This window comes from Seriola aureovittata, chromosome 9 (assembly GCF_021018895.1).
Source record: "Seriola aureovittata isolate HTS-2021-v1 ecotype China chromosome 9, ASM2101889v1, whole genome shotgun sequence".
Taxonomy (NCBI): domain Eukaryota; kingdom Metazoa; phylum Chordata; class Actinopteri; order Carangiformes; family Carangidae; genus Seriola; species Seriola aureovittata.
In genome coordinates this window covers 15,177,428-15,406,670 of record NC_079372.1, presented here as the reverse complement: position 1 = coordinate 15,406,670, position 229,243 = coordinate 15,177,428, and the positions used below count along the sequence as shown (strand labels likewise).

The 229,243-nt window shown below is 44.0% G+C and overlaps 2 protein-coding genes and 1 long non-coding RNA gene across 3 annotated transcripts; all 3 read right to left on the bottom strand.

Moving 5' to 3' along the window:
* Positions 1 to 4,969: 4,969 nt before the first annotated feature.
* Positions 4,970 to 22,089, bottom strand: cd34 (CD34 molecule). Its single transcript, XM_056386031.1, has 8 exons — positions 21,855 to 22,089; positions 11,397 to 11,507; positions 10,902 to 11,164; positions 10,658 to 10,735; positions 8,738 to 8,849; positions 8,515 to 8,567; positions 8,070 to 8,216; positions 4,970 to 6,817 (listed from the first exon to the last, which is right to left on the bottom strand). Exons 1-8 carry the CDS (start codon positions 21,934 to 21,936, stop codon positions 6,626 to 6,628), a joined length of 1,038 nt encoding a protein of 345 aa, XP_056242006.1. The 5' UTR covers positions 21,937 to 22,089; the 3' UTR covers positions 4,970 to 6,625.
* A 1,020-nt stretch (positions 22,090 to 23,109) lies between these two features.
* Positions 23,110 to 37,495, bottom strand: LOC130175228 (uncharacterized). The gene is made up of 3 exons (XR_008828713.1): positions 36,925 to 37,495; positions 26,706 to 26,800; positions 23,110 to 23,279 (listed from the first exon to the last, which is right to left on the bottom strand). It is a non-coding gene; the product is annotated as an uncharacterized LOC130175228 (long non-coding RNA).
* Positions 37,496 to 38,341: 846 nt separating this feature from the next.
* plxna2 (plexin A2) lies at positions 38,342 to 218,858 on the bottom strand. Its single transcript, XM_056384398.1, has 32 exons — positions 218,201 to 218,858; positions 192,496 to 193,829; positions 187,657 to 187,839; positions 144,817 to 144,951; positions 120,615 to 120,715; positions 109,976 to 110,099; positions 106,418 to 106,571; positions 104,301 to 104,397; positions 101,407 to 101,521; positions 100,059 to 100,259; positions 99,192 to 99,288; positions 98,714 to 98,913; positions 90,001 to 90,152; positions 86,685 to 86,802; positions 84,299 to 84,435; positions 82,616 to 82,783; positions 80,741 to 80,834; positions 73,698 to 73,937; positions 73,151 to 73,294; positions 72,313 to 72,547; positions 70,339 to 70,481; positions 68,378 to 68,646; positions 61,123 to 61,189; positions 60,748 to 60,894; positions 59,261 to 59,420; positions 56,747 to 56,850; positions 50,653 to 50,752; positions 47,321 to 47,511; positions 46,491 to 46,660; positions 46,159 to 46,371; positions 45,672 to 45,822; positions 38,342 to 42,410 (listed from the first exon to the last, which is right to left on the bottom strand). Exons 2-32 carry the CDS (start codon positions 193,693 to 193,695, stop codon positions 42,315 to 42,317), a joined length of 5,706 nt encoding a protein of 1,901 aa, XP_056240373.1. The 5' UTR covers positions 193,696 to 193,829; positions 218,201 to 218,858; the 3' UTR covers positions 38,342 to 42,314.
* Positions 218,859 to 229,243: the final 10,385 nt, after the last annotated feature.

The window sequence follows — 229,243 nt, the reverse complement described above, 5'->3', positions numbered from 1 at the left end:
ATAATGTTTTTTTGAAATTTTATGCCATACTATACTGTGACGTTTTTTGATATTTTTATGCCATACTATAATATGATGTTTTTTTGCTTTTTATGCCTTACAATACTATTTCTATTGATGCATCACTGTACTATGACGTTTTTATGACCTTTTATGCTTTAATATACCATGATGTTATTTTGACGTTTTCATTTCATTCCTTACCATACTATGACGTTTTTATAACCTTTTATGCCTTAATATATTATGATGTTTTTTTTTAATTTTTATGCCTTACTATACTATGATGTTTTTTTGCTTTTTTATGCCTTACAATACTATTTCTATTGATGCATCACTGTACTATTACGTTTTTATGACCTTTTATGCCTTAATATACCATGATGTTTTTTTTTATTATTTTTATGCCATACTTTACAATGACATATTTTGATATTTTTATGCCATACTATAATATGATGTTTTTTGGCATTTTTATGCCCTACAATACTATTTCTATTGATGCATCACTGTACTATGACCTTTTTATGACCTTTTATGCCATAATCTACTATGATGTTTTTTTGACGTTTTATGTCATACTATACTATGACGTTAATTGGTATTTTGATGGCTTCATATACTATGTCGTTTCATTCCTTACCATACTATGACATTTTTATGACCTTTTTATGACCTTTTATGCCTTAATATACTATGATGTCTTTTTGAATTTTTATGCCATACTATACTATGACATTTTTTGATATTTTTATGCAATACTATACCATGATGTTTTTTTGGCATTTTTATGCCTTACAATACTATTTCTATCTATCCATCACTATACTATGACGTTTTTATGACCTTTTATGCCATAATATACTATGATGTTTTTTTGACGTTTTATGTCATACTATAACTATGACTTTTTAAAATATTTTTATGGCTTAATATACAGTGTTTTTTCATTCCTTACCATACTATGACGTTTTTATGACCTTTTATGCTTTAATATACCATGATGTAATTTTGACGTTTTATGCCATACTAGACTATGGCTTTTTTTTAATATTTTTATGCCATACTATACTATGATGTTTTTTTGCTTTTTTATGCCTTACAATACTATTTCTATTGATGCATCACTGTACTATTACGTTTTTATGACCTTTTATGCCTTAATATACCATGATGTTTTTTTTTATTATTTTTATGCCATACTTTACAATGACATATTTTGATATTTTCATGCCATACTATAATATGATGTTCTTTGGCATTTTTATGCCCTACAATACTATTTCTTTTGATGCATCACTGTACTATGACCTTTTTATGACCTTTTATGCCATAATCTACTATGATGTTTTTTTTGACGTTTTATGTCATACTATACTATGACGTTAATTGGTATTTTGATGGCTTCATATACTATGTCGTTTCATTCCTTACCATACTATGACGTTTTTATGAACTTTTATGTCTTAATATACTATGATGTCTTTTTGAATTTTTATGCCATACAATACTATGACATTTTTTGATATTTTTATGCAATACTATACCATGATGTTTTTTTGGCATTTTTATGCCTTACAATACTATTTCTATCTATCCATCACTATACTATGACGTTTTTATGACCTTTTATGCCATAATATACTATGATGTTTTTTTGACGTTTTATGTCATACTATAACTATGACTTTTTTTTATATTTTTATGGCTTAATATACTGTGTTTTTTCATTCCTTACCATACTATGACGTTTTTATGACCTTTTATGCTTTAATATACCATGATGTAATTTTGACGTTTTATGCCATACTAGACTATGGCTTTTTTTTATATTTTTATGCCATACTATACTTTCACGTTTTTTCGCTTTTTCACTATGATGTTTTTTGGAATTCTTATGCCTTACAATACTATTTCTATTGATTCCTTACCATACTATGACATTTTTATGACCTTTTATGCCTTAATATACTATGACGTTTTTTGATATGTTTATGCTTTTCTATAGTATGTGGTGTTATTCTTTACCATACTATGACGTTTTTATGACTTTTTATATCTTATATATATATATATATATATATATATATATATATATATCCCTATATCAAGAGTTAGGCTACCATATATGTCACATTTAAGAGGATATATAATTATCTTTTATATATATTATCTGGATATACGATGTTATACATGACATATAATGCAACTTTATTAACACAACATACTAATTCAAATTCTATAAGTTTGTATATGATTTTCTTAATAATTTCTTATTTGATTTAAATGAACATCTCTATCTTTTATATTTACATACATATTATGAACACATACTGACAGTCTTTGGGATGATATATATTTATGTAACATATGTTAATAATATAAACATACATACTAAATACACACTTCTATTAGCTAAATATATATGTCAATATATGATATTGTTCCAATTTCAAAAAGGTTTCATATGTCATTTTTACATATAAAGGCTATATTTTATAGACATGTATGATTTTACTTCATATGTACATATATTTCATATATGGAATTTCCATACATATAGTTACATTAAATTTGCGTATGGGCATTTCTGAATGTAAATTCAGGTCTTATGTGTATATAAACCGTTTGGCTGACATCAGTAAAAAGTCTGTTTCTTTGTTTTGGAGAGGTGGCAGGGTTGTTGCGTGCCTATCAATGTTGAGACTAAACCTACACCCCTAAATTTGCTGCTTTCTTTTTCATGCTTGATTGAAAAAAAATTGAATGAATTTAATGCACTTTTGTAGTTGGAGTATCTGTTAACCGATATTATCCTGTTATCGCCTAAGCTCCTGATAGGTTATGCTGTCTTATTCGCTGTTTCGCAGTCAGATAAACACCATGCATGATCTTCCAGAGAGGAAGGAAGTTGGTAAGCATTCCTTATTGTATTTTCTTCTAGAAAAGGAAACTCAGGAAGATTATGAAACAGTTATGAGGGGTTTGTTGAAAAATATTTATGTTGTTATTAGTGTTACCACAAAATTGTGACCTAATGTTTCAAATTATTTTTCATGCAAGATCAAAGACTTGATAGGATATCTTGCTAATAGCCTCTTGGTATTCTTCTAACCTTTTCATGAACCTGAAAGTTCATCAGCTTTTAATTTTCATCACAGACTGACTATGCAGACTACACCTCCTGACCTCAGGGTCTCGCTATGTCTCTTGAGTGCTCTTTTCTACCTCCCACCTTTCCATTCCACCCAATGTTATCTTACCATCAATGAGTTTAGAAGGGGTGTGCTTTGGCATGGAAAGGGAAAACATGACGTATTTGGCAGCTGTAACTACGCTGAGGGGGGAGCCTCCCCACAATAAAAACAACCAGCTGAGTTTTGTTCATAATCCCAGATTCCACTGCACATACACTACTCTTGGCTGGATGTAGGAGTAGAGGGGTGGAGAAACTAAGAGCTGGATGGGATGAAGGGTGGGAGGGGAGCAGACTGTAGCTGGAGCATTTATGTGACATTGAAGAAAAGCTGTAGAGAGGATTTGGAGTGATGTACTGTAGGGGTACAGGGGCCGATGGGTGGGAAATTGAAATAGTCCAAATTACAAATAATTTACTTCTAGTGGTTTCTGGCCATTCAGGCTGGCTCTGTCATTTCTGCTAGAAACCCCAATACAATGGAGTTAAATGGTGAAATGAAGGTTTAATAGTTTCATTTGTGGTGCTCATAAGAACTCACAAATTAAAAAAAAAAAGAATCAACATCATCTCTTTCCAGTAACAAAATATAGTACACAGCACTTTGTAAGCTATTTTCATAGGACTATTTCTTCATTAGAGATTGGTTCCAATGAAAGGTCTCTCAATAATCCAGACAGAAAAAGAGATGGTGCTGTTAATTTTTTTCAATGCTGCAGGGTGCACAAATTAAATTCTGTTCATCTTCATCATGATGATGAGGATGCATACCTCGAAAAGAGAGCACATAAATCTGCTATAGCTAGTCACTATTAGGGTGAGTGGGAATATATGGATGTTTTTGTGTCATTTGAGTGAAGCTATAGCCATAGGAATGAGTGAATGTGGAGCAGACAGTTACAAGAGAGGTGAACTCGATATTGCTACATGGCTGATGGTTTTATTCTGGACACTGTAAAGTAAGATGATCCTAGCTGAGTATTCACATTGCAGAGTTCAAGGTCTAATAGGCTGCAAATAACAGGCATGCATGAGTGTACATACAGTACAGTAGCCTACATACAGTAATGTCCATTTACACCTTTTAAATTTGAACAATGCAGCAATAGACCAGTCTCGGGTTGCAAATGTCAACATTTAACATAATTTATATACATTATGTCTATGGTATGTGTTTCTTTACGGTTGTGGCATATAGTGACAACAGGACTGTTTCACAGTGCCGCTAAATGGCCCTGAGGAAATATTTTCTGTGTAGGGCGTGGAAGAGGATAGGGCAGGGTAGAAATTCACATCGGGCTTGATCTTGTGATGAAAGAAGGGGTGTGAATGGATGGGAAGTAAACGAGTCACACTGTCCCTAGAGTGGATAGTGACAGAAACCGAATTAAAAATACATATATGAACATGATGATGGATAGTGAGTAGACCTTAGGCCGACATGGGACTCATCAGCATGTCCTAAACATTTAGAAAAGACAGCTGAGGGATGTTTTCACTGCCCCACCCAAACTGTGAAAGACAAAACAGTGTGAAGTGATGTCATTACTACTGCTTATGAAAACCAGCTGATGTGTGACCTTATGGGCTGTGCGGGTTTAAATTCCAAGTGTGTTAGAGCACAGACTGATGTATGTGTATGTGACATATCTGTAAGTGCCTGTGCATATGTGTTTGTATGTACTATACGGTTTCTGTGGTTAGAAACCCTACAAGTTGTTTCTTTCACTCTCACTCTCTCCAACAATGAGGCTGAAAACACGGCAATTCATAAAAAGTTGTTCATTTTCTTGCTTTTTATTTTTTTCATGTTAAATCCAATTTAAACTACGTACGTTGCTAGTAAAATTAAACAGTCACGCTGGAATGTTAGCAATGAAAAGATACAAAATTCACTGAAAGGACAAATCAATGTGAGACATCCCACTTATATAACAGAATTGTTTTCTTTGTTCCAGTTTGGCAAAAATAAAATACATTTTCCTTTTTTTTTTTTCCTCTGGTATGTCAGTAAAAACTGATGTCAGCTGAACTTACAGGCCACTGAACCCATCTTTCTAACAGTCATAGCCCTTGAGCATCTTCTGTATCGCATACGAACTGGATCAAACATTGTAAAGGTTCCACAAAGTACATATTTTAGTACAACATAAGATATGAAAGTCTTTGGCACATAAAATGAAAATAGCAGGAATAGATAAAAATGAGAGAAAAAAGTCACCATTCTATACACACTGCGCAATAGAATACTGATAGTAAAAAGAGTTTATACAGTATATTGAAAAGAGAATAACACTGACAAATGGATGGACAGAGATGATAGAGGCTGAGGCCTTGATGTATCCGTTGGTCAGATAAGTCAGTCTCATGATTTTCAGTAGCGACTATGGAGTCACTGTAAAGGGGCCTGCGAACTTTTGTGATGGATCACACTTTGGTTTTTGCAGTAGCAGAGAATTCCATCTTCCAAAAAAAAAAAAAAAATGGTGTGATTGAAACTTTACGATACTCTTTCCTCCTCATCGTCGTCACGGTGACCGTCTGTAATTCGGTGAGCCATCACTTTGTCAACTGGTTTTACAAAACTGTACACTTTTCATGGCTAATGTCACATGCACATTCAAACTCATTGTTCAACTCTTTCACTCCTCATCACACATGCACACAGTACATACAGTAAGCGAGAAAAGCTCAGATGCATGTATAGATATATACAGTCCATGCACAGTACAAATGCAAGTATATGTTAACACACACAAGCGGGATTTGACAGCAGCACACGCACACACACACACAATCGCACACCTACACAAGCAATAACTCAATCAAACAAGATGAGAGCCCAAGGGATTTCCTCTCTGACAAGTTTGTAAACAGATTTCAAGGCAGTGTGATTCTCTTCCTCTCTGTCTATCAACTTATGTGCTTATACTGTATTTTCGAGTGGACGATTTAAACCTGACGACAAGAAGAGACCCTGCTGGGTGTAGACAGCACATGGCTGCGACTCCAGAGGTTGCAGTCGTCATGGGAGCCAGTGCTGATTAATGCTAAAATACACTTTATCCCCACCCAAAACTGCCCATCTTCTGTGTCTCGCCTCCAGCCTGACTGCCGTCAACAACCCAGCGACTGAGCCTTCGTCGTCATCAACATAGATCATCACCCACCATCGTCGTCATCATCATCATCATCAGGCTAGTTTTCACCGATGTTTGTTGAGGCACGTAGCCAAAGGAGGAGGCAAGGGGACCATAACAAGAGGAGGTGTTGATGTAGGAGATTGTTCTAGTCCCTGGTGTCCACTTTGCTGTGTAGGCAGGGCAGGAGTGGATTCAGAAAAGGAGGTGAGTTTTCATAGGCATGTGTGTGGATTGGGTGTGTTTGTGGGGGTAGTTCCTGGGCTGCGACGGACTGGTATAGACTATTTCACAGCTCAGTGTCTGCTGTCTTGGTGGTGGAGTGGCCATTGGTGGGAGGGGGGGGCTGGGTCTTGGCTGCCTCGGGGGACTCTCCATTTACGCTGGGTTTCTCCTGAGTTTCTGGAGGGGGGTTGAGGGGGGCCACAGATACAAGAGTGTTCCCCTGGTTCTCCTGATCTACTGGATAGGCCTCCTCTGCCTACAAATACAGCACAAAGTAACAACTCATTATGGAAAAGGCAAGATGGAAAATACCTGGGTAACAAGACACTTATTGCTTGTGAGCAGAGTGAAGTAGCTGTGAAGCAGCTGTCACCTCTTTGTTATTTCAATGTTGCTTACGTTAAAAATGAATCATTTGATTTGATGATCAGATGCACATAAAAACACATTCAGACGGGTGACAAATTAAAAGAAAAACCAACATAAAGTGTCTTAATAAGGTGTTGGGCCACCGTTTGCTGCCAGAACAGCTTCAATGCTCCTTGGCATTGATTCTACAAGTCTGTGTAACTCTACTGGAGAGAAGGAACACACATTCTTCCAAAAGACATCCCCTCAATTTGTGTTCTGATGATGCTGGTGTTAAATTGGGTTGAGGTCTGGTGGCTGCGAAGGTCATAGCATACGATTAATTTTCATACTCATCAAACCATTCAGTGACCCTCGTGCCCTCTGGATGGGGGCGTTGTCATCCTGCTTTCCCACTCATTCTTCAAGTCGTTCCTTTAATTTGTCACCCGTCTGTATGTACACAGATGCACCCACTATCCCACTATTACTTAAACACACACAAACACACACACACACACACACACACACACACACACACACACACACACCCTCTAATGTGGTTCTGCATCACGTGATAGTGCGAGTGGTGCAGAGAAACAGCTGTGTTTGGTAACTAGATGAAACCTGATGAATAAGGCAGGGCGTGGGTCTTTGGATAAGGCACACTCTCTCTCTTTCTCTGTGTATTCCCTCTGATAGCTGGCCAGCCACATTCCCTAATTAAAACACTGGCTGCGACTCATTCATAAGTAAAAGGAACTCGACCTGTTTTGATTTCAGATGTAGTAAGACATGAACCTTGCCCAAAAAAAAGGAATGCATAGTGTTACTGAATCTATAATGACCGCAGCGACTGCAGACACCCACAATATATGTTGAAAAAATGACATATTTATGATAAAACACATCTGCAGGTCATATGTAAAGTCAATCCCAACAGTATTATAGTAGAAAGATTTCAAATGAACAAATTAGAACCACACACACACACTCATGACTAAGTGTCTATGCAATGATTTTCAATTCATGGGCTGAGTCTCCAATAATGTATCAACTCATGTAAAGGCAGAGAATAGGCGAATCAGGTCCATAGTGGCAACATATAGTGCAGTGTGTTGTACGTCCATTCTTCACAGAAAATGAGAAAACGTGCTTACCAGCCTCACTCCCTTGGGGTCAGGCCTGCGTTGGAATTTGAAGTAACCAGCAGTGATGCCGAGGGCAGCGAGCAGACCACAGACCAGTATTCCAACAAATACTGAGGAACCTGATGATGACGGGGTCTCTGTTTTTGTCACACCCAGCTGAAAACAAATTGAAGAGATGAGATTGTGGTCAAAAGGGGTCATGTTTGTGAGTTCAAGGCATCTGAAACAAAATCATTCTTTTCAAGTTGAGCCATGAAGCAGGCTGTCAATTTAGGTCCAGGGAATTGTTTAATTTGATTGGATTGAATTTGATTTGAATTTGTAGTAACCCGGGTTCAATTTTCACTCACAAGCCTTACAGCAAAGGACTTGCCTCACTTTTCTTAGTAGGTTTCAAGGTTATTGGACCTACACAATATCATAATCAAGCTGGCAGCAACTAGAGTTCTCTTACCTTGTCTTTCAAATGTTCACTCTGGAGTGCTGCAGCCAAAGATCCCAGCCCAGCTGCAGGGGCAATGAATATTACAAATATATCAGTACTTAATAAGAAAGGAATATATATTGTTTTGCTGCAAAACCATACAACAAGAATGTATTGTAACCTTAAGTGTCACAAATAAATGAAACTGGCATGTGCATATCATTATATATAAATATATGTTATCAACACCCACCCTCTTTGCTGGCCACCAGCACGTTGTTGCCATCTTGGAAGATATCGAGATTACAGTTTTCCGTGAGGCACCAGCTTGCAGGGTTTTCCTGAATAATGCGTTTAGTTGCCTCCTATAAGAAAGGATTTGTATGTCAGAGGGAAGTGTGGCAAAAGTCTGAAAAAAATTGCACATTTTCAGTGTTCAGCTTCCTTCATACACAGACCCATGAGGGCCAACAATCTAATGTGGTTCCTGAATTTTTCCCTGCTGACCATCAGCGCACGTAGGCCTTTGACTGTGCAATGGAGACCAAAAGCATTTGGACGGAAAACTTGCTGACCACTCCTTCTATTTTCCCACCTTAACCCCGAGCTATGATATCACCTCATTGCACAACTTTTAGGCTTTGTGACTGGGGAACACTCTTCATTTTCTGTAATGTGATCCAGACAGCTCCCAGTGTTCCCTGAGGACTACTATGAGAAAACCCTGAATCCTCAGTTAGTTGGGAGTGGGCCCACAGCTGGACTCTACTGTAACATCCAGATCTTTGAGGAAGGGTGGGAGACACTCAGGAAGGCTGAACTCGAATCACTCCAGGGGAACCTCTTCTCCATCTGTCTGTGTCACATGTTGCTTTCAGGAGTCTTACACTGTCTCATAACTTGCTCTGCTTGACCTTACATGGTGTGGCACCCGTGCCTGGAGTTCAGATGAAATACAGTAGGTTCACATTTGATGAAAAATATTTAACCAACACAAATGCCTCATTTGATGCTGAAATCATGTATAAAGAAGAACAGTATTATTTCATATTTTGTCATATTTGACACTTCCTCTTATATGGACTGATGACTTGGGGATTTACAAGGGTATGAAAAAGACCTTTTGTTGCTTTATCGAATTTGTTCCATTGATACAAGCTGTTCTTTTATCAAGGTCTTTCGTGCCATTCACTCACTCTTGCCTGCATTTTGAACCAATCATCAGCTGGCTAAGGCCTCTGGCACCGCAGTTCATGTTTAGTTTCAGGGTGAGTTGGACAGATGACTTCTGCAGCTGGTCCTGGCTCTGTGGATGTTACAGTAATGGACCCAAATAGAGGCTAACTAAAGTATGCGTACTGGAATCTGACCTGCTGCTTCAGCTCTTGTGCACCTGGACTGGCATATTGTACCGTGCAACAATCAGTTGTATTGGAACATGTCGTGTTTGTCGTGTTTTGACACATCATCTAACAACTGTTCACGCAAGTAGGATTTAGCAGTGTAAGAGTTGGCTCCAAATATGAAATTTTCTAGAGACATAGATATCTAACTTAATGTCTTCCGCTTGTGACAAAATCTGAAAAGCACCCCTTTTTTTAAATATATATAAAAAAATAAAAAAAACCCGCGAAATGAAGCCACACCCTTGCAAATCCTCCTTTTGCCATAAGGACCTCAGAGCGAGAGGAGGAACCACTAGCTGTCCTTTTCGTTTGTGTCCCGCCAGGAACACAGACTAAAGATTTACAACGCCTGAGGAATGTCTGAGAAAAGAGCTGCCTTTATCAGGGCCATATTTCCAACCGTAGCGCTTTAAAACACATTAATCTTCCTCTTCTTCTAAGCAGAGTAAGCCACTCCCACTGGACCCAAAGGTGTACAGGGCCAGAAAAAGGTCTTGGTTAAGAGAATGTGTCAATAGATGGTAAACTGATATCAGCTCTCTGCTTTTATTTCACTGTGGTCTTTAATGTTGCAAGTTAAAAAAAAATCTTAGCTGTTGGTAGCTGGATGCTGCCTGTGGTTGGCAGGGAGGAGATGAGGGTTATTGTTACAAGCAGGATGACATAAAGGTTGTGGTAGAATGTAGCGTCGGCGGTGGAGGATGGATATATCATGAGAATATCGTATTTCTACAGTAAAATTCATGTAATGATAAACTCGTACTCACACAGTCGTCTGTTACCACCACAGCCCTGACAGCATTGCTTTCTGGGATGTCCTCCTTTCCAACACACTGCACATTAGGCTGTGGAGACAATAAGCCAGGTCAGATAGACAAATGAGGTCAGAAAAAGACAGCACACCTTGCACATATGGTTGTGACCACAGCATCAGTCTATCTTTTACAGAAATAGTTTACATGTTGAGAAGTAGAAATGCACCATCTGAACATGGTACAGGCAGGTACTCACCACCACTCTAACAACGTGGGATTCATCTGGGACCTCAACGACTTCAGGCACATCACTGACTCTGGCAAGGGGGGCAGAGGTGGTCCCTGAGGTACCTGAAGTCTCTCCATCCTGGCTGTTATCAACCGCAATGTTTACAATAGTTGCAGGGACCAGGTTATCTCCAGTAACTGCAGAAGGAACAGAGTCTGCACCACCAGCAGCAGTGGCAGCGTCACCCACAGTGGGGGCAACAGTGGCATCCTGAGCTGCAGCATCTGGCCCTAAGAACAAAATACACGTACAATCCCATTACACACAGGCCACATACTGGTTGTGCATACGATTTATCTAATCAACTGAATGTGTCAAGGTGTTTGTCCCTTGTAATGTCACTATAGCATGATGGCCTCTCTCAGATGGGGATATAGAGAGAAATAACTTTGAAATAACTTCTCAAAAATCCCTGTCAGGTCCCCAATGCTAATCTTGATCATCATTTATTGAGGCTCCTACCAGCACTGACGTCTATAGCTGGATCGGATGCAGCTGGATCAGCTGCAGATGGATCAGCCGTAGATTGGGCTGGAGCATTTGTTGTTGCATCCTCTTGACATATCACTTTATCTGCAACGAATGGAGAGACATTGAGAGAGAGAGAGAGAGAGAGAGAGAGAGAGAGAGAGAGAGAGAGAGAGAGAGAGAGAGAGAGAGAGAATAAGTAAGTATGATTTCTAAACACATTTATTGACATTTATTTGCAATGGACATTGGTGGTAATGATATACAGTATACGTGTCATGTTTCTGTGTTCAGATTTGAGTGAATTATGACTCAAAGAAGAAGTACGAAAGTTGACGCAAATTGCAGCAACATTCACAGTTTGAAACCACTTGGTGTTGAATGTGGAAAAAAAAACAACAATCCTAAAATCAAAGCTAGTTCTTCCTGGCCATAATTAGATCCCACTGTTCTTACTGTATGTAAATATGTGTGGTATTTTGGGATGAAATTTCCAGCACACACTCAGTGGAATGAGTGAATGAGGTTAGGGCAGAGGATTGGTTTGAACAGCTTGGCCATGCCCAACCCAGAGATGCGCAAACTAATTTGGTACGTGTGCTCAGGGGCTCTAACTAATTGGTGGTCACATATGGGCTAATTCTCACCGTCTGCAGCCTAACCAAATAAACAGCTCAGTCAAAAGGTTGCGGCCTCTTGACTACAAATCCGTCCTCCGGGAGAAATCCTGTTTCTGTGATAATCTTGGGATTAAGTTGGGTGGTGTTCAAAAAACTTTCTGACATAGCATGGTTAAAAAACATAGGAAAGCATTTGCCAAATTCATAATCCATGTGAGTTTTTTTGAGTTTAATGGGTAGATGGCTGATCTAACAAAGTGGATTATGTTATTAGACTGTCTCTTTCAATTACAGAGCAAAAATTTTAACTTGTGATGTGTTGTCTCACACACACACACACACACACACACACACACACACACACACACACACACACACACTTTCTGGTACAACCAAGCCCATCACCTCTGCTCCCACTTCCACAGCCATGCATGATAACTGAAGAAGTATCAGTGAGTGTTCAGGCCCAATCAGGGATCGCACTGCCAATCAAAAAGAGAGGAATTTAGCTTTTCCAATATAATTCAGGACTTACAGCATTGTATATCAATTCCTCCTGCACCATCATTTCTAAACACGCCCCTCGGCATGGAAGGAAACCAGCATAGTGTGTAAGCAGTTTAACATCTAACCAAATCTATGCTGCAATCAGAGGGAAAATGTGTTTGGTGCACCACTGCCATTGTTTTGTTAAACAAAAAGTACATTTATATAAATGTGATGCATGTAGATGTTTTGTGTGCGTTTGCAATCCTATGAACATGACTGACTTTAACAAAGTCCTGCAGCTCCTCGTAGGAATATCAGCACCCAAACAAAAGGTAGTTTTACATCCCAAGCGGCCACCATGATAGTACGAGTCCAACATATGGTCCCCCCCTGCAGTGCCTTTTATCTCAACAGTGGCGTCAACTGGCTGAACATTGTCCAAAGCTGGTTATATGCTGCATTTTAACTGGTCCAACTAGGCACAGATCCTAATGTTTCATTGTGCTATTAGAGCCTTCGATTCATTCATTCAGCCTTCAGCTTGAGCTGCAATGTTTAATAGTGTAATAATGTTTAGCCTCCATGCCACTGAATTAACCTAGTGTCTCAGCTTATGCCTCATAGGCATAAAGATTTTCTTAGGACAAACAGTATCTATGGAATGTTTTTAAAGCACTTCATTGTATAACCAGTTAAGTATTCATTGCTGACTGGAATACGCCTGCTTATTTATGTTTTAAAGCTTTTACCTCCTCAGTTTCTTAAAAATATAAATCATTGTATTAATGGCTTCTCTTGTTTAAACACCCGTTACATGCACAGACTCTGCACAAATACAGATACTGGGCTGGATACAGGAGAGACACATACATACTCAAAAATCTACTTACTTTAAACTGTCACATGCTTAAACTCTGTGCACTGTGTTTTGAGAAGTTTATAGACACTTACACTCAACCGCTGTGGACACAGACGCTTAAGACAAATCTCACGGTGTTTCCAGCCAGGCCTCTCAGCATCAGCACGAAAGCCTTAGGACCTCTTGTCTCAACACAGAGGAACACATGCAACACTCCTAGTCCATAAACACAACCTTGGTCTCTCTCCAGAGAGTTTTTGATGGACTCAGAGAGCACACGGCCAAGGCTGCAGACTAAATAACCTCTGAGTTCAAGTAAATCTTGCTCTTCCCTCCTCTATTCACTACCGGGCTACGTCAAGTGGATTTCCTGCCCTGGCTGTCCTCCTTGAATCTTTCAGCCTGGGTGTTCCAGCCTTTGACGTGGTGTGTGGTGTGTAGCCACGCCAGATGTAAAGAACTAAATCACAGGTTAAAGAGGGGATATACGACACAGGCCCAGGATTGTGAGTGACAGTTCAAATGCTGCGTTTCTTTTTGCCTGTGGTTGGACAAAGCAACAGCAATTATAAAGCAGGACAAAGGCAGATATTTCACCAACAAATGACAACTGTAATTTGGTGGATGCTTAAAGCCTGCTTACATAATTAGTACACATAGCCAATGGCAAATGCTTTGTTCTGTGTGGGAAGATTTACACCACCGCAACAGTTATTGTTGACGTGCTGCTGGAATGTGTTGCAGCTACTGAGTTGAAGGTCCAACTGTATTTCATGTAGCTAATGTAGGCAACTCCTAAAAGTCAGTTACACTATAAACATATTAGATATCACATCCATAAATAAAGCAGCGCTAGGCCCCCTGGAAGATTGTCAAGAATTTCACAGCTGACTGTAGTGGATTATATATGGAGAGAAATGGATTAAGAAAGGTCATTACAGAATTGACAACCCTTTATTGCACATCATCACTCACTGCTTGGATTCCAGGATATAGTATGTGGTTGTCCACACTGAAAAATAAATCAAATGACAAGGCTGAGATAGACACAAACACATACAGATGTGAGGGCTCCTGAGGGTTTAGGTGGTAAACCATATATATACGAGGTATTCCAGACTATAGTGGACTCGGGGGGGAGATAAGGTGGAGGGGGAGACCGTTTCTTATCATCGATTTACATACTGACGTTGTTATGAAAGCCAGGTCCTATATTTGTTTTTTTACATTTGGTTCTGTTTCCTTCCAGACAACTTCCTCTCAACCCCCCCCCACCCCCCCACCCCCACACACACAAACACACACACACACACACACAGCAAGAGAGTGCATAAGTGTCTCTGGAGGGAGTGTAAAATGCTGATGCTATCATAGCACGCACACAGCTTGATTCTGACACTTCTCTACTGCTCAGTCGTTGCTTTCCTACCTCAGTCCACGGCACATGCTCCAGGGTAGCCGGAGATCACAAAAACAGAACTTCTTGATTCTATGATCATCTGACTGCTTGTGCTTCTTGTTCCTGTTGGGCTTGTTTGTAGTAACAGCAAAATAAATCTTTTTGTTTTTCTCTCAGTATGGCCTTTAACAGGATTTTTTGCACCAAAAATCAGCAAGATCGCCTTCAGCTGAAACAGAGGCATCCGCAAGCTGCATGAATGGATTGTTAACTGCAACACAATGCACAATGTTCTGCCTGTTTTTATCACCCTCCACTATGCCTCAGTTGCAAGCAGCTGCAGCAAAACAGGTTTTGTATGTGCGCTGAAGATATAAGGGTAGGTATATTTTTAATGGTGCTATCTTGTCCCACTCCCCGACTATGTCCCTGCCTCACTCATCTGTGACACTCATGGCCTTTCCCAGTCTAGCTGCCATTGTAATTGCAATCTTTTACCCTTCCTGGTATTCCAGCGCTCAGATTGAGGCTGGGTTATAGTGAGGACGTTGCAGTAAAAACAAACATCACCACACCTGATTAAACAGGTGCAGTCAGAGAGCACGAGCAGGGGACAGCAGTCCTTTACGTGTGATATTTGAGGATGAGGCCTGCTTCCTCTCTGGGGAGACTGGAGGAGGAGAAATGAAGAAGGGAAGAGTGGTGCAGCTGCTGTAAGTATCCTTAGGGAACTCCTTCCCTCCCTGCATATGTGCTGTACCGTCAGAGAGCTGTGAGATCGGTGACATCATGCGTAAGGAGGAAAACTTCAGCTCCAAGTCTTGGGACTCGCATTTGACCTCCACCCAGACCGCTGAGACAACACCTTGGCCGTAAAAAGCAGCCACACCCCGCTATCGTCACTCATCCGTGTCCACTGCTTAAAGATGTCCTCAGAAGACCTTAAAGTCTCCTCTCACTCCTTTCTTCTCATTCCCTATTAGGAGAAATGTCACCTCATCTTAGACTTCAGTCAGGAATTGTTCAGTCTTACAGATCCTTTATGGAATTCTGGGAATAAGAAATGGCCACCAAAGACGGAAAGATGAGATTCAATGCTTATTTTCATTATTGATTTATCTTTTGTAAAAAATTATCTTTCTTTATCAATCGTTTATTCTGTATGATGTCAAGAAAAAAACAATACATATTTTTCAAGAGCCCAAGGTAAAGTCAACCCCAAAAGGCATCTGTTTTATAATCTATTCTAAAAATAAATTTTCTGTCCATTAATCAAGTAATTGTTTCAGGACCAGATGATCCCATGTCTCTCTAAAGGCTAGAATACCAGTTTCTGCAATCACAGCAACACTATCCTGAAGGAACTAGTGTGGTCTCGTAGCTAACCATAAATATTACATTGTTGAATTTCTTCAACTGTATGAAATAATAAAAAGACAGACTGTACTGTTATAGAATATACCACCACATGAAGCTACACAAACACAGTCCACTTTCCTACTACTTGCTACTCCAGTGACCACCTGGAAAAAAAAAAATCCCATGAACACACCACACTGCTCAGGTCTCTGGGCAGAAACAAAAATAGTTCTCACGTTCAGAGGGGTGGCAAAAGTTGACTTTTTCCACCCTGCCCACATCCCTGGTGTTTTTAAACAAAACATGAGATAGAAAAAAAGAAAAACATAAGAGGAATTAGCAACAGATTTGGAATGTTATCCATGCACATCCTATAACAGGATGTGGCTATCACAGCACACGCAGTGACGTCTTCTGAATGCAAAGGTGAAATGCTGGGGGCTCCTGATAACACATGCACCAGCGCTGGAATACAGACACACCAATCAGGATACAGCAGAAGGACTGTCCTCGACATTCTAGAGGTTGATGTGATAATTTTACTCAAAATTTTATTCAAGTTTCCTTCATGTACTCTGTTATTGGGCCACTTTTAAAACCGGGGTCGATGAAAAGGGAAGAAATGATGAAAAGGTAACACGATGATTGATAGCAGCTACTCACCATTGTTTTTATTCTACCCCTAATTTACTCATTAAAATAGTTTCAGCAGGGCAGTGAAACTTAAAACCTGTGTTTCCAAAACAGTCCATCCATTTTGTTAGCGGATTAGAAAACTGGAAACACCAGCTGCTCTGAGAGGCTGGAGCTGCTCGCTGCTCCCCTCCCTGTGTCAGAACCAGGACCATGGGCTTCAAGCAGCAGATGTCCATGGACTGATTCCAGCTGCTGTTTTTACATGAGACTGTGTGGGGAGAGGTTGTAAAAAGATATCGAAACCTATAGCCCTAAACAATCTGGTTATGATATGATTCAGGCTAAGGAGCCAAAGTGGGGGGAAGAAGATTGAGAAATAATAGCAATAATCGGATAGCCTTCCAGATATGGCTACACAAAAGAAAAACCTGTACACTGTTTATACGTGCACACGCATACAGTACAAATGATTGTAGTTGTAGTTGTGTTTTCAGTTAAGCATGGCTTCAATGACATGGCTTATACTGAACATTAATTACCAGGAGCAATTACTCTGGAAGTCAAAAGGCCTCAGCAGTATACAGTATGAACAGTATACCCCTCCATAAAGACAGCCCTGCCTGGATACGCAACACACACTATGTGCTTCATGCGAATACTGGTGTTTGGCATGATATCACAAAAAAAAAAAAAAAAAAAGGAAAAGAAAAATTGGATCAATCAGTGTGAGGAACACTGAGCTGTTGCTGGAAATTCAGTTTTGAGCCAGTGTAAAAAATAAAACAAAACAGGGATGACACAAGACGCAGAGGTTGCCTCCAAGTTCTTGTTGTGGAATTCACACTATAATCCTGCGTGGCTGCTCATTAGCTAAACAGAGTGGGGTGATTTCAATCTGGGAACAGATTTATATCTGGAGTTTCTCTGCTTGTGCCGCCAAATTTTCTGAAACTGAAGGAGACACAGGAGGAGAAGTTGCCCCCCCCCCCCCCCCCCACACACACACACACACACACACACATCTACCCACTCCCCCCTGCTCCTTTTCGCTGGTAAAACTCAACAGCTGTAAAATTGCAGCAGGGTGCCAGGGGAACAAGGAACAATAAGCTCACCAGAAACAGCAGTAATTGGAAGAGGAAGATTTGAATGCGAGCGCAACGTCTGCTTTTCATTAAGATTGTTTCGCTAGGTAAATATTGTTGCTAGACAATCTATTTCTCCAAGTCAACTCCTTTTCCTGGATGATCATTTAGTTAGTGGCGACAGTGGTTTTCGTTTTCTTATCATTAACATGTTTTCCTTGGAACGGAGTCAGGTTCAAATGACGATAATTCATCAGAAAAGAGAAAACACATTTTTAAAAACATCCTTCCCTTTGTTATGGTTTTTATGCCGATGAGGGCTGGCAGATGAGGTAACAGAACGGACAGTGAGGACAGTGAGGACAGGCGTTGTTTTTAGAACGTTTGAATGATTTCATGTCGTAGACAGGCCTGGCTCTCTCGTGTGCGCAAATCACTGGAGCAAACTGGAAGTGTGACAGAACACAGGCTCCAGGTTTAATTACTCTGAGAGTTCACGTGGCACCTCAGCCGTAAGCTTTGGGCCCAAGTGGACACACACCCTTGCCTGACATAGGTCCACTATCTGCCAAGGCTTACATAAAAAAGACCCACACCCTCTGGCAGATGACGTGAATCAAACTGCAACATCACGACCGGTCAATAGCTGAGGGCCATGAGAAAGAGTGGCAATATTCTGTCCATGTTTACGTTGGCAGGGTTGATGCTGTCTGAGAAACAAAGCTTTGTACATTTGTATGCAGGGAGATATAGATGCTGAATTCTACTCTCTGTGAAGCATGTGTCTGTGGCCTTTTTCAAAAGGTTCAGTTACGACACTTTCTCTGACAGAATACAGGAGCATGTTTGTTCTTCGATCTCCTCGATCATCGCACATCGATGGCTTTGCGCATGTGCACACACAAACACATGCACACACAAACACATGCACACTAACTCTCTAATCTCCCAATCCAACCACAAGCAAATATCCTGGTTTAATGTGGTATATTCTAACAGCAAATGTCACAGGTCCTGAAGCCCTGACATAACAACAGAAACATTCATCATACACAACAAGCTGAAATGAGAGAGACAAGATGCCCCCCCCCCCCCCAAGAGCTGATATGAAGCTTGGGTTTTCCCCAAAAAATCTTGAGAGAGAGAGAGAGACAGCGAGAGAGAGCTTATAACATTCTCCAAGAGGCATTGAATGACATCATCCAACCCTGCAGTCCATGCCCATTTCAGTGCTACATATTTGCACGACTGCATAACTACTGACTGACAGCCATGGGAAATGGGAGCATAAACTAAATCTGTGTTTGTGAGAGGGAGAGTCGGGCTGATTGGCCTGCTTATGTATGACAAGGATGTTTGCTCTGATAAACACACAGTCAAACACATCCACAAATCAAGTGCGCCAAGGGCTGTCATCCTGTCTCACTTGCATCCTGCTTGCCATCAGCTCCTCCATTCTCTTGCTCTTGTTTGTCTGAATCAGTGTTTCTACACTACAAATCTAAACTAAGATGTTCTTCAGCTGCAGATGCTATCAGCTAAGCTGCAGACAGGCACAAACAGAATTATTCACACTTTTTGGTGATTTGCTGCAGCCATCCAATACTTAATGCATTGTATACTATACGACAACATAAATATACCTGTTTACGAGTAAGTGGTGAGTCCTGTTATGCAGTAGAAGTTCATACTACAAAGCCTGTTTACAACATAGACTGTAAATAAAGATGGACGTAGCCTCTGTGATGTCACCCACTGGTTTCTGAAGAGCAGTTTTGAAGCTAAGAGTGGGCTGCTGTTGCCATCTTGGCAGCGCCTGACTCCAGCTAACTGGCTAATCCAAAAATGGGCAAAGAGGCTGGGCGTGTCCGGAGCCAAGACTTCGGTGCATGCTAGTTTGTGGCTTGCATGACCTGTCACTCAAAGCGGCATGCCCTTAATTATGCATAACTTTAAGCTTTAATAAAAATGAAATGGGTGAGTTATATAAAAAAAATTAACCCCCGTGTACAGCTGTCATTAAGGGGGAAATTAGCTGTAGAGACCAAAACCATATTTTGTAACAGGCTGTGTACATATTTCTGCTGCAAAGTTGCAAATTTTTAACATGGGAGGCTATGGGGATTGTCTCGCTTCTGGAGCCAGCCTCAAGTGGTCATTCAAAGAACTGCAGTTTTTAACCTCCTAATCCACAGCGGTTCCACACTTAGAATAAGACACAACAACATGACATGAGCTATGCAGTGGCATGGCTCTGTGTTTATCAGGATAGAGTGACTCAACAGAGTCTTCTTTATTTGATCAAAACAGTCATAATGGAGCATGAAACATTAAAATTGTTAAAAAATTTCACTGACAGTGCCCATCCCCCTGCAAATATAGACTGCAATGCTACACAAATGTCAACAATGTTGCAGGACCATGTGATCAGAGGACTGCTGTTGGATGTGGTAAAGAACTGAGGATGGGTCAGCAGACTTGAGACAACACCCCTGTGATATTTTTAAAGTAGAAATCAGAAGCTGTTTGCTAAAAACCTACAACAGGGGCTCCAATGAAAGATCCTATTTAAAACAGGACTGTTTGTTCACATCAAAACGTGAAATCTCAGTGGGACTCCGACGTCAAAGATAGATTATGCCTGGTAGGCAATATGCAAATGTGACAAAAGGCAATATGGGCATGGTTGTAATAATATAATAATTGGAAATAGCTTAAAACAAAGTCCTAATTATAGAGCTAATAAGATAGTAGAATAGTTGTTTTGAAAGCAACAACAGTAATAAACAAAAAAAATAATAAAATACACAACTGATTATTAGATGTGTCTTAAATTGCTGTGCCTGTATCGAGGCTTTAATTTGTTGGAGGGGAGTGCCGGGAGTAATTAGATTTCCATGTAAATCTAATTACCATCTGTTAAGCTGCTGATGCAGATGGTATGTGGTGTGCCTTTTTATTGTGCGAACTACGAACATGTTCCGCCATCTCATGATCTTTTTCCCTTTTAAAGTAAACCCTTGGTTATTTTCATCAGTCTGGAGTACTCCTCCTAGTCCTCCCAAGGTCACTCCTAACATTTACCGCCCCCCCTCCGCCTCACGGCTCTGCAGAAGTCGTTATGCTGGCCTGAGCTAGGACTAGTCCTGCTTTACAACCAGCAAGGAAGAAACACCGTCCAAGCCATACATCACCCTGCAATTAGCATCAGGCCTCAGACTGATTTGAAGCGGACTGCCCAGAGAGTCCACACTCATCCACATCACACACACACACACACACACACATAGACACACACACACACACACACACACACACACACACACACACACACACACACACACACGCACGCACACACACACTTACTGTTTGCAGATCACTAACACAGTTGGGGGAACTATTTTTGCTCTCTGTTGATGTGTTGTGTGGTCACTTTGTTATATGCAGCTCACACACAGTCACATGTACTTGAAGTGTCTCATTAGATAGTCATATACAGAGTATCATGCAATATATGGGACCAATCTGATCCTATTTTCAAAAAGAAATACATTCATGTGTTTTGAGACTATGTGTGGATGTGTGTGTGTGTGTGGCTTTAGCCCCTTTTACAACTGTTCAAACACGTATTAGCTCCACCCAGATGCACTGCAGGATGTAAAGCATAATTATTCTCAACTGCAACTTTCCACTCCTGAGCAGACCCTTTGTGTCTGCAGCCGCACCATTGCTAACCACTCCTCTTTGCATCTGTGTACACCCTCATGGCAGAACACATCGTAGTACACCCCCCCCCCCCAACTAGTGTGTAAGAAGTCACTGCTGATGTACACATACTGCATTACGTGAAACTGAATTTTCTCCACTACAACGTTAGACGCCTTTTGAGACAAAAACACTGGAACAAAAAAAAAAAAACTCTTTGTGGAGAATAAAATAATACTAATAGAGAGAATCAAAGTTGTAAAAGAAGATGCTATAGTTAATAAATAGAAGTGTACTCACTGCTGAGCAATAGAGTGCAGAGCACAAGAACTCCGGCCATCCGTCTCAAGAGCCCATTCATTCTCCACATGGACGCAGCCATCCTCTCTGGTCAGATTCAGCGCAGCCGATGGGACTGTGTGTGAGAGCAAAAAAGTGCGGTGAGTGAAGGTGAGTGAGTGTGAGGGCTGGGGAGGGGGGTGGGAGTTAGGTGTTTCCTGTGAGGTCTGAGTGAGCGGGACAGACAAGCAGGATAAAGCCTGGCTTGTGTTCCGTTGCTCTTTATATGGCCCCACTCCTTCAGCCTCTCTCGCTGCTCTTTCCACACCCCTTTTCTAACTGCCTGCTGTTAACCCGTTTCCCCCAAAGCAACGGCCCCGGCTTCCTCCCTTTCCTTGTGTGCGTACACATGAGCAGCAAGCACCAGGATGAGAAAATGAGACGTAAGTGGTTGGAACTAGGCATCTGGTTGAGCCTCATCTTTGTTGTACGTTTGTTTCCTGGTGAAAAAAGTTGGCCCTCTTTCATAGAAGTTTGCACAGTTTGGGCACCAGCGGCACATCTGCTTCTGCAGTGTGGGGGGCTGTGGGTGCACAACAGGAAAGTTTCATGTGATGTTCTAGCAGACGCGGTACAAATATAAGCCGTTTGCACTGGTTTGTCTTTGAAAAGAAAGTACAATGGCTCAATAAAATCACAGAATCAGTATTCCCATGAGAATATGAGAATATAAAGTTGAAATAAAACAAAGCTAGATATCTAAAACAACACAACTTCAGCTTGAGGATTTGTAGAAAGGTGTTAAAGATGTTAAGTGTGTCCTATTTTTGAAGATGCACCTGGTAAACAGGAAGCACTCTTCCTGCCTCCTACATGTTGTGTACATAGCTTAGAGGCCTGTAAAAGCACATGGCGTCACACACAACGCTTGGCCGTAGTTTTTGTGTGTCCCTGGACAAATGACTAACAGCCTGTAGTGAAGTCATCCACTGAACCACACAAGCACGTTTACATGTACTGTACACGCCTTTTTCAAATGCTCTAACACACACACACACACACACACACACACACACACACACACTTACATCATAGACAAAACACACATGCTATTTCGTAATCGCACCACATCAGCAGAAAGTGACAAACTGTTGCACTGATGTGTGGTGTGTTGTAACAGTGTGATGTTGGGTGTTCACCGTTCTTGAGAGATGTGCCGTTCCAGACGTCCAGGCAGGCCACATCTGGAAGCACTGCAGTCCCACCGCTGGGTTTTTGAGGACTGCCTGGAGGTTTGCTTGTCAAACAGTTCAACCATATGAGACTGAACCAAGCCAAGATCAGGCTGGTGTCTGGGGCGGCTGCTCCTGCTGGTCACCTTGTATGTTTCAGTTCAGATCTGCTGAGGGCCACTTGAAATCCCATTGACGTTTAATGAAACCGACACTGTGGGTTTAAAGTATACGTTTTGAGTAAAGTAAGTTTTGACAATTGAGTAAACTTAGCTGTGGTTTAAAACGTTTCTTACACTGTTAAAACTATCTCCAGCTTTATTTCTGAAGAACAGGTGTGAAGAAAGCTGATATAATAATATTCAAATTAGGCCTGGTGGGAATTGAATCCAACTGCCTGTCTCTAATAATCTTCTCTCATTATCACACCATTAGAAAATCATTATGAAATGGTGAGACAGAGTCAAATAAAATCTGCCAAAAAAAAAAAAAAAAAAACCCTGTCCAAATACAAATAAATGAATATAATGTAATTCAACATGGTGGCACTTGATGCAGTAAAATCCTCATTAAAAGTAATAGGCCACTAAGCTGGACAGAATAATATGTGCATATATTCACTATGATTTCACACACAGTCTGGAAAACCGATTAATAACCATTACACAGCACTATAAACTCCGTAATTAACTCCTCTGCTACAAATCCCACCTCAATCCTTCCTGCTTTCAATATATTATAATCCTGATTTATTATATTATTTCTAATTATTTTGTAGCCACATGCAGTCCTGACTTGTTTTAAACATGCTATAGTTCAGCCACTCCTTAAGAAGCCTGGTCTTGCCTGGCTATTTCATATAATTATAGGTCAATTTCTAAGTTTTATCTCTTTTCATAGATTTTAGAAAATGTAATTTTGAATCGGTGCGTGTCCTCTTGAAACAAAAGCAATATGTTTGAGAAATTCAAGTCTGGGTCCTGTGAACACCACAGCATACAGACAGCTCTCCTAAGAGTGACAAATGACCTCCTCTGTGCTGCTCTATCTCAATTCTTCAAGATCTCAGTGCAGGTTTTGAAACTGTAAATTACATGATGCTCCTGGATTGCCTGAAACGCTCAGTCGGCATTTCAGGGCCCGCCCTTGATTGGTTCCATTCTTACATTTCAAACAGATGCTTCACTGTTTCCATTGGCAGCTCTTCCGCCGCACCTGCAAATATTTCACGTGGGGTTCCACAGGGTTCAGTTTTAGGTCCACTTCTTTTCTGTCTTTACATGCTACCACTCGGAAGAAGAATCAAACTCATAACATCTCTTTTCACTGCTACACAGATGATACTCAGATCTGACTCCCCCTCACTTCCCAACATATGTCTCCAACATATTAAAGACTGGTTGGTTCATAATTACCTTCAGTTAAAAAGAGGACAAGATAGAAATTCTACTCCATTCTAAAGATTTTAACACTGTTACTGCCCAGATCCTTACTCACCTTTCTGCCTCCATCAGGCCACATGCTAAGAACCTGGCTCTTATATCTGAGGGGGATCTAAGTTTCAACAGGTAGGTAAATTCTGTTGTCAGATCTAGCTTCTTCCAACTTAGAACCATCTTCAAAATGAGGCATTTCTTATAACCCAGGCTGGACTACTACCCTACACATCTCAAGCTATCCATCTTCTGTTTACAACTAATTAAAAAAAACTGCTTCCCAGTTATTAACAAAGAAACAAGACCACATCACCCCTATCCTTGCATCCTTACACTGGCTCCCTGTTCATTTCAGGATAAACCTTAAAATTCTTCTAATTGTCTAGAAATCTCTCTATGGTCTCACCCAAACATTTATCTCAGAACCTCTCACTCCTTACAGCAGCAAAAGACTACTCAGATTCTCCCACCGTGGCATGTTGGCTGTGCAGTGCTCATGGAAAGACAAGGCCAGTGACAGGGTTTTATCTGTAGCGGCTCCTTGGCTCTGGAGCCAGAGGCCACAGACAGTCTGCTGATGCTTCAGACCTTAAGACTCACTTTTATTCTCTGATTTTTAAACTGTGTTTAACATGTTTATTTTCATCTGATTCCTTGACTCTTCCTTAAACATCTGTTTTGCACATACATCTTTACACTTGTAAGTGTATATATATACTGTATGTTTGTCTTTCTGAAGCACTTTGGTGCAGAACCTGTTTGCTTTTTGAAGTGTTATATAAATGAAATACACTTAAAACCTAACTTTTTCAGATGACATCTTATCTAACTTCTCTCCTGGTGCGATTTACTTGTGGATGATTATCTTTGCATAGTATTGTTGACACTTATTTGAATGTGAAGCATGTGTCTGTTTACAGCTGAAGAATCCTGATTAGCTAAGTCTGACAGGGGGGTATTTCTGCGGGATATTGCTTATATCTCTTTTTTGCCCCTCCCTACCCATTTCTTTTAGTTACCCTCCCTATCTCACCATTTGACTTATTTTGGTTTACATGCACAAAGAATCTCTGTGCAGTGACGGGTGGGTGGGTGGGGGTGGGGGTGGGGGGTATTTGCCAGGACATCACGAGGATCAGCACATGGCAGCGCAGAATCTGACCCTCAGGGACCCATTTGGTTTTTTTTTTTTTCCCTTGAGGAGTTATTGCTGTTTTTGGAGTCTTTGAGCCAGCTGGATGCAGCCATCATAGAAGCATGACTGACATGTGACTAACAGGCTAACAGGCAGAAATATGGGGATAATATTGGTGACATTCAAAGCTCCACATTTTCATAAAATGCATGAATTCAAGAGCACTGCAAGAGTTGTTGCTGGTCCCAATAATAGTTCTGTTGGTGGCCTTAGTTTCCGTCTTCTGTCTCTCTGCCCAATGTGCTCCTTTATTCTGTATCCTTCTGTGCTGTGGCATGTCATAAAATATGCAGAATAATAAGGGATTGCTTTTTCTATAAAATGCATTAAAAAAAATAAGTGTTTTGTGAACCCTTCATTCATCTGTAGTCATTCTGCTTTGAATTTCCAAAGCTTTCTTTCATTCTTCGCTTTGCTAAAGTAGTTAATTCTTCATTGTTTTTAGCTGACAATCAAGAGGAAGCTCATGAGAATGTAATGACATTATGCCATTAAAAGTGAGGTCATCTGGGCATCTCTTCCACTATAATTATATCAGTTTGTTAAGATAAAAATGTCAATAAACATTCCTTGAAGTTGAGAGGCTTTCCTGCTTTCCTTTTCATTGGTGGGATACCGGTGTAGAACAGGAATCTAAGTGCAGAGGGACTCTGCTGGAGGGGACATCAGCGATGATTGACCAATAGAGTAGAGGAAATGATGCCATTCCTTCATCTCTGCTTGATGACACTGCTGTTGCTTCTCCATTCAGTCTGATGGGCTCTTCTCCTCCCACATCATCCTGTTGACCTACCCATCTATCACCAGTCCTGCATCTAAATTCCTCCTCTGTTTCCTGCCATTCACCTTGTGCATGATGTTTCCTAACAGCCGGGCATCCACCATAACCCTGGTGTGCAGAAGTGTGCAGACAGACTCGGTGATGACCCCCAAACCCATGAAAGATAAATATGGCAATGTATTTATACTCATCCTTAACACTGTAGCTCGTGCTAATTTGATGCCCTACCGTGTTACATAAGACCGTGTGAAACAGGACTTGGCCGAGCGTTTCCTTATCATAATGGCGGGACAGCACCAGAGTCAACTTTCTCACCAAAGGAGCTGTGTGGAAAGAGAAACACAGGAAAACATAATGGAAGCAGCAATATGGTGTAACACAGCAGTCAGACCTCTAGCAGATTACTCTGGGGAGTTGATCAAAGAGAAGAGCATACCCAACACTCTCAGGTCTTGGGGAACTCAAATGTGAGAACAATGCAGATATACCATATTGAGAGGAAATCTAATGGTCCCAGGTTCAGTTAGAGTAAAGAACCTGATCCCACTTCACCAACAAACCTGCAGCGCGTAAAGACAGCTTTCAGACATGATGTCACAAAAACGTTACCTTGACACCAGTGACAAGTCCTACTGTACAAAATAAGACTGTCAGAGGAGACAGAAGCAAACAGGAAATATGACAGAGGCCTCGAGCTCTTTTGTTATTACATCATGTTCTGGGAAACCCAAAGAATGTTTCTGTGTAAACACAATTTTCACACAAAATTCTTGCTGGATACGTTCTGCAGGAACAAATAAAGTGAATATTTGATACACAGTCTTGATAATCTTGTGTGGAGTCAAGAGGAATTTTCCCTCCCTCATTCATTTAGTTCTGATATGCATGACCTGCTCACGTTAATGATTGAGAGGTCTGCGTTGTACTTTCCACAACACAGAGCGCAGTGCCAAAATCCTCCCTTTCCCCTCTCCTCCCACCTTTAACTCGCCTTCATTCCCTCCGTTGCCTTGATCCCATACAGATGTTCTTCTTTAGCACTCCCCTCTGGTAGGAGCCTACTCCTATTGTTCATAAAAATCAGTCCCATGGTACCAGTCGACCCAGCCCAGTGCGCAAAGCACACACGTGCTGTGTGCAACAGCTTCGTGAGCATGACAGTCAAGCATACTTGGTCTTGGACACATATGATAAGATAAATATTACAAGGAAAAGGAAAGTTCGTCAATTTAGCAACACTTTTGTGGAAAATCCCAGCCAATGTCCTCTCTCACACTTCTATCTCTTCCACTGTCTCTCTTTCTGTCTCTCCTTTGAATCTCCTCTTCGTCCCCTGCTTCATCGTGTCCTTTCCCTCGTTTTTTTTTTTTTTTTTTTTGAAAAGGGCAAATTCTACAGGCCTGTAACTAGCCCTAATTGGCTCTGATTGGGTGGTTCAGTAGACATCTTGAAGTAATTTATGCTCAAGGTTGAGAGGGTTGTGAAGGTTAGGAGTGCTTTGGGTCTCAGAGATACTCAGTCACAACCCCAGGAGCTTTAAATCCCTGATCCAGATTTTCTTTCAGTGTGTTATGGGTCTATGCATATTGATGCAGTAGATGCATGAGAGAGCCCTCGCAGAGAATGAGACCAAAGCATTTAGTACTTCAAAAGGCATTTCACAGCTCATATTTCACTACCACCCATTTTTGATTTGTTACTCCACTTTTTTTGCAATTTTATTTCGCAATCACTTCTTAGTCCTTAATGTCCAAGTTATATAACAACTCTGATTTCTATTTGCTACAACAGAAAAAACAAAAACAAAGAGGGTACAGAAGGGGAAGAACAAGCAAGAATACCACCATATAATTTTCATCAACACTATTCCTGATTTGCAAAACAGTCCTTGTTTTGATGTGCAATAAATAACCTAACATTGAAACATGAGCTTTGAACTTGTTTGGTTAACTTTCACGGACTGTCCTTTCATCCATCACAACTAAGAGGAACCACAGAAAAACAAAACGCTGCTGTTTGCATGATGCCAGACGAGAGCACCCTCTCCCACTCCCACCCCCCACGCCATACTATTGGCATCCGGTGACTGTGTGTGTGTTCTGGCAGCACATGGCCAGATAAGCTCTGTGGGATTAATTCATTAAAGTGCTGGCTGCCCAGATAGCTCTCATTACATGTATCTGTTCGATTCATCTCTGGAGTACTTTCACATAAGTCAAACTGTCAGCAGTATAACAGTGGGCTTTCAGTGTAAAACCTGGTAATTCAAGACAGTTGTAAGATTTTTTTTATTTTTTTTGCCAAAGATTGGTATTGACTGATATTAAGGTCCCTTTGGATCCATTAAAATCTACATAAAGTTCAAATGTGTTGAAACAGATGTTCAACATTTTCTATCATTCATGATTTTTTTTTTTTTTTTTCCACAATTTGAATTTCTGACTTTTCTTAACATGGAATTACATTGCTCAAGCCACAATTAACAGTTGTCTGAACAGTTGCAAGTTCCTGTTTTAAGTGGTTTCAGACTTCAGTGGTGTGCTTCATTTTTTTCTAAGGAAATTTGACCACAAAGCTGCTTCACACATGAACCATGAGATGGCACTATAAGACCAAGGATTTAAAAACCATCTCATGCCAGTCACAGGGAACAGGAGATTTCTGAATGACTCAACCCTGCACTCTTGTGGCAACAGGAAAAACTAAAGACCTCCTTTAAGAGTGTTACATTTACTCCATTCTTGCCACAGAAAACATGTGGAACCAACTAATGCCATGCCGTGAACCTGTCAACATGTCATAAATTGGGGTAAAGATGAGACCCTGAGGAAAGTATGAGAGCATGACAGATGGATGCCATACAGGAAAAAAAAAACAGGGACCTTGAAGAAAACTGAACTAAGCCAAAGGGTTAAAGTAGATGGCAAATAAAAGAACAGTCTCAGACAAAATGCATCCAAGATCAGATCAGACAGCCTCCAGACTTTATGATGCAGGCTTTTTCATTCAATAACCCACTATAAAACATCTGGAATGTTTTTTTTTTGGTATGGTGATGAGTGGATGTGAGCCTGCATGCATGTGTGTATCTGTATGTTTTGAAGCAGAGAGCTACACACCTCACCCCAGTCGTTCTCTGAAGTGTTGCTCTGGGCTCGCCGGGAGACGCTCAGGTCCTGCACATCAAATATTAATGTCACAGAAACTCCTAAGCCTTAAATAATTCTCAAAGAAGTGTGCTGAAAGCGAAGGCTTGCTATCCCAGGCACGTTTCTATCTGGACAATGGGTTCAAGGGAGCACAAGGAGGGAGACAGAAAGTAGAGAGAGAGGGAGACGGTGAGTGGGAATTGGATCTATTGTATTGACCCCATAGCAGAAGGCTTGCTTTAAAAAGGTATAAACTGGATATACAGTGGGCGACAGGCAATGTTTAATGACAACAGATAATGGTTGAGGTAAAGAGTATTGTAAAAATGTAAACATTGCTTCGTAATGACAAATAAAGATGGAGGTCAGTGTGAAAACATCCCGATTAATAACCTTCTGGACATTTTAATAACCATGAAGGGTTTAGAATAAAACCATCATGACAATATAGGAAGGATATTATCTATTGATTTAGTGTACCAAGTCTTAATTTCAAGGTTGTTGAAAACCTTCTTTCATTCTTTCCGAGCAGGCCGGGCTCAGCGCCTTGTCAGTCTGTGTGATAACAACCATCACCTGATCTCATCTGATCTGACCCTGCTTCATCTAGACCTTTATTCCAACCACAATTACACCATACCGGATGGATGATCTCGCACTCATTACCCCTCCATATCTGAGACTCTGACTGAACGAATCTGTCCCCTCTGGTGAGTGTGTGGCAGGTGGTGGTGTCGACTTGGCCCCCGCCACAGTCCTCGGCCCTGGCGCGCTGATAAGAGCTCGGCGTGGAAAATCAGACAGCGGCGCTCTGGCCTTTCAGAAGCGAGTAGGAGAAAATGAGCCATGAAGGAAATCGGAGGTGATTATCTTTATTATCAGCCAGGGGAGTAACCGTGGAAACGGCGACCTGTGGGTGGGAGAGAGCGATGCACAAGCTGTTCCAGCAGCCTGCCGATTGGCCCATACAAGCTCCAGTGGTAATTAACATCTGCATATGCAAACGAGTGCTCCAGCTAGGGAAATTTGGCAGGCTTTTCTCACCTGCACCCGGCGCCTGAAAGCAAGCAGGGTAGTTGAGTTTGTGTCACTGTGTGAGCGTGGGTACACGGGGTGCACAGAAATACACACAAACTCAAATTATATGTGTTCTGTGACTTCATATTCATGACACCACTCGGCTCCTGGGTGCACATGTGTGTTTTAATGTCCCTGTGCATTTGCATAGCTAAAAAAAAAAAGAAATTTTACTTACGCCTGCACTTTTTGGAAGCACAGTTGGTATGGGTGGAGCGGGGGCACTGGGTCGAATGGACGCCACCACCCACCTCTTTGTTTTTGCTGTGCAGTGCTAAAAGAGATGAGGCCTCACAACAGGAGGCTGTCAGCGGGCCTGCTGGGAGAGCCTCATTACCATCTCAGGGAGCAGGGACAAGTCGCGTCTGGAGACAGACGCTGATCGTCAGCCTCGCCTGCTGATAGGGACAGTCACAGTGCTCAGGAAAGTGGAAGAACTTGTTGTCAGCAAATGTCAGTGGGAAACTTTTTATACGCCTATGCATGGGTGAAGCAGTTAATTAATATCTGTACTGTTTCCCTTTTCATATGAACCTGTATGTTTGCACAATTCCCAGGGCTTGTCCTGCTGATTATGCACCTGTTTGTTCATGTGTGTGCTGTTTTCAAACTTCATACTATTTACTGTATGTGTGACTTGTGTGTGAGGATAACACATGTTACTGAATGAATCTCTGACCTGTGAATTATGCAGAGCACCCACCGACGTGGCCAGCGTGTACTGTAGCTGTGGAGTTCTAATGAGAGAGGGGCTAGCGGGCGGCAGGCGAGACGGGCTGCAGAGCACACACAGAATGACAGCTCCAACAGTGGGAAGCCAGACTATAAATAGAGCCTGTGCTGAGAGCTTATGACACCTGGATTTACATTCGTTCACAATTTCCCTCAGACCAACTTCCACTACCACCCGCATCTTTTTCTTGTGTTCTCCTCAGCTGTGATGCTGCTTCTTGTATCTCAGTTAAAATGACAGTATCTCTTGTTACTTTCACTTTCTCCTGCTCAGATGGTCAAGAATCTTGGATTGAATCGCTCCTCTCTTCCTCCACCGGGTCTGCTTTCTCTTTTCCTTCCATTTCCGGTCACTCATTTCCTCTATAACTTCCAATCAGTTCAATTTAAACACCTGAAATTGACATTTTAAGCTAGCATTAATCATTTAAATCTCATTACATAGTTAGCATTTTACAACGGCATTAAATTGATATAAATACTCAGGATGGTCTCTTTTGAGGAGGAAATATACCTGCTTTCTAAAAGAGCTATTTGTAAGTTTTGTTATTGCTACATAGCTAACATTAGCATTAACAGCTGTTTACTCCCCAGTCTAGAAAAAAAGTTGCGAGCATCAAACTTCTTTCCTTTACTCTGCAAGATCTGTCTCCAGCAGTGGAAAGCAACGGCAGTGTTAACACTGGTCTTTATCACGTCTTTTCTTCTACTAAAGTTAGCACACTAACCAGCTAGCCACAGCCCATGTCATCACTTGCCGATAGCGATTCATTGTAGCCTCAAATCGGCCCTGAAGTCATAGCCCTGCTAAGAGTGCATATTATAACCTCTTGTCTTGTAAATGCAACAATGGCCGACGCTCTTGTCAAGCGACAATCACCACCAGCCGCTCCCAGCAAGAAACCATGTTTGGCGGTAAAGAAAACTTGCAAAATGCTCCTTTAAAATACAGTAAAGTTTAAGTTGAATCAAGTCTGATTTATGATCTCCAATCAGAGGGAATATCTACTACTTTTTACTGGCCAATACACTCTTGGTTACAACCAAATCCAAGCTTGATTTATGGTGATATAAGGTGTACTGTCATTACTATTTGTTATTTACAAGTATTTTATAGTATTCATAAAACCCCCCAAAACAAACAAACTTGCTGTCCAAAAACTACAGTCCTCATATTCATTATGATGAATATGGGTACTGGAGTTTATTTTAAGTCAATCACAAATACACTGTTCTGTAGTACTACAAATGTGTATTATTAATCTGTGGCTGAAAATAGCACCCAACAAACATACTATATACTCCTATTTACTGTTTTGAATGATTTATGTCTTTAGCAAGAATGCATGGATCTGGGGCGTCGTGTGGCGTGGTGGTCTGGGCAGGCACCCATGTGTGGAGGCTGCAGTCCTCGCTGCAGTTGGCCCCGGTTCGGGTCCCGCGTCGGACGGCCTTTGCTGCGTGTCATTCCCCCTCTCTCTGCCTCCCCATTTCCTGTCTCTCTACTGTGCTGTCGGATGAAGGCATGGGAAAGCCCAAAAAATATACTTAAAAAAAAAAAAAAGGAATGCATGAATCCGAGTGCCACAGACAGGCTGGGGAAGTCAGAAAGTATTGAGAGACTGACTAAAGCACAGTTAGATTAAATCCTTAGATCATGGGATTTTTTTTAAGGTAAGAAAAATATAGAATAAAGAATATCACAGTCTTTATGACAGAACTCATGACTTGCATGGTAAGATATAAATGATAAATGGAGTGCAGGTACAATGTGGTGTGAAGCACCTTACAAAGCCCCACATTCACCCCTGTACTCATCAGGAGCAGCTCGGGGTTTTTACTTGCAGACAATAGAACAATATAACCTATGAGTGCTTGTCAAATACAAATGTACAACTCCGCAAATGCCAGAACTGATGGTAATCCAAAACCTTTGTTTATAATCAAATACATGGTTACAAAGTGAAAGGTGTGAGTTACAAATCCCCGATGCAGTGGTTTGCCTCACTACAACTCAGGATGATCTCAAAAGGATGCAGAGGGAAAACAACAACCTTTAACAACCATCAGGATCAGAATAGATAGATACTTGAATGAGAGGCACTGAAGTCCAACAAGGTGTCAGGGATTGTTCGATTGTGAAATTAATACCCGACTATTCTTCGAAATGGGGTTGAAGTCACCCCTGGCATCCTCTTTTGCCAACTCACATTAATTATTTCAGAATTTGCCTTGTAATCCAGGCTGAGAATCCTACCCAGAACGAATGGGATGTCAGCTTTATGCAACTACTTGTAAAGGCATTACAGGGCGTTAAGTCCCACGTGGATTTGAATTGGTCCCAGCAGTACAGGATTAGAAGCAGCGGGGATTAGACGTTCCCTCGAGGAAATACTGGGGAAGGGAAGGCTAAGGGACTCGAGATATAGAATACATATTGCTTGATATACTGGTTGCACCAGGAAGTTGAGCAACATTGTTTCTACCTCAGTAAACTGTGTAAGACATATACATATTTTCATTAGTGTCATGTAGAATGACTGACCACTCCTTTCAATAACTGTATCAATAATAATTGTCTATTTAATACCTGGGCATAATACGGTCTGCGGGCTGGAACCGGCCTTCATGATGGTTCTACCTGGCCCAACAGGTATAAGACAAACCATTTTAATTATGAAGGTAAAAAAAATCCTTCTGGTTTTTAGCTCAGAAAACTACCAAAAGCAGCAAACCATTTTCTGATGGGGAATTTATCAGAGTGCCTGGTAGATGTGGCAATACTCTGCCCGGAGCCTTTTCAACAGCTGTCCCTCTGAAGGTGAATGGTTACAAGGTGGTTTGAGGACACTGTGGGAAATCAGGAGCTACAGCTGAAAGCAAGAGAGACAATTTCAACTTCTTTCTCCTTGGCCCTGGATGAGAGCTGTGATGAGCGGGACACAGCCCAGCTACTGATCTTCATAAAAGGAAGAACCAAAGACTTGGAAATAACATAGGACCTGCCTTCCATTCAATCAATGAAAGGGACAACAGCCGGTACCGATTTATCTGCTGAGGTAAATTCATGCATGAAAAAGGTAGGACCACAGTAGGAAAAGTCACAGCTGATGGGTGTCCTAATTTAACCAGGAGAAATGTTGGCCTTTTGAGGAGGATGCAGGACAAAGTTACTGAGATTAACCCTGAACAGAATCTATTATTTCTGCATTGCATTACTCATCAAGAGCTGCTAATCAATACTGAAAATAAACTGTGGTTGATGTTGTTACAAAAGTTGTAAACTTCATTAGGGCAAGAGCATTAAATCACAGGCAATTTGTTGCGCTGTTGGGGGAACATGAGACTGAACAGGCTGATCTGGGCTACCACACAGCTGTCAGGTGGCTCAGCCGGGGCACAATGCTCAAGAGAGTGTAGGCCCTGAAATCAGAGATCCAGGGGTTTTGTCAGATAAAGGGACAGAACATCCCTAGACAAACCAGTGCAGACTGGTTGGCTAGATGAACAGAATTCAAAATTGCAAGGACAGTGTCTCTCTGCACATAAGATATACAACCTATGAAAGGCCTTGATGAAAAAGCCGTTGCCCCTCTCTCCACGGGTGGAGTGCAACACATTCACACGCCTTCCCACACTAGAAGAAAAGACTCCCATCTGCTCATCAACCCAACAGATATGCAGCCATGTTTTAAGTGTAGCATGGTGAGTTTTCCAAGCAATTTGAAGACTTCAAAGCACTGGAAACTGAAATGTTCACAATCTCCTCTCCTTTCACATGTGATGTGGTCAGTGCCCCCAGTGATGTACGACTTGAACTCATAGACTAGCTGTCTGATGGACTGCTGGCATAGCACCTCAGATCAGTACCATTACTGATGTTTTACCCATCTCTCAAAGAGGAGAACTTCCCACATATGTGGAGTAGCCTATAGCTCAGAGGATGCTGCTTCTCTTTGGATCAACATACATTATGTGAAAACATTCCCAGTAATGAAATTCAACAAGTCAAGATACAGATTCTCTCTCTGTGATCATCATCTGTCAGCTGTGCTGCATAAAGAAACACCAGCAATTACACCTGACATTGTGTCAAGCCCATCAGAGAGTTGAGTCCTCCCACTGAGTAAGTTGGTCAAACTGAACAGTGCACATTTGCTAACAGTCCTTGTCAAAAATACAGGATACAGGAAGCTGACTGGTATAGTGTGTGCCTATGTTCCAGTAAATTAAACCATTCTAATAAGATGCTGTTTGGAGTGATTTTCGATATAATAAATTCTGAAGTAGGCACAGTACGTTTTTTATAATTTAATTTAATAACAACACTAGAATGGCACTCTGTAGAGCACATACTGTACCTCCACCTAGACCAAACACACTACACCACTACACGTCTGAGATCAGGAATATTATCTGAATCTACACTAAACGGTAGAAAGTCATAGATCACAACAATATAAGTAGGCTATGTCGGATTTTTTTTACATCAAGATCCATACATCATTCCCTGAGAAACTTACAAAAATGTCCTATCTCGCAATGTTAAGGAAATTGAAAAAAAAAGAATTCCTGGACCTTTAACCAGACCAGCACCAAAATGTTATGTTTTCTTCCCTGGCCAATGTCCTATCCCTCCTGTACTTTTTGCATAACACTGCTGATAAACAAACAAATGGACACTGGTGGAAACATAACCTCCTTGACAATGTGATGGCTATTAAAAAATAATCTGGTGGTGATGCAGTGTTTTGCTCAAGGAGTTTATTTGATGCTTTCATGGGCACCTGAACCTCCTTCCTACTTCTCTCTCTGCTCCCATCTGCTTCTTTCCATTGTTTACTTTCTAATTTAAAAAAAAAAAAAAAAAACAGGTGCATCCAAATAGTGGACACTTATTAAAAACTATGAGCTTGTGCTTCTGTGGTCATCCACAGTCGCCCTCTGTGGAATCACTGACCTCAGGGCCATTTCATTCCAGCTAAACACACCGACCCAAACCTCCATTAGCAACCATTGCAGCCCCTGTGGCGGTGTTAGAGAAGCTGAGCCCACTCTGAGCTAACAGACTTGCATGAAGACAAACGATTACAATTCAGCATGTTACAGCCGTGGGTTATTCTGTTAGCCGCTGGCCGGGAAAGTGAGTGGGAAAGAGAGGCTCTCAGGTTGAATTCTGAGGAACAAGGGGTGGGAGAGATATGACCTGCGTTTCCCTGGCGCCCACATACTGATGGAGTTTGGGGACAGTCGACTTCGGACAGAGGTTTTCTGAATGTGAGGCACACATTCGTGAAGCAAACATAAGGCGTCAGGTGAGAAGGACAGGTGTATCCAGGAAACTACAGGAAAGTAGCAGCTGTGGTGTGACGGAGCTCATGGTACTTCTAAAACCCTTAGCGCCCGTGCGTCAAAATCTTACTCCTTAACCAAGTCAAATCTGAACACACAGACATAATACATATATTTTTAGATTTAGTGTGACTTACATTTTCCGAGGATATCATTATCTCTCTTGTCCACCACGAATAAAAGTCCATGAATCCACTTAGAAAATCAGAGAACAGAAGACGCTTGATATTTCGCCTGAGAATCACCATGTTTTGAAGTTCTCTGCAGGGTTGAAGTATTCCAGTGATGGTTGGTTTGACATCCATGAGTACTTTGCAAACAGCAGCTACTAACCGCCGATTCGGCAATTCGCTTAATGGTGCCACTTTGCCATCATGTAAAAATATATTGGCTATAAACAGCATGCAGTCAAAAGTTGTTTTTTTTTTGTTTTTTTTTTTTTTTTTTTACTTAAGACTGTTCCTGAGTGAAGTGACCCGGAAGTATCTAAGAGGCAGCCATGACAAGAGAAAGTCTAATTCTCTAAATGATAAGGAAAGGAGATTCAATGCTTCCTATCTTATCTCCTTTAGCGTAAGAAACACTGAGAAAGCAAAGGAGAAATGCCGTCCCATAATTCATTGCCGCAGCGACATTTAAAGCGACTCAACATTGTAGTTTCACTTCGGCAGGCCCACGTGAAGGTACAAATAAAAGAGCACCTGTTTTATGCTTGTGACACAATGCAAAACTTATGGAAATCCTTGTCTGATCGACTGAAACCCAAATCCACAAATACAGATTTCTTATCTTTTAAATCTGTCCAGTTGAATTTCTAGTTAACAATATCATTATCATAACATACTATAGCCTACAGGATACATAAATGTCGTTTCACCAAATCCCCTCCCATTGTTGAATGTAGTCCTACAAAAAATGAATTTTCTCTACTTAACAATTCCTATGCCAGGAAAAGTTATGTCAGAATATTTATTCTGACATAACTTTCCTTATTTCTATTTAATTATTATTTTAATGGTCCTCTTTTCATATTTTTCTTTCATGTCGATTTTCTCAACATTTCAATCCCGTTTGCTTTGTTTTTGAAAGTTATTTAAATAAAAGAAGCCTTAGTGTTCAGATCTTTCCTTGACCTTATGACGTTTTCCATCAAGGTCAAGTAAAAGTGGTTAGGAAAGGAAATTATTTTGACGTTTTGATGGCAGCCCAGGACTCAAGTTGTAGCTCACAGTCTAACAGGAAGTGATGATCCGTGTCTTAGGAGAGAAAGGACAATCTAAAATGTGGACTGGTACTTGCCACCTGCTACAAGTTGTGGGTTTTAAAGGTCCCAGGGGGTCTCCTCTGATTGGCTGAGAGAGGAGATGTAAAACTACATTGAGATGGATTTTGGTTCTTAAAACCACAAATATATCTTCTTATTGATATCAGAACTTCAAATAAACACAGCAAAAATGTAAAATATGGGACCTTTAAGGACATTAAGACTTATGATTCTCTGCTCTCTTTTTGTCTAAACTGAGAGGTCTTGCAAAAAAAAGACGCAAATGCAGATTTCAGCTCTATGCAATTTTTAACCAGCAAAGTTTATTTATATATAACAACAGTACAAAGTGAATCCTTGGCTTGCAAAATAGGTGTGCTTCATATTTACAATAGGTACACAATAATATATTATCATAACAAAACCAAAGCAAATAAAAAAAACAAGAGAACAACCTTTTTTTAAATACTTTAAGTTTCTTACAATTTTCACAACACTTTTATAAAACAAGAACAGACAGCCATTATTATTATCATTATCATCATCATCATCGTCATCGTCATCATCATCATTGCCAGTAATTACTATTTTACAGAACTCCAGTGTCTACAAAGGGTTTGTTTACAATGTGTTTAAAATGGAAGGATACTCATTTTATACTTGGTGATATTTTGACTTGAGATTAATACATTGATCTGGATTTCAGTTCCTCTGTCTGATGCCATAACACAAACAAACAAAAAAAAAATGCTGATTAAATGCTTTGTTTTATATAAGGAATGACAACATGTGCCAGTCAAAACCACAACACCATCTCTTCGGCAACACATTACACCGAGAGCAAAAAAGAGAGCACAAAGCATCTTCAATTTGCAATCAGCTTGAGCTGAAATGAGGTTGTGTTTATGAGCATCTATCCATATCACAACTGGCAGTCAAATGGGATTCTGCGCTGCAGAAAGAGTAAACAAACTTCCCTCTTCTCAGTTCAAACTGAATTAAAAAGGTTCCCAGAATTGAGTGCACAGCATGGAAACAAGCTATTATTCAACATAAAAAAAAAATCTCTTTCACAAAAAAGAAAAAAAAAAGGTGCATTCAGCTGTAATTTAAGACGTGTACAAATGGGCTCTCAGGAAGAATTGCGGTTCGACTAATGACGGCGCAGATCAATATGGAATACCAGGCTGAACTAAAGCATGAATTAAAACGCATGCAAAAAATCTCACACAAGACAAAAGGAAACATCCTGATATAAATGATCTCTGAGAGAAAAATCAAAGCCACTCTCAACTTATCTGCGTGCCTCTGATTGCGTTTGTCATTGTTCTGAATACAGGGGGCGGGGAGCTCACCTACGAGTTGGAAGGACTAAACATACATTTCATCCCTCGGAAAAAGGAAAAGGCATTTAGGTCCTATTAAAATGATAAAAAGCATTACTCCATACAAGCAATGTGAGGTATGAGGAGGATACAATTCTATTCGCTGAAATTGGGAAGACACCTTAATCAAAAGGAAGAAGCTTTTATGTTTTGTGCATGTACTGTGTATGTGCGCCATTGTGTACCTATAGATGTTCATTACGGGGTTTGGGAGCGAGAAGGTGCTTTTTCAGATGAGGGAGCACATTACAGCTACTCTTACCCACCTCTGCCCCCACTGGCCAGACTCAGTAATAGCTTGTCAATCATCACCTCATCCTACATTTCTCCTTGCCTACTAGTTTGATGTTTTTTTTTTTTTTTTCTTTCCATCTCCTGATCACACTGTGCACACAACTGACTCAGATCAAAGAGCAGCTTCAAAGCCAGAGCAGGAAACTAGAGCTAAAGGGGTTCTCTCTCTTTCTACCTCTCCCTCTCTCCTCATTTCTCGACACTTCTCTTCAAACAGCTCAGGCAAACCGAGTGCTGAGCGAGGCAATGTCTGCCTGAGCCAGGCCTTACCCTCTTCACCTTTCCTTTTACTTTATCTCGCTAAGACAGTTCGCAGCAGAGTGCCTGGGCCAGGTATCACTGAAAAACCACTGGGCTCCGAAGCACTGAAAGGACTGTGCCTGAGTCGAGGACTAATATGATCAGGAACGGTACGCAGGTGGGTATCTAAGGCCACAGAGAAAAGAAGCACCTTTCACCCACTCCTGGTGTTTATGAAGCTCTAAGCGCACACAATTGCTGTTTACTGTACAAACCTTTAATACTACCTATTTTCAAGTACTTGATGTAAACAACAAGCAAATATATATCGGAAGAAAATGAAATCACCTATCCAGAGGACGGAGTCTACAGTTAGTTGTCATACAGCTAGAAGGTTGGAAGGTTATATATCAGCCTTTTAGCTTGTGACTGTTTGGTTTAAGTCAAGAGACGCATTCACGTAACATGAAACATTTTCTGTCTTACGTCTGTGTTTTTTAAATTCTTCCTCATCCCGAGATCTCTTTTCTCCCGTTTATGTTTCGTACCTTTCATGACTTTTTAAACCCACCATTCCAGTTATACAAGCTTCTCGCAACTTCAACCGGCTCTACACTCCAATATGAGAGCTTTGCTCTCTCTGTAAAGCATAAACCGATTTTTGACACAATAGAGAAGGATCTTTTGGCACTTGGTCAAACTAGACCCACACAGCTAGGCTTCTTATTGTTTTGTGAAGACATGGAGTGGTGGTGGTGGTGGTCGGGTAAGATCTCCCATCAGCTAACATCTCAAATGGCCAACTAGAACTGGCTTGACTCATTGGCACTTGATAAAAATCAAAGATGGACCCTTAAACACTTTTGATGTGTGATAGCATGCATGCAAAGTACACATAAAGTTTGATCAAGTTCCCAAAGAGATACAAACAGTGGATATATAATGGAGAGTTTTAGCCTACAGACACCAACTTGTCTCGCCTGGTGTCTACTAACTGCTAGCTGTGACAGCCACGATGCAGACGACACACACTCTCCTCTAGAAGAGAAGTGATTTAGAGTAAATAATGTTTGGGGAGTAGCTGGACGGCGGGCCGGGGGGGCCAGGACGGACAAATGGAGTTGTTCACTTGAAGAGCTGCTGAAAATATCCAAGGAGCTCAGTTCAACTGAGCCCCTCTCTGTTTGCAAAACTCAAATAGACATACAATCAAACAAACAAACAAACAAACAAATTTAAAAAAAACAAAACATTTTGTACATTCACATACACTGATTGGCAAGTATCGACCGGTACATACACAGATGACCTAACTGCTGAAGAAAAGCCTTGGACACCAAAGTGATGCTGATTTAAGGTCATCTCCTAAATACACTATAGACTTCATCTCTGTCATCCTCAGTTTAGGTGCAAGCATGCTGGCTGAACTGTGACCACCATGAGTGGAGTTCACTGGACTCTTCGATGATGAGCGCAGGCTCCATGATTTTCCTGTACACTTCTGATTGGATAAAGAGTAGACGTTCTGTCCGTTGTGGTGTGTGGAGCATCAGTCCCGAGGAGGCAAGGAGTGAGAGAAGACATGGACCATGGCCTGTTTTAATACCACACCACCTTGATGTAGCGTCACCCACTTAATGTCTTTATACAACAACACTTGTGGCATCCTGGGTGGATATTTCAACTGCAACTGATAATATTCAAATGTACAAGTACAAAAATAAAATCTGAGGAATCTGAACGCTAACTCAGCCGTCCGTCATGAGATCTGCTCCTGTGCTTCTTCTCGCCTTTTTTTTTTTTTTTTTTTTGTCTCCATTTCACACTCAGACGTGAGTTTCTGGCTGAGTAGAGAATAAATCTGCTTCTCCATTTGCTCTCACAGTCTTTGCAGGAGTCTTCTTTAGTACAACACAAACACACATTCATGCACACACACACACACACACACACACACACACACACACACACATCGTACAATTTCCTGTCGAACAGAGGAAATTTCCTTTGAGAAAAAGAAACAAACAAACAAAAGATAAATACAAGCCATGTTGTTGCCTTCTCCGCTGATGTTCCTTCCTTATGCCGTTATCAGCTCCAGCTGCAGGGGCCTCTGTCTCAGTCTGTGGCCCCTCAGCTGGTGCCATCATGAAAGGAAAGAGGGGAGTATTACAAGTTAATGCAGTTGTGTGTCTGTCCGGCTGTGGTTACAGAGATCCCAAGGTCTGGTTCGTGGTTGTAGCCCCACGGTGAGAGGTAAGTAATGCAGGACCATTTTGGGAGGTCCAGTAGAGATTGTGGTCCTATTTCTCTATCTCTCTCTCTTTTTCATTAGGGGTCACTCTCAGCTCTCGAGGGACATGGCAGAGATGAGCTGCTCCACCTTGTAGGCCAGCCTTTGCTTCCTTGCCTGTTCATCCTGCTCCAGAGCAGCTGTGATCTGTAGAGAATAAAAAAAAAAAAAAATAGGTCAGATACCAGCCATAAAAGACACACAGTGCGATTACATCCTTGTTGTTTATTATACATTTCCAGAATTAGATCTGATAACAATTAATACAGAATAAGGAGTGTCTGCTTAGATTCAAAACCGGCAATTATGAGCATGTTTTTTTTTTTTTTTTTTTATGCAGCAGAGCGTATATTCTTAGGTTTCTATATGGACATCACATGAAAGAATAAGAGAAGAATTACATCACTGCCTTTGTCTTTGACAACGCTCAGAATTATTTGTGTATTAGCTTTTCCCGTTTTATCTCCTGAGCCCCATCTTGTAAATTTGGCATTTGTCAAGTTGGGTTCAAAAGGGATCCAGACAGGCTCTCCTCTTCGCTCTCTCATCTACTGTCTGCCCTGTCAGGATGAATCTATGTCAGAGTGACACCAACATACATGGCAAGGGCCTTTAATATGAAAGTAAAACAGTAAAAAAAAAAATACTACAATACGTCTCCATCACCTTTGAAATGGGTCGCTGTATCCAATCGCTGCAGCCATTATTTCAACATACGACTATGCGACTGTGTGTCTGTTTGCTAAGGAAGATCAATTTCACATCAGATGACACTAGACTGGGATGCAGTGTTCGACTCAATAATTGATGATTCAAACAAAATAATTTATTGGCCCCTCTTATGCAATGTGTAATTTAAAATATTCTGAGGCAAGAGATTAAATAATGAAGGAATACGGGAGTAAAAGTGTCACCCATGTTTTAGATTATAAAAATGATTTTTTTGGTCACCTATTCACACTCAGGGTCACCGAGGGGCTGTGTCAGCAGAGGTAGGAAAATACATCAGTCATAGATATTAATAAAATATCTGGTTTGTAAAAGCAGTTTGTCAACTTAACTCTCTCTGCTGTAAAATAACACAGTGCTATATTTATTTCTGTGCTTTCAAGACATTTATACGGTGTATCTGATGGGAATGTCATTTTGGTGCCAAAGTCTTTCAACCAATCAGAACCACAATATTCATTTTCAGGAGTTTGGTTTTGGCAGGCTGTAAGCCTGATCACCTTTTATGCTTTTTGCCTGGAAAACATGTCAGCAACATTCTTGTTCTCTCTTCTTTCTTTTTTCGCACAGCATGGCAAACCTTTGTTTGCGGCCTGTCCTGTTGCAGAACATAGTATCTGCCTGCCCACCTACCATCTTCCACTCATCTGCTTAAGTGCTCTTAAAGGCTGGCAGCTACCGGCAGAGCGTTTCCTCCTCCTCCTCATCGGGCCAGATAGCAATCTATTATTAATCTGTGGCGCTGTATGCAGGTGCAGCTCCCACTGCCATCTCCCAAATCCATTTAAGTAGGCTGCAGCTCTGTCCTGGTTAGCCACACACACACAGCCCTTTGTGAAGCGGCTGAGTAAGAATGAACGGCCGTTAACTGTGCTAGATGATTTTCTTTTTTTTTTACGCACCGCACACTGAGAGACGGCGGATATTGCAGGAGTGGCAGGAGTGATGGGGTACATGTGTAGAGTGCATGTGTGCAAAAATGAGCGTGCTTTGCATGTGTCTCCATGCATGTGTGCGCCCGACAGCTACAACTGCAGAGGCAGCAAAAGGGAGCGTATGAGATTCATGGAGAGCAAAGGGGAAGCTGACTGGATAATGGGTAAAAAGAGAAGGACTGTACAGGAAGAAGGAGGGAGAGAGAGAGTAAGCGATAGAGAGAGAGAAAGAGAGAGAGAGAGATACCGTGGTCCAACGTAAAGGTCAGGCTAATGCTTCCCAGAGGAGGAGCTGACATTAGAAGCAGAATGTCTCCATGAATGCGCTCTCCTTCTCTTTCTTCCCTATCCTCCTCCCTCCGTTTTAATGTTTCCTGTGATCTGACAGTGTGTGTGCGTGTGTGTGTGTGTGTGTTGCCTATGATTCTGCTCATGTGAGCCCTATATAACAGATAGCCCACTCCGACTCAGCACAGGCGAAAGGACAGAGCGCCATGCTGAGAGCTTGTAGACATTCACTTTCTACTCCACAGATCAGACACACCGCCTTGTTAAGCTCAGGTCTCACTAGACCTCTGGGCTTTGGGGAAGTCTACTGAAGACTCTGAGCTGACCTCACTAACCTTTGCCAGTTATGAATAGTCTGGGAACACCAAGGGCAAGATATAGATATATATACGTACATTAAAGTGTGGGGGTAAATTTGCGACACGCCTTTCGTTCAATTTGCGCTCGCAATCTGCCTGTAATTAGCGGCTGATTTACTAAGGCAGCAGCTCGTTACGCAATCAGCGCCCGGGATTGGCCTCCAGGTAAAATCTTCAAGTGAAGCAGTATGTAGTTCAGAGGAAGAATTTGTCTGAGATCACCAAGCATTAGAAGAAATTATGGTGCACAGAAAATGTCCAAAACATTTAATAAAGGGCACAGGACATAATTCAACTGCACACAAACCTATTTGATCTGTAGGAATTTATATTGTTAATGGGTCGAGAGTTGTTACATGGTAAAGGCAGAGAGAAAGAAAGAGAGAGAGCAAGAGAGAGAGAGAGAGAGAGGGGGAGAATAGAGAAAGAGAGGTAACAGAGCAGAATGGAGCACCAGCAGATACAGGCTGGAGATGGTGTTTATATGGAGAATGTTCCAGAGGTAAATGTCTTATAAAATTTAATTATCAAAAACAACAATTTCCCATCCTGTCTGTACAAAATATGTTGTAAAGTAATCATATAAATTGTTCAATATTAGTCAGATGTTATCAATTCTACTCCACAGGTCACTAAAAGGCGGATCGTGGTCCAGATCCGGACCTGGACCCAGACGCCGTCCTGTCCGGACCTGGACATACAGCCTGTAAACCACTGAGAATTATTCAGTTTTGAGGGAGCATTTGTTTTTGAACCCGTGCAGCTTTTCTAGCCTTTTACAGCACTGGTCATGTGACGCTACGCAGCCAATCACTGAAACTGGAGTCAGTCTGTGAGATAGACACAAACGGTGTCGATGTTGGAGAAATAAAGGGGGAAATGGGATTGAAGGGGTGTGAGCACTTTTATTTATTGCATTTTGTAAAATGAAGGACTTTACTGTAATTTTTCAAATTTTGTTCTGAATTCCTGTTATTTTGTAAATTTTATTATGTATTATGATTATTACCCCCCACAGACACGCCCACACCTCCCCACCTGACCAATGTGTTGTGTGTGTGTGTCTGTGTGAGCAAATACATTCAAATGTTACTAACCTCCTCACTGTACTTGCTGATATAAGAGTAGATTTCATTGAGAGCACTGAGCATGTTGAACTCTGTGGAGTGGAGTCTGGCCTGTTCTGCCAAATAGGCATTCATGTCCTGGTCGCTAATGGCCGGCAGCCGGTTGATGTCGGCGTAGTACCTGGGGACAAGAGACAAGGGGCAACACTTGGCATCACTGATAGAGACTCACTGAGTTGGTGTAATCGCTCAACTGAGACCTACGTTTTTGTTTTTTTTTTTTTGTCAAATTTTTAAGCCGTTATATCACTTTCACTAACAGTACACGCCTGCTAACAGTCACTCAGAAAAGGCTTTTTACAGAATCTGGTTGAGAGGTGAAGGCAAGAAGAAAGAGAATTATGAATCAATTTTCCCAAAGATCACAGTTTTTATTTTAAGAGGATACAAAAAAAAAAAAAAAAGATGTGAGAGAAGGGATCAGAATGGTGTGTAAAGTGACTGCGGCGGCTCCTACCTCTCTACCCAGCTCTTGTAATTGGGGATATCTTTAGCGTAGAGCAGCTTATTGGATGGGGAGTCTTTGCCAAGACGGTGCTCTGAAGTGGAGCAGGAATCCATAAAGGTCTGAGCTACTACAGACAGACAAGCGTCCGTGATGCTGCTCTTATGGATGTCAAACACGAACTGCGGGTTCTTGATCACGTTCACCCAGAAACGCAACGGAAGGCTGGAAGATAGAGACGAATGGATGGAGACAAAGACAATAAGTAAGAGACAGAATACCGTCATGTTACATTAGAATAGTTATATCATGACATACCCCGACTTTAAAAAGGAGGTCCTTACCAGTTGCTTTTCCATGTGTGACGTACGTCTGTGTCATGAATGCCATGTTTGTCTGCCTGCTCATCCAGGAAGTCAAACATGTATTTGATGGCCAGCGGAAGAGTGCTCCCCCTGTGAACTGTACTGAACAACGTCTCAAATAGATCGTCCACAAATTTTTGTAGAGTACCCTAGGAGAAGGAGGAGAGCAAACTGAGATTATGGCAATTCATGGGCAATAAGAGACGACACATGCCAACTCCCAAAAAACACAGCCTGACTGCAGTGAAGTTGCAGTAAATTCACCCCTCCCATTGCAGGTAGTTTGCACTGTGGATTATTGATCATAACAAGGATGATATAGCTCTCTCTCCTGTATGTTCCACGATCATGACTAAAACTAAAAATGTGACAGAGCCTTTGAGGTTGCCGCTCCAAAATTATGGAGGCAGTTGTCATTAAGATATTAGATGTGCCCCCTCCATCTCTATTTTTAAATCTCGGGCTAAAGAGACATTTTTATTCACTGGCCTTTTTGGCTCATTAGCCTTTTAGTCTGTTGTCATGTTCATAATTGTGTATTTGCTCCTTGTTGTTTTCTTGTTTTTGTTAGTATTTTTATATATTACTGTATACAATATATTTACTATGCTTTCCTTGTGTTGTGCTTATTTTTTATATATATTTGCTTTACTTGCTTTTATGTATTTTGATGTTCTTTATAGAGCGCTTTGGTCAGCTCAAGCTGTGTTTAAATATTCTCTGTAGGTGTAAGATAACTGAGCATGTGCTAATAATAGACATAAAGATGTGTTGACACATAGAGAATGTATGGGAGGATATTCATGTACCTTGGTAGCTAGTAGCCTGGTCAGATAAATCTCAGAGACCATCTTGCTACCGCGGTCTCCTTCCTTCTGGTCTCCGTGTTCGTGGTTCTTCACCAGGTGCCACACCTTCACGCCGCTTTCTAGATCAGGGGTGATCATGGGAGCACGTGAACGCAGGCTGTCGGGGCTGCCCGTGTAGCGGAATGAAGAGTCTGAGACAGAGAGAGAGAGAGAGAGAGAGCGAGAGAGAGAGAGAGAGAGAGCGAGAGCGAGAGATACAGAGTTACTGCTAAGCCTAAATGACCATGATTACAAATGCTTCCCTTTGGTGCAGCATCATGTAAATTACGCATACACCTAAAACAGCACACTCACACTAGCAAAACGTATACACACGCGCACACACACAGTCCATCTTTCTTTTTTTTTTTTAAAGTATATTTTTTGGGGCTTTTATGCCTTTAATGGACAGCACAGTGGAGAGTGACAGGAAACAGGGAGGCAGAGAGAGGGGGAATGACATGCAGCGAAAGGCCGTCCGATGCGGGATTCGAACCGGGGCCAACTGCAGCGAGGACTGCAGCCTCCACACATGGGTGCCTGCCCAAAACCACTACGCTACACGACGCCCCTCACACAGTCCATCTTTCATTTACATCTCTCCTTTGTAACTCATTACGAAGCTGAATCCTCAGTGCACCTTCTGCTCTAAGCCATGCTGTGAAGGAAATTGCAGTGGTGGATAATTTCATAGAACAGCAAAGTAATGAAACTGAGGGGAAGTTGTTGTGGTCCGTGGCATTGCATTGATTATCGTTAGCCCTCTTGAAGCTGGAATCCTGGATGACAAACAAGACGAGTGAAAGCAGGACCTCCCCGCCTGTTTTTCTACATTAAGGAGTGTGCAGGACAAAGAAAGGGATTTACAAAATGGTATTTATTCTCTGCTTTATACCTGTCCTGAATTACTTGATAATCGTTTGCCTCTTTTCTCTTCTATACACTCTTTCATACTCTGCTACTTTTTCCCTTCTTATATAATCTCTACTTCACTGGCTGAGACATGGTCGTGTCTGGCTCCTCTTAAAAGCATTCATAATTGGCTCTTCCCTGCCACAGTGTGCCAACGCCTTGTTGAAAACGTCCCTGTCACACTCTAATCAATGCATCAAAAGATCCCTAATTTGTTAAGCACTGAAGCCACCTTCCTTCATCCATACATCCTCCTAGCGCTTGTGTTCCTGCCTCCTTGCTCTTCATTCAGTCGGAATGATGCCGGTTTCAGTTTCCCTAATTAGCCGGCATCCACTCCTGGCAGCTGGCTCTCTGGAGATTCAAGATCTGAGGATCTCACTGAGGAGCTTTCTCACCTGGCTTCAAAGGCCGAGCTCAACAACAAAGCTTTTTGCTGCCGTTACAGCCACTTACACCTTTCAAATAAGACCAACTCACGCCTCTGGAGTGGCCACAAGGGACCAGGGCCTGAGTAAGGGGGTTTGAATATATGTGACTTTGTGCAGGGTGGATTGAGGTCCCAAATCCCCATCTTAATCCAGTCACTGGTTTTTACTGCACTGCTATTCCCCCCCCCCCCCCCCCAACTTTCCCTGCTGCATCCTCTGCCTTTTTTGCAGCTCCCCCTAACACTAGGGCCCCGGCAGCCCTTTCCCTCTTTCGCTGCAGTCCCCAGCTCCTGGACACAGCCAGGCAGCAGGGGAGTGTGTTCAGGGTGATTTTAAGGCTAGAGGGGGGTGCTGGCGGTGTAAATTGAGTCAAGATGCTAAGTGTTGAACGTTAAATTGGTATGAATCCATCAGCAGGTGTCGAGGTGCAGCTGTGCCTGCTGTGCCAACCCATGATTGATGAGGGACGGGCTCATGCCAGCAGAGCTTCTGCTTTCTATGCCACGCACATCCGACTTCAGTGCCTGAGCAGCAGCAAAAAAAAAATCCAAAAAATCAAACCAAAAACAAAAAAGTAAGAGGAAAGTGCAACCACTTAGCAGCTCACTGCAATTTCATAACAGATTCAAATGTCCCTCGTGATTCCATCCAACCACCATCGAGGCCCAAAACTTCATATTAAGGCAAAGTAAGACAGGAAATTAAAATAACATAATAAGGTGCAGAGGGATTCTTCCACTTTGGTAGTTAAATCTGTCACCTTCCTGTCTCTCCCCAAAACCATTACAGTATTTTGTTTCAAAGAGAGTGAAACTGAGGGTCTGCCGCTGTCTAAAGCAGTGGTTCCCAACCCGTGGGCCGGGGCCCACTGGTGGGCCGCAAAGGTATTGCAAGTGGGCCGACAAACCATTTGCACAACAGTACAATTTAGGTTAAAAGATGGATTTATATAAAAAAATAAATAATGTTTTTAAATCTTTTGATCTTCCAAAACATAAAAATGTTGAAAATGTTTTTCTTGTATTAAGACCTATCATTGTGCATTTGACAGCACATATATTCACTGAATATCTTCAGGTGTCTACTGTTCCAACATTTGTAAATAAGACTCGTAACTGCTTGGAGCGAAAAGAATGCTGTTTTCTGTTTTCTCTCTAAAGGCAGTGTTCACTTTCTATCCCCGATTCTGATAATTGGCCACGCTCACTTATCTTATTCTGTTTGTGTGAAGTATCATTCACAGAGAATAATTAGCAATCACAAGTTGCCTGATGCTGACTGTGTGTGTGTGTGTGGCATTGGACTAAATTTGGCATCCAGCACAGCACAAAACTACAAGCACAAATATCTGAAGTACGCATGTATTTGCATGCATGTGTGTCTTGCACCGGTATTGCATGTGCTGTATGAATGCATCTTCATTATTATTATATCATGTTTGTTTGTTTTTTTTTAATGTCTCACTCGCCCTTCTTCTTCATTATCCTTTCTCTATTTTTGTACCATACAATAGAGCTCGGACCTGAAATGTAGCAAACTGCAGCACATACAGTTGGAGAGAGAGAGAAAGGCTGCAAACCCACCCACCGACCCCCCTACCTCTGCAGCAAAAAGCAGAGCACTGCCAAACAGAGCTGACCCTTTCTTTCGAGGGTGCACATTTGGCTTTGTTCAAAACTAAAACAACAACAAAAAAAAAAGGAAAAAAAAAAACATGATTGATGATCATGATTTGTTTGTGCAGCAACAAGAGCAACAAGACTACATTTGCATGGAATTAACTGTTGATTAACTGTTGAACAAGCTCGCAAGTCCATCCGTAATTGCCTAATATATGTGCCGTGTGGCATTTGGCAATCAGTGTAATCAATGTCAAAGCCACGAAAAGAGTTTGAAAAAAACCTAAAAAACAAAAAACAAAAACCAAAACAATCAGGGCTACCGACTCACCATATCTGCTGATGGAGGTGCGTGATATGCTGGCTGAGGAAGGGATGTTGTACGATGAGGTCTGTTTTGGCACCAAAGCCACAACGCAGCGGTCCGACACCTGTGTGAAGAGACGCACGGAAACGTGAGTGAATCTGCTGGTGTCATATTGTTTTTGATGATTTCCATATTATAATTAGAACAGAGTGCGTTTACTCTAAAACCTTTTTTTTTTTTCCTGAAAAATATTTGTGTCATAGTTAAGGGTAGACCTCAGGAGGGAATGTCAAGCCCTTAGCGAATAATCCCATGAACAAAACATATCCCACAACCCATCCCTCCCTGTCATATCTGCGCTCCCTGCTGTTCTCTACCACAGCCCCTTGGCTTTCTTTTTTTTTTTTCTTCAGCAGAGAGCAGAGTGCTGTGGCTGCATGATGGCTGTACTCAACATGACTGTTATTGTCATCCCCTTCACAAACATTAGAGACATGATGTAAGCTTTGGAGCTAGGATGAGATGCTAAGAGAGAGAGAGAGAGCGAGGGAGGGAGAGAGAGGAGAAGGGAAAGGGGAGACTGTCAGAAGGAGAGACTAGAATGCTGAATGTCTCGTCGCGTGTACACTTCACACCCTTAAAGAAAATGGGGTACGTAGGTATAATAATAGCATTAGAGCAGCACGGAGTCAAAGTCAAACAGAAAGACGAAGAGAGGAGGCTGTGTAAAAGATGGTGTGTCATGAATAAGAGGCACACACTGAGGTTCATCCTGTGCGGTTTATATTTGCAAAGGGTTCCCCGGCCTTATGATATGCTCCAGTCACTTCAGATGAGCTCAGAAAAATTGACGCAACCTAAATTAGAAAGGGTGCCCTTAAATCTATTTAATAAGAGGCTTGTTAACTGAGATTAATTAAGTATCGTGAAATAGCTATTTAATTAATTTTTAGCATTGTTAGTACACCAAAACATCACGTTTTAGAAAAAAAGAAGAAAAAAAGAGGAAAAAACACATAACACAGCAAACAAAAACTTGAGGTTCTTTTGTGAAAGCCAAAACAACAAACAGCTTGTTGGCTGGCATTTACAGCCCACCCCGAGGAGGGATTTCTGCTTCAGACCCAGCGAAGAGAAACTGACGAGCCTCCATTGGAGAAATAAACAAAAGGCAAATGCCAGGCTCCAAAAGGAATACCTCAAAGAATCTATAGCAAAAGAGAAAATTCTTCTTTTCATTTGCTTTAGCAGGAGCCCCCACCACCACCACCCACCCCCCGCCGATGATAAGCTGCTGGATGTTGGGATGGGCATTTAGAGAATTCCTCATTTCTCTTGAGAGTCATTCGCCTCTCATCCTCCCTCAGTCGTGTCCTCACCCCTTTCTCCCACTTTTCCCAAACTAATCTCGCCTGTGTTATTAGTTTGAGTTGCCATCTGGCCTCTACTGGCCACACTGGAGAGACACTTGAAACTGGGGATGAAATCTGGAGGAATCCTCTTAAAGATGCAGCTCCGGCTCCCAGACCTCTTGAAGAGAAATGAAAAATAATCTCCCTAACCCCTACCCCCACCCACAACTAAGGTCTTTGACCCTTCTCTCTCCTTCTCATTTTTCTCTGCTTTCCTAAACCTAATTTCTAGGGCCTCTCCATCCCATAGCCTGCTCTTGGCTGGCGATGCATGGATCAACTCTAATATACCAATGATGTGGACTTGCGTGAAAGTTTTCCACCGCTATTCCTCTGATACATTTTCCCTGGGGAGCATGAAATAGCTTCTCTGCCTCTCCCCCCTTTCTCTTTACGCATCCCTCCATCTCTCCCTCTCTTTCTCTCTGCTTTTTATGGCTGACAGAGAGGCTACAGCAGAGATGGGTCCTTGTGATAGAGTAAATGATTGAAGGCGTGCAGATTCGCCCTTCAGGGATAATCCAGTGTGGGGCTGATAGTGGGCAGGTGTGATAAGGGCTGTGGGCCCCGCCTGTGATAAGACCTTCCATTAGACAGTGCAGAGCCGACCAGACGGCAGAGAGTGGTCAGCCTCTATCTTTCTTTTCTCAGCCCTCTCCACACAAAACCCCACAGCCTTGGTCCTAGCCTGATTCCCCTTAGTGTCCCATCTCTTCTGGACTCATGCCCTCAGATCACGATGCTTATCACACCTGTCGACCGTGCCCAGCAGCTTGGAAACACACAACCTGTGCATATGAGCAGCTGTTGTCAGGAGTGACGAAATGTGTAATGGGCCATGACATGTGAATACTACTCTGTTACTACTCTACTACTGTTTGGCGTCACACAGTAAGCTGTGTCCCTAATTCAGGGGTAATCACATCTTTTGGCGGACGCGGTCAATGAAGGTGTAGACGGCGAAGGCCAAACTGAAATGTGACGGCCTGGTCTACGGAGGATATAGGTCCGCCCGTTGCGTCCAAAGCGAAAAAAGGTAAAGTTTTTAAGGCCCATGGTTTTAACTGTTGTAACGTTAGCTGTTCTACTGAGCTGAAACCCAATACTTGTATTTCGAAAGTTACATCCCTGAGCTTCCCGGCAGAGTTGTTTGCTTTCATTACCAGCTCACAATGAATGTTGGGATGAGTTGTGCCACACGAAAAGAAGGCTGCGTTTGAAGGAGCCTTCAAAAATGAGACAGCCTAGTCGCGCAGCTGTGACGCAATTGGTATTCGAATGCAGCCTCCGAAGGATGAAGCCCCTGAACTAGGACACATCTTTTGAAGATACGGTTGGGTTTTAATCAATGAGATGTGTCATTGAAGAGTGAGTTCCTACAAATACTACAGCTGTGCTATTGGAAATACGACTCAGCGGCAGCAGCAGTGCAGGATTAATCAAACACGTCTCTCCTCTTCAATGGAAAACAGTATTTCTTAAAGATATTTACTCAGGGAATATTTTTTTCTCCTAAAAAAAAAAAAAAAGCTTTCATATTTCCATCTGTCTGGGATGTGTATTTAGGTTTTACAATGTGGACCAGCGAGCCCAGACAGCAGCAGCATTAGATTAATGAACGGATACCAATGTAGTAGTATCCGTTGTGTCTGGGGCTGTTGAAAATAGCCCAAAAATGCCCCAAGTGATGTCTGCAAGGTGGGTAACAGGATACAGCATCTAGCTGGCAGGCTCTCCTGGTTTGGTCATCAGTGTCTGCTCTCCCTGTTCTTTCACCGCAGAGAAGAGGACAGACAGAGGTCACCGGGCAGCAGAGTGGATGGAAGATTCCAAACTGACTTTTAACTTTTCATTTTGGCGCAGTCTCAGCCAAAGTGAGAGAGGAAGAGCGGTCTGTCCTTTACTGTCACTTATCCGCACATTAGGAATAATATTGCAGACAAAACACACACACTGCCCATGTGCCCCCCCCACCCCCCACCCCCCACAATGGGATGTGGCGAACAAATATTAATATGCTGGAAAAGCCACAGTCCACCTGTAATAAATCAACGCTTTGTCAAACATCATCAATGCAATTACTCACACCCTGCTCCAGTGAATAAACTGCGGGTCTGTTTGCAATTTGAATCATCATAAATAACCTAAGCAAGCTGACAACATCAGTTCATGATAATGTCCTGGTCATGATAATTGTTAATGCTGCAATCTTCCCCAAAGGTGCCCTGAGTCTGTGAGATGTCTGATCCTGCTCCATCCCTGCTTACTGGCCGAAACACTATCCAGCAGCAGCAAAGTTAACACTAACATGTCTCAAGATGACAGAGACACGGGGGGTGGAGAAGAAAGAAGCTGCGGTGACTGGGAGGAAGATTAATCAGTAAAGAAAGATCCAAATCAGCAATCAGCCAAATAACTCTCCAGTCTCATAAATCTTTTATCTGAACTCCTGTGTTTGTCTGTGTATAAGCATGTGCAGTGTGGGTCTGTGTGTGTTTGTGTGTGTGTGTGTGTGTGTGTGTGTGTGCACATGCGTAGAGTGTGCTGTTGTCTTCTATCTTTATCTGTGCAAGAAAGACTGTTAAAAAAATATATATACCAAAATAGAGAGAGCGAGAGTGGGGTGGGAGGATGGGAGTTTAGTCCCCTGACTGTGAATGCAAAAGGTGTTGAATAAAGATACTGAACTCATTTTGAAATGTGTGTATTTATGTTTTTAATTTTAAAGTAGCAGGGAGTTGGGGGAAGGTGTGTATTTCCTTATCCAGGTTATGTAAACCGTTATTTCTCATGTGGCAGGGTAAATAGCCAATGGGATTTCTCGGGATGCGGAATTTTAATGCCTCTGTCTCTATTACGGGAGAATTAGCAAAGACTCAAGGTGATGCTCAGTCTCATTCTGCATATTTCGGACCCCTCTTTCAATATTTTCCACTTTACAACTTCACTTTTTTTTTTCACCAAGCTTCTCTCTCACTCTGAGGCCTAATGAGCTGCGCTCCCTTGTTGTGATAGTCAGCCAGATGTGCTGCCGGAGCTGCCAATGCAGTGGCACGGTATGCGACGCTAACACACACAGAGCTCCCTCTCATAGGGGCCATTGCCAGCTCATCAAAAACAGTAATGATGCTCAAGTGCTCAAATGTTGTCAACTGCCCTATTCCTTCACGCTTCTTCTCCTTCTCCGTCTCTTTCTTTTCCTCTCTCTTCCCCACAATGCCCTGCAGCCCGCCAGCGTCTCCTCTGAAGTCGCACACACTGTCGGGCCCTGCGTTCTGCGCAGGGTCCCTCAGATCCGTGATCAATAGCAGTCCTCAGATCTGCGATTGAGTGAGTGAATAAGTGAAGCGGCCACACGTGTGTGCCTGTTTGCCCTGTAGCGTCTCCCTTGGCTAACGATGGCAGACAGACTGCGACGCAACGAATTGCAAAAAAACAAAAAAACAACAGAGGAGCCCATTATGGTGTGGAAGCAAACACGCTGCACTGCTTCATCAAGGATTAAAGCTCTGCAGAGACCAGAGAAGAAGAGGTGCTCAGAGCAAGGCAGGAAGAAAGGGACAAGCGGAGGAAATGAAGCCAAGAGAGAAGGAAAAAAAAAATAAGAGAAAAAAGTAAACAAGGCAAAAATGTGAAGAGAAAGTGGGGACAATGAAGGTGAGGACAGGAAGGAGGGTTACCAGAGAGCAAAGACAAAGGGGAAAGAAGCTGCGTGGTGCCAAGTCCTGTGTGAAGGACACTATGGCAAGTCCCTTCTTCTAATGACTCCTACAGCTGTTAAATTATTCTGCTTGCTCTACTGGGCAGGAGTTCAGGCTGACCCCCCAATGTGAGGGCTTGAGCCTTGCCAGGCCTCATCCTCCTCGTTTTTCTGCATATAGATGGAGCCGCGTGTCCGACCCGGCTCTTACACCAGGTAGCCCAGGTTAAGCCTCATGCAGTCTTTAAGCAGATGGCTGACTAATGAGAGATGGCTGAGCATGAGCAGCAAAAGATACATGACCTGTTGAGATCACTGCCTTCTCTTTCTTTTTCTTTTCCTATTAATCCTCTGTATTACTTATCTCTGGCTACCTTTAGCTCCCTCTTGTCTCTTGGTTTCCATTTTTTTTGTCTTAATTTACAATTACAACAGCCATAAAGTCTTCTGAAAAATGCAGAACTCCTCTTGTTCTCAGTTTTCCTCCACTTTAGCTCTCCACATTTCTCTCTGTTTAACAGGGGGCAACAGGTGAGCCCTTGGTCCCTCAAATTGTGAGGTGTGAATCGAGGTTTTACATGTGAAGAGACAGAAGCAGACAGTCACGGCGAGACTAATTGTTTCCGGCGTAGAAAGTCAACCGGACAGAGAGAGAGAGATAGAACGAGAGAGATTCTGTCCTCCTGTTTTGAGCTGCTTCTTCTCTCCAGGGAGGGGGGAGAAGTGTCGGCTGAGATGTTAGGAGTTCATCTCCCCTGCCACCTGTACAGTAATTGTCCTCTATTCTGTGAGCCACTTGGATTACATGCAAATGAGCAGCTGAAAATTGGCTGCCTAAAAGTCAAGAGCAGGAAACATCAAAGTTTGGCAAGGTATGTGGTTCAATTTCCATAATAAAAGCTGCAGCAGAAGTAGAACTGAAATGAGCCTTTTCTTGGTTTAAAAAATGGTGAAGTTTGAGAGTTAATTAAGGAAAACATTTCACTGAAGCTTTGTGTGTATTTACCTGGTAGTGCATGAGAGTGTTGAGTCTCTTCCAGTCATTTTCTATCTTGGTGGTGATGTCTTCGTCTTGCAACACCACGCGGGCCATTCGCCCCTGGCGCCACTCTGAGGTCACACACACACACACAGACACACACTGTTAGACGCAACCGCACATCCAAAGTATACATCAAAGACTGCAGTTTGTCTTGGTGTGAGTGAAGAGGTTTGGTGATATGTATTTAATATATAAATCTGAAAACCATCATGTGTTCAAGATGTAAGTGTGCTCTGAATTAAAATGTAGGTAAAGCGTAATCCTCCTTCGGTGTAATGAAGCTCAGGGAAGGTTCAGTCAGGAAGACTATCTGTCACCTGTGTGTTCTCACTGGCTGCATATCTGCTGCATCGCTGCTACTTCTAGCTCTACCTCTCGACATGGAATTTTCAAGTTACTCAAATGTTGGATTTTTCTTCATTATAAATTACACAATAAAGTACCACTGTCTCCACATGCAGCTTATAAAATGATTAAAAAAAGATATATTTATATTTTTTCATTTCTGTGACACATTCAGATTCAGCCTAAACATAGACAACTGTAGTGGAAGGTATCAGTTTGATGTAATGTTGCTGGTATGATGTCAATATGATATCAACAGGTGATTTCCCTGTATATTTTTGCTGGGAGACGTGTGCTTCACGTGTGGAAAATAGGCGAGACATCTAATCTCTAAAACACACGACGCAGCCGTCACGCACTCGCCATATAGCCAGTTTGTTCCTGGCCTCAGTGCCACCAGCTCATTCTCCTCTTCATCCAATCACATCCCGACACAGTGGCCTTTATCCAATCACTCATAAGCTCTCGAACTTTAAAAGTTCTCTCTCTGCTATCATTCGCCATACGCCAAGATCTATTCCTTTTGTTCACAATAAATTCCATTTTATTGTTCCTCTTATTATTCCCGCCTTATTGAAATGCCTTTACAACCAGTTACCTTGCAGGTATCATGAACTGCGCTAAGATAAGCGCAACTTCTTTATGAAATAAAACAAACTACTAAAACCCTTTTCTTTCTAACATCATTTTGTCTTTCAGTTAGTGGGACGTCACCCTACACGGCTCCCATAGAGAGCTCTCCACACGCATTACCCAAATGAGTAGATATCAACAGCCGACTCTCCTGTACGGCTCTCGGTGTGTTGCACTCCCCTCACCGACTTGGGATTGACATGCATCTTAATTAAACATTACACACGAACAATTTCAAGATATATGCAGGCAGGGCCGCGCACTTTAATTGGTACTTGTGTCGTGGAGATGGCGCAGCATTAGCATACGCAGCAGTCTGCCCCGTCAGGGTCAGAAAAGAAGAGACGAGCAAAAGCAGACAAGACAGGATGAAAAGCGATCTATGAGAAAATCACCTCCTTTCAAATGAAAAAATAGGGAAACAGGTGGAAGCTATAAGCAGTGCTGGTGCAGGGCAGCGGCTGACGGCTTGTTGTGGGGTAATGAAATGATAATAAGGGTGCTGATGGGAAAGTGGACAGCCATTGTGGCTCTCATGCTGGGAGTGATCATTGATTTTCTTCTCTGTTGACTGGGTTTTATTACGTTTTGCCTTTGCCAGGTGACCGCATGATATCCCTGCTTGGCACAACATCCTCCAAAAACCGTCTAACCTACACTCAGCTCAGCAGAAAAACATCAAAACAAAAAATAATAATAATAATAAAAAAAAACAGACACACACAAAAAGGCAGTCTCTCACACAGATGCACACACTCAATTATTTTGAAGGCATCAGTGAAAGGGTGAGAAATGGGCAGAGGAGAACAAGAGAGAGGATAGTGGATGGACAGAGAGCCATATTGTGGAGTGATGGATGATGTGCTGATTTGCAGTAAGCAGAGGAGGGGAGGGGAGGGGAGGGGGGCGGGGGGCTTTTGTTCTCTCCGCCCATGTGAAGTGAGAGGAAATGAGAGGGACAGGGCACTGGGAGGCAAGGTACGGACAGGCGAAGGATGGAAGTGGCAGACTGCGTGGGAGTGGAGCCTGGCATGAGGCTGGTGAGCCCGTCTGTCAGCTCTTACCTGGGTCAGCCAGCCAGCCACGTCACAGACGCAAAAAACACACACACACACACACACACACACACACACATAAAGACGTGCACACTTCTCTGTCTTGATCTACTGTGTCTTATTGGCGCCACAATGCAGGGAAAAGCAGCCAGACGGAGGGATGCGCCACACACTGTCAGTCAGTCAGTTTGATAGAAGGCCTGGCAGCAGCACAGTGAGGCTGACTGTCTGGCTGGGCTGCTGGAACACAGCTTTTATCACACTAATGCACTGATAATCTGTACACATGGCTAGGTTTTCTCTCACTGATACATTAATCTGTGGGTATGAAGGACTTTACACCTGCCAACTGCATCTGTGAGCTTCTGGATCGCACATATGTGTGTGTGTGTGTGTGTGTGTGTGTGTGTGTGTGTGTGTGTGTGTGTGTGTGTGTGTGCCATACCGAGGTCCATGTCAACAGCCCGTGGCCGCTGAGAGTAGGGCATGTTCTTGTACACAGCATCTAGTATCTTCTCCTTCACTTGGGTGATGGTGTCACAGTTCAGCACCTTCACTGGAATCTCTGGACTGTTTTCATTGTCTGGGTTCACGCAGTTCAGGATCTAGATCGTGCAGTTAGGAAGAAAAGAGAGAGCAAGAGAGAAAAATCACTGACGGAAATGAGAGAACAGAGGAAAGCTGCTCGAGGTGTCCTGTTACTGCCCAAACTTGGGTACAGCTTGAAGCTTCGCCCTCATTAGAGTCTCCTTGGAGCATGGCGGGGGCTTTGAGAAACCATTTCCGCTTTCGCTGGCATCCCAAAATCTAATTTCACACCTTCGGCGGGACACCAATTTCCAGCTCTGCCGGGGTATTAGCACGTAATGAGCCAAATTCCCAGTCAGAGCAATCAGAGCATTGTCATGTCACATGCTGGCTGTGTGAGTGTTTTTTTTTCCTGTGTGTATGCGTGTGTGTGTGTGTGTGTGTGTGTGTACTTGTGTGTGTGTGTGTGTGTGTGTGTGTGTGTGTGTAGAGGGGTCTATTTGGTGTGTTCCAATCTCCACAGCCACCAACCCTGATGTTGGACCAACAGTGTGGCCTGTGGGAACATTAGTTAATTTCCTTCCCATGCAGCAAGGAATAAAACCCAGCACAGCAGACACAGCTACATGTATGTCATCTTAAAAATGGTATGAGGTGAAAAAGTAATAACAAAAAAGTAAAAATAGGAGATATGTTGTTAAAATTTACATATTTCACTGGCCCACAACTATAGCAATAAATAAAATCATTTTAACTCCATGAAGATATTTCCACATCCCAACTGTCTTATAGATGCAGCTGCGTTAGAAAGTGTCACTTCAGTGTTGTTGTATGTAATCATATTAACTATTGGTATCTTGAGTGTGCCATTGATAGAACATGACATGCAATGGGATCTCATCATTCACTCCTTTGGGGGGATAGCGTTTGCAAACTAAATGTCCGGTCTACTTCTCCTCTACTAAGATTCTCATCAATGTTACCACCTATCTCAGGTAGACTCACCTTTTCAATGCCCTGGAACCTAAATGATGAGATGTCATGTTTAAAGTCGTTAAAATGTACTGCTATTGGGTAATCTCTATCATTTCTCCTTATGGAGCTTTAGTGTTCACTTATTCCCTGTTTTAATGAACGTGATGTTTCTCCAACATAGGATAATGGATAATGTAATCATGTAGATTACATGTCCCCACACCTGAGCACACAAGATGGGTGGAGCATTATCATACAAGACTGTTGTTTTAAGAACTGTTTAAAATACTTCTGATGAAGGTAAAAGTGTGTCATTTTTGAGTCAAGAGCTCCCTGTGCCGTGTGTGTGGGTCCACGGGTCCACCAGTGTGTTTGTGTATATATTTATGTGTGTGAGCCTCTGTGCAAACTTCTTGGAGTGTGACGTACCAGGGTTTTGTACTCAATCTGCTGGCGGATGAGCTTGTCTTCACTCAGGGAGTAGCGGGCCTCTCCAGTGATGGCATCGATGGGCCCCTTTTCCATCTGCTGCTTGATGGCGCAGTATAGCATGAACAGAGGCTCCCCAGCACACTCCTGCAAACACAAACACAGACACACACACACACACACAGACATACAAACACAACAGATTCACATGAGAGAACATCATGGCATAAACAAAGTGAAAAACACCTATACGTTCACATACACTACATATCTAATAATGTGCAATCACACTTTCAATTTAGAAAGATACACAAGATACATTCATATTTGCACACTTAAACACACGCACACACAAGTGTTGCTTGGTGCACTAACCTTGAGGAATTTGTGAAGGAGGAAGGCAAACCAGTTTGTCAGCATCTTCTCCGCAACTGACTCTGTTCTGAAATTACATGAAAAAAAACAAAAAACAAAAAAATTTCACTCCATTCTTTTCTCTTGATACACCAAGAACTTTTAGATAATAGAGGTGTTCCATAATTCATGAGGTTATGAGCAAGACTTCAGGGAGGTTATCTTGGAATCCTGGGTGGGTGCATCTTGCCGCTGGTTTTGCTTGTGTACCGCCTGCAACACTGTGTGTCACAGTGAGTGAGCAGAGCAGAGCAGAGAGAGGGCATCTGCGTGGAGTGTGTGACTTGAGTATGCATGGATGTGAGCGTCAGCGAATGTGTGTGTGTGTGCATGTGTGTGCTTGTGTGTGCGTATTCACGTGTGGTTGAACACAGCGGGGCATCAGCAGCTGTGACAAGGCTCAGCTGTTGAGAGAGACGAGTGCTGTCACAGCCTGGTAATGCCTGATCACAGCCAAAACCCTCTCCTCTCCTCTCATTTCCTGTTGTCTTCCACCCCACCGCCCCACCGCACCCCCTCCTCACCTTCTCTCCCCTCCCCAGTCAATCACACGTGGAGGTACAGCTCGCTGCTGGGCTTGATTGGGCATGAAAACACACACAAGTGTGCAATGACCTCTTCACTATTTCTACCACAGAGCACACACGAGGACTGAGTGTGTGTGTGTGCAAGTCTGTGTGTAGACCTCCTTTATGATTCCTGCTCATATCTTTCTCTGAATGGCAGACAAACATCCTCCCATCTGCCTCATTAGCACCATCATGGAACACTAGAGAAACAGAAGTTGGACTTAAAAAAAAAGAAAAAAAAAAAAGAATACCAAACAGCCAGGTGGGAATAGTTAACAAGCATGAAACACAGATGAAAGGGTTAGTTCTGTGCAACTCGTGTGGACAAGCACCTGAGGTGAATAGCAAACAAGCTCCCTCATCTTGTAAAAACGCTCCTGCCCTGCTCTTTCACCTCCTCCGTTTGACTGCTGCACACGCCTGCCTGCGTGCAGACAGAATTAAAAAAAAAATAAAATGCTATTTGAAAAGTCACCAGTACCAAGCTACTTTGGATTTGGAAATGGATTTTTCCTCCTACCAGCCAGCTTTTGGTCCACACCATTATCACTGTCATTACTCCTGCTAGCTCTAACATAGCTCCCCACACTCGCTAATCACAAGTTAACATGCCATGGTAAAGTGCCCCACAGACTGCACTGCTGTTTGCAAGAGTGTGACAGCTTGTGATTGTCACCTGGCTGCAAATGATCACTCCCCTATCAGCTTGTACATGAGCGTTGCCAATTCAAATAGCAATGCATTGAAAAAATAAAATGACCCTCTTAATGTAGCAGGAAATTACTGTGATTACTCTGGTGGATATGATGGAGGGGCCTTACAACACACTGCGCCGAACCAGGGATTAGCAAGAATTGAAGCAGCCAGGTATTAAAGACAAGCTGGAAGGCTTCCGTCTCCTCAGAGCTAAATAGTGCTGGGGATGATTATACCTATTCAGGCTCTGAATGGACCTAAAGGGAGATTATGACTATTATGGAGATAATTGCGTTAAGTCGTGTTTGAGGGCTATAAGCAAGAGTCTGGGACTGAAGCAGCAAGTCCCAGAAGGATTGTATGAGCCAGGGGTGGTTACAACAGCTAACATTTTAGTCACTGAGACTAGGAAGAAAAAAAGTGTTTGTCACTCTTTCTGTCTCATTAAATCGAGATCTATAAGAGTGAGACTCCGCTCCTTTTCTCTTTCACATGCAAATAGAGAAACTGCAGCTGCAGGTCAGTGCAGCAGAGGTTAGATTTTGTTTTTTGTTTTTTTGAATGATGTGCGGCTGAGTTGTGATGTTGTCTGCAACACGCCCCTGGAGGCAATTCCTCCTTGAGCGAGACTGCTGGCCAGTCTATCGGTGGAGTACAGAGAGCTGGGTGACAGCCTATTGCAAGTGCGATGTGCCAGAAGGGGGGGGGGGGGTGGGTGGGTGGGTGGGTGTTTGGTTGAGGGGGGCTGTAGATTAGTTCACCCACTTTCAGCTACAGGATGAGAGAGAGTAAACATTGCTGAAAAGGGGAAAAGCTCCTGTGCGTATGTGTGACTACATCCTCTTTTGGTGACAAACACACACACACACACACACACACACACACACACACACACACACACACACACACACACACACACACACAAACACACACACACACACATACACACGCACTATGCCTTTCCCCCCTTATTTGTCATCCCGACATATACAAACACACAGGTGAGGGTATACATAATAAAAGAAAGGGAGATACACGTACAGCATTCACAAACTCAACCTTGCAATGCCGCACAACAAAAAGTCTTCAAAAACACAATAAGGGGCTACTATGAGTGCCTGAGGCTGTATTTTCACGCTGAATAAACCTAAATATATTGTGGTTTTTTTTGGACAATGCCCCAAATCCCCCTCCCCCCTTTATCTGCTTACCATGTGCCCCTCCCTGCTAGTATGAGACTTGAGTGTGTTAGAAGTTAATGGAACCTATTAAGCATTTTAATAAGCTCAGCAAGTCCCGAAGAAGGCAGTCAAATAAAGCCTTTTGTGCGGGGGCTGTGCTGACTCCCCCCCTTAATATCCCTCCTTTTGAATGGCGGGCGGGGGGGGGGTTTGAGACGCACTTTGTTCTCCTCTTTCTCCTTTTCCTTCTTGTCCTCCTCCTCATCTGCCTCCACTTCCTTCTTTCTATTAATTGAGTTTCATTAATGAACATCAGGATTTCATTATCCCACATAGTGTTTAAGAGGGGCCTTGCATCTCTCCCCTCCACCCCCGCCCCTCCCACTTCTGGTCTCCTAATGGCAGCTAGGGTGGAGGGGAGGCTATATTAGCAGGCGGCGGAATGTCTTTCAATGAAACTAATGCCAAACACAATACTCGCTCTCTTAATAACGCTGTACTCCATTGCTCTGCATGGGCGGAAATCTCATTACAAAAACGCTGAGGAGAAAAATAATACAAGATTGAAAAGTCTCAAGGTGATAGAAGCAATGTTCTGTGATTCCATTAAAAGAACATTATAAAGAGGAGAAACAGAAAGAAACTGGGTAAAGAGAGCGGCTGTGTGCAAAACTTAAGAAGACGATAGAGAGAATGGAGAATAGAGTTTAATGTGGTTAACTATTCTCGGATTTTCTGGTGGGGGGGGGGTCATCGAATGCCATGAGAGTTTCAGTAATAACAGACAGGCAGAAAGAGAGGAAGTGACCACAGACGTGAGGAAACGAGCGGCGGACAGGTAGAGCACAGTGGAATAAAAAAAAGTGAATGCAAGAGTGTTTTTGACTAATGGTGGGAAATACAATCCAAACAGCATGAGGCGCATCATCGGTTCCACTTAGCACATTGGAGAGTGAGGAAATCAGACGCATTGTCAAAGCTTACATATTGCTTTCAAAAAGCTTTTAGGAGAGTGTAAGTGTCTGCGAGCTAAAATCTTTCCCTTATCAAGACAAAGAAATTGGAAGGCTTCTCAAATCTTTAAATACCAAGGAAAGCAGAGTTTCTTTGAACAGTGCGCCTCAGAAGAGCACGAGTGCACCCTTCAAAACCCTGAATCCAGGATTTTAACTGACTGGGGATATTATTATTATTTTATCTCTGCTACATAAAGGCAGAAATACTCTACGTGCTATGATTTGTTTTCATTGGCGTTATGGTCTGTGGAATGGGATCTAGCTGAGCGTAATAGGAAAACGAGCAAACAGAACAACTACGGCATAACATATGCAAAACTGCTCCCTGGCATTCAAACACAAGCAGCCCATTAAACTCAGCCAATGAATGCCTCCTGCATGTGCTGTATTCTCAGTTAACCATTATGCAGGTAACTAGTTCCTCAAATAAATGACGCTGATTTGTTTCCCATCCTGTTTAATCTGCCATGAGGCTTCTCACATGCATTCGTTTTCATTCTGTGATATACCACTTCATCCCATTCAACTGATCAACTGATTTCAGGGGGAGGGAGCAGAAATTCAAATGAATGGAAATGTCATAGTACATTCCTGTTGCATATGAACAACTGTAAGCATATTAGGTGCAACGAATCAAATCCACTGTCAGCAAATGTACCCATCAGACCTTGGCATAACGTTGAGTGAAGAGGAGGAATGTTGTTTTAACAGCCATTTCACTGAGTCTACCTTTAGCCCTGCAAAACCAGGCGAGAGAGCCTCGCTCCTCGTTGCTTTTTATCAAAAATCGGAAATGACTGCAACCTTATCTATATTTAGGACTTTATATTGGGCTAAGAGTTTAGTGACAGTAGACTGATATAAGTTAATTTAATATTATCATTCCCCAATAAGGTACAGATAGCACATCAGCAATTAAACACTCAAATACGAAAAAAAAAAAAAAAACTATCAGGAGATAATCTGCCATGTGAGAGACAGAGAATGTGTGAGAGGAATACAAAAGAAAAAAGAACAGGTATGATGGGGGCAAACAGAGATGTTGAGAGGCAGGCAGAGACGCAGTGTTACAATGTTAATCAGAAGGAGTTTACATGCAGCAACTTGAACAAGCATTCGGGATCTCCCTTTAATCTGCCGAATTAAAATGTTTATCAGTAACTGCAATCCCATCGCTGAATCCTCTCTCACATTCTCAACCTTTTTTCTCGTCCTGCTGCTGGAAATACTCAAAAGAATAAAAAAATAGTCCCTAACAAATGGACTTTTTACTCCTGTTAGAGAAATGCTTGCCAAAAAACTACAGTACCCATGGGTTTTAGAGAGTTAAAATCAAAGTACATGTTTGTTAGTTCTGAGAAGTACAGAGAGATCGACTAATGCTTTGTTGGTTTTGGCATTTCCAAGGCTTTTGCTGACAGTGACAGACATGCAGAATGTGGCCAGCCCTATCCTTTACTAAGCTACCATTTGGTTCCGTTGTACGCATGAAACTTTGATTACTATTGCAGGTCACCGAGGGAACATGAGGATAACATGCTTAAAACACTATGACAGATGGAGCTATTTTTGTATCTTTGTCTATTGCGCTTGTGTGATTACGGTTTTCTGCTAAAAGGTCGAGCATGCTAGCTTGTGGACATGTTCCCCTCTCAAGAGAGCGGCATTCAATGACTGCAGAACGGTGAGAGAAGCAAAGCTCTTTACTCTCACTCAGACATGTCTCGAGGATGCACTTTCAACCCTCTGTAATATAAATGAGGACAGGAAGTGGGTTGGATGACCCGGAGGTCTTTCCTGTGTGTCGGGTCTCTCCTATAGCCATGTAAACTTTGCCCAGGGACTGGAGGCTTACTCATAATTCATTCAGAATTACATTCAGAGTGATCGCTACTTCTGCTAATCTACTGAGAGCACAGTGGATTCCACCACAGCCAACGCAGCTTTATTCACCGTGTCAGTTCATTAGTGTACCATTTCCTAACACACACACAATCACAGGCAATACCCAGACGGATACATTTGGACATCATAAAAAAAAAAAAAAAAAAGCACAAGGATCTGCTTACATGCTCACTGCAAGCAGTATTCATTAATACCAGAAAACAGAGGGGGGTCTTAGCTAACATAATAGCAAGCCTTTCACTATCCTATTATATGAGATAACAGACTGAGGAGAGCCAATAGAAAAAACAACGGAACGGGGAAAATGGCAACAAAGCACAGCCCAGCAGCCTCACTCTACGCCCTGCACAAACATCATCACAGACATGTGAGTGTGTGTGTGTGTGTGTGTGTGTGTGCATGTGTGTGTGAGTCAGCTGGCTGGCTTGACTGCCGGCTTTTCACTAAATAGGCGATGGGGAAGACAACAACGGCAAAGAGCCATGTCAAATCGTTAATCCCTTAAATTCTTCAGAAAAATGAGGAGTGAAATATAAAAACTATAGGACATTTAGCCCTCCAGGCTGCAACGGCAGGACCCGAGGATTACGTACCACTGTGCTCCTAATAGGAGAGGATAATGAAAACTAAGAGGTGACGTGGGGCCCTGCTGTCACACGAAATAACAGCTTAATCTAGGTCCATTTGACGCTGTCGCTTCAGTCCCCTTCTCCGTCTTTCAACCTCTTGCTCTGTTTGCTTCTGCGCCGCGCCGTCTTTTCTGTCTGGCAGTTATTTACCCTGACTATTAATGTGGGTTTTTCAAACACAGACACTAAGGAAACATTAACATCAGAATGAAGGTGGTGTTTGAAAGTGGAGCAGCTGCCTGCTCTCACTGTCTCTGCTTATTAGTTGTGTAAACATAATCAAAATCATGCACAGAGCAGTCAGCTTTTCAGAGAGCCTGTTCACAGTGACTGTGCTTTGTACATTCTGTACCTTTTTTGAGCTGAATATTTTCTTTAATTTTTTCAGTCCTTCAAACTGTTTCTATACATACAGAGCCACCAAAGCAGCTGAGGACACTTGGGCAAGGACTTAGCAGGTGTTTAAAGTTTTAACACATAATCCCAACTCCCCCGGAAAACAATGTACACTGGAGACACAGAGAGAAGGAGGGGAAAAAAAAAAAAAAAGTTAAGTTGAACCGCTTTTGAATGTTTTATAAGGTGCCTGAGCCTGGAGGATAAGTGAGACTGACATTGGCAATGAGAGAGGGGGAGGGAGAAGCAGGGGGAGAGACAGAGTGCGGGAGAGAACGAGGAATTATGCAGAGAACTCAGATGTTTGCTCCTGACGTGACGAGCGCACTGCGTTTATCTCAGCATACTGTAGATGTTACTGTAGCACTCATTATGAGCCTTATTCCGTGAAGCGTCTACAAGGGAGCACAGGGGAGAATCTGAATGCATCCACCCACAAGGAAAAAAAAAAAAAGGGGGGGGGGGGGGGCCTAAAGCTCTAAATGAATCCTCATCCATCTGTCTATATGTATCAACATCCTCCTACAGCCCTGTGCTTCTTTACACATTTTGAAATGAGAACTGTGTGTTCTCATTCTTTTTGACTGAACTTTAATCAAATCAAACATCTGGGACAGTTTTGTAAAGCACACAGCATTACTGAGGATTAAGGCGTTTTCTGTTTAGGAACATGTATAATATCAAAGACACTAATCTTTTTAGGTATGATATTCACCTTAAATCTAATTAATAAAGATTAATTAATAATTACTTTTCAATGTATTAGGTAACAGCTGACCCATGCCTTTTCATTGCTACAGGACATTACCGCCATGTTTTGTTACCTGCGCAGCAGCAGTTTCGGGTGGTTTTTGCTCTCCAGGTTGCGGTCGATGAGGTCCGACAGCAGGTGCTTAAGGACGTCGGTGGCGTACTCCAGCCGCCCCTGCAGGGCCGTCATGATAAGTGATGCCACGTTGCCGCGGTCCCTCATGGAAAAAGAGCGCTGCATCTCCAGCGTCCGGATGAAGGTGAGCAGGAACACTTTGTTGTTGATGAGCTGGCCAAACAGCTTCAAGGCCTTCTCCACGTTCTGCTGGCCATTACCCGACACCTGGACAGAGGAGGGAGGAAGCGTGTTAGTGTTAGTTTCTAATAATTAGAATAGTAACGAGCTGAATTGTGTTTCCATCCTGACCTTGTCTCACACAAAATAAAGATTTTTCCAAAGGCACCAAAAACCCTCACTCATGTTTCACTCGAGGCAGACAGAAGTTCCCACTCATGGTGAGTAACTGAGAAGATCTTAATCAATTATTGAACCAGGTCTGTTAAAAAGCATTGTACCCTGAGTTAGCTGCCATTTCACTTTCAAGTCAAATGTCACACAACTTGCCAGTGTAAGACAATCCTGAAGGGACAAAACTGACTGTCCTTGTTCCTGTTTGACTACATGTCACTGCTTTTCAGAAGTTTAGGTGTAAGGTCAGCGGGCTGTACAAACTGTAAAACCCCCCGTTGCAAACTGTGAAACTGGGTTGTATAAACCAAAGATACTCAATAACAAAGATGAGGCATTGGTTGTGATTTGCTTGTTCATGTCAAAACATAACAACAAAACAATATAAAACAATACAAGACAGGATACAGTATGAATTTGAGCCTAATTTTGCAGCTTGTTTTTATCTGCTAGCTTAATATCTGATCAACCCAGAACAAAATCATATCAATCTAATCATTTTGTCTTTTTTCCCTCCAAAAACAGTTAAATAATAATAGTAATAGTATTATTAAGCAAAGGAATACGTTTGATTTAAGTTTTAATTCATGGTTTCATGTATAAGTCCCTCGTAACTTCTGTTTATGCGATTGGAAGGCGATGTCAGTAACGCAGCACTGAAACTACATCGGAAACCAGCAGGAAGATCTGTGTGGCGAGATCTCGCGAGAGTTCGTTGCTGAGACAGAGACAGGTTTCTAACAAAGCTAATTTTTCTCCTGATCTGTGGGTTTGAAAAACGCCATTTTAGTGTCTGAATGTTCCTCCTTTCTCAACTGTCACTGTTTAAACTTTGCTTTAGACTTCTAGCATACAGTCTAGTCTACAGGCTAGTCTGATCTGAACCACAACCCTCTTTATCTCTAACCATCCCCAATAAAGCCATCGCATCCCGCCTCACACGCAATCACAATCCACAAATAGAAAGGTGCACCTCTATCACGATGAATGTCTTTATCCCGGACAGTGGACACCACTCTGTGTGTTCCACATAAAATAAACTCATTTCCCAGCACCACTCTGGCCCCATGAAGAGGAGCAAAAAGTGAGTGAACCTGCCAGTTTTTTTTTCCCACCCCCAACGGAGGGACCCACAGTCCTGCCTGAGGACAGGGAATTACTCAGTTCATTACTCCTCATACTGCAGCCACTGGTGGATGAAATAGCCATGTGCTGGGACCCTGTTTTCCATGAGGGAGCTTGCATGTTTGGTGGGCGCACATGTGTGTATGAGTGTATGAGTGTATGCTGCCCAGCATGATCGCCTGTGTGCATGCGTGTGAGACCAGAGGGCAGAGAGAGGATAAGTGGCACACTGGTATCCTTTCCCCCTCAAGCACTTTGCCGCTTATGGAGGTTCCCCTGCAGGGAGAGAGGGCCGGGAAAACAAACTCTACACACTCTCTCAATATCTCTCTCTTTTTTTTCCTTTTTTTTTTTTTTACCTCAGTTTGACTTTTCCCCTTGCCCTTTATTAACACATTTGCTGCTTATGTGTCTCAGTCACCAATCTTTGTGTCTCTCTACCTCCAGTTCTCTGAGGACAGGATGATCCTCTATGCCGGGGAAGAGGACCCTCATGGCGTACGTCCTGTAGTCGAGATGGGGGATACCAGCTCTGTCCAGGTCGCTTGTCAGCTCATTGATGTCTGTCTGCAGCTCGGCAAAGGCTGGGAGAGAAGGAAAGAAGAAGAGAGAAGAAAGAGAGACCAGTTTGAGCGACGTGCAGCACATAAATAAAAACCTTTCTTTAATCCCCATGAACCATATTTATGAATCCGTCTTATCTTCATGGTGTTTACTGCCATTATGATGAAGGTGACAGTTAAAGCCCAAGATAGTCTTCATGTTAGAGAAACTCAATGTTTCACATCTCTCCCCTAAAAAAAATAAAAAAAGCATGCGCACGCACACACACACACACACACACACACACACACACACACACACACACACACACACACACACAAACACACCCCACTTCTCACTCATTTTTATCTACCAGCCAGTAAATTGGCTGTACCTAAGGCCCCAAAGAGTCTGTGTCATCTCAGTGTGAGGCTGCAGGTGAGCACTAGTTAATTGGCTCCATCCTGACTGACTCCTGTTCAGGCTCGTGGCGCAGTTGCTCTGCTTGGCCGCCCTTGGGGGAGGCTCCCCGTCTGCAGCCTATCACAGGAGCAGCAGCAGTCCCCTAACACCCTCCTCAAGACTCCACCATCTCCAGCCAGTCTTATCCCTCACCTCCTGCCCCCCCCCTGTGACTGCTGGGTTTACACACTGACACATGGGCTTAAAGGCACACAAGGGGTGTATATACTCATAAGGAGGGACCCAGGTACCATCTAAATCTACCCCGCAGGGCAGTATACTCCTAGCCACTGCTAATGGTTAAAACATTAATCTTCTCCTTTTCCCAAGGCTGCCTGTGTATGACTGATTTCCCCTGTTTTCCCGCTCTGTCTATCTGTCAGCCTGTCTGTCTAACTGTCATCTGACCTCTCTGGAAGTTTGCTGCAGTAGGGTTTTTTTTTCTCCACTGCATTATAACACTAGAATAGCCACTCAGAAGTAGCTGGAGGGGATAAGTAATAAGGTCCTCTCCGGCTGATGAAATCCCCTGAACGGTGTCAAACACAAACCGCACTTTTGCTGTCGCAGTGATTGGCCTTAATGACCCCGATGATGACATCAGGGGCCAATCAGCAGTGTTTATTTGAAAAGCGTTCATATGGAGCAGAATGTTGCGACATGGAGGGGGTCTTGTCTCAGCGCAGTTCGGAGGTCAGCCTGGGGTTATCTGCGGTCCTCCCACAGGGTAAGATGTCCAAAGGTCAGATGGACTACCGTGCCCTCTTTTAAACCCGAGCCACGAGGGAGGTGTGTGTTTCACAGTAGCTATGTGTTAGATAACGTTGCAGGGGTAACAACACACACAGCTACACAGGTGCAGAAACGCACTAATCTCATAAAAACATAAACGAGGAATTACCCCTCCGGTTAAGACACGAATAAAAACGTACTGAACACAATGTGTCTCTCGCTGGGAGGAGGAGGTTGGGTTGACTCTAATGAGAAACTCTGTATTTATGTGTCAGCTTATGTGGGAGTCTGTACACAGCATGCAAACTAGAAAAGCAGTGAGAAGTGCAAGGATTCACTATGTGACCAGACGGGTCAAATGCAGGGGCTAACTGACTAAATCTGTGTGTTGTGGTATGTAACCAGGATGACTCACTGACCTAGATTTGGAGAAATTTTCACTGCATTATTTAACTCACACAGACAAGCAGTAATTTACTTACTGTTCTATATGTACAAATAGAAATATGTGCCTTTTGTGTGATTACAAGTGAAATGCATTCCCCAACCCTGTTCAACTACACGAGTGATAGAGCAGCCTCTCAAATTAATGGCTTTAAATGGATACTAAGACCTGTAATCATCCTCACTATACAATCTGAAAGCTGCACAGTTGTATGTCGGCTTCACTGTGCTAACCTTCTTTGCACTCGAGGGCGACCCGCGACTCCAGGTTGTCCATTTGCATCTGCAAGCGCTTGAGGGTGAGGTCATTTTCACGCGACTTCCGCTTGTAGGCGATGAGGACGAGGATGACGATGATCAGGAGGAGGCCTCCACCGGCGGCGATGCTAACGATGGCCGGGAGGGTCAGCAGGCTGTCCGACATGATGTGGACCGCTCCGGGAGAAACGTGGAGACCACCCACCTGGACCTGTGGAGAGACGCAAAACACACACGAAACATTACATTTTCTATATTACTTGAAGAGAAATTCCTGAAAGTTCTTTTCCAGAAATGGATCAGGCCTTGTGCCCAGCCCACCACAGCTGCTAGTGCTGTGGTGGGCAAGATGCATAATTTACACGTATTTCTATAAAATATGATCAGCGGTTTGCGAGATCAATCACACAATCATTGATATACAGCCACGCTTACGCCAAGTCTTCGAAAACTCTGCCAAAACATAGGTAAATATTGTCTGCTGAAACTGATACTGAGTGCAAACACATACGGCCACCTACACGCTGATGCTGAGAGGGAAATAGTCTGGGGCTTGCACTCAATAAGCGAGCAGGCAACTAAAAATAATTGCAGTGGATTCTGGCAAGACATTTTGACAGCTATAGCACACTCATGCTGTTCTCCCTTTGACCCCTTTCCTTCAGCTGAATGAACAATGATGAGAGCACGACTAATGGAGTTTAGAGGCCAACTATTATGAAGAAGAAATCACAAATACATACATAGGCGAGAAGCAGGGTGGGAGAGACATGTAGGAAGACGGACGGACTCGCATGTACGGACATATACTGACCATGACTTTGTATTGTCCTGTGAGGTTGGGCGGCTCACACAGCAGCTGGCTCTCGGACACAGTGACGGAGCAGGGAGTCTCTCCAATCAGTACCGTGTAGTTAAGCTTCACCCCTCCTGATGCCGGGGGAACCAGGTTTCTGCCCTGTGGGCATGTGGAGATGGATAGAGGGAGGGTGTGAAATTAGGAGGAAAAGACTCAAACACATGGCTCAATGGAAAACCCACAAAGCAAATATGTCACCTAAATACTCTGTAAATTACATCCCAAGGTTTGGGCACAGCTGGGGCCAAATATGATTCCAAACTGAGATCAAACAAGTTGATGTCCTCCAACTAGAAATCAGGATGAAAGAATATAAAAGAGTATAATCCTCAGTGAGCTCCTTCTTAAAACTAAATAATGAAAGAAAAAATATCTACAGTATATATTTAGCTTATGTTGGCACAAAAAGTATTTCCCAAGGACAATGTTGCGGTCTGTTGTGGTGGCGTGAGTTAGTAAATGTTCTGTAGATTAAATACATACAACTCAATATGTGCTTTACCTTAAGAATGATGGGCGATCCTGGTTTTTGCTCCAGGACACCAGAGGTGCTGAGAGGCTCAAAGTAAGGGTTCGGGTAGTAGAGGAGGTTGGTGTTGTTGTAGACCAGCAGGGCCTGGACGTTGTTGAAGATGAACCCAAACTCGTCGGCGTGTTTCACCGTGTCCAAACCCGGATGGTATTCTGCCATCAGGGAGGGGGCGAAGCAGCTCATACTGGTGGTGTTCAATACTTTACACACCTAAGGAGAGTGAAACAACAAGAGAAGAAAAAAAAGTGTGAAAAAAATCCACTTTTTGAGACGCTACTGGGGATGTGTTGCATTCAAACAGACACATCATGTTATGATAGCCCGAGCAGCCTGAAATGAAACAAGAAATGTGATTCAGTCATCCAGGATAAACCTCGACAGTTCAGCACAGCTAAGATGTTTGGTTTCCTTTTTCTCCGGCTCCGAAATAACACAGCGACTTTCGAGCCGATCTGTTGTGAATCCCTCTGTTTGTTATAACCTAAAGTGTGATCTTAACTGAAACACATTGGTAACAACATGAACCCTGCTGGCATCTCACCAGCCTAATAACTGGCATATAAAATCCTCATTCTGTTCACAGAAAAAGGATTTATCGTGTGTCATTAAATCCGTCTTTATTGGAGAGGAAGCCTCCATAAAATCGAAAATAAATTGCAGCTACTGCTTCACCGAAAAACACAGGAGAACACAAAGGATGGAGGCACTGCTCCTCTGTTTCCTCAGGTAGAGCTTGAGCTATGGCTCTTTTATTACTTCGCTCCAGTTTGCCCAGATGAGAGACCTGTCTTCCATCCATCCTCACCCAGCCCCGCTCTGGAGGGAAGAGGGAGAAAGGATTGATTGCTGCACAGCACTCTGCTCAGAGAGGTTTTTATCTCCTTTCACTCCCTCCCAGCTCTCTCTCTGGGGAAGAAACTTAATTAGAGGTAAATATCATCAAAGCTGCTGAACACTAGCGACTACCACACCTCCTACCTGTTGTCTGCCGCTGCGGAGAAAGCCAGGGAGATCGATGCAAACTCATTCTGTGTAGGCTACACCAATTGTGTTTCGCCAACATGGTGCAAGGCGAGCTGCGGGAGTGTGACTGTAGAAGGTGGAAGGAGGGAATGGTGTCCTGACTTACTTTGCTGCTGGATATAGATTATAAAGTTTTTGTGTGATTTCACCCTGTAGAGCACTGAATCTAAATGTGACAATGGATTCTGACGTGTGTAACGTGCACATGATTTTAGGCAGCAACTTTTAATTTAAATTGTCAATTCATCTGTTCATTATTATCATTCATTCACCATACCGCTTATCCTTTTAGGGCCTTACGGGCGCTGGAGCCAGTCCCAGCTGACATTAGGTGAGGCTGACATATAGAGATGGGCAATTCAGAGTCGCCAATTAACCTGACCTGCATGGACTGTGAGAGGAAGCCGGGCTACCAGGAGGAAACCCCCGCAGGTACGAGGAGAATATGAAAACTCCACACAGAAAGGCCCCAGCCGCTCCTGAGGTTCCGGGTTCAAACCACTGCACCATGATGCCGGCCATATCATATTATCATCATTATTTTCTCAATGAATCCTTTGTCCTGTGAAATGTCAGAAAGTTTCCTAAAGCCAAAGTTGACATCTTCCAGTGTCTTGAACAACAGCCCAAAACCCAAAGTTATTCAATGTACAATGATATAAGACGGAGAAGCAGCAAATCCTCATGTTTTGAGAAGCTAAAATAAGTGAGTGTAATTGGTGATTCATTTCCTGTCAATTGACTAATTGATTAATCAGCTCTATTTGACTTATCATCTGTCTGGAAATCAGTAAAAAAAAAAAGAAAAAAAAGAAAAAAGAAAGAAATTCAAACATTACAACTGCCACAGCAACATATGAAGCAATGCCGCTCTACCATTCTGTAGCTGCACTACAAGGCCTGAATGCTCCGCAGCAGCTTTCCCTTGGTCTTGTGACATTTTTTTTTCTTTAGAATTCACACTTTACAAGCTACAGTAGCAGCGCGTGACAAGAGCGAGACGATAAGCCCTTTTAAAAATAGATAGCACAACCAGATAGGACTCCTGACATACTTTCACCAAGTTTAGCTTGTGTGAATTCACATTAACCACTGAGAAGTTGCAAGAAGTGATGAGAGTTTCTAGAATTTTTTTTTTTCTTTTCCATAGGCTTCACAAAACATGGGCTCAGACTTCACTGTAAACCAGAAGATTTGCTCTAAAATTCAAATACCCATATTTACAAACCATACTCATAACAAAATAACAGCCTACTCACTGCTCTATAGAAGATTTCTGTTTCCCATAATGCATATACAGCAGTTAGGATCAGAGCACTTAAAAGTCATTTCACCCCTCTCACGCAACATGTTCCTCTGATCAGTACATGGGAATCAAAAGGTCTAATGGATGCATCAGTTCAAGTTAAGTTTGATGTGGCTGCTTTCTTACTGTTGGCATGGTGATATGTCATATAGACAGGCCCAGATGCTCCGGCAGAATCCCTGTGACTGTCACGTTGGAACGGCAAGGCATTTGCAAGTCAAGTACAGTTCTGACTACCATCTGCTCTGCCTGAGATGGATACTGTGAGGTTGTTTTTTTTTTTTTTCTACACTGTCCCTGCTTTCTCTCTTTTTTTTTTTTTTGGTTTAATAAATCCTTTCCTTCTTTGAATCCTGTCAGGATAGAAAGCTGCTGCTATCATGTAGGATGTTTTGCATGAGCAAGTAAATAGTGACTGGTAAATGGGACATTGTGGGATTTAGTAAGGAAAATGGGGTGTTTGGGTTCCACTCTATAGGTAGGGTAAGAAATGGCTATATTTCAAAACACTGTGACGCCCTTGCATGACTCCTGCCTTTCATAAATGTACACTAAGTACTTTTTTATTAATGTACACTTCATTCTATTGGCACTACAAAAGGATTTATTCTTTATTAAGGATTACAGGATTTTGAAATACTCTGCTAGCCCCTCCATCTACTTCTCAGCAGAGCTCTAGAATATGCAGTCATGACATTACACTACACAGATTCCAAACATCATTATCTATCTTCAATCTCTATATCTGGCACATCACAATAAAAACAAAATTCTGTATGTTGCCAATACCGACAATACAATAGTACATCCATTCCTCCGGGGCATGTGGGCACAACGAAGCTACACATTGTTCAGCATTGATAAAGTGAATTGAGGTCAACAGATAGAGAAAATAATTGGAATCTCGGCCTCATCTGTCTTCTCTCTCTCCAGTGTTGGATGGAGCCAGGGTGTTTTAAGGCAGTAACACTCCAACCCCTCTGGCTGAATACATTACCGTGATCTACTGTGCTGCTAAAGCCCACTCAACCATTCAAAGGTCTTTGGCCAGGGTAGTAGTGAGAGGGTGAGAGAGAGGGAGAGAGGGATAAGGGATAAGTTGGCCTGGCCGCGGAGATGTGCGTAGGAGAAACGCGAAGGGGTCACATAGTGAAAGGTCATCTGGAGGCTAGCGTTCGATAGCTAGTCACTGGCTGCTCTGCCGCTCTCCTACTTTGTTACACCTACACTTTTGTCTATTTTCCTTCCGTCCTGCCTGCCGTTCAGAACCAACTGCTAATACTGGCATTAACTCTAACTCCAGCTCTGATTCATCCACACAAGCTCTATTTTTCCTCTATGATGTTTGCGCCACGCTGGGAATGAAAAATAATATGCTTGTGATGAGGGTGTGACTAATTTCAGCCATCCTCTTCGAGTGCCGTTTCTTTTTCTTCTTTTAAAATCAATACCGAGAAACTACATAACAGAGATGTCAAAGAGGAAAACAACGCGAGCCCTTCAGACTACTCGAGATGCCCTGATGAGACTCGACGAGCCGCTGATGCTGTTAAGATGAGATGTATGGCATTTTAAGACGGATGCGTACGGTTTAGAATACAAAATCATTCGTGAAGTTTGGAGTGTCCATTATCATTGCTCATGAAACTGATCAGCCCCTTCCTCTGGTGCTCAGACAATCAGCCCCGATTGTCCTAGAAGTGACAGCAGCCTGGCACACCCAGTTGCTTGAACACCTTCTATGATAAGCAGCAGCTCAAAATGCGACTGATGTGCCAAGCCTGACACTCAGCCCAGGTGTCTTAACTGTGGCAAATGCTAGTAGATGAAATCTTCCTGGGACAGGAATATGCTCCGGTGCAGGAAAATAACCCTTTTAGCTTTAATCGAGATTATGATAAATGTTTCAATTGTGAATCTGGTGACAGATACAGAGCGCTCCACAAAGAAAATTGTCTTTTTTTTCCTTTTCTTTTTTTTTCCATTCCCGGTTTCTTTGTGAATCTGCGCAGGTGACACAAGGGAGGGAAAGAAGAGAAGCAATTTAGTGGGAGACAGGTGATCATTTGAAGGCTGGCTGACAGACAGCAGCTCTTATTGCTATAGGCTGCGCTGCTGTTTGCCTTCCTCCAGTGACAAAAGGGGGGAAAGGGGAAAGGGAAGGGAGATGGGATGAAGGATGGGTAATTGTAACCCTAGCATTTAACAGAAATTCATTCTCTGTGGCTGTGAGGGCAATCAAGACAGTGACACGGGTTCCTTTCTGCAGGGCGCTAGGTGGGGAGTTAGCGGAGACGAGGCAGGGTGGAGATGAACAGCTCTCTGTCAAAAGGAAACTGACAAATCAGACAGCGCTGCACCCCCCCCCCCCCCCCCACACACACACACACACACACAAGTCAAATGCCATTTCACCAGGTCTCCAGCAGTCTCTCAATCATCAAATGTTTTTTTTCTTTTTCTCCTCTCTTCTTTAAACAGAAAGCAGCAAAGATCTGTATTTTACTTGTAATTACCAGGCTTTCATAACTCACAAAGGTCTTTTAGGGAAACTGTGTCCTTACGTGGGGAAAACATTGTAGCATAAAATCCCCAGGGCAGAGTTATACATAATTTTAGCAGAGGAACATTCACTAAGCAAGTCATACACTTAAGGCCAGTTTTAGAATACTGATATCAAAGATGGGAAGTTGGACTGGGGACTGGGGTGTGTGTGTGTGTGTGTGTGTGTGTGTGTGTGTGTGTGTGTGTGTGTGTGTGTGTGTGTGTGTGTGTGTGTGTGTGTGTGTGTGAGTGTGTGTGTGTGTGTGGGGGGGGTGTTAGGACAAATCTGTTGAATTCGAAAAAGTGAGGGATGGCATTGAGGAAGTCTTCTGAGATTCTATAAATGAGACGTGAGATTCAGGCTTTTTATATACTCGAGTGTCATGTGCCAACCTGTGTGTTTCTCCGTTTTCAGTTCTACAGCACACAGGTGCATTCAGTGTGTGGAGTGTGTAAACGCAGTAGAGACTTGTAATGTTGTTTGATTTATCTTTAAAAAAATACAGCCTTTACCATACAGTAGAGCACAGTTGGAGGTCAGGACCCCCACATGAGGTCATACATAGATGTAACATGTCACAAGATGATTACCAGGGTTGTAATTAAGAAAGCTTAGTTTTAATTTTGTGCCCTGAGCTGTGGCTCAGGAGGTAGAGCGGCTCGTCCACTAATCACAAGGTTGTTGGTTGGATCCCTGGGCATGATGGGCAAGATACTGAACCCCACATTGCCTTTGTTCCATCAGTGTGTGTGTGTGTGTGTGTGTGTGTGTGTGTAGAAAGAAAGTGCTGTTATGAATCTGTGTGTGCTTTGAGTGGTCGATAAAACTAGAAAACTGCAGTCCATTTACCATTCATAAATCCATAAACACTTCATAAATGGTTTCCAACACACTATAATGCAGTTATAAACAGAGATTGTGTCAATGTGTAATGTGTCAATTTGTCAACAACTTTAACTCCTCCTGTGAAGCACGCATGACTGAATGTTGGCATATGAATAGGACTGACGAGTGACTGAGAATAAGGACTGATGATATAATATAACATCACACAGTTGTAATTATACTTCATGTCTTCAAGGATAGATGCTGACAAATACTGCGCATTAATACATACATACTTTACATGTGAGTTGGGAGATGTTATATTAGAATGTGTTTTATGCGGTGTTAGAACCGTGTGTGCGTGTGTGCGTGTGTGTGTGTGTGTGTGTGTGTGTGTGTGTGTGTGTGAATGCAGAATGTATCTTACACTAGATATGCAGTAGTGGGCACAAAGAGAGAGAGAGAGAGCCCTATTCTTTTTCCCTGTTCTCCTCTCGGATTCCTCTCACTCACCATCCTTGCCACTCCTCTTCAGTCCCCATCCATCTGCCCTCCCCACCTTTCCCCGGACCACAGAGAAGAAATCCCATCCTCTTAATTAAACAAGGACCCCCCCCCCCCGGACAGGGGCTCAAAAGCAATTTGTAACGATTTCCCACAGCCAAGACTTTGATTATACAAGGGCTCTTTATGCTGACCAAGGACTTCTGACCGTAGTTAATCTTCCATTGAAAGCCATTAGGAGTCTCCTTGCCCCTGATCATGCACACCTCTGACCTGCCACCCCCCCCCCCCCTCTCCAAACTCCACCGTCCTCCATTACTGCAAATCTCTACAGTTTGAAAATCTTACTTTTCCTTAAACAAGAAAAAAAAAAAAAATGTTGGATGCAGGATGACTACAGAGTGGCAGTAAAAGAACAACAGGGCTTAGCGGGTGGGGGCTGGGGTGTGGAGCTCAGATTTAGCCTGAAGAAACTTTACAGTAAACTCTTAATTAAATACTACAAGCAGTCCACTCTCACTGCCGGCTGCATTATTCAGATGGTAGCTGGAGCGCCTGAGACGACTGGGTTCAAGCGGAAGTTAGGGAAGCGTGGAGAGCTGGAGGGGCTGTTAGCAGAGATAGCACCTTTTTTTTTTTTTACCTAAGCTAAACATCACTTAGCTTGCTTGCATAGTAGGATTTAGTGAGTTAAGCGGGAGCTAGTTAGCAGACATTATCCCGCGTGTGTATGTAGCAGCTGTACTCGGAGCATTTTCTGGTGCACACACAGCACCAGCTCTGCGGTTAAGACAGTATATCGGTTCTTACATTAACAGACTCTCGGCCGGCGTATTTGACTCGGATCCTGGGCTCCTGAACCACGTCCAGATTGGTTCCTGTGACCATCAGAGGGGTGTGGCCACTTGAAAGAAAAAAAGGAAAAGACAAAGAAGAAGAGACAATTCACTCCATGGGTTTGATAATCATGTTTGTCAAATGCGTTCCCATTTCTCTAGGGAAGATGGAAGAAAAAAATAATAGGATCAGAAAGAGAGACAGAGAGAGAGAAAAAAAAGAGAGAACAACGTCCAAAAGCAATTCTCAACTAAACTTTCTAACATGCTCATGCACCTCGTGAAAATGTTTCACCATCACTCCCATCCTCACTTTCTTTTGGGAGATAATAAGCCTTTTGGAGTGGAGGGTGATTAAAGATGCCCCTTAACTGACTTCACTGGCCACAATCAGCTGGTGCAGATTTGTGTTTTGAAAATAACCAAGGCGTCTCGAGCATCATAGGGATGTGGCGGTGGTCCTGGGCCTCGCAACACAGCAGCAGCAGCAGCAGCAGCAGCAGCACAAACGAGGCACGCAAACAAAGCGAGGAGGGGGAAACTGCTGGATGTGCGGCTCGCCCTGCAGCTGTTTGGGTTGCTTGTTGATGTTTGTTGTTTTTGTTGTTGCGCCTGTCAATGTGACGCGCTGAATAAAGATGCCAGACGAGATTTGTTGCAATAATAAATGGTGGATGGGTGCGTGCTATTAGGCTGTGGGTTCACTATGGTACTTTGCAGAGTGAGTTACTGTAGATGGACCTTGTGCTGTCTATAGGCTCATTAAATTATATACTCAGCTCCTGCAGAGATACGACTTATAGAGAGACGGCTCTTCCTCTCTCTCTCTGTCGGAATACAATATCTGTCTGTCCGCCCACCTATCTATCTATCTATCTATCTATCTATCTATCTATCTATCTATCTATCTATCTATCTATTTATCTATCTAGATGATGTTGGACTAATGTCGAACACACATTGAATTTTGGTTGGAAATGGAAATCGGGGTTGACATCAAAACCCAACTTTAGCTAACTGATGTTGTGCCATTTAGCAGACGTTGGGGTTTTTGCTCACGACTACAATGCCAATAGTTTATATGTCAGGATGGCGTTGGCATGAGACATTTGGAAGACGCTGGAATTTTGGTAACTTTCCGACAAAACTTAAAACCGACGAAACATCAACATCAGCTCTCGTCTAGTCACGTGGCGTCGCAACCTACCTTCAAACAAATATCAACATTATTGGCCAGCTGTGTGCCAGCGGAGCCTTCATTCCCAGCCTCTCTTCCCTCCGTGTGCAGCCACACTTCTGCCGCAGTGTCCCCTGCACTCCGTCTCTAAGCCCACGCCATCTGCTGCGCACTCACACCTCTGATAACACATTGTTCTACTAAGCCGCTATTTCATTTTTCATCCCTCTCCTCCTTTTAATTAGTGGTGTATGGTGTATGTGTATCTATCTGCCAAAGACGTTCAACAGATGGATCAAAACTGTGTTTGATAGGAGAATCTCAGTCTCAATGGTGCCCATCCTCTCCAATCTGTGAGCTGTGGCAGTTCTATCAGATCCAGACTAATTGGAAGAGAACTGAACAGTAATTGAAAGTGCAATATTGACTTGTGTCTGCTTATTGCCACTGGCCTGGACAGGCTGGCTTTAAAGCTCTGGATGGAGAGAGGGAGGGAAGGGATATTGGGGGGGGGGGGGGGGGGGGGGGGGGGGGGGGGGCGCTGAAATCCGTGACAGAAGGCAGAGGGCAGGTCAGTGAAGACGTGGGTAAAATAATATCTAACATGTACAGCCTGTGGAGTGTGTATGATGGTGCTGTGTGTTACTAATACAACAACTGTTCTGACTTTACCTTGCAATGCTCCAGTCTGGTTCAATACGCTGGACTGTAGGATCCTCGATGTACTCGAAGGTGAGGCTCTCCCTGATTTGGGCGTGATCCACGCTCACGCTGATCTGCACCGGGCCGACACCAGACAGAGAGGGGGCAGAGTAGCAAACTATCTCCGTCATGGTCCGGCTACAAGTGAAAGCAGAATGCCAACATTAATGGAGTTATTTATCTGCATCAATACAGAGTAATGGGTGTATCTGAATGTTTTCATTATTTATTATATACACATCCTGAAACATGGAGTTTTTCAGACTTTTCTAAGAGTGCACACCAACGTCTGTGCACACAAACACAACACATGAACACTACCTCCACCACTGTCATATGTGCGTCTATGTTTTTCCCCCTCCCTCTCCACGGCTCCAGGTTTTACCTGCCCACCCCCTGTATTTGTCCCAATTCATTAGCGAGAGGTGAGCTTGTCGTAGCACAGACCCCCCCCCCCCCCCCCCCCCCCCCCCCCCCCCTTCTCCCTCACATGCCAGGAATACAGAGGAGAAACACAAGTCAGTAATTAGCCCCATATCTCATTAAAGCTGGCTTGACTCCTCAACCTTACAACATTACAGTCAGAGTACCGTGGCAGGGCTTAAAATAGATGCCTACAGGAGTGGAAGGAGCGAGAGGAGTGGAAGGAAGGCATACGGGAGCGAGGGAAGGAGGGACGGTGGAATGAAATGAAAGGAAACGGCGAGAGTGAGAGACGAGAGAATTGGAAAAACAAGGGGGTTAGAAACAGAAGAACAGATTGATGGAGAGAACGAGGAGGAAGGGGGTGGGGTGGGGTTGGGGGGGTGGGGGTGAAAAAGAAGAAAGATTCACTGGAGCACCAGGTTTTTCCGGAAGCTATTATTACAAGGTTTGATGCAGTAGGTCATCAAAACCTTATTAAGATTTACACAAGTTTCTGACAGAGGGAGAGAGCGAGGCTTTCCCCAGGGGGATTACTCAGTAATATCAAGGGAAAAAATACAAGAAAGCCGTGAAATATAGCAGCGTATTTAATGGGAATAATTCACATCATTTTGGGAACAAGAGCTCTTGTTTTTTTCCCCCCATTTGCTCACAACGTGCCATATATCTAATATTTTCTGACAGTGATGTATGTAGCAGCTCAAAAACAAACACTGAGCCAAAGATTTGTGATACTATCAGAATATATATGACTGTAAAGGCGTAAATGTTGTTGGTGTTGCAAAATGCAAATGCAAAAAAAAAAAATCTAATACATAAAGATATTAGGAAAAAGTGCAAGCATGACAAAACTATGAAATTCACCCGGCGCTTTTTGACTTTTTTGTTTTTACATTTTTTTAATCACTTAATGCAGGTGACGTCTTTCAACATCCACAGTGAGAGGATTAGCTTCCCTTCCTTACATCCACCTTATATACAGTAATGTTGGAACTGTGAACTGTGAAATTCAAATTTGTCTTTCATTTGCACTTCATTGAATATGAACATTTCACATTTCCACCTCATGTTAATATGCAAGTACAATAAAAAAAAAAGCCTCCATTCTCCATTAATATGCCATGTTAAACAAAAGCCAGATCATGCAGGCTGTTTTAGGAAATTAAATTTTATGAGCTACTAATAACACTTTTATGATATAAATGGGTGCAAGAGGAAAAGTCTCACCCAAAGAACTCGCATGTCTGGTTTCCAAACTGAACGTTGACACTGCTGCCGGCGCCGAGATTTTCTCCCATTATGGTTACTTTTGTGCCTCCAGACTCTGGACCTCTGCTCGGGGACAGACCAGTGACTGTGGGAGTCTGCAAAACAGAGAGATGCAGAGGAAGAGAGGTTGAGCTGTCAGAGTAAATTATAAAGGGAGGGTGAAGGAGAGGACAAAAGCAAACAGAGCCAATGGAAGACTAAAAGAAGGATATTTCCCGAAGTAAAAGGCCCAGCATCTCTGTGGTATCTCTGGAAAACCTCCACGCATTATCGCATATCCCAGGCAAATTACAGTTATTCATATTGCCAGGCCGATGGCAGTGGAGTGCAGTGGGTGAAAAGAGGATAAAACCAGGAGCTCTTAGAGTCCCTGAGAGATCCTCCTGTGTGTTGCTGGGTTGTGTCTGAGTGAGGCATTTTAAAGACAGTCTGAAAATAACTAGCGTTAACAGTGTCAGGCAGGGAGGCCGCCATCACACAGACGAATGGATAAATATCCAAGCGGACAGCCCGTCATACAGGGAAACACACAAGTACACCAACAAGCACACACACACACGCCTCTATGTGCACAAACATAAAACAACAATTTACAAAAAAAAAAAACTAAATGCACACTGCCCTTTTGCTGGTGATCCACTGTTGCAGGCTCATAGGGAGTGTATCTTGTTGGGAAAATTGAAGAACATTACTGTGATGGTGCATTTTCTATTTTTATTTATTTATTTATTTTTTTAGGTGGCCTCCAATACAGGGGACTTGCAAGTGGTGCCAATTCTCAGCTCTGTGAAATATTCTCTGGGGGAATACCACTGCTTCCCAGAGTAGCAGCTGTAACACTGGGGAGAAAAAGTAGCAGAAGATTTACTACAGGAGCCAAGAGCATCACTCTGACACAACTCAAAACTGTCAGCTAAGTGTGACTTCCAGGATGCAGGCTAAAGCAGGTAACTCGGAAGACAACGGTAGTAATTACTGGCTGCTGTTAATTGTTAAGGGAGCACTAATTGTGAAGGTGTGAGAAAGCGCAAATGGGGAAAGTAGATTATCTGTTAGCTGCAGGCTGGGCAGGCGGCAGATGACAGAGACAGGGAAATGCGCTGCGTGAATGGGAGCAGATAATGTTTACCTGAGTGCTGCATTTCATTTTAGCAATTTGTTTGTTAATCTGTCCTTCTTTCTGTCTCATGACCCTGACCAACCATCCAATCACGTTTGATCTATTATTTTAATTTCCATCTTTGTAAGAGCTACTGCTGAATTTGCTGCTGAAGGTCCCATACTTTACACTTTTCTGTTTTTTTTTATTTGAAGTGTGGATATCCATAAGAAGATATATTTATGGTTTTAAGTACCAAAAACCATCTAGTTTTCATCTCCTCTCTCAGACTTCTCTCTGGAGCTCTAGTAACAACGGTTTGGTGAGCCAATCAGAAGAGAGTGCTCTGAGCACTGTTTTCTGAGTGATCAAATAAAGGTATAGCAGATATCAGGAAAACACTCAGAGAAACCAAATCCTGCAAAGTTGGATGGTGGGTCTGGGTGGGCTAGGTTTTGGGTATTACTGAGGGGCATAACTGCTTCGTTGTCACATCACAAAGTTACGGAAGTTGCGGCGGCTTGTTTTAAAGCTCAGTTTCTGAATACAAGCTTTTTGCATTTCTCTGTGGACTGAGAATTTTGACACTTTCACAGTATCAGTATAGAATGTAGATCTGCTTTATAATCAAATATAACATGGGACTCTACCTTTATAAAATATGGGACCTTTACAAATACGTAAAACACTGTAAGAGCTCTCAAAAATGCAAAAACATAAATACCTCCAAGAAATCTATGAATATATTATTATTTCTGCCATCCACTGGGTGATGCTTAACTTACATAACGCAGCTCAGCTAGTGAGTTGTAAAGAGTACATTGATTTGCAGCACTAGGGAAAACACCATTAGTGAAAAAAAACAATGTTATATTAACTTAACTCCATAATCTTAATTCAACAAAGACAAATAGCATCTACAACGAGAGACCTGCGAAGATCAGTAATGAGGACTCCCTGAAAATCTTGTGCAGTTAATGGAAGAATGTTACATCCAAAATAACAACAAGCATACACAGAGCTGCTTAATTACACTGTTGGTAGGCATGGCAACTCACACATCATTATTTGCCTCTGGTGCAGAAACGATTACTTTGCATGCAAAGTACAAAATGACTTTTAACTGAACTAAATGTATATTCTGATTCAGTTTAATGCATCTCTTTTGTTTGTCTCATGTTGACAACAGCACACTTTATTATAGTTATATTATAAGATGATATGGAACAATATAGAGAATCATACCACAAAGGAGTAGAGCTGTGAGGAGCGAGCCCTGAGTTCTGGTCTGCACTCTCCAACACACAGCTGGACTGGACCGGGTCTACTGTCTGCAGGAGCTGCATCCATCTGACAGACAATCCTGCAAAACGACACAAAATGATTCTTAAAAATCACTCTACAAAACAAAGTTGAGCCAAGAGAATTCTATTTTTCATAAAAAATAACTTAAAGCTGAAAAAGTTGTCTGTATGTTTGAATGCTCGAGTGAAGTTGGGAGAAAGTAATCAAAACACTCCTCCGCTTGATATCGATTGATCTCCCACTTTAAATGCAATCCTCTTTTGTTGTCTCACTCATTTCATTACGGGACACATCCAGACATCGACCAGGACCCCCTCGATGACAGTCTTTAAATGAGAGCAACGCTCCTCCTCCCGCCTTGGCACTCCAACACACACAAACCCAGAGTGAAGTAAATTTCCCCACCAACAACCAGGCACCCGACAGCGCTGGTGCTGTGCCAGTGCGGCACGTCTAATGTAAATCACGCGGCGGGATCAATAGAGCTTTATCATACCGCGTGATCAGGTGTCACCCAGCGCTGCAGGTGACTAGATCAAATGACATAATAAAAATGGGGACGTCTATTGATTGGTGGTGCCAGGGATTAATAAAGTACAAGGAGCAGTCACGGGGGGGGGGGGACGGGGGGGGGACAGAGTATGTGGTGAGGCAGATGGCAGGGGCAGGTACGAAAGGAGCAGATGAAGCAGATGTGTTGTTTCTCCAGAGCTGATCACCTGAGCTACAACAGTCTACACCGGGAGCAGGGTTGGATGAACTATGTAGAGGAGAGAGGGAGATTTACTCACTGACAGAGCTGATATTTTCTGCTCATTCGCCCTCCAGAGAAACAGAGACCGACTTGCTCCCCCCACCTGATGCCCTGATGTGCTGGTTGTTTTGTGAAGCTGAATATTTATGGAAATATGTTTGGCTTTTCAAAACTGAATATTTTTGGGTCTCCATCAAGTGGCCTGCTCTGTCCATAAAACCTGAGGGTTACTTTTAACCTGAATTCTTACTCTTGATGAGGACTCAATTTGGCCTTTATAAAAAAAAAAAAAGAAGAAGCTTCAGAACAGAATCAGCCCTCGGAAAAAATGTGCTTTCTGTCTGCTGGAAAACACAAAAGTTGAGACTTGTTCTTCAAAGCAGGTGTGGCTTTCACACACTCCTCTGAAGTAGTAACATAAAAGACACATAAATATGTATGAATTTTTTTTTCCTTCCTTTTTTTTTGTCCAGTCCAGTCAAGTCCATCATTGGATGCCATGTGAGTGAATTAAGACTTGAAACAAACAGCTACAGTCAGATAAAGACATGCATATAATGAACACAGAGCCAATACATGACCCCAGAAGCACTCTGAATAAAAAGAGCACCTCAGAACAGCTCAGAAGACTCCAACTCCTTCGAAGTTAGACTAAAAAGGTCATAGGTTAGTTTTTTAATTTGGCTCAGTCTATTTTTTTTTTTACATGCCATATAAATGAATTCCCTAGCTTGTCCCCAATTGGATTAAAGTGCTGTCAGATCAGTGCACTGCTGACAAATTGTCCCCTACAGCCAAGCGGCACATAGTGAATTTTAATTACAACTGGCCAGTAAAGAGCAGTGAAGGAACCGCGGACGCTCTGTATGTCATTACACCACTGTATGCATGAGATATATGCTTTTCAAATACCACCAAAAGCTGGAAACAATGTGTAAAAATAACCAGTGAGTACGTTGCAATTGTGCCCGAAAGCACTTGAGTGTAAGAGAATATGTATGTGTGTGACATATGTGTCGTAACGGCACTGTAAGACTGAAAGTGTGCGTTGCAGCAATGGCGCAGTGCTGAGCTGTTCTCTTTCCGAGGGCAGAAGTAGGCCAAGGAAAGAATTAGGGTTAAAGGGTCCTCTGAGAGCCATGACTGTGATAGCCTGTGTCTCTGTGTGTGTGTGTGTGTGTGTGTGTGTGTGTGTGTGTGTGTGTGTGTGTGTGTGTGTGTGTGTGTGTGTGTGTGTGTGTGTGTGTGTGTGTCAGCTGTGCCTAAGTGCGCAGCTATACATTTAAAACTTTACACCACTCTCTAACTGACTCTAGGTCAGTGGGGAGAGGAGAATATCACACAACTGAGAGACAGGCCAATTATTTCAGAGCATTTGTCTTTCCTAAGTAAAAGAAAGACTCTAAAAATATTACAATGATATTTCTATAGGGAAATGTAATGTCTGTGGTACCCAGTAATGGGTTTAAGCTGTACTACAATTTTATACTTTTTTTTTTTTTTTTCCTCATAACATATTGATTTTCCATGGTGTAATTATTTAACCTATAGTTGCTACATAATGAGTATTTTTTGCACCGGCTGTATGGCACCATATGAAATTTATTACAGGATTAGTTTTTTTTTTCATAAAGAATTGCATTTTCTCCACCCAAAGGCAATCCAAGATAATCTTCATCCAAATATGCTAATATATATATATATTTAGGGTAAAGCATGTTTAGCAGTATTTGTGTGTGCATCCTTGCCTTTTCCCTTGTGGAACCTGAATCAACTGAGGAGGTTAAACAACCATAAGGCACTAGGTGTCTTACTCTACACATGTCTAGCCAGTGGGGGAGGGGGAGTTGGTCAAGTAGAGAAGCACAGGCCACGTTTCATTAGTTCAGGGTGAACGGGACAGGCTTTAGCGTGATGTATGCACAGCATGGGACAATTAGGGAGGTAAACAGAAGTAAACACACACAGCTGTTATGGGATTGTTGCTGACTAGATGAGCTGCAGAGAGAGGGAACCGGGCTGGTGTGCTGCGGGGCGGGGGGGAACGGCAATGTTAGGTTCCAGACTGTCTGGACCCGCTCCAGTTTTCATTAAGGCAGAGATGATGGGGAAAGCAGCTATTTGTTGCAATACATACATGTTTATAATGATCAGAGTTCGTTCAGTGTTATACCCCCATACATAACGTATCAGAACCAGACTCTACATACACAACGTTAGGAGTGTTGATTACTGATTTGCTGCATGTTCATTATCTTATACTGTAGCTCTGTATTGAGTTTACTATCAGGAGATTTGACTTGCAAGTTGTGTTGTTTACAAAACCGGATAATTGCCACGTATTATTCCCATGCTGCGTTGTGAACAATACATGGCAACTGCTTTCAGTTAACTCGAAGGAAGAATTAAGTCTTCAAAGAGTTTTCGATCCACATAATGACTAATAACAACAGTTTTAAAATAATAATAATGCTTAGTGTTTGTCCTGTTTGCGTGACTTACTGCTCAGCGATGATGTAGCCATCCTCTACAGGGGTGCACGTCACCCCTGCCACCTCCACGTTGCCCACCATGTCTGAAAAGGCCAGACCGAGGTTCGTGCCATGGATGGTCACCCGTGTGCCTCCCTCCGGGGGTCCGGCCACTGGGGTCACCTGTAGGACATCAACAGCCAAAGTCAGGGAGAAACCCGCAAATGTTTTGTGAAAAGTGACAATAAAGGATGTTTTTTTTTTCTCTCTCTCTCTCTCTTCAGTTATGGGCGTGTCTTATGGAAATCATTACTGTGCACAGGTTTCCACGGATGCTCAAGGGTAAATATGCTCTTTCGGTCCAGGTGGCTGTAAAAGCAATTAAGAGCACTCTCCACGCCTGCATCCACAGAATGTCAGAACACGCCATGAGTCATTGTGCCAAGAGTCTGCTCTAATCACAACAGCAGCTAATGGCACCGTGCTTTGCAGCTCTTTTCTCTTTGAATATGGCATCGCAACCACGCACACACTAACGCACATGAAGATCCCACTTTTTAACTTCCTGTAGACTATACAACAGTTAATCCAATAAAAGAAACTTCACACTTAAAGCAGTATGGGAGGCGTTATTAACATTCTGGATTCACCTGCACAGAATCTACTGCTGTTGCCATGGATGATAAATCTAACAAGGGGCCATATTAATGCTTAGTGCAGACCACCTACTCATAAAATACAATATGGCTGCCCAGCATGACCTTGGCACACAGTGGCACACTGCCTTCTGTGCTGCAGAACCCTGTTGAGGCTCCGACCTGGCCATCATCCAGCCCTTTAGACAAAAGAGGAGCACAGGAGGAGGAGGAGGAAGGAGGAGTGAGAGCAGAGAGAGGGAGAAAAAAGAGGAGGGAGATAAAGAAAGACAGAGAGAGTAGACGACGCTGTTTGGCGAGCAGGGAGATAGAGGAAGCTAAGAAAGAGGAGGGCAAAAGGGAGGAGATGACTGTCACTTTGCTGTGTGGAGCTGCTAGTGCTATGTAAACAATCAATAGGCTATTACTGGCCATGCAAGCAGAAGGGCTAAAACCAACAGCCAGTTGTGCCGCGCTTACTGAGCTGCAAAGCACAAACCTGACGACGAACTTTTCTAGAGGTGCTGCACAATCTTCCCTCCCCACACCCCCAACACCCACCGGGGCATTGCGGCTTCCCTGTGGGACGCCGGCATTGTAATCTAGATTCAGTGGACATTAATTGCTCTGGATGTAAAGTAAGTGTGTCACTGCACCGCCTGAGGGGTCTGAATACATGAATCTTTTAGCACTGCTTGGGCATGCAGGGTATGGGGGGGGGACACACACACGACATAATGGCTAAATATATCCATGTCAGGCAATGGCAGCAGCTATTCGAGTAGACTTAGTGATGGTTACATAAGCAATGTAAGGGCCTGAGAGAGAACAAGACTGAGAGGAGGGGAGACGGGGGGATTGGAGACTATAACCGAGTGAAAAAATAGAGAGCAGAGAAGAAAAAAAAAAAAAGAAAGGGAAGGGAAGAGGAGGAGAGAAAATGGGATGAGCAGCAGGGGGAATGTGGATGCCACTCTGCTCAGTCCTATCAGCCATGATAGATGACAGGTGAGGCAGGGATGGTGACAGGACAGCGGTGCCGTATCGTAGACGAGGCCTGCTAAAAGCTTGGGAGACCTCCTCCTTCTGCCCTTTAGAGATTGAACCCTTCCCACGGTGGACGAAGCACATGAAGACAGTCTAATCCATGCATGAAACCTATTTGACTGAGGCTCCCCATTGGCAGATAGAGCCCCGATTCATCAGTAGATCATAGGAAGAAAAAAAAAAAAAGAAAAAGCACCACTTCAAAGGCTCAAGCCACCGATGTCTGTTGGCTGAGAGGCGTTAGACAAGTGCCCGTCTTTGTCTCTGCATCTGTATTTCTTACACAAACAAGTGGACTAAATCTATAAAGGAGCCTCCTTGTACATAAGACTCCTGCCTATAAACCAGATCCTAATGACCTTTACAGACCGGAGGGAGCCTACTGCATTCATGTACTGTAGATAATCTTCGGAGGGGCGGAGTACGTCTTTATATTTCACTGCAACATCCTCCTCTTTGCATCTCTTTGCCTTCTTTTGCTTTCTGTCTTTCATCATCTCGTCTCCCTCAGGCTAGGTGACACATCCTCCTCCTCTAAGCACCAGCTTGCTTGTTTGTCTTACCACACAGACTTTCAGGGAGCGAAGAGGAAGAGGAAGGCTCATTGGACATGCACGCACACCCCGCCGCCCTTACACCCCCCTCCCCAACCCCCACCCCTCCCTCGTTCCCACCCAGTGCTGCCGTGCCATGCTCCCTGTGTAATCCTTTTAGGAGCAGTGCTGCTGCCCGGCTGGCATTGTCACACTGTCGATAGAGGGTAATTCCCAGCAAACAGCCAGTCAGCTTGCGCACTCTCCACGTCGCACTCTTTGCACTCTCTCTAGCATAATCTAGCTCTCTCTAACTTGGGGTGGGGGTGGGGTGAGGGGGGGGGGATCAGAGCATTGGCCATTCGCCACCACATTTTCCTTAGACATTCTGCAGGATTTGGCAACAACCATAGAAAGACTAAAGAGGGGTGAGATGACCTAAATTGAGGAAGAAGAGTCATTCTAATCCACGAGACAGAAACTTCCAGAGAAGAAAAGGGTCTCTTTTGAGAAGATAATCTACTAGACTGAGCAAAAGGAAATAAAAAAATAAAAAAACTGTGGCGATGGTTGGAGAGAAATGGCCCTCAACGTGAGCAGCCTGGGGATGTCTGTCAGTGTGGTGTTGACTTATTCAGCTGAAGTAATGGTGGGTAAAGTTGTGCTGATGCAGCCAAGGCTAAACTCAGTGCATACAGCAGAGCAGCAACACACCACCCCGGCTGCCTTCAGGCTATGCAAGCCTAGCATGTCACTCTAACTACTGCAGCTGACCGAGCTGAATGACATTCTCCAAGACAATTCAGCCATAATGTTTAATCACCTCATCTTCTATTAAAATATACAGTATCAGCATTTTTTCCCCCTGTATATTCTTTATCTTCAACCTTTAATATACACATTTATTTCAACAGGATTTTATCATCTTGACAGTCTAAAGAGATTCTCCCAGAATTACACTACGCAACGGCTGATAGATTTCCATTCTTTGCTCCAGAGCTGGATATTTTTCCTTTTGAAATGAAATAGCCCTTGATACAATTTAGGAGCTTGGAGCTAATCTCTTTGTCTTTGGGGCTCTGCTCAGACTAATTCGAGCATGTCACATTTAATTGTGAGTAGCATTTAATGGGCTTGATAAAAACCCCACTGATCACTTGTTCCAGAACAAACTACATCCTAAATACTTTATGGAGTCTTAAATGTCTTGTAGTCAGCCAAGAGATATGGGTCAGGATGAGAACCAGCTTTTTTTAGTGCATAAAAAGGGGAGAAAACAAGAGACGCAGTTATGGATTGAGGGGTGTTATTTGTGGATGACCGAATCTTCCCCACTGAGTATACTGATGCTGTGTGTTGGAACAGGCCACTTAAAGGTCCCATATTGTATAAAGTGAGATTTCCATGTGTTGTTTGATTATAAAGCAGATTTAGGTTCTATATTAATACTGTGAAATAGAGAAGCCTGAGAGAAGAGATGTAAAACTACATTGAGATGGTTTTTGGAACTTAAACCCACGAATATATCTCCTTTGGAGATCAAAACTTCAAATAAAACACCATAAAAGTGTCAAATATGTCACCTTTACAATTCTTACAACGTGGGTAATTAAAATAGTGGATCAAACGTGATTGGCTTATTGGTCAGGGTCATAAGACAGAAAGAAAGACATCAAAACTTCAAATAAAAAACACCGGAATAGTGTAAAATATGGGACCTTTCAACCTGTTGCAAGGTATACATGTGTATGTGGAGCCTGCGTCCCGACACACTTTACTGTGCAACGTTCTCTTTTCTTTAGGCATTGGTTTAATGAAGAGTATCACACATAATGTACAGCACCTCTCTCAGGGTTACAGCAGTGAGGAGAGTTCAGTTGCACTATGATGCTGACTGACAGGCCCACCATCCCTGTGGTGTTCAAAATATCAACAATAAGGATGCGTACACTGTCTGAGGGCAAGAGAGAGAGAGAGAGAGAGATAGAGAGAGAGAGAGAGAGAGAGAGAGAGAGAGAGAGAGAGAGAGAGAGAGAGAGAGAGGAATCCTGTGTTTTTTCTTTCCTAAGGCAACAGCTAGATCTTTATATTGGCTGTCACTGGGAGGCAGGGAAGCCTCTTTGCTATACTGTAAACCCATATACAAGCCACAGCCAAAGCCTATTGAGGAGATGCCTTTCATATGCCCATCCAACTCCCAGCTTCATTTGATGTTGTTCCCTCTGCTGTTAGCAGGGGCTTACATCTCTTCAATATTAATGCCCATGGTGGGAGGCACCATGGCACTTAATAGAAACATTAATTATTCAAAAGGCCTATCTTTTGGTAGGCACCTCTACTAATGTGCTAGTATGTATACAAATCAACTCATGATGGGGGCTTTGGTGCATACAATCAAAACCAAATTTATTAATAAATTCAGCCCACCAGGGGGATGCCTGCTCCTTAAAGAAACTGTAATCACTGAGAGACGAAGGGGGGTAGGGCGCGGCACACAAACGAATGCCGCCTTAACCCGGCGATGGGGAGGAGAAATACTGGCGCGTCTAGCGTCTATCTGAAGTGTGTGCTCATGTGAAGCGTCGAAATTAATGCAGAGTTGGTTTTGCCACCTACAGCTGTAAACAGACCCAGGTTCAGACAGCCCACAGGGGCTCCACTTCCCTTTCCTCCTTCACTCCCCCACCTCCTTTCGTTCTTCCCACCTTGTCATGGTTCAGCTCCTCTCCTCTGTCCTTTGTTCTCTCTGTTGCCTCACTTCACCCCACTCAAACCCTCCATATTCTCCATACGCTCCTTGCTCTAGTTCACAATATATTAATATTATCCATCTCTCACACTTTAAGGAAAGACTAACCATGCGACATCTGATTCTGTAATACATCACCAGTCACAGTTAACTGAAGCATTTCAGGAATTTCTAATAATTGCATTTGTGCATTTAGCTCTTGCCTTCAACTGACAATGTCTGCTTCTAAATCAGTATGAGCCGTTCTGTCTTTTGAAAGCTCCCCTGCAACATTAACTTGTTGCATCGATCTGTGGCTTACACAGTCTATCTAGTTATAAAGAGCTCTGGCAATAAGGGAACATCTCTACCTCAGAATACAAAGTCTTGCAGCTGCTGTAGGTGGACAAATTGGTATCTCTTTGCCTTCGATATGTAATGGACCAGATTGTTCAACATGGGCAAGTCTGTGAGCCCTTACTCTGATTCTGACAAACGGGCACATAAACCCACATAAACAAACTGTTCAAAATGTTTTTTTAAGGTATGATTTTGGCAGCTATAAAAAGGCCAGAAGTTATAATCAATACCCCATTGGACAACATATGGATACAATACCTCAAGGTATACTGCACCTATACTAACTATAATATACACCTATAATACCTGTGTTCGAGCCAAGGCACAAACCTCTCAGATGAAAATTAAATAATTTTGTGAGATATTGAAATCGAACATCGGCCTTTCCTCAAATGACAAAAAAAAAAGAAAAAAGAAAAGGAAAAACAACTACAACTGCCTTCAAATACCCTCCTCACTATGTTGAATTTTAAGGCTTTTCCTGAAAACCCTCCCTGTAAATCTCTCTATTTCTTGCCTCCTTAATGTTTGTAGAGTGGCAGATGAAGGTCTGGGCCGGTGGCAGCCTTGGCAATCACATACCGTGATCATAACACTAATAAAAGCAGTGAGGGGAATGAGGTATGTCCCACTGGATGGCAACGAGCATGTGCCATAAAATGACAAACTGAAAGCATAATGGAGTTACACGAGAGAGTAACTTAATTCACTGGGATGAGTCAGAGATAGTGACATACAGGGGCAAGCAAAGAGGAAAGAGGAATGGAAGGGAGAAGACAGACAGAGAGGGAGAGAGAGAGGGATGGATGGAGAGGCGGACTTAAAAGGAAGTAGAGGGCGACCGTCTTCTGCATCCTGCCTCTCTTTTTCCTGCCTTATCTGCATACAGTATAGCAAATCAATTAACCAAGTTGTTAACTTCACTTTTTAATTGGCTGGAGTTGGACTTGAGTATGTGGTGGAGGAATGAGAAGCCAAATGAATCGATGCGGAGGTGGGGGGGTGGGGGCGGGTGGGGGGTGGTGGTTGGGGGGTGTGGGGGGGTTTGGTGGGTTAGCCACAATGCACTGGTGCGTTACCGAGCCTAATTAAATAGTATGTCCTCCTGGCCTGACTCCCCTGTGACAGCCAACCCACCAGGCTGGATATGACTGTGGCCCTGAACAAGCACGAGGCCTATGGGGAAACAAATAAGCACTTCCAGGTCGTGACCCTGGCGTTGCTGAGCGGGGGGGGCATCCAGCTATGGGGGTTGAGGTGTTGCAACGTTTGGGAAGGCTCAGAGAGTGAGGGAAAGAGCAAGGGAGATACTATACATCAAAGGCGTAGGTTTGGTCTCAACATTGGTAGGGACACAATAATCCGTCCGCTCCTCCGAAACAAAGAGGACTTCTTAATGCTGTCAAGATATAAGATCTGTATTTATAGGCCACCAGTGTTGCAGTTCCCCCTTTCCTACTGATTTCACATTTAAAACCAGCTCCACCTTGACCAGCTACATAAGTAAAATAATGCCAATCCTGTGATGCATCTGCACATTATAAATCTTCAAGTTCAAAATTCAAAGTATCTTTATTTCCCCTTACAGGCAAATTGATTTGCAGCCAGGCTGTACATAAACACACATACAAATACACACATAGCACCAACACTTATGGACATCAACAGACAGTATGGCATAATGGCATAATGGCCAGAGTAAGAGTTCATTCATCAAGGCCAAAGTGTAGAAGTCAAGTATGTGCAAATAAGCGATCTCTAGACAACAACAGAATACTATCTGCCATTTAATAACAGGATAGCAGAGGGAACAAAGGAAAACTTATATCTCTCGGTTCTCATAACGGCCACTCTAAACCGACGACCTGAGGGTAACAGTTCAAACTCTGTTCAAACTGTGGCTACTGGCTGGGTGGTTTAATATCAATTACTGACACTCTGGGTGGTGAAAATGCGGCTGATGTCTTATTTACGTAGCATGATATCTACGAAGTGCAAAAGTGTTGGCATGGGTATAATGAAGTTATGTGTGCTGCAGTTCAGTCCAACAGAGGAAAGGGAGTCATCTGAAATACTACATTTTCACATGTTTGAGGTCTGGACTGACACTGATAACTTACCGCACACTGACCCGCTCTCGCCTCCTCCATGTCTGGCAGTAAGTGCGATATGTTTTACATGCCGCGAGCCTCCATATAGTCCCCGCCCTTCAGCCAATCAAATGATAGCAAGCCTAAATTGGTCATCTTGGAAACACGGCATCTGTGAGGGCACATGTCCCTACCGACCATATGCAAACCTACGCCCATGCTACACATACGCCTCCTTGTTGACTTTATGAGTAACAAGATATTAAATTCCTGGATTGCGGCAATAGGCATGGCTGCTTAATTATTTAAAGTGATTGCTTTTCTTTTGTTTGCGAGGTTATTTTATATGGTTCCCTTTTTAACATTTGCTGGTGCCAGAGTTACTTTCAAAGTGCTGGAGTAACCTTGTGAGAGGACAAAAGACATTAAAATCTATGAGCAGGCATCTGTGCACACTGCACCCACCCAGCCACAAAGAGGAGGCAGATGTCAAAGAGACAGGCCTTTAAAAGTGAATATCTCTGTACCCTGGGTGTGTGTGTGCGTGTGAGTGTGTGTCAGGGCCCCTGCCCTTGGATAATCCCTGAAGGTGAAAAGAGCTCACATGAATATGCACCTGTGAGAATAACACATACAGCCATACAGGTACATACTCTATCATACACATACATACACACTGTGGGGCATATACTTTTTTTTTTCTTTCAAAACCAAGATGAGCTCCCTCAACTACAGAAGGAGACAAAGAAAAAAAAAAAAAAACGAGATGAAAGACAGACAGAGAGAAAGCGAAAATTTACAGATCTGCATGCATTAGGTGGGGGCCAGCACCCTGGGGAGCCTCTTTAAGGCTCATTCTCATTCTCCCCGGGTCCAGAGGAAAACAGAGCAGAGTAGCATAGGTTCTTCTCATGCAATACCTCTCAATGCAAATCAGACATTTCATTGTCAAGAGTCTTGCCCGTCTCTTAAGACCTCTGCTATTACCATCACAAAATTTTGTATAAATGTTTCAAAAAAAAAAAAAAGGAAAAAAAAGAGAAGCATGCCAGGATCCAGTGTAATCCCGGTTTACTACGCTTTAGTGGCTATGATGTGCTTTAGAGAATACAGAGACGGTCTTTAACAATGTAACAGGATTGTCACTGTCATCAATGACAATGTCTTATTAAGCTGATACAAGCTGTTATGGCTGTTAGCTTTTGATTTAAAATATAGTCCCACAGACTGGTGTCAGCTGAGTGCCTCATGATACAAGCAGCTACGTGGCAGCTGATTATTGCACATTGATTGGAGGCCAGATATGTGTGGGCAGGCACGAAGGACAGCCAAGGGGATTATGGGTACCGACCTCGGTAATGCGTGGGTTGGTGCACTTGACATTCTTGCTGGACAGGTTCAGCCAGCGGGTGGTGTAAGGGTTGATGGGAGGGCAGTGGTGCCGCAGGGTGCACCGTCCCTCCCCACTGCACCAGCCGCACTGGAACTTCCTCTCCGCCTTGAGACACATGCCGCAGCTGTCCCGCTGGGCTGCGCATTTGTAAAGGTGCACTGTGGGACATAGGAAGCGGCGGGGATATACAGTGAACACACAACAATTGAAAAAGAGGGTTTTTATTTAAGGAAGACAGATCACAGCACTGCTGCGAGTGACATATCCCCACAGGCTGTCTCTTAATCTCCACCTGTGATTAACATACTAGCTATATAAATACATACACACACACTGCCTTGAACTCAGAAAGGCTTAAAATGATGGAGAGTGTCACATCTGTCCATCTTCATCCCGTTTACAGGCACATGTTGTCAGCGGCATCTCTTGTTCTTACCTTGGATATTCTCCGGGTTATCAATAATGAAGTTTCCGTTCCACACCACTGAGAAATCCACAGGCAGCTCACTGATTTTCATTCCCTCGTACAGATACTGGAGGACAAGGAAGGAAGGAGGAAGAGGGGATGAGACAGAGAGAGGGAGGGAGATGATGGTGGAAAGGGGACCAAAAAGAGAGGAGGGTTTCAATGGGAGGTTTGGGAATTTGAATCCCCATGAGTCCTTGTAGATGCGGCTCTACGTCCTTCCACTGTTACTCCAAACTTACATCATCTCATCATCAGAGAGCTGACACAGGGAGAAACCACAAGAAATGGGACGGCTGGGCAAGAAGCTTCAGTTTCCCTTGCTGTCCTTAACTGCCTCCTGTGCCCTTAATTCCAGGCTGACTTTCATTGTGTGAGTGTGCAACTGTATGTGTGTATGTGTGTGTGTGTGTGTGTGTGTGTGTCTGTGTAGGACAGAAATAGAGAGAGAGGCAAAGAGAGAGAGATGGAGAGTAAAATGTGCATGTATGTGGCTCCACTGGGAATGTACTGCAGAAGTCAGTGTGTGCTTGACTGGAGGGCAGAGCCGGGCTGCACTCTTCTCCAGTGTAATTACCACGGCAGCATCTACTGTGTCTCCACCGACTAAATTACACATATACACGTACACAAACGCACAAATACAAACACAAAGGCAAAGTGGTATGGCACTCGTCTCCTACAGACAGTACTATAACCGATGAAATTACCAATGTACAGTATGTACAGTAGTTTTTTTCTATATACTGAATGCACAATGTGCACTCAAATAAATAAACTACTAAAATAAAAATTCACATATATACCAATTTACACCTAATCTGCCACCAAACCTACCGAGCTGTTCTGACACTGCACGCTGGAGCTGTTGAAGCGGAGGGCGGTGACTCTGTGGCTGACCCCCTGGATGTGGAGGACGCACTCGTAGCCTCGCTGGCCAGACTGAGGCTGTGGCAGGTTCCTGGCCTTCAGGGTAATAGGCTTCACCTCCCCTGCTGGGATCAGAATCTCCTCGGAGCGCACCAGCTGGGGACAGTCCTAGAGGAAACAGGAACAGGGCAGAGAGCACACATGACAAATAAACACTTTTTTTTCTCTTTTTTTTTTGGTGTTCAGCTCCTTTGCAAGACGAGAGGAACCACAGTTGCACGGGAGAGTCGATGAACAGGAACGACACGAAGAAATCTGAAGCACACGATGTGTTTCAGCTGTAGATGAAATGACTCCTGTGACCTTGGAAATCTCTGAGCTGATGTCCGAGTGTTCAACAACTCATTATCAGGAGTGGAATTTTTGAAACTACTCAACTGGCGGAGACTGAAAATTATTATTATTATTTTTTTTTTTAAAGTGCTCAGTGGTTTAAAGCACAAGGCTATAATTTAGAGGTCAATTCTACTAGCAATATAATGTAAAAGCAACATTTGCATCAAGAAAACTATAACAACAGCATCACACACTGAAGATTTGGTCTTAGCTGCCTTTGTAGCATCCATATATCTTGAGTCCTGTCGGATAGATATCACATGAAGAAGTCTTTTCTAAGCTTTATCTTGAGCCTCATCCTATTGACGCAGCTGCTGCTGGTGCAGGCAGAGGCATATAAGTTAAAGTAATCTAAAAATAAAGATCTGTCAGTTCCATATCAAATATATAAATATGTAGATTCTTTATTACAAGTAAATTGGATTAGAGAGATAAAAATGCAATCAAATACACAAGTATTACATGTGTGCACAGCCAGAGACACATGGAGAGGGACACACGTGCGCATATTTCAAGCACTTTGTATCTGCTGCACATGATTGATTCGGTCAGAGTGATCCTGTGTCATTGTTAAGACACACTAAGCTCAGTAACTCCAGAGATAATAGACAGTTAATTGCCACTGCAGAGAACAAGAGCTCGGAAATAAAAAAATAAAAAAACGCCAATTCGGAAATAGAAGAGCTTTAGATGGCTGTCTTTCTGAAGACGTGCCCCGAGGCGTGACACAGAGCTGCAACACGCAGAGCAGGATGCACACTGGAGTAAATAGAGAGAGAGAGAGAGAGAGAGAGCGAGAGAGAGAGAGAGAGAGAGAGAGAGAGGGGCAATGTGCAACAGAGAGAGAAGAAGAAAGAGGGAAAGTTGCGCTTGCTTATGTACATGTGTGCGTTTTTGTGCACGAGTGTGTTCCACCAACCTCAGAGGCGTTGACTCGTCCCTCCTGGAAGGAACAGCTGGAGGGGTCATGGGTACATAAGTTGCGGTACTTGCACCAGTGGCAGCGGAAGGCACTGTTCACGCATGACAGGCACCTGCGTGGAGACACACAAACACACACACACACACACACAGGCAGGGTGAGAGTCAAGAAAAGGCAACGGAGTCAAGAAGGGGCAGCGAGTTTGCCAAAGTGGGGGAAGTGCCACAGCGGAAATGAGTTCAGATCCCAAGTGGGCACCTGCTGTTGTTGTGCCCTTGTGGTTGGCACGGTACCTAATAGCTGCTGGGCCAAGTTCTCCCTGCATATATTTTCCACCGCCATATATTAACATGGCGTGTCATGTGCGAACGTGAGGCTGCATATTAGCCCTTGTAACCAGAATCAGATGGAGAAAGAGAGCGAGGGAGAGAGACGGAGTGGAGGAACGTTGAGTAATGAGGACAAATAAGACATTGGCGCAGCTTGATCCTGCAATTACCATTAGCCCTGCATTGTTGGAGTGTCACTGTAATTACCAGCTGTTAGGTGTGTGTGTGTTTTTGCATGCACAATATGTAAGCGTGTGTGTTTTCGGTGTACGTGTCACCATTGTGGTACATACTGTTCTAATCCTTCACTAACGTTAGAGTATCGATAGCACTGTGTAAAGGTAGAACCGGTCGTCCACTAATTGGAAGGTCAGTGGTTCGATTCCCAGCTCCTCAACTGCACATGTCCTGCAAGTGTCCTTGGGCAAGATACTGAACTCCGAGTTGCCCCAGCTGTATCATTGGTGTGTGTGTGTGTGTGTGTATAGTAGAAAAAGTGCTATATGTGTTGAAGAAAGTGCCGTGTGAATGTGGCTTGTAATATAAAGTGCTTTGAGGAGTCGATAAGACTATATAAGTGCAGTCCATTTATTATTGGATTAATACTAATGTAGAGTGGTGCAGTGGTTAGCACTGTTGCCTCATAAAAAAGAAGGTTCTGAGTTCAATACTGCCGGCTGGCTTCGGCCTTCTCCTCCCACAGTCCAGAGACATGCAGGTTAAGTTAACTGGCGACTCTATAGGTCAGTCCTGTGATTAGATTATACTGGCGCCCTGGTAGCTCACCTGGTAGAGCGCACATGCTTTCCCTTAAGGGTGAGTCCTTGCAGTAGAAGCCCGGGTTCAGATCCAGCTCAGGCCCTTTGCTGCATGTCATATGTTCTCTCCACTCACTTTCCAGTCTCCCACTGTACCCCCCCCCCCCCCCCCCAAAAAAAAAAAAAAAATAAAAATAAAAATAAAAAAAAAAAAGCAAAAAAGACTCGCCCCATGTCAGCCGGGCCCCAAGACCTTAAAAGGATAATCAGTATAGCTAATGAATGAATATTGTAAAGTAATAGATTGACCATGTAGAGCTATTTCTAACTGTTTCATACACTTTCTTGCAGTTTAATTCACTATATCAACAACATGTTATATATTTATTATAGGTTTTTAAACGTTACCTGCAAAGCAAGTGCAGTATCTTCCCTGAAATGTAGAGGAGCAGCTTAGTGCACTACCCTCAGAAGTGTACAGCACTTGAGTAAATGCACTGTCTAACACTGTGTACAGGTCACATGGATGAATGGATGGAGAGATGAGCAAATGAAAAAGTGATAGCCTGAGGCTAAAAGACATAAAGCTCTCTGTATATTGCTGTAGCGGAGACAACATGCACTCTTAATTGATTGTGACGGCGTTTACTACAGTATGTATTCATGAACAGTTGTTCAGAGAACGTATTTTAGTCTCACTTGGCTCTCCCTCGCTCTTTCTCTCTCCGAATTAAGGCTGTGTTATGCATACTTGCTTATTGTGAAATATTCATCGGTGCAAAAGCAAAGGGAGGGATCTCTGGCAAGCACACTAATTCAGAACAATAGGGCTGATTCACCTTCAGGCAAATAGTGCGTACAGTATGTGTGGAGGAAGGAGGGAGGAGAGGGAGAGAGCAAGAGTTGGCATCAGAGAGTGTGAGGGAGAGCGTATGCCCTTTTCAAGTGTACGTATCCTTCTTTGTGTGCGTGTGAGTGTGTGTGTGTGTGTGTGTGTGTGTGTGTGTGAGAGCGTGTGTGTGGCTGCATAAGCAACTATGTTTGTCATCGCCGATTAACTGAGCTGATGTGAGAGCCGGTAATTGCTTTCTGTGCTACTCAGACAGGGTTCTCAGACAGCAGACAGCAATATGAAGCTATAGGGCAGTGTGTACTAGTGTGTATGTATCTGCTGACATGTTTGTCTATGTGTGAGCGAGGGAGGGGGGGGGGGGGGGGTGCAGAGATGCAGAAGAACACTGCCTGTTTTTTTTATCTGGCAGAGGAGACACATGGCTATAACGTTTTGTTTTAACATCGAAGGGATAGTGAAAGGATAATATGACAAGCAACAGCTCCTGCAGCTCCTGCTGTGATATCCTCACTCCCCCCCCCCCCCCCCACTGGAATGAAGCGAGTGATAGCAAAGGCACCGCAGATCTCCAATCCAAGGGATTCAATTCAACATCACTCAATCAGGGACAAACATGGCATGAAAACGAGCATGAAATCCCCACTGAAGACCTGTTGGGCAGAAAGCGGCGTGTTTTGCACTGCAGGATGTTTGAGAAGAAGGCTTCATTAGCGCGGCGGCACAGAAACTTCCTGTTGCGGTGCTCAGGGAGCAGCCGGTGATCAGCTTACATTAGTCTTTACAGGGGATATTTTTAGGGGGACTGGGGCTGGCCAAGGTTAAGGACAAATTGTAACAAATTCCCAGAGCATTGATCCAGCGGGTTTTTTTGGGCAGCAGATACGGGGGCATTGTTTTTTTTTTGTCTTTTTAAGGAAAAGAGAATGAATGGAGTCAGAAGGAGATACTCACAGTTGGTGGACGCTGCAGTTGTAAAACTTGACCTCTGTGCTGATAAGCATCTGACCAGTCTCCTTAGAATTGAGTCTCAGCTCAACGCCTGACCAATCTGAAAGAGAAAGAGACGTTTTTATTATACACTCGCACAGCAATCGATACACGCAAGCCAAACTCAAAGGAGCATTACTTGTGAAAATATGTGCAAATAAAATTAGCAATTTTCAGTCACACACAGAATCATTTAATCTGATCAAATTTAGTTTTCCTGCATTTTGCTGAACAGAGATCTGGCTGTGCTTCTGTTCTCTGTGAAAGCAGCCTCTTATCTCTCCCCACGAGAATACAGACTCCATAAATATGTGTGTGTGTGTGTACGCGCGCGTGTGCGTGTGTGTGTTTGTATACGTGTATGTGTAAGTGTAGAGCAGCCTGAATTTCAGATGACATTCAGTGTGTAGGAGGCTTGAATGACCCTCCGTGCCCCGTTCTCTCTGCAGCACCTGTTGGGAATCAGGCTCTGTTTCACACAAGTCTGTGTAGCAGGCTCATAGCTGACTTCTACCACTGCACATTTGTCTCACAGGATCTGGCAAACAAAGCGGTACAGAGTTCTAGTCCACACAAAACCTCCTCTAGGATTTTTGTTTTTCCTTAGTGGAGAAGAGTGGCAGCTATTTTCTTGGATTTGGAGCTCATCGTCAGCCCAGTGTCCTCACAGATTTATCCTTTGACCTTTTTCCTCCTTCTTCCGCTCCTTTGCTCTTGTTTTAATTCCTCCTCTCTCCTTAATTTCCCCTTCTTCTTCACCTTTAATCTTATTTCCTCCTCTCCCCTCTTCTCCTCAGATCACCTCACCTCTCCTCTCCTCTGGTCACCACCGCTGCACGATCAATGTCGATGTGCAGGAGATAGAAAGGTTTGCTAGGGGGACAGAAGATGGAGGAGTGTAGCGTGGGATGTCAGGAGGAAGTGGCCTCGGGGGGAATGAATGTGGAGTATAAATGGAAGTATAAACAGCTTGTGGGGTGGGGTGGGGTGGGTGGGGTGGGGGGGTGGATGGAGAGAAGAACGGTAGGATGGATGGGTAGCTAGATGGATGGAGGAAAGGGCTTACAGGGGGGATTGGCTGACATTTACCTGGGGGAGAACATTCATATTAGTGCCTGATGCACTTCTCCCCATGGGAGCTCTGGGCAAACAGGGCTGTCATTTACTCACAGGGAGGAGGATTACCAAACCCCCCAAAACACACAGTGATTTCCACACACTGCACATAATATATTATTCAGGGTGTTTGGTTTTGTCGCCCTGCGGCCATCTTGGTTTGCAAACAACAGGTATTTATTGTCAAACAACAGGTGTTTGTGCTCATAATGATGTATATGTGTGCAAATAAATTAATGCCAGAGTCAGTGTGGTATATGTGGAAATGTGCTGGAGGAATGTTTGAAAGGTCATGACATTTCTATAAACACTATATTTGAGGTGATTAGCATAGTTCTATACCTGGACCTAGAAGTTGCTTCAGGCAGTGTTTATATGTGTTCTACCCAACCAACAATACGTTGTACTCTAGACTTTATGAGCGGAGATTAAAAAATAACCTGACCTATGCTTGTATAAAATTAATTACCACCATTAATGATAATTATTATGTTTTTTTCTTGAGTATTTATCAGCTAGGACTTTATCAAACAACAGACCACCTCCTTGTGCCTTGGCTATGCAAACACACTAATCCACCACATCAACTTCCCTGTTGCCCCTCCAGCTAAATCGTCCCCCAGCTGATTTTAAACCTGCATGTTCGACCATCGCCTGTTAGCCCAGTACAAGGGCAGTAATGTGGAGAGCTGCAGCTCAGCCACAGGCCAGGAGACCTCAATCTGATCCTCCATCAGCTCTAATGGGGCCTGGCCTTGTGTGTAGCACACTTCGGAGCCACGGAACTGACCCTGGATCAGTGGGAGTTTGTTAAGTAGACGGTGACTGCTTAAGTTAGGAGCGTTGAATCAATAAAGATGTTTTAGAGCGTGCATGAGCAGTTAGCTCGGAGGGGTGCGGGGGTGGGGGGGGTAGTAAATGGGTATCCTACCATCTAACATCAGCCTGTTTGTCGTTGTATATACCTTGGTCAGTAGGGATGAGGGGGACATCCTTGGCAGCAGGAGACACACAGAGTATCTGGTTGCCATTGACCTGCCCGTCCACCTCCGTCAGGTTGCCAAAGGAGCAGGTGATGCCCGCAGAAAGGTCTGGAACATCGCTCACCTTCACCAGCAGCTGCACATGGGGTGGGAAGAACAAAACAATAGCTTGTTTTAACACAGCAGTTTGAACATGGATCAAAATGGGTAGCAGGGTTGATCATAATGTCAAATTTTCCTACACAGACCAGGGAACAGCCAAAATTCTTATTGCACGAACATTAGCATTTGCATCTTTGGTAAGATGAGACATGATAGACTGGGGAACATGCAGCAGTACAATAAGCTCCAAATAGAATGGAAAAAAGAACATACTGCTGCTGGCAAAGCCGTTCATCCACTTTGCCAAGAAATGTTGCTGTGTCTTAAAAATGTTATCAGCCCCATAATAAAACTGTGTTGAGATCTGAATCTTTTATTTGAGAGTAGAAGATATCCTTCCAGTGGAAGAGACAGACACTATGATTTAGTCAGTGGTCAAAATACAGTACGAAGCTGCACAAAAGGAAATTGGAAGGAATGGCTGCTTGGAAAATTCTATTTGTTTAAAAAAAACAAAAAAAAAAACACAAAAAAAAAAAAGCAAAGAAAAAAAACCTGCACTCACACACGATGTGCAGTACATATGCAATATACCACACACATAGAGGCGTTTGAAGTCGCTCTCTGGAGAGCTGGTGACACTGGGGCTGAAGCATTCAGCTGCTCTGCCTATAAATAAATGTATTCTGCGCACAGGGTGTGTGATCTGGCTCTCCAGCCAACTGAGGCAGCCTGGATAATTATCACCATGGCATTTCACAGCCTTGTTCCATTAGCTGTTATTTTTGGGCCATACCGTTTGAAGTTTCTCTTTGTTTTATCTGCCTCTCACTAAACACCGCAGGGCTACTGGGACAGGCAAGGCAGCTGAGCAGCTTAACTGTAGGCCTTTCAAGAGATGCTGACTGTCTCAGTAGCTGACTACACTGCCTCCCTCGTTAGTTGGCTTACTCTGGTACCCATTGAGAGGATGGATGATTTTTTTTTTTTTTTTGCGGCTGAGGACCTCTCGTCTTCCCCTGTTTTACTGTCACCGTGTTTGTGTTGCTTCACTCTGAGGTTTGTCAGAGAGATCCTTGATTACAGCAATCACAGCAATCAATGTCTTTTGTTCAATGTAGAATTCCCTGAGTAACCTCTCACATTAATTAGCTCTCATCGTTTTTAAGGCACACATATACAGATAAACACTTGACATTTGCACACTCACATGCACGCACACACACGCACACACACACACACACACACACACACACACACACACACACACACACACACACACACACACACACACACACACACACAGAGGTAGGCTGCTACAGAAAGTAGGCTTGTCTCCGAGTGTTAAGACTTTGCTCTTTTTGTTCTCCTGTCCTCCCTGATGATGATGATGATGATGATGCTTTTCTTTTTTTTTTTTTTGCAGCTTTTGCAGCAACAGCCGGTCTAATTGGTAGCAGAGTTTTAATAAATGTAATCTGAATGTTTTCTCTGTGTTTCTGTCGCTCTCGATGCCCACACGAAGAGACATGTGTTGTCATGGAGATAGCTGCCGGGCCCTGTGGAATTTGTGAACTGTGTGGATTTGTGAGTGTTTTTGTGGACGGCTTGCGGAGGTGACCCTGTTGCGGGTATGGCTGACATGGAAGCAAACATAACTGCTAACATGTTTGTAAACCGGACAATGGGGTTTGGTTTACTGAGGGCGAGCTCGAGGAAGAGATATCATGTGGTGCAGGGTGAGTCACTGCCAGGAACTGCTGGCACATTTATCAGATTTTTTTTTTTTTTTCAGTTTACCCAAAATACATGGAAAATCCTACTACTGTCAGCTAATTTATTAATTAATCCTAGTTATATCTGTCATCATCCTGTCACCACAGACCACAGCAGCACCATAGACAGTATATAAAGATGGACGTAACCCACAGGTTTTCACAGGTTTGGCTTCGGTGGCAAGCATATGCTCACACAACAGTCAAAGCGGTCACGCCTCCAGTTGTCATGAAGGAGGAAATCAGCTATAGAGGCCAAAAGTGTTTTTTGTACCAGGCTGTAAGCATGTTTATTTCTGCAGTGAAGCTGGGCATTTTAACATTGGAGTGTCTGGGGATCGACTCGCGTAGTAGAAAAATCATATTCTGCACTTTGTGTAACCTGGTTTGAGCTTTGTATGACCTAAAACACAAAGATGCAATGCAGCTGCTTCTCCTTGACAGTTTTGATGGCACCCAAAATTGTATACACACACACCCTGACTCTACCTCCCTCATTCCTTTCTCTATAAAGTGCATGCACATTCTTTGTTCGATATCAGTCTGCAATTGCACTTTGTGTGACTGTACACTGATCCTTTGAAAAGCTCTTATTAAAATACATAAAGACAACTTGATCATTTTGTCAACTTTTCATTTTCAGATTTCCATCACACTCGCTTTCAGAGCCAGCATCAAGTGGTCATTCGAAGGACTGCAGTTTTTGTCACTTTTGTGTTGGCTTCATGTTTGTGTTTTGAGTATCACTTTTTTTGCTGGACCATAGTGTGTCAAAATGCTACAAACTCCAAAGCAACACCTTTTGTCAGAAATCTTCACATTTTTGTGAGCAGTCTCTCCTGGAATTATGTTCTATGAAAGTGTGTTTCTGTCTCTCCAGACAGATTCCAAGGACACGTGTGATGACGCAAAAGCAGCTGTAGATACAGAGCACACAACGTACCTCAGCTGAGAACAACACTGAATTTTTAGACCCACACCTTCTCTTGTGATATCAAAAGTGTGCATGACTCAGCCATATAATTGAAATGAATGTTAAATAAGATAAACCAAATGATGAGTGTTTGGGTTTAAGACAGACCGAAGCAAAATCAATCTGGACAGATTGAAAAATGTATCTTTTCTTTTGTGTTTTGGACAAACTGATCCTTTAACAGTGTGGGTATGTAAGAAGCTAAAGTGTGTCCACACTTGCACATGTGCAGCATTCACAAGACCTTGGAGGTGCAGAGCCTTTAACTGATGCTCTATCTGACTTCTTTTTTTTTTTTTTTTTTTGCTTAGTCCATGTGGAAATACTGCACTGTACTCTTCTGCACTTGGACAACTTTAACACCTACACACCCACCCACTCAAACATGTCTTGGCACACATATTGACTGCTCTGTAACAAGTGAGCATATGCAAGCTGAAACACCCACATAGAGCTCTTATGAACCTTCCCATCTAATGTTTATGCATCAACCACAATCAAGACTGGGCGAAGCGCTATGTGGGATCATTTAAAATGTTCTACCTCTGTACGTGGGTAGGGAATATGTAGATGGGAGCTAATTTTTCATTGTGATGTGTGCAAGTTTGTGGTTTGAGATTGAAGGTGTTTGGCATTTTGTGTGTGTGTGTGTGTGTGTAGATACTAATGTGTGTGTCCGTGTAAACTTACAGGTACGCTGGGTTCTGACACTGCAATGCTGTCTGGGTACACTGTGGCCTTTACACACTGGTTGAGAGATGCGGCGAAGCGATATGGCTCATCTGCGCGCTCACACCGGTTCCTCTGAGAGCAGCTGAACACAGGGGAGATTCAGATAGAAAGAGGTTACTGACATCACTGAGAAACAACAAAGCAGACATGTTACCAATGTTATAATAGGAAGGAAAACAGAAGTAACACCATGAATGAATAAGAAAGACGTGCTGCCTAAAGTTAGAATAGAAAATAAAACATTAAAAATGAAAAGCGGAGGAAAGGTATGAAAACAATGAAACAGAAATGAATACTGATGTTACAATAAATGAAAACACTATGTGACAATTTAAGTTGGGGGTAAGAAAGACAAATTGCAAGTGTTGTGACAGAAATCCAAACCGTATACAACAACAGCAGGGAGGGGAGGAAAAGATGGGATTAAAAATGTGTCAAAAACACTAACGGTGAACACAGTCTAAGAAATGGAATATTAAACACTGTTGTAACAGGAATAAAAAAATATCAAGCAGTGGTGCTGTGAGAAGGAAAATGCCGTGTCTCCTTTACATGAGGTTAACAGCCCACTTTCCTCGACAGGATATGTGACAGGAATATTTTACTGGGCAGACTGGGCATAAAAATAGCATGATTGATTAGCCCTAACTGCTACCGGACATTGTATGGACACATGGTCCCATATCGTAGAAAGTGAGATGTCCATTAAGCAGGTCTAGGTTCTATATCAATACTGTGCAGATATCAAAGTGCACAATCCATGGACAAAATGCACATAGCCTGTATTGAAAAACTGTGACTTAAAACGAGCCGTCAGGACTTCCACAACTTTGTGATGTCACAACAAGACAGTCAACACAGTCAGCCATACCCCAAGCCCAGCCCACCCAGACCCAGCATCCAACATGGCACAATTTGGTTTTCTCTTCGTGTTTACCTGAAATCTGCTATATTTTTATTCAATCACTCAGAATACAGTCAACCATCAGGCTCTGAGCCTCTCTCCTGATTGGCTGACTGTATTCTGAGGAGAGGCTCAGTGCCTCTCTTCTGATTGGCTGATCCCACCTGCAGCTAGAACTCTAGAGAGAAGCCAGAGATAGGAGATGTAAAACTACACTGAGATGGTTTTTGGTACTAAAAACTACAAATATATCTTCTTATGGATATCAACACTTACAGTAAAACACCAGAAAAGTGTAAAATACGGGACCTTTAAGACATCTGGATCGGTCACTAACAGCCTTTGACACCAGATGCTTAGGACTTCCGAATTAGTCAGGCAGATTTGCATGTTTTGTGTTATTAATGTGACATGCTCTAAAGTCTAGATAAGTTATGCAGTTGTTTCCAGACTGTTCCTCTTTCTTAGTTTGCAGAACAGATGGCATATTGAAAACATAATGTGAAACAGTTTTTTGCTGTTTCATTGGATTGCTTAAAAACATCAATTACAAAATAGCTCGCCCTGGTAGTATATTTCATGACACACCCACCATCAATAACAGCTGGCTTCTGGGACTTGTAGCTGTAAAAGTTTTATAAAACTTGTAGGTGATCATGGCCTCCAGAAAGCTATGCATTCCCAGTAAACCACATGAAGACGCGGTGGCAACAGCAGTGGAACCACAGCCTCCAGTGGGCAATTTAATACACCATATTAACATTAACCATGAAGCCACAGCACTAAGCACTACACACCCCAAATTATATCTCTCAATCACTGTATAACTTTGGAGACGTAACTAGTGCAAATTATATGCAGTTCACTCATAAGAGATCTTAATGGTCAGACAGTGTATCAAGTACCACACAACACCCCCACAATCCGCCACATCCCTCATTAAAACTCAGCCGCCTCCTCCTTCTTATTAAAACTGTGTGTGCCCGCCACCCCATTAGACCACAGGCTCTCTATCCTCATCCAACCCAGCAGTCTAAGTGTCTGGCTAACTGGCTGTCTGGTCACAGCAGCTCTAATTGGACTCTGATGGGTCAGCCGCTGTCCATGGTGCTGATGTGCCACTACAAGCCCCGTCCATTCTCCCCTGGCTGCTGACTGTGTGTGTGTGTGTGTGTGTGTGTGTGTGTGTGTGTGTGTGTGTGTGTGTGTATGGCAGTGTGTGTGTGGCAGTGTGTGTCAGGGCCCATATCATGCCTCTTAACCACATACTCTCACACATACTGACTTGAAGCTACATCTTCATCCAAAGCCTGTGTGTGTAATTATGTTGTCAGAAGTTCAAGCCATATCCAGCAGACTCACATGAGGAGGCACAAGCACACCAGTGTTCGCACACACACGTGCAGACACACCAGGCGTGCACACATACAAACGCTCATATGCACAGCGCTCCCTAGGGATTTTAGAGAGCAGGAAAGTGTAGAATTAATGTAGTAGTGTGAGTCTCCCACTGGGAAAGGAGAGGTGGGGTGTGTGTGTGTGGGGGGCGGCACTGCAGCATGATTTTTTTTTCCCCCCAAAAATGATTACCTGGTTTTCTCTTTCACCTCTTCGGGAAGTGTATTTCTACATATTAAATGTGACAATTTTTTTTTTATCGTTACAATCAATTCTTTCGCCTCTTTGTTTTACACGTTTGACTCCATCACCACTACATTTGCCACATTTCTCTCTCTCTCTCTTTTTCTGGCCACAACTCTCTCTCTCCCTTTTGTCTTACTCTTTCACAAGTTGAAATTAGCTCTCCATTCTTAGGCAAGGTGTTACTCCGTCTGCAATTTGGAGCTTCTTCCATCCACAATATCAGCAGAAAATGATACTTAATGTGCTTTCAGGTGTGGGCTATGGCAAATGTTTTATGCATGTCTCCCAGCTGCACAGGTACAGATGCAAAAACCTGGGCGGTCATTAACTGACAAAAAGCCCTGCATTGATTTTCCTCCCTGTGATTTTTTTTTTTTTTTTTTATAAAATTCATTTCTGTGCGGTGAAGTAAGATGAGGGCGCAGCAAAGGGGTGAGGCAGCGGGGGTGGGAGGAGTACAGGACGGCTGCTGTTGCCATGGTTTCAGGAGATGGCCATTATCTCTGTGTAGTTAGAAGCTGACCCCTTGCCTCTCTCATTAGCTGAAGTGCATGCCACTGAGTGTTGACTAGAATCCTGCCTTCCTCATATTCCCCCTCCTGACCCCCCCCTCCCCTGTAGACACCCCCCACCCCCCCAACTCCCCTCCCCTTATCCTCCTGCCCCGCCATGGCCTGTCACTCAGTAGCTCCACCGATGCTTTTGTGTTCCATCACTCAAATTCCTGAGGGGGTGGGGGGCTCGCACAGAGAAATTAGGTGTTAGAGGAAGTGACACACAAATTGGATGTGTACTTGCTTACAAAAAAAAAAAAAAAAGAGGAAACACACACACATACATGTCTACATGCATATGCACAGACAGAAAGTACAAATGCATGCGACTCTTTCAGCCCGTCTCCTGTAATAAGCAGCTCGTAGGTGTTTTTCCCTCCAGCGGCTGCTGCAGGCAGTCAGCCTGGATGTTATGCTCTCTAAGCCCTGTCCATGGTGCTGAAATAGCTGCTTGCACTTCCATCATTACTCCTCTCTTGTCATGTACAACTCCACTGCGAGGTATGAGTGCAATTGTAAGTGGCAGTCACATCTCATGGAAGGTGAGTGGGAAAACAAAAACAAAACACACACACACATATAAAAATAAAAAAACAACAAAAAAACAAATGAGCGAATATTGTTTTCTCCTGCGGCAGTTTGTGTGGGCCACGCTGTTGAATATGCAGCTCTGAGCTGCAAATGAACTGAGACAGTAGATGTTATCTAATACAGTAACCTATATGTAATGTACAATGTAATTTGTGCTGTTGTGTGGCTGCAGAAGCACTTTCTATGGTGCGGGAGGATGAAGGTTGTAGAGGCAAGACCTCTGGGTCTCCTCCACCAATGCGTGCTTCTTCTTCTATTGCCCTAGACAGGCAATTACACTGTTGTCTCTGCTGTGCCGAGCTTTGACAGACACCCAGACATGGATACACGCTGACACACACAGATACATACCTATGCAAGGGACCATGGCCGGAGAAAAAAAAAAAGAAAAAAGAATGTACAGAGACAGAAATACATAATAACATACGGTCTCTTGCACTTAAACCACCACACATTCACACACACACACACACACACACACATGCTGGCCTTGACAGCAGAGCAGGAGAGGCAGGCGACAGGGAGAGATTTCTGTTCTGCTATCCCTCCTCCCCTTCCCTTACCACATCTTACGACTTCAGTGAAAGTGTGAAGGCCTGTCTGATTGCAGCTCTAGCTGTGAGCACCGTGTTTAAAAACAGGAGGGGAGAACAGAGGGAGCCATTTTAAAAATCACCTTCCTTCCCTCACCAGAGCCAGGCCACAAAACGCCGCACAGCAAAAAGAAAAAAGAAAAAAAAAATGAGGGCAGAGCGGAGATGCTTTTGTGGCACGGCAGGGGGGACAGGGAGGGAGGGGGTTGAAAAGGAGTAGGGTGGGAAGATGTAGGTACGGTAAAGGATGAACTAGATGTATATTGAATATTTGATGGTTCTTAACAAAGCTTTACTAGTCTTAAGTGGTAAGCCATTATGTTCGAGAATCACTGGTATGATTTGATTTGGTTGAATGGAACCCAGTGTGGGGACTCTGCATTGCGACAGAAACATGTTAATGTAAACATGTATGATGACTGACTGCACTGGGAGTTTGGTTTCCCCAACATGAAAAGACAAATCATTAGGTGAGCCGTGATGTGCAGGACTGTACTGCGCCTACACAAACACACACGCACGCACACACGCACGCACACACTGCCTCCTCCCCTCAGTGTTTTATCCTCATACTGAGTGATTCAGGGCATTTGTTTTCTTACTGCTGCATCCCTAAACTGTGAGAATATCCATTTAAATGCAGACCACAGGAGGTTCAAAGGGAAGTGAAGGAGGAATATAAAAAAAACCCCCAAAAAACACAAAGTTTTCAATTTCAAACCACCACACCACCTCAAGTTGCTGTGTGGGCTTGGGCTGACATGTGAGGGCCCAGTTTGAAACCCACAGTTCATGTCAGGGGTCAAATCCCCCAGTGCAACTCATAGTACGCCTCCTGTGGCGACTGATAATGTCACTGCAGGACAGACGCCTGCAGGACACATGCACAGCATGGCCACAACACATTCACTTCATCTTCTTAAAGATCCAGAAACTATTGTAGTGTAAACTCATAAAGACACAAAAAGTAAAACACAAACATATATAGTTTTGTACGCAAAAAGCCCCAGTGTGTGTCAGTCTCTGTTAAAGTTATTGGGTGAGGGTAGGGGGAGAGAGAGGGGAGATGAAGAGAGAGAAAAAAGGCTTTACAAAGAGACTATTCCTCGGTGCTCTGCATCAAGCTATAGCTTTACTTGTGTGGGCTGAGCAGAGAGAGAAAAAGCAAAAGAAAAAAAAGAAAAGAAAAGAAAAAAAAGACAGAGCATGCAGTGGAGGGATGGAGGCATTTCAAAAAGAAAATGTATGAGCAAGCAAGAGAGGCAGACCCACAGAGCTTTTAGATCAGCCACATTATTAAAACTAGTTGGTTTAGATGTATGGAACCTGCTCATTCATACTGTACAGACTGGCGCAGTATTTCAGCCATCACGTTGCCAACCTGTTCTAGCTCCATGTTGGAGAAATCTATGGAAATACTGATAGACCTGCATGTTCGTGATCGATATCTCATTAGGCACAATTGGGAAGATGGATGCAGCTTCCCTCTGACTGCTAACTGTGGCTGTGGCTGATGAGTCGGCCATTAGACACACAGTCTGACATCCACAATGGGCTGAAGCAGCCATTTTCATTGCTAGGCTAATTGTTGTTGCCACTGGTACATTAGAGGAGATTTTATGGTCGGTGTTCGACATCATCCATAGCACAGAGTCGAATGTGAATGGTTTAAAGGAACATGCTGTAATCTTAAAAATAGGACTTTTTTGGGATTTTTGGAGACAAGTAGAAGCAACATAAATGACCATTTCTTAAATTCCCACCTCCTTCATCTTAAAACCCTGGGTCACATTCCAAAATGAGACTCCTCTGTTAAAGAACTGGCCGTGTCCCAGAACCTGCCTCTTCCTGTCGACACAGTGCGCCCATATCATGAGCTCAAACCAGGATGCCGAACAAATCATTTGACAGCGTTTAAGCTGGTAACACCAATTTGCGAACAGTGGACAGCAGTGCCAGTCAGGCTGCCATGTGGGCTGTTACTGAAACAGATCTGAGCAGTTCAGCCACATGGAGACTGACAGTACAATACAACACAGTATCACAGTGTAGTAGTGATATGTTATTCTGCTCAGAGCAGCCCTGAAATGCTGACTCACTCTCTTTGCCTGGGCCTACTACACCAGTAGCCCTGAGCTGTCATCCACACAACAAACTATAGCGCTGATTTCGACACGCTAAACAGAATTTCTCGTGTACATATTACATAACTAAGAGCCATCGTCGTTTGCTGCTTCAGTGAAATTATAAAAGGTATAATAAATAACGCCGCTCAGAGGAAAGTCGCTATGCTGGTTAACTGCTGACCCTGGCACCGGATCACTCATCCAATCTCAACTCTTGGACAGAAGTCAGACTTTGTGACTAATCCTGACAAATCTCAACCAAAACCGCCAGTACTCTCCTGGAATGTGGGAGCGAGCCGCGGGGATAGAGGGAGAACAGAGCGATGTGGGGACATTTTGAGATGGAAAAGCCTCTTTTGGGCATGATTAGAGAGCTAATCTAACAACGATGAGTTGCAGGCTACGGGGGAGAGAGAGGGAGAGAGAGAGAGAGAGAGAGAGAGAGAGAGAGAGAGAGAGAGAGAGAGAGAGAAAGAGAGAGTGAGGGAGAGAGAGAGAGAAAGCATCACCATAACACCATGTTTTTGGATTGTGGTCAGACGAAAGCTGAACGACCCATTCACAGGACTGCGACTGAAGAGCGCTCGAGATGATGAGCTCCCTTTGAGCTGCAATCAAAATGCTGCTCGGTTTTGTGGGCCGACGAGTGTGTGCGGCATCAAACACTCTCTCTCTCTCCCTCTCTCTCTCTCATTCTCTTTCCCTCATTCTTATCCCCTCTCTCTCTCTCTATCTTTTTTTCTCCCCCTCTTCTCATTCTTCATGCATTCAGTAGCTGCCTAGCAGCTGCTGGTAATTAAAGGACTTTAGAGTCTCACAACACACTGAATCAGAGGAAGAAGAAAGAGAGTGGAAAGACAGGGGAGACAAGAGATGCTACTCCTGGCCAGCTCACCACCTCACTGCCTGTCTCACATTCTCTCCTTCTCCTCATCATCGCAAGGCAAGCTAATGCCCCTCTATGTTGCTAATTAGCCACCTTAGGGAGCTGCACTTCAGTGAGCATACACGCACAAACATAAAGAAAAAAAAAGGGGGGGGGGGGGGCACAACATTTGTACGAGAAAAAAAAAATTAAAAGAAGATGGATATTGTAGATGGCAGCTGTATACTAAAGGAGGGGAGGGGTTGATCAAAGTGAGGGGTGTTTATATGTGGCAAGCCAACCATCTCTGGAGTGTGGAGGAGCTGATTCCAGAGGGGAGAGCGTCTAAATGGGAGACGGCGCAGTGGTGAGCCGCGACGGGCTGAGAGGAGATGAGTGGCATAGCTTAGATGCTAGCTTTGCTGTGAGAGGAGTGAGGGAGGCGCACACAAACATGGGGAAAGAGGGGGGGGGGGGGGGGGGTAATTTTATAAAGTCAACAATGGCTTAGGGATGGATGATGGAGAAGTGGGGAAATGGAGGGAAAAGGGGTTGCAGAGGGAAGCGGTAGTAGTGGTGATCGCAGCTGCGGCTGGCACCACGGCTGGCAAGGAATTACATTTTGGGTGGGTGTGCGAGATGAGGGTGAGCTCTTCAGCAGAAGGGTGCAGCTGCTTTTCTCCAGCAGTGTTTGACAGATACTTCCTTCTACTCTTGGTTATATTGTGCGCTCATGCTGTCTCCATGATAACTAAACCCACGTCAGGTTTATTAGCCGTTATTAGTCGATCTAATTTTACTTTGCTGTGTCATAAATTATGTTTCCATTAAAATCCTGAACACATTTCTGAACTCGTGGGTAAATAAGAGCATGTTTCCATCAGCTATCTTGTAAGCAGCTCAAGACAATTTAACGAGATTACATAATTAATTGAGCACCTGTAATTCTTCACATTCAATTGCTGCTTCCCAAATAAGATGGCATTTGGTTTTTTTAATGAATGAGTTTGTCTATTTTTAGGGGGAGGACATGCAAAATAGGTCACTGTCTGGTTTTGAACAAGAGATATTGAAGGTTTTATGCATTATTTTGGGCAATTTTTCTGATGGAAAATGTTATTGTGAGTGGCAGCATGAGTGGCAGCATGGCATGACTGCTTTGTCTACAGTAGAAGAAGCTCAATCAGGCTCTGCGATGTGAAGGTGTATTACAAAAAAATCACTTTCTGACAGTCCTTTCTTTTCGATACGCCAACTTTTCCACCTCAGCCAAATGTTTGTTTTTTTAAAAAATTTTAATTCTGGCATATCCACTGTGTTTATTAGCCACAAACTAGTCTACAGCATTTTACAGGAGTAGCAGCAAGAGGAGATAACTATCAGTCCAGTAGTAACTCAGCCAGAGCTGACAGGGGTCCTGCCACACTCATCGCAGGGTTAAGACAGAGAAAGGGGGGATTAGGACTAGGGACAGGTGGCACGAGCGGTCTGCGGTGTTGGGAGAACAGATGGCTGATCTGACGTGAATCGGGGTGCTGACCTTTTCTCCCCACACAACAGTACAGCGGTTCACACAAATGTTTGTGCATGTACACAAAAATTGAACCCACGCGCACACACTGACACACACACACACGCACACAGACATACCCACTTTCAGACGCAGGCATTTAGACACCAAAACAGCTGTTTCCTCCTCACAGCTGCTTTTCGCCATAACAACTTTCAAGACCCATTCACCTTTTAGCATCAGGCCTCTTACATGCTATGGATTGGAATTCCTTGCAACGTTCATTATTCCATTCCCTACCACACCTACACAAAAGCGTATGATTAACAGCCTAGCACGCAGGCTAATGTTGTGGTAAATGATCCCTGTGTGAAGGCACGCAGACTGCAGAGAACACAGAGCTTTAGCCGGCCCCTCCCGCACCTCCTCGGGCGCATGTTGAATTACCTTGTCGCTAGGCAATTATTTGTCCTGTCCCAGCTTTGGAGTGATGTAAATTACTTTAAGTGCACTTTGCAGGGGCCGCCATCATGATAATGATGATTGCGGCAGTGCTCTGATACACACAAATATTCAGCTATACCTTTAAAGCGAGGGTCTGCATTTAAAGAGGGGGACGTAAGTGGGGAATTCAAGACGTAGCAGCCAAGAAAAAGCTGCGACCGATGAGAGAATATGTGTGTGTGCTTGAGAAACAAAAGATTGAGAGATGGAGACGGATCAGAATGTTTTAGCATTGTTGTATTCATCCTCTGTCCCCAGTATACCCTCGCCAACATTTCACTGAACTACCGTCACTTCAGTTCCATTTACAGATGAATTCAGCGATGAATAACTCATACTCAAATATATAATAAATATACATATTTTTTCAAGCACTTTCATATTTTTCTGTCTGTTTTTTTTCATACTGTCCATAGTTGCTGTTAGTTCTGCTGCAGTAACTATTCCTCTCCAGCAGGTGTCACTCATGGCTTCTATGCTTATTCTTATGGCTGCTGTTGTTACAGTAGGATGTAAATATCCCCTACCTTGCTCAGAACACACACAAGAATTAAATCATTAGACCAGTGGTTCTCAAAGTGGGGTCCGGGGACCTCCAGGGGTCCCTGAGAGGGTTCCTGGGGGTCTCCAGCAAAAGGGGGAATCATTTATTTTCACTACAATTCAATCCATTAGTAACACAATGGTGGAGCGTATGACTATTTTGGCCATGTGTTTCAAACACGTTGTGTAATAAAACATCTAAAAGCCAAAATCTTATCAGATGGGGGAACCCTTGGACGAAAATCTTATCAAATGAGAGTCCATGGTCTAATTTGTGTCAGTATAGGGGTCCTTGATTTAAAAAAGTACTAGAACCACTGTTTTAGACCATATTCATTAAACACATAAATGCCAAAGCATGTAAGACACTTTTATTTTAGGACTGCTGGTTAAATAATGAGTCTCTTAGGTCTGCTCTTGTCTGTCCTTTCAGATCCCACTAAGTCCTACGGTCTCATTTCCTGTTAAGATCAGCCGTGTCAGAGGAGCAGGGCAGCCGTCGCTATGACTGCAGCAAGTAGCTTTGAACCAGCTCTGCACCTCTGAGGTAATACCATCCATTTACAGTCAGACACTGTCTCCTCTCTTCAAACTCGTATTAAAGCTTTGAGATAAACATTAGGAAAAAATAAAAGCCCTGTCTGCCTTTGTGAGGTGAAATTGAGGGATAATTTTTTAGATTTTTATCATTTGTCTGATAAAAATCTGTCTGTAAAATATCTGTAAAGTGGCTGGATGATGATGAGGGATGAGGGATACTCACATGTTATGCAGGACACACCAGCCGCAGTGTGGGTCCCCAGAGCTCAGACACTCTCCGCAGGTCCCGTACTGCTCGCATGACTCGATGGGAACTTGGGTGACCTAGAAGCACATTAACAAGGGTCAGGGTCACAGCGTAGCCTGACAAACATCACAAGACGCATAACATGAAGCCTCTGGGTATGTATGTGTTTGTGTGTAGTGCACTAGAGGCAAGCTCACTCAGTCACACAGCAACAGGTGATTGATCAAGTATTAAATATATTAAAGAAAATCAACGAATTTAGATACGATGCCTCTATGTTATGAAATCGTTGACCTGATGGACAGAACGATGTGCCTCATACTGTTTGGGTGCAACTATACTACCCCCTGTATGTTGACGTGTGAGATGTCAACTGCACAGGCAACTGTTGCCTTCATCTTAAGCCAAAGAAACAGTAGTGAGCAGCTGGGATCAGTTGGCCAGTAAGAGCAGTTTCTCTGCCATCAATGGGCTTTTGTCTGTTGTAGCAGGGCATCTGTTCACCAAGGTAGAGCCTGTACAAACACACCTGTACACGGAGGAGTAGTGACAGCTGTTTTTCTCAGAAGCATGTGCAAAGTCCAGCTTCATTGCAAAAGTGAGAAATGAGTCAGGTAGGAAAGTCAGTATAAAGAATGACAGGGCAGTTTTTTGATCAGTTTCAACTTTATTCCAAAAGGGTAGCTGAAGTAGGAACTATAAAAAATTAGGCGTAACTCTCTGTGTCACCTTTTTTCCCCCAAGCTCACGTAAAGATCAACGTCACTAATCCATAATTTATCAAAGTTTTAAAAAAGTTAAATAGATATCTGAGGCATGATTGCGAAACCCGAAAGTTATAGATCATAAGTGTAAGTTGTTTTTAAAAATGTGAATGAATGGAGAGCAAAACATGTTGAAAGTGTCAACAGCGAAGAATTTGAATAAGCACTTCCAATGCAAAGCAAACACACTCCACACCCACGAATCCACACTAATCCACACAGGGCCGGTCGAAACTACAGTCATTTGAATAAAGAGCAAACACCCTTGTGCTTATGTGCTTATGCGATTCGCATTAAAACGTACACAGGGTGAAGAATTTACATGTGTGGACACAACACACCAGCAAAGCACAAGATTTAAAACACACACACAAACACATTTCCTCCTGGACAACTACTGAGTCTGCTGGGCCTGGGATCAGCTGCTACATAAAGTGCACTTCTGTCAGCTTGTATATGTATAAGAGACTGTGTGTGTGTGTATGTGTGTGTGTGTGTGTGTGTGTGTGTGTGTGTATATCTAGCTGTGTCTCTGTCCGTGTCTGTCTGTCTGCCAGGCAAGGTTCTGCTCAGCCACATGGCCCTCAGTCTGTTTGTGTCTGTGCGATCAGGAGGTCAGCGTGCATTCGTGCATGTGTGTGTATGTTTGTGTTTCTTTAAGCGTCCCACGGGGCGGCCTCCGCTCACACCTGCATCTCACTGTGTCAGTGGGAGTAAACGTACACACACTGACACAAAATGTAGCGCAAACATCATCGCCGCGCAGCAGACGAACAGAGGCGCATGAAAAGCGTAGGCTGGGGAAAAAAAAAAAAAAGTGAATCTCAAGAGTCTGACATGGATTCATTTTCAGTCCTGTCTGTCTTTCAATTTCCTGGCAATTGCCTTGTTGTATAATGACAGCAGACTCTGACAGTGTGTTCCCCGTTCGGCTTCAAACCTCAGGCTCAGATCAATGCCTAATAAGTGGCTCCCCTGCAAAATGTGGGGGAGTGAATGAAGGGTGCAAATAACACCTTTTAAGTGTTTTTCGAACCCTGTGCAAATCACCCACAACTGGGTGATATTAATTGCCGTTAGCACCACGGGGCTGGAATTAACTGTCAGACAGGAAGAGATAACAGCTGGGTGTCCATCAGTGGCTTTTCTTTATTACAATGCATCAAATATTTAAAAAAAAAACAAAAAACAAAAGAAAAACAGAAAAAAAACAGCTGACAGCACAATTTGTAACATGTGCCTGCTATTGCGTGGCCTATGAAAAGCTGTAGTGGGAAAACCTGTCAGCTGTTGCGTTTCAGCCTATATATTTTTTCTTTGTTTTGTCTTTGGCTACTCAAAAGCTCAATAACCCTCCACCTGTCTGCCTGGTCCTAAACCCTGCGGCAACAGAAAGATGGGCCCAGGGGACAAAGAGAGCCATTGACACGGTGGGACGTTGATAGTCCCTGCACTGTGTGGCAGCTCTGCCATGGACACTCCTGTTAGATTAACCCCCTGTCACCTCAACAAACTCTACTCATGTGTCTGTGTGTGTGTGTGTGTGTGTGTGTGCTTGCCTAGCTTCGGGACAAACAGGTGGCATGCTGTAATGAGCTGCAGACGGGGTCACATCAGCAGCAGAAGCCACAACCGATGACAAACAAGCCCACCAGGAACGAGACTTGGCTGAGGAAGCAGCAACTCTCAAGTCTGCGTATGTATGTCAAAGTCTCTGAACCCCCCCCCCCAAAAAAAAAAAAAGGAAAACAAAAAAAAAGCCTTCAGATCCTTCACAAAACATGTGCTTGTGGAGGCTGGTGAAACTTTAGAGTATAACTTTCACAGAGGCCCAGCGCCATGAAAGGGTTACAGTGTGGAGACAGCTGTCAGCGGGTGGGGGGAAAGTCAGGGAGGAGTGGGTGTCCCTTATGGAGCGGTGTCTAAAGACAGACATACACAGACTGCTGTCAGGTGATATAGACTGAAACACCAAAAAAAAAAGGTAAGGCAGGGGGTAATATGGAAGAAGAAGAGTGAGGTAAACAGGAAAACAAAAACCTGAGGACTGAAAAGGTGCAGAATAAGAGAGAAAGTGTGCTTATGTGCACTGTATGTACTGCGTGTGTGTGTGTGTGTGTGTGTATGTGTGTGTGTGTGTGTGTGTGTGACTGTATTGATGTGTGGACCAACATGGGCCAGTAGTGGAGATGAGGAGGGACAGTGTTGGGGAGTGGGAGGGGTGTGGGGTGGGGTGGGAGGGGGGTCACAGCAGCTGTTGCCCAGCACACGCTACAGTCACTCAACACAGCAGGGCAGCACAATGAAGCCCCTTCTCCTACTGTGTGTGCATGTGCGTGTGTGTATGTGCGCGCGTGGGTGTGTGTTTGTACGCACACATGCACGGCGCCATAACGGATGTCCAGATTGTTGTTCCTGTGTTTTCAGGGTAGACAAAGACGCGCTGCGTGTGCTCTGATATCGCCTCCAACTTTCTCTGCGCTCTTCCTCTCCCTCTCTCTGTTTCCCAAGAACACGTTCACAGCCACAGCTGACCCGAGGTAGACTCAGCATTGTCACTGAGAAGCACCACGCTCTGGCAAATGAATGCTAATAAAATTCCAGCTTAAGATGACCTTAGCAGGGGGTTATTCAACCGGAGAGGCTACAGTGGAGCCGCATACTGCAGCAACCTGGGTGACTGACTGACAGCCGAGGGTTAAAACAACAGCTTCCTCGCTTTCAAAGGCTCATGCTGAATAGGCTTCAGCTTCCATTATTATTATTATTGCCAAGCTTTCACTAATGCAGCGGTGTCGTGTCTGTTACTGAAACCTATAGCTAGAGATTTGGTCTCTAGTGTTAGTGCTCTGCCTTAATACATCAACAGGCTTTTATGCACAAATACAAACATTCTTATCAACCTAAAGTAAATCACAGAATTAAAGAACAGCTGCGACCTAACGCATTTGTGGGTAATTAAGTCTTCTAAACCTGGCATCTTTTGCTCCCATTTCTTTCATTGTGTAACTTCTATGAATAATTAAAGGTCCCATTATGTATAAACTGAGATTTCCATGTGTTGTTTGACCATAAAGCAGGTCCAGGTTCTAAATTTATACTGTGAAAGTATCAAAGCACTCAGTCCACACAGAAATGCACACAGCCTGTATTCAGAAACTGAGCTTTTAAATGAGCCGTCGGGACTTCTGTAATTTTGTGATGTCACAACAAAGCAGTCATGCCCCAAGCCCAGCCCACCCGCACCCACCATCCAGGCTTGAAGGATTTAGTTTCTTTGGAGTGTTTACCTGAAATCTGCTATATTTTCAGCCAATCAGAAGAGAGGCTCAGAACTCTAGTGTTAAATATGTGACCTTTAATTTAGCTTCGTTTTGTTGCAGTTGTTTCTCAAGAAAATAAAAAGCAGACAGGTGACAGTACTGTACATTGCATAATGAACGTGTTGATGCCTTCCTAGCATTTAAAGAAAAAAGGCCAGAGGATAAAATTTCCATCGCACATATTTTCCACTTTTATTTTCCGACCACCTGTTAAAACAGTCTGCTCTTCATTTTTAATATCATTTTGAACAGAGAGGAGCATAACAGAGGGCAGAGGCGTTTGGCTCTGGCACCCAAGAGATACTGACAATGTATGTGCATTAGAGAACAGCGGGAATGCTTTCATCTGGTCCTGCATCTCCGTGGCCGAAATTAAATGGTAGCTCCATTTCAGCTCCTCCCGCCCTGAGACCCAGCCAAACTCGCTTCACCTCTGTGATGGATGGGGGCAGAGTAGGAAGAGAAGACAGAAAAGAAAGATTGGAGGGAAAAAAAGGGATAAAGGAAGACAGAGCAGAGTGGAAACGGCCCATTGCTCTGTGCTGTGATGAGACCTAGTGTCTGTGGTGCCAGATGTGCCTCGCCATGCTGAGCGAGAGGGAAAGCAGCAGAAAGAGAAAAATCCCACCGTCACCAGTAATGCACAGGAAGCTGTATTTTGCAAGCTGTTGCCAGGGCAACAGGCCTGGCACTGACCTCAGGAACACCCCCACATCCACCACCACCACCACAATTACCACTACTCCTTCCAACCTTCAGCAGCAGCACAAAGTAAACAGCTGGCACCTCTGGGACTTCCTGCCACCTACACCTCCTTTTCAACATGTATATATACACACACACACACACACACACACACACACACACACACACACACACACAAACACACACACAAACACACATATAGTGGCGGCTCCCCTACACCCTATCCATTTTTAATGAGAATTAGCCAGGCTACCACGTCACTGGAATGAGGCACATCGATCATGAACACAATACCCATTCCAGCAGAGAGAGAGAGGGAGCGGGAAACCAGGGGAGGGGTGTATCTGTGTGTGTTTGAGCAGACCTAATGACAAAGGCACAAAAGCAGAGCAAATACTTGCTGCTGAATGAATGAAAACCAATGAGATCTACAGGCCCCTGAGTCCCTCAGTCCCACAGTGACCCTGCGGCCAGTTTTTCCTGCGTCCGGGATAACTATGCTCTCTCCTCCTCCTCCTTCTTCTTCTTGTCTACTTTTTGCTCAACTCACAAAATCCTTCCACCGTACTCCAAAAACAAATCTGCTCTATAGTAGTCGCATCCAGTTTGTTGACATCCACCCACAGTAATGAAAACATTGACAAATGGACTGTGTTGAAATCCAGTACCCTCTTTCCCCTCTTTGCTTAACTTGTTTTTCAGGAAATTTGATGACTGAAATTGAGCACAAATTCCCTCCATTTGTCAACAGAATGCTGTTATACAGTTCAAGATAGTACATCGACTTCATAGGTCAAAGGTCAGATTGTCTACAATTAGACTGGGCTTAGATTCTACACACAACAGATGCCCCTGCAAGCCTATTACAGATGTTCTGGACATGCCTGAGGCCACACCAGTTCAGGCAGCCAATGTTTAATACTTTCTCTAAAACACTAAAAGAGCCATTGGATCCATCCCCTCTAATTGCTTTATTTGGTGTTGCACCTCAGGGTGTGCATATAAACAGTCACAAGTGCAACATGTTTGCCTTCTGCACTTTGTTGGCCAGGCCGCTCATACTGTTCAGATGGAACGACCCTCTCTCCCCCCTTATGTATTCTCATTGGCTCAAAGAGGTTACGCTAGAGAAGATAAAATGCCCTCTTCAAGGGTCTGCTCTGCAGTTCTAAGGAATTTGAGAGAGAGTGCAACCCTGTAATATTTATGTTTCTCCTCTTTTGGTAGTTGTTGGAAATGGCTAACTTTTTATTCAGTGGTGCTGGAGGTCCTGCTGGTGGATGGGTGGGCACTTGTTGTCAGACTGGACACATTGTTCTGTTTGTATTTTTGTAGACTGTGAAAATACTCAATAAATGGACCTTGATCAAAAAAAAAAAAAAAATTCCCTCCCTAGGTGTTTTTTTCTGCAGTGTGAGACTCGGGTCAGCTGGTGGCTCAACCAAATCATCAATACCCATCCTGAGCCTGGCTGGCCCTGAGCAGAGAGGTGAGAGGTTCTGTTGAAGTGTTGTGTCTAGTCCAAGGATAATCAGGCCTCGAGACTCGCGCCAATTACACCCAGCTTGATTAAGGACAGAACACGAGGTTGTTGGGGTGGGGTGGGATGGGGGTGGGGGTGGGTGTGTGTGTATGTGTGTCTGTGTGTGTTCTGCTGATCCCTCGGAGGCCTTGGATTGACTGTGCAAAGACACCACAGCAGCTGCAGGAGCTTTGATGACGGCTTGAAAAAAAACCCACATAGCAGGAACAAATGTGTAAAAATAATTCATTACAGCCACATGTGCGCATAATGACTGCACATAAAAATCCTCCTCATCTTGTACATAAAAAAAACTGCAACCTTTATCCCCTGGAGGCGTACAGTTGCCATCAGCTGCTCACTTCCACACTGAGAGGATTTGCTTTTTAGAGTCTTGTTTTTGTTGCTGCTCTTGTTACAGATGTCAGAGGGCTCCCTGACAAGTTGTTAGGGAGAAACAAGTTTTGTGTAGAAATCCACAATATTGATTTTCTTCTACTGTGTAACATTTATTAAAGGAATGTCTATAGCGCTAATGCAGGATAGGTTAGGAATAAATGGAAGTTAGGGAGAATTAAGTGGGAGATACAGCACCATTGTGTGGCAGTGCTTTTTTGCTGAAGGTCAGACCCTTTTATACTGTGTGTGTGTGTGTGTGTGCGTGCATGTGTATTTTTTTTAGAATAACTGATTTTAAAGTAGAAGAGATAGCATTCAGAGTAGATATTACTCATTGATTTTAAGAGGCTGAACCTGTGAGGGAGAAAATGCTGAGGCGAAATGAAATGATACAGTTTGCCTCATCTACAAACAGCCATCTCCCGCACTCCAGAAATGATTTGGTGTGAAAATGGGAGCTTTTTAACCTTTATTGTCACGGCCAGCTCTCTCGGCCCAATCTTTTCCTTATTTCTCTCTGTCTACTCACCCACTCAAAGAGAAAATGCACACGCAGACACATGTACAAAACACACACACATTCATTTTCTTTATTGGATTTGGTCTGGGGCGCCTACATTTTGGTCAATTGAAAACGTCAAGACACAGTGAAGCACCACAAGGCTGATTTAAAGGAAATGAAAGGGGGTGGGGGGGTGATCAGAAGGAGGCATGATAGTAGACTACAGTGGATATCTAGCCATCGCGGTTTGATTAAGCAAAGCTGTTGTTTCTAAATGCCCAAGACAAACAGCATCAGTAGACCTCCAACACCCCCTCCTCCTCCTCCACCCATTATTCAGGCTTTAGCCAGCCCCCCCCCCCCCCCCCCCCCATCCCCTAAGTCCTGGGCAGGCCTGGTCCCTGGCAGCTCATCAGAAGTAACAGACTGGTAGGAGACAAACTGCCAGGGCAGGAAAGAAGGGGAGGAACAGGTCAGGCGTGCGCCTCCTGACCGCAGTTTGAACCCTGAAGCTGAGCGGGCCATTATGTGTTAACGCTGACCCAGGAACGATAACTATGTATTTAAGGTGGAAATAATACAGTTCAATGTTTTCTCCCTGACATCACTTGTGATGAACAGTCATTGTTGTGGGGACTGTGGTGGAATTCATGCGGTCAAGACTTTGGCCTCTTTTTCTGTGGATTGGCGCTTTAGGCGGCGGCTGCAGTGGCTGCGGCGGCGCTCGTGTGTTGAGTGCTGGTGCTAGTGGCTCTTTGTTGCTCAGGCTAACTTCCCAGTTTTCCTTCTGCTTATTTCATGTGACATGGTGCCGCTGGTGCAGTAATTATCGATTTCATTCATATTACATCATGGGGGACTGTTACATACCATACCATTTCTGGAGGGATGTTGCTTTTACCCTCAGCTCCACACCTCCATTATTCAATCCATCACAAAGATCTGTCAATAAAGCCTGAAATATTCATTCTTCATCCCTCTACACATGAATTTAGGCATCAGTTGCGAGATATATCGCAGGATTTTGGACACTATTACACTACCTGGACACCAGTTTTACACCAGTGCTGCACTGTTTAGTTCATCTCAGATTCTTAAGGAGTTGTACTTTATTTAAAGATGAATTTTAGGACCTTTAAACAATTCATTGGTCCTCACATACACATACACACACACACACACACACACACTTGCACCAACACAGTATTGAATTTTGGCACGTATACCCTGGACTGATGGCCAACTGTATGGATTAGAGACAAAGTGGGGCAGTGGGCAATAAGGAGGGTGGAAAAGGGAGATGGGACTGTCTCCTAATCTCTGTTTGTGTGTGCGTGTGTGTGTTTGTGTGGTTAGATATTACAGACCAGTGGACTTGGAGGGAGGCGTCACTGGGGGGGGGCAGTGAGGCAGCGAAGGGAGTGCGACCATAGAAATAATGGAGTGAGGGAATCGACCAGTGAGGGGGATGAAAAAATCCAACCAGTCAATACAGAGAGGAGCGTATCAATTATGTATGGCTTCAATCCTCTTTTTGGGCAAGGAGAGGAGGGGAACAGGTTAGACCGAGAAGTGGGTGTGTTTGTGTGTGTTTTGCTTGTGTGTGTTTGTGAAGCCCTTGGCCAGCTTTAAAATGCCTCAAAACATTGTTCAATGACTTACATAAAAAAAACAACAAAAATAAACAAAAGGAGGGCGAGACATCTGAATTTCAGCTACTTCTCGCCGCCCTTTTTTCTTTCTCGGCTCATGACTGCATATTTCCCTCCTCATTTCTAGTCTTAATGGAATGCTGTGGCAGCCAGTAACCTTAGGAGAACACCTACACGGAAAAACACATTAATTTTCTTACTGTATGCATAACTTAACAGCTTCACTTAATAGCACAATGTCAAGCACGGCTAATGATACCTCCACAGCCTGTACTCCTTTTCCACGTCCCATGTGTGCACCCTCTTATACAAAGGTAAAGATGTTAAGATAGATACTGGTGATATGATCTGAAACTCCCTGGCTCTTTCCCCGGGAACCTTTCTCGTCTTTCTTTTCCACTTATCTCCCCATCTCTTCCCCTACTCTTTTTTTTTCTTTTTCTCCCCCTCCCCTCCTGAACCCCTTCTCCTCTGCGCTCCCGTGCTCGCTCTCCTGTGCTGCTCCCAGTCGAGGTGGCCTCTTTGCTCAGTAATTCAGTCAGGAGGCTAAAAGGAGGAAATTACATCCATGCTGCCCGGCCACTTTGAACTCTCAGCCCCCCTCTACCCTGCTTGCTCACTGGCAACTGGTTTAAAGGCCCACACTGACATTTAAGAGATGGAAACAGGGAGCTGTGAAAGTGCCTAAGAGTGTTTGTGAATGTCTGTGTGTGTGTGTGTGTGTGTGTGAGTGTGTGCGTGAGCGTGTGTGTGAGTGTGCAAGGACAACTATAAAAAAAACGAAAAAAAAGGTGACATCCTGACATACTATGATGAAACATATGCTTAAATTAAATTCAACCACATTTTAGCAAGTCAACATCTGACACTGTAAGTGCCTCCAAACATTGCATGTGTGTGTGTGTTTGTATCTTAGTACTTTGCATACACACATCAAATGGGTTCACGTGCTTCCGCAACATTCTGCAAATGGAGCCTGTAAATTGCGCCTCTGTACTTCCTTTCCGTCGCACTGAATTCATACCTGCCTCCATGGCAACCAGCCTTCATCCTCCATCAGACATCATGTCAAACTGGGCACTAATTTTAAAGGTATAGGATGTCTGAACAGCAGCCACTTCAAACCCTAATATGACTCATTATGACATTAGCAGTGGGTTGGAAATCTTTAGTCACTCCTGGTGAAAGGAGGTTGAAGGTGTGAAAGAATGAAGCTCAAGTGTGCTTGATCTGCAGCGGAGGGAAATTATTAATGTATATATAATGGAATACACGTAAGTGAGTTTGTTTGAGTGATACTTAAGCGACTAAATTAACAACCTGTTATTTACTCGAAAACTTTAACACCTTCTGCCTTCTCCTCCCTCCCCGTCTCTATATCAGGGCGGGCGAAGTCACGAGGTCTGGCTACACACCCGTCTCACTCATCATTATATATATTTGTGCTCTTGCTTTCAAGTGAGCGTTTTTTGACTGATTTTTTTTTCTGTCAGGAACCTTTTTTTTTTTTTTTTTTTTTTTTAACCCATGTCTGGACGACTTGTCTATGTGACACTCTTTGTCGCTTCGCTGTATCTCTTTGTCTTTCCATGTATCTCTGGCCTGTCTGTCCTGGTCCAGTGTTTCTGTGTGTGTGTGTGTGTGTGTGTGTGTGTGTGTGTGTGTGTCTGTGTGTGTGTGTCTGTGTGTGTGTGTGTCGCTCAGCAGGATCCCAGACTGTCAATGCAGCCAGTAATGAGGTGTATGCTTCAGTCAGCATGTGAGGAGTTAATAAGGAAGCAGCAGAGGCCATCACACATCAACAGGCATGAGTGTGTGCGCGCGTGTGTGTGTGTGTGTGTGTGTGTGTGCACGTGTGTGTGTGTATGTGTTTGGGGAGGGTGTGAAGGCGAGGGAGCCTCCCTGGCACACTTAAGGCTGTCTGTCGACCAATGGGGGTATTGATTTGGAGGGGGAGGCAGACAGAAATGAATTCTGATCCACAGAGGGACTCCACAGTGCATGTCTGAGTGTGTATGTTTTTTTTGTGCGTGTGTGTGTGTGCGTGTAACAGTAAGTGTGTGTGCGTGCATGCATGTGAGCATGTTTGTTCTCTTTGTCTCAGTGTCTCTCCCTGTGTACATGATGTACATACAAATGAAGGGTTTGGTTACACCCCACTGCTCTCAGGGCTGTTGCTTGTGCAGAAGTGTAAGCATGGGGGTGTGTGTGTGTGTGTGTGTGTGTGTGTGTGTGTGTGTGTGTGTGTGTGTGTTTGTGCCTAGATGAATGTTAGTCTGTGTACATGAGAAAAGGAGACAGATAGGGAGGAGGGGCATTGATAACAAGGTTTAGGTGGTGAGGGACACTTCATCTAATCGCAAACTGGGTGTGTATGCGGACATACGTGTGTGTATGTGTTCGTGTGTGCGGAGCTTGTTTGCAAGAATCAAAGCATGGATATATGCACGTGCATGCTGTGCATGTTTGCATGTGTATCACGCACAAAATCCTCCTCAGCTGGACCTCAGTCGTGATATGTTAATGAGAGCCTACAAGTGTTACTGAGGCTGAAAGACCTCCTCAGACCCTATAATGGTGCCTGTGATTTAATCCAATTTGATTCCATAAGAAATATACAGAGACAAAGGCTATCGGCAAACATGCTCCTGCAGTGGAGAGAAAATGATTAAATTTGCCTATAAAGAAACTGAGGCGGGGTGAGAGGGAGAAAGAAAGTAGTGAGTGATCTCCGGTGGTGTGTCTAAAAGTGCCTGGCTGTCTTTGTTTGGCAGAAGAGGAAAAAAAAAAAAAAATCAACATAATGAGCCCAAACTGCCTTTGTGTCTCACTCTCTTCGTCTCTCTCTTCTCTCTCCACCCTCTGTCTCTTTCTCCTCTCCTCATCCCACAACTCTCAGACAGCTGCTTCTGTGCAGCCAAATTAACTGCTCCCCAGTTGCTTTTGGAGAGAGCGAGATAAATAAGTGTTTTGCCTCTGAGGTATATAGTGTCTTTTTTTTCTTTTTTTTGGTTCCACATATGAACTTTAAACATCTCTATATGCTGCCTCCATTCAGAGTGTAGGTAACGGTATTTTGTCCACCACAAAATCTGTTGAGCAGTTTTTCCATCCCAAAAAAAAAAAAAAAAATCCCCCCACACAGCCCCATCCGTCACTCTGTGGCCCTATCTATTACAACCATGTGAACCTTCTGGCTCCAAATATCCGATTTACAAGTCAGCAAGAAGGGTAATATTTCAACAGGCTGTCGGCAGACACACTGTTTAAATCACTGGCCTTATCTAGCCCGTGCTCTTTCTAATATTTTTCCTCAAATATTGCATTAGGAGATATGTTATCCATCCCTACACATTCATCTTCATTCAATGTTCAAAGATTGTGTGTGTGTGTGTGTGTGTGTGTGTGTGTGTGTGTGTGTGTGTGTGTGTGTGTGTGCTTGTGTTCTAGCACATCTGAGGACAGTGTTTTCTCTAATATTTGTCATGTACAGTCCTCTCATATGAATGTTATCATTTGCTCTTCACCAAAAACGCAGACTCAGGCCAACATCTAAGCTCACACCGAATAAAAGACTAAAAGTGTCTATCATCACAACAGAGGATAGACACATCTGTAAATGATTTCTATGGAGTATGTAAATCACCCTTCTGCCCAGCAAGAGTCCAAAACAGGATATCTGACTTATTGTAACACTATAGAAACACACACACACACACACACACACACACACACACACACACACACACACACACACACACACTGTACAATACTACTATATCCATCACTAGGGCTCAGGCTGACAGCTTTGTCAGAGTGAGCCGCAGGGGAGAGGAGAATGGCATTGTGGGATTGAGTCCTCCCATCGGACTCTGCACTGACAGGAGAGAAGAAAGAGGAAGAAGACAAGAGAAAGGGGGGAAAGAAGTGGGGAAAATCAGGGGAATGTGTTGACCAACCCCAGCAAATATAGAGAGAGAGAGAGGTAGAAAGAAAGGGAGAAAGAGAGAGAGTGTGTGTGTGTGTGTGTGTGTGTGTGTGTTCTTCCATTGGGAAGAAGAAAGGGTTGAGCTGCCATGGGCAGCCCATCAAAACCAGCACCTCTCCTGCTGTAGCCTGTTTACTGAGACTGGCCTTGTGAAGGACAGACAAAGAGCATATTGCAGCCCTGGCAGCATGACCGCATCACACAGTAAAACACACACACACATGGACACAAAAGACCTCCTGAGGGTCTGCCAAACTACAGCAAATGAACCAAGGTCCCGGTTAGAACACACACAGCAACAAATGCACTCGGTGACAAATGCATGTGAGATGCACGTGCGTGTGCGCATACACACTTATTCAGCCCTTTTAGAAGACAGCTGGTAGTAGTGAAGTGAGCTGTCAGCTCCTCTCAAACAGGAACGATCAGTCTACAGAGCCTGAGACCTCTAAATAAACACCTTTACCGCGGTGCTGGGGACCAAGCCTGCTGCTCTCCACTGATGTGTGGATCCGGCATCAAAACCTACTACACTACACTTCACTTGGTGATTGCAGCCCCATCTCAGCACTAAGCAGGTTGGAAACTGACAGATGCATAAAAAAAAAAAGAGAAAAAGTGAGAGTGAGAGAGCCAAGGAGACTTGCAGACATGGCTTCCCCCAATTATAGACCAAACATTACCACTCTATTCACTTTACTCTTCGCCTGGCTCCTGACAAACCCTGTCGTGATTCCTTCAACCGGCACTCGTGTTTCTCCCTGACACTCTCTAGGCTCTAATTAGGCTTGTAAATAATTATTGCAATTAAAGCCTACAATTAGGAGGAGCGAAGCACTGCCATTAGTTTCACAATAAATGTCATGAGCATTCTGCATAGGCACAGGGAGGAAACAGACAAATGCTCTGCCATTATAGAAGCAGACAGACAGTTAGAGTGAAAGAGACAGAAAGAGAGAAGGGGGACATACTCACAGCTCTTAATTATAGAGCTGATTATTCTGGCAGGATGGCTCCTGGACTGCTCCTTTGGCTCACATTCACAGTGACACATGCACACACATACACATTAATGTGTACACCACGCACACGCACCCATACAGTATGAAAGCACATATATCTGCACACCCTCATATAGATGAAACAAAAGAAAAGAAAATTAAAAGGGACGTTACTCTGAATTCTGCCCCATACACACAGCAACACAACATCAAGTGGACTGAAACTGGAGCTTAATCAGTGATTAATAGCAGCGTTTCGAAATAATGAGAGGCTTTAAACAAGTTCAAGGACAGGTTTGCTACTCAAGTTACTTAGAGTGATGATTTCCTGCCTAAGACTGACCACCTCTATTCAGCGTTTACTTCTGAATGTCTGTAATTTGTTGCCTGATTCTCTCAGCCTCCTGAATCCTGCTATTCAAACATGTCCTGATCCAGAATTTTCCCAACAAATCCTCACCGTTCAACAATGTAACAAAGGTGCAGCCTGCTTATAAAAATATATCTCTTTTCAGGAGGGTTGCGTTTGTTTGTGGGAGCAACAGCCAGCTGGCTAATGGAAAACTCTGGGAGACTGCAGACAGACAGAGACAGAGGTGTCAGAGAGTCTAAGGATCAGGTATCCTTTTCCTCATTATCTCATATTATGTCAGAGGGCCAGTGAGAGGCTGCTGTGGATGTGGCGGGGGCTGGGGCTGGGGTGGGAGACAGCCGTGAGGTTTAAGCTGGTATTAGGGGATGTGCAGACACACAGGATCGTAAATCCAGACACAAACAAACCCCGCCATAGGGTCTTTAATATGGGGGTGGAAATCCATTCATACCGGACTTGACACTATTGAGTCTATTTGGGAAGCATTTCACCTGAAGCAGACGTCAAGCTACAGCGCAGTTGTTTACTGACAGCTGCACGGTCTGCTGGCCTCGTCGCTGCATTCACAGCTTGTGCAGTGCTTTACTGTGTATTGACCTCTGCTCATATAGCAGGGGCTTGGGTGTGAAGGTGGGAAAGGGGAGGAAGGGGTTATGGGTAGGTGGGGAAAAGGGAGGTAAGAGGGGGTTCAGGCGGGGACCTGGGTGCACAGGCTTCTATTAATTAACAGCATGATGGGGGCTGACAGGACGTGTGCTGCTATCAAATAATGAGGTTAGGATTGGCCAATGGTTCCAGGGCACAAAACCTGATTAACACTAATCCTGGCTTAAGTCAATTAACAATGCCTGCTCAGGGACTCATGCAAATGAGGTGCCTTTGTTAGGTAGGCTAGCGCAGGGGGAGCAAACAGAGCTCGACATTCAGACATGTAAAACATCGCCAGAACACAGCCCAAAGGCGGAAGGACACTCGTATCGGTCATCAAGAGACAGACATAGCTGAGTAGCGAGCGGTCAAGCAAATGGATGCTATAAAAACATGATTCAATGAGGGGGCGTCTCTAACTGACCTGCTGAGTGACCCCTTCAGCCTGATGAACAGACTCAAGTCAACCCTTGAACTTCCCACAACCCCTGACCTCACAATGCTGAGAGACAGCACGTAAACAGACGCAGTGCACATGCCTTAAACCAAACACAAGGAACATGTACATCAACATACATGCACATAAACCTTCCAACACGTCTGATTCAGGCAGGAAATGGTGGCACGTACAACATGGACACGCACATTAACTAGGAAAAGAAATATAACGTGGGTGGTCAAAAGCAGTTCGAACCACAACTCTCTACTGAACAGCTGCAAAGTCATATGATACAAAATCACCTCATTAAAAAATAAACTGTTAATGGACAGTTACATTAGTGTAATGGGGGACAGAGTGAGTATGTGGACGAGTAGCCAGTTAATCAAACAAGGCTCGATCAAGACACAAGAAGCAAACAATTAAACAGATGGAAAATTAAAAGAACTAAAGACGTTCCGACCCATGAGTACCCGGTAGTCATTGCTACATGATTACATGAGGTGGGTCGTGGGTCGGACCTCACTCAGATTCAAACTTGGCCTTCATTTTGATCTCAACTCACTCACACAGTTGTTACACTAATGCAGTGACAGTGTTTGTCCACAGATAGTGAGACAAACATCTGAACAGCCGCCAAAGCAGTAGTTGTGGCAGGAACTACTACTGCTGACAGGTGTGATGGCTGGTCCGACCCCCCCCCCCCCCATAGCCCCTCTCTTACATCCTACCCCCCATACTTCCCTTTGATAACCTCCCCTTGCTTGGACCACTCAGCCTTCATCTTGATCTTGACTACACACCTGTTAAGTTTCGTGACTGCCTCTTACACGGTTGTGCAAGACAAAATCTGCCCGCAGACATGGAAACACCTGCCAAAGTGCTAAAAAACCACCTCAGTGGTATAGTTAGTTTTAGTAATGAATGCATACAGCTTTAAAAATTCACGAAAGAAAAAACTACTAAAAAGGTACTGAAGGATAAACTTACAATCGAGGTAGAGACGAGTGTAGTCACAATACTTTATTTACTTCAGACTACACTTGAACACAAACACACAGATACGTACACTCCCAAAGCTCCAGATTAAGGCGGCTTGACAAGTGGGACAGGAATGAAAGCGGTTTCTCCCGAATGAAAAGCTAAATTGCATCATCAATAACATTGGATGTGCCTATTGACAGGGGAATTTATCCTAATTTGTCCAGGTGTCAATATCAAGGGAAGCTGTCAGTGATGCAACAAAGACCTTAAGCCCAAGTTTCCAAGCAACAGCTCCACCCCCCACCACCCACCCACCCCTCACCCAACCTCTCCATCCAACTGCTGAGCACCTGGGTGAGAGAGCGGCCGTGCGATTGATTTGCTGGCCCTCACACCCTACGGCTGCCAAACTGACCCCGCCGTCGCGCTTACATCCCAGATAAAACAGGACTTGCCGATCTATCAGGGCCGCTGTCTGCCGTCCGACTGATAGGAGGCTGTCCCGGAGATGTTTGTCTGTTGTTGAGCTCTGTCGAAAAAGCAGATAGATGCTCGCGAGCGGTGACCACGGTTCCCCTCCTGTAATCAGCTCCAGTGACGGGGGGAATGGGACGCAGATGAGTGGTCCATATGTTGGCCCACAGTTTTGTCATGCATGACAGGTCACTTCCCTCATATAACAACTGGTGTAGACTTTATGGCTGCCTGGGCTATATGGCACCTCTTGTATTATCCGTTGTACCATATAAAACACACCTCATTTGACCTCAGTTTAAGACCTATTCATGTGGTGGAAGCCACAGATACATTGAGGGGAATTAGGGAACATTCAAGGACTTATGAGGGGAAGATATCTTTTACATCCTGTGGGATCCAGAGAGGCATTTCACATTCAGAGGTTACAGAGGGGAATATTCAGCATTCTGGTTTGTGAACCTCAGCTGTGAAAAAAAAAAAAAGATTTGAGAAGGAGTGAGAAGACTGTGGGACTTTACGGAGTTCAGTTCCCATTCCACTGACTGCTCTTTCATCCTGAAAGCTGTCTCTTGATTGTCCTTGGCGCTGTAATGGTGGGTAGTCGAGTTATTGGGACTCTTTGTTCGAGTGTCACTGATGGACAGATTGGGTCAGAAATACAGAGATAAGGGTCAATGGTCAAACCTCTGGTCTTGTTCCCTCTCTGGCAGCTGCGAGCTAACCGGGCTGCCCTAGGGCCAGGACAGGGTCATGGGACAGCGAGGCAACACTTGTTAAGGTGGTGGTAGTTGCCGGAAATCCCTTCGCTACTCAGGCCGAACGGCAAACTAACAAATGGTGGAAAGGAAGGAGGGGGCTCAGAAGTAGCGCTAATCTTTTGTCCCTGTGCCGTTTTGACTTTGTTTGCTCCACTGTCGTGCCCATTCTTTTGGCCTGAACCATCGCCAGACGTCTTCCTTTATTATTATTGTTCCTCTTCTATTAGATAAGGAAGCTAGCGTCTTCCGGTAAGCTCTGAAATAGATGGTTAAAATAAGATTTGAGCTTTTAGGAAAAACACATACAGGAACATGCACACATACTTCGGTCTTTGAATGAGTGGCCTGGACATGAGCCAGTCCAATCTGCTTGTTGTGACGGGTGTAAACAGTAAAGCCCCGGAAACAAACAGCTCTCCACCAACACTGCTGCTAGTCTGGACGAGCCACAACACCTACAGTGCACAGTGGAAGGCCTTGGCTACAAGCCATCATGTGCTCCATGCCCATTAACACATGAAATCAGCGTGTCATACACACTAAAGTCCTGCATAACGATGAGCCAGTAGCATGTCAGCCCATCTAAGCCTGGATGAGGTGTGAATGAATCCTATTTCCTCCTGTCTTGATAAGCACTGAACCCATTTCCTCCCAATCTAACCACCCCAGCCAAACAAAGGGTCTGCTGGGGGATAAGGGGAAGGAGATGGAGGGGGGGGGCAGAAAACTCTGGGAGGGGAGGGAGAACAGGTTGAGAAGAGGCCTCATAGAAAAAAAAAAAAAAGATTTAAAAGAAGAAGAAAGAATCCATGCATGGATTTCAAATTTCACAGCTGAGCACCTGGAAGAAATTGCCAGATTTTGAAAAAAGAGGTCTTCTTTTCTTTTCTGATAATCTCTGAGCTGTAATGTTGCCGTTCCATACATGGAGCCGGCTAAGGGAGGAAGGATGGCGTATGAGGATTGGAGGCTGGGGGGGTTAATGCTTGCTAAAGAGCTAAGGGTGTACTGGAGAGTGACAGCAGCACATGACTGACCACCTCTATAGGGGGGAGGACCGCGTGTCTGTCCATGAAAGACGAGTCTGTTTTACAAGCCGGCTCAGTATCCCTCAGTTGGTCATGCTAGCAAGAATTTCACACTTATCCTTATAAAGAGCTGGCAATTAGAGGGCCACTATTTCACTGGGAACACTATTAAATCTGTGAAGGTATATTATGTACTCGCGTGTGTGTGTGTGTGTGTTTGTGTCTGCCATGGCCATAATACATTACAAAAACTATTGAGCTCCATTACAAAGTCAAAAGCTGCCTCTTTTCTTGGGATTTAATGGCATGATAAAAATGTAACCACTTATTTTTTTGTGTGTGTGTGGGTTTGTGTGTGTGTGTGTGTGTGTGTGCCTTTCTATGTGTGTGTGTGTGTGTGTGTGTGTGTGTGTGTGTGTGTTTCTGTGTCTTTTTTTTCTTTTTTTTATTAAGGTGTTTTCAAAAACCTTTTCAGGCAGAACTAAGGCCACGCCACAGGTATCACTTCAAAACCCTTTCAGATGTTAAATCTTGATTGTTCGCCATGAATAATACATTATAGTCCAGGGCTCTGCATACTGGCTGCTGACCAAAGCAACCGACATAATGCAGTCACTGATTCTCAGCCGTGTGTGATGAGTGCTAGCCCTACTGCTGGGTGCCAGCGGCTATAACAGCACAATACACCAACAGAGGGAATGAAAAGGCCTCATAAAAATGTTGATAATCCAGGCCCCAAAAAGACCCCCATTCGCTAGTGGAGTAGTTGTCACCATTTATCCCAGTGCACTGCATTGTGTTGATAAACTCACTACAAAGAGAGCCAGTGCCCGCTTAAGGCCTCATGTGGGCCACAGTGTAAGGCGTGTTTGTACTGTATGTCCTTTCACCGCATGGCCTGAGCTCCCAAATTGCAGAGCAGTAACACATAAACATACAAAAAAATAAGCAGCACTGGTCACTGTCTTTAAAGAACCGGATGAGGTCCTCTTGCACTCTCGGGCGATACACAAAAGACAGGGAGAGGATATATGTCAGCGAGGATGAGGCCAGGCCAGAGAACACATGCAGATCCAACAGAATGAATTTGCATGAGCTGGCAACAGCACCAGTGGTTTAGCTATGCTCCAGCTGCCATTCACACATGAATACTCTTTCTACCTGTTTGATTAGAGCCTCTGTTGGAATTGTCATGGCTTTACTGTACGAACAGTGTATCCGGCTGCATGTAAAGCATGGCTTATGGATAAAGCTTAAAGCCCCCCGTGCTTTAGCATGTGCAACTTGGGCAGATGTTATGTGGTGCGTACCCGCGTGTGCTTTGTTAGCGCAGTGCAAGATGTGGTATTCAGTTTGAAATCTGCAGCTTTTGATGCAATATTAAATGCGGTGAGGTGTTTCAGGAATGTAAGACATTTCAGGGGGCATTTTATATGACGCAGACGGAGGGAGAGAGAGAAAAAGAGGAGAGGGAAAAGAGTCGAGGACATGTCTAGGAGGCAGCTCAGCTGAATCTCCCGAAACAGCTACGACCTTTTTCTCTCCATCACTGCGTTTGCCGCCGGCACTGCTACCCAGCCAAGTACCAAAAATCTCTGGATTATTGGTCTAAATATAGAGATAGATAGAAGCAGTCACACACACACACAGATTCACTCAACATGACTCAAACATGTGATCTGGCAGAAATCCACAAAATGGATCTGCACAATCACAGGATGCACGAGGACAGTTGGAAGACACAAAGCGCAAAGTGTGAGTCCTGTGAAAAACCCGAAGATGATGCAACAAACATGTTTTTGAGGGTTTTTTTTTTTTCAACAGAGGCGCTGCAGTGGATATACACAGATGTCGTCTGAAGATAAATCTTGGGATGAAAACCTGCTGTTATGTATTTCAGGACTGTCAGTAATGATACAGCACCCTACAGGAAGGCGAACACACACACACATACACACACACACACACACACACACCACTACACACACTAGTACATACTGCTCCTGGAGAAGAGGAAGTCAGTGAGCCAGGTCTTTTCATCAGTTCCACTGCACTGCCTCGCACTGGGCCTATCTCACCACATCATTAATATGGTGGAGGCTATTGTCATTACATCTACAAAACAAAAGCACAGTTTAACGTGACAGCCCCATGGACCGAATATGAAACAGGGAGCTACTAAATATGTTTGGGGTGGTGAGTGAATGATGGTGTGAGAGAAACAAATGAGTACGAGAGAGAGAATAAAGTTTTTTTTTCACATACTGAAAGATAACTTGGGGTAGGCAGTGAATGCGTGTGTGAAGATCTATACATATGCGGGTGAAATAAAAAGGCTGGATGAAAAGCTTCCGAAAGCCTTATGGAGATTCCATTTGAATACTGAATGGGAGACTGGCGCTTGCATGCGTCTATAATTACAGTGTTTTTTGTGCGAGTGTACATGTGATTGCGAGAGCCAGTGCATCATGCCGGTACCTATGCAAATGAAAACTCAGGGAGCTTGTGTGTCTGTGTGTGAGTGTGTGTATATGTGTGTGTGTATGTGTGTCCCTGTGGGTGCCTGTCTGCATGTTTGTATTTACTCGCACATCCTACGACTCTCAGCCCCGCCACAACACACACACACACACACAGTCAGGTGTGAGGACTGGAGGGAGCGAGAGCCCAGATTCTGGAGCGTGGCCTCGCTGAGCAAATATTACTCTCTCCCAATTTATGTCTCCCTCCCTCGCTCTCTCTCTCTCTCTCTCTCTCTCTGTCTCTCTGTCATTCAGTGTCTGTCTCTCTCTTGCGCTCTGTATTCTGTCTTTCCCACTGTGCCAAACACAGAGGGCCTCTTTGTTATTCAGAGTAGGAAATGCAACTGGAGCCAAATCTGCCCTGGTTTCTGTTTGATACCATCCCTCCTTTGTTCTTGCCGTCTCCCATCACCATGTGCTTGGCCTCAGACAGCATCAGCTAGACACATGGGAACAAGTGAAGCTTAGACAAGATAGATCTCGTGATGTCCTGGATGTCTAGCTTCAAGTGAAGCTCGGGGTGACATTTAAGTTAACGATACGATAAAGGTCAAATAGATGTTTTCCACAGAACGCTAGAGCGAAAAGGGGGAGGTTCGAAGGTGGCTGCTGTGATTTTACAGTGGATAGAGGAGAGTAGATTACTGACAAATGAACTGTGGTACCCACTGCTATATGTATATAAGAGGTTTCATCAAAGAGAATACTTTTGAAGGTCCCATATTTTACACTTTTCCCGTGTTTTAACTGAAGTTTTGATATCCGAGAGAAAATATATTTGTGGCTTCAAATATCAAAAACCATTTCTATGTAGTTTTACATCTCCTCTCTCAGGCTTCTCTCCTCGCTCTAGTGACAACAGGTCGACATTTCAAGTAAGCACTCAGAGAAAACCAAGTTCTGCAAGGTTGGATGGTGAGCCTGCTTGGGCTGGGCTTGGGGCATGGCTGAGGGCGGTGACAGCTTTGTTGTGGCATCACAAAGTTACAGAAGTCCCGACGGCTGGTTTTAAGGATCAGTTTCTGAATACAGGCTTTGTACATTTCTCTGTAAACATTTATATATAACCTAGACCTGCTTAATAATCAAAAAAGACATGGAAATCTTACTTTATACAATATGGGACCTTTAATATGATCCCCATTAGTGTGTGCAGTTTCATCTAGACTTGTAAAATAAATAACACTGGAGCAGGTCCAGGCTTTGAGGTTGGGAACATCACAGATTAAATTCTAAACAAATCAAATTCTAACTGTGAAGAATAAAAAAAGAAAAAACATGTAATTTCAGTTCAATGTGACACGTTTATTAAAAAAACTGCTGAACGAGAGTGTAGCCACACTGAATCCCAATCGTCAGGTGTGACTATCAGGCTAACTGTAGTTGTATCTTTATCCATGCAGGGCAACATCCACATTTCAGTGGATATGTATGTGTGTGTCTGTGCTTCGATCCTCCCCGAACCCCCGGGAGAGCGAGACAGAAGGGTCGACATGCTGAATACTAATAATATTCGCCAACATCACTCCTCATTCAGATGACTAGCAGTTATGAGCTCAACATCAAACGCTCGTTTCATCCGTGGAATAAGTGGGAATAAAGGATTTAATAAATATGGGAAACAGAATTTAGACTTAGCGCAAACTCTTCTTTACTTGTGGAATTCGTGTCATGCCTCGCAACAGAGTCATCACCCCACTGCCAGATACATCTGCATATACTTAGCAGATTGGAGTTCTTACCCTGGAAAAACACACTTAAATACTGGCTCTGCAATCCAAATAAGTTGGTGAATATACTGTATAAATGTTAATAGAAGAGAGATTTGAGATTTGAAATAATTTGGTTCAGACATCTGGGGTCTGTCTTACTGAGAGATCAGCTGTAATATTGGTTGAAGTACGGAGCTATTACTGGTGATTGCATTAGACACTGTTATATTTTTACTCTCACAGCAGGCAAGTGTCTGAATAAAACTGAGCAACTTTTTTTTGTTGTTGTTGTTTTCCGGAGTGGAATAAAACAAATCATACACAGCACAAGTGATGTGTTAGTCACAGATGCTGAAAGGGATAAAAAATAAATCGTTTTCCTCCTCTCCTCCTCATTCCTTCGGCAATGGACGCTATTGTCTCAACAACTCCCTCGCATCGTATCCGCCCACCACGGTTCGTTCACCTGTAAGCTCCGGCCAGCCGGTTGTTGAGTGTGTTAAAAGCAAAGATAAGGAGAAAGGACGGCAATCTATCACCTCGCACTGACAGCCTCGCACGCTCTCTGTCTCTGGGGTTGCTCGCGCTGCCACACTCCCCTGCAGCTGCTGCTGCTCCTCTCCTCACTTCTCCTCCTCTTTTCATCTCTCTCTCTCTCTCTCTCTCTCTGCCACCATGTTTTCCTCTCATCATCGCCTCGGCCTGCGTCTCCTGTCCTTGCGTCCCCTCCTTCCACCCGTCTGCCCTCGCGTCCACTCCTGCCTACTTAGTATGTCAGTTGCATTGATGGCTATCGGCCTCCTCCCACCTGCCCCGCGATGCTGTGTCACTTCATTAGAAGAAGTGTGAAAGGATGACCTTGCAGTCTGTCTCTCTTTTTCTCTTAGTGTTTCACTTTTACTCTGTCTAAGTCATACACTCCTCCAGCTGCTCCTCTTTCCCTCATCACTCTTCCTCCCATCCTCTGCCTCAGCCAGCCGGCGAGTGCCCTTCATCTTTCACTCTCTCTCTCTCTCTCTCTCACTCTCTCATTTGTGCCTTGTCTTTTCCTTGTCTCTCTATTTCTTTCTTTCTCCCTGCCCTCATTGTTCTCCTTCATTATCAAACACTGTCACAACGTCCCCCGCTGCGCCACCTAGGTTATTTATAGCTAACAGAGGGTGGTGGTGCTGGTGATGTTGAGAGGTGGGCCATCTTGGGCCCTGCTGGAGCACACGCACACGCGCACACACACGCACACGCACACACACATACATTCACACACTTTTCCTGACATTTAAACATGTGCACACGAGCCGTATCCATTCTCCCGCATGAGGGCACTTGTGTATTTAGCCATCACAGCTTCGCACATACGGTACGCGTCCTTCCTAACACCCACCTGTCTGTCGGACATGACGTAGAGGTAGTTGCGGTCGAGGGAGAAGGCCATATCTCGCAGGACAGGGCTGCCGTCCTTGATGACTGATATGGTCTCATACTGGACGCCGCCGTAAGGAGGCCCGTCGACACGAATCTGAGAAAAACAGAACACAAACAGGTCAGTGATTTGCTATTTATATCAGTGTGACAGCAGGAATAGAAAAACACATGCAGAATGATTGACAGGGATGACAGACGTGGGTCAAATAATATTTGCAAAAATCTATCTATCATCATCATCATCATCTGGTTACTTGGGAGATTCGGGTAGGGGAAGATGCTCCGTGTGGGCTGTTTGAATAGTGAGAACAGCAGAGGGATGATTACTTGCCTTTCAAATATTTTCTTTCTAATTGCCCAAAAAATGTCCGCCACTCATCGTGTTATTATATGGTATGAGGTAAATGTCAGCCCCCTCTGTGATGCTATGAAAGATGAGGTTACAACTGCTAAGAGTTATTTGCTGATATTATTAGACCTTTGTGAAACCTTAGCTCTGTTTTCCTTTGCTCTCCCTCCTGATGAATGATGTATTACCACAGTGAAGCTTTTGAACTCGAGGCCAAGACCACCTTCCTACAAAAACAGTGGGAAAAGCATTCTAATGACTTATACGAGGTACGTGACCCTCGCTGACCCAAATGGGCCCCGTTTCTCCTTTATTCATCAGATCCCGATGGCCAAATATATAACCAGGACAGTAAATCTTGGGTTTCCTCAAGCTGGGGCGTGAGAGATGCCTCTGTGATGTCACATGTCACTAGACCCTCCTCCACCCGTGAAAGCTGATGGCTCTATCATCTGTCCATCCCCGGCTGGCTCCCTCCACCCAAACATTCATCTGTCTATTCACATTGTGACAGCATCAAAGAGCAGCCAGACTCTCTATAAAACATCACGGAGGGGAAAGTCAAGGTCATATGTCTGTCAAAGGAAGATGTACTGGGCGCGTGGGAGGGTATGTAGGCAAATCTGCGCACACACACTCGCACACACAGGCCTTTGTGTATGCATGTGTGTGTGTGTGTGTGTGTGTGTGTGTGTGTGTGTAAATGTGTGTCAAACTGTTGGATTGTCAAGCAAGAGAAATGTGATGCAAGTTCACACAAAGCCCCTTGAGCTTCGCCTTCAAAGCTTGAGGGTTAGCTGAGTACACGACAGCAGGCGGCACAGCAAAGGAGCAGAACTCTGAGTGGTTGAGCCTTCCACGGCTGACCTACATTTGACCTTGGCTGGCTAATCCAAACACAGAAAGAAAAAATAGAAGGACATATGTGAAAACCATATGTAGGAGGAGAAAGGCAGGATGTGGAAGTCGTGCCAGTCTTCATCTGGTTACTGACACTGCAGCGTGGAGGGAGACCTCAGCAAATATGCTCATCCATAAAGCATGTTGGTGCACGGCCAGAGCAGCGCCGCTCTGTTCGCTACTGTGTCAGTATGGGTGTTGTGTTGTCTGTGTGTGTGTGTGTGTGTGTGTGTTTGTGTGTGTGTGTGTGTGCGCACCCGTAGGAGCAGTCTGTCATGCTGTGATATGTGTCCTAGCAGGCTGCCACTAGGGATCACAAGATAACCCGACCTTCCCCCCTGCACGCCTGCAGTTCATCTGAATCAGATTGCTATCACACAGCCTCTCGCCGCTGTTCAGGGGCCTCGAAATTCGTATTCGGCCTGAAACACACACACTCACACACTCACACACACACACACACACACACACACACACACATACACACACACACACACACCGCGGCCTTAATAACGTGTCCAAAACAAAACCTCGACTCTCCAAGCAGGGGTGTAAGATTTAGTCGCACACAACAACAGGAGCACCAGCAGACTGTGTTGCTCTGTATATACTTCTCTTAGGCTTACACTGAATCAACAATACAACATTCAAACACTCCAGAATCAACTCACACCGTCCCGCCATGCACACACAAACACACCCACAGCCGGTTGCTTTTCACATTAAGAAGCTGCTTTTCTATGGTAGCTGTAAATCTTGCAAAGTGTGTTAACATTCTCACATACGCAGACACAAACACACACCCACATCATTGTAAGGTAGCGAAGAAATGTGCGCATGTGTGTGAGGGTGGGTTGTGTTGAATGTGGAGTTCTTGGCAGGGCAGGGCTCACCTCTGGGTGGGAGTGAATGAAACAGAAAAATCTTTAAAAAAAAAACAAAAAGAGAGAGAGAGTGAGGAAAATGAAAACCCTGAGCAAGTAAATGGAGAAAACAGTGCTTGGTGGAGCAAAAATAATTCTGTCAAAAACTCCATCTCTTTATCACACTCACTGCTACACTGCCATTCTACCAGCCTACAGTATCTAACCACCTGAGTAAAGTGACTCTCAGGTCCAAAACATCCATTTCCTCAGTATCGGTTTACTTCAACCTTTAGCCTGGCTCTCTCTCAGGTCCTCGAACACATCACCTCTCTGCCCCATTTGACACCTGCATTATTTATCAGGCTGAATGAGAACGTTGCTAACAGGTTGGATTCATACCACCCCCGAGCCCCCTGTGGCAATTTTACTGCCCCTCTATTTTACAAGGACCCATCCACCCCTGGTACCCCAGAGAGCTGTTCTTGCTTTGGCCTGGTCTCACACGCCCCCCGCCCTCCCCATTTCAACACCACAGCCATTAGCTAACCTCCCTCCATCAGCGGCATCGAGGAGCTGCAACTGAGAAAAGTGAAGAGCGGGGGGAGAAAAAAGGTGAAGATGGGTGAGAGTGGTGAAAAACACTCTACATGTACCCCAGGGGCACTGTGGACTGTGTAGTTAATATTTGCTGAAAAGAAACAACAGTGTTCAACATTTGTGTTGAAAACCAAAGTTTCAATTCACAGACGTAATACTGTCAGAGGGGCTTGAGGGTACGAATCCCACCTGTTAGCAGCCGTCTCGTTCTCATAATATTCACATGTGACATCAGTCATATGCAAACAAATGCAAACAAGACACACGCAGACGCGCTGTGAAAGACGCCTGGAGAAGTAACGACAGAAATAAACGTCCCGGGGCGTCGCTGAGTGGGAGGACTTCTTAATCAGCTCGCTATAAATCCTGGAGCACACGCCGGGGTTGTAGTATGTGTGTATATATATATATATATATATATATATATATATATATATATACACTCTCTCTCTCTATAATACATTTTTTTCAAATGTTGCGACAAAGTGGGTGCGACCACAACGTTTGTTCCCATGAGCACATTACATCATTTTCTGGTAAATTGAAAACTCATACAAGAATCCTTTAAATTCAGTTGTTGTTTATTCGAATCTTAAGTTTTCATGATTTAAATGATAAATGTATCTTTTTTCTGACTTACTCAGAAATTAAAGGGGTCGGCACCAAGTTAAACCAAGTATGGGGAATGTTTTGTTGATTATAATTTGTTTTTTTTTCCTAATGATATGGTTTGTTTTCTTGGCGAGTCGGGCAGGAACATTTTGTCTTGATTGTACTAATGTTCACTGATACAAGTGACATTTTGTCATTGCCTGTTTCAGGTGCGAGACCCCCGAGAGAAATATGGTTCTGCCTTAACTGATTGTAGATTGGAGGACTTCTTTAAGGAGGCAGTTATCTGTCAGTTCAGAGGGAATGATGTAGCTGTGTGCATGTGATGTTACCTTTAGTTGGATTTAAATTGTTTTGTTTTTTTCTCTCTGAAGCCAAATTTGCAATTTAGTTGATTGTATTTTAATTTTCCAGAGATGCAAGTTTACAGATCCTGCTCTGTTGCACTCAAGAAGACCCCTCGTTATGCTTTAATTGTTTACACTGAGCAAAACAAAGCCGACATGATGCTGCTCCAGTGTGTGATTTTAGATAGCATGCCCGTGTTCAGGAATCAGAGGCTTGACATGTAACACAACAGCGTTGGTGTGTGCCCTGCCATGTCGGCTCTCCCTTTTACACAGACTGTCTAGCCGTCACTGTGACTGCCTCCGCTGTTGGCTTATTGCCGGAACAACAGTGTGCCCGCCGTTTCGTGTTTGTACCTTTTTTATACTTTTATACAGTGAGACGGGATAAAGGCGCAAACATTCCCGCCTTGAACAGGCTGTGTAAAAGCGGCTTTTGACAGCATCAGAGCCTGGTCAAGCTTCCCTGCACTACCACACGGATAATGTTTTATTGTGGTCTATAATATGTAGAATGAGACTAAACTTAATGTGCTGTTATAAAACTAAAAACTTGATATGACCAAAAGTGATGTCTTTAGTTTTTGTCCTTAATTTTGCACCTCTGAAATCAGTGGGCAGCTAACAACCAAACATTGCTACATTCAATCAGATGTTGCATTTTTATTTTCAAGTTAAAACAATGATAAACTAAGTGTTATTAAGATGCATGTACATTTTGAAAACATTTCAGTTTACTCTTTTTCAATAGTAAAGACACTTTCATAACTGATGTAATGGTGTATGGAATACTAATATTTTACTGCGCATGAGAGAGGGCAAGGTTCCCAAGCCGCCACATAATGCAAAAACAGATGGATGGATTAAAAAAGGAACTTTTGTTTTTAATGTTACAAACTTTATGTCACAGCACCTAGTCAGGCATGAGCGGGTGGGAAGTGGTGGTGGTGGGTGGGTGGGTGGGGGGTTGGCCAGCAGGGAAGCCATGGCAGCGGCATCAGAGGCCTCCCCTTGTGGCTACAAGGGCCCGTGCCAGTGGGGTGCTTTTGATCAGACCATGTAAGCACCCTGGAAAAACGTTTGAAGATTGACCAAACTCCAATTCAAATTGCCCTTCTCTCTCTTTCTCTTTCCTCTCTCTCTCTCTCACTCACTTGGTCTCACTGGTTTTGAACACTGTGCCAGACACTGGATCCCCAACCGTGTAAGTCTGTGTGAAGCCATTTGCTGAGTGAAAAGTGCTGAATAAATCCAGGGTAAAAGTGCATCAAATGTGTGTTTTGCAGCGCATTGTGGATGCTGCTGCTCAGAGATACAAGGAAATAAGAAACGGCCAAAACTGAGGTTCCCTCTGTGGGGCACCCTTATGCAACAAAATGTCAAAATGACCAAATTGTACAATCCTCCACTGTATGAGGAGCCGCTGAAGAATAAAATGCCACCATTCAAATTTAGTTTTAAAAAGGAAAAAATAAAAAAAATCCTAATACAAACATGTTTTACAAGCAAAACATTGTGAGGGATGATTTGCTGATTTACTGATTAGGTCTCTGTTTTACAGCTTGTCTCCGTTTGCAGTGTTTGTTCAACATTAGCCACTCCATTTTTAAAGAATGCTTCTCCTTTAATGGCCACAGCTGCTAACTATTACCTGAGAGCTGCTTTCTTTTCAGATTTGGAAAAAGCTATTTTCAAACCTTTGCCTTGAGGGAGGTTTTATTTTGCGTTTCTGAGACAGGACGCACATATGCACAGGTGGCTGCCAACACCAATACAGATACATGAGGGTGTGCATTATTTTACCACCATATTTCAGCTGGCAGAGCAGACTCTAACCCACGCATGGAAACCTTTACCAAGCCACAGCGTGCAGCACAAGCCACACTAACACCTTGAACCGGGATAGGATTAAGTCAAATTGTAGGGCTTCCACCTACACCTTGTACAAGAATAGCATAATGGGAGTTGATTTTAGGGAGATTGTGCTGTTATGGCTAAAACTCAGCTGTGTTTGCAGAGAGAGAGAGAGAGAGAGAGAGAGAGAAAAATAGAGTGGCGAGTGAAAGTTTAAGTCTCTAAGTAACCTATCTAGCAGCTATCTCCTGCATCTGCGCTAATCCAGTTCAACAGTCTTGGGTGTTGAAGTGATAGGCATTACCTTTATCTGCCCGATCCCACGCGCTGGATTAGCAGCACGCCGCCGCCACCTTTCCCGCTCTGTCTCTATACACTGACCATTTCTCAGAGACACCACTGAGTGAGGCGAGTCCACTGAGGAAAAAAGGAAGCTTTGTAGGCAAGTGGGGGGCTGACTGAAAAAGACACAGGTCAGAGGGATCCGACAATGACCATGATAACCCTTATCCAATCAAATCCAATACATCTGATGGGGCCAATCTTGGCCTCACTTAATGGCCTTCAATTTGGTGTTGGAGGCTGGTTGGTACCTTGGGCCAGATGACAGGTGACAGATTGATGACAGCATTTTAAGAGCCAGTGAAGCTTGTCAGGAGGCAGCCATGATTTGAAAGGCTTTTTTGAGAGGGGGGGGGTGATCTCACCACATAGAATTTTGCATTGCCAGTCTAGCTTTCAGGAAAAAAAGACACATACACTATTCGACAGACAGTACTTGTCGTATGTCCTTTGCTTTTAACCCCACCAAACTGAGCATTCACTGGTGTTTATGGTCGCTATGCTAAGGGTTAATGCAGGAGAGAGGGCCCAACGTTGTTTTTTTGTTAGTGTGGGAAGAGATCAGTGCGTTCAAAGGGAATCCATATATCCAACACTGAGAATATTCAAACACTAGACACTGTGGCCGCAACACCTCCTTTTAATGGGCCCCTGTGCATGAGGTCTGTGTGTATAAGATCTTTGTGTCTTTGTGTGCATGCATGTGAGTGTGACTACATCGAGTTACATGGCAGAGTGAAAGAAGGGTGACACTGAGGTGTGAGGTGGGCTGACAGATCCACTGTCCATCCCCCCCGGAGATGGAGATGGATGTATAATGGCCAGCCTGCGATGAAGTCAGTCTCTTCGGGCATGAGTAGGGGCTGCATCGGGGTGAGTGGACTGGTTGGTATGAGTCACTCTGGTGTGTTTGTGTGTGTGTGTGTGTGTGTGTGGGGGGGGGGGGGGGGGTTCATCATCAACACACTAGAAGTCAGATATTAGTGACACACACACTAATTCACGCTTATTTCCTCTGTATAACAAGTTAACAGAGGCACACACATGAATATACTGTACACATGAGTTCCAAGCTCATGATGCAACATACATGAACACTCACACACACGCACGAACATAGACACAAATCAACTGGCTGTATTCGACGGCTGGCGGAACACTGTGTACCAACCAGGCTCTCCATCTCTATCTATTCGCATCTCTCTCCTGGAAACCCCGCTTGAAATGTAGCAGATTGCTATTGTATTTCTTTACTTCAGGTGGAATGGGTACAGGCTACTCGTCTGCCTGTGTGTGTGTGCGTATATATGTCTCTCTCTCTCCCTCTCTCTCTTTCTCTCACTTTCTCTCTCCCTGCACTGGGAGAAAACATGGAGCCTCTCTCCGCCTCGATAACGCATCTAATCCATCACCAGTGTCAGGCTGAAGAATTTTGGTGTCAGTAGCGAGCGGCATGTAGAAATGTGCTGTGTGTATATGTGTGTGTTTGTGTGTGTGTGTGTGTGTGTTTGAGTGTGTGTGACGGCTCCCACTAGCCCAGCACACCGCCTCTCTTTTGTTCCTGCTCCTGTTGTACAATATAAGCTCCCATAAGGCGCATGTTAGCCCGCTCCCCTATATGCGCTATGTGTCACTTCCCATCGGACAGAGTGGAGGCTGGAGAGGTCTCTCTGTGGTGATGGAGGTGAGGAACATGTGGGAAGACAGGAAGAGAGGGGGGGGATAAAAGGGGGGCGGGGAGAAAGAAAAGTAGAGTTTGGGGAAAAGGTGAGTGGGAAAAAAGTAAAGAGAAAGAGGATACATGGGGCTGGGGGGGCTGTGGGGGGGGGCAAATGAAAGAAACAGACACAGGCATCAAGAGAAAGACTCCACTCCTCACATGTGTAATTCTCTCCCTAACCTGCTCGTGTGGTGGCACTGCAGTATATCTGCTAAAATGACCTGAGCCTTAGTCAATACAAGGAGCAATTACTTCATATTTTTGGCCAGGCACCATAAAGCCTATTGATTTGCCTCCCCGCTCCGTGTACAAAGCAGTTAACCCTCTCCTATACAACATCTTCCCTCATCCGTTTGGACAGAAAACGCGAGAGACTGTACCCGACAAATCACGCGTGATAACCATTCAACTAACCAGTTTCTTTATCAACATCGATTGTCAGTGAATATCGAAAAGCAAACATCCCATTAAAGTGCTTCCCAGCGAGTCTTAACAGCCAATCTTACAACAGCTGTGTCTGTAATAGCTCTATCCAAGACTCATTCAGCTCCATTTTAGCTCTGTAATATCGCCATCTCTCCCGGTCACACAACTCACAACCCTAAACATGATTATATCAGCACTTTTCCCCTGTTTGCCCCCCGAATCCAAATAGAAACCAGAGACCGCCACATGCATTAAGGGGTCTGTGGCGGGATGAGATCAGGCCTCAGTTCTAATCAGCCCAAACACACATATTAAGCACAGCAGCACAATGTGAGACCTATATTTAGCTCGGCATTAAAACACTGAACTGTGGCCAGCGTGCTGGTGATGGATGCAGGCCAAGGAGGTTTAGAGAGAGCACAAACCCAGGGATGTGGTGGTGGGGAGGGTTTTTCTGCTCAGCCCTCAAGAATGGGGGGGGGTTCACCAGAACGCAGAAGCCACTGTTTCTACTCAACTGGCACCCAAAGACTGAGGATGAAATGGTTTTTGTACAGAAACGAAACGGCTGACACCATAGTAAGTTTTCCTCTATTAGCTGACCTGACTGAAGAAAGAGAAAGGCTACATCCACGCTAATACGTTTATGCCTGGCGTTGAGACTTTCGGAAACACTCCTAGCCCTGTTTTAGTTTGAAAACTCTGGGGTTGCCTTTTAGTATGGACGGGCAAAAACGGAGACCCTGGGAAATTATGACATACACATCCAGGGCCTGAATGGGTCTTTGAAGACTCGACTACTAGCAATGAAAGCAACATGGATAACAAAATACAAGCGTTGCTGACCTTGTTGTCTTTGCTAGCAACTGTTGTGGAGTTGAATTCTGAACACCACAACCTCCTTTGCTGTTGTATTTTTTTAAAATGACAACTTATAAGTGAGGATGTAACTTCAGTCATCCAGTTCATGGTGCTGTACAAAGGCAAGTGGACTTTGCTTGAGGTTCTTGAAGGTTGAGGTCACCCGGACGGAGATTGTTTTCGTTTTAAAATACCATTTAAAGTGAAAATGTACTAGTGTGGATGTAGGGACAGACAAGATGAACAGAGAGAGCTGACAGAAAGAAGGATGAGGTGGATTAAACAAGCACAAAATGGAAAAGAAGGGTGTCTTGGAGACTAGGAATGAAAATTGGCAGAGTGTTAAAGGGGAGGTGAGAAAAAGGGAGTCAGCACGGTGGCTACTCCCAGCAGAGACGCAGCAGCATTCACACCTCAACCCTGGTGATGACAACAATTTAGTCCTATTGAGGCTTTATATACAGACAGCAGCATCACAATATATGATACCAGGATAAAACGCATGCTCAGACGATTATACACACCTCCACACAAGCTTAACAATTCCACGTTATCAGCACGCAAGTAACAAATACCTCTTCACAAAAGCCTGACTTCTAATAACAGAGCCTTCTCTCCAGGGAAAATTATGTTTCAAAGGTGAAGCTCTTGCTGTTATGATGCATGTGTTCAAGAAGAAAGAGAAACGATGCTTATTTTATGTGAGTAAATAAGCAAGGGACAAAGCAATCAGACAACCATTACATGCAGTACACACTGCCAATGCACTGATGGTTAGACAAAAGTTATTACAGAAATGTCAAACAGTCTGAACCAGAGGAAAATATCACACCGTCTGTTTTCTCCCTCGGCGTATTTCAAAGTAGATCACAAAGATATGTGAATCAAAAAGTATCTCGGAAAAGGCTCAGGTGAGGGGCAAATTAGCTGGAAATTGTTTCAATATCTCCCACCGGATTTGTGAGATTTAAATGTGGGACAAGATTGGCAGGTAGAAGTGAGATACTAGGAAATTATAGCCAGCGGGATCCGAGCAGTAAATGAGAAAATAAAAGCACTTCAATCAAGCCTGTCTTTTACACCTGTAATGTGTGTGGGCTTCAACAACCTCCCTATAGGTGACTGAGCATGCTATTGATGAATGTATAATATTGCTATAATGCTTTGACACTGAGTGAAGTCATCATCAAGCCTACATTAACGCGGTCCCTCTCTGACATGTGCTGGACCTATTACAGATAAGCACGTGGCATGTAATGAGACATGAGTGTGAAGGAGCCGAGGGAGAAGCCAAGGACATGAAGAAAAAGAGAGTGCTGAGGTAGAATAAGCTACGTACGCCTGCTTATTCGTGCAACTATCCAGTCAGTCAGCCAATCACGTGGTAGCAGGACGATGTTAACCTGACGTTGCCAGATGGTTTGTCACACAGAACCATCTGGGAAGGTTTCGATGGTAACTGTTTGGAAAAGGACAGGCGCTTTCAAAACTAAACCAAAAAAAAAAAAAAAAAAAAGAAATTTGGCAGGTGATTGGATGAGCCATCTGTCCATCAATATGACGTAGCAGGAGAGCGCCAAGGAGGAGACACAACAAGAAGCAGCAGTCTGAGGAGCTTTGAAAGCTAGTTAGCAGGACGGTAGATGATTTTTGTTGCCTTTGAATGGTCAGTCGGTGTCCGAAGTTCCTCCCTCATAGGACGCTGATTAGCCTTAACCACTGTGGTTCAGCTACAAGCGCAGATCTTGGATCCTAGCAAGATGGATTCTCTCCTGCCTCACATGGTTGATACAATGTATAAAATCATGCAGATACAGGCCAGGAGCTTCAGTTATGTTCACATCAAACACCAGAATGGGTTAAAATGTGACCTCAATGACTTGGGCTGGTTTGAGTATTTCTGAAACTGATGATCTCCTGGGATTTTCACACATGACAGTTGCTAGAGTTCACACGGAATGGTGCCAAAAACAGAAACAGCCAGTGGGTGACAGTTTTGCGAATAGTGCCACAGACTATCTGAGTATTGTCGCTGACTATGTGCATCCCTCTATGGCCACAATTTACCCATCTTCTAATGGCAGCTTCCCGCATGATAATGTCACCATGTCACAAAGCAAAAGTCGTCTCAAACTGGTGAGTTCAGTGAACTTCAGAGGTCTCCCCCAGTCACCAGATGTGAATCCAGTGGATCACCCTTGGGATGTGGTAGAACAGGAGATTGGCAGCATGAATGTGCAGCTGACAAATCCGCAGAAATGATATGATGCAATCACGCCAAAATGCAGCTTAGTCTCAAAGGGGCGAGTCCAACATCTTGTGGAATCCATGCCAGGAGGAACTGAGGCCTGCACTGAGAGCAAAAGTGAGGCCAGTGCAGTGATCCTAATGAAGTGTGGATAACAGTAACATGGATATACAGAGAGAAAGAGAGAGATTATTCGGAGGAGCAGGATAATGTGGAAATGGTAATCTGCAGGATCCATATTTTAGTTTATTTCTGGCATTAGCCTTGATCAGTCAATAAGGCATTGCTGTGGTATTTTTGTACTGCTTGCGTGCACCCTATACTGTGAGCTCTTTTTCCTTTTATTTTTTGCAGCTGAAATTCATTTCCCATAAATCTAGTCTTTTTTTGTAAGTTACTGATTCCACATAATCCCCATTTCTTCCGCTCATCACATACATACTACAACACGTGTACTGCAGGGATGTCCTCGCAGTAAACCTACATACCTCTGTGTTTCTCATGCGAACACGTGCTGAACTCAATCAATGAGAATGAAGATGACCAATCTAATAAAAACATCAGATTAGTTTAGAGGAGTGAGGCGGTGTATTGAGGTAAGAAGCCGGTACACATAGGCCTAGGTTGGTCAGGTGAGGGGGCCGATCGCTCCTTTCCATGGCATCACACCAATACCATGAAAGCATTCCATATAGGGCTGGACGATAATCCGACGTAATCGACGTTGTCGAATATAAAAATTATTCGACGTGGAATTTTAGTGTCGACGGGTCGTGTAAAACCACACAGGGTAAATGTTCATAGAACAAAACCGGCACTTTCTAATGGGACCGTTTATATCCATCGTCTTTGGTTTACCCGGATACAAGCACAGCGCAAGGGCTGGGACAACGCGGTGACGTAATTGAAGTCATTGACTACGTGAATGATTTGTGTCTGTGTAATCTATTTGAACAACATGGCGGCGTCTACCAGCAGTACGACGGAGCGTGTGGAGCAACACACGGCAAAAAAGGCTCGCACACGGTCCTCCAAAGTTTGGGAATACTTTAATGTTGACACCAACAGTGAGGTAGTCTGCAGACTCTGCAAAGTGCATCTGGCATATCACTCTAGCACGACAGTCATGCACGAGCACATAAAGAGGAAACACCATGGTGCAGTGAGTCAAGATGGCAGCAAAACTTAATTGCAATAAAATTACTGTTAGGTTAATAAAAAAAATAATCGTTAGATTAGTCGAATAATCGAAAAAATAATCGCTAGATTAATCTTTTAAAGAATAATCGTTTGGGACAGCCCTAATTCCATACCACATATATCTCCATAGAGACTGATGTCACAACCTTTCACCTCCCGTTAACTCTAACCTACCAAGTTCCCAGCAGCCCCCTGGATAATTAGAGCTCCTCCTGTAGGTTTCCACAAAGAGGCAGGGGTAAGATGGGGCACCACACTGCAAACCTTTGACCTCTGCTGGCCAACAGGAAAAAAAGTAATGGGGGGGGGGGGGGGGGGGGGGTATGATGAACTATGAGGGACAGCAGTTTATCCAGTCAGTTGTTTGCAGGGAGACAGTGATGCTACTGATGAGTTTGGGGGGTGGGGGGGTTGTGTGTGTTTGGATTGTCTGACCCCATTCAACATGCTCACAAGAAAAGCAGGCCAAAACCCCTGTGCTGGACAAGGGTTGCCATGGTAACCTCTCTCCCCTTGGGCACAGGATCAGCAGGGAATCAACTGAAAGTGTGTGTCCATGTGAACGTTTGTGTGTGAGAGTGTGTGTGTGTGTGTGCATGTGCTTGGAAATATAAAAAACTATTATGTCATCACTATTGTTCAGGCTCATCTTTGGCTCAGGATGAACTGGTTAAGAGAATGTATTGACCATTTTTAGTTGTTTCAGTGCTGGTTTCCCCCCCAGTACATGGTAACTTCAACTTGCCAGGAAACAACTGCATTCCAGCACAAACACTCTCTCAGACTGAAAACAGGATATGTTGGGTCATGACTTCAGTTCAACCTGATTTATCTCCATAGGTTAACAGCTTTTGGTGCGGTTACAACACCAACTTTGGCATCAGCCCACACATTCATTTTGTTTCCTACGCTGAAACAAAGGCTGATCCTCACTTTCTTCCATTTCGGAATTACATAATTTGATTTGAAGACATTTTTCAGTTGATACTCTCCATGTCGACAAAGGCAGGGCTGACTGTCAACAAAGCACCATGAACAAATATTCCACATTACTAATTATACTCCTTTATCTCATATTATTCTGTAGTGAAAATCTTTTTAAGGCACTGAAATTCAATACTTTCCCTCTCTGTTTTGGTAGCATGACATCATATAAAAAACCGACTGCTGTAGGGTGATGAAATAAGCTCCTAAATAATGTAACCTGTGTAGCAGAATATTTTACATGATTTAAAATACAATAAACAGATGTGAAAGCCTTTATTAGATTTATTTTATTACTGCATCACTGTCTAACTGATGCTATACTATGCATATTAATGCAAATGTGTGTGTATACATCTTTGTGTGTGTGTGTGTGTGTGTGTGTGTGTGTGTGCGTGTCTGCACGGCCTAATTATCCAACCAATCAGATCGATGTACTTAGCATTAAATGTCTATGAGGGCTATGCACATGAAAAGCAAATCACTAACTGAATTAAAAAAAAACAGCTTTACTGTACATAAAGAATCCAGCCAAGCCGAGAGTCTAGACGACACTCTGTAAAGTATGTCCACGCGAGCATGTGTAATGCTGTCTGCACATAAAACACGCTAATGACTTTCAGGCATATTTGTTCTATGTGAGAGCAGTAAACAAGGCCTTGATTCATTCGTCCGCTAATTAGAAAACACTGTGAATAATGACTTATGGTCTTCTGTTCTCAACATTTCTACGCACACTTAGGACATTTACTGCGAGGGAACACAAGCGCATGATCAGACAGGCACAAGCTTGTATGCACAGGCGCCTCTACTGACTCTATACACCGCAGCTGTGCATCCCTCTTTTCTACATTAGACATGCAAAACAGCAAAAGGCCTGCATCTTCCTGTAGACCAGGGGATCAGAGATACTCATCAGTATAGACATGTGTTAGTGACAGAGTATCTTCCTTTATCCACCCCAAACGCTCAGACACAAACAAACCCACACACACACACACACACACACACACACACACACACACACACACACACACACACACACACACACACACACACACACGCACACACACACACACACACAAACAGTCCCCCATCCTCTCTCATCCCCTCATAACTCATACACATGCTCTGGAGCGGCAGGAGGGGAAACTGCTGTGTATGCAGAACAGACGAGCAGCACACACTCAGGTCAGAGTAAGTTGAAAGAGAAGGAGGGAGAGACGGAGACGGAGACAGAGAAGGTGGAGAGGAATGTGTCTGTGTGACTGTGTGTATATTGTGTGTGATTCCAGCACATTTTGTAGTCTATGAATCTTCACTAAAGCTCTTTAAAATTGCCCACCAATCTTGCGTTAGGATTTAATGCCTGCTTCTCTCCAGAAGGAATAGACCAGCCAGTTAAAGTATGCTAATTCAGTGGCACTAAATACACTGCTTTAAATGTCAACCTTCCATTATTACACGCACTATGCCTGCCTCTGGACCGGCGCGGAATCATAAACACACACACACACACACACACACACACACACACACACACAAACACAAATCAGGCTCCTGCAAGGACACAAGGAATATAAAGACTTATAGATCAAAACCACTTTATAAAATCAATAGCTGAATGAACAAAGGCCATTTGCTACAAAGGTGCATTATTAAAGCAGCTTTTAGCCATTTGAAGGCAGAATGAGGGAGGAAAAGAAAGATACAGAAGAGCGGAGTGGAGAGAGAAAGCAGAGAACAAGACGTCGGTGAGGATTGTCAGGCTACATCAACTATAATATGTTTTTGTTTTAAAACCTATCTCTTCTGCTACACACTACTTCACTAAGTCCACACTACTCTCAAGTTTTCAAGCCCTAAAACTGAGACTTTTTTAAACGCTTCAGGCCCCGTTTTCAGTTTGAAAACTCCGGAGGGTTGCGTTTCGTAGTCTGGACGAGAAACAGACCCAGATTCGTTCCTGATTGGATGTCCTTCACTGATCCGTCACGTTCCTATCACTCTTACACTCTTACGTTCCACCATTGCTGCTCCTTGTTCATAGTATATTCTGCAACTAAGCAACCAACTGCAGAGTAGACAATCTGCTTTCCGTTTACACCAGCAGTGTACACGAATGGTCATGTGCGTTTCTTCAGGCCTATTAGCATGGGTGGAGATTATTTATCATACAGAACGCCATCTGGACGGCAGTCGTTTCTGTTTCAAAACGTAATTTTGAAATGAATATTATGTCTATGATAATAGTATGTCTAAGCGCTGTACGAAGGCAACTGGACTTTGCTTGAGGTTCTTGAAGGTTGAGGTCCTCAACGACTCTCAAGGTGTTAACTTTTGGGTGAAAAGTGAAACGTTTTCAAGAACCTCAGGCAAGTCCAGTTGCCTTCGTATAGCTCTTAGAAAGAGAATAAGACAGACAAAGACATGGACGTGTAAGATATCAGTGAGTGTTGGAGACAGAGATATACAGTCCAAGTAACAGCCAACAAAACGCAACCAGCTTGCAAACGACCAGCAAGATGCCTGACAGTCCTCCCCAACCAAGGGTGACAGCACCATTAATTCTATTAACCCTATTAGTATTCCATCCTCATCGCCTGGCTGGGTCAATACACACCTCCATCACACTGCAAAGCTTCTGCTTCCCTCTTCCATATGCAAAGGGAGCGGGGAGCAGTGGAGTGTTCAGGGATGAATGGATAAATAGGAGCCCAGACAGTGGCGGCGCTTTCCCCCCTGCTCAGGGGGTGGACCGTGATGGACCAGCCCAGCTCTGTCAGACCATCTCTAGTCTATGACGATAACACTGACAGACACAGGGCGCCATGTGGCAGTGTGTCTGCAAGAGCAAGTGATGTTTTACAAGCCCTTCAATTTGTCCGCAGGTCACATTTGGGAAATAGGTAAAACAGGATATGAACGTGCGGCTGCCCTATGAAGGTTCTGCATCAAGACCCAAACGAAGAGAATGGATGATTACAGGGATGGGGCATGTGAGTATTGTATTAAGGGAGAAATACAAACCTAAACCAACAGGCTCAAGAAATGTAGGGAAATTCATTGTATCATTATCTTATAATTGCAGAAACAGTCCACTGTCCACTGTTGACAGAGAACACAGCCGGGGCAATTTCTGTTGAGTGGAAATGAGCGCTCTTTTTATTTTTGTTTCTAATTTTAACAAGAAAACCTGTCACTGCTTAACTGCCGCTGCAACACTCTCTTTCTATCCTAATAACCGCGCTTAAGATGTTGATGCTTCCAAATGAAGATCATTTATTTGAAGACTTTCAGGATCAAAGAAGGAAAGAATGAAAAATAATGAAATCAACCTCTTCTTTCTTTTAGGCAAACAGGACGGTCGGCAGAAAAGCTGCTCTGTCTGGCAAACTGTAGCGAGAAAAAGAGCATAGGAGATGAGCTGAGGTGTACGTGGCAGCCGGAAGACAGCCCTCTCCTCCCATCTTGTTCCCCTCTCCTCCCCGTCCGCCTACAGCTCAGGGTGTGTGTGTGAGGTTGCCAACAGACACTAGTGTACCAAGTATGTAGGACAGCGCCATTAGGACATTAGTGCCGGTCAGCAGCCAGCCAGTTTGTGTGTGTGTGTGTGTGTGTGTTAGTGTGTAGAGAAGAAATTGGGGATGTGCGATAACGCCCCGAGGGAGGAGGCGCAAACTGATGCTGTGGTTGATCGGCGAATATTCTGAGGATCTCAAAATTAAGACAGGAAGCAGCAAAGGTACCCGGCAACTCATCAGTTACTGCACCTTGGGGTGTATTAGCATGTATCCGTGTGGGTGTTTGCTTAAATAGGTGTCTCCCTTTATTCAGCAAAGGCACACAACCGCAAGGAATTAAACCAACAACCCTGCAGCCCTTATTCTTCCCTGCTCAAACAGCGCAGCTACCACACTCGCACAAACACCCTGCTCTGTGCTCTAGCCCTGAGCTACAGCCACAGTCAAAAGTATAAAGGGTTGTGACAGCTCTTCCTCTCCTCCCTCTCCTCCACAAATACAGTACAGCTATGCAGCAGCACCGAGGGGCTATCTGCGCCGTGTCTGGAGCCGAGAGAGGGAGCGAGCGCGATCTTTCCTGCTGTCTGGCCTGACTGATTCATGCCCATATTACCTGAGGGATTTGCTATTTCCTCTGTATAAATCCACTTTTGTGAGGTAATGTCTAGCATTAGCAGTGGGGGCCGTGGAGGGTTTTGTTACACAAAAAAATCTTCTGCCAAAAAGCGCACAAGATTACCGTGAAATCCACAAAGGAAGCATGTTACAGTACACTGTCATTTTCTCTTACTCTTGCTCTATCTCGACTCGGCCAGATTTAGGATGAGATCATTCATCTACTTTCACACATTTACGCTTTCAAATTCAAATTTCAGAGCTCAATGTAATTGATACCTCAATTTTGAATGTACCGTTCAAATATGAACTAAGCTGGCAGATCAGGTACAGTGTCCCTTTTTTTTTTTGTCTTTAATTAGCCAAAGAATCGAAGCTGTAAGACCCACATCAAACAATACCCGCTTTCTCCATTTTCTCTTTTTTTCCTGAGCTGACCACAGACTCCGGCCAGACGGCTCCATGTTTTGGTACCTCGGTCCAGATCCCCCCATAACTCTCTGGCTTCCTGTTATCCCACAACTGGGCTTTCTGTCTCTTTGTGGAAAGACACATTTCTTTTCATTTCCCCCTTTTCTCCCCGCGTCTCCCCTCCTTGTTCTTCTTACTGTAAAAACCACATAAATGTTCGGGTCAACAAAAACCTAGCAGCTTGTTTTTCCATCTTTGAATAAAAAGGGGTGGGGGGTGGGGGGTGGGGGTGGACATGGAGGTCTTGTGGGAAGGATTCATAGCAAGTTGATATAGTGTGTCTAACCCCCCCCCCCCCCGCGACCGCTGCTTACAACCTCTTTGTTCCCCTACAACAAGAGGCTAAATAACTGTGTCCATATGTGGGAAGTAACTATGAGGAGAAAGAAGAGGAGGAGGATGAGGAGGAGGAGGAGGAGGAGGAGGAGAAAGGGGTGTTTGGTTAGTTAACGGTTTTTTTTTTGGCAGACCCAGGGAGGTATTTTCTTAGGGGGGGGCGGGGCAGACAGGGGATACCCCCTTAAGGCACACATACACACACCCTCCCTGAAGGGACTGTTAAAAAAGAAAGGTCGTAGCACATTAAAAATGAGCCAGGAGGACAACAGTTACCACCTAGCATCGAGTGTGAGAGAGAGACTGGAAACTGCAGATGGCAAGAGGAATAGTGTACTCATCACACACTCTTGTGCTACAATACACGGGCCAGAATAAACAGTGTTCGGATCAGTTTCGGCTGGGCACAGAATATCCCGCTGTACCTGAGAGGGGTAAGGAAAACAATCCTGGTTCTGTGGTGTCTGAGCAGTACATGAACTCCACTAAAGCTCATAGTTGGTGATGTAAACAGTGAAATACCAGTGATTTTGTTTTGGCTATTTTTACACAACAAACAGAAGAAAAAAAAGGGGTTAAAGCTTTGTTATCAGGATTTCATAAATCGAGTGGTCTCCCAAGAGGATGTGGAGTCCAGGGTGTTAATGCAGAGCCGCAGATGTCATATGTTCTTTCACGCAGGTGTAAAGCCATAAGGGGCCTAGGGGGTCGTTTGAGGTCAAAGGTTGCTAAATCCCTTCACAAGCACTCTCATGTGGAAAAGTATTGGGAGTGTGTTGGAAGGGTCAAGAGGGAACCTTAATGGGGCTATCAGTGGTATCATGAACTATTTCCTGGTGGATATAAAGTTAATCCCTAAGATTTAGCCAACAGTGTGTCTTTAACCAGATTACCTCACAATAATCGGCTAAACATCACTGCAAAGAATTCAGTGTGATGTCTAGCCATAAGAGTTTCATTGACGTGGACCAATCCTCTGATTCTATATAAATTACAGCGTCTAATCTACAGTATATACGTAGGTCCCAGACATCAGCAAAGCCCGGATCACCTACTGTAATCCTCAGGGTGCAGCACAATAGGGAATCATAATCTCAATTCCTTACAAAGGCATGGAGCTGGTGGTGAGCAGATCACGTGTGTGTGTGTGTGTGTGTGTGTGTGTGTGTGTGTGTGTGTGTGTGAGAGAGAGCGTGCGTAAACGTTCATACATGCATAAATGGGTTTTCGGTCTCTTGGGTGTCTCTGGGTCTGTGCCCCTTCACTGAACACGTGTGTGTGTGAGTGTGTGTGTGAGGGTTGAGGCTGAGGGGGTGTTAAGGCCAGACGGAGGCAGAGGGGTTTAGGGATGGGTGTGAGGAATGCAGAGTCCTGAGGGCAATGACAGGGATGAACTAGGGTGAACAGAAAGGCAGCGATATGGAAAGATAGGAACACCCCCCACGCCCCTTCACCCAGGGCTGCCACCATATGACCCCCTTCATACACCTCATCTGTCTGCCTCACACTTTCCATTTATTTATTCTCCCTTTCTCTTAATGCTTGGATAATGCCAGCTGAAAGGCAAATGACTATAAATGGTGCATTCCTTTGCCATCTGAACGTGCGCGCCCAATCGCGCGCACCTGCACGTGTCTGCACTTGTGTCTGCGTGTGCACGTGTAAGGGATCCAAACGGTGTGTATGCAAACCGGGGCCAGCTGAAGTTATGAAGCTGGAGCAGAACTGGAGGACGGCGTGGGGGTAAGCGGGCGATGAAGGCGGGGAAGATGGTCACACATCAGCGGTTGTGTGAAGGCCTGCCGTTCTCTACTTCCTGCCAGAGATTGGTCTGAAGGGAGGCCCTCCATAATTCAATAACAATAATCCCCAATGAAAGCCCAATAAAGCAGGCCGCTGTGGGGCGGAACTAACTGGCCATGTGCCTCCTCCTTCTCCAAACCATCCGTCCATCACTGATTGGGGAGAGAGAGAGAGGCTGGGATGGCGAAATGGGGTAGTGGGGTGGGGGTCTGGGGAACAGGCCCAGCTGACATGCCGCCTGCAGCCAGCAGCCAGGCAAACAGACAGAGACAGGGATCCTGTCTATTCCTTCCTCCCTCCCTCCTCTCTAACCTACCCACCCTCCCTCCTGTCGATCCCCAGCCCACCTCACCCCAGTCTGCTCCCCTGCAGAGTGCAGCTGCCTCCCATAGTTCCCTGGATGACTGAGCGGCCATGACCGCTAGCTTGGCCTGCAACCGACCACACAGACTCGCATCATCATCATCATCATCACACACACACACACACACACACACACACACACACACACACACACACACAGACACTCAGACACAGACAATTGACACCTAAACAGACCGGCATATAGAGAAGCGTGTCTCAGCAGGGGTCACCTATCGATCATGTTTTGGTCAAATCAATCACCTGTCCTTTAATGTGGCGCGACGGTTGACTGACCTCTGGAATCCATAGCATTATTATTTATGACATGATGTTCCACACATTCATTACCCCCCCCCCCCCCCAAACACATGTTTTAAGCTCACAAAATGTGTTATTATGATGAAACTGTTGAAATAGTGGAATGCATCAGTGGCCACATGCATAAAGTCTGCACCTTTGTGTGTTAAGCCTCTCTGTCTGTGTCTATGTGGACGATTATGACTTCATTAGGAGCTTATCTTGGTTTTATACTTGCATTAAGGGGATCTGAGCTGTTGCTGTGTGTGATGCACTGTATTGTTTGGCTATCCATTTGGTTGCTTGGCCGACCGGTGCCTGAGCAAGCCCTTTAGAGTTACTCAGCTACGACGACACAAACAATACAGTAAGTGGCTCAGACGAGACCAAATTGCCTCTAATGCTTTCATAAGGCCAAGAAATGTAATACAGCTGACAACAAACAGTAACTAAGGTATAAGAATGTACTAATTTAAGTTAATTAAAGCATGGGAGTTTCTTATCTGTGCTACACCTTTGATCTTTCAGAAACAGCTAATTTGTTGTTTCATGCAGAGTGTGTGTGTGTGTGTGTGTGTGTGTGTGTGTTGCAAGACAGACAGTGTAACTGGAAAGTCTATTGCTTTTCAGTATTTTACTAATTTCCTTCCATCAGAAATTTAAACAAATGGAAATTATATTATACCATTAAATTTACTGAACGTCTGATTCACAGCTCAGTAGATTTCATGTCTTTCGACATTCTCTAAAGGTCCCATAATGTACAGAGTAAGATTTCTATGTCTTTTTTGATTCTAAAGCAGGTATTAGTGCTATATTAATACTGTGAAAGTATGAAAACTCTCAGTCCACAGAGAGATGCACACAGCCAGTATTCAGAAACTGAGCCTTAAAATGAGTCATCAAGACTTCCTGTAACTTTGTGATGTCACAACAAAGCAGCCACAGCCATGCGCCAAGCACAGCCCACCTGAACCCACCATCCAACTTTACAGGATTTGGTTTCTCTGAGTGTTTACCCAAAATCTGCAATACTTTTATTTGATCACTCAGAAAACATTCAGCCAATCAGAAGAGAGGTTCGGAGCCTCTCTTCTAATTCGCTCACTAACCTGTTGTTACTACTGACCTCCAGAGAAAAGCCTGAGAGAAGAGATATAAGACTACATTAAGATAGTTTTTGGTACTTAAAAGCACAACTATATCTTCTCATGAATATCAACATTTCAAATAAAACATGGAAAAGTCTATAATATGGGACCTTTAACAAAAAATAAAAGGAGGAACTACGTTTATCTCTTGAATTTAGCTCAGTTTAGTTTATTGGATGACTTCACAGACATGCAGAAAAAGCATATTAAATGTCAAACTTTCAAGCTATTTGTTAGCATCAGTCTACAACCCTGGACAGCTGTCTTTCATAAATTAAACAAGAACTTTGGAATGTGGCTCTGACAGGCTGCGGTTTACTCTTAGCTGGTTGTCTAAGGAAATGAAGGCATCATTTTTAATGTGCAACATATTTCAAAAATTCATGTGATGAAACAAAAACTTCAGATACAGACCCTGGGGGGTCACATCTACTGGTAAAGTGAGTGTGTGGGTGGGTGCCTGTGTGCCTGTACAGTATGTTTGCAGCCATATATCTGTATGCATATGTGTGTGTGTGTGTGTGGGTGTGTGTGTGTATTTGCATGTACATGCATGCTTTTGTTCCCGTGTGTGTGTGAGTGGGGTACAGCCTGTTGACAGATGAGAGCTGCGCTGTGAGGGGGTCTCAGAGAGGCCTGACAGATCTGTGACAGAGTGTGCCTGAGGAGAGAGGCCTCCATGTTAATCCACACTCATACATGTTAACTACACTTGGATAGTTCCATGCTGAGCTGCCTTAACACAGTCTGGTACGGTTCGACACGGCCCCCCCCCCACCTCCCAGACCCCCATGAGAACCCCAAAAAGGAGCCTGCCAGAGCCAAAACAGGCCTCTTCGTCACATAATGCCACTAAAATTTGCAAACACAAGCATGCACGCTAGCTAGCACACACACACACGCACCCACAACCACTCGCACACTGAAAAGTCAAAGCAAGGCTGTCATTTAGCGAGCACACTGGTAGGCTGAAAATACAAGCAGACAGGCAGCTAACAAAGCAGCTGGGAAAGGAAAAGGAAGACAACTTACTTAAGCTGTCTGAAATAAGCAGTTGTTTTAATGATGGAGAGGCCACGAGCTAAGACTGTGTGTGTGTGTGTGGGGGGGGGGGGGGGGGGGTGCGTGCATTCACTTTGTTTATGTTTTGACTTAAGCGCTCATAAAAACTATTCTGGCCAGTTAGAGCAGACTATACTTGCTTGTGAGCGGAGAGAGCTCTGAGATTGGTCACAGCTGGCATATTTGCTTGGTGAGGACACTTCCTCTCTAGCGGGTTTTTCATTGAGAATGGAGTAGTAGTGTTAGGTCCTGGCCAACTGGGCACCTCATTTGGCACCAAAACCCCAATTCTGTTTAAACACAGACTCGTGCCAGAAGTAAAAAGAGAAGCTGAAATATCTTTATTCAACCAGTCCCTGAGCAGGGTTTTAGTGTCGCTTCATTACGTTCCGAGAGTAAATATTGAGAACAGGGATCGCCAGCAATGATTCATTTCTCTTTACTGCACAGCGGGGTCAAAAGAAAAGAGGGGGCTGAAATACTCCCTTAAACAAAACTGACAGCTCATGAGTGTTTCATATTCCCAGAGATCCTCAACAAAGTTTGGACCAGAGCGTGCTTGACTGATGTTGACACGGATAGAAGGGAAAGGTGTGTTTACCTTGAGGAGCTTGAGTACGGGCTGTCTAATCCGCTTCTTGTGGGAACCTGTAATGCCGTCTGATACCTGTTAAAGAGTGCAGACACGCAGGGGCCTCGGCGCTTTGCCCCGCGGTCATGCCTCTGAATGGCTCTTCGAAGGAGCGGTACAATAACTCATTATGAGTCACAGACAGTCTAATGTCTGACCCGCTACATTAACGCTGTAAACACAGGATACGGGTGGTTGTGGCGAAGCAACACACACATACACATATACACACAAGCTTGCGCAAAACTCAAACACAGGCAATTAGTGAAAGAAAGACAAAGGGGGATCAGACTGTAAGAACAGGCCTTGGGCTGTTTTTAGTCAGGCAGGGAATGCTGACTGAAACTACAGCCACTAGATAACTGACTGTACCAAGCAGACCATGAACTGGAGGGCAGGAGGGGAAATGATACTGTCTATACACACATGGCCCTGTAAAGAAAGAATTTTAGTATCCTTTTTGTACAGTTTTGGAAATGTATTGTAGTGTGCTGTATTCTGAATCAATCTCATCTCTTTACACTTTTTTTTTTTTTTTTTTTAGTCTGTAAAACCCAAGTGTGTTACCAAGAACACGGCCAGAACAGAGGCCTTGGGATGTGCCTGGGCCTGAGGCATTCCACTAGTCTGAGTGGACACACTTGTCGTTGCTTTGTATTTGTGTGTGTGTGTGTATAGCTGTATAACCGCTTTGCTCACACGCCTACTAAACAAACACATCTCATTGTGCTGGATCTCATGTCAGTCAACAGCAGCAGCAGCAGCAGCAGCAGAGAGGGTGAGTGTACCACCAACAGGAAAAGGAGGCCTGTTGGCTCACAGGTCGGCATGTTGATGTTTTAATCACATCTTTTTGCCATTTTGCATTCCCATCATTTCACTGCCATTATTTCTGTGCTGCTCTTTTTTCAATCCCTCCGTCCCCTAATGAAGAACAGAGAAAATGTCAGGCAGCTAGAGAGGAGCGGAAGGATTATGTTGAGTCTGTCCCACATCAACACCACACGACAACCCTCCAATCAACAGAAGAAGCGGCATAATGAAGATTTGAGTTTGTGCAACAGTGCGCACAGGTGTGTGTGCAGGTGTGTGTGTGTGTGTGTCTCTCTCTCTCTCTCTCTGCCTGTTGTCTGTGGGAACACAAACGCGTGTTTGTCTATTTTCGAAGGAGTGAAAGGCAGGTTTCAACAGCCTGTACGCTGAACAATAGGGCCAATCAGTCGCCTGGATCAGGCCTGATTAAAAGATGAGCTCACTATAGATGAGTGTGTAGCGGCGATATCGCAATGGATCGTATGCATGTGAAGACTCAACACTCTCATCAATTGTTTCTTCAAAGACAGTGTGAGTGAACACTCGTGCTTAAAACAGCATAGAGAGCGGGTGCGGGGGGTGGGGGGGGGGTGGGAGGTGGGGCAGGCGTGAAGCCATTTCCCAAAACAATCCGAGTGTTCCATCTTGATAGCCTTGAAAGACATGAGCGGAATAACAACTGGCAGTGTAAAACACTGCTATTCTCATTACCCTCTGTGGAGTGAATAGAGAGAAGGGCTGTGAAGCAGGCTAATGAGCTAGTTAAGGTGGCAGTAAATGTCATTCCTCCTCTGGCAGGCCCCAGGCTGCAGTGCTGCTCTACGGTACTGCTACAGGCCATTACCTGGACAGGGACGCATAAAGCTTGCGTCAGCACTTACTGCACTGCATGGCATTCACACACACACACAAACACACACACACACACACACACACACACACACACACACACACACACACACACACACAGGAAAAGAAAGGAGGAGCAAGGATTCTATACCTACTGTAACACCACAACCCTTCTATATAACATGCATTACATTAGAAGCCTAAGTGGATCATGTTGAGGAAAAAAAAGTGTGTGAGCCGAGGAGACACAGTCCTTAGTCGTTTTTAATCTTCTTTCCATTGACAGAAACTGTAATGACTAAAGAGCTTTTCTGGCTGCTTTCCACTCAGGTGTTGACCGCGGTGCGCTGGCTTGTTAGCTGCTTGGCCAGTTAGTTTGACCTTTAGTAATTTATTCTCAAGTCCATCTGGAAGGATTGGATTTCCAAATTGTATCAGTGCGAGTTTACAGAAGAGTGAACAAGGACAAAGTCTGAAGGTGCTCAAAGTTTTGTCGTAAACTCACAGTGGACAGTGGAAGAAATAAAGTTTGTACTTGCAGAATCAAGCTGTAAGAATTAAGCGACTGTCCTTTTAAAAGCAGGCAAACACACAGACAAAGACTTTTTGCATGTTCTGTAGTTTTAACTGAGTAATTATCCGCCTGCAGGCACAGACGTCCATGGTGAGTTTCAGCAACTGGAGGTGAAAGGACAGTGTGAGTGAATAAACTATTTCTACTTCTGAATTTACTCGAGGCACATTTGTCTAAACAGACCATAAACCCACAACACAGACACCTTCCTTTTCAGGACAAGCTGAGTGTACGAATATAAACACAATACGTAACATTAAATCCTCGCGGGTTTAATTGTGCTAACGCCGTCAGTGTGTCGAGTGTCATGTTTATTCTACTCTGCTGATGTTTCAGTCCGACCGCGGATGAGATGGTCGGCCTCGTTGGTGGTCTCCCGGGTGTGTTGCAAAACTCTATGCTCTATAAACTCTCAATGCTACTTTTACGCTCACACTGGTTAGAAAAAAAAAAAAAGAAAAGGCCCATATTTGAACAACGACAAAGATGATGTGAAATGAACTAAGTGCAGACACAAATGCACATACACACACATGCACACATTTTTGCACACCTTCAACCCAAGTGGACATTTAATCCGGCGCTTGTAAAAAGAAGGAGAGCCCTCCTGCGCTCGCTCCAGTCTCTGAGGTCGTTGAGCAAATAAACTTTCTTTGGTTTTAAGTAAACCCCTGAGCTCCTCTGGATTTAAATACACTTTGGCTCTGCTTCCCCACTGGTTTCAATACACCTCTGGGTCCGGCGTATGGAGTCGGGCTGCTGCCCATATGGTCCCCATTGGATTAGGCTAAGAAGCCGCGGCCACATAATGCTGAGGCCCGGGGAACCATTAAAAACCCATTAATTGTGAAGTTGGAAGCTCCTTACGGCAATGATATGCTAATATTTCTTAGCAGTGGAGACGGACAGAAGAATGAGAAGCGGCCAGATGCAATAGAAAAAGAAATGCACTGAGTGAGGAGGCGGGAGGGGGGGGGTTGGTGAAAAGACAATCTCCAGACTGTTCCAGGTCACTGTAACTCCCTAACATCCACTTGTCTGCCAGACACACTCGCATACAAACACACACACACACACGCACACGCACACGCACACACACAGCACAGGGTGTGAAGGAGTAGTGGAGAGTAAAGAAAAGGGGAGAGCAGAAGATAGAGAAACTGCAGCCAGCAGAAGACAAAGAGGTCAGTGTTGTGGAAAACACGGAGTCTGACATTAAAGTGATGCAGTTCAACTTACTCACTTTAGCGCCAGAAATGCATGGTTGAGAGATTTACAACCACGAGAAAAAACAAAAAAAAACAAAAAGAAAAACAGAGGAAACAGACTGCAGACAGAAACAGAGGGGGGAAAAAGAGAGACAATTAAAGATAAAGACACATGGCAAAACCTGCCATCTGCATATCTCCTCATCTCCCATTATAATAAAAAGCATTTATTTGTTTTGTGGTCAGGTGGCAGGGCGCAGGGGCATTCTGCTTATCTCTGCATTCCTCTGTATTGCAGAGTGGACGAGGAGAACATTAGAAAGGCTAAGTCCCCACCAAGCAGATTAAGCAGAGGCAGCCAGGGGACCTGAACACAGATTTGGGATGCATCGCCCAAATAAGATTTAGGCTTTTCACTGGCAATTACTCACAGTATACATTTCAATGCGTAACCCCAGGAATGCAGCTGATGCTACCCTGGCTCTGAAAAGGACTTTGGCTAATCTGAGACTTGCCACTGTACCAGAAGCTTACAGTCTGTTTCTCAGCTGAACAGAGTGGCGTAAGTGTGTATGTGTGTGTGTGTGTGTGTCTGTGTGTGTGTGTGTACGGACTGAAACTGTTGCTCACACTGTCACTCCCCTGATTTCCTTCAAACGCGAGAAGCAGGGCTGCTTTTTATTCATGAAAAGCCACTTGGAATATAACGTGGATGTCATTATTTCAATGTGCAGTATACATGTCGCATTACAGCACAGCTGACATGACAGAGGAATCAACACATCAGCATCAATAACCGCTGCAGCCACAATAAAGGAAGTAGCCTGGGCGTAGCTCCTTTCTCTATATGTGTCTAGGATGCTGATGAAGGGAAAGGAGAGTGGACTTGTCATTTCCCTGTTGGCCCCCTCGGGAGCCAGGTGTCTCTCTTTAATGGAGGCATGTGGGAACCAACGTAGGTTAATGAGCTATGCAGGCCCCAGAGGAGATAGGCATTATAGGCTATACGAGATCCCCTCTCATCCCTTCATCCCTCCATTTGTGTCAGACCCTGGGAGAGAAAGAGAGGAACAAAGGAGAACGTGGTGGAAATGGAAGTAGAGGTGCAAGAGAGAGACCAAGAAAGAGTGAGAGAGAGAGCGCAGAGAGAGTGAAGGAAAGAAAAGACACAACAAACAGAGCCAAAGAGAAAAAGCCAGGTCTGCCAGCCTTTTAAAACAATTAAGGCCTGGATGAGATTCACGCTGAGGGTTCCACTGCCAAGCAAGGCCCAAATGTGGCAGTAAAGGAACGGCTTAGTGAGAGCCAGCCTAATCAGAAACAGACTCTCTACGACAACAAACCAAACCACACACACACACGCGCACACACACACACACGCAGGAAAGTCGACACTTTACATATTAGAGCTCGACAGGGAGGGAGAAAAAGCCTGTGGAAACATCAAATTGTAATGAGGAACAGACTCGGTGAGTGCGCGACGGATAGAGAGGAAGAGGCAGAAAGACACAGAGATGTAATGATGATGAAGGAAAGAGAGCTTTTAAATATAATGGGCGTGTAAGCCCAAACCGCAGATGTCCTTTGAGCCCATTTTTTTTTTTAAGAGTGTTTGTTGTGGAGTTGTACTGTATGGCTTTTCCTGCGTTCCTCCTTTTTGTCTTTGCTCTCAGATGTGGCTTAGTCTTTTGTTTGGCTGTCTGCAGCTGCATCGGCGTATAAGCTGCGAACTAAGAGCAGGCAACCATCTGAGCGTGCAGTGTTTCTGTCCCCCGGACGTGAAATGTGTGCTTTGCTAAGATGCTGCCGAGAGAGGAGCGAAGTGTGACTGTGTTTTTGCTGCTGAGGTGGTTGGAAGTAGAGGATACAGACACATGAGAGAGGCGCAGGGAGAAATACAAGAAACACAAGAGAGGATGAAGGAGGGAGGTGGGAAGATGAGTTGAGGTGAAATGGGGAGAAATGGAGGTGAGAGGAGATAAAGCTCGCAAGAGGGGCAGAGGGGGGACAGAGGAGGTGTGACCAGGTTTGTGCCCAGGAGCAGAGAGCGGAGCAGGGTTTGTGCCACAGCTGATGGAGAGGCAGCTTCACATTCCAGGCTTGATCCTGTATAAAACCCTGTCTGTTACTAGAGATCTGATATGGAAATAAGAGGCCAGATGGGGGCTTCCATTGGCCTTATAAGGGATTGTGGCTTGGCCTAGATGGATCACGGGTGAAAAGCCATGGAGAATGAGAAACACAGACAGAGAAGGGCAGAGACAGGAACAGGGACCAGGCATTTGAGAAAAAAAAAAACAAGACAAACAGAGACAAAGATGCTGAGAAGTGGATCCGCGAGAAGAGAGAAGAAGAGATGTAGTGAATAGTTGCAGGCAGCGGCAGAGGATGAGACGAAGAACGAAAGAGAAAAGAAATGGAGAATCAAACCAAGACGCTGCCTTTCTGGTGATATTCTTGTTTTTCTCCTCCTCTGATGTGTTTCAGTGATCTCTGGTCTTTGAAGAGGGGTGGGTGGGGGGGATTCATCAGCGCCCAAGAACAGAAACAATTTCCTTCTCGTCACACAATAGCAAACTTAACAATAGAACCCAGCACAACTCGATTGGTACAATTCATCCTGCTACCATTGTTTCAGACAAAGTCCCAAAGGTCCACTTTATTGTAGGATTTCTGTCTTTTGCCAGTAAGAATAACTTCACCCTTGAGAAAGACTGCAGACGGAGAGAAACAAAACTCGCTGAGCAAAAAGGATGGATGTTTACCACGCTAACAGCCCCGGCTGTACTGATCACAAATGAATTCAGTAAAATCCATGTTCTATCGTCATCCATTTTCCCAAGTAAAGCTTAACAACAACTGTTGGTATATCCCTTCATTCACACCCCCTTTGTTCTTCAGTGTGTTTAGTACTGACAGCATTTCTTCGTCAAGATGTTCAGACAGTGGGAGCCAACAACCTGCTGAGAAACCTGATCAGCCACGCTAATCTGATCAGCTGCACTTTGTTCAAGTGTGTCTTATTTAAAGAGGACAGCGCTCCCAGCGTGGTGTAACCCAAACACCGTCCTATCCCCTTTCAGCCGAGGATGGCGGGGAGCCGACGCAGTCATCTGATATACCATACCTCCCAATTTAACCACCACCATCAGCCACCCACCCTCCAATCTAGCTCGCAGCCTAAACACAGCATACCTGCACCCAAGGTGTCCACCCATCCGCAACAATCCGGGCTTATTAGGGTGAAAACTCATGACACAAGTGTTGCTCGTTTCCTAATCAGTTGGAAGGCAAAATACCCCCCCCCCCCAACCCCCCCCCCCCCCCCCCCCCTCCCCAGTGTGCGTATGTGTGGGCACGCATTTGCGTGTGATGAAACACTCTTGAAATTGAGTGAAAACACGTAGTGTCTTTTGAATGTATGATCAAGGGAGTTTTTGCACACCTCTCTCATACAAATAAATGAGTCAAATCTGTATGTGCACCACACCACAGCTGTACACACAATAAAACATACGTAAACCTTCAGCTGCATGTGCTGTGCGCACATTTGTCAAAGGCATAATACCTCAGAGAAGCAACCTGCAAATTATGTAGACAAGATCTTTACCCTCTAATCACCAAATTTAACTGGCACAAGGCTAAGCTACAACTGGTCTGTCTGTTTCTCTGCTAATTCATGATCACAGTCGGCTAATATAGGCCAAACACATGCATACATGAACATGCGACACACCTCCTCTATCTATACACCCCACTGAGCCAACAGCTGCTTCCAGCAGCTCCAGAGTGTGGCTGCCAAATGCACCAAAACACTTAACAACGACTGACAGTAACACGTTATTCCCCACAGAAATGTTTAACTGCCCTTTTAAATGAAGTAAGAGGGAGGAATGCTGATGGTTTGCCGCTGTGCTGTGATTCCATCAAATCATCACCTCTCTCTGCCTTGACTGCTAATCCAATCTGACAAAGCACACCCATGTCACCAAGCAAGGGGACGTCTCACCCCTGCCTCTGGCCCTGACCCTTACCTTTAGTCAAGTAACTGGGGGCCCAGATAATGTTTTCCCAACCGCTAACCATTATGGTTTAATGAATAACAGCGGTGGCTGAGCTGACCTGTGACTGGAAGAGGCCTCTGGCTCCTGCTCTGTTTCTTTGATATCATGACCTCGTTAATGCCCTCTCACTGGCCTGGCATGGGGTTTTCTGGTGATGATGCAGGTGCTGTTCGCAATCACACACATGCCCTTGCGATTTTCTACCTCCCTCAGTTGTTCACTTGTAACTCGGCACGCCTCCTCTTTCCTGTTACACAGAATCTGTCCAGCAATCTATCCACCCACACATTCTGACATATCACATATTTTACATGGACTATATATTTTCTCTCTGTGCTATATCTCGATTCAAACAATACTGCCTGTGGGCTCTTACACATCTTCCTCTTTCTGTCGTTATTTCAATCTCACTAGTCAGTGTGTGGTGAGTAAAGACATTATATGGCCATGACATTGTGCTTCACGTCACTGCTCTAAGGGTCAGATAGTAGACTGGTTTCTGGAAACAACATACTGAAAGTGAACTATAACCTTATACTGAGTAATATTCAAGGAATAGAGGGTGAATGGTAGATGATTTTTTTCTAGTGAAATCATGAGTGGAGTTATGTGACTATAAATACCTTTAAAAGGAGCTATTTGTAAGTTTTTTCCATTGCTACACAGCCAACGTCAGCATTTAAAGCTGTTTACTTCCCAGGGTAAAAGAAACGGCATCAAACTTCTTTGCTTTACTCACCAAGAACTGTTTCCAGCAGCGGAAAGCAACCCTCTTGTTCTTTTCTTCTACTGAAGTTAGCATGCTAACCAGCTAGCCCCAGCTCAGCTGAGCAGTCTTGTCACTTTCCAATACCGAAGAAGAGGAAGTAGCACCTCTAACCTCATGTCTTGTAAATGCAAAAATGGCTCAAGCTCTTGCCAAGACTGGCTGGTTAGCATGCTAACTTTAGTAGAGTTAACATTGGTGTTGCTTTCCACTGCTGGACATAGCTCTTGGTCAGTAAAGGAATGAAGCTTGATGCTAAACTTGCATTGTTTTCTCTAGTAAGTAAACAGCTGTTGATGCTAATGTTGGCAATGTAGCATTAGCAAAACTTACAAATAGCTCCTTTAAAACCAACGAATAGGTCTTGAAAACAAACAGACCATGGATGCTATGGTCAGTGAACACAACGCACTGTACAATGTGTTACACAAACTACACAAGGAGGAACTGTCCAATCACATTAAGACTGTAGGTGTCTTTACTGGACGGATGGACTATTAAGAGGGAGTCTAGGCTGACAGCTTCGTTTCATGACAGCATGAAGGCCAAGACCCGACACACAGCTGTCAAGAGAAAGAGATGCCCTGTGTGTGTATGCGTGCATTAAAGGCGCAGAAGTGACGAGTAGGTAAAGGCTGAGTGAGCGGAGATTACCAATGGCTTGAAATATTATCACATGCTATTAGCACTGTATCACTGTTCATTAAGCTGATGGCTAGCTGGAGTTACTTGACAGCCCCGCGGTAAGAGCGAGGGAGATGGAGAAAGTGAGAGAGAAGAGAGGAATGAGGAGATAGACTGTGGCCCAGAACAAATGTAGAAAGGAAATTGGAGCAAGAGGAAAATCAGGGAAAATGATAAAGGCCTGCATTCCTCGATCCTTCGCTGTCATGGATTCAGAGTCCAGGTTACAGAGGTAAACAGGAATATCTCAAAGGGGAAATAGGGCAGCTGCTGTATTTAATGTGGCAGGAACATGGCATCTTACTACAATCCCTAATTCTTATAGCAATAACATTCATAATAAATGATAACCAGATGACTGTACAATGTCAAAACACATATATCAAAGAAAAGGTTTGTGCAGAGCTCATGAAAAAGCTTCCTGTAAACACTGCATGATCATAGAAATGCATTAAACAACGCTGTCACCCAGGCGAGCTTAACTCTAAGGGCCCTGATAACTGCTGCTGTCTTGTATGAAGTGGGAGACAGAGGAGCAGTAAAGCTGTCTCCCTATCAGACAGAAACATTAGTCGCTGTCACACTCAGTTTGCCTTTGCACAGACAACAGTTTAGTATATCATCAAAGCCAAAACAGTTCTCATTTCTGAGATCTATTAGAGATGTGTTACTTGAAAAAGGCACTTGAAATGGAAGCACACATTTGCAAAGTAGATGAGAGGAATGCTGTTTTGGTTGCTTGAGTAATCTAGAATCATTATGCATGCTATCAAACACATAAACAATGCATGTTTTTCCCTTTTTTTCCCACTTTGTTTCATTTCACAACAGCTTCTAATGAGGACGATCATTACGCTGCATGTAAAATAGGGGAAATTCATCAAGAACTTCAAAAAGATTCCCTTTGTTGTGGGTCACTGTTAGTAGTTTCTGTGCAAAGTTTCTCTCTCGCTCTCCCTCTGTCCTCCCTGTTCCCCCTTTTATCTAATTTTGGACCACTCTAAGATCCAGCAGTAATGAATTGGCTAATCACAGTTATCTGGCCCATTCAAGTCCTCTGTAAAGCAAATCAATAAAACCTGGCACGGAGCCAGCCATCCACTTTGACAGACGTTGCTCGCTAATCTATTTCTGTGTTGTTTTTTTCTGTCCTAAAGATGTTTACTCTTTCTCTTTTTCTCTGTCCCCTCTCTCTCTCTCTCTCTCTCTGTACTTCAGCAAGGTCAGTTGGGAAGCTGAAAAACAAAACAAAAAAAAAAACCTCATATTCCATGCCAGCTGGCAACTGAGAGGACAAAAGTCAAGCACTGCGTACTTAAAGTTCATTTGACAGGGGGAGAAATTTACTCTTTGATTGGTAGAACTGTTGGAAGTCACTGGAGCTCTGAGACTTCTACCTCAGGCAAGAAAATATAACAAGGCCTACACCCGTTTCCACAGTAACAGATCAATAACAGCAACGCAACTGATAAGAATTTCTATGAATTTCAAATGTTCTTCCCGTGGTGCCTACATTGGCTGCAGACTAAACAGGAATATTGATAGGCCAGGGAGGCCCTGCCTCCCAACACAGCTTCCTTGCATAATGTCTTGGACATATTTTTGTAGTGTTTTTATTGCACATAAAACATTCGATAGCCAGGATGCATGAGATAGAAATACCGTATTTATAAGAATGGAGGCCACTTCTTATTAAGAGAAACATGTGGGAATATTCACGCTCACTTTTACTTATTTTTTTCTGCCTAACCAGGAAGACATGGATCTGGGGAGCAAGCAGTGTTTGATGTGGTTTCCTAGTCCTAATGACACTACTGCTCCCAACATTGGTGGAAACCACACAATCCACCGCCACAGGCATAGTATGACTCCCAGTCTCTGTGTGTGTAAGAAACCGTGTAAAAGCGGAGCCAAGACCTATGTCGTGTTTTCTCCTTCAAGGCCACAAGCTTGCAAACATGAGAAAATCTTCATGAGCAAGATAAATACCGCTGCCATCATCTTCATTGGTAGCCCAGTCAACGAGAACTCATGCTGGAGAAACTGGATTTCTGCAGTGCTTCTTTCTGCAGGCAGTCTCTGGTGGAAAGTGCCTCTAATCAACAATGGGTTAATTAATTTCACTCATGAGGTTATGTCCAATTATGGGGTGCACTCAACAGGGTAATTTGTTTCCTTAAAAAAAATAAAAGGCATTGCCAATAACAAATCTAATAAATAAAATCAAGTGTTCTACTTAGACAAAAAATGTGATTACTGTGATAAATTAATGCACAAGAGCATCACATATGTACAGACGTGCGTACATGAGTCTGTCTTTGTGTCTTTTGGGATTTGGCTACATTGGCATGGATGCATACTTCGGCATATCTCCTAACTATATTAAGCCTAAATGTATAAAATCCATCTGTAGTAAAACTGTATGAGTATTTGTCTCTTGTTGTTAGATAATGAAAAACGCTTCCTTCGAGACACTGGCAGAGAAAAGAGCAAGCAATTAGAGGAAAGAGAATGGAGAGGGAGACAGATAGAAGGAGAGAAAGCAACGGAGAGCTGTTTGAATGTGATTAATGAGATCACTGCAGGGTAGGCTGTGTCATTGTAATAGTCTGAGCTGAGAAGAGAGAAGGAGAAAAAGACTGTGAGAGACTGAGACAGAGAAAGAGACAGGAAGAAAGAGAGCAATGAGAGGGGAAGAAGAAAAGTGGAAGAAAATGAGAGGGGACAGCTGGGTGACTGACCAGGCTACATTTAACTCACTGCTATGAAAAGAAAGAGAGGATGAGAGAGAAAGAGAGAGAGAGAGAGAGAGAGAGAGAGAGAGAGAGAGAGAGAGAGAGTAAATCAGAGAGACTAAGAGGGGGGAAAAGCAGATATAAGGTTTGGATGAATGGAGCAGCAGGGGCTCTCAGTCTTCCACTGGCCTTTTAACAGTGAAGTGTTTAGAGAAGCCTGGACCAGGTCTGGCAGAGAGAGGGGCTTGTACTCTTAAGACAGCCCATGAAAGACGCAGCCTGCTGCTGCAGCCTGGGGACGGCGGCCGTCGCCTCTTTATCTGGCTCAGGGTTAAGAACGGAGCAGGAGGGGGGTCAAGTGGAGGCCAGGTTCCTAAAAGGTCACACATACATCCTACCAAACCACGACTCAATGAACAAGCTAATCATTAGAGTTATAGTAATCAAACACCTATGGCAACCACCTCCACACACAAATACCCACACCATCACACACCACCTACGAAACACAAAAAAACACACTGCCAGAAAAATGGACCCCCTTTGTTTTTGAAAATAAATGATGACATTTATTATAAAAATAGCTTCTACAGATACAACAGAGGGCTCTTCTGTAGTTCCTCACGGATGTTATGTTGCGTTCAGGCCCCCCTGGCGATCAGAGGGTATTCCCCACAAAGCACAGAGCAGATGTTCACAGAGCCATTTGCAATACTGTAGGATAGTATTCATCAGTCATCCTGTCTTCCGTAGAGGCTGAAGGAAGCCCGACACTCTCTCTAACTGTGAGCCCCCATCCACAGACACTCTGAGGTTCAGATAATGCCAAAATAAAATCTACCCCTATTTGCAGTTCTCCCAAATAGTGCTGGTTTTACTGTGAGACATTTGATTCAGCCTCTCCGGTAAAGTGCTGCAAGTTGTGTTGGGAGGGAAAAATGTTCTTTTACTAGCTAAAGTAATTTCTGCAGGCTATGCTCGGCTTCCAGCTGTTGCCCTTGGGCAGACTGAGACTGCATTGCTTAGTTTAACATGATTAAAAAGATTTGCAGGCTGGCAATCCAGCAGGGAGAGTCCTGAAGATGGCTGTAACATATTGCCAGCTATCACTTCAGCTAAAACGCTCCTTATGTCGCCCTGTCACTTGCCATTATGTCATTTCACCAAGTTTGAAATGTTACTTGTCTGCTTCGTGAACAGGTGCGTTGAGTTGGGTGGTTTTCATTTCATTTTAAAACAGGACAAACAAAACAAAGACAGTATAACAAAGGAACGCAATTATTTGTTCAGTGTGGGATTAATTGGAGCACAGCATTCAATCTGAAACAAAGTGATGCAATGGTTATTGTAATTCAGTGAAAAATAACAATTTGTGACTGTGATGATTGGAAAGAAATTCTACCTGGTGGCAACTGTGACAGCGCTTTTCACTAGCAATTGTATTTCCTTTCATGTGAGCTCAAGGTTAATGCGAGTCATGCAGCAACAATGGAGGTGTTTAATAAAGCCATTAAAATTATTAAAATGTGTGTTTCTTTTCCCTTGTTTGTTTATTTGTTTGCAATCCCACAAGGAAGAACCATTGACCAGCTGGAAACAACAACTGAAAGCTGTTTATAAAGTTCATGCTCATATTTCACAAATGAAGATAGCGAGTATACTGTATGTGTGTGTGTGTGCATGTGGTTTAGAGGATGCAGGTGACAGGACCCCTCAGTTCTGCTCGCAGAGTAATTCGTACCCCCGGGGGAACCGGTTTGGCTTCCATCCAGTCGTTGCCATGGGCCTCAGCTGTTGCTAGGGACATCATCCTCATTGCTAGTTAGAACCTCTCTCCCTTTTTCTCTCTCTCTCTGTTTGTTTATCTGGTCATCTCTGACCACCTGTCCTCCTCTCTCGTTCCTCTTCTTCATTACCCTAATTTTCCTCCTCCATTACCAGGTAGAAAACCCAGGAGGGTTCATAGGAAACACAGAGCCCGAAGGTTGGACAACGGTGACGACAAATCTGCATTGCTGATCCCTCGCTTCAGACCAGGCAAAGCCCGGCCACACCAAAGCAGGGCCTGGTCAGGTCAAGCAAGTGAGCAGCCTCTGGGCTGACAGGCGACAGACATGCGAGGCTCTCAGATCACATTTCCTCCAAGGGCGACAAATCTAAAGGACTAACTCTTTGAGGCTCATTACTGGGTGAACACAGAATGGAGGGGTGAGAGAGTGGTTGGAGAGGCAGAGGAGGGGGAGAAGTTGACCACTTGTCCACCAGGGCCCCTGTAGGAGCAGCTGCCTGCATTTACAAGCCTTTCAAGTCCCCGACACTTTATGCCCTATGATCAGCTGCTACCCCCCTGCAACAACTCCAGCACTGTCCGCACAACACACACACACACACACACACACATACACCCATGCTGTTATTTAAGGCCAGTTTGGGAGCCACATGAGACAGCCACACATCCCCCGCTACAATAACCAGTTCAACAGTTTGTCCGGTTAAACACCTGAACCACCCTTTCAAGTTGTCCCCTTCAGCTGCCAGGGGCATCATCCAAACCAATTCCTGATTATTCATCAGGGCATGATGAGAAGATTTAATTAGGCTGAAAGCAATGCATCATGGTTGAAGGCTTGAAGGATAAAGAGCTGGAAGACATGAATTGTTTACTGCTGATACAGCCCACCTTAATTTCATTCAAAACTCACATCCACCACGATGTGTAGTGTTCGAATAAAGAAAACGAAGTGTGAAGTACAGGTTAAAGTTTTGAAGAAATACTAGCCTAAAACTACTGAGAGAATGTTTTACTTTCTATGTCAAGGCTCATTACTTAATTATGTATACATCATTTTAAGGTCGGTCCCATATTTTATACTTCCCTTGTGTTATATTCGAAGTGATGATATCCATAAGAAGATATAGTTGTGGTTACCAAAAACCATCTCAATGTAGTTTTACATCTCTTCTCTCAGGCTTCTCACTGGAGCTCTGGCAACAACAGGTCGGGCAGCCAATCAGGAGAGAGACTCTGATCCTCTCTTCTGATTGGCTGACTGTTTTCTGAGTAATTGAGTAAAAATATAGCAGATTTCAGGTAAACACTCAATGGAACCCAATCCTGCAAGGTTGGATGGTTGGTCCGGGTGGGCTGGGCTCAGGGCATGGCTGAGGGCAGTGACTGCTTTGTTGTTACAGGAAGTCCTGATGGCTCGTTTTACGGCTCAGTTTCTGAATACGGGCTGTGTGCATCTCTCTGTGGACTGAGCGCTTTGATACTTTCACAACATTAATATAGAGCTTAGACCTGCTATATAATTTTAAAAAAAAAAGACCTGGAAATCTTGCTTTATACAATGTGGGATCTCTGATAAACAACTTATTTAGACCTGAGTAAGTCTAATGTAGGAGAGGATGCCATCTGGGAATGTATCTCACTGGCCATAGGTTGAGCCCTTCTGCTGTTTTCGACAAAACTGGGATGGAGGATCTTCACTCTCGTTGTTTTGACTCTGATTAACAGGGGGATCCTGAACGCGTCTTGGCTGAGCTTGCTTTAACCTCCCCATTCATACACTGCTGGGATATTTTTCAACATCCAATTTTACATGTGCATCCGTGTCCTACATCTCCATCGATATCAAAGGGAGTGCTCCCAACAGCTCCCTCTCTTCCTCAGTGCCATAGTTGTTGCTTCCCACCAATCCCAGTCCCTGTGTGGGATCTGTCTGTGCTTAAGCACAAAGTGAACCACACACACAGCCAATTCCAATTAAATGATGCAATTCTTGGGTAATGTGTATCCAGAATAAACGGCATAGCAGATCGCCCATTCCTATAATTTGACCCACAGAGCCCTGTAGCAGTCTTTTGCTCCCCGGGTATGTAAGAGTGATAATGTAGATGATGGAGTCTGCTGAGTATCAATGTAAATCTGGGGCTAGAATTTAAATAATTAAAGGACATTAACTCATGAGCTGGACTACAAGCTCACTGGAAAATCCTCTGATGTTAGCTTAGAGTGGGCTAAATTTCTAGTTTTGGTCCTGATTGGAACTGGTTTCACTGTAGCTAGAAAAAGTGCACGAGGACCTGGAATATTGATTGCCCCCTAGCAGCTTTCTGCTGAGGTGAAAATCTACTGCCCTCCACAATCAATCACTGCCTCGAGGGGTGCCACCCAGAAGTCCACAACCAATTTCTGAAAAGCCTCATGACAGTCTGACTACACATTTAACACTGCTGTTATATGATAGTACGAGGTTTCTCTCCAGGTTGTGAATGAGAACACTCCACCTTCACGAAACATAATATCCTACATCACACAGTAAAATGTAGTCACTTCACACCCTGTGCACATGATCACAGCACGCGAGCGCCATACCACTGTATGTGGCTGGCAACTTCAACGTTATTGTTTCTTGCAGTCCATCATACTATATATGCATTCTCCTCACCTCAGTGTCTGCTTATCTCCCCCCCACACCCCTCTTAACCCCTCTCTCAATCAATCCCCTGCAAAAGCCTGTCACTGGCAGCGATATCCGCCAACACTATCCCTCCCTGCTTTGCCATGCTCCAGCAAAGCCCAGGAAACAGCAGCATATACAGGAGCCGGGTCTGCAGGGAGAGCGGGGAGGGAGGGAATGAGGAGCGGGATTGAATGGGGAAGCGGGAGATGGAGGGCAGGGGAGGGTGGGGGGATTCTTTGGGAAAGGAGCCAATCCAATTACAGGCAGCGGTGCAGCCCTGGTTTCTTTGGCGGCACTAAATTCACATTTCAACGGTCTCTTCCTCCCTCCCCCCAGTACCTTCTTACTTCTCCTTCTATCTTTGCCTCTTCCTGCCACCTCTTTTCTTATTTTTCTTTTCTCATCACGGCTCACACTCACACCCACCAGACCCCGCATCCCCACACACAACACACCCCCTCCCTTTCGCACATCTGTCTGTCTGTCTCTCCTGATTGTGAGAAAGAGGTAGAGGTATGGAGCTGTACTACCACCAAAGCATCAAATCTTGTCACCCTATAGCTGTGTCATGCTCACATCTGAAGGGAGCCTGCAGCACCCTACCTCCATCTACTTGTCTCACACAGCTCTGTAGGAGCTTATCAGCCGTCTGCAGAGGAGCAGCAGCCAGGGCTCATCAGGTCACCCTCTCCCTACGCTCCCCCTGAGACACCTGAGGGAATGCATGGATAACACCCTCAATGTAAACACATGCATATTTCACACACAGGAAAACACACACACACACACACACACACACACACACACCTTACCCGTAAAAGTCTTAACCCTCGGAGGCCACAAAGTCCCCACTCCAGAAGGTCTAAAACTCAAACCTGTCCTCACAAAGATAGAAGCACAAGCACAAGCGCACGCACACACACACACACACACACACGCACACACACACACACACACCTTAACAATGACAGTGGGCAAAGCAGCACCTCCTTCCCGCCACTGCTGTCATGCAGCATTATTGATTATTCATTACCTATTAAAAAAGTAATGCTCTCTTTTTCCACGCTGTTGCAGAGAGCCGCGGCGGATATAGGCTAATTGTGGTCATTCTCTCTTTCACGCGCATTAGACGGACAGTCAGCGCTTGTTGAATCCGGTGTTTGCATGCAAATCACCACTGGTCGTTGTCCAACAACTTACTTGCATGCAAATTATTGGAGTTTTTTTTTTTTTGCACTGTGGTGGCAGCCTCGTCTAATCACGTGATTTCAAACAAATCAGGTTCAAATAGAGTCCAGCAAACTCTTGCTTCAGCAATGCTGGTGCACTAAAAATACAAGCTTACCAAGGACACAGATGAACTTGCAATAGAAATGGTGTTAGTAATAGTAAAAGATGGCTTTCCCTCATGCCTCATAATGTCATCTAATATATAAATAGAACTAAAGTAGGCAGAATATTTATAAGTAGAAATATGAAGTAGAATAGCTGACTATGATGAATCAGATGATGGGAATACTCCATACAAGTGGCATTATAATGTTATTCTGTTGTGATCTGGAACAGTGCTGTACTTGGTTTTTCTGTTCTGGTGCATAGATCCCTGGGACCTATTCTCCAGGTGTCCTTTCCCAAATCGTGGTTAATTCCGCCCCACGTTAGCTGTTACTGTTGTTACAGTTATGCCCCATGTGAGGAGTAAGCCTATGTACACAGCAGCACGCAAGGCTATTTTGCATGGGTTCTCAAACAAGAAGCAGAAGATAGGAAAGAGAGCCAGAGGACCGGGGAGGGCAGGCGGCATGCGGCTCACAGACGAGAGTGTGGAAAGAAGCAGGAAGATAAAAACAAAAGCAACAGCAACACAGTGGGGAAAACACTCTTTTTTCTTTTTTTTTTTTTCCCTGTCTCATCTAATGTAACCAAGTAGAAAACGGTGCTGAATTATTTAACAGCTCAAACAGGGGATTACATCGAATGAATATTCTCTCCACGACAGTCTGATTGGTGTATTGATTTAATTATAAATAGATGGAGACCAAAATAATCCAGGCCAACTCCGTGTGTGTTGCATCGCCAGGCTCCAGATAACAAAGAACTTGCCAAAAGAGGTATCTAAATGGTTTTAGAGACTCTCTTTCCTTTGCACTCTCCTTTCCTCTTCAGCTTGATGCAGCTGTGAGCAAGAGGGAGGAACGACTGTATGAGCCAGTTATGGCCCTGTGACACACTCCTGCTGTCACTCAAAAACAAAAAAAAGAAAAAAAAAACAGCCCCATGGGAGGCGGAGCCAAGTGAATACTGACAAATCCTTCAACCAGCTGTCTAAATGGTGTCTAGAAAGCCCCATCAGCATTCAAGACAAACAGCAATTGTGTACGATGCACCCACGCAAACACATTATTTGCATGGAGGTGAACATTTTAACATATAGCATATAGTCTAAGCATCAGGCGCCTGCAGTGATGTCAGCACTGAAGCCCTGCAACAGCAAAACATAGAGATTTCTCATTGACCTCTCACCTCATTTCAAAGCAGACCTGTCATTTAAATCCCTATTCATTTCTGTCAATGACCAATCTCATCTAATACCCTGATTCCGGTGGCTGGGGTGTGAAATCTATGATTATGAACTGGGCCAGCAGCCTTTAACCCCTCTGTGGCGTCTGTATTCTCCAACCAAGACTAAGAGGTTCAGTGCATGAACCTGCTCCCTCTTCTGCCTCTCAGTGGGCCACAGTCAAGAAAGGTGCTTATTAAAATTAATGGGCCACTGCAGGTTATTTAACACTGCAACACTGGAGCTCCGCTTAACAAGGAACTGGTAATGACCACTACAGTGAGCTAGCCATCGCCATTACCCCTCTCCGACATTTTGACAGCAGGCATTAAATATTAAGGAGATACGTTTCCCTGTGACCATGATCCATCTGCACGGAAATAGGACCACTTCACAGTGTCTGTACCCCCATGGACCACTGGACAGCCCGCATCACAGTGATGAAGCGAGCAGAAGTCTCCTGCAACGGGCCTTTGCTCACTGCTGGGTGAGAGGAAAGTAAAAAAGGAGCTGCTGCTCACCTTCTTCAGCCGTCCGCTCTTGGTGCCCACAAAGGCTACACAGTAGCTGTTGTAGACATAGGAGGTGACAGACGTCATGCGGTCCCGGGTCTCGGTGTAGAGAGTGTGGCCGGTCACCAGCTGGGAACCTCCGAGCGGCTGGTTGATGTCCAGACCACAGAAGGAGTCGTCGATGGGCACTGGCTGGAGGAGGAGAAGGTAACAACAAAGGTTTTAGAATGAAGTTCGTATAAATGACATGAGGAAGAAAAAAAAGTGAGTCTGAAACAAATGTGTCACATTAAACATAGAAACCCCTGACATGAAAAGTAGTGTAGGAAGGGGGAGCAACAAAAAAATACCTCAGAGAGTAAGACATTAGTAGAACGGGGAGGCTGAGACGCAGAGCATTATAAAAGAAGACAGCTCAGTACGGAGGAAAGATGAAGGTGACAGAGTGAGACAGAAGGAGAGTGCGTTGGTCAAAGTTGTGGAAATAGTGGCAATGTCAGAGAGTGTCTTGAGAGGGAAATGAGGTGGGTGAGAGAGGTGAGCCTGAGAGAGAGAGAAAGAGAGATGGAGAGGGAGGTCAGAGCAAGGTGGAGGTGCGCGAGCGAGTCTCCCAGCCAGACAAACGTTTGCCTTTCTGTTCCACTTGGCAGACATGTTTCAGCTGCGCCTGACTGAGCTCCACCTTGCTCTCACTGTGGCTCATTACCCTGGCCTATCATCACACCTCCGCAGGAAGACACATACTGCATGATAACTATCTCGCACTGGCAAACACACCCCCGCACGATAACCCTGAAGTATGCATGTGAGCGCAAGAGTCTGCATTTACACATTCATTAGAAAATAGTCGGTCACCGAGAAAGTCTCGTGAAAGTTTGACGTCAATTCTTGGGGAAAATGTCTGTGTCGTTATGTTTCTTAGCGGAGAATTGCTTGGTGTGAGGAAGTGGTTCTTTCCCCCGTGATAAGATTATAAGACAAGGGAAGTTAACACAGGGAAAAGGGGGGGTGGGGTTAGGGGGGGTGGATGAGGAGCAGGAGTGGTCTTTCTGGGATTGAACCAGGTCAGCTGAGACAGTCTGAGTGGCAGTGGCCTCAAAGTGCCATGTGGAGTAAAGTGAGATGGCCGAGCGAGCCTCCCATGTATACATCCCATAATCTCTTGCTCACAAACCCCATCTTACTCACCCTCTGAATATATACATCCCCTTTCTTTAACCCCCGACTCTCTCATTCTCTTTCTCTCACTGTGAATGTATCCACCTCGCGCTTGTCTCCTCTCTGTCTCTGTCTTCGTCCCCGTCAGAACAATATTAACAGACTACGCTGAGTGACATTTCCCGCGCTGGGAGGCAGCTCGGCTTCTTCACTACACACTACTACACACCACCACGGCTGTAAAAGGCGTTCAGCACTACGCACATTTTCATGAGCGGAACAAAAGCAATAATGCTGACAGGGAATAATCGCCTTCGCTCCTATAGTCACGCCCCCCACTTTATGGCATTTCCTTTCATTTCCCTTTGCCCAAAATAGCGCAGAAGTGCTATGGGTTCTCCACTGCAGTATTCAAATTAGAAAAAAAAAAAAAAAAAAATCAGGTAAGCTTACATTATCCTTTACTCTTGTGGTTATCAAATTAAATATATTTTATAGAGGTGTTTAATGCTTGTTTAAAACATATGCTGCTTAGACACAGAGAAGGAATCAGATGGGGAGAGCGAGCAGCGATCTGGAGAGAGACAGCCATGTAGCTCCAGACTCTGGCTTATCAATAGCTACTCCCTCAAATGCATGCAGCTATTCCACATATGGTCTGTTGGGCTCCAGACCATTTGGTTCTGATTATATCTAGATTGTTTAGATGATGTACACTTAGCAGACTTGGCAGCCGAGCCGAATCCCCCACGGACTCCATGTGGTTGTTGTTTTCTTGTTCACCTTCTCACACAATGTTGTTGTTTTGTTTTTTTTTCTCCTTTCCTGCCTTATCACAAATCTCCCAAGCAGTGAAGAAATGTGGATTTGCCACATCTCAGACTGTTCCATACAAATGACATTGATTATCTTTAGCAGGGGCTGTGCTGTGGTGAGACTAAAAATAGGTCTATAACCCTGTGTGATTAATCCTTATTGAATAACTCACAACAGGGTGATGTATTTCATCTATACGGAGAAAAACAGTTGCTGCCTGGGTGTGATTCAACAGCACACTACACACAATCTTGCTGGACAATGACATCAAGTGTTGCATTTGGTGCGGGATTTGAATGACGGATGAATTAGACGTGACAGGGTATCTGCTCCCAAGAGTTTCCCGCCCAGGGTACATCAGTGTTATCAATACCAGCTTCCCTTCGCTCTCACAATGTGGCTAATTAGTTGGTGGGGCATGAGCAAAAGGCAAGGCAGGATGATAGTGTTACTCGGGGATAGACAGAGAGAGAGAGAAAGAAAGAGGGGGAGAGAGAGACAGTCTGATACAGAAAGAATCCCATCATGGCTCTCCTCGTCGGGAGTGACGACAGAGATGCTGTGAATCTCCAGATGGCAGAAGGCTGGACGGCTGGGTGATAAATCTTTGACTGGCTGCTGTGTCTGAATCCCCTGGCTCAGACTCACTTCCATTCCCGGGCCTCAGCCTCAGACTGTGTTATGCGCGCACACACCGAAATGTATGCAAGACGGGAGTGGGAGCTGGGGGTATCATTAAGGTTCCCTGCTTTGAGCTCGCTGGTTACCTGCTGTTCACAACGGGCCAGAGGAAAGGCACTCGGACTGCATGTGTAATTTACTCTGAAATCGAGCGAGGTACAGTTAACAGTTAAAAAAAACAAAAAATAAAAAGCCTCTCTGGTTGGTCTAACCTCGATTCACCTCATATTTTGATGGATCTCAGACATGATGTGCTCTAAAAATACCGCACACAGAGTTACAGGAACATATTTATTTAAGAAATACAAGATGTGAAACATATGTTCGCTCTGAGAGAGCCACGCTGCTTGAGTTGGGGATTTAACAGCAACCAGACAACGTTAGCAAGGTTGACATGTTAGGCTGTTAAATGTAATTTGTATAGGCTTTAAGAGTTCCTCATCCATTGACATCTATCTGCATAATCCATATTATACTATGGATTTACCGGGCTGTTCATTGAGCACGAGGACACAGTCTTAAGGACTGTATTTTACATCTTCTTATCGCAGTGGCTACACACACAAAGCTTGTGTATCCGCGGTGTATAATGTGAAAGGAGAGCAGAGCGTTATTGGCAGCGCGTGTCTAAAGAATGGAGTGGGAGGTGCAGCTCTGCAGGTAACGGCTGGCACCCTTCAGAGCATACCGAGATGATTGGGTATTCTTCTGGGAGACTGGAAAAAGGTTCTAATTTGAGATCCCCACAGTCAGAAAGTCTCTCCACACTTCAGCACTGTCATCACCGTATGCCACCATCTCTCCTTCTTCCGCCTACTCTCCTGCTTTCCAACCTCTCCTCTCCTCTGCTCTGCTCTCCTCCCGCCTTCTCAGTGGAGCTAATAAAACTAAAACAGAGCTAGTTCAAGATAACGTCTCCCTCCTCCTGACAATCACCTCTGACATGGTGCTAATGAGGAACTTACTGATTTTATAAGAGTGGTCAACTGAGTGCCCTGCGGGAGGGGGTGGGGGGATGGGGGGGTGGGGGGGATTAGCAACAAAGGAAGCTGATCAGTGGCTGTCACTGTTGTGAGGATAGGGATATCATTAAAGACCTATGCTCCCTCACACACACACACACACACACACACACACACACACACACATATACACACACACACACACGAGACAAGCCTTTCCTGCATACATGCGCGCACACACACACACACACACACACACACACACACACACACACACACACACACACACACACATACACACACACAAACACACACATACACTGAAACCACTTGTCATACACTTAGCACGTCATTAATTCTTAATATTTTTAAATTCCTAACAGCAATTACTGAATGAAAGCACCGAGGACTGAAGCCTCCTGGGAATGAGGGAAAATCAAGAAACTTAATTCTACATGACAACATGTAGCTGATACATGGCCTTGGATTATGGGATAATTGGGGATTCAGGAGGAATAGACCCCCTCACCCCTCCCACCCGTCCCCACCCCAAAACTGCTTCTCCTTGTTCTAAAAGGGGAAAATATGTTTATTTATGTTGTGCTCAAGGAGAATATGATCCCTTTGATGATCACCCAAAAACAGACGAGAGGAAAACCTTATGAACACGTCTCATTGACATACACTCATTGACATAGTTACATGTAGTGTGAGAATCATTTAGCAACAGAGACGCGAAGCAGTCAAAAGCATTTCCTGATGACTGCTGTGTTTATTTTCATTACAGCACACGCCCTAAAACTTTGAACACTGCGGTTTCTAGGCTCATTGAGAAGCTTTGGTCAATCCCATACTGTTTACTTATTCAGGGAAAGGAAACAAGACGTGGATGCTGTTGGACCACTGTAGAATGCTGACTGTTGAAATTTACAGTCATCGGCTGAGGGCTGATTAGAACCGAGGGAGAATAGAAATAGTCTCTCTTTACTTCATATCAGTGAGATCCGGCTTCAACTTAAAATATCTACTAATATGCGCAAATAGTGATGCACAGCCCCCAATGAGAGCAGCTTCGGATCGTTGATGATTAATATGAGTGCATTAGGGGAAATGTCACCACACTGTCAGCAAGTGGAAAAGGCATATTTCTTTCATAATCATTCCAATACCGGAAAATGAGTTAGAAGAGCATACTGTAGGCGTGTGTATGTTTTTAATCACTGTAACTCACCGCTTTGGTGCACTGCACATCCTTCCCAAGCAGCCAGTTGAGCTCCAGGTTTCCTTCTCCCTGGTAGCAAGACTGCAGGCGCTCCTTGATTCGTGCATTGATGTCTCGGATGGTGAAGACGCAGAGCGCTGAGTCATCCGGTGGGCGATGGAACTGCTTCTGGCCCTTAGAGAAGATGGTGAAGAGCACATCGTCTTGGGCGCTTATGTTGAGCGAGGCGGCGAGAACGCGGCCCGGCTTGCCCAGGTAGGCGGCCTGCAGTAGCCGGTACTCGACGCCATTTTTCACACAGCCGATCGGGAGGGAGACGTAGGAGTGGAACTTGCGGTCGTCTTTGCACAGGCGGACGATGCGGGAGGTGTAGAAGAGGTCGCTGGTGGATCCGCTCGATGACATGCTGTTCTCCGGCGTCTCGGGCTGGACGGTCAGGAAGTAAACAAAGCTGCCGCTGGCAAAGCCGTAAACGTAGTAGATGTCAAAGTGGGAGACCAGTGCCAGTGTGTCTGATGGTATCTTGATGAGGGAAGACACAAAGTCAGTGTGCAGTTCATAGTCGAGCATAGCAGAGGATTCTGGGTCACGGGGCAGCTTTCGACTGGAGATGGTAGGGAAGTAGTCCTGCTTCCCATCGACTGCTGTACCGATGAACAGGGTGCCATCCTGGCCCTGTGAAGGCACAATGACCCCATACATGGTCCCAGTCTGGTTGACACTGGAGAGGTAGTGCTCTTTCTTATGGGAGGGCTCCACTAAGATAAAGAGGTCATCCAATCTGAGGAGTTTGCAGACGCCCTGGTAGAGGCTGCCACAGGCCAGCAACCGATTTTGGGAATAATCAATGAGGAGAAGCTTGTTGACATTGTTGGTGGAGACGAGGGGCTCAGAGCAGGGCTGGACAATGAGAGGAGGGTAGCAGGCCTTGTTGTCATCCTCTGGGCCTGTATCATGGGAAACAAGGAGGGTCAGGTTGCCTGACAGCTTGTACACACGGTTGACCGCTCCAATATACAATGCCCCTGTGGTTTGGTGAACCGTCAGGTGGTTGAAGACCCAATCCCGGCGCTCAGGGTGGAAACTAGTGAACGTCTGCCCACTGCACAAGCGAGGGATCACTAAGAGCCAGAAGCCTAGCAGGGTAGCTACAGCTCCTACTTTATGGTCAGGCGATAAAGTCCTGCGTGCAGCCCGCCGGCCCTCCATGTTTAACGGGCCTGCAAGGAAAGCGCAGAGGAAGCAGAGAGACTGGACGGGGAGATGAACGGAAGACACCTTCGCCTTTTTGTTGTTGAAGGCTAACTTGCAGGTCAAAGCTTTCGAAGGGTCTTCACATGTTTCTGGAAAAGAAAACAAGGGAGGCAGAGAAAACACGTTAGATATCAAAGTATGACTCACATTTCCAATAAAGGAAACACTTGTGACCAAATGGAAAAGGTTCTTCATTAGATAAAAAAAGGTCAAAGGGTAACTTCAGTGAAGGCAATGAGCTGTGGAGAAAGGGAGCGGAGGTTTAAAGGAGACAATTGGCGGAAACCATAATGGTGCACATTCCTAAGAAGCTGCTAGACGAAGCAGGAAAGAGAGGCAGGTTACAGCAATGGAAATTAGCCTGACTCATACTACCATACACTGAGCAAGTGGTTTCTAAGAATAAGAACATCCAACGCTCACATTGACCACAGACCTGACCCCGGACACTGCGCAGTGACTCGTGGCGTTTAAAGTCGACTGCAATTTTTGAATTCTTGCGACTCGAAATTTTATTAACAACATATCTAATTGATATTTGCATGTTATAATGACATTAACTAAGGATTTAATTTTGCTTGTTGCATGTTCAGGAATTGAAAAAAAAAAAAGCTTCAAAAACATTATGAGAGGAATAACCATAAAATGTGACTTCTGATGAAATCAACAAAAATTCAACAAGATATGACAGATACACGACTACTGTGCATAGCTGAAATTCCTATATTCTCTTTCCCCTTTAAAATATCCGCCTTCTCATTTCATTTCTACATTCACCCCTCCCTCCATCCCTCCCATCTTTCACTCTGACTACAAGCCATCAACCAACAGCCCTATCAGTTATCCCTTTTCCATATCTATCTGTTAAAACATACATCAAGCACAGTCTGCAATTTATTCAACCACGCTCAGCCTGGGCTGTGGAGATCTCTCTCTCGCCATAAACCAAGAGACGGAGCTCTGTGCAGTCTGTCCCCAGGAGTTAATTATCTCGTCCATTGGAAAGGAAGGCCTGGATCTTATTACTGGAACAAAGTGAGAACAAATTGGGAGCCCCTTCCACACACCCCTCCCCTCGCTCCCTGCTCTTTAAGGGGCCTGTTTTACACAATCTGAATCTATTAATTATTCCTTTCGAAACATTGTTGTTGTTTTTTTCTTTATCATTTCATTCTATTCATCTCCTGCTGACATGATCAAATCGTGGAGGGATTAATCACTGGCGGCACAACAGTCATCTTTAAATGAATCAGCTCCCGTGTTGGATCCCTACACAGCTTCCTCATAGAAACACCAGCCAACAGAATATACAGTATGAGTGTATGTTTGTGTGTGTGTGTTGTGTGTGTTGTGTGTGTGTGCCTCATTTCCCCAGTATTATCAGTGTACTCTATCAGAACCAAGCAGCGTGAGGGGCTAACAAGTGGAGACAATGGCAGTGCATCCCAAAATCAAGTATGATTAGGCGTAGCGATCCAACAAGGGTAATTACTGTGGAGCTGGAGGAGGTAAGCTGGGGAGCGACATGGGGACGCCAGGGGCTTGAACGTGTCAGAGACGGCCCTACATCGTTTGTCACGCTCCAGATTTGCATTTCCAGCAGTGAGGGCACAGAGAATCAAGGGGTGAAAGATGTGGCTGGAATAATCAGCGGCTGCGCCTTGAATTAACAAGCACTTGCAACGGAAGATTGAAAAAGGAGGCATTACATGGAGAGATACGGCACATCCGGGCTACTACAGCCGAGGTTAGTTTGATTTGCCGAGCCGATCTGGGATCCCCTCTGAACCGTGCCTGCCCTCCCCTACAACCCCCACCCCCCCGCCCCTTTGTGATCAACGGGTACGCTACTCAGCTCAGACTTAAATATAGACCCTTAGGGAGCGTATTGATCCATGTGTCCATAAACACAGGTCTTAAGGCCCAGTCAAGCTGTTGTTGGCGTGTGTGCAGGCGGAGGTGTGGGAGGCGCTCTGTCCCAGGAGCAGTTTATTAGCATGGTCATAAAAGTGCCATTGGTTCTGGAGAAAAAAAAAAAAAAGCCACCAGAGCCAGACCCCCACCCTCACTTTCAGCTGCCTGCGAGCTGCCCTGCTCCTTTGTTTGAGTTTGTACTTGCTAGATGTGCAAAGTGGATCCCTTTGGTGGTATAATCAGCCTCCTGCTGAGCCAGCTTTTTTGCTCAGGCCCCGCAGCCTTTTGGCCTTTAGAGCTTTCACTGCACACCCCCCCCCACCCCTTAATCGTATATGTGTATACAACATTTACACCCATCCATCTTTTATTCCTCTCCTTATTATTTTCTCTCTTCTTTGCCAGTCGTCAGGAAGAAATATATGCATCACTCCCTCATACTGAGGCAACAGCTGCAGAGGCAGAGAAAGAGAGTGACTGAACGCTGTAAATAAAAGGCTCCACAAAGGTTATCCATTCATATTGCCTTTAGTAACAGAGGGAATAAAGTCTTTGTTTAAGTTGATTGCATGACCACCTCTTTGTTGCACTTGACAGAGACTTCTCTGTACTATGCAGCTGAGTAGACTTGAAAAGAAGAAGAACAACACCGGGTCACCCCTCGTGCTCTTCAGTTCAAAGCCATGCCTTTCTTTTTGTTTATGAGGGGTCGGAATTACCAAGATGGAAATTAACATATAAATGCAACCAGGAATGATTCATACTTAAACATAGTTACCTATTGACCTAGAAAAAGAGGAGAGCATGACTGTGTTGGCAGGGAATAGAATTACGGGTGAGGTAGAACGAAGGCGATGTGTTCAGCTTCTAATTACAAATATAAAGTCAGCAGCTTTGAGAATGTCGCTCCTGATGTGTGAGAACTATTTTTTTGCCATTGATGCTGTGGCTCTAACAACAACTGCAATATCAGCTATATTTTCAAAACACGGTGAGCAGATGCCTGTCTGTCTCTGTAACAACACCGAAACACAACAAGTCAATTCCTGGTTCTGAAGTAAGTTCAGTTTGCTGACGCATCCCAACGCTGGTGGTTGCACTGAGGCAGAGGAGATGGACTGGCATGATGACAAACTGTCAGCTGCTTCTGTGTATTGCATCATATAAGAATATGGAAAAAAAAAAAGAAAAAAAAACTCACAACATCACGGTCATTGTCAGTAGATCTCCATTCTAACACTCATCTGACAATCTCTTTGCCAGACATGGAAGGCAAACAGAGAAGAGCATCAAGTTAAGAGAGACAGAAAAGCACTCACATTCCAGCACACACGCAAGCTGTGATCATGGCTTAGAGAAAAGACAGTTTTCGCAAAACTTCCCATTCATAATGAATAGTCAGGCGCACAAAACACCACATTTGGCACACTCAGCCCCGGCTGCTTCTGAGCGCTTGTTAAACAAACTGTTCCCACTGGCTGCCTGTCTGCTGCTTGTTGGTCCCTTTGCTGAAATGCTGGTGGTTTCCTCTTCCCCCTCAGCCACTGGGCAAGGCACATGCCAACCGTGGTCGAAGGGGGGCGGGGGGCATTGTGCTGATTATATCACGAAAAGATACTAAATGTGCAGCACGAGCAGCAGACATGAGGAAAAGTGAAATGATAAGCTATGCAAAACCATCAGTGTGGCTTGTGGACATGACCGCCTGAGGGCAGCGCAGCAGCCAGCAAAGTGAGGCACAGGCTTTAGGAAGTGGCCTCTGGAGTGGGAGGAGCTCTAAACCTCTGTCACCCCCGGAATAGGCAGCAGGTTTTTTTGTTTTTGTGCCTTTTGAATTTTTTTTTCTATTTTTTTTTTTTTTTCCTTTTTGTCCACACATACTAAGCTTCTTAACAGTGCAGCCAAATGTGCTTGATCTCCTGAATTCGTATTTATAGCAATTGTATTTCAGAAGATAAAGAACATAAACGAAAAATCCATTTACGCTGTTAAATCCATTGTTGTCAGATAGGAAAGGGAAATGGGAGATCATAATTTCATGCCCTGGATTAATGTGTTATTCCCTGAATGATTAATGTAAAGCATGAAATCGTAATGCTTAAGTAAAAGTGATACGGTGCAAATCAAAGAGACAACTTGGAACAAAAATCAACAAAACAGCTAGCTGAGTAAAGTAATAGGTTTAAAATGTTGTAAGATGCTGCTCGTTGCGTGGTGAGTGGCTGATGTGGCCACTTGCACAGTAAAAAATAGAAAGTTTAATCTTCCCTAAAGGGAGATCATCCTCTATATGCGGCAATAATAAAAGCGATGAGCAGCAGAGGTTAGTCCATTAGTCTTTCTCTCTTTGCAGCCATCAAGAGTGGAGATAATGAGAGGACGCAGTAGCATCTTGAGCTGTTGAGTTATATTTATACGTTCTTTTGTCTCAATACAAAATGGATCTGTCTGCTCCGGTGCCAACTCTATCAGTCAGTTTCCAAGAAAACTCTGCGCATCTATTCCGCATCCATCCATCCATCCATCTATCCTTCCTTTCCAGCCACCACAAGGAAATGACACAGTAGTAAAGTAGAGGGATAACACCCTCAAGTAACTGCTATCAGTCGCTCTAGCCTGGTTTCCTGTGCTGTGCCGTGCTGTTGGGTGGTAGCTCATTATGCCTAACATTTCCTCCTGTGACAGAATTCAAAATTCCATAGAGGATATAGCGACATTAGTGTCACAAAGACCTCCTCACAACACACTAATTGAAAGCCACCAATGTGCAATTTAATATTTTTGTTTATTTTTGCATGTGATGTGTGCCAGGCTCTGAGCGATGATTGAAAGAGCTGTAATTTAGTGGCACATAGTAAATTAATGTGCACTTGTCCACGATTAAGCACGCGCTCTGAGGGCACTCTGGCGGAGCACTTTGCAACCGCTGTTGAACAGCACCATTTTTGTTAGTGGCCGATATCAGTGCACTTGCTCATGACCATCCGAGTTTAGAGGCCCGTAGCGAGGCCTTCAATTGCTTTCCACTATGAAAGCAAGTCAAAGTACTTCATTCCACCTGAGCCTCTCAAAGTTATTACTCCGATGAATGCATGTAAAAGATGATTAAAACACCCCCCACCCCCCAGTAGCTGCTTATCCCTGAACGCAAACAAAGGTATGTGTATCTAATCTTTTCTTTGACCCCGTCTCTGCTGAGCCCCCGCCCCCTCCCTCACTTCCGCTTCACTTCAAACTCTGTTTGAGCGAAAACACGAGGAGGCATTACGTCTGCAACCTGTGACATCCACTGAGAGAGATTACAATGTCATTGTTATTCTGATGATTTCTTGTTTCCCCTCCCAAAGCCACCCGCCTCCTCCAAACCCGCAGATGCACAGACATTCACCCTCATGCTCTTGTACAAGCTCAGACAGGCACACATCCGCACCTTCAATCAAAGGCATGACCACGTATAGACAGGGGCTCACAGACACACATCCATCCTGATTTCTTTTTTTTTTCCCTTTTCTTCTCAATCTTCGTTTCCGCTGACACAACCAACAGCCTCCGTGTACTTTTCCCACTAAATTGGAGGTTGAATCCTGAAGCTTGATCTTCTCAGGCAGTCCCACTACACGCAGCTATGTGGTGCATGCCTCATCATAGCTGTCTGTCATCCCGTGAAAGCAGCTTTCTATTAGGAGGCATTTCCATAAATCTAAATTGTAAAAGGCCTCAGTGAGAGGAGAGGGAATCCTCAGTGGGCGAAGAAAACAAACACTGCGGGATGTCACTGGAGGCCACAGAATAAGATAGCTCACCTCGGCTCACACACAGACTGGGACTGAATCCGACTCTTTGATTGACAACATATACATTTTTATCAAATCGGAGGGTCGTAACTATTCCTGAAGTATGTTGCCGATGCTGCACGATCCTGTCACTTTGAAAGTCAATTGAGGTGTAATGAAAGCCGTATGTGGAGGGATGCAGTTGTGTAGCATAAAAGGTAAAGTACTTGTGGTGTGGTGCGTTTCAGTGGCTGGTGAATCTGACAATGAATTATGTCTATATGAATTATTAAAAACATGAGATATACAGACACACGGCTATACAAATCTGTCCTTTATCCTGCATTCCAAAAGAATTTTAAATTGTAATTCAAATTATTGTTCAGGATTATGTAAGAGAAGTGTTGATGATGTGTGGAAATAGCTAGAGAAACATGGTGAATTTCGAGGCTGTGATTTTATTGGACTGCATGACACTGTAAAGTGAGCATAATATTAAGTCTTCTCATACGTATATCGAGGGGTGAGTAATGAAAGAAATGTGCAAAGAAAATTAATTCAACTGATCTGCTAAATTAAATGATAAATTTCAAGCATTCCAGTAAAGCTGCTAATTTTAAAGTTTCTCCTCAGACTTGTTTGAGCTGTTTAACACAGTTTTCCCACATAAAAAGTGAAAAAAAACTGAAAACTGGGGCTGAAAGCAAATCGACTCTTACTTCCTCTTTGAGAAATTCTGCATCAGGTCTTTTGCCCCGCCCACCACTGCTGCTTCTGCTGGGTTGACAGGTGAAAGAACAGTGCGCATCAAGATGGTTAGAGGAGGAAACATTGGAGAGACTCAGCCACAGACTCAGGAGTTTGTTGAGGAGTTTGTTGTGCACCAAAATCGGTGACTAGCAGACGTATCAGAATAGTTAGCGTAGTTATTTGTTTATGATGTTTGTTAGCTTGTAACTGGCAGTGGCTGACACGGTGTTAGCGGCTGTGCTAATGCAAACTCTGCTGCTTTGATAATGCAAAAATGCTCTCTGTACTGACAAGGTTTTGCGTTTATTTTGCCCGCCCCCCTATCTCTGCAAGTTGAGGGGATTGGTTCCTTAACTATAAGACGTATGAAACCCTGGCTGTCTGAATCCATTTTTATGAGACTTTCCTTGAACAGTCACAGCAGTTCCAAGGTGGAAATACACCTTCATGGCGTAAATTTCGCTCAAGGTATGTCTTGTATGTATGGACTTGTTAACAAGGTTAAAAATATTCATTGGAGGGGGCCGTTAATTGTGAAAAAGATACATTACATTTCTCACACCTGAGGTTGCCCCTCACTGGCCAAGTCTTATGGCACATTTAAGAGTTGTTGAAGCAGACAAATGGACTTGGCGAGCTGAAGAACTTGGCTGGTGCACCAGGTAGCAGGTGCAAAGGACAGCTAGAGGGGCACTGGTCTGAGTGAGCAGGCAATTGTGCGTCCTGTGTGGACTAGAATGAAAATGAATGAACGGCTCAGTTCGTCTGGCCTTGCTGCAATCAGATTACGTAAACTCTAGGTCATTAATGTGCTGCAGAGTTGAACATAATGAGAGAGGACTAGCTATGGTGAGCCAAGAAGATACCGATGACATTAACCCAAACAAGGGCAAGCCACAGCACGACCTGTGTGTGTGCATGCGAGCGTGCATGCGAGCACCAGCATTAACATGTGTGTCTGTTTGTACTGGCCTTTGTTGTGTATTTGCCTTCTTTATCAACAGACTCTCCCTGCAGAGGTGTTATCTGCCTGCAGCTGCACTCTGCTAAACAAAGCCTGGACTCTGACCTTTGGTGTGTAGTTACCCAATCAAAATGAGGCACCAGTGGACCGAACCTTCTGTCAAATAATCACGGCAAATCCGCAGTTAAGCACCACCAAACAGCCCTGAAAGTGATCTGAAATGTGTGAGATTAAGCACTTGTTCCATAGAGAGTATGTGTGTGTGAAACATTTCAGGTTCACGGAGGCAGACGAATGAAGATCACATTAAAAATGGCTTCCATTTCAGTAGCCACATATCACTGAAGCATTCATTTACTCCCCCCCTCCACACTCCCTGCTTCATCTTTTTTCTCATCGGGATCAGAGCGGTACTGGGAGCATGGCTCAGTGGCCAAGGCATCTACTGTTGGGAGGGATTGAGAGAGGGGAGAAGGACGGGGAGAAAACAGGAAAAGGGTGAGGCGAGCAATAAAATACAGCAAGAGAGGGATTGAGATAAGGTGACAGAAACGGTGAGTGATGGCCTGTGAAAGGGAGTGAGAAGGACGAAAACAGTGCCCCCAGTTTGACAGAAAGAGGGAGGAAGGAAGGAAGGAAGGAAGGAAGGAAGGAAGGAAGGAAGAAAGGAAGGAAGGAAGGAAGACAAAAGAGCCACACAGTCATTACTCCAGCTGGGTAACAAGCCGTTACAACCGCAGCGGCAGCCACAACTCCAGAAGCTGGCACGGTTCGTCCACTATTATCTGGAGCAAATTTACACAAGGCTGGTTGGCACACTCGAGAGAGATGGTGGTGGTGGTGGGGGGTGTCAAATATAAAGGGGAATGAGGAGAAGCAGAGACATGTCCAGAAAAGGAGATGAAAAAAAGAGGGTGCTATTATTTTGGTCTAAACGTATACTATATCTACTCATTAGACAGTGAGACATGTTATTTCTCTCAGTAGCCACCAGCCAAAATCCAGAATGGTTATACAAGCGTTTTCTTGTGGGGGGTTGGAGGGAGTTGGGGTGGGGGTGATGGGAATCCTGTCAGTCAAAGTAATCCTTTCAATTTCTACTGCTACTGTTTCATCTAAGGAGTGTATGATATAGCCTCTGTAATCACATGCTGGCTGAGAGAGGATGAGGCTACGCTGGGTTGGCTAACACCCAGGCACTGGAAACACAGCAGGCAACACACTCTTCTCCTGAGCTTCTCCATCAAACACACTGTAAAAAGATCACCATGAATTGCTACGTGGATTAAAGGGGATACGTCAAGACAGGGGAGGTAGTATGTGCCGTATTGTTTCAAATGTGGTGACAGACAGCGCAATTCCCACGGACCAGGTCTGTGATGTAACTCTGAGCGGTGAGAATAGGACCTATGATGTAATATAGACATGTGACCGTGAGTGCTCGCTGCTGCGCCAGCTTGTAGCTCTATCAATGCTAAAATCAATTATCCGTCAATGCAATTATCATGACAGTATGTGTGATTGCTATTCCCCCACTGCTTTGAGTCCTGGGCCAGTAAGCCGGCAGCATAGTGTATAGAAAAAAACTACACAACTACACACTAAGAAAAGAAAAGACACGTATAAAACATCCTTTTTCAGGCTGCCATTTTTCAGTACACTGATAAAGCAGGAGACATTTGTCATTTGCTCATCTCAGCTGTCATGTGATTGACTGATGATGTCTACAGCTGCAGTTGGAGTGTGTGTATGTATGTGTGTGTGTGTGTGTCTCTCTCTCTCTCCGGCTGTGTCAGTGTGCATGTGGCCAATATAATTCCTCATGCTCATCCAGGACAGTTTTCTCTGGGACTCTCACCACTGGGTTAATGATGTTTACAGCCAGCCACGCTCCTTCACTGACATTTTGACAAACAGCACAGACTGTACAAACAAACAGATGTGAAATGTTTCCCGCTGTCACGTAGGAGGATTGAAAATATGGCTGTCACCGTCTATGACTTGGCTCTTCCAGTGCAAGATCCAGTGCAAGTCGTACTCCACTCCACACACACTCTGAGTCTGCTCAGGGTCAGCAGAAGCTCCAGATACGCACACACACACATACATACACACACACACACACACACAGGGAGTTTATCTCACACTCATGACTGTGATTTATTGCAGTGGAAGAACTTGTGAGGAGTTTAAGCGCCTAACCCCAATGACCTGTTCCTCTTCCCTCCAGACTGAGTGCAACAGTATAAACATCATGCCTTGTCCTCACAATTGTCTGTTGCGCTGTCTTCTCACTAAACTAGATTAATTAAAAAAAAAGGGCCAAACATCAGAATCTGACCAAAGCCAGACAGCTTCTGTGAAATAACAGCACAGAAAAGGCTTCATGCTGAAAAGTGAAGAAAGAACAGACTGTTTATGATGTTGGCGTGTGTTCACAGTAGCAATGATAACAACTCTGGAAAGACCTTAAGCAAATTAAATGATGATCAAACAGTGTAATCATCTCACTCATATCATCTGGTAAATAATCTTGACATTTCTACAATAACCTAACACAGTAAATTTCAGATAATGTGGCAGTTACATTGTTTGTTATGTAAACTCTTACAGAAGGAAGGAAACCTTCGATCATTATGCTCGGGACCTGCCATCACCCAGATCATAGTGGTTTCTGCCTCTCAAATACACACCACTGTCTGGGGACCACTAAGGCTTACTTTCAGGCTCTTTCCTCTGAGGCACGTATAACAGATGCATTATCACACACGTCGCAAATGGTTGAGCCTCTCTCTCAGGCTGTTTCTCTGTCTATGTCTACCTCAGCCTGGTGGAGGCCACTCTAATTTCATCAGAGGTGATAAAACACCACAGAATCAAGTCTGCGGCTAGTTACTTAGCCCAATCTCCCTTTGGATGAGAGGCAATAACAGCATGTGGCGGGGAAATTGGGTGCTTACTCACACAGAGGGCTACACGCCTAGCAAGCAGAATGCAATGTTTTCTGTGAAGACTGTGGACAACCCACCACTAAACACAACAATAGTATTTCTCTGTCTTTGTGTATACACCAGACTTCATAGACATTTGAACAGGTAGAAAGGGGCTGAATAGTATGTGCCACAATTGTAGCAAAAGTGTAAGCAGCCTACAAATTATATTCCACTGGCAAACTGTGACTTGTAAAGGGGCTATTTGTAAGTTTTCTCTGTGACCGAATGTGGTTTCTTCACCGGAGCTGATTGTCGCTTGATAATGGCTTCTGCCATTGTTGTGGTGTTTACAACCATGCAAACGCTACGTCTTCAGGGCAGATTGGAGGCTACAGTGAGTTGCTATCAGAATGAACAAGACAGGGCCGGGGCTATAGCTGGTTAGCATGCTAACTTCAGTAGAAGAAAAGATGTGATAGATACAAGAGAAAACACTGGTGTTGCTTTCAACCGCTGGAGACAGCTTTCAGTGAGTAATGGAATGAAGTTTGATGTTGAACTCGCAACGTTTCTTCTAGACTGGTAAGTAAACAGATACTAATGCTAATGCTAGTTATGTAGCAATAGCAAAATGTACAGATTGGAAACATTTTCTGATGATTAAAGTGACACATTTGGGTAGTTATTGGCTTCTTGTTCTTTAAAAGACCAACTAATAAGCAATAGGGCAATGTGGGGTGAAATCATGCTTGACCTGACCAACTTCCTACAATAGCAGAGACCGGTTTAAAATTCCAAATGAAAAATTCTAGGAATTGTTTAAGTCTTGCAAGGAGGGAAGCAAAGTTATAAAACTGCTGCCATAGACCACAGCTCAGAGAAAAGCTTACACTCCATTTGTATGCAAGTCCAACTAGGACTAGCAAGGAATATGAATTATAAAACAGTAGTGAGTGCTGCAGTAAGCATTAGTTCAGCCTTGCGCTTGCTGGATGTATAAAAATCCACCTGATCGTCCTCTGGGGTGCGGCAGCTGCTGACAGGCCATGCCAGGACAGGACAGAGCTCAGAGAGCGAGCTGGCTGAGTGAGTGACTTGCTGGATCAGTGCTGAAGCGCACATGCATGCCTTCCGGCCTGTTCCGTGTGAACCCCGTACAGGATGCAAGTGCTGGCTGGGATACGGTGGAAAATCAGCCCTGGCTGATTTCCTGTAAGTTAGTGTACTGAGAGCTGAGCAGACACACTACAACAGCAATGCACTTTTCTATCAAAACACAAGTGTGAAGTTTTAGGAACACTGTTATAAACTTTGCCAAAGTACTGTAATGTACTTTTAAATTACAACGCTGCGCAAGTATAAAGAATTTGGCAAGGATGCTCAAAATGACCTACATTTTTTTTTCCTTCATAAAAGGGGGAAAGAATGTTCTTTGAAACTCAGCAAAAATGTATAGAAAAGCTACAGCAAAAAAGATAACAGCATGTGCCCTGGAGTACAGACATGCACAAAATACTGTGAAGCACATTTATTACACGTGTGGCACAACAGCTCCCCACCTGCTTATGGCAAAATGGGTGAGCAGTGGGGAGGTGAGAGGTGGAAGGATGAAATGTCATAGTGACCTAGAAGGTGTAAAATGAAAAATAGTAGGCTGGCAGAGTAATAGCAGCGAATGGTGTTATTCACTATAGCGGTGAAGGTTGAGTATTGTGCTGTATAATACGCAAGAGATAGAGGCAGCGTTTGTATGAACATTATTGTCCACCGCCGTGATGAAGCACAGAGAACGGCAGGAGGATCAGAAGGGGGTGGGGGGGGTGGGGGTCTAATACTCATTATGTTCAAAGTCACTGGGACAGGAGGGAAAAGAGAAACAGCCCTATGGACTTCTGGGGATTATATTCTGTGGCCTTAAACAGCAAGGCAATACAGAAAACCTTGGACACCACAGACTATTACTTCCCAAGTGTGCTTTTTTTCTACTTGTGCCCATCTCCCCTTTTCCTTTCTTCCTTTCCTGCAGTCATTACACCTGCAGTAACTCCGGCTCAGGTTCTGCCCTTTTTGGTGATCCATGGAAAGTCAAGCAGCCTGAAATGAGATAGAGGTGACTGAGGCAACTGCTGGTGAGGCGCACATGTAGGATGCTTACACCGATACACAATTTCTGGCTGTCAGAGCCGCTCTGAGTCTGTCAGAGCTGTATGAAGAGCTACTGCAGCCCGTCCACTACATCAGTGAACCTGGGAATAAGTGCTTCACACTCATTTTCACAGGCCAGAGGCTCCAGAGTCTGTCCCCTGCTCAGCTGTAGATATAACACAGAGATAGTCAGGCCATCCATATTCTTCAGACACAGACACTGGAGAGCGACTTTTATATGTGGCCACTGAGCTTCATACAAGTGTCCGTCAGAATTGTTCTTGTACTACATCTTGATAAGAGTCACCCAGCGGAGAGGCTTGGATCTCTGGAAAGCATGTCATTGATGTAATCAAACACACTTGCATGCACATAAGTAGGTCTTGGGAGGGGAAGAAAACATAGACATTCATAGCAGGAACTGTCTAAATCCAGCTCTAGTGTAAAACTGGACTATGAGTCTTCAAATGCTTTGACTGCATCATCATGTAAAATGTCGGGCGAGAGAAATACATGTATAAAGGGCTTAAGTGTAACAGCTCTCCAGTGTAGTATCCTATCCATTGCCTTAGTCGCCAGATCACATTTACAAGCACAATCCCCTCTCTCTCCCTCTCTCTCTCTCTCTCTCTCTCTCTGCCTCTGAAGCTGAATGCAGCAGTTGCTTTCTGAGCATTAAGTTTGATCAAAGACTAATCTCTCTGCTGGTAAGATGATTAAAATTAGCATCTGTTTCATTGTTAAGGAAGTGAGGCAGACTGGGACCAGATCCCACAGTGCAAGAGAGACAAAAAGACAGCCAAAAAGAGAGAGCGAGGTGAAAGAAAGAGCAATAAAGAGGGAAAGAGCAATATCAAGAGCGAAAAAAAAAAAGGAGAGCAATAAAGAACATGAACAGACAGAGTAATAACTGAAAATAAATCAACGAAAGCATTCCCATGCTTGGTCAGTAAGTCCAATGCCAAACCCGGGCGATCTGAATTCCTCTGTGTGGAAGTTTTCACCTCACATTAACTCCTTCCTTAGACCGCACACATAGATGATGAGGCTGAGGGAGGGACGCTGTGGCTTGACTGCTTTAAAAGCGATCATACTGGGCCACGGGTTTAGTGAAGCAGTAAAATGAGGCTTCGGCGGGCGAGCCAGCCCCTCTCCATCCAATTGAGAGATGTAACTGAAACCTCTCGATGTTAAGTATGCTGTGGCAGAGGATATGATGAAATTGATGCCCGCAAGAGAGTCAGCATAAACACGGCAGCGGGCAGCCGGAGTATTTCCTTCTATCGCCACATTCTGTCATTTGTCAGTTTGAGGGAGATGGGAGCAAAACACGGGGTAGGGGATTTTGGCAGTCGCCCCTTTTAGCCAAACAAAACAGTCCCTGCTGCTGCTCACCATAAACTGCATCAGCAGCAGGGAAAACATATAATCATACTCCAGCGCAAAAAAAAAAAAAAAAAAAAGTGCAATAACAGGAAAGAGAAAAACGATAAAAATTGACTATTTGCTGCCCTCGAGAACGATGTAACGAAGGGGGGAAAAAACCCCATTCAGCATTTCATCAGTAACATAAATAGGAGCAGCTGGGGCAAACTAACATGCTGAAGTGGGCTAATTAGGACACTTGGTGGTTGGATCACTGCTGTTTCAGTCTGGCTGGGACCGACTCGGAGTCAATGAGAGAGTTTTCCCATTAGTATGGAATACTAAACTTGCACACGCACCAAGAGCATCCGAGCCTGTACTGCACATCCTGTGAGATTGCTGAAGCAGGGATAGCCAGTCTATTCCCAAGCCCTCTGTTTTGTTTTCTTTAACTACCGCTGTGCAAATGGTGCCACTTAGCTGTACACCTCTGCCTGGTACACAGTGCCCTTGACCTCTACAAAAACATTTCTGCCTTCCTATTCTGTCCCTCCCTTCCAGCTTCCTCTTCTCGTCCTGTCTGACTCACTCACTCAGTATCACGGGTAAAAATCCCACACACCTCCCTGTTTCTTCCTCAGAAGCTGGGCACTGCTAGATTTTAGTGCATTGTTGCAGCACAGCCCTCTGAGTGCTGCTACGAGTGTGACCCCTGACCTTGATGAGTTATGGTCAAGGTTCGAGCCATCTCACCGAGGTGAATTATCAACAGCAACATCTTTCTCAGGCGGCACAGAGAAAGCCTGAGGATGACACCTCTCAAATGAAGTCATACATCAAAACCACTAATGCACTTTAGACAGTGCAGATATTCAGCAGTTAATTCCTCTGCATTCCCTTTCATTTAAAGGTCCCATATTGTATGAGGCGAGATTTCCATGTCTGTTTTTGATTATAAAGCAGGTGTAGATTCTATATCAATTTCTGTGAAAGTATCAAAGTGCTCAGTCCACAGAGAAATGCACACAGCTCATATTCAGAAACTGAGCCTTAAAACGAGCCGCCAGGACTCTCAGCCATGCCCCAAGCCCCGCCCACCCAGACCCACCATCCAGCCTTGCAGGATTTGGTTTCTCTGAGTGTTTACCTGAAATCTGTTATATTTTTATTTGAACACTCAGAAAACATCTCAAAAACTACATTGAGGGGGTTTTTGGTGCAAATATATTTTATGGATATCTTAAAATGTGTAAAATATGGGACCTTTAAATGCTATATTAGAAACCAGCTCCTTTCTGTTATAAAGTATAAAATATATAAGATAATCTAACATTGTCTCCTGCAGTAAAATCTGTCCGGCTGTCCTGTCTACAGTTCCATTTTCTATGTCTTTGCGTCAAAGACTCGTGTGCAGAGGTGAGGTTGTTTACCTTGACATAGAAGCTACTGTACATGTTTTCAGAGAGACAGGCAGGCAGAAACACTACATTCTCATCTTTTCAGACCTGAAGCTATTGAAGCTACTAATGCTTTGAACAACACAACCCATGAATACTGTAGCCTTGACAAAATAAACAAAGGCAAGGTGTCCTTTATCAGCCTCGTCAATGTCTGCACATGAGGAATCCATGATTTACACTGCGGTGAGAAGAGGTGTGTGTACGTGTGTGTGTGTGTGTGTGTGTGTGTGTGTGTGTGTGTGTGTGTGCGCTCAGATGAGTAAAAACATGATTACAGTATATGTACTTGTCTGGACGTATTCAACAGTGACACGTTGCCCAGCAGCACCTCTGTCCTTTAAAACTCTATTTTCTACTTTTCCTTTTTTTTTTTCTTTCTTTCTTTTTTTTTTTGTTGTTTGTCTGAGGATGTGCAGCAGAACGCCTGCTAAGATCCCAAAAAGCAGGTGAATGCAGAAATGTGCTGACATTTCCCGGCATCTGAGCCACATGCCAGTCCCCTCTGGCATCCTTCCACTCAGCTCACTCTCACTGCTTCTCACTCTTCCACCTCCCCAAATAAATAGAAGAGAAAGAAGAGAGGAGGCACAAGAAAGGAAGGAGGGAAGACGCGTATTTACTGTTCTCATCAAAAAGAAAAGACTAAAACTAAAATGAGAGCTTAACTGCTTTAATGAAACCCTCCTCTACAGTGATATGTGGAAATTTGTGAATAAAAAAAACATTCATTAAGGACCTTGAAACCCTGCAAAAGCAAATTGTTTATATTCAACATTATGTTCAGGGGAAAAAAAAATAGCCTGAAACATTGTGCATGCTTTGTAATAAAATGCAAATTCACCTCACCTATTCACCCCTTGTCAGGTTGAACATGTTCTCTCCGAAATGTGGGGGAGGGCTTGCAGCAGCAAAGGCAATGAAGCTTGTGCAAAGTGCTTAACAGTAAACATTGTACCTACAAGCTCAGAAACGCTTTCCGCAACGTGAAAAAAAAAGAAAAGAAAAATATCTTAATTCCCAACTTTTCTGGTTTTCCCCACAAGATGAATGCGAAAACAGTGGTGTGGAGGTTGTAGTGGTAACGCGTCAGATATCCATTGAATTGCGCCTTCTGTGTGGATCAGCTGATTAATACCATTAGCTTCTATGGTGTAAATCCCTAACTGTTGCAGATTAAGACAAGAAAGGATGCTCAATCATCGCTTTCAAGTACAAACCTGCCCGGTGCTCTGCCTTTCTCCCGCTCCCCACACTCTCCCTTCTTCTACCTCTGCCTCTGTCAGGCAGGCAAACGCAACAGAGCAGTCATATTTAATCAGCATCTTCACGGACAACACAGGGATTTTTTCAAGTCCTCTGCTGCAAAAGGCTTGGCTGTCACACTCACAATAACTGCCTTAGATACCCCGATTCATTCTCCTTAAACAGTACAGGAGAGACGACGCTTTTCTGACCTACATTGCAGCTGATGTGTGAAGATGTAGTGATTTTTGATTATGCGTTTTATTTTTGCATGGCGTGATATCATTTAATCATCTTCCTTGCATCTACTGCAGGTTACATGAAGATCCCTGCTGTCACGGTTCACATTTCATTGGTTATGACGGAGGCAGAATAATGTGGCTGTCTGGGCCAAGCTCCCACTGAGTACATGCAGTGTTTCCCTTTGATAGTAAGGGGCACTAGGAAGTAAGAGTAATGAAACAACATCTAACTTCCCCTATGATAGATTCATCTTGATAACATTTGGCCGGCAGGAACAAATAGCAGTCAGTCGACAGGCACGCAGTCGCTGTAGCTCCATTTAGTTTGTACAACGTGATTCACAATGGCCATTTTGTTGATATCATTTGATAAGACAGGCTCCCAGAAATGCATCAAGGGGGTAAAACAGGATTCATTGTTCCTCAGTATCCCACACATTCCACAAAGCCCTATGCTTATAGTGCACAAAGCTATAATCTTAAAGGTCAAGCCCAGGTCAAAATCAGCAGCAAAGGCAACTACAGTGCGTTCATAAAGTGTTATTAACAGTTTTGCCCTGAGTATGCCAGGAAAGCAAGCAGACATCCTCGGCACAGACTTTGTGTGGGCTTTATAACAAGCTGCCTCCCTTTTTAAGTACCTTTCATCCCTTTTCTCCCACTGGCTTCAGCGTGTGGATCAGAGTCATGTATTCATGCATAAACATAACAGTTATCCCAGGGGAGAATTCATTTCCCCTGGCCTGGACACTATAAATCACCTTGAGCCAAAGTAAAGAGTCTGGAGTTGCAGGACTCTGGCGGCAGCAGCTTCAGACCAACTTTTTTTAATTTTTTTTCTTTATCATGCATCCATGATCCTTCCTGCCTTCCTTGTATCGTCACAACCTGACCGAGCATGCATGTTTTTCAGTCACATATATAGGCAGCAGCAGCCGACTCTTTCAGTGTAACTGTTTGTCTTTTTGCTTCTATCAATGTTGCAGGGAAATAAAGACATTGGCCCACATTCTGTGTTTTGAAGATGTTTCAAGGTCTTTCATCATCAATTTAGCACAATTTACTTTGGTCCACATCAGTGGAAAAAGTTTATCAAGCGGGTGTGTGTGTGTGTGTGTGTGTGTGTGTAGGAGGGAACGAGATCGACGGAGAAGGGGGAGGACTTTTCCAGACGGGGTTTTCTTTTCTGTTTGCTATCTCACTCAGTAATGATTTTGGGAGGCCTGATTTCCCATTTTTTCTTTTCTTCCCGTCTCTGCTGAAGGCTGAGGATGAGGCTCTTGCCTCACACTGAGAGGAGCTATCCACCCAGATAAGGCCATGGCTGAGTGCAAAAAAGTAACAATGAAGAGAGCATAGGTGCAGGTATATACATGTCACTGAGCCTTGAAGCACTAGAGAATCTGACTGATGCGTTCTTTAGACTCCCACAGGAAGATAATTCAATACAGAAAGCATAGAGAGGCTTGAGTTCATGTAAATACAGTGACCTTCTGGATTTTACAATCCTACAAAACAGTCAATTACACACACTGCTTTGAAACAGAGGAGAGGGCCCCCCTTCGAGTTGAAAGTGGTGCTAGTTGTAACTGGGCTACAGTGTATGTAGTAGAGGGACAAAGCTGCTGTTGGCCGGGCTCCCCTATGGCACATGAGCAGACTAGACAAGCGATGTCTGCACCCCTTCTCCTGCAGTAACCATGGCGACAATGGCAGGCAGAGGCATCCTGATCACCAGGGGGCAGTGTGGGCAGCACAGCATTGTGTTGCCCTGACTGCCTACCCTGGTGCCTCATCTTCAACACACCCATACACACACACACACACACACACACACACACACACAAGAGACACATGTGCCACGCAGTCAAACAAAAATAAATTAAAATGGACACACACACATATGCAGCCAAGCACAAATTATACACACACACACTCTCACACACACACACACACACACACACACTCACACACCGTCATCTGCTCCTGACAGCTGCCCCATGGCGTCTTACACAAGCCCCCTCCCACTCTTGCCTCTCTCTCCCGCTCCTTTTTGTTGCTCACTTATTGTCAAGTTTCCACCAAACAAAAAGACACATCCTCCCATGACACCAGCTAATTGATTATTGATGGTGCCAGGCTGAACTGACTTATATTCAAATGGATGTGAAAAGAGAAAATGGTAGAGACAATGCATTCAGTGCCTTTCATGAAAATGAACTAAGTCAAGGCAGTTGTATGTAAAGCTCGAAGTCTTCCCTTTTAGTTGTTGCTTTGATAAGCCACTCTGGCTGTACTGGGCAGCCTTGGGGAGCTGCTCCAGGGCTAAGGCGACTGAGGGGGAAGCAATGCAGGTAGTGTTCTGGAAACGAACGACCAGCTGACAGTGTTTGGTGGAGAAAAAAAATAAATAAAATAACAGTCCTCATGGCTTGCCGGGGTGACAGTCTGACTTCCAACCAGTGTGAAGATCAGTGACAAACAAACAGCCAGACTTGTTATTCTACGGGTCCCCGTGCGCCAGGATTGCTGCCCTTATCGCTGGCATCGCGTAATTTTGTTACACGTGGTAAAATATAGGACGGCTTCTGACAGCGGAGATCAGATAAAGAGCGGGAGCGCTTGGGTAGGGGAATGTGGAGATGGGGCTGAATGCCTAAACAGACTGTTGTGTGAGGGAGAGAGACTGATGATTGTGGCAGGCAGGATTGAGGCACTAAAGAATGGTAGAGGCGAGGGATCCTGTCCCATGGAAATGTGTCATAAAGGCAGTTCCATTAACATCTTAATAAAGGCTGCCCTGGCCCTGGAGAGACCTCGTGAGCAGACTGCCTCCTCCGCTCACGCAGGGGCCCAAAGCCGATCTTGCAGCATGTCAACGAGAGAACGTTTAAGTTCTGCCAATATTGCATTGTGAGGGTGTTAGTCTTCCCAAAGGAGTTGCCTAAATGCCTAACCACAAACATGCTCCACTAAATTCCTTTATTCCCCTTTCCCTCTACTTTCATTTACTGTCCATTTCTCCATCTGTTGGATTTAGTGGCCCTACAAAAGGCTTTGTTTCAGCAAGCTGGCAGGCCTTTGGGACAGCGGAGTGCACACTGGGGTTCATTGCTAACTTGCTGCCATCAATAGAGAGAGCAGGATCTGAACTGGCCACAGTTGCGCCTGGCAGAGGGACGACTGTTAACCGTTCCCTGTCCCTCTGATGAGGCTGGCTGGAGCTTGCATTTTGCAAAAAATTAATAAATAAATAAATTTTTTTTTAAAAAAGCATCCTGACAGAGGCGGGGGGGGGGACAAACTCTGACCTATCACAGAAAAATAAATCCCAGTACAGTTGAACTCCACAGCAGAAAAGGTGGATTTTTCTTCTTTTCTTTCAAGTACTCACAGCATTAAAAAAAAAAAAAAAAAAAGAAAAAAAATGTATGCTCTCACTGTGTATCGTGAAAAATGAAATGCAAAGGAGTGGCATTGATTTTTGCACTCTGTGCTATGTGTTGCTCATACTGGGCAAGCTGCTACTTAACAATGTAGTGGCCTGTAGTCATCAATTTAAAATGGTTTCAACGATTCAATAAGTCACTGAAGGCAACACGCACAACTACTCAAGATGATGAAAACGGCTGCGGCAGCATGACTGGACCATTAAATGCAGCCCCGTGGTGTTTTCTAACATCTGCTATTGTGTGGGTATTATCAAAGAGCATCTTAAGATATATGTGTATCTATATGTTGATATCAAGGGGGTGTATTCAGAAAAGGATATTAAACAGTAAAGTTTACTATTTGGCGCACACAGCAGGAGGACGGAGGGGCATTGAGATGCATCAAAATATTTTATCCAAACGTATTCTGATTGAGGCACAGGGTGTTACCTGGGACTTCCTGGACAAAGTAAATGAAAATCTATCTATTTCTCAGTAAAAAGAGATATATCAGTTCATCATCTATGTAATGGAGAAAGTCTGGAAATCAATTTGCTCTGCTCTCTAAAAATGAGTTCCATTGCTATCATGTTGTAACATTGTGGACGCTCTCCAATATCAGTTCCCAATTTTAGCCTGATACCTGCCTCGGCGTATCTGAGTATCTCTGCATTAAAGTTTTGTGTCATCCTACACCAGATGCAGATGCAGACTTCTCAGCTCCTCAACTTCACTCCTGAATCAAGATATCAGAGTATTGCCTCTACAACAGCCCAACAGCAGCTTCAATGAATGTTTGTTAGGATAATCATCGCCCACAGAGACCATCTCTCCGGCGCTTGAAGCGACAGGAACAGGTAGAAAAACTTGTGTTGTTTACAATTATCCAGAGAAGGGAAGGTGGTAAATGGTGCCCGCCTGCTTTGTGGATTAAGAGAAAGAGGCGGTCGCGTTCTCCGGCTTTTTCGCCAAAGGCCGGATCCCTCTCAGTCTAAATGTTCTCCCTGGCAGCACTCCACTTGATCAATGTCACCACAGATCCAGATCTCCCTCGTGTCAATCCTCACACGTACGCACTTCGCCGTAAAACGAAGGATTCCGGGGCAAAACACGCACATAACAAGGAGTGAGGGAGCGAAGCGTGCGTGTGGGTCAAGGGAGATTGAGATCTCTGTTGTGACAGCTGGACAGTTGAGGGGTTCAGATAAACAGCCCACGGTGAGGGGAAAGACGGGAGCCCAATTGCATTAAAACAAACACTCACTATTTGCACACTCCAAGCAGATAGGGAGAAGGAGGACGTATATCTGTGGGAGAATGAGCCAGTGAAGTCACAAAAGCGCCATTATCTTCGTGTGTGTGTGTGTGTATGTGTGTGTGAGCAAAAGACAGTTGGGATGGTGGGGGTCGCTTTAACGGTGGATGGTGGGTGGGTGGGGGGTTTGTTCAAGAATACACAGCCGCTGAGCGCATTTGCAGTATTCACTCATTAAGAAATAGGTCAAGGATTCTGCCTGCATGCGTAGCGACTTGTCAAAATCTCTCAAGCTAAACTGTGGTGAGACTGGCTGCCTTAAGGGGGGGGGGGGTGTCCAAAGAGGAGCAAGCAGTGTGCTGTGTGAATGCTGCTGGTGACACAGTACACATTAAGAAAAAAAAAAAAAAAACAAGCAGAAAAAAGCAGCAACTCATTCAGAAGCAAATCATGCAGTTAAAAAAAAAATGAGTCAGTGATGTTTAACACAGTTGCTGAGCAGCGCGAGTGGAAGGCAGAGGTTGTACGATCGCATGGTGGTCGGACAATTAGCCCCCGCTTGCTGTTTTAGTCTCTTTGCTCCTCATCAACAGAGGACGCTCTTGAGCCATGTGCGCCCATCAGCAGAGTTTGTCGCAGACACTGACAAGATGCTGATTCCGTCTCTTCCCAAAGTTGAGATAAAGCGTTTGCAGTGAATAGTGCACAATCCTGACTAAAATAAATCTATCTTGTGTTTAAGGACGAGTGAAAACACCATCAATAAAGAACACAAGACCTGACTGTTTTCTCCTGGGGAAAATAGTTGCAGTCGTAAACAGACTTATGCAAATCAACTCCATCAGTAACTAAGTATAGAATACCTTGCTGACCCACACAGCCTCGCCGTAAATCCAATCAAAAATCTAGCAGTCCCCTACAGAGAGGTGAAGTGGAGCGGCAGTAGCAGAGAACACGACTGTTACTCCACAAAGCTCGATCTAAGTTTGTCCAGTCGAAGCAATTTCTCTCCAGCTCGGCGAGGTTAACCTTATTGATTGGATGACTGTGTGATGTTGTGGTTCTCGAAAGGCTCTCTCGGACGACGTGCCTTCAAAGGCATCACTTGAAAGTGATTCATTGAGCAGAATTCTTAACATCTTTGCTCATATCCTCCATTATTTAAAAAGAGAACAAACCGGCTGTGATTCTGTGCTTTTAGAATTAACTGAGACGATCAACAACAGCTTTGGAGATATTTTTAACAGCGATTCTTTCGTATGATCTCGTCTTCAAAGAAATAACTTAGCAGCAATAAACTTGAGTCCCATAAGGTTAATGTGGGTTCATAGATGGTTAAAAAAAAAAAAAAAAAAAAGAATTTGAGCCAAAGCTGAACTGAAGTTCTGAAGTGTAGAAAACAATCATATAACAGCTGCTGGTCAGTGGTAGCAACACACTATTTGCGAGTGTGTGTTTTTTTTTTTCCATTGCATTGGAGTTAATTAGGTGAACATAATCAGCATGTAATAATCAAACCAATGCTGAGCTCTGGTTTGTTCATTCCAAAGGCAGCTATTTCCACCCTGGTGGTTGGCTTTGGGGGTCAAACTACTGTTTCACTTTGAGATGAATATTAAAATAATGATGCGAGTGGGTCACGCTTCACACGCACAAAAAAAAAGAAGAAAAAAAACAAGTGATTTCACCAAGAAGGAGCAGGTTTTGATTGCACGAGCGGTGGGATTAATATGCTACCCATCAGCCATGGCAGATGTAAGTCATTTTCATGCAAATGTAAGGTAATTTTCTACTTAAAACAACATTTATTTTCTTTAGAGTCATTGTCACGGGTGCTTGCCGGACCCGCTGGCTGCCTGACAGAGAATGAAGATTTGTTGGTGCATCTGCTGAATTGGACAGATGAGGTCTTGAGCCGACCTGGGATCCCAAATTGATGCTATTTGGCAACAATATATGAGGCTGTTTTTTAAATTATTTATCTATTTTGTGCTGTTACTTTTCTTTTCAATTTGTTTTTTTTCTTTTCTTTTTTTTGTTTTACCACTTGGGGAGAACAAATCTGACAAAATATAAAATCTAGAGGATGTGAACTAGATCAGTGACCTTGTGAAAGTAATTCAGTGTTTCTATTTCAGTGAACACAAAAAGTGAGACATTTAACTGATGATCAGCTCAGACCACAGACTTTAAGGTTCACTTGTTGCAGTGACAAACAGGTCCAGGTCTGTAGCCTGCTTACCAGTCGGCGTATTACATCTGAAACGGTTTATGTGCAGTGTGTAGTTCTTTAAATATACGCCTGTGTAATGTTGAGCTCACAATCAAGGTCAACAAATCAACATCATTAAACAGTCCAGCAGTGTGATGCTTGCAAGTATTAGCAAATAAAAACTCTAAAAATAACTGCTGCTCAAGTAACTTCATTAAATACTGTAGAACTAGATCTTACTAACAGAAGCCAGGAGCATCCCATCAACCAGGATGAGGCTGACTGGAAGGATCATTTCTGTGGAACAGACTGTAACTCAATAATTCTGGTGTAGGAAGAGGAAGCCAAATAATGACCGGAATGAATGAGAATAGATGATGATGGAAATGTGAAGGATCCAAAGCAACACCTGTGTGTAAAGCCAGTTGTAGGTGCAGACCACAGTTCCAATGCAATGATCCCATATGCACAAACAATCCAGTTGTTGTAAACCATATATGTCACTTCATCATGCATTGAAGTGTGAGCTGTGGCAAAGCCATATTGAAATATTGAAACGGGCTGCTACCTTATCAGAGCCTGCAGCCTAAAATGAAAAATGTCTCTCTTCAGTTGTCTCTCCGCAGTGTCGGAAATTAGCCCTCTCCTGAACAGTGTGGCTGCTTTTTTCTTCTTGTGTCAATAGCGCATATGACAGTCATGTGGGATTTAAACAAATATTTACACCCACTAAAGCAGATTTAGCCGAAACGAGCGTGTTAATCGTGCACTCACCTCTTCATTTAAACTGGATCTCCCGGTTATCCTGTTCCCTCCAGCGCGGCTGCTTTGCTGTCTTCTGGGTTTTAACTGATGCGCTAGACTCACATCCACAGTAAAAAAAAAAAAAAAAAAGAAAAAAAAAAAGAAAAAAACAGAAAATGTTTCCAAATGCTCTATCTGGTCAAAAGTCTCCCTTTGCGAGGGTTGCCTCGGTAATTTTACATTCACTACTTCTTCCAATTCCGTAAATATATCTGCCTACGAGACCTGTTCCGCGGCAGTGGTGGCGGCAGCGGCGTCATTCATTCAAGTAAAAAAAAAAAAAAAAAAAAAAAAAAACCCTTCATCACCGAGAGTAATTGCAAATTCAGTGCGTAAACTTCGCAGCAGAGCCGTCACCACCTGAAGTGACCGAACGTTACTTTACAGGACTGTGTCAACGAGGCGACACATTCCTTCAGTTTGGGGATTCAGCGTCCTCCGGGCGGCCGTACAGTAGGTTGCGGGTTGTGAAGGAGCTGTGGCCGGGTTTGCCACCATCGTCCAACGGTGTGGTTTCGCAGCGTCGGTTCAGACCCGCGGCGTGGCTTCCTCACAGAGCTCTGCCATAGATTAGCAGCTCCATCAATGTACAGTAGTGTGTGTACGCTGCCACCGGCACACTGCGCGTTTAAACCCAGCCCCCTCACACTCCGGCTTATTGTGGTGTTAACTGTTTCCGCCCAAAGAAAAACATTAATAATAAATACATTAAAGAAACATTTGGGTATGATGCAACGTTTCAGCTCTGGAACAACATCAGAACTGCGCTAATAAGAACTTAAAAAAAAAAAAAACACGGAGCATGCACTTTGATGTGAATATGATATTGTATGGTAATATTCAATGCACACCCCCACCTCCACCCCCATCTGCCAAAAAACACCTTACCTAAAAGATGCTCACTTAGTAATGATAGACTCAAGTTTCTAACTTAATAATTGTAATTTACAGTTTTGGAGAATTCTCTGGAGAAATTACGAACTGTTTTAAATCTCCCAGCATTCCCCTTTGTGTTTTCCCTTTATAACCGAGTCAACCGGATGGATATTGATACATCTGAATAGTGAATCACATTTATGAAGAGAAAATTTTCTTACCCATCACAGTTTTGTCTGCGCAGCTCACATTGAACCCAGTCAGTGAGTCCCCAGTCCAACTCTGTTTCTGTTAGAATACTGCCATCTATAGACAGAACTGAGAGTCTGCCTCTGCCCAGACAAACTCTCCCTCTCTCTTTCTCTCTCTCTCTCCTTCTCTTCATTCTGTTTCAGACGTTTTGTTTTTGCACCATGCACTCACCAGTAGAACTGAACAGCTGAGGAATGTTTCAGCTTTAGAGATAATAATCATCATAGAGTTTTCACACTCTTAAATTTTTTTTTTTTTTTTCTGAAAATGTACCATGACATCAGTTGACATGGCGTTCTGCTGCTCAGACTTTAGTCAGGCACCAAATTCATTTGAATCGTACTGTATGCTGACTGTACATTTCAGGTATGTTGGGTGGAAGCATGCATGAAGTGGTACATAGAACTTCATAACATGACATTGCAGTATCACGTCTTTATGCTGCTGTAGCTCCTTTTTGTCTCTCACTTTCACATCCATGAAGATCCGTGGTACTTGGGTTGCAGACACCTTTGAAATGTATTCATTTCAATGGGAAGGCACCCAACAAGTACATTCCAATTATTCATTCACTACACCGCTTATCCTTTTAGGGTCGCGGGGGGCTGGAGCCACCCCAGTAGACATTGGGTGAGGGCAGGGTACACCCTGGACAGCTCACCAGTCTATCACAGGGCTGACATATAGAGACAAACAGCAACACACACCTACAGTAGCCAATAACCTGCATGTCTTTGGATTGTGGGAGGAAGCCGGAGTAACCAAACGAAACCCACGAGGGCACAGGGAGGACATGCAAACTCCACACAGAAAGGTTCGAACCCTGAACCCTCTTGCTGCGGTGTCGACAGTGCTAACCACTGCAGCACTGTGTCACCCGTGCCGACTATTACTTTCATTTTTTATCGTAAATGCCACATTTTTGATGAGCGAGCTCAACATCAGCTCCAGTGTGGACTTTTAGCTTTCTTAGCATTTCTCTCTTCTCTCTCTGGATCCTGTTCACAGCTTAATGTATTTCTTTCTTTCTGTTAAGATGATGGAATGACATCGAAAGAGTTAATACATCACACCAACACCAGTCCCTTACTTCTTTGCATCTGTGCCCTGAGTGGGTTATGACAAAAAAGTAGGCTATCCACATTCTCTGATGCATCAATAATGCAGAGTGGGGGAAAGGGAGCCGGTGTCTGCCATCAAAAAGTATTGCGAAACTGCCAGGAGGAAGAAGATGTGGAACAACCAGTGTAAGTACACTAAAAGCACAGCGCCCACTTAAAGACAGGGTCAATAGCTGGAGGGTGTCCATATTGGAATTCCACCGCACTGCCTCTCAAATGGATCTTAGTCAACCCTGGGCGGCAGGGGTAATCAAATACAGACTTTTTCAATCCATTACTCATGGCCCTGTTTGGAGCAGCCCTGTTTTGAACAAGCCATGATTTGTTTGATTGGAACATAACTCAATTCATATTGAAAGAACAGCTTGCACAGAACTGTCTGAAAGAGGGTTTTGCCTGTTTTGCGCAGAGGAGAGATGATAGATTAACCCATTTTGCAAGGTGAAGTCTGGTTATTACATACAGTACGATATTATCAGTCATGTTTCACTTCAGGACACATATCGACTCGCTGATGCCGGTTGCAGATTCTGCAGCAGTGAAAAAGACGAGTGCATTGTTTGTAATAGGTTGTAAATACACCTTAAATTATTAACATTTAAAACGCCTTTGCTGGTTCTTTAATTTCTTAAACTTTTTTCAATTTGATTTAATTTTCAATCAACGCGCACAAATACCATGTGACAGACAGGAAAATACCTGTATTTCCCTTCCCTGCCTGTCATGCTCAGCTCTGTGACTGCGCTCTTTCAAGCGCCTTAATTCAATGCAAAGATACAGCGGGTGCTTATCGATGCGCTCATAACTCAAGGATTCACCTCTTGTCACAGACCTCCATTAAACCCCTGGGTCTCTTACACCGCAGAGAGGGCTGTGCCAAGATGTGTCCACGTCCTCAGTGATGAAACTCAGCCCCTTTCCGTGCTGGCACCTGTCCACGCTGAATCTAAAATCAAAGCACACATCATTGGTCATTAGGGGGTTGTCAGGTAAGCAGGTCGTTGGTTGGACTTTGCGTTGTTTACATTTGGACTCCAGCCTGGTAGACAAAGACGGTTTCTTGAGTGAAGAGGCGAGGCAAGGAACTCCGGGGATTCAAAGCCCACAGCGGGTGGAAAGGTTAATTGCTGGAATTATGATTGTGTGATGTGCAGTACCTACTGTTTATCTCTGGATGTACAGGGCAGCCGGGTGCACGCGGAGAAGGGGAAGCGATGCTGCAAGGCATGTGTGACGGGGAGATAGAGATGGGGGGGGTAATTCACAGCAAAAGCACAAAGCTTATTTGTTGGAAGATCAGCTCAGTGAGCAAATCAAACGGTGGTCAGGTGGAGGGGTGCGCTCAGTGCTGGGAATGAGGCTCCCAATGGTAATGTGGAGAGATGGCCGACTGCAGGGCTGCCGCTCGGCCGTTCGCTGATCAAAGTGCTCGCACGCGGTGATTTCATACCAAGTTGGAAGGTTTCAAAGGGGCCTCTTGTGATGCCTTTAATTCTTTCTCCCTCCAGCCATATTTGAAGATATCACGAGGGAATGTGGCAACCTGTCGACTCCGCTGAAACTCCATTCCCTCTCTTCTCTGACCCGTGTAAGCAATCAGCCTGACTGCAGAGAAAAACAAATACCAGGAAACATTCAGAAAAAAAAAAAAACTAAACTGTTAATGTTGTGCATATGATGCCAATTATTTATGTTCCAAGGTTGAATGATTTCAGCTATTAAAGGGGACATTTTCATTAACCTCATTATTTACGACTTAAAATCAATTAATGACCATTTTCTCTTTTGTCATAATATAACTGTACTTTATGCGTACACACTTTCATTATAGTTTCTTTATATTCTGCACGTAAAGAGCGGAGTCGTTTCTTTTTTTTTTCTTCTATAACTCACTGCAGAGCTGTAAACTGTCTTGGGACTTGCATGTGTGTGGCATTTGAACCACGTCCATGAGGAAGTCCACCCCCCCACTGCTTGCTTCCCACCATCCACCTGTTAGAGTGGCTACTACTCAAGAGGCTCTTGGGACTAATGCCATGTGATCAGCAAATGCACGCTAACGCTGTCACAGAAAACCACACTCATACGGGTAGCCCGCTACATCGGCAATGGCTCAGCAGCCCACTGCATCATGCGGAGATGATCGGCCAGTTTCCCTGCTCAAACGCTGTGGAGAAATATTTCACACAGGAAGTTAGTAGAAGAGGTAGAGAAGTAAAAAAAAAAAAAGTAAGCCTCACACCATCGTGCCCAAGTTCAAGTTTTAGTCAACAAACTGAAGCTATTTGGAGGATTTCAGAGTGATGATCTGAGTGCCTGTATTTTTTGAAGAGGTTTCATAGCTGTGATTTAGTTTCATGCCGTCGTCGGGGAAAACAACCCACCCCGACGTTCAGTTGAACATAATGCGCCTGATCTGTGGCCCAATCGTATGTCTCTCTCTGGAGGCATCTCTTCAGCTTGTCAGGATTTATCAATGGAAAAACAAAATTAAAATAGCAATTAATTTCCACAGAGATGCAATCAGGGGAGAAGTGGTAATTGCAAGCAGCTCTGATGTGTTTGCAGAGCGAGGCATTGTATTTTTTTTTTTTATCATTAATATTATTTTGTCCTTGCTTGGAGGCATTCCACGAGCTGCAGCCTTGTGCTCGTAATCTCACACATCACACTTGTGGCAACAAATCATGGACTCAGATGCCATCAGTATAGAAACATGGCACCTCGAAAATAGCAACACAGGGGGGGTGGGGGGGTGGAGGGGATGGCAAAAGTACCGATGGTCCATCTTTCAACACATCACTGCCACAACTGAGCTGTCAGAGAAGATGACTAATGATGATATAGAAAAACAATTAAGTACTTTGCGCCCACAGCACAAAGTAATTTACACTCCTGCTAAACTGCAAGGTAAGCAAAATCCAAAATCCCTAACGAACTAGGTAGACCTCCAATTTGTTGTGCTGCTGGTCTCTCATGCTGGCCCACAAACAGCAACATACCCATGGATGCAAACAACTACATGCATGCACACACACAGGATGGAGGCTGGGGAGAAGATGAGGGAAAAAGAGGAACACATAGAGAGAGAGATAGAGAGAGAAAATTAGCAAAAATTCCTCTCACAATGCAAAGCATTTCCATTAGATAGTGGCCTGTTTTAATAAGATGCTTATCAGAATATGAATCTCAGGAAATTGCTGGCTATTTATTTTACTGGGGCTGCTCACTTTGCCTCAGCTCTTGATAAAGCATTTTGTTTTAATTAGACACATTTCCACACTCCAACAGGGATGACCTCTTATTATGGTGAAGTGGGGCCTGCTTAGCAGAGCAGGCAGCCAGGAACAAGCTCCTCCATGCATCTCAATCATTCCTCATCCATGCTCATCTCAGGGGCCCGGGACCAAATCAAAGGAGTCACTATTAAGCAGAACCAAATTGTTTAACGCAGTAATCTCCCGCATATTTTTCATTCCTTCCCCCCCATTTGCAATTGGAAATGAGACATGGTGAAAAATATGATGCAATGTTTTGCATACTAACAAGGGACCTTGGTTATCCTTATCCTTCACGGTTATGGAGGATGGGATATGTTCCGCAACAATGAGAAACACATTTTCTGACTCATGAATGTTACAGGGAGAATAAGACAATCACTTTATCCGTAGTATCTGTAAAGGAGAGGAGGAAAATCCCGACAACTGGCTGCGATGGGCTGGATTACTGTTCTACCTTAGCTCACTGTTTGATACTGGCTATTTACAGTTCCGAGGAGCAAGCTTGCAGAACTGAAATATGATTTTAGGGCTTATGAGCCCCTGTTAAACAGAGAGAGAACAACATATTCAGTCAGCATGCCGCGTCTGCTACTTGATAATATATGTCCTGCTTTGCACCAATGTAAAAACTGTTGACTCGTACCAAGATACCAGATGCATGTGGGTGAGAGGAAAAACATTGCCAGATATACCAACAAAATATTGTCGGACTGCGGCCAATCTGACATTTGCTTCTGGACGTGAGACAGAAATCATTGGGCTCATTGACAGAGGGAGCTCATGCTCTCCTCATGTGTCACCTCATTTCATTTGGTTACTTCCAAGTCAAAGAGGAAAAAACGATAGATAGAGGACAAAGCAATTATATCCACCATTACATGCCATCACCCCTGATCTCCTAGGTATGAGAGGGGAAGCGCCGTGAGGCAGAGGGTGAGACTGATGAGAGCTTACCAGCAGCTTGAGACCTGCTCTGCTCTAGACAGGGATTTAGGTCTTCTGCCTGCCTGCCTGTCTGTCCATAAGGTAGCATACCATCACGATGATACCTTAATCCAGCCTGGCCTTTCACATGGGGCCCCAGCCAGTGGCTCGTCCAGATATGAAATGTAAATTGGGGGATTGAAGATGTCAATAGGGAAATGCCAGCAACACAGACTGACACAGGCATTAACTCTATCATCGTCATTTTTTGTACCTATAGTTCCACAAGCACCAAAGATGACGCACACGAGGTAAATCCAGAAAGACCGTCCTTACTAACAGCTTTTACATGCAAACACACATGCAATAGCCTGAACACATAACCGTGATAATATATGTCCATGTAACACATACAAAGACACAACAAATCTGTATTATGCTAATCCATTTCTTCACACGGTCCATATGGTCCATATTCATCACCAGTAATTGCATGAGATATTTCCATGAAGAATAATTGATGTTTTCACAGCTGGACTTCATCAGGTTTTTGCAGGGTGATATGAGGGGTTGTAACTGAGCTGCTATGAGCCCCCCCCCCCCCCCCTCTCTTCCTGTGGGCAGAACAAGAAGCCAGACAGCAACATCTACTATAGCATTTGGATGCTTACACCAGGTCCTTCAATCATTCTTCGCTTTGCCAAAGATTAAAATTCAAATTAGATTAATTCAAAGTTTCATTTCTTAATCATGAATTATTCACCGATGGAATAGCTCTAAAGCAGCACCAAATGTGTCCTGTAGGAGTTCTGGGCTATCATTATCTATAAAAATGATATTAAAAATGTACGTCTAGCCCGAGGACTGCCTTAAAGATTCTGTTCTCCCAAAGACATTTCTGAGACATATCGCATTTGCAACAACTTTCACCGAATGCATGCCAAGCAGGTGTAACTGTAACTCTAAATGCAATGAAATGTGCATCAATTTAAAGACACGCGATGAATAAGCACACTCTTGATAGCCCGAGAATGAATTGTTTCTGTGAATACCCAAAAAATCTGATTCAGACCACTTCAAGTGATGCTTTCAAAATATAATAAACTTGAATGTGAAATTACTTTCTGGAATATAGGTCGCTGCAAAGAAAATGTAGGAAATCTCCATATTTGGATGGGGGATTTCTAACGCCTTTAACCTCCTTTTAGTCACCGTGGGAAAAACTATAGCGAAGGCTGCAAATGCTTTGGTGACCATGAGGGAGGATCCTCATCAGCTATCTTTATCCAACCCATCCGACACATGCGTGTTATAAGGTACTGCAACGACAGCATACAGTACATCACAACCTGATACTGTTACCACACTCCCTGAATTGCAGAACTAGTTTATTTAAATAATTGGTGGTATTTACCTTTCTGCTGACTATGCATATTCAGCACTGTCTCATATCACAGACTGTATTACGGCTAATGCAATTACTCTTAGATGCTCAATATTAATACACACTTGTTACCAGATGCAACAGTGGGGCTGGTATTATTTTCACCTTGAGTGTGTGTGTGTGTGTGTGTGTGTGTGTGTGTGTGTGTGTGTGTGTGTGTGTGTGTGTACTTGTAAATGCTACATAGTGAGGACCAAAAAATAAAGTATTTATAGTATAGGACATTTTGGCCCGTCCTCACTTTCTAAACACCTTCAAATGGCATTTTGAGGGTTAAGACTAGAGTTAGAAGTCCGGCCCATTAGCACTGACTACTCTACTAATAATGAAGTAATGACTGCTTATATCTCACTTTCTTACACCTTGTCTATTTCATACAGATGTATTCTCACATCCTCCACATACATACTGTACAACTGCCATTGTCTATTGTGTGGGGGAACAAAGATAAGTCAGTTATCTTCCTGTGAAATGTCCTTACTTTCCCATGAGATATTCATGAATATAATGTTTGATTTTTTTTTTTTTTTTTTAAAACACGACCACTACAGCACTTGCAATGAATCATACCAACTGGCCATCCATACCTGGCTGACCTCACCTCCAATACCTTTCTTCTGGTGGAACAAAGACCACAAAAAAGAAGACAACAAAGATGCAACGGTTGTCGACCTTGTCTGTCCATGAACATGACTTGACTGCCCTCTCTCTCACAGGCCATCATATGCACATCGGGGAACCAATCTTACACTATCTACGCGTCCTCCTTCCTTTTTCTCTCCACCTCTATGGCGGGGCCTTCAGTTTTCTCTTTTGTGTGTGTGTGTGTGTACGTGAATGTGTGTACGTGCATGCATCTCAGAGAACACATCAGGATTTTCTCCCCAGGGAGCCATGACCAGCCAAACCCTCCTAAGATCCTTAGTAATGCTACTATTTTTGTGCAGCCTGCCCTGGCATGTGCCCCGCGCTGCACAGCAAACATCACTGATGGCAGGGAGTCTCCAGCATGAGTTCCAGAGACAACCTCGGGAGCGCGGATCCTCGCTCTTGCTTTCAGGCTTTTCTCTTTCTTTTTTTTTTCTTCTATGAGGCAAACATGTTGTTGCAAGATTTTTGTGGTCACATAAAATGTCAAATAGAAAAAAAAAAAAATGATTTGGCTGTCGCAGCAACTTTGGGAGAATTGCAGAACAAGGCTTCCTTCGATGTGATTTAAGCTAAAAAATGGAACTGAAATGTTATCGTTGTTAATGCTAATGTTAATGTACAAATGTCTGGATCGCTTGAGTCTGGGTCTGTATTATTCCAGGCTGTGTTTTTTTTTATTCTCCATTTTGTTCGTCTCCCCTTGATCTTTTTGTCTTTACACCAAAATGGAGGAAAACAACAAATTTTCACAGACGACTCTCTTGTCTATGGTGTGGCAGTGATAAAAGAGCAAAATTCAATATTAAAAAAATCAAATACCATGAGGCTTTTTCAGACTTTTAAAAGGTTCCGCATTTTACAGGTTTCCTGTGTTTTATTGGAATTTTGACACCCATAAGGAGTTATATATGTGGTTTTAATTACCATCTCAGTATAGTTTTACATCCTCTCTCTCAGGCTTCTCTCTGGAACTCTAGTAACAACCGGTCGGTGTATTCTGAGTGATCGAATAAAAATATAGCAGATTTCAGTTAGAAACTCAGAGAAACCCAATCCTGCAAGGTTGGATGGTGGGTCCAGTTGGGCCGGGCTTGAGGCCTGGCTGAGAGCGGGGACTGCTTTGTTGTGACATCACAAAGTTACAGGTAGTCCTGACGGCTGATTTTAAGGTTCAGTTTCTGAATACAGGCTGTGTGCATTTCTCTGTGGACTGAGTGCTTTGATACTTTCACAGTTTTAATATAGAATCTAAACCTACTTTATAATCAAAAAAGACATGGACATCTCACTTTATACAATATGGGATCTTTAAAATAACTAACAATCTAACCCCATATAAGACAGCTGTAAAAATAAATAAATAAATAATGCCCTCAGTCTGTGCAGTGGTGCTTATTTCCTGACTTGACATGACATGTATTCAAGCCATGTCTGCTGTACTGATGAATCTCCCACATTTAGGAGCCGTGAGAGGTGTACTGCACCATTACTCGCCCCCCACCACCACTCTCAGCCATGTGAATGATGGCTGAACCCAGCAATGTTAAATCACACCTGGATTTTGCTATTGCCATCATGCTCCTCTGAGCCCAGAAGGCTAATGAAGTTTGAATGAGTTCCTCTGCAGGAAAATGAAATATAATTCCAACTTGTTTGAATGATGTGTACAAAAGTAGCCCTGCAGTGCCCAGGAGGGTGGGCATTACCCCCCCCCACCCCACCCCAAACATATACACGGGGTCCAAAATGAATAATATAAGTCTGTGTGTGGATGCACCATTGCTTTTGTGTGTTGTTTTTTTTTGTTGTTGATGCTCTTGGCTAATTACCAACTGCATTCTCAGTGGTAAATTACAATGTCAGTAATTTTAAAAAAAGGGGGTTGTTAGGGACACCCAGTGTGTCTCTGCATGACTTGTTAAAGCTCTGTAAAATGGCAGTTAAATGTTTATGAAGCACGTCAACACAAGGGTTGGCTGCGCGGCAGTATATGAGACAATTCAGCTGGATGGCAGCACATGCACATGCACGTTCTCCACATCTCCACAACACATATAATTTAGTGTCATTACCAGGAAACAGAGAGAATGGGCATTTAATTGGCCTTTTAATTGCAGTGTAAATCGGAGTGGCGAACCCAACCATCAAAGCGTAATCTTCCCCTGAACCGTGGTCCATCTGAGGCACTAGTTAGTTCAGACACTTCTTTGTATGGAACAGATGGAGAAGCACGTTGGATTAGATCCTGCACTTCAATATCCTTCTTTCCCCCATATATATATATATAAACTAATATACTGGGGTCTCGGTGAGTAACCCACTGAGGTTGTTTCAAATCGTGGCGTCAGTCTGCAAAAGACTGCAGTCCAGAATGGGTGGTGATTCCTTCCACATCTTTTTCGACCATTAAAAAATCTCATATTGCCAACACACTCAAATATAAATTTTTCTTTTTTTTTTTTGT

Coding starts and splice junctions, on each gene's coding strand:
- plxna2 (XM_056384398.1), bottom strand. CDS start 193,695: ATGGAGGGCCGGCGGGCTGCACGCAGGACTTTATCGCCTGACCATAAA. Junction 104,398..106,417: donor CCTCATCCCTACTGACCAAG/GTATATACAACG, acceptor TTTCTCTTTCAG/ATTGGTCAGGCGTTGAGCTG. Junction 46,661..47,320: donor CCAGGCTACTAGCTACCAAG/GTACATGAATAT, acceptor TCCTTCTCCTAG/GGTACTCTACAAAAATTTGT.
- cd34 (XM_056386031.1), bottom strand. CDS start 21,936: ATGGCTGCGTCCATGTGGAGAATGAATGGGCTCTTGAGACGGATGGCC. Junction 10,736..10,901: donor CCCACGTTGTTAGAGTGGTG/GTGAGTACCTGC, acceptor TTGTCTCCACAG/CCTAATGTGCAGTGTGTTGG. Junction 6,818..8,069: donor ACCCCAAGGGAGTGAGGCTG/GTAAGCACGTTT, acceptor CTGTATTTGTAG/GCAGAGGAGGCCTATCCAGT.